Source organism: Falco peregrinus, chromosome 12 (assembly GCF_023634155.1).
Source record: "Falco peregrinus isolate bFalPer1 chromosome 12, bFalPer1.pri, whole genome shotgun sequence".
NCBI lineage: Eukaryota > Metazoa > Chordata > Aves > Falconiformes > Falconidae > Falco > Falco peregrinus.
Window position 1 is genome coordinate 1,066,418 of NC_073732.1, and position 229,551 is coordinate 1,295,968.

General features: G+C 49.8%; 11 protein-coding genes across 29 annotated transcripts; 7 read left to right on the forward strand and 4 right to left on the reverse strand.

Moving 5' to 3' along the window:
* Positions 1–907: 907 nt before the first annotated feature.
* RNF168 (ring finger protein 168) lies at positions 908–12,117 on the reverse strand. 7 transcript variants are annotated; one of them, XM_055817296.1, is made up of 8 exons: positions 11,961–12,117; positions 11,149–11,271; positions 10,437–10,780; positions 9,448–9,524; positions 5,312–5,488; positions 4,508–4,632; positions 4,125–4,212; positions 908–3,483 (listed from the first exon to the last, which is right to left on the reverse strand). In XM_055817296.1, the coding sequence occupies exons 3-8, from the start codon at positions 10,735–10,737 to the stop codon at positions 2,401–2,403; spliced, it is 1,851 nt and encodes a 616-aa protein (XP_055673271.1). In that variant the 5' UTR covers positions 10,738–10,780; positions 11,149–11,271; positions 11,961–12,117; the 3' UTR covers positions 908–2,400. The 7 variants fall into 7 exon arrangements, with proteins under 7 accessions (XP_055673271.1, XP_055673269.1, XP_055673270.1 ...); XM_055817294.1 differs by lacking the exon at positions 11,149–11,271 and adding an exon at positions 11,317–11,429; XM_055817295.1 differs by lacking the exon at positions 11,149–11,271 and adding an exon at positions 11,317–11,650 and having other exon boundaries at positions 11,961–12,110.
* A 5,915-nt stretch (positions 12,118–18,032) lies between these two features.
* On the reverse strand, positions 18,033–23,699 carry WDR53 (WD repeat domain 53). Of its 4 annotated transcripts, none has more exons than XM_055816887.1 (3): positions 23,651–23,699; positions 22,208–22,699; positions 18,033–19,334 (listed from the first exon to the last, which is right to left on the reverse strand). In XM_055816887.1, the coding sequence occupies exons 2-3, from the start codon at positions 22,682–22,684 to the stop codon at positions 18,753–18,755; spliced, it is 1,059 nt and encodes a 352-aa protein (XP_055672862.1). In that variant the 5' UTR covers positions 22,685–22,699; positions 23,651–23,699; the 3' UTR covers positions 18,033–18,752. The 4 variants fall into 4 exon arrangements, with proteins under 4 accessions (XP_055672862.1, XP_055672863.1, XP_005241627.2 ...); XM_055816888.1 differs by lacking the exon at positions 23,651–23,699 and adding an exon at positions 23,518–23,623 and having other exon boundaries at positions 22,208–22,697; XM_005241570.4 differs by lacking the exon at positions 23,651–23,699 and adding an exon at positions 22,833–23,507.
* Positions 23,700–23,747: 48 nt separating this feature from the next.
* Positions 23,748–32,799, forward strand: FBXO45 (F-box protein 45). Its single transcript, XM_055816891.1, has 3 exons — positions 23,748–24,136; positions 24,529–24,885; positions 26,889–32,799. Exons 1-3 carry the CDS (start codon positions 23,879–23,881, stop codon positions 27,072–27,074), a joined length of 801 nt encoding a protein of 266 aa, XP_055672866.1. The 5' UTR covers positions 23,748–23,878; the 3' UTR covers positions 27,075–32,799.
* Positions 32,800–38,226: 5,427 nt separating this feature from the next.
* NRROS (negative regulator of reactive oxygen species) lies at positions 38,227–43,663 on the forward strand. 2 transcript variants are annotated; one of them, XM_027792703.2, is made up of 4 exons: positions 38,227–39,200; positions 39,925–40,034; positions 40,629–40,752; positions 41,004–43,663. In XM_027792703.2, exons 3-4 carry the CDS (start codon positions 40,645–40,647, stop codon positions 42,972–42,974), a joined length of 2,079 nt encoding a protein of 692 aa, XP_027648504.1. In that variant the 5' UTR covers positions 38,227–39,200; positions 39,925–40,034; positions 40,629–40,644; the 3' UTR covers positions 42,975–43,663. The 2 variants fall into 2 exon arrangements, with proteins under 2 accessions (XP_027648504.1, XP_005241626.1); XM_005241569.3 differs by lacking the exon at positions 39,925–40,034 and having other exon boundaries at positions 39,030–39,200.
* A 144-nt stretch (positions 43,664–43,807) lies between these two features.
* Positions 43,808–51,135, reverse strand: CEP19 (centrosomal protein 19). 3 transcript variants are annotated; one of them, XM_013302511.3, is made up of 3 exons: positions 50,996–51,135; positions 47,885–48,083; positions 43,808–47,597 (listed from the first exon to the last, which is right to left on the reverse strand). In XM_013302511.3, exons 2-3 carry the CDS (start codon positions 48,012–48,014, stop codon positions 47,236–47,238), a joined length of 492 nt encoding a protein of 163 aa, XP_013157965.2. In that variant the 5' UTR covers positions 48,015–48,083; positions 50,996–51,135; the 3' UTR covers positions 43,808–47,235. The 3 variants fall into 3 exon arrangements, with proteins under 3 accessions (XP_013157965.2, XP_055672869.1, XP_005241625.2); XM_055816894.1 differs by lacking the exon at positions 50,996–51,135 and adding an exon at positions 50,267–50,353; XM_005241568.4 differs by lacking the exon at positions 50,996–51,135 and adding an exon at positions 49,836–50,004.
* On the forward strand, positions 50,400–55,889 carry PIGX (phosphatidylinositol glycan anchor biosynthesis class X). The gene is made up of 6 exons (XM_055816893.1): positions 50,400–50,603; positions 51,039–51,102; positions 51,571–51,712; positions 52,593–52,806; positions 54,091–54,191; positions 55,293–55,889. The coding sequence occupies exons 1-6, from the start codon at positions 50,534–50,536 to the stop codon at positions 55,443–55,445; spliced, it is 744 nt and encodes a 247-aa protein (XP_055672868.1). The 5' UTR covers positions 50,400–50,533; the 3' UTR covers positions 55,446–55,889.
* A 3,622-nt stretch (positions 55,890–59,511) lies between these two features.
* Positions 59,512–107,302, forward strand: PAK2 (p21 (RAC1) activated kinase 2). 6 transcript variants are annotated; one of them, XM_055816882.1, is made up of 16 exons: positions 59,512–59,670; positions 67,926–67,992; positions 82,539–82,749; positions 88,444–88,544; positions 89,055–89,205; positions 90,080–90,111; positions 90,459–90,566; positions 91,798–91,930; positions 92,604–92,667; positions 93,475–93,523; positions 95,577–95,689; positions 96,220–96,337; positions 98,211–98,310; positions 100,935–101,131; positions 101,687–101,824; positions 102,349–107,302. In XM_055816882.1, exons 3-16 carry the CDS (start codon positions 82,563–82,565, stop codon positions 102,433–102,435), a joined length of 1,578 nt encoding a protein of 525 aa, XP_055672857.1. In that variant the 5' UTR covers positions 59,512–59,670; positions 67,926–67,992; positions 82,539–82,562; the 3' UTR covers positions 102,436–107,302. The 6 variants fall into 6 exon arrangements, with proteins under 6 accessions (XP_055672857.1, XP_055672858.1, XP_055672859.1 ...); XM_055816884.1 differs by lacking the exon at positions 59,512–59,670 and adding an exon at positions 59,810–60,079; XM_055816883.1 differs by lacking the exon at positions 67,926–67,992 and having other exon boundaries at positions 59,514–59,670.
* A 4,736-nt stretch (positions 107,303–112,038) lies between these two features.
* On the forward strand, positions 112,039–114,349 carry LOC101910773 (aquaporin-12-like). The gene is made up of 3 exons (XM_005241563.3): positions 112,039–112,811; positions 113,289–113,405; positions 114,020–114,349. The coding sequence occupies exons 1-3, from the start codon at positions 112,205–112,207 to the stop codon at positions 114,199–114,201; spliced, it is 906 nt and encodes a 301-aa protein (XP_005241620.1). The 5' UTR covers positions 112,039–112,204; the 3' UTR covers positions 114,202–114,349.
* Positions 114,350–146,910: 32,561 nt separating this feature from the next.
* TF (transferrin) lies at positions 146,911–162,022 on the forward strand. Its single transcript, XM_005241562.3, has 17 exons — positions 146,911–147,249; positions 149,431–149,594; positions 149,813–149,921; positions 151,251–151,442; positions 151,647–151,782; positions 152,219–152,274; positions 153,564–153,733; positions 153,848–154,034; positions 155,118–155,272; positions 156,023–156,116; positions 156,580–156,615; positions 157,298–157,456; positions 158,506–158,650; positions 159,527–159,591; positions 160,187–160,371; positions 161,184–161,370; positions 161,782–162,022. The coding sequence occupies exons 1-17, from the start codon at positions 147,207–147,209 to the stop codon at positions 161,817–161,819; spliced, it is 2,121 nt and encodes a 706-aa protein (XP_005241619.2). The 5' UTR covers positions 146,911–147,206; the 3' UTR covers positions 161,820–162,022.
* Positions 162,023–163,843: 1,821 nt separating this feature from the next.
* On the forward strand, positions 163,844–172,365 carry SRPRB (SRP receptor subunit beta). Its single transcript, XM_055816892.1, has 7 exons — positions 163,844–164,000; positions 164,176–164,270; positions 164,659–164,736; positions 166,478–166,560; positions 166,993–167,129; positions 168,060–168,114; positions 171,076–172,365. The coding sequence occupies exons 1-7, from the start codon at positions 163,889–163,891 to the stop codon at positions 171,290–171,292; spliced, it is 777 nt and encodes a 258-aa protein (XP_055672867.1). The 5' UTR covers positions 163,844–163,888; the 3' UTR covers positions 171,293–172,365.
* A 777-nt stretch (positions 172,366–173,142) lies between these two features.
* On the reverse strand, positions 173,143–207,140 carry SLCO2A1 (solute carrier organic anion transporter family member 2A1). 2 transcript variants are annotated; one of them, XM_005241561.3, is made up of 14 exons: positions 206,801–207,128; positions 194,354–194,491; positions 192,172–192,334; positions 188,297–188,512; positions 186,143–186,241; positions 184,370–184,503; positions 183,128–183,215; positions 181,890–182,054; positions 180,663–180,852; positions 178,897–179,056; positions 178,361–178,530; positions 178,096–178,160; positions 177,819–177,939; positions 173,143–177,692 (listed from the first exon to the last, which is right to left on the reverse strand). In XM_005241561.3, the coding sequence occupies exons 1-14, from the start codon at positions 206,888–206,890 to the stop codon at positions 177,572–177,574; spliced, it is 1,920 nt and encodes a 639-aa protein (XP_005241618.1). In that variant the 5' UTR covers positions 206,891–207,128; the 3' UTR covers positions 173,143–177,571. The 2 variants fall into 2 exon arrangements, with proteins under 2 accessions (XP_005241618.1, XP_027648512.1); XM_027792711.2 differs by lacking the exon at positions 194,354–194,491 and having other exon boundaries at positions 206,801–207,140.
* Between the last annotated feature and the right edge of the window lie 22,411 nt (positions 207,141–229,551).

A 229,551-nucleotide genomic window follows, 5' to 3' on the forward strand; every position in this document is an offset into this window, starting at 1 on the left:
TATGTATTTCATTTCCAGCTTCATTCTGTTCAGCTCTTAAGAGTTTATCTGGATATTTATCTGTGTGACCACACATGCTTCCCCTTCACCAGGTATCTCTCAAGCATCAGACCTGGCTGTAAAAGCATCTCCAAAGCCAGCACTGCTGTGCTGGAGTATAGTGATGACCTATGAAATATACAGCAATTAACCAGAGTCAGAATTTGTAATACTTCCAAGATTATTTCTTATATATTAATGGGTGAAAACACTTGAGATTCAGACTGGTGCTAGGCATTAAAGGCAGTGGTTGAGAAGAACAGGGCAGATATTCAAAACCCTTCAAGGGGTACAGCAGGACTGTCAGGACCACAGAAAAAACACTGCAGACACAGCTGCATCAGGCACAAACCTAGGGTTTTGGCAAGAGAGTGCAGGAGTGACCCGTGTGGGAAAAGGCCAGGAACTGCCCTGCACTGCTCTAAACCATTTCCAACCTGCTCTGAAATCCTCAACAACACGACACCAAAATGACAATAAATCAGAGGAGCACTTGAGAATAGGCAGGGGTCATCAGGAGACATGGTTGGGAGGGAGGAGCTCCATGCCAGAGCAAGTTAAAAGCAGACACCATGCTTTGGAGATTTATTTTAACATGAGGGTGAATAGACTTAAAAAATAAACTACTCCTCAGCTGCTTTGCAAATGGAGAGTTTCCTTTTTATGTGCTTACCATGTGTCACTAGCATGAAAAGAGTCAATCTCTCTGCCTTAACAGCTTAATTCATGAAAGATATATTTGACTGCATGGGTAAGACAGAAAGCAACCCAAAGGTAAGGATTAAACAGAAACAGATCTATATTGAAGGAAGGTTTCCAGCACGATGCTAGAGACAGCAAGAGGGAATTACTTGCAACTGGTCACCTATTGTAACTTTCTCAAAAAGTGTCATTTATTTTTGAGAAACCCAGCATTACTGAGACATGCAGGCAAAGAAAACAAAACAATGAATGTTTTCGGCTCGGTGTGCTGTTCATGTTTCAAATAAAATTTCAGGTTTTGTTTCATTTTTTAATACACCAAAAGACAAGTATTTTGTTACAAATTTCCTAGAAGCCAGTTAAAGCCTATAGAACACTGATGAGGTTCAAAAGAAGCACACATTTAAAACACGTGCTAACTTGGATGACCAGTACACCCACTTCAGCAATGTAGATTGGTGCTTTGCTCTCTTTCAAACATGTATAGTGGAAAAATACCTCATTACAAGCAAAGAAAGGCCAAAACCAAAGATGGGTTTATAATACCAACAGAAAAAATGATCCATGGAAGAATTCTGCTGAGCAGCAGCTGGTTAACTGTTCACCAGCCTCAACTTCCTACAGGCCTCAGCTTCCCCATGTCTGAACTGCAATTCTTTTGAGTGATGGTAGTTTTAAACCCAACTGGAAGACACCATTTGGTAGTCCCTCTAAAAATGGAGAGGAACAGTTACAGCCAGGCAAGGTAGTGACATGAATCTTGAATTATATTTATGTCATTACTGACAACTCTGGTTTTCCGTTGCTTTTCCCCCTTTTGTTTTAACTTTCTCCATCATAATGGTTTCCTGGACTAACTATTTTTTTATTATGTGGTTTTATCAGACTCAAACCAGTTTGCATATGAAAATTAAATAACACTAAACATAGGTAATATCAGACAAGAATAAAGTTACAGAACACTAGCAATAAAGGAAAGTATCTTTTTCTTAACAACAGTGGCAGTCAGATCTGCAGAAGTCACCTCTATGAACAGAGGTAAATACAAGCCCAGAACCACTTATCTATTGGTATCTATGAAAGATCCTTGGCTTTGGCAGCGGGAGAACGACCTGTTTTTTCCCTCTTTGTCTAAGAAAGGGGTTAGTATATGAGATGGAAAGAGTGTGTCTGGCTGTCCAGTTATATTCTTGCTGTCATACAAACAACGCAATTCAACAAATATCCTGAATTCCAGCAACATGCTTCAATTTAACAGAACACAGCTATACCAAGCCAAGCTTCAGCGTTGCAGCTGGCAGACCTCTGGAAATGCAGAATTTTTTGCTTGTTTCCTCCATGGAATATGCATCCTTTCCATAAAAGGCAACCATCAGTTATTTTTGTTTCTAAACACTTAACAATACTCACATTCAAAATTATGTAAATGCAAGTGCTAGGAAATAAGCTGTAGTCAGAAGAAGACCAATTAAATTTTAAGTCCAGGGGTGTACATTTTTAAAACATCTCAGAATATACAACACCTCTGTGACCTAAAGTGATGCCCCTCAAAACCAGTAACTTTAAAACTGCTTACAGGAAGATCTGCCTATACACAAGAGAAGGCATTAAACCATGGTTTCCATTCTCATTCCACCATGCATCTGTGGTTCTGCTGATCTACTCCACAACAGAACTTTTAAACATCTGAAGGATGGTCTTTTGCTTACTAGGCAGTGAACAAATATCATTTGCATCACTGGTATTAACGACACAATTCAAAACTTTTCCTCCCTTAGTGCTATGCGATTTCATTCGGACTCTGGTAGGGGACTGCCAGTTTTCATTGCAAGAACCTCTCCGACTCTTGCGGTGATTTGTTTCGGCCTGGTTTTTTGGTACCTTTGAGTCTTTTGCCACCTTAGAACTTCCCTTTCTAGAAGGAGAGTCTTTCACAAACTGAGGCGGCTTGGTGCGAAGAAGATACTCATCTGGAGAGCCCTTCTGTCGATTCAGTGTCCTTTCCTCCTTGTTGATCCGTTTCTGTAGTTGCAGAGCCAGAAGCCTGTCCTGCTCCTCTTGCATACGCCTTTCATGCAATTCCTGCTCAAAGGCTTTCTGCTTTTGCAAGTTAAAATCATTTATCTGCTCCCCTTGGTCCTCTAAACTTTCCAGAATAGTTCGTCTCTTCTTACCAGGCATGCACAAGTCAACCACTGCTTCAGCTGGGGCCTCCAGTGACTTTCTTTTTGGAGTCTCCTTTGCGTTCTGCAGTCCCTCTGGTTTCTCTTCATCTGAGTGTCCAGTCACTTTTATTAGATCACATACTTCGCTTTTGTGGTCAGACATCACAGAATCTGTTGCTGACTGAGTACCAGCGCAAGTTTCAGCAGAGTTTTCCAGGTTTATGCTTTCTACCTGTGTTAAACTGCCACTGTCTGTCTCAATTCTACCATATTCTCTTTTGGATCTACAAAGAACTGTTCTAGACCCTTCCCTTTCTGTGATTCTATGAAGCACATGTGGAACTTCATCTCCTGGACAATTTGGTCCTGGTGTTTCTTCCTGCTTAATGGCAGCAGTTTCCCCTGAAGCTGAGGCACCAAAATAGTTCATGCATGATTCCAAAAACAAATCCTTAGGACTGGAATCTTTAATCACACCGGTCAGCTGTGGAGACAGTGTTGGCATTTCCTCTTGCTCATCCTGCCATGCAGAACCACTGCCTTCATTGACAGTGGTCTCCTGAAGAAAAGGGAGAGACTACTAATAATGTAAACTTACCAAAAGCCAACAGGTATAAATGAAACTCCAATCTCTCTTCTTGTAGCTGCACTGATCATAGCAACTCTGGGATATTAACTTGGACTGTTCTCTTTTAAAAAAAATATATACTTGCTCAACAATAATGAAAATATTTAAAACCACCTCACAAGCCTAGCTGAAGGACTGCACAACTGCAGCATTCTGCTCTTATCAACCACTCAATCAATTGGTCAAGCCTACCCATCTTCTCTTGAAGCCCAACAGGAAAGGTAAGACAGACATATGGAATGATGAAAATTGGAGTGCAACCTTCCTCCAGTGAGCTCCAGAACCGTCATTTTAGTTTTATACACCCTTGGTTGCAAACCAGAGCTCGCTGAAGACAGGTAAGACATACGTAAGGCTATACAAAAGAACTCTTGAAGTAAGCTGCAGGTGTGCCTCTGTGGACTGCCAAGCGTGGCTTCTTGCCTTTCCGCTTTGAGGAATCACAAATACTGAAGGTAATTCAAAAAGGACAAGATAAACTGCCCAGCGCTGATGTGCAAGGGGTATACAGGATTGGCAATCCTATACGCAAGGGGAAAAGAACCCCTAATTACTAACACTGAGATTTATAACAAAATTATTCTAGTTACCACAGAGCCAGAGTCACTCCTGCCTCTTTCTGCTGCTCTAGAGAACGATGCTGATCCCAATGTATGATGAAGTTTTGGAGACAGATACCTTAAAAGGGAAAAAAAAGCAAAACAAAACCTTTTTAAACTCTTTTTCTTTAACTGTCAGTCCTTTGCATTAATCGAGATCTTCAGGTTCTTTCTGCCAAACAAAAACAATAACAGAAGGGCAAGTGTTCCCTTCTCCTCCGTATTATCCTATAAGGAGACATTTTGACATTCAACAGTTAATATTTGCCCCAGATTACCTGGGGAAGTTGGACCACAGGATTCCAGGGAAGCTAATGGAGCAGAGGGACACTATACCAAGAAACAGACCAATAAGAAAAACTTTAATTACTTACTTCTGAATGTCTCCAGAGTTGCTTGGTTTGTTCTTCATCCTGCACAAATTAGCTGGGGACGTTTCAGGTGAGAGACTGCCTATTGGTGAAGGACTGCTAGGCACACGTCCTTTAGAATGATCATTCTTCAATGACAAGTAAAAATAGCATTATGTAAAACAAAACACAATACAAACTGGAGAAAACCCAGAGAATTACTTTGTTTCTGCTGCAGAATGAATTACTTTTGTCCAATGAACTTGAGAACTTTAAGTAATGGATAGTTACAGTCAGAAATGTTACATGTTCTGTACACTTGCCTGTACCTAGCATTAAGGGACAACAGGTTTTGCTCTAGTTAGTACACAGGCTTCACCGTTAGGACTATTACTGGGTAGCAAAAGCCAACAAACTAAAACCCCAATGCAAATTAACAAAAAACCCCCAAAACATAAGGTAAACTTTCATTGTACATTCCTTTTTTCAGGTTACAGACCTCAATTTCTTCCAAAGAAGTATTTTTAAAATCATTAAGAAAAGGAAGTATTTGGAAGAAAACCAACGTTTTAAACTGTTCCACAATGCAAACATCCAGCATACGTTTCAAGTGCATATTACACAGGTGGAAATGGTTGGGGTATTTTACCCTCCCACTGGCTCTTCAAAAATTAATAGTCAATCAAAGATCTGAAGTACTGGGGGCTGACAACAGCTTCTAATTACATTTAAAATAAAATTTATATTATTCAGAATTCTAACTTTTGCTTTGAAAAGTAGCTTGCACTATATCAACATTTTCTACTGTCCCCCTTGATCCTAACTCACCAGGCTGTTACTCAGCTGCCAGGCCAACTCTTCATCTTGCTTAAGCTGCTTCTCCATCTCCCTCCGTCTTTCTTCCGCCAATCTGTTTTCCTCCTCCTCTTCTGCTAGAAGCCGTTGAATGTATTCCTCACTTGCCTTGTTCTCCTCTTGTTCATGCGCTCGCCTTTCTGCCTCCACCTAAGAAGTTTTTTTAAAATACACCTGGTGACTACTGTCAGACCACACTACGCCAGAACCTCTCAGATGTGAATGATCCACTATTCACAGAGACTCCGCACACTTCAAACCCAGTATTTAATTACACAAGCCTCCAAAGAAATAAGAATCAAACCGATACTGCATGGAGAGTCTCCAGCTTGATACCACTGACCTACCTTTTGGTAAGACTATACCACTAACCCTTGCTCTCCTGCAAGGTTAAATTCCATTACCTTTTCAAAATGTTAGTAACAAGAACTAAGATCTCCAAATACGCGGATCTACAGAGAAACTCAGATCAAGATTCTTTACAAGGCTGGTTGCCAGTTAGACCACAGCATTTGCTCAACCTGCTTGCATAGCCGTAATCCCAATATTGGTGCAAGATGCCCAAAAGACAGCACACCTCTCTTCTGGAAGAGTCCTGCTCTCTTGAAACACTCAAAGCCCAAAGGGTGAGACAAGAATTTTAGATCCGCCTTCCTTATAGCAGATGCCCACTCTTGATAAATCAGTAACTCCACAAGGACTGCAAAGTACTTCAATAAAGCTTTCTTAACTGGGAAACGAAATTTGGAACCTTGCTTTAGAGACGAGTGCCAAGCTGTAATACTACACAAGTTATGTTATGGCCGAGTTTGTCTCAGATCCTGTATTGATGCCTTATGATTGGCACCAGACATACTTGTTTCACCGCTTTTGGGCGCTATCTCCATTAACACGATTGCTGCCGAGCAATCTTGTCCCCTAACTGCCATAAAAGAGAACCCTACAGTCCTCTGCTTCGTGTATTACCCCTGCTCTTGTAACAACCACCAACGGGGCTGTCAGGGAAAGGAGCATTCCGACACTATTGCCAATTGTAATTCTTACTACTACCATGTCTGAAGTGGAACAAGATCCTTAAACAGGCAAGCATTAAGAGTTCTTTCAAATATTTTCCAATTTTCAAATGAACACAGATCACACAGGGAGAGAGCAAATAAGAACCTGCTGTGTGTTCATTACTGAAGCTCATCTAATTGTGGTCTGTTACTTAAGGAGGGAAATCAAGAAGGCACATACAAGACTAGAGCCCAAACAGTTCCAGATTTTCACATTTGCTAGTCTGAAACACTTAATGTGCATTTGGGGACCTATAAAATGCATTCCAGTATGTGTGGGCAGGGATGCAAATAGTGAGAGGTGACACGCTAACCCCAAAAGAACTCTTCTGGAAACACGAGGTATTGAAGCTCAAGATCAGCGCATCCCTACAAATAAGAAATCAAGCAAAGGGGGCAGGAGACCTGCAAGGATGAGTAAGGAGTTTCTGGCAAAACTCAAACAGAAGGAAATTTATGAATGTGAAAAAAGGGACAGGCCACGTGGGAGGAATATAGGAACGTCAGAGCATGCAGGGATGTGAAGAGGTCTACTAGATATTAAAATCTGGTGAGGGAGGTCAAGGACAATATGAAGGGCTTCAAGTACATCAGCAGCAAAAGGAAAAACAGGGAAAGTGTAGGCCCGCTGCCACACGAGGCATGTGCCCTGGCAACGAAGGACACAGAAAAGGCCGTTACCAAATGCCTTCTTGTTTCAGTCATTACTGCCAAGCCTGGCCCTCAGGTATCCCAGACCCCAGAGGCTCAAGAGAGGAATTCCAGAGAAAGGAAGACTTTCCCTTGGTTGAGGAGGATGGGGTTACAGATCATTTAGATAAACATGACACCCACAAATCCATGGGTCCTGATGGGATGCACCCCTGAGTGCTGAGGGAGGTGGCAGATGTTATTGCCAGGGGCAAGACTTTGCAAGGTCGCAGAGAACAGGAGAGGTGCTTGAGGGCTGGAGGAAAGCCCTTGTCACTCCAGTCTTCCAAAAAAGTAAGAAGGAGGGCCCAGGAAACTAGAGGCCAGTCAACCTCACCTCCAACCCTGGAAAGGAGATGGAACAGCTCATCCTGGAGTTCATCTTAAGCATGTGGAGGAAAACGTTACCAGAAGCAGTCAACATGGATTCACCAAAGGGAAATCATGCCTGACCAACCTAATAGCCTTCTATGATGGAATGGCTGGCTGGGTAGACGAGGGGAGAGCGGTGGATGTTGTCTACCCTGACTTTAGCAAGGCTTTTGACACTCTCCCATAAAATCCTCATAGGTAGGCTCAGGGAGTGTGGGTAAGAGGGGTGGACAGGGAGTGAACTGAGAACCGGCTGAACAGCAGAGCTCAGAGGGTTGTGACCAGTGGCACAGAGTCTAGTGGTTGTAGGGGTCAGTCCTGGGTCCAGTCCTGTTCAACATATTCATCAGCAACCTGGATGAAGGGACAGCCAAGGTTGCTTGATTATGCAAAACTGGGAGGAGTGGCTGACACCCCAGAAGGCTGCACTGCCATTCAGTGAGACCTGGACAGGTTGGAGAGTTGGGTGGAGAGGAACCTAGCTCAACAAAGGCAAGAGTAAGGTCCCTCACCTAGGAAGGAATAACCCCATGCACCAGCACAGGCAGGGGCTGACCTGCTGGAAAGCAGCTCTGTGGAGAAGGGTCTGGGAGTCCTAGTGCACAGCAAGTTAACCATGAGCCAGCAGTGCGCCCTTAAGGCCAGTGGGATCCTGGGGTGTTCTAGGAGGGACAATGCCAGCAGGTCGAGAGAGGTGAACCTGCCGCTCTGCTCTGCCCTGGTGAGGCCGCATCTGGAGCGCTGTGTCCAGTTCTGGGCTCCCCAACTCAAGAGGGACAGGGAGCTACAGGAGAGGGGCCAGCGGAGGGCTATGAAGATGACCAGGGGACTGGAGCATCTCCCTGATGAGGAAAGGCTGAGAGAGCTGGGCCTCTAGCCTGGAGAAGAGAACACCAAGAGGGGATCTTATCAATGACTACAAGTACCTTAAGGGCGAGCGTCAGGAGGATGGGGCCAGGCTCTGTTCAGTGGTGCCCAGGGACAGGACAAGACGCAACGGGCACAAACTGCAACACAGGAACTGCCATCTGAATACGAGGAAGAACTTCTTTACTGTGAGGGTGACAGAGCAAGGGCACGGGCTGCCCAGAGAGGCTGTGGGGTCTCCTCTGGAGACACTCAACACCTGCCTGGACACGACCCTGTGCAACCTGCTCTAGAGGAACCTGCTTTAGCAGAGGGCGGGACTAGCTGATCTCCAGAGGTCCCTCCCAACCCCAACCACTCGGTGACTAACAGACCTGCCTGGGCATTCTGCTGTGTGGGTACCACTACATCTTTCGCAGCCTGTGAAGCACACCTACTTGCCAAGGACAACAAGACAGCATACGCTACTGGCACAACTGAGAGGGTAAGGTAGGAGGTGTAGATCAACTAGCACAAGAAAATGTGTGTTGCCTCGTGTCAAATCCAAGGCTGGTTTAAAACTTGGTCAAGTTAATCAGTAGGAGAATAGAAAAGCAATAGATGATCAATTTGTATACACAGGTGCCCTCAGAAACACAGGTGTTTTTAGAAAAAAATGGTGTATGAATAGGAATTGCTTGTTCAAAGACTAAGTGTACTTGAAGGATCGTGTGAGTTAAAGCAGGCCAAAAGAAGATTATGATCCAAGGAGGACCTTGGAACCAAGGCAGAGACCGGAACCGAATAGATGAATCAACTGGGACAGAGTCAGGTGATGGATTCACAGAACTGACAAGACCAAAGGAAACTTTGAAAAACTTTGGACATTGAATAATGATTTGGTAAGTGTCTATAAGCTGTGCTGCCTCCCTTTGTTCTCTGCCACTCACTGAGGTGGTGGCCTAACTCTGAGTTGTGATTAAAGAAAGCCTAGCAGTACCCATGTCTGTGTGAATTTTTCCTTTAACAGCAATGCCCTTTTAAGTTCCTTTCTTTTTCATCAAATAACATTACAGCTGTTTGTGTGAACAATTAAAATAACTAGACACTAAACATTTATGCTTTTTAACATATTTTTAGACTTACCTTGCTAATCTCTGCTTCATATTCCTGCCTCAGTTCCCCAGGCTTGCTCAGCTGGTGTTGTGGATGGGGGACACAGACTAATTGAGAGGAAGAAGAGGGGCAGGGGGAAAAAAAAGAGGAGTGAGGAACAAAGCATGATCACAACAGTGGATGATGAAAGATTTTAAGATTACTTCCACACCCTATCACAGGAATGTTTTGAGTTAAATCAAGCGCTGTGAAAAAAACCCACAGCACTTTGCACTAAAAAAGGAACAAAATAAAAAAGCACTGTGTTAGTGAGCAGCAAGAACAGTCAGTGTTTTCCAAGCATCGTATATAAAGCAAATACATATGCTGCTGATAACTTACATCCCTTGCTTTTTGTGATGAAAAAGACTTCATAATACTGCAAGTGGAATGACGTGTCACAAAGCCAACCTCCCAATTAGCCTCCCCCAAGGGAACTTACAACATAATAAACCCCAAAATCCTTCTTCAAAGAGTTAATCAGATTTCACTTCCTTTTCTCTGACACCACAATTTTAGGCTCAGAGACTCTCGCACAGACTGAAGCCCTGGAATTTCTAACCAAACTAATTAACAGTGTCTAAAACTTGAAAATTTTCTAAACACTTCACTTAAAACTTGACAGTAATAAATACACACACGCAAACATTCCACTTACAGACTTTACAGCTGAAGCTGTATCAGTAAGGAATAGCAAGGCTAGGCAGCCATACATGGACAGTTTGTGCAAAACGCATGAACAAACATCCACTTCAGTGATCACGCAACGTGACTTACCCTCTGTGCTACAAACGAAAGAGGCACGGATGGCCATTTCTCTGCCTCACAAGCCCCTTTCACAGCAGAGCTCTGACACTGCATTTTCTAGCAGTAACACACCTGTCTATGAGCAGTTTCTTATTTCACAGCATCCACAGTCCACCAACAGTAATTACCTTGGTAAAACAGAGACATCCCAGAACAAGTGACATTTTACTTACTTTCCTCTTCCAAATCCTGTCCGTTAATCCTGCGTTCACACTCCTCCGGGTAATTCTTCTGAATTTTTTCCCAGAGTTCCCAGTTGATAAGTGTATTTCTGCGGGCATTGTATCGTGCCCAAGAAGAGACTCGACGCCGACAAAAAGGGCAACAAAGACTGGCCTTTTCAACTGTCAGCTGGAAACAAGAATTACAGAGGGTATGGTTGCATGGCAGTGTCACAGGCTCCACAAAGATTTCCATGCAAATTTGGCAGAGGCAGTCAGACAAGGAAAGCGGAGCCTCCAATTTCTTCGACATACTGACACAAAGTAGAGGAACAAGTCTAGTACAACATCAGTACCTGAAAGCAAAAAAGAAACATTGATTTTACTTCCCGTAATGGATATAAAAGAAAATACATAATGCTCAGGTTTACGGCTACTTTATGAAAATGTTCGTGGATTTAAGAAGTCTGCTGAAGTGGTTACTTTTGTTTACAATCGGAGAGATTCTCAGCTGCCAGAAGATGACTCTGCTCTTTCCAGAAGTCATGAAGAAAGGGTAGCAGGATTTCTTTCCTACTGCAGTTTCCTGCAAGTTTTAACAGGTGCTTTCAGGATAGCAAGGAGGTGGTAAGGAGGTGGGGGGAAAGATGAGAGCTCTTCCAGCATTTAGTCCTTACAATCAAGCAGCTATGCTCACATTTGGTGGATATGTTATCACAGTTACCTTAACCTTCCATTCTGTCAGTTTCGTACTTGGTTCCACCACATTCTGTAGGTGAAATACAACACCCCTACACCTCAGATGAGAGGAGGTTCTTCCTTGTTCCTTCATTTGCTTAAGCTGAGACTAAAAAGTCAAAATACTTTTCATTAATATAAGCAAAGAACTAACCAAAGTATTCCACACTTCAGCATCTTCTCGCAGGACTTAAGCTGGTGGAGATCATCCAGCCTTTCTATCACCAACGTTCCTCAGAGGGTTTTTCCACTTGGCCCACAAAACCACTGTGGAACAGAAAACAAAAACAACAGGCACATACAGCAAAAAGGATAAAAATACTGGGGTTTAAGGCACAGGAGCTTAAGAAAGTTCTTACAAGCTTCTTCAAAACAGCCAACTTCAGAGAGAGGAGAGGTCCTGAGAGAAAACACTGCAGCTTCAGCCACACAGAAACTCGACATGGAGGCAAAGGTACTTTTAAGTTGGGTTTTATTGTTTCTGCTCTCTGTTGGTTGAACAAATCCTTTAATTTTTTTAAAAAGGATGCCTGGTGACACGGAGACACCTAGTTTTACAGGCGGTTAGTTAGAGAAACCTCCGAGTCCACGTACGCCCGTTCTGGGCCTATTTCAATTTGTAGGTATTAACAAATACCAGGGGTCAGGCGCGGGGGGCGGCGGGGGCCCCTAGGCCGCGCAGGGCCGCCGCGCCACAGCCAGGAGCGCGGAGCGGGAGGAGGCTGCCCCCCACCCTCCCCGGCTCCCCCCCTTTCCCCCCCGCTCCCCGAGCGCTCAAAGCGACGAGTCGGCACCCACCGAGCTGCGTCTCCGCGGCGGGACGGCTGCGGCTGCCCCTCCGGCCCGGCGGCAGGCGAGGCCGCGGCCGCCCGCAATGGCCGCCGCCGTGGCGCTGCCCGCGCGCGCCACCCCGCCCCGTCCGTCGCTGAGGCGCCGCTCCCGCCTCCCGGCCGCTCGCTCCTCCCCGCCGCGCCTGCCGGGAGACACAGCGGCCCGCCGGTGACGGGGACGGCCCGCCGGTGACGGGGACGGCCCCCCGCCGGGAACGGCCCGATCCGGCGGGGAAGGAGCCCCCGCGTTCCTGGGGGGCCGGTGCCCCTCACGCTGCCGGGCCCTGAGGCGAACGGGCCCCGGCCGCCCCGCCCGCCCCTGAGGGCTGCGAGGGAGAGCGATCCACCCATCGAGCGGTCCCGCTAAAACGGCAATCGGCGCCCGTTGCTGCACATACACAACAGAGCAATCGTTGCCCATGCCTGCAAATATGTATGTATAACACTGCAATCATTGCCCATTTCTGCAGCTTTATATATGCATCTCTATTTATAACATGGCAGTCATTGCCCATTTCTGCAGGTTTTTATTTATATATATGACATAGCAATCTTGCCCATTTCTGCAGTGTTACAGATACGTATAAAACACAGCAACCATTGCCCATTTGTGTAGTTTTATATATATATATATATATATATATAAAACATAGCAGCCGTTGCCCATTCATGCAGCTGGGTGTGAGGGCAGAGCCATCGCCCGCCCTGCAGTCCCTGGGGACTGGCGCATGTGCCAGAGCCCGCAGCCACCCCAGCGTCCCTGGCACCGGGCAAGGGCCGAGCCGTACCCCTGCTCACCCTCCTCCAGCACCAGCCCCACGAGCCGTACCCCTGCTTCACCTCTCCTTGTACCCCTGCTCACCTCTCCTCACACCCAGCCCCACAGGCCGTACCCCTGCTCACCTCTCCTCCGGCACCAAGGCCCACAGCACGTCCCGGCTCAGCTCCTCCGTCGCCTCTTCCTGCAGCTCGAACCTCTGCGCCAGCCCCTGCAGGCTGGTGTCCAGGCGGGTGAACCGAGCCTCCAGGCTCTGCAGCTGGGCCTCTACTCTGGAGGATGGAAAGCGAGGGCGCTGGGTGAGGGCTTGGCCCTGGCAGCAGGTGACACGCTGCGCTGAGCGGCCCCCGACCCCTGCGGAGGCTCCTGACAGCACTGTGAGTGCACATGCCACGAGAAATTCAGGTGTTTTGACACAGCCCAGGTCTTTTCGGCCCTTCCTCGTGCAGAGGTCTTGTAACTTGTAAATGCAATGCAAGGTTTGAATTTAGCTATGTCTGCAAGTCTCGACTGTTTGCGTTAACATGAGGGGTGCAGGGTTTTTCCTCTAATACATGTTGAGGTGATCTATGCTTTTATTTGTAGTGTCATATCTTTTGAACAATTCTCATTTGCCATTGGGCAGAACTTCTCATTCCTCCCCAGATTAACAGCAGAAGTAATAACCAAGCCACCTGCAGTGTTTCTCTTCTCCTGTCAGCTCATCCCGCTCTGGTTTTCCCTTTTATAAGACTGTTCTTCCACAGAACTGTGCCGTAAGAAGACCTTAGTAAAGCAGCAATAAGAAAACTGCTTCCTAGCTGGTATTTATTAGCTGCCTTTTCATTACTATCCATTGCATTTTTCCTTATTAAAAAAAAAACAAACACAAAACCAAACAAAAAACCAACACAAAACCACAAAGCAAAAGGAAAAAAAACCCAAAACCCAAAAGGTGCATCCTTGTACTCTCTTTAAATTACAACCCTAAAGACAGGCTTTTGAGTTTGAGCTACGCCACTTCTGGTTAAGAGAACTGGCCACTCTAAAAGAACTTGCTGTGTTTGGGGATGAAGTATGAGGGAACGGCAGTACGTGTGCTTTGCACCTGCCGGATGCTCCTCGCCCCAGCAGCAGGGTACGTTGGACTCCTGTCCTTCCCGGGGTGCTTGTTACAAAGGCTGTTTTCTTTAAGTTTGCCTCAGGTAGCTGATTTACGCCAAGGTGGGTTCTTGAGAATCTTGAGGATCTCAAAGCCATCAAAATATGAATCATTCAAAGTTCCTTCCTAAATACTGAACAAATATCCCAGTACTGTGTGCTCTGCAAGCGACTTACTAGCAAAACATCAGCTGCTCCTCACAGACTTTTGTGATTTTTCTTTCCATTTTACTGGCAGAACTTCAGGCTGTATCAACAAAACCAAAACTATGCCACTGCTAAATTTTATTACAGGCAAGATGCAAGACCCTACATATTTTTTTTGTAGCTTCCCTGTCTTCATCCGCACTGCTCCACTAAGCAGTGTTGTTACTATTATTGTATTGATCTAATGCTAAAGGAACTGGATTCCGAGTTGTGATCTGCCTGTGTTAAACACTGTATTAAGGTTTTCACCTTGTTTGTTGTGGCCCTGTTTCGTTTATCTTTCACTGAACTTTTTTGTAAGAACAAAATAAGCAGTAGCTTTCAGGCGATGACATTAAAAAAAAAAACCAACCCCCCCAACAAAGAGAGGTTAACTTTAGATGGTATAAACAGCAGACTCGGTAATTTACCAGTGGTTTCCCCTTCTTTCACGCATACTGCCCATTTCAAAGCCTGTCATTTGAAGAGAAGGACCAAGAACACCATTGCTTCCTAACAGTAGCTCCCCCCTCTACCTGCCTCCCTCTCCTCCTGCTTTGGGCTCTGCCTGCAGTCGACCTGAAGGAGGAGAAAATAAAAGAGCATCAACAGTGCATATTTTTCCGAGTCTCCCTGACCTTAATTCATTTTCTGGCAGCTTGTGCAGACTCTTGTCTAATGACTTTCTATAGTTTCCCGCGGCTGGGAGACTTCCTTCACAATCTCCTGAAAGCTGCTTACATCCTGCTTTTACCTTGGTAGGACTTCTATTGCTGCAGCAAGATTTTTATTTCTCAGAGCCTCTCAGAGTTTCCTGCTGGCTCACAGCAGAGGTTTTGAAACTGGGCACAGTTCTTACTGTGTGCTGGATTCTGACAAAATTATTTGACCAGTTTTGCCTTTCCAGCACTTTTTTGGTATGGTGTATATTGTCTGCCTGTAAATTACTCTTGTATATTTTTAAGCATCTGTCGCAAACATTTCAATATTTGCTAATTTTCATTCTAAAAATGTCTGTTCGGTTACATCATGGTAGGACCAATCTCCATAATAACCTACAGCTTCTTGTAAGTTCTGGTAGAATGAGTGCTTCTGTCTCTTGATCCAAGCTCTGAATGAAACCAGGAAGAAGGATTAAACCTCCTGCTTTTGTTTCAATCGTAACCTCTAGACACTTTTTCCTTTAATATAAGCGAAGTTACCATTGAGTCGGTGGCCTCTAATATCTGTCTAGCGTATGTGCAAACACCTCCAATCTTGACCAGGAAGCTTTTGAAGTTCTCTTCTTGTTAGCACACAGAACGTACTTGGAAGATTCGCAGTAAAAGCTCTAGCACTCCCATTTTTCTGAAAGTGTGGTTGTACGCGTAACCTTATTTTCACTGCTCAGGCATTTCCAGAAGATGACATTTTTCATTACTTTAGAGCTGTCACATCAGTTTTATTTTCCAGGGCAACGCAGAGCCCCACACTCCACAGCTGCTCCTGTACCCTCCGTTCACAGAGCCAGTTAGACACACACTTCTTCAGCCAGTTTCCCACAGGCTTAATTTTCACTTTTTCTTTCAGGAGTGGTTCCTGCTTTTCTGTTTCTCTCTCTGTTCAGGTCTCTAGTAACTTTTTTTGCGGTTACTGTTGTGTGAATTGGAGTCATAAAAGCAACGTTAGGATCTTGACCAGAGCAGCAGCTTCTTAGCAAGTCTGTCAGCCAGTGTTAGTCTGTAAATGTTAATTTCATAAACATTTCATAAACAGAAGTACTGTGTTCCATCAGCTCTGACAGTCTTGATAGACAGTGATCATTTTTACTACAGTTAAACTGGTTACATGTATGACACCTAAGCTGACTTACAGTTGTTTTGCTTGATACTCTTTACACAATACCTTTAAAGGTAGTACCTATGAAAATCCGTATGTGAAAACCTACTGAGAGGGAGCACTGTCACGCATGTCTGTAACGGTGGGGAATTTCAGAGCCTCTCTCAGCTGTTTCCTGACGAGCTGTGCTGACAGCTGATACTTGATCCTGTGACTGTTTGCCCAGCTGGTTAGAGACACCATCCACCAGTGCCGGTGCTGCCGCACTGCAGCTGAGCACAGGACTGGTGCCAGCGGGGGCAGCTGAGGCCAGATTATTTTACATGAAGCCAATGAACCTGTTGGTCAGGTGTTCCTCTTCCAAGTACAGGCTTCGAAAATGGACAGTGAATCAGCATCATCTATGTCCCAATTCTTCAGCAACAGTTATTCTCTTTAAACTCCTAAGAACGGTCTGTTCTCGGGGAGGGGGGGGGGGTGGCGGGGGGTGGCGGTGTGTGTTAACCGTAACCACTTACACCCTGTCTTTGAACCCTCCAGACACTGAGGCATTCTCCCAAACCCACAAGTTCATCCCAAATCTCCCATTTACAACAGCAGTATGAGTGCAAACGTTAACTTCGTTACTCGTAATCGCCCAGCCACACTTCACGCAGCTGCAGGCCTTTGCCATGGAGCAATTGCACAAGTCCCGTGGCACATGGGCAGCACTAGCAGCGTGCAGGCTGCCCAGGACTGCGCTCACAGAAGGGTGCAGCGTGTGGCTCTATCCCACTTCCCTCCCCAACCGGTAAAGGCGAAACAGAAGATCGCTCACGAACTACTCCTTTCCCATATACACACAACGTATATTTACCACCTCTTTGTTACCCATGAAAATTTCCAAGGGAGCTGATGCCAAGAACTGCTGTCTCCTCTCCCTGCCCCAGCCCTCTATGCCCCCAGTCCTCTAAGCCCCTCATCCTTCCCTGTCCCTCAGGGCAGCGCTAGCACGACCCTTTAGTGACCTGTTTAACGTCTCGTTCAGGGAGCGCAGAGAGATGCTGGCTTTAGCCATCTTCCCGGAGAGCACAAAGAGAAGAAATAAAAGCCGGAGTGGGCTCGATCCTCTCTCCTGAAGCAGGCAGCAATGACAGGGACAGAGGATCTGACTCCTGCTGCGGGTTGTTTGTACTGAGGCTTTTTATAGACTGATGTCCAAATATAGGTCATAGATGCACAGACACATGCTCACGAACGTATCCCGTACTGAACCACCCACCCGCACCACTTCTGATCCTCTCCATCTTCATACGTAAATTCAGAGGTGACACGAAAGGGGGTACCTACACTATTCTGCTTTTTTTCCTGTGTTTTGGGTTCATTTTGCTGGAGCACCAGCTAGTTCGTGTCTTGGGCCAAAATCTCCTGCTGTTAAAGGCTGTGCAGGCAGATTGCCTTTTTTTTTTTTTTAAAAAAAAAAAAAAAAAAAAGGGGATGATGGTAAAATCACATTTGGCTGAGAATGAGTTGTGTTCGGCTGTGAGGAGCTGCTTTGAGCAAAACCAAGACAGTTGGAATCTCTTCCATAAAGGATGGACAGCCAGCACAACTGGCTAATGATTTTCAGGAGCTGGGTATGCAAAAAAGAGGTGGAAAGTTTTCCATCAAAAAGAAGAAAAGAGGCACATAGATAATGTGCGTCTGGTACCAGCACAGCTGGTGAAACAAGACAGCACAAACTCCACGTTACCAAAGCAGATCTTCAGCCAGTACCAGGCATTCAGTTTGGTGGAAGGTTAAGGACAGCCTGAGGAAAAAAAAAAAAAAAAAAATCTTTTTCCTTTTAATAATTTGCCTGTTCCATGGGAAATCCAGCCTGAACTGAACACGTCAAGAGCTGCAGCATTCCCACTTACGTTCTCCCCACCTTCAACCTGCAAATTCAGAGATGTTTCCAGGAAACCAAGTTCTGCTCGTTGTGTTTCTAAAGCTTTGGGAAGACAGTGGAAATATCGGGGCAAGGAGGGGCTGTGCCTTTGGCCCTTTGTAGTCCCCCTGTGATGGGGTATGCAGCGTACTTTTTGACACAATTTTGTGTAAGTTTGGCAAGATTAGCATGAGTATAGGAACATGGGAGCAGTGAGAGAGAAAGCATTTATTAAGACAAATGTAATAGTTATTTTTCCCCTGGGATAAACAACTAAATGCACAAGACAGCTGACCCATTAAACAGATGTTAACTTTTCCCCTGCTCCTTTGTTTACCACAGTGTGAAAAAATCCAATTGGCAATGACAGTTAAACTAATTTGATTACTCATTAACTGATGCTTCTCTAGTCTTATATGCAGCTGCTGACAAACTAATGAAAAATATATTTCCACTATGGCCAATTTAAGCTAACTGTGACACAGTTTAACGGGGAGAGTAATGTAAAGCACTGCTATAGTTAAAAATGCAAGGAGTTCAGCCAAAGACATCTCTGTTATTGCTCAGCATTCTCATTTAGCATTGCGGGTGTCCCTGTCAGCGTGATTTTCTTCCTCCAACCTCAATTATGTCAGCTTAGTCATGAACTAGTATTACCCCTAAATATATTGAAACCAGTTTCACTTAAATTCAAGAAGCAAACTGCCAACCCTGCAAGACATGGCTGCAGTGAATACAAACAGCCGCTGAAAGCCTTAACATGAGGCCAGTTACATTGCGAGTCCTCGCGTGAGTACACAGCAAATCCCCTTCCAAAGAATGCAGCAGGTTTCACTGTTCAATTCACCGTCAGTGGATGCAACTGGAGTCATTTCAAACACTCCAAGAAGTGGTTTATGCCCCACAAATTTCTTTAAACGTCTCAGCAGCTAAGCTTCTGGCAGTGGATACACAGATACAGAACTACTCTGATCAGCAACTAATACTCTCTTGGAGCCTTTGAGCCACGCGCACGAGATCCAGTTCACCTTCTCTCCGTGCTCAATGGTTAGCTTTGGTAACACTCTAGCGTTTGAAGCCACTTTGTTGAGCTTTCTGTCTTTTCTGGTGGATGCAGGTGCTTGGGCCTTCCTTCTCTGCAGAGATTTTGCTGGACTTTGCTCCTGCTTTCCAATGTCACTGCTGACATCCCAGAGCAAGACTTTCCCGTCATTGCCTCCAGTCAACAACCAGTACGCTTCTGGCATAAAAAGGACCTGCGATACTCCTAAGCTGTGACCTAGAAACTCCAGCTCACGTTCAAACTTGGCACCAGTGACTCTGAATATTCTGACTTTACCGTCTTGAGCTCCGCAGCCAAAGATGTTGCCGCACGGTGCGACAGACAGGGAATGTGCAAGCGGCGGGTTAAAGAACTGGCCCGCTGACTGTGGACTGTCTTCCTCACTTTCACACTCCTGCAGGTTTGTGGTCCACAAGGGGCGAGCTTTCTGCAGGTTCCACAGCATAACCTTGAAAGAAAAGTATAAATCGGTAATTTGTCTGTTTTACGTAAAATCAGATCTTTTGCTAACAGTAAAAATAAACAATTGCACTTCTGGCTCCAGCAGAGGAAAGGCTACGCATGAGTGCAAGATATGCAAGATGTGCTGCGAGGAGTGGTTGAACTTTACCTGATAAATACAGCAAACCTTTACGGCGTGCCTCCCACACCCTCATACCGCCCTACTCAGCACAGAGTCAGTGACTCGCACCTTCAGACCACAAAACGGATGAACAAACTGTTCTGAATGCTTTCACATTCATCTCGGCAGTAGTAATCATGACATAGTGCCCATCATTATTTAAATTATTTAAAATATATTAAATTATTTAAAAGGAAGGACACGGAAACGCTAGCAGTAAATAGAGAACATTAGCATTCTGAATTTTGGTTCTCTCTCTGCTACGTACTTGTCCTAAAATAATCACTTCCATGAATGTGTGTGAAAAATGGAACAGCAAAAGGCAAAGAGCAGTTCAGGCCCTCATTTTTGAACAGACATAGATGTTTGGGGGTTTTTTTTCTATCCAATGAGTAGATCCAGTTTGTGCTTCCACCATATCGAGGCAGGGCACGCTTTTCCTGACGAGATGGGGGGGAGGCTGTGCTTTTAGGTTTGCTTTTAAAATGCCACCCCACCTCCAAGCTCCTCATGAAGCAATAACCGTGCCTTCAAATGCACCCTGCATCTCTCGTACAGCAATTCAAGTACCATAGGTTTATACCACACCAGTTAAAAATAATTCCGTCGATACTTTTGTAGGACCTGAATGGATAATGAGCATTTTCAAGGCCAACGGATATGAAAGCGCGAGTCAGTCTAATGCAGGACTGGTGTGTTGTTTGCTTTTTTTAATCAAAGCTTTAATTTGTTGTTAATAAAAATATTCCTCCACTAGTGATCTCCAGTAGAAAGTACAGGAGTCTTTAAATTTGTGCCCCAAAAGAACTTGTCACACTGCACTGGGTCTGCATTTCTGGAATCCAGATCACACAAAGACTTCCAAACTATGTTGTTTCCTGCAATTTCGCTGTTTTAGTGACCACTGTTGCTGCTACATTAGAACTCCTTTGCTACCGATGCAAGGGAAGACTTCCCATGACAACAGTGTGTGCAGGGCAAAGTAAATCAGAGAGGCTGGGTCCTAATGCTTAAGGCAAACACTCCCATTTTCGGCACAGACAACTGCAACAGCTTTATGAACTCATCAAGTGCTAACAAGTTTTCTGCAGCCTAAGTATTTTCTGTCCTCATAGCGTTTTCCCTGCTTTCATGGAACTTCTGAAGAAAACCTGGCAACCTAAATCTCAGTTCCCATCAGCTACAGCTTCACTGAGGGTTTGACATGCGAGCACAGAACATGTTCTGATGCTCATAGAGCTTGTAAACAAGTCCAAAGACAGGCTGCTGCACAGCATTTCAGAGTACTGCAGCTCAGCGTCTCTTTATGAAATGATGTATCTTAAAGCCAGCCTCAATGCACAAAACCACTTTTTTCATTTTACAAAACCCCACTAACGAATTCCTACCATCTGGGGACATTGACTTTCACCTAAAAACCAACTTGCTGAGCTACAGTAAACCGTACTAAAACTGAAAAGTCACAAAAAATGACCAGTTCACTTGCACAGCAGTGGTATACAAACGCTTAGAATTCTGATAAAAAGTTTCCAGCCATAGGCTTGTGAATCTGTATTTTAGAGACCCAAATTAAGCCAGCTGTCTAAGATGCTGGGCGTTTACTCCTCTCAGACTGATACTTTGGTACCTCTGAAGTTTCTCACAGTACTTCAGTTAGAATCCTACATCCATCTTCTAGTCAACCTAAGGAAAAAAAACCTGGAAAATTTCTGAAAATTTGGCAAAGTCTAAACCTGGCATACTTCCATCAATCAGCCCCTATTTGGATAAACTTACTGAATTTATACAATCTATGCCTTTCATATGGAAAAATACCACTTACACTAAGTATCGGCATGTATTCGTTCCAACGGGTGTTAGATGCACTTCAGTTTCAGTAACACGGGGTGAAACTGCTCAGTGTTGCTGTAATAGTGCTAGAACCATTGAAACCTATGCAGAAGTGATAGTTTTAATCTCGGGCTAAATCAGGAACATGGTCAGATCTCAACCACTGGAAGAAATTACTGAAAAACATCTGTTCTGGGTGGCCAACTCTGGCAACATAACTCAAAAGGCTCCGTTAACTCCTAGCACGGTCTTTCTCAGAATGCTTCCACAAGTGGTGTGAAAAGGACAAAGTTTCCTCTTCGCAAGGACAGAGAAGCATAAAAGGCAAGGAATATTTAATGCTTCCAAGAGGTTAATCAGAACAAAGTATAAATTATAAAAATGACTTGTCCTTAGAGTGATACATGCCACTTGGAAAGATATTTATCTACCTGCAGTGAAGAGTTCCTCCTAGCATCCTGTCCACTTCAAGCATTTTGCCTTTTTCTAACTACCATCTGTATTTGGTCTGCAGCCGTAACTGATCACCAGGGACAGCTGCTGGTTTTGCTCAGTCCAACGGGGAGCTAACATGGCATGAGCATGCTCTGCACCATATTCTGATTCCTGCCCCCCCCCCCCTCACTTTTAGACTGTAAATGGATATGGGGGGAAGAGAAAAACGGGGAGAGGAACTGCTGAGCAGAATCTGGCACAAACAGCCTCAACACTGAGCTTGTCCACCAAAACTACTTTGGAACAGTTAAGGAGCTTTCCAGCGACAAGGCTGTACACTCTTGCTCTTGGTGAAAGTCTGCTGGCGCCTCACTACACAGGTGGGTAGTTACCATTTCACTTCTCTAATAACCATCTACTTGTATGCAAATCACCTGCATGTCCAGTCCACAGGAAACTAGGCTTTGAGGCCGCTGAGGTCGAAAGGCAACAGAGGAGCAGATGTTTAAGTGTCTCAAGGACCGGCTGACTTTCTTGTTTTCCAGGTCCATAACCTTTATTGCCCCCGAGTCATCTGCCGCAGCCAAGAAACTGTCGGTCTCATTCACTGAGAGGCAGTTGATCTCCTCCTCATTCACATGGAAGCCTTCAACGGGCTCCTTGAGGGATCGGGCATCCAGCAAACTGACAGTTTCTCCGTGGGAGGTGTACAGCCTGGCGGGATGGCGGGGAGAGAACACCACGGAGGTCACGTCGTCTGCCTTCGGGAGCTGGAGCTGTCCCACCAGGGCACCTCTCCCGTCCCAGAGCGCGAGCTCGCCTCTCTCCGCACCTGAAGCCACCAGGCCTTCCGTGTTTACATTCAAGCACAATACAGAGGTCGAATGTCCACCCGTCCATTTGGCTGCCATGTTTCAGGGACACCTCTGAAACAAACAAAAACCTGAATGGCGCTCCTGATGGTCTCCTTACAGCGGAAAGCTTATCAAAGCAACGGGATCAACCCGCTGACTGTAACTCAAACCACTTGAAACTCTAACGGCTAATTAAAACAGGCACCTCTGCAGATCAGTCTCCAAATGAAACTTTGGCTCAAACAGCGTCAACATCAGCTACAACGGTGCGGGACAGTGGCGCTGGCACGCGTGGCTGCGCGGCACGTGGAGGACGGCGGCTCCGATGGCTGCGAGGGGCAGAGCCGCTTCCCCAGCGTGTAAGGGCACAGCACGGCCGGCAGAACGGGGCACGGGAAGGGGCAGGGGGGGACGGCGAACCGGGCAGGTCTCGGAGCCAGCAGCCCCACCGGGCGGGAGCACACGGACACTTGCCCGGCCCGGCTGCGAGGCCGGGGCAGCCCGAGCCCGCCTGGCCCGGGGGAGCGGGAGGAACTGGCGGAGCCGGAGGGCGCTGCCTTGGCGGCGGGTTAGGGGCAGGCATTGGCGTGACTAAGTTTTAACCCACGGCGCAGGCGGCTCCGTGCTCCCGAGGGGAAGCGGGTCCCTCGGCACCGGCACCGCCCGGGCCACCGGCACCGCCCGGGCCGCAGGCGCGGCCACCGATCCCGCCCCGGCCCCTTCCCTGGCGCGACCCCCGAGCGCTCCGGGGCCGGTTCAGCGGGGGGCAGAGCGGGGGGGCCGGGGACGCCGCGGGGGCTGTCCCGGCTGCAGCGCCCGGCCCCGCCGCCTGAGCCCCGCGGCTTACAGGCAGCGCAGCCCCCCTGGGTCGGGGCCCGGCCTTTACCGACCTGACCCTGCGCTGCACCGCGCCTGTGCCCGGCACAGCCCGGCCGCCCGCCGCCCACGAGGGTCCTGCCGCTCACGCAGCGCCGCCGGCCCCCGCCCGCCGCGGGGGCGCAGCCCGGCCCGGGGCAGCCTCACCTCCGCGCTGCGCCGCCCGCTCCTGCGCCGCGTCCCGCGTCCCGCCCCGCGCCTGCGCCGTGGCCAGGGGCGGGCTGCCGGCGGCGGTGATGGCGGCGCCGGCCGCCCCCGCGCCGTGAGGGCCTCGGGGCCCGCGCCCGCCGCCGCCGCTGTCGCCGTCGAGGCGGGGGACACAGCGCGGCCCGGCCCGGCCCGCCGGGCGTTCGGGGGGGGGGGGGGTGCGAGGCGATGGCGGCGGGCCCCGGCGGCGGGGCGGCGGCGGCGGGGGGCCCGGGCTGGCGGCTGCCGGGGCGGGTGCTGGAGCTGGTGTTCTCCTACCTGGAGCTGCGGGAGCTGCGGAGCTGCGCGCTGGTCTGCAAGCTGTGGCACCGCGTGCTGCACGGCGACGAGAACAGCGAGGTGTGGCGCAGCCTGGCGGCCCGCTGCCTGGCCGAGGAGGCCCTGCGCACCGACATCCTCTGCAACGTGCCCACCTACAAGGGCAAGGTGAGCCCGGCACCCCCAGCCCCGCGGCGGAGCCCCCCACCACCCCCCGACAGCCCCTGAGCATCCTTCCCCCGTCCCCCCCCCGACAGCCCCTGAGCATCCTCCCCCCGCGACAGCCCCTGAGCATCCTTCCCCCCCCCCCCCCCGCGACAGCCCCTGAGCATCCTCCCCCCGTCCCCCCCGCGACAGCCCCTGAGCATCCTCCCCCTGTCCCCCCCCCGACAGCCCCTGAGCATCCTCCCCCCGCGACAGCCCCTGAGCATCCTTCCCCCCCCCCCCCCCCGCGACAGCCCCTGAGCATCCTTCCCCCCTCCCCCCCCCCGGGGAGGGGCAGCAAAACACGGCAGGATTTTATCTCCTCTGCCCCTCCCTGCTCCCCATCTCCCCCTTAGGTCCGTGCCTTCCACCACGCCTTCAGCACCAACGACTGCTCGCGGAACGTCTACATCAAGAAGAACGGCTTCACGCTGCACCGCAACCCCATTGCCCAGAGCACGGACGGGGCTCGGACCAAGATCGGCTTCAGCGAGGGCCGCCATGCCTGGGAGGTGTGGTGGGAGGGCCCGCTGGGCACCGTGGCCGTCATTGGCATCGCCACGAAGCGGGCGGCCATGCAGTGCCAGGGCTACGTGGCCCTGCTGGGGAGCGATGACCAGAGTTGGGGCTGGAACCTGGTGGACAATAACTTGCTGCATAACGGCGAGGTGAACGGCAGCTTCCCCCAGTGCAATAACGCACCCAAATACCAGGTGAGCGGGGCTTGGCGTGGGCTGGAAGCTCCACCATGTCTGACGGCAGCTGGTTGTCATGAGCCTCTTCCCTCGTCTGTCCTGGCCGGCTGCTGCCTTGGCCCTGAGTGCCCACTCAGGGGTGTCGCGAGCCCTCCCTGCGGAAGGCGGGTGGCTCTGCCTTGCGAGCCCTTTGCCCCTTCGTTTGCTGCTTCGTCGGGCTGCGCCGGTGTGGTGCTGAACGCACCTGGCCCTCGCTCGTTTCCACGCTTCCCTCAACTCCCGAGCGCGGAGCGTGTGCTGTGGTTGCCTCTTGGACACCGTGTTGCTTTTTGAAATAAAAGCTGGAAGGGCTGCTGCAGCCTCCTGAAGTAGTGACTCGCCCCGCAGCAGGGTGAACCTCGGTGGGATTTTGCCCCTTTGCTGTGTGAGCTGAGGTTAGGGTTAGGTAAGAGTCTTCCTGCACAAACCTGCAGCTGCTGAGTGCTGCTCGTTTGCCTGCTGGCTGCGTTCCCGTAGGTGACAGCCCTTGGCTGGGCTGGGATGTTCAGATAATTTCAGGTTATTAAAGAGCAAGTGCCAGTTCCACCTTTTTGTCCCTATAGAAGAGTTTATCTTTGTTCTTCTGGCTGCTCGCACAACTCCATCCTGACTGCTGGAGTCCCTGGCGTTACACCTTAAGCAGTATGCAGTATAATTTCCATCTGGTAATGCTGTGGCTTTGTATGAGCATTGGCTTATGTTTCAGTTGTGGGTGAAGATCTGTGTAGTAACTTGGATATGATATTCCTGCCTTTCACGTAAAATTTCACTGCTAAGCACTCAATTCTGTCTGAAGGTTATTCCTGCAGGTTTTGGGGATAATAGCTAAAACTAGTGTAATTAAAAAGATTTAGATCTCTTTCCATTTGCACATTCCCTCGCCTGCAAACTGGATCTGCACATTCCAGCCTCAACCCTTTGTGGTTGCTTTCTGCTGCCCTTGCCTAGGCCTGTCTGCAGCAGCAGGGTGAGGAAAGGTCTTGAAGCTGAGAGCCCCCAGCTCACGCGGGGACTCAAGGGTGAATGCAGTCGCTGCTTTCTCTGTAAGAATTGGTGAGAGCTTAAATGGGTGATCCTTTGGAGTATTTTATGTTTATTAAGACATGTACAGTGATCTGCTCATAGAAAGCATACTTAAAGGAAACGCACGTGTGTGTTAGCGTCTGTTAGAGCAAAAAAGGAATCCTCGGCGTTGGGGCTGGCTGGTGAAGGATCAGAAGTTTGTGCGGCATCCTGCTGTGCTTGCTGCTGGTGGCTGGGACTTCTATTTATGTCTAAAATAATGTGTACTGGAGAAACGCAGGGAGCACCGTGCAGGCTTTGATCTGAGACTCTTGCCGTGTTCAGTGTTAGTTTCACTCGTGTGTGTGTGTATATATATATATATATATATATAAAAATATGTTAGGTTTTTCACTTTTTTTGCTGAAGCTTTGCACTGGAATTTCCCTCTGCATTGGTGAGGGAATACCTCTGTCAGCGACAGCACCTGCACAGTAGCCTATACCGGTATATTTTGTGTGTGGGAGCTTTCTAAAACAAGTTAGTTGTCTGCTCTTCATAGAGCTACTGCTCAGCGATAGCAACAGCTAAATACTGAGTCCAGGTACTTGGAGGCCATTACAAAGTCTTCAAAACTCTACAGTATTCTGAAGCACGTGGCATGCAGTATGGTCACTCTTGGTGCCCTTGCAAGGTTCATATGGGAAGGGTGACGTTTATTATCACGTAGGTGGTTAGTTACAGGCTGCCCGCTGGAAACAGGCAGCAGAGGTACTGGGGATCCTCGTGCATTTGAGCAAAATTGAGTAATTCCTGTCATAAAAGTAACGAAATCATGAGAAACAAGAAAGCCTTGCTTTAAAATTACCTGCTGCGTTAAACATTGGCGATGCTTGATTTTTGTGTCTCATTTGAATATGCTGACTCTGTGCATTTTTATTTTTTTTAATTTGATTTCCCCCTTCTGTCTCTGTTTACAGATAGGTGAAAGGATCCGAGTTATCCTGGACATGGAAGACAAAACGTTAGCGTTTGAGAGGGGCTACGAGTTCTTGGGAGTTGCCTTCAGAGGACTGCCAAAAGTTTGCCTGTATCCGGCAGTGTCTGCTGTGTACGGTAACACAGAAGTGACTTTGGTCTACCTGGGAAAACCTTTGGATGGATGACGTGGATTGTTCCGTTGGGACATCGAGATGTGGATGATTGGGAGGAGAAATCTGCATGTTGGTTAGAGGGAAACGTGTATTAGAGGAAAAACGAAAAAGTGTGGGTGTGTGTCCAGGAACCATCGAGGGAATCACGTGGCGTTTTGGAACAGAGGACCAGCCATACTTCGGGAATTGTGTGACATTTCCTCTTTCTACCAGGCCAGAAAAATCCTCAGGGTTGCAGTTGGTTGAGTGGGAAGCTGACACATGCATGTTGCAACAGATTTCATTGCTAAGATGGCAGTATGTGACCTCAAATATTTAAGAAAGGATTTGATAACAAAACTGCTTGAGGAAGTTAACCTGAGATTTGTAAGTAGCGTGTTTTGTGAAAGACTCCCATTTTAAAACTGCTTGTTCCTTCCCTTCCCTCCTTTGGGCCAATGTGGGTACCGGAGGAGAGCGAGTCTGGTTGGGTTTTATTTACAGTTTTTAACATACTGAGAAGCATGGTCCGTCTGGACTGTCCTTCTCTAGTATAATGATACAAAATGTGTGCAGCTATTTTTAAGTGTATTTTAAGGGTTGTATATATAGAACACGTTGAAAAGAACAGTTAAAAGAAAGGGTTTGCTTTATTCTAACTGGGACATAATTTCTTAACGGGGGAAAAAACCCACCCCACCCCACTGCGTGGCATCAGAAAATATACCTCGGACAGGTATATGACATTCATGTAAGTGTACTTCTGTTGTATTGTGAAGCATTTTGGGATGCTCTTGCGGAGTACGGTGCTACATCGGGTCATTTTCTGTGGAAGTTTCCATTGCTTTAGCAACAGGTTTTTTTCTCTGTAGGAAACGCAGAACGTTTTCCCCATGAGTTTCCTTTCGCCAAAATCTGCGGTTCCCTTTAGGAAGGGAAACCGCAACACAGTGGTCAGCTCATCTTCCTTTCAACATCAAAAGTCCTGACTTTCAAAAGCATCCCTATACTTCCTAATTACTATTGCAAAATGTTTCACAGTAATGAGGAAGGAGCATTCAAGTTTCTGAATCCAGACCTTGCTTTTGGCTTAGGTGGCTTTTGTGAGGCTTTTAAGACTTGACTGAACCTTTCTTTCATTAAATAAAATCCCCCCGTCCCCCGGTATTCACCTGCCTGTTGTCAGTCAGGAGGAGTAAAACTCTCACAAGCCCTTCGGTGGCAATTCTGGATCAGGTTCGACGTGCCGGCTTTTCGCTTGCACCAGTTTTCTGAAGACCACGCGCAGAGCCCCCGGCGTGCGGGTGTGCTGGCGTATGGGCTGGGGCGGCCGGGGGCTGCGGGGTGTACCGGGGAGCCGCGTTCTGGGGAAACCCTTTCCCCCTGAGGCTGAGAGCTCGGTGGGGACCCCCAGAAGGGCTGCTTTTACCGGGGCATTGACACCTGCCAGCCCTGCGGCTCTTGTCTCTCATTTCTCCTTGGCTGGTGTTTCCCAGAGCTGTCTGAACTGTTTCAGAGTTGGCCATGCTTTTCAGAGAGGGAGAAGGAAATGTTTATACAACCCCTTTTTGCTTTATTTGCGCTAGAGAATGTGAATTGCTTAATATCAGACACCGGCAAGAGGAATTCCTCCTGGCATTACGCGGGTCATGGGAGGGGAGCGCTGCGAGCAGGTGAGGGAGGCTCCTCGTCTGCTGCTGCTGAGCTGTCTTGGAGTGCTTCTAGCCTCGCAGGTAACCAAGTTCTGCACTGGAACAGAGTATGTATGTCATTACCATTTAAAAGGATTTAAAAGTATTTATTTGTTTTGTGTGTTGTTTATTGCTTAAAGGCAGTATCGGGGTCCGTTGCTCTTGGCTGGGTTAAAGAAACAAAATACGTGGTGAGAAATGAAGATGTTTTAAGTGGTGTTGAGAACTGAATAAATTAGGTGGGACGGGCACGCGAGTAACTTTTGGAGAAATCTGTTACAAGCATTGATTGTACTAACCTGTACAGTATGTGTCTGCATAGCAGAACTGGGGGTGTGAGGCGGGGAAAAAAAGAAGCAAAACCCTGTCCAACTTCAGAAAATAAAATTGTCCCCGAGATGAATGTGTGCTCAATGCAGTCCTGAAAGGCACGACCTCTGCGCTTGTTCATGAATCCAATTAGATGCAAGTAAACCCTGAGAACTTCTGAGGAGTTTTATCCACGAATTGAGATTGGTTTCCATTCTTCAGACTGCTTCTTACCCTATAAATAATTTCTCTAAATTAGAAATGCTGAAAGTTGAACATTCCTTAAGGGTGGGTTTGGGGGGGACTCACTTGTGTATGATTATAACTTATTCCTGGAGACCAATGCTGGCTGTACAAAATATTAAAATAAACTCTGCTATAATTCCGAAGGATGTAGTGGTGTGGATTGTTGTAATGACCAGCCGGCTGGTGTGACTGTTGGGATCACCACCTGCTGTGGTGCTAGGCGAAAAGGAGGAGCGGTTCAGTGCAGAGAAGGTGGAGGTGTTGGGATGGCGATGTGCTGTGTGACTGCTTGAGCAGAGAGAATCTGATCTGATGAGTGGTTAACGAGGACTTGAAAACGTGGTGTGCTCGCTCCTGCCCTGCCGCCCTACCGACGCGTCTCCGTCCCTGTCAGTGTCTCTGCTGCTCTCTGCTTCTGTAGCTTTCCATATGATGGTCAATATTTTGTGGTGCTTTTAGGAAGAAGTAGGAGACTCTTGTGGTTGTGAGTTCCAAGGCACTTTCCAAACTCTCTGCATCAGGTATCTGCTTTTAAGCAGTGAGCTTCTGACTAATATCTTTGAGCCACTTCAGGAGCGAAGAGGTTTGATGCTGGCTTGCCAAAAATGTAGAATCACTTTTTCTAGCCTGAGCTACTTTCGAGTCGGCTAATAAACAGCCATTTGCAGTATTTTCCCTACCCCAACTGGTGACTTGACTGCTTTGGTCAGGAGGAACATCAACTGTCCATAGCTCCCATAACAGTCAGATTCCCAAGTCTTGGCTTCGGAATCCTGCAGGACATCCAGAATTTTTTGATAGGTGAGCATTTTTTCTATTGTTTGAATAAACCCCAGAATTTCTTGTGGTTTAAGTGCGCTGTGAAATCTCTTGGGAGCTTAACAGTTGCTGATCTGATCTGGGCATGTTGCTGTGTCCGAGGAAGCAAGGAGCTCGGGGCAGCCGTTGGGCTCGGGGCAGAGGAGGTCCTTGGCTTTGCTGGTGACTGTGTTGGCCTGAAGTCAGTTGTGTGACCGCTTTTTTTGTGAGAGGACAGGGGTGTTGCTGGAATGAACTAATAAATCAAAAGGGCATGGGAAAATTACCCGGGCAGGGAGATTTTCCCCAAGATGTGTTGTGTTTCCTTCCCCTCCCTACTGACAGTGCAGCGTTGAGTGTCTGTTTTTGGGAGTCTTCTACTAGCAAATGCCATTTGGTTTGTCACTTTTGGCCTTGTTTCAGGTGACGGAGCCAGCCGGGAGCAGATGGCCTTGATCCTGTGGGATGAGCTGCGGCTGCCTCGGATGCGGCTGTGTTCTCTGTCTGCCTCTGAATCCGATTGCAAGCTGCAATATTAGCTTTTCTCTCCGCTTGCCGATGACTTACTTTTTAAATTTCCTTAACACCCGGGTGCGTTTTCCAGATGGCTGCCGCTATTTTTTTCCTCTTCCATTTTCACTGGGATGATGACAGCAGGGATGACAATTAAAATAGTGCTTGGCCTGATCATAGTTTGATCATACAAAACGTATTTTCCCCAAGTATGCGAGAGGTAACCAGCCCCCAGCGATTCCTGAACCTGTGTATTTTGATACTGATATTCCAGTTCTAGCTGAATCTTTGCATGTTATAAATAGCTGTGGACGCCGGCAGGATCGCAGCTACAAGTGCTGCCGTTCTCCAGAACGCTGCCGGTGCTTGCACAGTGCAGATAATTTGGTGAAATCTGTAGCTGGCAAATGTCGCTATTGAAACCTGCTCTAGGAGCCTTTCTGCCTGTACAAAAGAGGTTTTAAATGCTTGGGAGTGCAATGTGTTTGATTTCTGCACGCGATAGCAGTCCACCTCGCACCAAGGTATAATTTGGTTGGAAGGAAAATTAATGAAGTGGGAAATGAATACAGAAGGCTTTTCCTGCAGTGATGCTAAACCTGCTGGTTGGTACTTGAGGCAGCTTTCTCTAGCGCTGTATGGTGACTTCTGAATGACTTCTGACACCTTCCCACAAGAGGGCAAAGTTAACAGCCTTGGGGCAGCCTAGGCTTCCCATTTCCTAAGTGATGTGCTGCAAAATAAACATTTAATATGGAACCTCATCCGTTAGCCTTTGCCTCCCGTCCTTTTAAAAAACCAGAACAAACTAAAAAAACCTCAACGAAGCAGGTGCTTGCTGAGAAGTGGATAACGGGCTTAGGATTTTTAAAATGTACTTCATTTGAACCCTTGATCCTGAAATTAGGCTGAGCAAATCTTTGCGTTTCAGAAAATCCTCTCCAGTGACAGTAAACTGAGCTGAGACTCTGAGATCACCTTAAAAGGTAGAAAGGGGTTTGAGAGGCTCAAACAAAATGTCATGGTTACCATTCAAGGTCTGCTTTTCCCCAGAGCTGCTTTTCTTCCTCTCAGGCATTTATGGTCAGGAAATAATGATATCGTCAAAATATTATTATAAAAATAATAATTTAAATTCCATTGTGGCTGAACACCCCCACTCCCAAATTATTATTGAAAAGGGAATTTTAAATAAAACTTGTTGTATATTGCAAGGGTTGATTATTTTTCTGCAATTTTACCAGCTCCAGGGTATCTCTTTCCTTCCGTGCCTGCTCTTGCAGATGTGTTGAGCTAGCTGGAATTGTTTCATGTTTGCTTGATGTATTTTGTCTTTTTAATCTGTATTGTTCTACCTATGTTAAAAGCCTACACGTTGTTGTAAAACAGCTGCTTTCACATCTGTCCCCGCCGTTGGAGCGTGCCTCTGAAGATGCACTGTGCAAATGAAGCCACGAAATGCTGCGCTCTGGCAAACGTTCCGGCTCGGTTGCATAGTCGCAGCAGGACGTGCTGGCATCCTTCGTTCCCTGCCTCCGTTTAACGCGGTCCGTCCGCTCTGGTCTGCAGCGGCTGAGTTGGGAAATCGAGGCGAGACAAAACCTGATGGATCCCGGGAAGCACAGGCCGATGTTCACCCCAGGCAGGTGAGGTGTGCTGCGTGTGTGAGCTTCCCTGGACTCTCTGTACCACGGTAACGTGTTAAATCTGCGAGCGAGTGGGGTGCGGGCTGTTCTCCCTGCCCAGCACCTCCATGGTACCAGTTTACAGGTAACAAACTGCTGGTTGCAGCTTCAGCTGCAAGAGCGACTTTGGTGCATCGGGGACCGACAGCCTACGAGCGAGTTACTACGAGGTTATGAAGTTCTTTTCTTTCCTGAGCATCCTGTGCTTAGAAGTAAGCCGTGTCTCGTTGCTTTTAAATGGCTATTTAAGAGAGTACACTCCGCCAGCTTCAGGACGTGACTATAATGACTAAGTGCTGGACAAACCTGCCAGCGAGGGGATGGATGTTAACCCAAATGTTCTTGTCTGATATTCCAGATACTGCAGTGGTTAAAGCTTTTCAGTCTGTCCACCATCTCCAAATTGCATTTTGGGGTTTTTGTTGGCTTTTTGTTGTTGTTGTTGGTTCTTTTTTTTATGTGCTCAGGTGACAGAGAACGTTTCTCTCATGCCAGATCCCATCTGACACTGGGCACCTCCTGCAAAGCCTCGTGCAGGAGCAGAGCTTGAGGGCAGGATCTTGCGCTTTGTAAACGGCAAAGAGAGTTTACCTCTGCTTTAGCATACGATTTTGTCTTATTCCTGGAAAAATAATTGACCTATGCAGAACTGGAGCAGAGTTGGAACCAACACCAGTGGGACTCGGGGGAGCGTGCAGTATGGAAATAAGTTTGTTTTACCAGTCAACCTGTGGCCCGGTGATCTCAGCCCACCATACTGTGCATCTCTGGGATGTGGCTTGTCTTTACTGGCAGACAGTTTGCGGCGCTTCTCGGAAGAACAGTGGAGTACAGGAGGGGAAGATCTGTGTTACTGTTTGATGCATCTTTTTGAACTTTCCCCCTCTCTCACTCTCCTGTGTTAATTCAGGTCTCAAACTGGAAGGTGAAAGCCAGCTCCCAGTCTCTCCCAGACAGAGCTACAGGAATGAGGTCTCAGATACAACAGTGATGTCACATCCGGGTTAGAATTTGTTTTAAAAAACCACAGAAACTTCCATCCTGCCAGCTTTTTCTGTTTTCTTATGTGAGACGAAGGAATATGCCCTAAATGCAAGAGTGTGCGCCGATCCCCAGACCCTGCAGACTGGCTTTTCTTTGTCACTTGTCCTACAGGTCTCATGCTAGAAGGGAGGGATGCTGAGCCCTGCGGCTGAAGACCTGGGGAAGGAAGATCTCGGAGCATGAGCCTGGGCTGCCGTCCGCCTGCAGGAGGGTTGCTGGGGAGATAACATGGCGTAGCAGGGACATCGGCTGTCCTGGCCGGAGGGGAAAGCTGGGTGGGATACGCTTCACCCTGTGAGGAGCTGAGATCGTTTCACTTCCCTCTGCATTAATGACAGAATTACTCACTTCTCTTAACCAGAAGGCGGCAGGAAAGGAGTACGTGTGACTACAAATGGGAGTAGTTTTTCTTGCCGCAGTTGACGTTGCTGAATGGTGCCCTGGCCGTGCCTTGTCCGTGCCTTCTCCTGACTTACAGCTTCCAGTCCCAGTGGTTTTATGCTCAAAACTTCGGTGAATGTACTGGAGTAGACAAGCGGGGGAGGTTTCCTGGTTTTAATGGCTTATTTTATTGTACAGTACAAAAGAAAAGGTCAATTTATCCATATCTGGCAGCCCTGTGGGAAAGACTTGGGCAACACTTCCAGGTCTAGCATAAGCACAGACCAAACTGCAGATGTAAGCAACCTGGTCGTGGGGCTTTCCAGCTTGTGAGGAGATCTAGGAGGAAAGATCATTTGTCTTCTCTGGTGTCAGCCGCTTGTTTCTCCTGCAGGTGCATCGTAAGCAGTTCTCTAGAGCGTCTGGACTTCAGTAGTGTCTGTCTCATGGCTCCTAAGGGAGTGGATGCATTTGGCTTCCAGTTGCTGCAGAAATACAGGGCTCCGCTGCTTGGACACCTGCTGCGTCCTGCTGCATGCTCTGCTCAGAGGACCCTGTGATCTGGCCGCTCTGCGGCTCTGCAGGGAGGAGGTTCGCATCGGTGTGGTGGAGCATCCCTTGTGCAGACCTCAAAGCCCCAGCCTGGGAGAGCCCGCGGGGTGGGCTTGGCTGCCTGTGCGGCGAGCAAAGGGGGAAACGAGATCACTTCTGTGGCTCCCCCTTCTGTGGCCTGGCTCCTCCTCATTTACATCTCTCACGCTGTCAGATGTGGGAAAGGGAAGAGCCGTGATGGTGACCGCAGGGATGAAGCTGCTGGTGCTGGACCTGCCCGCGGGGGGGGCACTGGGACGCATCCTCGCCCCCCCGGCGCAGGGGTCCAGGGAGCAGCTGTGGCCGAGCTGCTGACCAGTTCCCTGCTTCCCACGTGGCCCAGCGCCCTCAGAAACGTGGTTTTGCTTTCTACTAAGACCTATTTCTGCCTTTCTTCTGAGCCCCACAGAGGATACTCGCACCTTTTGGTGACCAAAGGATCAAAGGGGGAATCTCCTGTGAGACTGCTGTTGTGGGGCTCCTGGCTGGTGTCTATGTCCTCAACCAAATGTCCTCCAAGCCCAAAGGTGTAATTTTCCCAGTTGTTCGTGCTGGAAGCTCACCTGGTTCCCGGTGGGCTCGTCGCACCCATGGTGGGTTGGTTTCCTTCTCCTCTCTGGGCTCGCACAGCCCTGATGTCCACTGGTGCCAGCAGCCGGCGCCTCGCTGCAAAGGCGAGCGAGCAAGCTCTGCGCTCCGCTCAGAACAACCTAGAATTAATTCAAAGACGGCGTCTTTGAACCCACTCTTTCCATCCGAAAACCTGGCAGGAGCCAGGAGATGAGGGCTGAAAATGGGGGAGCAAAGGTGGGCCGAGCGGTGGGTGAATGGGAGTCACAGAGCAAGAGCGAGCCAGGAGCGGGGGCTGCTGCTGGAGGGGGAGAGGGAGTCGGGGGAGGCTGGGCCCCGGGGGAGGGTGCTGTGGCTGCGGGGGGCTCCCAGGCACTCGAGCCGCTGTGGAACCGGAGCCTGAAGCTTTACTTTAGTGACTGGTGTCAGCGCTAGCACATGCGTTTCCTTGGCGGGAGACCAAGCACGGCTGGGTGTATGAGCAGGCAGGTGGTTTGGCAACAGCTGGCGGGGAAAGAAGATTTTTCGAAGCCGATTATAAATCGCTGATTTTTGTCTCTTGGTTTCCCCTGTAAGAAATACACCGAAGGGAAGCCGTGCTTCTTGCAGAGCTCCAGGTCAGCTGCAGTGCTGGGGCTGTGGGGATGCCCCTTGTCATGTACATCGATGCATCTGCGCCATGGGATGGGACGTGTCCCTAGCTGTTCCCTGGGGATAAACTGGGTGGATTCCGGTTGAGAAATTCAGCCAGGTGAACTTTCAGAGCTGTAGCTTAAAGTGAAGCTATCTAGCTGTCTGTTTTATCTTTTTCCTTCCGGCCGTGTAGCAAATGATCTGTTTTCTTCTTTATGTTCTCACTTCATGTTGTATTAGAGGCAATCACCACTAACGGCGCCTTCTGAGATGCGGTAGAGCTTCAGCTTCCCCAGTTTTAACCAGAGCAGCTGATTAAACTTCTTTGCTTGTGTCTTGATATGTTTGCGCTGCCTGTGCGCACTTCAGCCAAGCAGCAAATGAAAATTTGATGTGGGTTTTAAAGATAAAATTTGGATTTTCTTCAATTTTCAGAGTCATCACTGACGGTGCCGGGGGGTGAGCGGCGCAGGGGGGATGCTGCCTTCGCCCTACGGCTGCTCCTCCCTTTCGGTGAACTCCAACAGGCGACGTGCAGCTGCGAGGGAGTCAGTTGCTGGAGCCCCCCTGACACTGTCTGTGATGCTGTTCGCGGTTTCCCAGGAGCCTGGAGATCATGATGTTTCTGTAGGTATTTACCTAAGGCTCCCAGGCTTGTTTCCCAGTGCAGCTGGTTCTTCTCCCAGTCTCTTTCCCTTTGCAGGGGTGCTCTCTGCGTTCTCTCCTTGTCCGGCAAAATGCTGGATACAGAGCAGAGCCCGGAGTCAGTCTGGGGGTGCTTTGCGCACTCACCCCTGGCGGTACAACTTGTTTAATTCCCTCCAGTTCTCCATCGCAGTGGGAGTGGAGGAAGCTCGTGGGAAAACATTTCTCTCTTGCTTTGCCCTGACCCATCCGAGGCTGTGGTCCGGCTGGTGTGTGAACCGTGAGTGACCTTTCTCTTGGTGCTTCCACCCTGGAAGGAACCGCGTTTCCTGCAGGAAAACGGGGCACGCCGAGGCGCAGCCGTGGGGTCACAGTGTCTCCCGTGCCACGGGCTCCGGTGCCGGTGCCGCAGGCCGGGCCGGCCGGGAGGCTGCTCTCTTGTTGCAGCTTTTCTTTTGGTTTGTGCTTGAGACTTTGAGAGCTGTTCAGGGGGAAAAAGTGGTTTGGAGGGAACAGGAGGAGGGAGGGATGGAGGAAGCTCACTGGGTGTGAAACCCTGTGGGGATTCCCAGTCCTGTCCTACAGCTGCAGGAGCTGCAGCTGCGTGGTGGACACAGCTCCTCGCGGCTGCGTCTCCAGTTTAATCCAGGTGTGTTGCCGAGCTGGGGTGGAGCTTGGTGAGGAGCTGGTCAGGCCAGCAGCTCCCGGCAGCTCAGTCCCTATCCCTTTACCCTACTGTTCTTAAAGCATAAATAAAAAGCCCTCAAGCACACATCCAGTCCTTACTGGGAGGGCTGGGTGGGGGCGTGATGCTGCTTGAGAGGAAGAGGAGGGGAGCAAGCAGCAGCTTTGGGATGTTTTCAAACGCCTCTGGCTGCAGGATGTGGGGCAAGTGTGAAATGCAGGGTGCTGCCAGCTGCCCGGCGCGGGAGCAGCCCTGACGTCGGCTGCTTTCCGGGGAGGACAGCGTGGGCCAAACACGCCAGGTGGCACGGGGGCCCCCCTGCCCCACGGTGCCCCACCAGCGAGCGCCTTGGCTGCTGGGGAGAGGGGGTCGCGCTGGCCAGGCTTTGGTCACCCAGAGTAGCGGGCTGGGGGTGACATGTGCTGTTTTCTCTGCCAGCTGCTCCTGGGCTGCAGGGAGGGAACCAGTTCGACCCACGGGGGGCCACTCTGTTTGGTGGCACCACGTGGAGGCATCACATCAGAAGGTCTCCTGAGGCCTCCAGACCATCCAGAGCAGATATTGCCCCAGGTGAGGACACCAGAGTTCTATGGCTTCAGGACTTCCCAGCCCAGGGCAAATCTCCGCTGGCTCCAAGCATCAGATGAGTGGGTTTTGTTCGGGTTGGGCTCACGGCAGGGTTTTGGGGATGAGGAGCGGGTTTGTAATCCTTGGCCAGTCTCAGCCCTTCATGTGACCTTGAGCAATGCCATGGGAATTTTGCCCTGGTGCGGAGCTTCTGCCATCTGCTCTGGTTCACTTGGATGAGGAGTGTTTCTTTCTTTTCCTTCTTGATTTTTGTACTTAAAACTTCCTTGAAAATGGAGGAAATGAAACCACAGGGCTTTTTTGTGAGTGATATGGGAGAGTTCAGCTTCTTTCCAGAGAAGAAATGAAATTTAGGGTGAAGTCAGAAAAACCATCTCCCCAGCCATTTGTACGGGCTGGCAGGGGTCTGGGGGCCGCTTGGTCGGGCGGGTGGGGGTGACCCAGGCCGTGGTGGCCCTTGGTGGGGTGCTTGGGGTGCCACAGTAACACGGTTCATCTCTTGATTGCTGCAGAAGGTCCCATTGGTGCCGGTGCCTGGGATGTGGAGCACGGACATCGCAGGGTGGTACCTGCTGATCCCACCGGACAGGTTCCTGTGGTGGGGCTCAATCTTTTCTCTGTGTTTTTTGAACCCTTTCCCAGCTAGGTAAATCCAGGCAAACATTTTTGCCCCTCAGCAGCTGGATTTGTTGAGGATTTGGGGGTGCATGGGGACCCTGGGGGGTTACGGGACACACAGGGGGTGGAAGGGAGGTGGAGAGGAGGGGTAGATGGTGGTGAAGGGGAAGGGGGCCTCCCTGTCCTTATTGCCTCGGAAATGTGGATTTTTGTCCGTCTCTTCCTTAGCAGTTGTGGGAGAAGCCATTTGTGCTGACTTTTGTGGAGGGATTGGCATCGGGCAGGTCCCTGTATCCAGATGGGCCTGACTTGCACCCCAGGTGCTGGGTTTGCCGAAATCCCAAGCAGCAGCAGGAGACCCAAAGGTCTGTGGGCGGTGGGATCCGAGCGCCCTGAGTCTGTCCTAGGCAACAAGGGGCTGGGTGCCGGTGTCCCGAAGCAGGGACTCTGGGGACATGAGCCAAGGTCCAGGATACAACGGGAAATAACGGCACCTTCTCCTTCCTCTGCGGGAAGCTCGTCCCCTGGCTCCTGTCAAAGCCCCCGTGCCGCGCGCTGGAGGCCGGCGGGGGACTTGAGGGACGCGGTGGGGACAGGTGCCATGAGGGCAGCGCCAGCCGGCCGGTGGCCTTTCTGTGGCCCTGGCGGGGTCGGTGGCGTGGCTGCGCAAGCGAGAGCCGCCCCAGGTCGCTAGCCGTGCTGCCTGAAACCCTGTGGGGGCTTTGCTGCCCGAGCTGTGCCGAGCAGTCATGGTGCCAGGGTTGTCCCCAGCACTGGCTTGTCCCCGGGAGCAGTGGGAAGGCCAGGAGCGGCGTGACCCTTGGCGCGGGCTGCTTGCCCCGGCACCCCCCGCCTCGCCTGGCCAGCCCCCACGGTTCCTCCTTGCTGGGGAGCTGCTGGTGAGTGCATGACCCTGGGTGCAAGTGCTGAGATCAGTAAGCGAAGTGCCTGGCTGCGCTCTCTGCCTCCATGTGACTGCCGTTTCCGTTAGCTCCTTCCGCAGAGGCTATATCGGTGCTGTACGCCCGGAGGGGGGGGAGAGAAACCAGGCGGCTCGCACCTACCCGTGGCCCCGAGGGTCCCCCGAGGTCCCCCGAGCGCAGCCGGAGGGGCTGCCGGCCGCAGGATGAGTTGCAGCAAACCCTGCGCACCGCCCCACGCGGTGAGTAACTGCCCCCCAATACCTTTGCCACGGGAAAACCCCGCCGGGGGTTTTTGGGGAGCCCTGTTTGCCAGCTTGAAGATCTGTGGTGGCCCCTGAGTTGCTAATGCCCACGCTCGCAGGAGCTGCGGCTGTGTGGGCCCGTGCCGGGGCTGGCGTGCGCCGTGGGGAGCACCCTGGGCACCCCCAGATCTCTGCATGTGGAGTCCTCTGAGGGGCTGCGGGCAGGGTGCTGCTGCCCGTGCTGCTGCCCGCGCTCCTGCCCACGCTGCCGCCAGCCCTGCAGCTGCAGGGAGCAGGGTGGAAGGATGGAGGTGCTTCTGCTGGTGGAGGCGGCCAACACTGGGCAGCAAAGGAAGGCTGAGCTGAGTGAAGGAAAGCGTGAGCTTCATCGGAGGGGCTCAGGGGCTGAAGGCAAGCTGAGGCCGCTGGATTTTGGGTGCGGTGAGGACGCAGCAGGGTCCTTCTCCTGCCGCCGTGCGTGCAGGGTGCTGCTGGAGAAAGAAGCCTGGGAGGACATAAACTGCCATGTGTCAGCTCCAGCCCAGGGAAGGGCGGCCTTATCCCCACAGATTAATAAATGCTTTTTTTTATAAGACACCGGCTTATCGCTTTTGGCTCTCCCAAGGAAGGAGACAAGCCAGGAGGTTGGCCCCTGCTCCCTCTGCTGCGAGGCTCTGGCTACCTGGGTTGCCAAAAATAACCCCCAGCTTTCTTCTTCAAGCACTGGCAGTTATGAAAACGCCGCTTGCTGAGACCTCACTGGGACCTGCTCATTTGCCTGAGGTTCAGCTTTTCCCCAGATGCAAATGCCGTCAGCTCCAGTTCCACCAAGTTAGTAATGGGGCATCTCACGCTGGGGAGCCCCCGGTCCCCCAGGACCTCTGCCAGGGACGGGTGCTGGAGGGGACTCGGTGGTGGCTGGTCAGTGTCCCTGGGGGAGGAGTGGTGTGGAGAGGAGGGATGTGAGCCCTGGTGGGGGGGAAGCCTCTGCGCAAGAGTTGCAGTTCAGGGGCGTTTGCGAGCAGCTGTGCAGCAGTGATGGTGCCTTTCCCACACGTGGGGACCGGGCTGTCACCTCCTCGTCCCTTCTCCACCCCTCCAGGTTCGTCTTGGTGGACCCCACAAGGGCTCCTGCTGGGGTGGGTGGGCTCGGTGCCAGGGCTCTACGCTGTTTCTCCATGGGCAGCTTGCAGTGGGCCAGGTCTTGTGGGGCCTGGTGGCCACCGCTGTGGTATGTTGGGAGCCCAGTGCCTCTGGGGGGAACAACAGGAGCTGGACGCTGCCTGCAGGCAGCAGCTGTGGGCAGGAGGCTGGCCACACAGAAGGGTCACCGTTGCCGTGATGGGCTCCCTGGGAAAGCCTGGCCCTTTTGGGATGAGTGATCTGTAGCTTTTGACCTTCTCACCTCTGTCTCTGTCTCCACAGGAGTGCCACCGCTGAGATGGAGGCCCTGCTCCCCGGTGTCTCCCTGCTCCTGGTCCTCCTGGCAGCGGGATGGGGAAGCGAGGCGGTCACAGCCTGGGCACCATCTCCGGGTGGCTGCGAGCTCGTAAGTCCTCTCTTGCAAACCCTGGCTCATCTTGACTGCTTGGTCCAGCCCAGCAGAGCCCGGCCGTGTCAGCATCCCCAAAGCTTCCCCCCCCCAGCTACCAGCTTAGCTAAGGAGTGGACTGGGGTGCCAACGCTCTAACTGTAAAGCCACCTCCTCCATCCTTACTCTGCTCCCCAGACTTCTCCCTCCTCATCTTGCCCCAGCTCCTACCTCTCAGAGCGGTGTTACATATCCACGTCTCCCTTTAGGTGTGGAGCACCATGGACTGCACTGGGAGGTGGCTGAGCTCCATCCCAGGAAATCTTCAGGGTGACACCGAGGAGCTGTTGCTTGATGACAACACTATCCAGGTTCTGGGCAATGCCTCTCTGCTCTCGTACCCCCAGCTGTGGCATCTCAGCTTGACCAGGAACCGGCTGGAGCTCGTTGAGCCCGGTGCCTTCCTCAGCAGCCAAGGCCTCTGCGTGCTCTCCTTGGCAGACAACCTCCTCTTCACCAACTACTCGCTGACAGCAGCTGCTCTTTCTGCTCTGCCAGCCTTGAGGACACTGGACCTAGCTGGAAACCGCCTCACTGAGGACATGGTATCGGTTTTGGTCTGGAACCTGTCTTCCTTGGAGTCCTTGTCTGTGGCCAGGAACATCATCATGAGGCTGGACTCATCCATCTTCATGAACCTGACACAGCTGTTGGAGCTGAACTTGGAGAAGAACTACATCTTTGAGATTGACCAAGCTTTTGAAGGGCTGCAGAGGCTGCAGAGGCTCAATGTAGCTTACAACTACCTCCCGTGCGTGGTGGAGTTCGGCCTGACCCAGCTCAGGGTGCTCAATGTCAGCAACAATGTCATCGAGTGGTTTCTGGCCCTGGAAAGTGATGACTTCTTCGAGCTGGAGGTGCTGGACCTGTCCCACAACCACCTCCTCTTCTTCCCTGTGTTGCCCCGGCAGAGCAAGCTGCGCTCCTTGCTGCTGAAGAACAACGAGATGAGCTTCTACCAGCGCCTTCCCAATGGCACATCCCTGGAGAACGTTACGGTGCAGTTCCTGCTCATTGATGGCAACTCCACCAACGTCACAACGGTCAGTCTCTGGGATGAGATCTGCCACAGCAATCTCTCCTCCCTGCGCCTCCTGGATATGAGCCAGAACCAGGTCTGGTACCTGCCAGAGGGTTTCCTGGCCCAGATGCCCTCCCTTACCCACTTGAAGCTCAACCAGAACTGCCTGGAGTCATTTCACCTGTCAGAGGGGGACCCCTTAGCCACGTTGACGGAGCTGGACCTCAGCCAGAACCGGCTGGAGGAGCTGGGGGTGGAGGTAGGCAATGGGGGCAACATCCTGCCCAACCTGCAGCTCTTCAACCTCAGCACCAACAGGCTGAAGGCGCTTCCTCCTGGGGTTTTCACCTACACCAGGAAGATCACTACCGTGGACCTCAGCCGCAACCGAGTTGACCTCTGTCCCCAGCCAGCTGTTGCAGGCGAAGTGGAGAGCCCCCCCTGCGTGGACATCAGGGGTGTTGAGACCTTGACTCATCTCTCTTTGGCCAGCTGTGGTCTGCGGGGACTGGGCGGCCACCCTTTCCAGGGGACGTCGCTGATGCATTTGGACCTCTCTGACAACCACCAGGCACTCTCCGGGGACCTGGGGTGGCTGCAGGACCTCACTCTGACACTGCAGGTGCTGTCTCTGAGGAACACCACCCTCTCCTCCACTGCGGTGGACTTCTCTGCCTTTAACAGCCTCGTGCACCTGGACCTCTCAGGGAATTCCTTGACTGTCTTCCCCACCTCGCTGGGCATCCTGAAACTGCGCAGCCTGGACCTGCGGGACAACTGCCTCCCGGCCCTGCCGACGGACGTTGTGCAGACGCCGCTGGGGAAGAGCCTGCGGGAGGTCTACCTCAGCCGAAACCCCTACAACTGCTGCACGCTGGGCTGGTGGGACTCTCTGCAGCACGTCAAGGGGTTGCATGTCCCGGACGGCCAGGAGGTGACCTGCAGCTATGCCTCCCGCACGCTGAGCCCCAGGGCACTGCCCGAGCCTGTCCGGTGGAGCTGCCGCTGGCAGACGGCTGACCTGGCGCTCCTCTACCTGGTGCTGGCTCTGCCCACCTGCCTGACGCTCCTGGTGGCCTTCGCTCTCATCTTCCTCACACTTAAGCAAAAGCTGCTGAAAATGGTGAAAAGCCGGTGTGGGGTGTCCAGCCCTTACTGATGGCTGAGGAGGAAGAAGGGCTCGTGAATGGTGAACGCGAGCGGGTTGTCAGGATTGCAGGGTACAACCCCTCCAAGGTGGGTGAGATGGAGACTCAATGGATGGAGGACGAGGGGGTGCTGGCAGAGCTGCTGTTCCTGCTACAGATGCCCTAAGGGTACCCAAAGAGTGCAGGACCGTGTCCGGTGATGGAGCCTGGGGCTGTGGTGAGCATGCTCAGAGGACACTTCTTCAGCAGAAACCTTCAGCTGAAGCTGGTGAGAGCCGAGCAGACACAATACCAAACACCTCTCAGCCAAAGGGGCACAGACAGTTTCCCCCACCACATTTTTCCCCCTGCTTCAGGCTGTTCCTTTTATTTATTCAGCCCCGTAGCCAAGTCTCCACCGCACAGCATTGTCTGGGGCTGCAGCCAGCCTCCGCGGGTTGCCCCGTGCTGGAGCAAGCATTGCGCGGGCGCTGCCGGGAAGGGGCTCCGCGGCTGCAGCCTCCCACCCTGCTCTTGCCAGCACGGCAGCCCCGGGAGCACCCATGTGCCTGTCTAAGGCAGGCGCGGCCAGCGGGGCTGAAGGGCACGTTGTTGCTTGGTTAAGTCACAATCTGATTAGAAAAGACCATTAAAAACAGCCCGAGCTGCAATGATGTGAAATGATTGAAAGGCAGAGGAGAATAAATTATATCGCTGGTGATATTTTATCACTGATTTCCTTTTCTCCAGCAACTGCTGGATTAAACAGATGTAAACGAGATAAAATACGAGCAAGCCTTCTCACTGTTGTGCAAGCCGTGCCCTGGTGGCCATGGCTCCTCGGGCCAGCCCCGCTGGCAGCACGTCCTGGCTCTGCCGCGCCAGCACTGCGCTACCTGGGGAAGTGCCGCGCTGGTCCTGGGAGGGTTTCCGTGGGTGGAAATGAGAAGTGGTGGTGGGTTGTGCCAACTCAAAAGCCCTGCTGAGAACCAGAGCAGCTTTATTCCTGTGGCACTGTCAGGATTTTTCCAGTGAAATCGGTGTCTGAGTTTAACGGGAGCACAGGGTGCGGGGAAGCGCGCGGCAGTGCCTGTGTGGGCACACCGACGGCTTGTCCTTGCTTGGGCTCGGAGGAGCGCGGTGCGGTGATGTGGGGTGCGCCGGGGGCTTGAGCAGAAAGGAAAAGAAACAGCATAGCTCAGACCATGCTGGACCAGCTGGCGGCACCGCTGGGGCCAAGTTCTGGCTCTGGAAACCTGCTGTCAAATCTGTCCCAGAAAAGGGGCTGCTCTTTGGCCCTATTTTAGACCAAAATAGCCAAACCCAAACCGGGCCCCAGCTGGGGAATCCCTCAGCCTATTTCAGCGGTTCTTTTGCCCATAAGCTGCGCACCCGAGGGACAAGTGACCTGTAAACACCTCCCTGCGATACCTCCCATCGGGTCTGCGCCGGCACCAGGTCCCGCAGCCGCGTTTCAATGCCTCCCTGCTGGCAGGGTGTGCAGGGTGCCCCTGTAAGCACCCCCTCCTCGGGGCTGTTTCCCCCTGCTTTGGGTGCTGGGTCCAGCCTCAGAGGGTGGATGTGTGCGCTTCCTCCACCGCCCCGGCCGCTGCTGCTTCTTCTCCTTTTGGTGGGGGGATGTGGGGTGCAGCCGTGGGTGTGCCATGTAGGTGGGAACCTGGGGGACTGGCGCTGCCCGGGGGTGTGGATAAAAAGTGGGTGCTATTGCTCGTGTTGAGCCGATGTGGGGGATGCTCAGTGCTCCTCCATCATGGGAGGTGTTAGTATCTTGGCATGGGGGGATGGTGCCCAGAAAGCTGAGGCTCACCTGGAGCTGGGACATGCAAGGGATGTCAGGGCAACAAGGCAAGCTTCCGCTCTCAGGGTGGCTGAAGTCCCTACCAAGCTGCTCTTCATCATCTTCGCAAGGTCATGGAGATCGGGGGAGGGTCTCGGTGACTGGAGTAAGGCAAACGTTGCACCCATCCTCAGTAACGGGCAGAAGGACATCCTGGGGAGCAACAGGACGGTCACCCTCATGTTGGGAAAGCCATGGAGTATGCTTTCTTGGAGCAGGTTTCTAGAAGATGGTGGCTGGGGGCAGTCAGCGTGGATTGACCAAGGGTGAGTCACGCTTGGCCAACCCGCCTGCCTCTCAGGATGACATGGATGGGTTTGTAGGCAAGGGGAGAGCAGTGGGTCCATTTACCACAACTTCAGCCGGGCTTTCAATACTGCGTCCGACGACGGTCTGGCAGCCAAGTGAGGATGTCGCAGCCTGGATGGGTGGGCCCCCAGGTAGGTAAAAATCAGTTGGATGATCAAGCACAGAGGGTAGCAGTTAGCAGGACGCTCTACCAGGAGGCTGATGAGAAGACACGAGGGGTCTGCTCTGGGATCTGTCCTGCTGGATGTCTTTGTCCATGATCTGGAGGCGGCCGTGGAGTGCCTTTGTGTCAAGTTCACAGACAAGTCAAATTGGGACGACCAGTTGGCACTGGGTATGGCTGCTGTCCTAAAGGACCGGGGTGGGCTCGAGGAACGGGCCAGCAGGAACCTCACGATCCAGGGAGGCAATCACCTCCCTCAGCCTGGCCCTCATTAGACCTCACGCGGTGGGGACAGCCGTGCCGGGGGAGGGGGGTGCAGGCCCCGCCAGGACGAAGCTGGGTGCGGGCTGGATGGGGAGGAGAGGTCCCTGTGGGTCCCCTCCCACCCAAGTGGGAGGTCGTTACGTGCTGTTATGTTGCAATTTTTGACTGGAAGCAGAGCAAGGCACGTGCTGGAGCCCTACACACCCTTTCCGTTCCTGGGAAAGCTGAGTCAGGCTTTGTATTTTTTTAATTTTTGGCAAGCAAGGCATCAGCTTCCACTTATTTTCTGAGGACTCCCTTGGACAAACGTAAGGTCACTCATCTCCAGTGATGACAGAGTACAGCAGTTTAATTGACATCCCTTTCAGATTTTTCACAGACCTGACTCTATAATTTCAGTGTGTAGGAGAGCTCGTCCAGCCCCCAGCTTCTCTGCTATGGCATGATGCCTTATTGATAAAATTGACGTGTTTTAATTAATTTGTGGTTTCGCAAAGGAAGCCAGGAACTAAACTAGTCTCAGAAGCAATTTTCAACTCCTCTTAAGTCACCTCAGCCATCGGTTTGTTGAGGCCACTCAGCTGGGGATGAAGGCCCATCCCACTCACAGCCACCCAGGTTCAGAAACCCAAAACCTGGGAAGCTTTTGGAGTTGCATGATTTTCTAAAGAATCCTGGACTTAGTCCTCCAGCTCTTACAAGAGGGCAGGATTCGGCTAGTACGAAGCGGTAGACAGTGGGATTAAAAACTTCAGTGGGATAAGTAAAATCTTTATTTGCAGAGATGAATCTCCCACTAACCATCAAACCTCCATTACCTGGAGGACCTTTTTGCTGTAGCTTTGCTTGTCACATCAGGTTGTCCCTTAGAATGATTTCAAGCGAGCCAGGAACTAAGCCCTGATGAGGCAGCAGGCATAAAGGTTTTGTTCTGCTCTAAAACAACCCCCAGCCTTTGTGACCTGCCCCCCATCTGCTTTTTTTTGGCTAGTTTAAGCACATTTTTCCTGAGCTGAGCACTAACTGAGAAAGCATCGTCTAGTAAGAAGGAAGCAAAACACATCACTTCAGCAGTCTGAAATCACCGTATTTTCAAAAGTACTTTCAAGACTAATTTTGTTTTGGTAGACATTCCATTTTTTAAATATAAGGATTTATATTTGTAAAGCTGAAGCTGGAGATTTACACATCACTCAGGAAATGTCAGAGTAATATTCTAAATGCAATGTTGATTTATCCAGAAAGATTAAGATATATTTAACATTCCAGCAAGCAATAATAAATACCGTACTTAGACAATAAAGCTTTAACACTGCTTTCGAGACATAAATATTTAACACTTCATTTTCTGAGAAAGCTGAATAGAAATCACAGCAAGGCAGGCTGGTGAGGTTTTCAGCCAAAGCTGACTGAAATGTAAACAAAAGAAAGATTAAATAATTCAGAATTATTTTAGGCACTCATCCATAGGAAAAGACTAAAAACACTCAATAAGTTCAGTTTCCATTTCATCAAGTTTGGCTTCTTAAACAAAGTTCACTTAAACCTGGAAGCGCTGCAGCACCTTAGGCCTTGGGTTCCCCGCAGCCAACGTAATGCGCATCAATTGCAGCAGCTGGAAACGGCGTGGAACAACATGTACGCTGGGAGGACTGTGAGATTGGTCTCTGAACTGCCCACCCAAGACATCTGTCCAGAATCAGATTTCTTCACCTGACTCCACGTCCCAGCCACAGGACTCCAGCTGTCCATCCTGTGGAAACTCAACCTCAATGTCGTAGATGAAATCCGGATCATCCTTCTTCTTTCTGTTCTTTTCAAAGAGCTCGTCCATGATGGTCTTCCTTTTGGCTAGTTCCTTGTCATCTAGTTTGTTCATATCCTCTTCTGGGTCAATGGTCGTTTCCTGCTGCAGCTTTTCCAAGCTCTCAGCCAGGCTCTCTCCTCCCAAATGGCCTTTCAACAATCTGTACAGCTTCTGTAGCTGACGCAGCGAGACTCCTTCCAGGTAAGCCTTGTGCCGAGGGTTATTCTTCAGCTGCTCAGCAGCCATGCTGCAGTCTAAAGAGAAAGCCACTGTGAAGACTTACAGCTGCAAGCAAATCTCTTCCCAGAAACACATCCCCTTCTCCCAAACCCTCAAAAGCAAGACCTCCAGACTTAGCAGAGCCACTCCTTGGGTTAAGATGTAGCCTTGGGCTCCTCAGGGGAGACAGTGTTACCCCAAACCACCCCTCTCTGCAATCCCGGTGTGCTGGTAAGCAGCTAAAAATGCTGTTACCAACCAGCTGTTCCTCTCACTGTGTCTGGAGGGGTCTTGGGGAGCACTGCAAGTAAATGCACCACACCTGAGAACTTGGAGAAATTCCTGACGGGCATGATACGCTGGCGAGTCTTATCCTTGCCGTCTTCTTTGTAGATCAGGATAATGGACAGGGGCTGAAAGCAGATGCCGCACTTCTTTGCAGTGTAAGTCATTACAGTTCTCGCTGCTGGCTGAAGTGCGGTCAGCTTTATCAGAGAGGTCCTCAGCAATGTCAAAGCTCACTGAAAAACAGGAAAAGAAAAAAGGGAAAGAAAGTGTGAGTGTCTCTCAGTGCTGTTCTGTTTATCAGAATTAGAGTGATACAAGTTCAGCAAAAACACGCAGCCAGGCTGCAAGTCTCCTTGGTTTCAGTGGAAGCTGAACGTGTCCCCGCACGCTCTGTGAGCTGGCTGCCGGGGCACAGTGACGCCCAGCTGCTGCTTTACATCTTTGTCACTACTCATCCGGGAGTACATACCACACACATATTTTTTGTCCACCAGCTCAGTAATGACACTAATGACACTAATAATGCTACTACTAAATGATACCTAAAAGACTTTTTGTTACATTTATTCCTTTTTTTAAGTGAAAAATGTCATAAAATAGTAAATCAATGTATTACAGTTTCTTCACAAGCAACTTTTACTGCGTATTATATCCATTGCTCTGAAAAGCCAGGAATTGCTTACCTACCAAACCCTTTTCTACTCTAACCCAGGCTTTTAACTTTATATCACCTGATAGCTCATACGAAAGCTCCAGGTGTGGCTTCAGGGAGAATCTGATTTTTCAGTAAAGATATGATGATGTGTTTTTGCTGTAAGATTATTTGAGCATATCTGGGGAAAAAAAATCTTCAGAAAAATGCAGATAAAATGAAAATTTGAAATGTCTTTGAACCCCACTGAAAGAGTTTCCACAAAATTAAACCTGAATGTTGCAAGAGATGCAACAAGGACAAAATTCTATTATACATACCTGTCTATTATATATATTTGCTTTGAAAGGATACAAAGTGTCCTTTATCTGTCTCTGTTGCTGTCACAAACCTGGGGATAGCGTACCCTTATTCAATATGGTAAGGGAGAACCTTGCATACATAATGTTGATGCATGTAACACTGAATTCCCCTTTTTAAAAGAAAATAAACTTAAAAGGAAGGGTACCTATTCAGTTTTTATAAAGCTTCTTTACAGTTTCAGAGTGATGTCAATACAGCACCATATCTGTAACCTACGTCATATGGGCCAAGGAGAGAGATGAGATTCAGAAATGAAGATCAAAAATAATTAAACTCCTTATTATGCAATGAAGAAAATATTAATTTTAAAGAGAGGAGATGATGTTCAACCATTTACTCCTTATCAAACTAAAACACACCATCCACGAAACTGAAAATCTGAGAATTTACAAGTAACAAATGGAAATACTCTTTACACAACACATTACCACTGGTAGAGCTTCAGCTATAAAACATTCATGAGGGTCAAGGGTGTCTTAAGATTTGAAAATGCTGAGCTGCCACATGTGTGTGCTGAGGAACCGAGAACTTTTGCCTTACAGAAAAGGTGGAGAATGGGGATGAGTGAGGAGGAAACACTGACTGACCCGCTAAACATATGGCTTTATCTATACAGACAGCAAGAACAGACCGTATAAACTAGAATTTCATCTTAAAGTAAGGACTACTGAACTCCCAAGTATCAGCACGTCATCAGCTACTACATGAATGAGCTTAGGAAGTTAATCCATAATTATCCTTTTTACTCTTCCCTGCAGAATTCTGTCCTGCAGCAGGAGAGGAAGATGTCAGCCTGCCTGGCAGCAGCAACTTCTCTTTTCCTGCCTTAGCGCATTGAAAAATTGCATTAACCTTCAAAAGCTACTTTTAAGTTGGATTGCAAGGCCCTCCTTCTTTGTTAGAAAGATTCTCACGTAGGAAAGAGTTCAGATTTACAGTGATGTTCTCAATACTGAAAATTAACCACAACCTTTGGCTTTTAAACAGCTCTAGGAGTTGGGCAGAAAAGCAGAAGTCTCTCAAGAGCCACTTTCACTATTTTAAAACGAGAAACGATGCTTCAAACGGCACCGAAATGGCTTCTTGAAGGGTCACTGACGATCAGAGCGAGACCCGCTCCGGAGCAGCGAAGAAACCCTCGGGTAGGCGAGACAAACGCGGGAGGACGCCGCTGGGGCCGCGCACAGGAGGGGCAGGGCCTGTGTCCCCGGTAACGGCGGCTGCGGCCGGCGGCCCCGAGCGCGCAGGTGGGGCTGTGCCCCGCCACCCGGCGCCGTTAAACCCGCTTTCCTAGCGCTTGTGTCCGCCGGACGAGCCAGCCCCGGGGCCGTACGCGGCCGAGGCCCAAGCGCTGGCGGCGAGGAGGGAAGGGAGCTGAGCCCGCCCGCCCCGCGCCCTCACCTCCCCTCAGCGGCGGCGGCGGCGCTCTCCCTCGGGGCGTTGCCACGGCGACGGCCGCGCGGCGGGCTCTGGCGCCGAAGGCCCCCGCGGGCTGCCCGCTCTGGCGCCTGCGGGACGCGGCTGCCCGGGCCCTGCCGCCGCGCACCGGGCGGCACCGGGCGGGACAGCGGCGGCGGGGCCGGGGCGGCGGGGCCCGGCGGGGCGGGGGTCGGACGTGCCCCGCGGGGTCGGGCGGCCCAGCGCCAGCCCGTGCGGAGCGGGCCCGGCATGGCGGGCGGCCCGCGGCGGGGCCGAGCGCTGCTCCGCGCCGGGCTGGCCGCGCTGCTCTGCGTCCTCCGTAAGTGCCGCCGGGCCCGGCCGCGGGGGAGCTGCTCCCCGGTGGCCCGGCGGGGGTGGCGGGGGCCCGTGCCCAGGGTGCGGCGGGCAGCGCGGGGCGGGCGCCTTCGTGCAGCCGGTGCCGTTGCCCGGCCCTGCCCGCTCCGCCGAGCACCGGCCCCGGGGCGGCCGCACCGACGGCGACCGGCTCGGCCCGGCGGTGCGGGCCTTCGCCCCGGGAAGGCCCCGCCGTAGGTGTGCAGGGCCGGGCGCCGAGGGTCCGGGGCAGGGCCCGAGGACCCGCCTTGCTGCGGGTCGCGGCGCCGTTTCCCTGCCGCCTGCCGTGCGCGGTGTGCGGACTGTGTGTGCGGTTCTCTGGTGTTGCTCGGGGGTGCCCGCACGTGGGGTCCTCACCTGCTGCTCTGTAACCGCCGCCGTGTGTTCTGTGTCACCGCAGATGCGCAGGCGGCCTGTCAGGGTGCCGGCGTCACGCAGGAGCTCCTGAACGAGGGGTTTCACAGGTGAGCTGGCACCCCGGCGGGGCTTTACCTGTGAAGGAGGTTCTCTTTGCATTTGTGCACAGTTGTATCAGCTCGCTGAGCTGTGATCCGCAGGGAGCTGTGATCCCTAGGCATGGCCAGGCACTAGGAATGTGTTAGCATGATGAAGGCATTAATTCTGCAAGCTATAGCAGCAGAAGGACAGGAGGCCCCTTTATAAGATCTGTGTGGAGGCCGTTGGTAGTTCTGAGAAGTTACCAAAGACGTGAGACTTCATTTTGGTTGTGGATGTGGAGTCAGCGTGAGCTACATCATCCTAACCGGAGAAGGACAGCATGGCCCAACAGGGAACTGTGTTCCAAATTTGTCACACGTAGTAGGCGAGAGCTGCATCTCATCTCTGTGCACTTCAGCATATGTCTCTTGGGGTTTTGTTCCAATCTTTTGAAGTGCAGGTATGAACGTTTTCCTTTTGTTACTTGTTTGTAGGGACCTGCTGGTGAAGGTAGAACTTGGTGTGGTGGGGGAGGATGCAGGAAGATGCACAGTGGCAGCTAGAACTCGTCTTCCAGCAGGAATCTACGTGGATCCCTATGAGCTGGCATCACTGCAGCAGCACAACCTAACAAAGGTAACAACCCGGACGCTAAGACATCTGGCAGTTACTCAGATAAGGAGGAATGTGCTCAGCGAGTTGCAATCTGTGTTCATTATCTTGGTCGTTGAACAAAGGTGATTAATTTCTTTTCCCGGAAGGAGATGCCACACTGTATTTTCTTCTTGACATTTCATCTTATCTCTCCACTTGATCAGCATCGCCGAGTCAGGGCATTTTGTGGCATGTGCTGGTGCTAGTTCTATACGTAGGCATGTGTACTGGGGAGCTGCTGCTGCTCTGCTTAGCCCTGGATGAGCAGCGATGGTGAAAGGCTGGGAAGATGGAAGGTTAACCTCCACAGAAGAGGTGCTGCTGAGTTCTAAGTAGCGTGCTATGCATTTGGACTGAGTGGCTTTGCAGCTTTATTTTCACCACAGCTTTCCATGCTGCATTCCAGTCTTTGCTTTGCATTTTTGGTGGAGAGAAGAGAATGTGGCTTTAAGGTAATCTCCTTAGGTACTTAATGCAGTTAAAACATACGGATGCAAAGACGCTAGGCGACTTCTGCGGTTGAGATGCTTGCGGGTGCTCGTGTGGCTTTGCTTATACGCATCACTAAGCCACTGCCTCTTAGGTTTGGCTGCAGGTATGGTTGTACTGTAAACTTCTCACATGTAGAAATCACTCATTGGCATTGGAGAGGGACTTGAAAAGTTATTTTGGTAAAACTTAAGGACAAAATTTCCAACTTGAGCCTCCAGCCCACAAAATTAGAAAACAGAAAGAGGAATATTATTTTCCCTTATGATGCTGCAGTAGGTTACCGCAGCAGTGGCCTCTTAAATCCCAGAACCATGCACAAAATGTTCATACTTTTTTTCTCCCACATCCCTCCCTTTTTCTCTGCTTACAGGCGGTGTTAATTCCTGATGTCATTGATGTGGAGGCTCCAGAGTACTTAGCCACAGATTTTCTTCTTCTCTTGTACATGGAACCCGACCCTCGGTGTTCTCACTGTTTCAGAGCTGCCTTGCCTGTGCACGGGCGGTACCACCGGCCAGCAGAAGAGACCAGTGAAGTGCTGGTTGTTCTGAAGAGCCCAGAAGTGTTGGTCTGCTGCTGTGACAGTGAGATTCTTGTTACGTGCTCTTTTGGGGAGAAAGGAATAACCGCAGGCAATCCAGAGCTTGGAATCTAGTTCTTTATTTGTCTTCCGGAGATGGAGCTCTCAGTAGACATGTGAACATGAGGGGAAGATAGTGGCCCTGATAAAGACCACGTTGTCTTCCTCTTTGAATGCTGCTGCTGCTGCCTGACCAAAGGCAGATTATTTGTCAACAGATCTCTTGGTGTTGCACTGCTGCCATTGTACCGTTGTACTGTGGCAGGCTGTTTGGGCTCTTTCACCTGAAAGCACTGGCAGTTGGTCTGTTTGTCACAGTCCTGGCAGGCCCTGGTTTGGTTTTTTTTTTGTTTGCTCAGGCTGCGTTTTTGCAGTGTTTCTCTTGGCAGCTGAAGCTATGCAGGACGTATTCAATATTCACAGTCATGTATTTACAGTAATCAAAGTATTCTGATGGTTTCTAACACTTTCTTTCTGCATTTCTTTTTTTAAGGGGAGAATGTAGAAAACTGTGTGCCTGAAGGTTAGAATGGTTGGAGTCTCAGACTCCTGTGAAACCAGGTCCACTGACAGTATTTCAAATTACACGAACAATGAAATCCTACAACTTTGCTACAAACTGTGTTTCCTTTCACAAAACCATTCTTGCTAGCTGCCAAGTCAAATGTGCCAATGATTCTCAGCTCCTTTATCTTTGCTTGCACATTAATTGAGAGATGATTTTCTGGGGTAAACTTGGGGGCAGGGAAGACTGCCTGGTCAATTAAAAAAGGGGTGTGAAATCTTTCAGTTTTCCTGGCATGTTTACTACTTATGAGCAGGAAGACATTTTTATTATTAGTATGAAAGCATTTAGTCCATTGGAGGGGAGTTCTTGCATGGGCCAAGAGGAGGCCAACAAGCAGAAATGGAAGAATGACTTCTTTGTTTTGGGGGAAGAGAAATAATAACTGCATGGCTAAAGGTGAGGAGTCTACAGGCCAGTGATGAATTCTTTGCCCTGTTTAGGACAGAAGTGTCAGGATACCACACAGGTGAGATTCTTTCTTGGGTACCGACTGTATCAGGAAGGGAAGAGTTGCAAAGTTCGTGAAGAGCACTGCCCAGCACCACTTTGACCGTGCAGGTTAGCTGACATGTTTCTGTCGGTGCTGCTTCACCTGTTGGCTTTCAGGGAGTGGATTCTGTCAAGCTGTTGTGGAGGAAGGATGCCTCATTTGGCAGACTCTTGCAGGCCATATGGCTTCATCCCATCTGGGTCCTGCTGATGCATTAACGTCTTCCGTAGATTCCCTGTCAGCAGAGTGTTGGAAGCCGGCTGAAGTGGAAGCTCCCTGTTCAGGCAGAGGTGTCGGGCCCTGTCAGTGGTACAGCGTAATGCACAAACCTGTGAGTTCTTATTTCTGGTGGGAATCCTAGGTTCTCTTTGAACAATCGCTGCCTTTTTTTCATTAGCAATTTGCATAGTACAGGAACTAATCAGTAAAAGACTAGGTGTGTGATTCCCCATTAGAGAGACTCCCCTCTTCCTTTCTGACCAGCTTTTAATGCGGGTCATCCTGCCCTTCTGACATGCTTGTAGTCACTCTGTGTGCTCTTCTAGCCCTTTGTGATGGCTGCTCTCCACACCTTTTTTTTTCCTTAACAGTTTACTTGGAATTCTAGGATATAATTGGCACTGATCAAATTGGGAAAAGTCTACAACAGAGGTGCTTCAGAGGAGTAGCAAGCTGGAAAACTACTTTATGATCTAAGGGAGTGGTAAAACTGTAAAGACTGAAGGAATAACATCTTAAAAAAAAAAAAAGGCCACTTCTATTTGTTTGGCTGTTATCTGATTGGCTAAGTATTTTGGAAAAGGTGAAGTTTCTTTATTCTGTGTGCAAAACCAAGGAAAGTTGGATCTTTAGTGTGGTCAGCAACTGCCTTTGATACTTGAATGGGGTGCAGCAGCACAGAGATTCAGAAATAAGCTTAATTCGTCTCATAACAAATCTGTTGTTTTAGTAACACACTTGCCTTCCTACATTTAAGATACCTGCAGATGCCTGGGATACCTGCAGGTCTTGTCCAAAAACCTTTTGGAGCTTCCTGACTAACAGATGAACCAAATAGTAGTTCTCCTTGGAGAAAACTGGCTTCTTGGTGATCTGTGGAATGCTCATTCTGACAGCTTCTTTCTTCCATGCTGTATTACATGCATATCCTCAATGGGAAGCCTATTTTAAGAGCAAAGATACAGAGGATATAAATGGCTACCATTTAAAAAGGGTAGGAGATAAATTTATTGAGCTTTGCACTGCATGAGTGGCTGGTGCTCCAGTTGCTGTGAATGGAAGGGTGATGTCACGCCTTGGTTTTGATTTCAAATCCCAGAAGAAGCCCTAGTAAAGGGCTAATTAAGTAGTAGTATGGTACCTAATCCTCTAAGTTGCAGTCAAGAAGAAATAGCTTGCTAAATGCCTGTAATCCATTTATTTTTCTTTGTAGGCATCTGAGGAATCGATTCTGCAGGTTCCAGTGGGGCTCAGGCAGCATAGCTCCTTAGTGTGCGTCGCGACTCTTCTTGCCACAGTGCTCTGTTCCAGTCTGATTCTCACAGCTGTATGCAAATATGGATACTTCTCCCCGGTGACCTCCTGAGGATAAAGAAATAGAGAATGACTGACCTCCATCCAGCAAAAATAACTGAATATTACATCAGCATCCTAAATGAATCCTATTATACTGTTATTTATATCTTAGTAACATGCAAGGGTGCCATAATGGGTTATAGTCTCCTGGTGCATGAAAGGTGTTTGTAAGAATTAGATCAAGGGGACTGTTTTGGTGCAGTGACAATAGACAAAGCGGACGGGGGGTAGGAACAGCGCTTCAGAAAGCTGCAAGGACTGCCATGGGCAGTGTGGCAACAGTCAGGAGTGGAGTGTTTGCCTCAGATTGCCTCCCCCTGCTCCAGAGCCTGCTTTAACTACTGTGCTGCCTCTTGTACAGGTGTTTGTATTTCTTGAATTTAAAATAATGGACTCGGGGATTGGTTATTAAGGGTATGGAAAACATCTAGTCATTAAAGTTTCTGAATTTTAAGTTTGTTGTTTGGATGGGTTATGTATGAATTTGTGAAGAAACATTCTGTGCTTACCTGGGGCAGGAGAAGGCTTAAGTAATCTCTCGCGTTCTAAGTAACTGGGAGGGATTAGCTGCTCTTGGTCAAATTAGTTGAAAAGAGTTTAGAAAATCTGAAGGAAACTTTGTTCTGTTAGAAGCAGAAAGAGTAACCCTTGGAAGATGAAAGCTGTGAAAAGAGCAACTAGAAGCAAATATTTAGAAGTCTTGGCATTCAGCCATCAGAGCAGTTGATAAATACAAGGAAATGGAGAGGAAATTACTTAATGGAAAACCTGAGTTGCTCTGGATTGACAGGCGAGATCGGTTGCTCTTGCTAGTTGTCAGTAGGTGGCATTGTGAGTTTATGGCAACTCCTGGAGACCATTGCTGGAGAAAATAGATTTTATTTCCTATAAGCTGAGAGTAAGTTAGTAAAAGCAGGTGATTTTGGGGAGTGCGTGTGTGAGAGGGATGAATCAGAATTCTGGTGTTCATATTCTGCCCTCCTTTTGAGGGCTCTGCGTGCAGCCAAGACTTCTCATCCGCAGAATCGACCTTTCATCACTGTCCAGCTGTAGCTTCAGGATCCCTTGGGCATCTTTCTTCTGCTTCTGCTGGAATTCAATAGAGAGCTCGTCTTGTGACTTCGCCCACGACAGGTTGGCAAGTGCTCTGACACTAGGCTCTTGTTTTCCCTGCACTGTGCTGAATGATGATGGCTGCGCCAGTACTTCATCCGCTACCTCAGAGGAGTCATACGCTGCATCTGCTTGGGGGAAGGGAGAAATTACAGAGAACAATTGCAGGGCGATTTGGCGGCCTGTTTAACCACATCGGCGCAGCAGGGCCGTGGACTAGTATTGTAATGCTTGTCTCCGAGTGGGATTTTTAATTCCTGGAGTTGTTTGTTCTAGTGCTTGGTCTCTCTTACACAGGTAAGTAATTCTATGTTGCAATCTGATCCCTGCAATGGCAACGTTCCAGATTGTCTCTTGGCTCTGGCAGGTCTTTATCACCTGAAAGCTCACTTTTGTTTTTTTAACATCATTTAAGATAATACCATTTGGAAATCACAGATTGAGTTCCTTACTGAAGACAAGCTGCTTGATAGCATAGCCTAGTGAAAGGAGATGGCAATGTCCTTTGGACAAACGAGAAGAAATATTGCAAGTGGCAAAAATATGTAAGTGGATGATTTGGAAATCTGTCCAAGTGGAGATGTGAGAAGGGAAAGCCACGTTAGCAGTAAGATGCTGTAGGAGAAATGGAGGCAGGAGGGGCTTGAATTATAGGGGGCTTGGCACTGTCAGTACTGAACAGTGACTTCAGTTTAAATGCGCACTAGTCAGTTTGGCTGGCGCATGGCTCACTAAGTGAATCTAAATTCATCAAGATCCCACTAATAAGCTTTTCAGCTGAACTTGAGTAATACTAATTAATGTAAAATATGAGAGAAATTGCAGTACTTCTCAACGGACCTTTTTAAATGGCAAATAGTGAATATTCGCTGTTTTTAAATCCATAGCACTTGTATTATAAATATAGTAGACATGTTTTTCTTTAAAATCTGTAAATAAGTCTAATAATTATTGTAGTGTTAAGTATGAAGTGATTTGCCAGTGAACTTTCTCTCCCATACCAGAAACTACTGCTGTTAATCAAGCACTGCATTTAGCAGGCATGCCCCGATGGTGTGCCAGACACAGGGGGATGCAGCTGCCCTGGCAGGTTCAAAAGATGAGCTGTAAGGCAGTCATTTCCCTGTGGAAAAATTCTGGCAGCTTTGGAGACAGAAATGAGGTGGCTGTGAGTTCTTAGCAAGAAGACATAGATGTAAGGGTTGGACACAAATATGTCCATCGTTAATGTGTGCAAGGACTGAATCAGAGCATTACGAGAAAAGGGGAAGCTGCAGGCGTGTTAAAGGCCATGTTAGGAGTTGAGACTTTCTGAGTCGTGAATGAATGGGTGAACAAACCCAAAACAAAACAAAAAACCCGCACCCTAGTTTGCCTGGGGAGGGAGACAGAAGAATGGGACGGGGGATAAGGATTCTGAAAACAGCTTGGAGCAGGAGCCAAGTGGGTTTAGGGGTACAAGGCTGAAGCAGCGAGGAGAGTCAAGGTTACCTTACAGGGAAGGAAGGTATAGCTGAGGGAATCGTGAAGTATAGAAATCTGCAGTGTTTCTTGAGAGGTACATGCAGAGATGTATTAGCAAAAGCTTGATCCTAGAAGGATTTAATAGAGTTGAGTCAGAGTAGGAAAGTAACAAAGCAATATGCAAAGAGAAGCAAAGGCTATGGCCTTGGCTGCAGTAGGAAGCGGACCAGAGCAGTTTCCAGTAGCCACAGCAGGGTCACTTTGAGGTACTGGTCCTGGCAGAAAGGGGCTGAAACAAGGCAGGTCCATGGGGGCAAGTTTTCTGTGGCCATTGGCTCTGCAGTAATTCCGTGGAGAGTAAGAGACGAGACAGCCAGCAAATGCTGGCTGAAAGCAACAGAAGCTGGAAGGTTTGATTTGTACTCCTCGTGCCAGGACCTGCACAGAGGTCTGAAGCCTTTGTGGAAGCCTGCTGCTTTCCCCCAAGGCCTTCATGAAGAGGAGCTGCCTGGTGCACATCCTTCTGAAAGAAAAAATCAGGTGTTGCTTCAGGCCTGGACTGAGAGGTAGGGTCCAAGGCTGCAGGACAGGTGGGTGCTTGGGGAAGTCATCTGGAAGATTAAACATGTCACAGGAATTTTGGCAAAGAAGTCTCGAGGGCACATACGCTGCTTTCTCAGCTGTGTTACTACTGCATCTCTTGGGACCTGGGGGCATCAGAGCAGTGGCTTAGGTCACCGAGGGTAGGAGGCAACGTGGGAAGCTGCTGCGTGTCCAACGCATGCTGGTTGCACCGGCAGGGCCGAGTCCTGAGCCCTGTGGACTTTTGGACCTGGAAGTTGGTGGGAGAAGGGTTAATTTGTCATCAGCTGTTTTGATACAAAAAATGAGCCCCTTCCAGTACCTTCAGGGCAAGAGGAAGAGTGAGCACAGCACCGAGGAGGAACACGAAGGCCATCACCCTGGTGTGCTCACCCTTCCCCACCCGGCTGCAGAGCGGGTAGGCTGCCCCCGCGCCACCACCTCGGGGAGCTGGGGGGGGCCTCGGGAGACCCCTGGCACCGCCTGAAGCCCCTGTGCCGTGCGAAACCGGTTTTCCTCATGAAACGAAGCGCTGAGGAAATAATCTCAGATTGAAACGCCAGAAGATGGAAGCGAGGCGGGAAGAAGAGCCAGTTCAGCCGCGGCCCCCTCTGTTGCCCTGGGGCTGCGAGCTTCTGGCCCTGCAGCTCGGTGCAGCCCACCGTCCCCCAGCAAAAGAAATCGTGTATAAAGCTCGGGCGGCGCGACCGGCGGGCAGCACGGCTGTGCCTCGGGCGAGGGGCGCGGGGGGGCCTCGGGGGAGGGGCGAAGGGCGGGGGGGGCGGAGCCTCCGCCCCGCCGCGCTCCCCTCGGCGCAGCCGCCCACGCGCCCCCGGCGCGGCCCTTCCTGCGCGGGCGCGCTGCCCGCCGGGAGTTGTAGTCGCGTGGGCGGCGCCCCGCCCCCGCCCGCCCTCGCGGGCTGTGGCCACGCGCGGCGGTTCCGCTTCCCCCTCCGGCTCCTGCCGCCGCCGCCTCGGTGGGTCCCGCCGCTGCCGCCATTGCAGAGGCGCCGTGTGGCGGCCGCGCCCCGCTCAGCCCGCCCGTCCCCCCGAGGCGGCCGGCGCCGCCCCAGCCCGGTGAGTCCGCTCCCACCTGCCTGTCCTTTGTGGGGCCCGCCGGGCCGGGCCGGGCCTGCGGCGGGCGCGGGGCGGCGGCTCCTTACGGCGCTTCCGGCAGCGCGGGCCCGCTGGCTCCGCCGCCTCGGGCACCCAGGGCGGCCGGGCCGGCTGCGGGAGGGCGGCGCGGCGGGGCCTGAGCTCGGCCCCGGCTTTCTGCGGGCCGCGGCGGGCCCCGCCTCGCTGCCCCGCCGCCGGCAGCCCCTGCGAGGGGCCGCCGCCGTCCGCGGGTTCTCCGAGTCCTTGGGGAGCCGGTTAGAACCTCGGTAACCTCGCCGGGCGGGGAACGTCGGCGTGGATGTGGCTGTTAACGTGGGTTTTCCCGTGAGGATTTGCAGGCGCGGAAGCGGAGCGGGTGCGGGCGGCGCAGGTATCGCGGCAGGCGGGGGGCGCGCCCATGCCGTGGCTGCCGTGCCCGGGGTGCCCGTAGCCCCCCGCCTGCCGCGCCGGCTGAAAACCGTGGCTCTTCGTGCCCCTCACCTGCTTGGTTTCTTCTTCTCTCTGTGTTTTCTGCTGTAGTTTTGCTCCTGCTTTCTGTGTTCGCTCTGCCAAAGCCCTGCAGGGGGGGTCTGGTTGCTTAGTGGTAAGCGGCTCGGGGAGCAGGGCGAGTGAAGGCTGTTTTAGCCCAGTATGTGCGAGCAGCTGCCCAAAAGTTGGTTTGGGAGCAGAGTGCATCAGCTGGCCTTCAAGGAGCAATGTCGTGCTTTGCCGGCAGCCAAAATACCTCGGTTCATGGGCTGCCACGGGGTGAGCAAAGGTGGTTCAGATATTGCAGTATTTTAATCATCATTATTTTGAAGGTCTTGCAACAATAGCAATGTTAGGCGCAATTCAAACGCAGCGTATCATGGGTTTTTTTATCGTGTTACTTCAGTCTTTCTCTGGTTTTGCCTGTCTTTTTTTTTGGGCTGTGTTTTTTATACTTAAAAAAGCAGGCATGTTCTTGTGAAAGTTTCAGATCTACTTTGCACCATGGAGTATCCTCATAATATGAGCCCTGGAGTGGTACCTCCCTAAAAAAACAGGGAATTAACTACTTTGTGATTCAGTTTCTTCATTTAGGAGATGGAGGTAATTTAACTCACACGGACATTGTGGAGGCAGGTTGAGAAATATCCGTATGTAACCAAATGAGTTGTTCCAGTTTTATGTTACCAGAGAACTGACAAATCAGACATTTCATTATTACAGACTAATAGACTGAGATAGAAGCAACATTAGAACTATAAAAATGCAAAGCCTTTGTGTTATGAGTTTTTGAGTGGAATCATTAAGATAAGAGAAGCACTTTAAAACATTACTCAGTGAATATTTTGTAAAGGAAGGAAAAGCCTGTTCTGCAGTTCACTGGTTGGGCGTTTCAGTTCTTGAGGCCAGAACAGAAATACTTGAGAAAGACAGCACAGGAGATCTGAGTTACTCCGAGTTGTATGTGAAATTTGACTTGGCTTTGTGCAGACATAGTTGTTAAAGGAAAAAAATGTTGGGCTATTAAATGGGCGATAATGCCTCTGTCTGTCTTACACTTTTTAACACTGTGCAATGTGTTTTGGCGCATCCAAGGCGTGTGCTCTCTGAGCTGCTGTGTGGCAGCTTGTCAGAGGCTGATGTACTGAAATGAAATTTGTACCGAGTTACAGCCTGGATGTTTGGCCAAGTTAGGGGAGTTTCTTTCCGGAGGCACCTGCTTATGTTCACCCACCTCTCTGGGATGGGTGCTGGGGAGGATGGGTGAATGCTTTGACCATGTATGGTAGGTCTAATCTTGTGCTTGTTTTAAAAGGTATCCTTTTAAAAACTCATGCAAGCTTGCACTGTTTGAGTCAGCCTTTTGGTTATGCTTAAAAGAGAAAATTACTCAAGCACCTTTGGTTTTTAAATAACTTTAGAATATGTGTAAAGGGTATTATTGATGCTGCAGATTTTGTCCTTGTGGTGGTGTGGAAAGCTGTAGGGATCCAAATCTAGGTCTATGTGTTTTATTAAGAAGAGAGAGTTCTGCTTCAGAGCTCTTGTATCAGTCTTGGGTTTTCGGTTTAGATTTGCCCCCACCTGTTCTCTGTTTTCTGCATTAGGAGGTTTCTGAGGCACTGAGAGCTTCTCTGTGAGTTTTGTGCCAGTATATTCTTGTTTCTTACAACACACACATTTATTGACATGTCTGTGCAGCAGCCACGACAATGAAAAAGCTATTTGTTCTGAAAACAATCCCTAGTTATAGAGACGCTATTCTAGATGGCAGGGCCCAGCGATAATGCCAGCAGTGATGGAAGTCCTGGGGTCAGAAACCAGGATGCAGGCAGAAAGCTTTGAAAGCAAGTTGACTTGCCAAAGCATGCAGGAGGGAAAGGCAGCGGAGGTATGGTGATGGGGGGAGCAAGAGGAAGGAGAGATCTTCAGCAGCCAGGCACCAGGTATTAGCATGCGTCCTATTCAACTGCATTTCTGCCGGCAGCTGAGAAAAAGCAACGAGTTGCCAAGAGAAGGTGGTTGTTGGAGCTTTGCCTTCTTTTTCCAGAAATGCAGTAGTTGTGATCACTTCTGCTCTGTTCTTGTCAAAGCAGAGGCACTCTCTTGGACGAGTAGAGAGACTCAGAAAGGCTGCACCAAGCTCAGTTGTTATTTTTTCAAGGAGACACCTCCTTCCTCAATCTAAATCGGATTTGACCGTCCAGCCCAAGACTTTGAGAGTGTAATTGCACAATGTCCTCTTGGAGAGGTTTCTGCACCTGCTGTGGTAGTAACAGTAACTGAATGTTCCTTTTGAGTTCAGTTCAACATTGCAAACACTGAGGTTACCCCTTGCCCTGTGAAGTGCAGCGCTGGTAAAGGTAACCAATGACTCGAAGCCCTTGGGTGCCAGGCTCAGCTACCAGGTTGCCTCTTGGAAACGATACAGTCCTCTTAATGCAGCGCTTGGCTGGTGCTGTGTTGATTCTGCCTCTCTGCAAGGTCAGTTTGACTGGGGAAGCGCCATGGAGGAGGCTGCATCTCCTGCAAGCTTTCCACATTCGCAGGACTTTGTTAGGCAGAAATCAGCGTGTTCTCCAGCCTTCTGGCCTAGCAAGGCCATGGGGGAAGGGGTGTGGGCATGTGTGAGCAAGAGGGGGAAGCTCTGGACTCCTGCCGTGGTGTGAGAGCAGCCGTGCTTGTGGTAGGCAGCAGCTGGGAAAGAGAGAAGGATTCCTGGGTACTTGCCTTACGGCAAAGTGCAAGAAACCCCTGGGCAAGGCACCGGTTTTGAAGGCAGTTTCCTTTTAGCAAGGAAACACTGCGGCATTCCCTGAAGGCCTAAAGATTCTTCCTGTGCTTTGCTGTTTGGAATTAGGGTGTCTTGAGACTGCCATCCTGTAAGATTTTAGAAAGCTCTTACCTGTATTTAAATGCAGGTGGTAAGAGGTAACGGATGGTTTCAGGTGAGAATAAGAGATCTAGTGACCTAGCGAACAGGGGCCAGATGGTGAGGTGTAGATTGAGCTCAAGGCTTGTGAGATCTCAGAGCATGATTTTACCTAAAGTTGTGCCTTACTTTATTGGGAAAATACACACTTTAATGCTTGTATTTTGACTGATGTAGTGGACCGTGTCACTGAGAGCTGGAAACACTGGTTTTGGTCCCAGTTCTGTATCTGACTTGCCATTTTTTTAAGTTGATCATTTTTTCTATTTTCTCAGCTGGGAATGGGGTTTAATTGGGCTTTGAAAATGTCTCACCTGGCAGGCAGGCAGAGATGTGTTAGGAACAAGCCTTAAAATTGACAAGTTTCATTTTGCTGTTTAGATACACTTTGGGTGATTAATGCTATCTGTCAATTCACAAAAAGAATTCCTTATGCTTTTGAAAGGCTGAGGTTGCAGTATACTGAAACACTTGAGAAATTGGTGAGGCTTCTTTTTTTCTTCAGGCAAGACAAGTGAATTTTGAAATTCTCCAATTCATGTATCTTATTTTTGTTCATGAATTTCAAATTTGCTTCAGCTGCTAATGATGTACTGGTGCTTAGAATTGTTTTAATGAACACACCTTACTAGGGAAATACAGTATTTTTAAGACTCCCAGAAAGTACTGGGTATAATAGATAGATTGTTGTTGTTTCCCATAAGATCTATGCCCAGCGCTGGTGCAGCTCTGGCAATGACAAGTTTGCTCAAAGCTGAATGCTTAAACAGCGTGAGTTTGTACTGAAATACTGGATGTTGTCCTGGAAGATACATGGTTACCTGTTGTCAATAACTATACTATATTTGAATTTTTGGTCAGGGCTGTTCTCTCTGCCAATTAGCAAAAATTGTTTCCTATCTTTAAAGGAGTTATTTTGATAAGACAGGTTTAATACTTTGTAATTCTGTACTTTCATTTCGAAGAAAAGTAGCTGTAGGAAGGAACTAACATGTTAGGGCAATGGTGACTATGATTTAGAAGTGGTGTACAATGTTAAGAAAGGGATTTAACATCATGTGAACCAGAATGAGAGCAGCTGGCAGGTGTGTTAAGGAATGGAAATGTGCTAAAAAGTGTCTCCAATTCAACTTCTACTTTTTTTTTCTGAGGTTTTCTGCTTCCTGTGATAGGTGCTGGTGCTGGATTATTGGGTGTATACCCATGGGACTTTGTCAGTGTTTGTAGGGTTTCCAGTTATCCAATTGCATAGGGTTTATTTTAGAAACAATTGTAATACTTTCTGCTCTGTTGTATTTGTTCTTCACTTACAATCGTTCTAGAACTGCTTTGACTAACAGGTATCTCTTGGGCAAGAGCAAGAAAAGGCTGTTTCTGGAAGATGCTTTTTAAAATCATCTTTGCATGTTTAAGCCCCTTTCCTCTTGAAAATGTCTCCGATAAAATCAGAACGTGGAGGAATGAAAATATCTTTCCCCTAAGTGTCTATTTTAAAAGGCCCTCCTCTTATAAAGTGGTCTTCTGGGGATTTGGGCTTCAGACAGAAGCTGCCTGGGCAGTTTCTTGTGGAAATAGCTCATTGAAAGTACACTTCAGCTTGTGTGGTACCTGCTTTAGGGTGTAAAATAAAAACTGTGTAATAAGTTATGTTAACAATTCAAAGTGAGCAACTTTTATAATTCCAAAACATTACTCAAAAGGTAAAAGGAGAAGAAATGTAAGAGTCTTTCAACCTTTTCTTCTGTTTTAAACAGTTTGACCAATCAGGAATTCCTAAGACAAAGAATTACACTGAATCCAGGCAAAATGTTCAAAAATGTTTATCAGAATTGAGGAAAAAAAATTCTGGCCAAATTCCAGGTGCTCTTGAAAAGGGCCTCTTTGGAATTTAGGAGGTAATGGAAAGGATCTCCCTCTCTTGCTACAGGCAGGTCACATCAGTCCCACAGCCTGGAGGCTGCCTAAAATGCCAGCAGCAAACAGTCCCTGAAGGTGTTGGAGGATGAAGGACCAAAGGGTGAGGACAGTCATCCACGGAGTCCCAGCTATGTGTCCATAAGCTTTTTTTGGCCGACTTACATGGAAACATTGGTCTAAATGCTCATGCTAAGGCAGTTCTCCCACTGCTGTGTTGGTGTGCTGTGGGTGTGCAGAGAGATGCTTCCTCGTTCAACAGCGGCTACTTGGTGGCATAAAAAGATGCGATTTTAGTTTTGCAGCTCATGTAGCATGGGAATACAGAACGTAGCAATGGCGTTAATGCTCAGCTTGGGCAGCTGCAAAACATTTGGATCTTAGTTGAGTCTTCTGAGCCTGGCTGACTTCCTGCGTGGTCTCAGATGGCTGGTACTGTGTGTGCTTGCTTTGGGCCAGCAGGTTAATTGCAGTTCATTAAATACTTGATGTTTTATACTAGTGTTAAATAAGCTGAGTGCTCGAGATTTTCCCCAGGACATTAAGTCCACCTGCTGTGCCTGATTTAGACCAGAAATACCTGACTGTGAGGGATGCTGCTTGATTTTACACCTAGGTAGGTATGGGAGCCAGCCATTTGGGTTGGAAGGGGAGAGGAGAAGGTCATCCTCTCTCCAAACCCTGACTCCAGTGAGCTTGTGCTGTGGCATCCCTGAGCGTGGTGATCTGTGTCAGGGAACTGAACTGATGGAAAAGGAATCACTGATGTTAAACTTGGCTTGAAAATTTTGCTCAGTGATCTGACACGAGTGGCCCAGTTTATAGCTGCTGGAGAGTTGCGTGCCTGGCTTTCTGCTCCTGCTTTTTTCACAGGTGTTTCTGAGATTTTGGAAATGTTACTTCAGGTCAAATGCAAAGCAAACAAATGGGTGTTTATTTGTAGATCTTGTCACAAAATACTAGCATTGTTTTCTGTGGCATAGAAAGTAGATTTCTGATGTTAAATGATTTATTACTTCAAAAATGCCTTTTTTTCAGCGTGTGAAACGCTAGCTGTAACTATTACGAAAATGAATTGTGAGAAATGTTTGATTTTCAGAGTTGGGACATTATCACTAAGTGTGAAATACTTAGTAAAGTCTTTTCTGCTTGTCTCGGTTGTGAAGTCCAGGATTTTCAAAGATATTTAGCAATAAGAAGAGTTAATTTTAATCTGGTGCTAACAAGCTAAGGCACTTTGATACAAATGTCCAAGCTTACGAAGTAATCCGCTGTGGTAAAGATGGCCTTGACTGCTGCGCTCAGGAAATTCATGCGAGTACCTTCTGCGTTTTGTTTCTGGCATGTTGCAAAGTGGACGGCAGAGCGGTGGGTTGAGGACAGTTTCGCAGTAACCGAAGTAGTGTTGGCAGTGCTGGCGAGTCAGTGCTGCTGTGAATGCTGCTGCTTCTGCCCAGCCCTTCTAGACCTATTTGCGGGGTTTTTATATGTGTGGTATAGTACTGGTTTGGGTTTGTTTTGGGTTTTTTTGTTTGGTTGGTTTTTGGGTGTGGGTTTTTTTTTTTTTTTTTGAGGAGATTGGTGTTGAGGATTTTGGATACAGATTATTTTTCTAGGTAGCTATTGGAAATGGAAAATAAAAATTTTAAGAGTAGTTCAGTATAGCTGGTTTGGATACTTTCATCACAAGTAGGGCTGTGTGTTTTACTGTGTGGTTGTGATGTCTTTTATTTTTTTTATTTATTAATAATTATTCCACTGTAAATTATTTTACTTCTAAGAGGAAAAATTCTCATTCTCCTTGGCTTGTTGTTTGTATGCTGGAAAGTCTTACAGTCTTTTTTTCAGCACAAGTAAATGTACTTATGCTTGGTGAAACTGGACTGAGTATTACTTGTGGAAGAAATTAAGACACCTGGTAAACCTATATAATAGCCTGCCCACAGCAGTATTACTAGAGCTTGGAGTATCTAATGTAATAATGTTTCAGTGTCTTAAAAAAATAGATTGGAAAGAGGGTTGGAGAAAAAACTAAATGAAGGATAAGTGAAAATACCAAGAGGGAATGATTTTTATTTTTTCTTTAATTCATGGTAGTGTTGCATTTCTTTTGCATTTCCAGCAAAAGAAAATTTGTATTAACACCAACAGGATTGAAACAATATTTTTTTCCATTCCCTCATTGCTGCTAAGAGATACTTATTGGATGCATGGTTGGCACTGACTTTTATCTTGTAACACTTCAAGCATGAGTTGTTGGGGATCCTCCTTGCCCTGGATTGAAAATCAGTAGTACTTTTCTACCAGGTCTTATTTGGCTGGGTGACTGGTGATGGTTGTACTTTACTTTCTTAGCCCTTCCAAAGCCCACAGGCCAAAGTGAGATGCCAGCTTTCTAAATTTAAAACTGCACCTTCACTGGAGAAATGTCTTTGTTTCGAGGATCTTGGTCACGATTGAAAATAGATATAAATCTTGTTCTGTGTCACTCTGATTAAATGAGCATGATTGTGTTTCCTATGCTGCTGAAATAGCTTTCTCTTCCTAACCCTTAATGGTTTTGCCATTTTGTCAAATAACTTGTCAGTAATTCTCAACATTTGGGGTCACAATTGTCCCTTTCTCTTGTTTATGTTTTTAATTTCCTAAAGGAGGTTTGGGTATCATCAGTGCTTTCTTTTTGGCTTCACATGTGCTGCCTATGTGCTCATACATACCTGGTCAACGGAGGATGATGGGCCATTTTTCAGTGAGCAGCATGGTGATAAGACTGGTGGCAAGTGACTGCTCAGACTGATATTTTGTGGACTCTCTCTTTGTTGCCAAGTTTATTAGAGATTTTTATCTGTGTTTCACTCCGTGGAAATGGCTTACTGAAATTCACTTCCTGTTTTCTTAACAGAATTGAAAGGACCTGAGAAAATTTTCCCGTAGATGACAAGCTCTTGGAAAGTTGACCACTTCTAAAGGTATTATATTAGGGTTAACTTCTTCCATAGTTACAATAAATTTTATAAGAGGACAGTCTTCTTTTGTGTATTACAATAAAAGTGTGTTTGAATTTTCATAATCACAGAATTTGTAAGTCTTCCATGCTCATTTGTTGCAACAAAAAAGGTTTTATGCCCTCGTGCGTATGTTCAGACTTCCTGGTACCAGCAGCTAATAGTATTGTAAATTAAAAAGCAGAAGACTTGGAAGGCATAAAATTGAGCTGGGTCAGGCTATCGCTGTGTCTCACCCAAGGTACTGATTGCAGTCTCTTTTTGATGGATATCGGCTTCAGTGTAAGGACTCTCTTAAATGGCTTTTTGGAGCTGGGATGTAGTGCAAGCCTTGCTTCAGCTGCTGTCTGCAGTACCCTGGTTTTGCAGTACCTCCAGAGGAAGGAGTAGATTATCACAGAGTGACGCCTCCCTGATAGATCCTTCATCGTCCTGTGATTCAGGGCTTGGCTAGGGCTGAAGATGAAGGTAACGCTATAATGCGAGTCTTCAGTTCTTGTGTTGATGGCACAGCATGAGCAATGTCTCCCCTGACAGATTACTATCACGCATCTCTTGCAATGGAATTGGAGCCCCTCAGGTAAGTGGGGTATCTCTTATTTCTGTTGGAGTGAATAGCTTTAATTTTTTATTGGGGTGGTGTGGATGGACCTCATGGACAGAAGCCTACATTTCACCTATGAGTTTTTGTGTCCTGTAAATCTGGTAGACTTTAGTCTTTGAGGTCTGGTCTATGTGAGTTCCATCTCATCCTCTCAGACATCTTCAGCTGCTTTATAATTGCACAACTGTTACTGGAGGCAAGATGATAAGGTAGAATTGGGTTAGAAAACTGCGTCCTTTCATATGTAAATGCCTGAGCCTCATCAGAAAAATGCATTTTCTGAAGCTTTACTCTTGTTCTGTAACAATTTCACTGGAATCTTAGAATTCTGCCCATAATCTAACTCGTTCTTTACTGAACCGGTTGGTACGTAGTTATTACAGGTAGAGCTGGCAGGGCAAATTAAGTTTAAACTTCCACAAGTGCTGCAGTACTGCAGCATCCTTGCCTAGACAGCTCAGGCCTTGCAGCTTAGCTGTGATAGCTGAAATGCTAGTAGTATGAAATACCCTAAGGAAACACTTTGAGTAATAGCTTCAATAGGATCACATTTACAGTTGCTTAACATCTTGTATAAATTTAGCAATGTGATAGATGCCAAAAGACAACCTGTCACCAGTCATAGAGACCTTCACACGAATTGGCTTTCGTATGTGCTTGTGTTAAACTCCTGTTATAATTTGTACAATTATATGAGGTTTTTAAAGTCTTTTGCAACTTTCTAAGTTCAGTATTATGTTTTGTCAGCTGTTTAAATATTTTAACTTGACAGCTTCCTTTGGAAGCTGTTCTGCTTCAGAGGGTGCTGGTTATCCTGTGTTATAATTTTTACAATCTCTTTGTCTATTCAGTTGGTAACTGTTCTTAATTTTGTATTTTTAGTTTTTAAAAAGTATTTCATTCTTGATCTATAAAATCAATTTTTGTGGTCCTGGTGCTGCAGCATAATGTATAAACAGTTGTAGACGGCTAGAGATAATTTGTGTCTAGTTTTCCATCAGTAAAGCTGGGGTAAAATAGTAAATTCTGTGAAGTGTGCTAGCATAAAATGGTAGGATGTGTTACATCACTTTGAAAATTTGATAAATTTGTTTAACCATTCACAGTTGGTGTTTAAACCATTGTAAATTTATTTACATGCATGTATTTTCAGGATATTTTTACCATACATTTGATTTGTGAACTGCAAGAAGTGTATGTAGTAGTACTAATAAATGGAAGTAGTCGGGGCTTTTTATCTTTTTTTTTTTTTTTTTTTTTTTTTTTCCCTCCTCCTGCTTACTGGCTTCTATAGTTGCTGTGTAGGCTTGGCAAAAACTAGTTTCCACATGAGGATATGAGGAATAAAGATGTGTTGTTTTTGACTTATGATACAATGTTAAGCTTTTTTTGGCTGATTTTCTTTTTTAATATATTTTCATTTGTAGCCTGTGCACCAGTTCTAGTTGGTTTGGAATAGTTTCTTCAAGCATTTTAGATAGAAACCTATTTGAGTGCAAAGAGTGAGAGTAGTTTTACTAGGAATGACTTAAAAAAGAAAAATGAGAGCATTAATTTAAAAACGTCATTCTGGCAGCAAGTTTTTTGAATGCAAATTTTTCTTTCCAGCTTCCAAATAAGTGCCAGGCTTCCTGAAAGATATGCAAAGCATCTGCCCAAATTTCAGGGAATTTCTGCATTAAAGTGTACATTAATGTGTTGCTTGTATGTGTGCAAGTAATTTTAAAGTAGAAAATCTGTAACGGCATACCAGGCAAACCAGGGTAGTATCACAAAAAAAGAGTTCTGGGGTGTGAATACGGCTGAATGATTTGCAGAGCCAGTTTCCCTCATTGCTTTTTCCCTGAGTTGTTCTAGGTATTACTTTGCTGTTTTTCTGTTGATGAACACAGGTCTTTGTGTCCAAAATTTTACGTGTGTTGATACCTTGAATTCATGTTGATTTGAGTTGTGACAGCTGGAGCTTGTGCTTTTCATACTGTTTATTGCTGTTTGAAATAATGGGGAAGGGATTGTCTGTGGGTGCGATGACTGCAGAATTTGGTTGCATGCCCTATCTAGATATCTCTACCTCTCCTCATAGAGTTAAATATGCCAAGAAAATATAGGCTAATCACTTGTCTCTCTTTGTATAAAATTTTAAAATCAGCAGCGTATTGAAGTTCTCTCTGAATGTGACAATATTGAAACATTTGTACAAACTAGCTGTGGGCAGAAGTTGTGAGGTTTTGTTGCGGAGCTCTGGGGTGTATTTTACTAAGATCCAATGCCATCTTACCGTCCTGAGCTGCTGTTGGTAGAGAAACACTGGGTTGACCCTTCCTGTGTTGCTTTCGCTTGGATTTTTCTTGTTTTAATAAACTGACAGCCTCATTTCCAGACTCATAGGATGCCCTGCTTCCCCCACGAGATCTACGGCTGGCTCCTGCTAACGCCTTGCAAGGAAACTAGTTTGCTGTTGTCCCCTCTTCCCAGTTTTCCTCCAAATAACTGCAGCACTGAACACTGCTTTGTTCTTTCCTGTTACCAAAAGCAGTCTGGCCATGGTGGGGGCGTTACCAGTTTTGCTGATGTGGGCAGGACCCTGGTTGGGGTCGAGGGAGCCAGACCTTGCTGAACTTGCTGGTGGCAGCAGTGCTATCTACAGCTTTGGAGACGGCTGCACCTATTTATACTTTTAGGTTATTCTGGCAACAGTGAGGCTTAGAAGCTGTGTGTGTTTCTGAAAGGGCTTAAGGCTTGTACAGTTTGTGCATAGTAGCCACAAACAGCTTTTTCAGCTAGTGGCAAGTGAACTTGCCTGGTGCAGAAATGGGATGCTTCAGGGAATTCCGCTCATGTAGGCGTTTGAGTGTGTAGAAATCATTGTACTTGTCTGTCATGGCACAAATGAAATATAATTTTCCCAGGTGAAATGATCTCTAGTCTTCTGTATGATGCTGCTAGAATATGCTTAGGAAATGAGTTATGTCCACTCAAGCCATCTCCGTGGGGTTTTTTTGAAAGGCCTGTTGCCATGCTCAAGTGCTGCTTGTATTTACAGGTACTGCATTTGATTGCCTGTAGACGTTGCTCTTTCTGGCTGAATTTATGTTCGGTGTGAGCATGAAGAAGTAAGCATCTCGGGCTTGGGGCTGCTCACATAGGGGTTTTGGCAAACTGTTCCAAGTGGTTGCAATCATTTAGCAGCTCGCTGTACTGGTATCCACTGGTGTGCACCATGGCTGGGAAAACCAACTTGGAAGAGGCAGAATTTCACATTTGTGAGGTTTTATGCCAGGCCAGCACTGTTTGACAGCGCTGTGTGAAGAGTCAAGTGTTTGGCCCCCAGGGCTGATGAGCGGAGATGCAGTTACCGTTACCGGCTAGCAGTAGCTGCAGCTGAAGCAAGCCTTGCCAGCCACTAGAGAGAAAGAAAGAGCTCTATTCTGCCTGCTTATGAAAAAGATAGCTTTTCTTGGGGAAACTATTTCTCTCTTGTTTCCCCTTCATCTTTTCTGTTATTACTCCTTTTTTCCATAGCTGAAACTTGACAGCTCTACCAGTGTGATGAGGGAGTGATGGATCCCTTAATCTTGGATGCTTGGCTTTTTTTTTTTTTTTTTGCCACCTTGGTACACACTGCATGTTTCCTCTTCTCTTTCCAGTTAGCCCTGGACCTCTAACCTGGATGAGTAAGCCATGGCCTTGTTTTACCATTGCCCAGTAATATTTCCGGAGGTTAAAAAAGCCTTTGCTTTCTGTTAGATTTACTGGTGATTGCTCCGCACAGCATCAGTAGCCTGGTGGTTTTAGAACTATATTGCCTTACTGAGTGGTGGTTAGCTAGGTTAAATGGCTGTGAACACTGTTAGAAATATAAAAGTGCACCAAGCTGTATAGGTACCTCATGCAGAGTAGCCTTTATTCAAATAACTTTTGCTCTGGAATGCGTGATCCCGCCCTGTCTGTAAATGCCAAGTTTAATTAAGAGAGAATCTCAATGATGAAATGCAGACTTAATTTTTTTCTTCTTGTACACTTTCCCTACTTGCCCTTTTTTTCCCATTCTCCTTTGATCTTTAGAAAACCTCAGCTCATGAAAATAAAGGCTGAAAAGTGTCTTCTAAGTTAGTGAAATATGAGTAAGCACAAACACCTTGAATCATGGATTTGCATGTGATGTGCGGGCTGCGGGCTGTCTCGTCTGTCTTTAGTTGAGTCAGATTTTTAAGTAGGTAGTGCAGGGGTAAGTAATTTCCTTGTTGAGGGTTGAATAGGCTTTTTCAAACACCTTTGAGTACGTTATCATTATGCAGTCTTGCACAATGGTTCGTTGAAGGAAAGCTGTGGCTGTGGGCTGCATAAAACGAAGTGTGGCCTGGGTTCAGCTGGTAGGCGGTAACTACCCATCCCTGCAGCGGAGGGTGGAAATAGGTCCCGGAGGGTGGAAATAGGTCCCGCTTCATTTAATTCCTCCTCCACTGCGCTCTGCGGCCCTGCCAGGGCTGCCTCTTGGAACAAGGTGGGAATGGGCATTGCGGCTGTTGGCTCGGCTGGCTGGCTCGTTTCTGTGTGCTGCTGTCGTCAGCTGGCAATAATGACGTCATAACCTTGTCGAGTAAGTTTTCCTGCCAACCTTAGGGGAAATGGGAAATAAAGGCAGTTGGGAGGTTACTTCTGAGGCCTCCATGCTACTGTCGTCAGTGGTGTTTGAGCTGTTTCAGAGGCGATAAAGCAGAGAAGAGGTTTCTAGTTCATTGGTGGTACAATATGCCAACACAGTTCAATAGTGCCAAATACATTTAGTGAAGCAGAAATGAATATTCAGGTGGGAGTTGATCGCTGTGAATGCTTTAAAGGGAGGAAGTGGGGATGTATCACAAGACTTGCAGGTGGCAGCAGTATATAGTGAAGTCAAGTATCAATTTGCTTGTATTTTCAATGAACTAATGTTTTTTTTTATCAGGACTCTTGCGCACCTTGTTCTGGTCTGTGCCTCTTCTGAGTTTTCCCTGTTGATACTTTTTTCAGTAAGAAAAGTAGCTGATAATTGAGAAATTATCACCCTTTCCCCAATTCAAATAATAAAAAAGTTGAAAATTAGGGAGAAGTCCTTACCAGGTTTTCTGGTATTGCTGATTTGGTTTGTGTGGGGATTTTTTGCTATATATACAGACTTTGTGAATCTGATCTGCCACTTTGGAAGGCTGCCAGAATCTTAGAATTGTAACCTGTTTCACTTGTCTTGTCAATGACTATATGGAAGATGTACCCTGCATTGAGGGGTGAGGCTGGATTACCTGCAAGTATTGCGTGGTGAAGAAGCACTAGCTGGAACGTGCTTATTTGTGTTAGCTGTCCAGGGGATGACAAAATGATGCCTACCACTGGTCGCTTCTTAGACTGGGATCTGTTTTTATTTAAAAAATGACATTTTTGCGGACTGGTTGCTCATTTTCAGTGCAAGACTTTGCACATCTGCCGAGTGCCTTAAGGAGTAAATAGTTGAATCGCTTTAGGTTGTAACGTATTTTGGCAATGGTTTTGAAGAATATTTTTCTTTAGGCAGCCCTAGCAACCCTTTCAAATACCCCATGAATATTTGTCTGCCATAAATTGGCTGATGGTAAGCACACCTCATCACAGTTTTCAAGAGATTATTCCTTCTAGTGAACAAAAGGTAGTTTCCTTTCTGTTTTTATTTCTTCTGTTCAACCATGCTCCCACCCCCCCACCCCCTAACTCTCTTCTTCACTTGGCAGTTAAATGGCTGTTCTTTTTCTCTGTGCTACGTTCTCCCTTCTATTTGCATGACTCGGCAAAAATCAAAAGGCAATTGAGGGCTCGGAAAAAGGCAAATTGGAAAGAATTTAACTGGGTATGTTATATGTATCATCCAGTCTGATTTTGCAGAAGACTGAGGTTCTCCTATACTACTGTTAGAGTGGGAGCATTATGCATCGCTTCTGTCACATGCAGTGGTAAAAGGAAGACAGCAAGAGAGGACCTGTTTAGAAACTTCACGGTTGTAGCCCTGCTGCTTTGAAGGAGGCAAATTGGTGCTTGGTGGCTGTTAATTTTGAAAAAAAAAAAAAAAAAAAAAAAAAGCTGGCAATTTACTGGCTCCAGTAGTGGGTCAGGCTTGTGCCGAGCAGTCCGTTTGGTTAATATGTGACCTTTTGTATATCTTTGTGAGAAATTTATGTGATCACATATTTTTTATTGGTGTTTTCTCAACTGCATCATTTGAAGGGGGTATTTTGCTTGTTTGTGCTTGTAAATTAGGGAGATCTGTGCTTGTTGGAGTATTTTGGGTTAGTCTAGTTTCCTCTCCCCTCCCTGTAAGGGAAAGTTAAATAAAAATAACTGGTGGCTTTTGCAGGTATGTGGTTTGGCATTGACCAAACACTTTTATCTGGGATCCCCTAAAGCTGGAAAGGGATGTTTCAGCAAGTCCCGTGGAGATTGATGCCTGCCTTTTAAGAGGTGGAAAGGCTTTGACAGCTGCATGTTGCATTAGAGCATCTGTGTGTGTTTTTAATAACTGTAGGTGGAACAGATTATACTGCTGGCTCTTGCTGGCCATTATTAAGGTTACTCTTGTTCTTGCTTTTGCACAAGTCCTTTTCTGGCAGGCAGAAGAACTCTGACTGCGTTTGCCCAGTCTGTGAGAAAGTAATTCTTCACCTGCTACTGCTGGGTTTTTTTGTGCAACTTTTCTGAGTTGAAATGAAGACGTAAGTATTTTGTCTCTGAAGGTAATCTCATACTGTTCCAGAAAACTCCTTTTTGGATTGGATTAAAAAAAATCTCATGGATCCAAATGCTTCAAGTTGGAAAGTTTTGCTTTTTGTGGAGAAGACAGCCTGAGACTTGCTGGTTCTGTGAATTTTTCAGCAGTGGTGAAATAATTTCAAGTTGATGAGCTGCTGAACTAACATGCTGTTAGGATGGGGCAGGAAGTAAGCTGTGGCTAGGTAGCAGCATCTGAATAAAAAGTTGTCAGAAAGCTGCTTTCAGCTAATCCCTGGGAGGAAGTGAGCTATAATCAGTACTAAGTGAGCTAATCACAGGAAATCTATTGCTCAACAGGAGCCTGTTTAAAAATAAAAAAAAAAAGGTGAGGGGGGCGGGGAGAAAGGGGGAAAAGAAAAATACTCAGGCAGTTGTTTAATTCTGCTTTTAGACTCCAAATCTTTTTGATCCAAGAAAATGGAATATCTGATGAAACGAGCAGCCTTGGATCTCCACTTAAAAACTGCATGATATATAGATCTGTTTGCCCTCTTTTCCAGAATAATGAAGCATCAAGTCTCATCTCCTCCAGTAGAGTGTTTTTCCAGGTATTAAAAGGTGGTGGTGTGGAGAGGCTGCAGATCAGCTGGCTACCAAAACCACTGGGGGTCAACGGACTGGGAATGAGTCAGCAGACGTTTTCAACAAGAGTTTTTATAATTCAAACCCAGTGTGGCACATGACTGTTTTAAATGTCTTGTCACATGGGTCTTTTCTTGGAGCATCACACACTAGCTCTTTTATTGTATTGTTTTTAATTACTTTGTGCTTCCTTTCACTTGACATCTTCTGCCTCGGAGATTTGTTTGTGAGACACCTATTTTGCTATTTTCCTCTGCTGTGGACCTGGCTGTCCCGGATGCTGCTCTTTGTGTGTGACAGATGTTGCCAGCAACACCCTACAGGGCTCCATAGGAAGACAGCAAATGACAGCTGCCGCCATACAGATTGCTGTAAGGGTAACTTTTCTCAACCCGGGTGCCCTCTGCTGCAGCAGGGACAGGGAAGTGCACTTTACCATCAGGGTTTTTTTCACTTTTGATATGTTAATTTTTCTTCCTCTGTTCCTTCGGTCGGACACCAGGTGCTCTTGCTGCATTGCTTTCAAGCACTGTGCCCGCTGCCCGTGTCTGGCCTGTTGTGCCATTCTCCTTGCAGCAGTTCAGGTGGTGTCTCAATAAGCTTCTGCAAATGTAATGGCACATCAAGGACTATGATTTCAAAAGCAAAGTGGTTATGTTTCTTAATGCATTGTTAGCCTGAAATTAGTTACTTCTGCTTTTTAGTCAACCCTGCAAAACAGACTTAAATTTGATGTTTGTGTTGCCCCTTTGATAGTGAATGACCCGAGTAATTTTTACCTGCAGTAAACAGAACTGAGTTCAATTTGCAGCTTTGTGAGCCCCCTGTCAGGGTATGCTCATGCAGAGGATTTGATTTATTTCACTGACGTAGTTCTGGCTCCTCGGAGGTCTGTTGCTTAAATGCAGTGCAAAGCCAGGATGTTGTATGCCAAGAGTAGGAATTTATGTATGTGTTATCACACAGCTCAGAGCTTCATGTGTTTTGTTTTGGTTTTTTTTTCCTAAGCTGTAGTCCAATTTACTTTTGCTTTGGATCCCAGGCAGTGCAATACAGACGCAGCCTAGGCTCCTGAAATACATTAGTATCAACATCTTAAGAAGACAAATTCAACTCGTTGTGATATGAGGGCTTTCTCACCAGCTGTTTAATTTGATGCGTGGTACCACTTTCCTACCCCTGCTCTGGTCCTTACAGTACTACGCTGTGAGATTGATGTGTATGCATGCATAATGCGTATTTAAAACTGAATCTGTTCGAGTGCTCCAGGGAAAATGTGACTGTGCACTGTAGCAGATAGGAAAATTGTCTTCAGTTTAATTTTATTTCCCTTTAGTCATTCTGCAAACCAGTTTGAGAAGAAAAATGTTCGTCCTTTTTTAGAAGTCAGAGGAACTAAATAGCAGCCCTGCGGTTGAGAGGGGCCTCCATGGCGAGCCTGCTGCCGAGCCAGCACACCAGCACACCGCTTCAGCTGGGACCGGAGTGCCTGGCAGCCTTGGTGCCGATCACGAGGGCGGTCGAGGGAGCTAGGAATGGCACACGAGCTGTACTTGGGAAGTTCGTCAGGAAGCAGCCCAGCTTTATGCTCACACAAGGGGGAATATTGGGGAGGGACAGGGGGGATGGACACCAACAAAAAAAACAACTCACAGCCAGAACATTCAGAGTAATGCACTGCAGCAGCCTGTGTTCCTCAGCTTTCTGAAAATGCTGCCCAATTCTCACTTTACTTTCTAGCTTGTACTCGCTGTCAGGGTTATATTGCAGGGTGTTTTCACACTGATGGCAGCAACAGGAACTGCTGTCTCTCTTCTGTGGCCTGGGTATGCTGTAGGTTATTGGGCCCTTTTCTTCCCCAAAAGGAAGAAAGCTAGTGAGCAGCAGAACTGACTCCTAGAAGATTGTTGTAAAAATGAAACTCTGAATGCACGTGCAAATTGGTCACTGCAGGTCTCTGGAAGGGGCTGGGAGGAAGAGGGTGGGTTAAGCTAAAAAAGGAGTTTCCCAGTGCTTGTCTTGCCACAGCCTCATGCGGAAAAAGTGGAAAGAGAAGAGTTGCACTTCTGAGGAACTTGGTCAGGTCTCCTACTGTTGGTAGCGAGTGATTTAGGATGGCACAGACCCTGGCTGGCCGCTTGCTGCCTCTGCAGCAGAGGAGAGAATGCATTTGTTCTTCAACTGCGGCAGTCTGTGTTATGATGATGTCTAAAGCTGCCGAGGACGAAGAGAGTACTTCCGTTTTTGCTGCCCTGGTGCAGGGCAAGAAACCTTTGGTAAAAGGAGGGAACAGCTCTTGGGAGTAGTATCGTATACTGCAGATGAGGACTGAGAATCGGAGCCTTGTGGTCACCCACGCTGGTACCTGTGAGTATGTTTTGTGGAGTAAGCAGCAGAACTGTTGGGAGGAAAGCTTTTAGTTCTTTTTTGTGTCTTTTTTTTTGGCGTGTAATGGGTTGCAGTACTGTCCTGTGCTGGGAATGAATCTATCTGAAGTCTGTAGTTAAGTATTGTTGGCAGTTTCACAGCTTGTCTCTGTGGTTCATTCCATTGCTTTCTAGTTCTTGTAATTAAATGTCGTGAGACTTGTGATTGTGGGGGAGATGCCGATGTGCTTGAATACATTATTATTACTGGTATTATCTTCGCTGGCAAAGATGAAACTGAATCCCTTTCCCCCGATTATGTCCTCTTCAATATGTTACCTTTGCTGCTTCAGTCATCTTTCTTTCAGATTCAGCATACTTTTATGAGGCTGCTCAAACTTAGGTTAACCATTTTAGTAAATGTCTTTCAGCCAAGCTCCAGAAAAACCCCACCATTAATTGGGTTGTCTGATTCTGTCAGAAAAATATGAACCTGACATCCCCTTAGCCAATATACAGACTCCTGGCAGGCACTGGAAAAAAATGAAAATTCCCCCTGGTCCTTGCAAGTCCCTTTCCAAGCCATGATTCAGCAAGGCAGCCACGTGGGTGATGGTGCAAAAGCGATTACGCCTAGCTGCTGAGAGATGAACAGGCTCCTTTTTCTCTTCGGGAGAGTGAGAGAGCAGAAAAAGGAGCTTCAGGGTATATTTGCACTCCTCTTTCCCCCCCTTCTTTTTTTAATCCTTCCTCCAGTCGTTGCCCATAATGCCAAACCTCTGCCAGCAATTTCAAAAGTGCTTCCTGATCCTGTGCAAACTTTCCCTGCAGAATGAAGACAGGGTAAGGATAAGGGGGAGGGAACTGCCCTCTTCTTCTGCACTCAGCTAAGAGTGCAGTCAGAAAGAGATTAGCTGTTTGGATTTGAACCTGAACAAAACGATTGATTTTTAACTTCCAATGATGGCTGAAGGGTTAGACTTCCGTTTCCTGAAGCGGTCCGTTGTGAGTGGAGCTGTTGTAATTTATTTAAACAATTAATTCAAAGGTGCTGTGCATTGAAATGGTCCTTTCTGCAGAATGGTTTTGGATCTAGCAATTTATTTTAACAAAGGCCTTTGAAACAGCTGCTCAGAAATTATACTACTTTGTGTTATTAAATAAATCATGTCTCTTAAGTTTTTCCTAAAACCTGAGATTTTGCTAAACCACAGATTTAATGAACTTGAAGGATCTTGTTTAACTGCGAATGACGGCGCCTGTCCCTCTGGTGGGAAGCCGATGCTGGAGCTCTTTCTGCCACTCCAGTCTGTTCTAGCAGCCCCCCAGCTCGGCTGCCTTCCTGCAGCCCCCGGTATTGCTGCTGGGCTCAGCTGCGAGCGAGGTCAGGGGTCTTCCTGAACACCTTGGAACACTGAACAGCTGGTCAGAGCTGCAGCTCTGAGGGTTCTGCACAGATGCTGTTGTGCTGGTTTGCTGAAGTGCCTGGTTTTCTCCTGGAATGGATGAGTTTTGGTTTTCCATATACTTGAGTCCAGCCTGTTGCTTAAAAATTTCTTCTCTTGAGCACGCAGGTTGCTTAGGAGTAATTTGTTTCAGATAAGAAGCTGTAATAATGAGTATGTGATGAGCTGACTTGCACTGCTTGTGTCACTGAAAATTAAGAATTTTTTCTATGCTGAGAACTTTATTTAAAAAATATATAAACAAAAGAGCAGTAAATGTGTTTTGTTTTTGTTTTTTTTTTAAATTTTATTTTAAATTTGAAGCCTGATTACAGCATTGTTAATTTGATGACTGCGCTCTCCAAGGAAGCGTGTGGGGAATTAGTATGGGCTTGGAGGGCCAAGTCTGTGCTTGTCCAGTTTCAGATGCGGGTTAGTTTTTATCCTTACATCCTACCCTTGCTACTCAAGCAGCTTAAAAAAAACCTGCACAGATGGAAGAAATAATAGGGTTTATATCAGAAAAATACAAAACACTGCTCATGATGTTGCTTTCTTCACAGAGTATATAATTTTGGTGTTAAAAGTTCTGTGATATGCTTATTTATCTACTATGGTTTATTTAACCATCTAATTGTATTTCTTTGTTCAAAAGGAGGAGCACTTTCTTTTATGTCTGTTCCCATTTGGGTAGCTAAACACCCTATATCCTACTCTTTTCGGAGATTTAATTAGCACAAGGGAAATGGATTATGGTCCCCTGTACTGCATCATGCCAAGCCCAACTTCAACAAGACTGAACACCATATATCCCATATATCTGATTTGGTGGTACAGACCAGAAGTTTGTCCATCTCCAATTGGTGGCATGCACTTTGTGCAAACAGTATGTGTTCTTAGGGGAGTGTTTGGAATTAAAATCCCTGTGGGTAGACCTGCTGTTACGTTTGCAGGGTTCTTAAATTTTTTTCCTCATATTGCAGCGTAGATACTGGAAAATGCAGAAGATCCTATAGTTAAGTTGCAACATTTGAAAGAGCCATCAGCAAGTGAATTTGGAAGACCGTTGGAGGATGGGAATCAGTCTGATTCACAACCATCCCTGCAGACATGTTCAAGTGTTGCAGGGCTGTTTATCGCTCCCTCATCAGGCAGAGGGCTCAGAGGCAGGTTTGTCTAGGTGGGTGTTGCACAGCTTTGACTGCTGTTCCCTGTCAGGGTTTAGGTAGGTGGGACAGCTAGCACATGTCCAGCTTTTACTTGCACTGCCAGAACTTTGCTTTGTGCTGCTTGTGGCTCTGAAGGTATTTGAACAGAAATTACATGATAATTAATTTTAATCTGTCTTGAGCTTTACGACATAAAACAGTGTGCTCTTGTGCTGCTTGAATTCAGGCTGCTAGCCTGATTGGTTTTCTTTTTTTTCAGATTTTGCAGTATTCACCCACCCAGTGAAATGATAGGGAATGGCAGTCCACGTGTTTTTAGTTCTGCTAAGACCACATTGTGAGTTATACGTATTGTGCTGAGGCACTGTATAGCACAATCTTTATACTTTGGAAAATCAGGTGTTATAATTGAGAGTGCTCTGCACTGTCTTATCCTGAATTTTTTAAATGACACTGATAATGACTGCTGCAGTGGTGTGGCTAGGACAGAGTCACGCTCTGGGACTATGACGGGCAGCTGGTAGACATCAGTAGGCCATTCATTTCCCAAACTGCTGTGAGAGGAGGAGGTCAGCACAGAGATGTGTTGGGGTAGCTCATCATTTGAGCGTATGGAGGAATGAGGGGCATATTTGTTCCTCAGCTGTCATTGAGAGGTAATTTCTATAAATCGTTCTTTGTGCTGTTTACTCTGTAGCAGAGAGGCTGCCTGTTTCTTCGTGCTCGGAAAAGAATCTCCAGGATATTATGGGGAGGGAAGAAAGACCAGTGCAGATTTTCTTGAATGTGGAATATGTCATGTAGGTACTTCATTGTGCTGTGTTCTTAGCTTTAGCAGCCACTTCTTTGTGATCTCACTCAGGTTTTTGTTAAGGACTCAGAGGCTTGTGGTAACAGTGTATTCTTTTTACAAATGGAGAAAGAGTGGCACAAAGTGGTTAAGCAATGCAAGTCACTCAGAAGTGGAATGCATCCAGTGGATCTTCGTCCCATGCTCTTTAATGCAGGCTGCGTAGTTTGGGTAGAGATATTCTTAGTATGACTTAACCTGGGCAGTGTGCTGAATTATGACTTACAGGCTCTTCCTTTCTCCCCAAGATCTTGTCTGATAAACGACAAGAAGGAAAGCATCTAAGGCTTTTAAAGGTGTTTGACTTCAGAGGATGAGGCTCTTTGGGCTAGAGCTATACCTACAAGATACTGTACTTACACCCTTACGCGTACTGTCCTTTTCACATATGCAGCCTTTGTGGTAGTGAGCCAGATCTGGGAATCTGGCCACATTAGAACTGACTCTTCTTTTTGACTGGGTGAATTTCATCACTGGAAAAATTTGTTGCTCCATCCCACAAATGCTCCTGCTTGTGCAGGTGAATGGGCGGCCCAGAAATGGGAGTGAGAAAGGGATCCGCTTCCTTTGGTGGAGACATCAGTGTCTGCCAGTGTGGCGCTTGCAACGTTCCTCAGAGTTGAGTTTGTACCTCCTTTCTCTGTTAGCCAACAGAAGAAATGCTATGTTTATGGGTTCTATGCTTTCTTCCTATGTTAAAACATATTTCTATTTCAGTGTTTTCACTAGCTATTGAGAACCATGTCTGACAACGGAGAACTGGAAGACAAACCACCAGCTCCTCCTGTCCGGATGAGCAGTACTATCTTCAGTTCAGGGGGCAAAGACCAGTTGTCTGCCAACCACAGCTTGAAACCCCTGCCCTCTGTACCAGAAGAGAGAAAACCTAGAAATAAAATCATCTCCATATTCTCTAGCACTGAAAAAGGTAAGATGCCTCTATTTTCCAAGGTTACTACTTGCATTCCTTACGCATATTTCTAAATTTTGGTAGCGCTTTAGATGTTTGAGTCCAGCCTGTCCAAGTGTAGGGGATTGGAGGAAGTGTTGAAAGTTGGATATGTGTGTTCAATGAGCTGAGATGTTCTTTCTGTTTGCACTGTAATGTTTGAAGATGAAATGCTAAGTACGAAAAACTAAATAGCTTGCTGAGGAAAACCACCACCTATTGCTTCTCATGTTTGCTGCCCAGTTGAAAGTAATGCATTTCCAAACAACCCTAATAAATATTTGTGATTCCTGGGTATTGTGTTACTTACCATTTTGCTATGCTAAATTCAGATAGCTAGTTTAAATAGCATCCAGCTGTTTTGGAAGTTGTGTCACGTTGATTTTAACCATTTATGTGGTTTTCTTAAGGAGAAAAAAAGGTAATAAAGAAATAGTGGTGAGGGTGGAGTGTGCATGAAGGAGGATTGAGAAAAATTAATTCCTTCTGTGTGTGTAACTGCACTGCTAGTATTAATTACTAGTGGGGGGGAAAAATCTGGATTGCTGCAAACAAGGATTATTTCTGAGGAAAAAATTGCTGTAATGAAATACATGTATTTCATACATGTATATGTATATTTCATATATGAAATAGACTGTATTTGTGCTTTGTTTCTGTCCTCTTTTCTGTATGATGAATGTATGTACAGTGCTGTAGCCCTGATCCTGGTTCTCCGGGATGTCTCTATCCATGTACAGCAAAATAGTGCATAGACAGAAATATCTTCTAACATCTGGTGTGGTAAAACTGTGCAGGGAGTTACAGGCCTGACCTGAAACTGATGTGCATTTTATTAATCTCTACCGGTTAGTATTTTTGTGATTACTATTAAGATGCACAAGGTGAAGACCCTGCTGCTCTTTGAAGTCTTCTAGTTCTGCTCTTGGCTTCCTGCGCCTCGTTGCTGATGTGCTGGGCAGGACTGGTTCAGTCATGCCGACACAGGTTTGACTGTTTCAAGAGACTTTGCTCCTCTGGTTATTTATTCACTTGGCTAAGTATTTCCCCCAGGGCTGGTTTTCACTCTTGCTTCAGCTGTGTGAGCAGTCCCTCTGCAGCCATGCCTCACGCTGGAGAGAAACGCTGGCGGCAGGCTTCCTGCTGTTTGGAAGACCTGGCTTTCCATGATCTGGCAGTGTTTCTGCTCTCAACAGTGGGCGTGTTTTCCTTTTTGGAGGATGGAAGGATTTGGCCAGTGTAGCTTTTGTAGTTATTTCACGAGGTCATTTATTGTGAAATAACTGTCCATGGCTGGATTACAGCAGTGGAAGTGGTGGTCTTGTTTACTGGCATGGGTAAGCTTTAAAGAAGTAAGCCTATAAGGAGAACATGGGAAGCTACCACAGCTTGGTGGCAGCACCCCAAGAGAGAGACTCCAGGCCTCTGAGGCTGGTGAAGGTGGTGAATCTGGGTGCTGCTAGCTGGGTGCAGTGCCACATGTCTGGAGCAGGTTCTAGCTTAGCTCTTTGATACTGCAGAAACTGGTGTTTTACCATTATGGTGTTTGTCATGGGAGGAAATGCCTAGAAATTGTTGGTGTGGGTGCTGAAAGAAAATATTGGGGAAGGATCAAATCTGGCCATCTTCAGGCTGGAGAATGGGTTAGGAGCTGGAATGGCATTTGTCATTATGTTGTTCCATCGATGGTTCAGCAGAGCACTTGTAGCCCTTTTTTACAGACAGGGATATAATGAAGTAGAACATAAACCCCACATGAAAGAAGGTTTTCCTTGCTCTGGATGAGTAATACTGCATAAGACTTGCTTGTGTTCTGAAACAAATTGTGAATGCAAGCGGGTGCAGCGCAGCTGGAGAGCTTTGTGACATTTTATAGCGCCTTTACTTCTCCTTGACTGTTTCCTCTTTCCATCTTGACAGTGGGTTGGTTTTTTGATGAAATGGCTGGGGAGGTGGTTGAAGACTTGTCTAGAGTTGTATTGGCTCATCTGAAATTGCTTTGGAGTCCCAGCACTTAAAGATTATTGAGACCACTCTGTAAATACTCATGTGTACTAAATTGATGGAAATTAATCTGCATACTTGTCTTTATACCTACTGATATTTAGTGATGTAAACTAAAACCAGAAGAAATAACTTCCGTTGAGAAAAGTACGTTTTAGAGAAAATGGTGTCAGTGTGTTTTCTAGATGTTAAAAAGTATTTCAGATAATGTCCTTCTGAAAAAAAGCAGAAGGTTTTACTGCATGGTAAGATAATGTGGTTAGGAAAAATGGTAACTGAATTACCTAGCTGAAAGAAACTATCTGAAAGTTGTGTTTTGTCGATTAGGAAAAAAACTTCTTGATTGGATGACCTGCAGCAAGGATAATGTAAACATCCAAAAAAATGGTTTTGGCCCTCAAGACTGCAGAACTGGCTGTCAAACGTAAGCAGGATATAAATGGACACAGTGGCTTTCTGGCACTAAAACAGTGGTCAGATGTTAGTTGTTTTGTTCGTTAGCATGGCTGAGATGCACCCTCGCTAGAAATGCCAATTTAAATACTTTCTTTAAAGGAAAAAAAAAAATCTGCTGCTGGGAAGCTTTATAGAAATCCTATCTTCCTGCTTGGATTAAAAAAGTACATGTGAATTAAAAAAGTTCATGCGAAAAATTTCCCCAGCCAGTGCAAAAGTTAAGAAATTACTACCAAAATGGTAAATTCTCCTTTTCTGAAAATGAAGGGATGCCTTACAGGAAGATCTACAAGGCTACTGCAACAGAGCTGTTACTGGTTAACGTTATTTGACTTTGTTCTGCAGATCTCTGCCCACCTGATTTTTGCAAGGTCCCTCCTGGCCAGCTCCATCGCATCTATTGCCACAGCTCTGCCCCCAGACCCCCTCTTGGGAGGCTCCTCTAGCGTAGGAGGTGGTGCTGGGGGGGGGTGGGCTTCGGGGAACTCACTGCAGGCGATGGGGTTTAGCCAATGCAGAGCTTCTGCCCCAAGTCTGAGCTAGTTCTGCACTGAAATAATCATCTGTTTGAAGGGATTATTTAATGACCTAGTCATGGAGGGTCACCCCCCCACCCCCAGTTTCATTGTTTAGGATAAATGAAGTGATAGTCATCTTTTACTAGAGTACTTAATTGCCATGAATTTCCTTGGCTAGACTTCTGAAGTCAAATGAAACTGTGTGTATGTTTATGGAAAGCTTTAAAACAGTCCCCTGAAACAAGAAATGTTTGTCTTCAAGCAGAACTTGCTAAAGGAGGTGCTGTGGGGCATCACCCAGCAAGGCTGCAGCTCGGGGTAGATTTCAGTGTGGTTTCAGCTGCAGCTCAGTAACTCAAACTTAAAGTAACTCGCTAAAGCTGGAGTCATCTACCTGCCACGACCAGGCTGCTGGGAAGTGTCTGTTTCTCGCTTTGCGTACAGAGGTCGGCTGGCGGGAAGTGAGGGATGCTTGAGGATGGGTTTGCCATGCAGGAGGGTATGTGAAGCACCTGGAGTGACACCTTGCTGAATGCCTGTGGCTTCATTTGGGGAAGAGTTTAACTGTATTTGAGGCACTTTCTTAATCAGTTCTCCAATTCGCCAAATCCTTCTGAAGGACCGAGTCTCCCCACTCCTGGGAACATATGCTGTTGTCTCTGCAGGGCCCAGGAGCCGCATTTTAGATTGACTTGCCGTTTCAAACGAGCATTGCCCTTTATTAAAGGGGTGCCCATTTAAAGACAGAACTGTGTTGCAAACCTAATCAGAGGTTGAAAAGCAGCGTGGCCTCACAGTGGCCTTGTTCGAAGAGCCTCGAGTATGTCCTGCCAACACATGACTCACGGGACTTGCCTCTTGACTGAAGAGTTGCTCGTGTTCGTTTGAAGTGCTGCTCAGATCAGCTGTTCCTGTGGGCAGAGGAGTGATTTTTAGTCTCCTTGCCTAGCCTACTAATAAGATTTGTGTATTTTTGGAAGGAGTGGGTTTATTTGCGCAGCACAGGCTGGAGGGTTTGAACACCAGCTCCTGTTACCTACGTCTCAAGTGCTCCCGAACAGGAACCTTCTGGAGGAATATAACTTTTTTTTCTTCCTTCCCACCTTACTTTCACATAAATAATTGCAAGAGATTGGGAAGAAACAATTCTTTCTTTAAAGTTTTCACATAAGCAAGTTTCTTCTGTCCTGTGACTGATGTTAATGGGAATGTTTGACAGTCCATTTGCTTTTTGGCTCTGACCTGTGCAGCCATATTAAAGATATCCTGTTTATAATAGCCGTGTCTTTCCACTGCATTGTTCAGCTGGAGGCAGCCCACATGGTTTTTCACTTGTAAGTATTGTCCTCGGCTTCTTGTCCATCTCCTGCCAGCGTAGGGGGATTTCAGACAGATTCCCTGGGTCTGAGTAGCGTGATCTATGCTTGTCCCATGTTCCGTAACTTTTGGCCATGTAGTAACGAAGAGGGTGCTGCTGGTTTAGCTGCTCTTTTTCTGTACTGAAACATGACTTTTTATTTTTAAGGTGAATTTAAAACAAAGCAAAACCCCTTTTTTTTTGATGTACAAACATAAAATCAAGGAATCAAGTTAGATTGCAAAATGGTGTGCTGCTTTCCTTTGTGGTTATGAGCACTATGGTGTTCTTGCTGGCTCCACGCACGCTATAATAAATGCAGCTGACTCAGCTGTGTGTTCTGCGAGCCCACAGGCGTTCCCAGGATTACAGATGGAGTTTTCTTGGTATCAGGTTAGACATGCTCCACAGCTCACTGCCAGGCCTCTGCCTTTCTGCCGAGGACTGTGAGATGAGGCCTTGAGCATCATCTTTCTACCTGCAGAGCAAACGGCAAGTACACTCCTCTGGCAGGGAAGGAAAGCAGGGCTCAGGCTTTTGGCAAGAACAAGAAAACAGGGTCCTGAAACCTTCCAACTTAACTGTGGACCTTTTCTGAGTAAAGAGAACAGAATGGTGTATTTTAGATTGGGTTAACTGAAAAATGTCTTCCATTTTTCTTTATTTTCTCTTTGTCAGGAAAAATAAAAACAAAAAAACCCCAAAAACAAAAAACCCAAGCCCCTGGAATTATAAACTATGTTACAAATGTAATTGAATCTAGGTTGGATTGTGCACATGGTTCTTCTCATTATCTGTTCCTGCTTCTGGTACTTATGCTGGCTTTTTTTTTTCTTTTAATTTAAATTAGGTAATTGCTCTAAGACTATAAACTTATCTTCATCACAGGAAGTCCTAGTTTGCATTAATTACCTTGAAATGAAGCAGTGAGGCAACTGAGTTTTAACTGTCTTTAGGGTGAACTTGAGGTTGAACTGAAGTTGTCTTCTGTGGTGTTCTTAATCCATATTAAAATGTCCTTTTTTGCATTGTAAACATTTCATATGTTTAGATTTCATATGCTCAAAAGAGCTCCTTGCACTCTGGTGCTCTTAATCTCTTGCTTGCTTGCTACCATAGTATGAATGATTTGAATGGAACAAGTTGTTGATTCTTACGTGAATCTATACCAACCTGAAAATACCAAATCACTGAGCTGCCTATGTAAAGACCTCCATCCAGTAAACAGAATAATGATTACATTAATCCTAACTGTTGTAATGCTTGGCTTGATTATATTAAATGGAGACAATAGGACTTTAAATCTTTGCTCAGTAGATCTTTGAATGTCTGTTTCAGGAAGCAAGAAGAAGGAAAAGGAAAGGCCAGAAATCTCCCCACCGTCAGATTTTGAGCACACCATCCATGTTGGCTTTGATGCTGTTACTGGAGAGTTCACTGTAAGTATCCCTGCCTTGGAGTTGTTCAGAAAACATCTGTGGGTCAGCACTGTAGTGAAGCCATTGCGATGTTTTAGAATAAAGTGCAAGTTAGTCTTTGTTTTTATCAAAAGAATTATTTTATTGTGTATTTGTACAGCATGCAGAGTAATGAGACTGTGGCGTGTTAGTACTTCTGCAGTGTGAATGTCAGATCTGATGCTTTGTGTCACCTGGCAGAGCCTTCCCTGAGAAACCCTCCTCAGTTTACTTTCATTAGCGGGTAATGCTGGTTCTGTTGAGTGCTTTTGTATTCCCATTCCTGGCTTAATACACCTGAAAGAGGTGGTGTCATGGGCACAGAGATGTGTGGTGTGCATGTATGGCTCCCCATTAAACCCCATCTGCTTGGTCATGTGTTTAAGGCTGCGTGTGTTATGCTTTTTGTAGAAGAATGAAATCTGTTCTGCTTTTTAAAAAATCTTCAAAATACTAGAAGGATGCTTAAAGCAGCCTTTTTTTTTTCTTCAGGGAATGCCAGAGCAATGGGCTCGGTTGCTTCAGACCTCAAATATCACGAAGCTAGAACAGAAGAAAAACCCCCAGGCAGTACTAGATGTGCTGAAATTCTATGACTCCAAAGACACAGCAAAACAGAAGTATCTGAGTTTTTCTGCTCCAGGTGAGATCCAAGTGTGTGCAAGGCACATTGCAGAGGAGTTGGGTGTTTGGAACAGTCTTTCTCTCTTTCAGAATAATAAATCAGATTCAAATGCTGAAAGAGCAAGCTATTTTTCAATGAGGAACAAATATTTGAAGATGGATTTAAAACTTAATGGAAACTGGCATTGTCCAGTTAATTTCCTGTTTTAAGTGGAGAGGGAAAGAAATAGAACTGGATAATTCAAAATAGCAGTCAAAATTAACTTAATGGGCTGTGTTGATGAAGCTGGGACTCTGAGACTGCAATTGATTGGTTTCGTGCCGGAGACCTTGCTCCTCCCGTCTGTGGCCAAAGTGGTTATCTGTAAATTCGATATCACCATATGGTGACATCAAAGATGCAAAATAAATTGTGGCTTCTACATTGGGAGCTATGTGGGGGGCTGAGAGAATAACTGTCGTACAAGCAGATGCAGTTTTACCTAGTTTTCTTCCAAATTATTTCTGGAAGTAGCTTAGTAATAAGAGTTTGTATTTCTCATCCTTGATTCAAAATACCCTTAAGGGAACATCTCAGTAAGACAGAACATGTAAGTGTGACCAGCAGTGATCAGTTTAGAAAACTATGTGTGGGTATTCAAGTGAGGTGAAGAGCAAGCTGGGGAATGAATAGGTTTGTATACCCTTAGGGGAGGATTTTAGAAACTTACAGCTTCCTTCTGCATGGTCTTACAGTGCAATACTGGTTTCTTGTATTTGTGACCATGAAATTTGCTTTCTGAGAGATGGAAAAAAAAATAATCTCCAGAGCAGTCTGTGTTCTTTACTCTGTAAAGTTCACTTTTCATTATTTTTCTGATGATCTTATATGTTCTGCTATTTGTCTTATTTAGAAAAAGATGGTTTCCCGTCAGGAACACCAACGGTGAGTGTGTTTACTATTCTTTATGTATTCTTAGGTGCAAGCAAGTTCAAGTCTTCTGTATTTGTTGTTATGCTGAATCTTGCAATATAAAACAAAATGAGATATTTTTTTTGTGTGGAATAAAAACATGAATTGGGGGGGTCAACAGAGAGTATTTCACTGGAGCAGTAGTATTTTGAGTCTCATAATAAAATGTAATAGGGCACTTAAACCACTCAACCTGTCTTTTTGGTTCAACATCAAAATTCTTTTATCTTCATGTCAGGGGAGGGGAAAAAAAAGCATGTCTTTAACACTGTGCAGGAGATAATCTCGTGGTTTGGGTTTTTTTAACTTTGAAAATGTAGACCAATGCCAAAGGTTCAGAACCATCAACAGCTGTGGCAGATGATGATGAGGATGATGAAGAAGCTCCTCCTCCTGTTATTGCTCCACGACCAGATCACACAAAATCGGTGAGCAGCCGTAAAAATTACTGTGCAGACCTGCATTTCTCAGTATTGCAGAACTTAGTTTCTACTTCTGTTTTCTAGTGAAGTGTTATATTTGTGAAATGAACTGTTGTAAGTTTTTAGGGAAAAGTTCTGGTTTTTACTTGTTTGCTAAGAAAATGCCTAATTTCTGGATATCAGTTGGATCAGAAATCCTGAGGTTAGTGCTGTTTTGTTTGTTGGCATGTGTTGAAGGTATCCAGTTATGCTTGTCCTTCAACCCAACATATGAGGCGGCAGCTTTTTAGCTCTAAAAAGCTATAGCCAGTTTCTGTAACTTTGCACAGGACAGTGGTACAAGTGTAATGTATTTAATTTTCTTTGTTTTGTTTGATTGCAGTGTGATAGCCTTCAGCAAATATACTACCTAAACCCGACACAATTCAGTTTTAAGATTTGAAAGCTTATTTTGCTTATTTCACTCAGTCATCAACATTGCATGAATATAAACACTTACGAAGTTGTTCATTCAGTTTTAGTGTAGTCATCCTGAACTACACACCTTGTTAATAGTGTCCCAGGGTTCCCACTTACTCTGGCTCATTCTTTTGGCTGTGGTAGCTGTATATTTTGCTACTCTTGCCCACTTACTCTCGCTCCAGGAGTGCAAATGTGAGTTGTGTTTTTTTTGTCAAGTGTTACTGCTTTATATTGCCCACTCAGTATGTAGACGTAGAAAATGTGACAAGTCTACAGTCTGATATTTCTAGAGCAGCTGTGTATGTCTGTGAACTGCTCAGGTGGGACTTAAGTAAAGCTCCAAGAAAATGCCCAAAACTGGGGCAACTGGGAAATTTCTTAGTCTCGTGCTTCTTTTCATGGCAAAGCATGAAGCTTTTTTTCCTTTAGATCTTACTGGTAGTTGATCTCGCTATGAAATAGTGGTTTCTGTTGTATTAACTAGCATAGATTATAACGAATAAACAGGTAGCAAACCCACAAAACATCTCTGTGGAAGTTGGAGTTAATCCCCTAGCATCTATGCTGTTCAGGAGGTGTTTGGGTCTTTCTTTCAGAGGTCAGTAAGGTTGCCAGCATCTTGACTTAGTGGACTTTTAACGTTTCTCAGGTCTAATTTCTGCCTCCAACATATTATGTAAAATGGTGCTTAGGGATCTTGAAGAACTGGGATTGTTTTCAACTGAAGGGCAATGATTGTAAAGAAAATGCTCAGGTAAATGGTCTCTCTTAACAGATTTATACACGGTCTGTAATTGACCCCATCCCTGCACAAGCCAGTGACACTTCTGTTGACAGTGCGACAAAATCAGGTGATAAGCAGAAAAAGAAGACCAAAATGTCGGATGAAGAGATCATGGAAAAACTGCGTAGGTGTTTTTTATTTTGGATAAACAAAAGCTTTATGACTGAGGGAGGAATGTTAAGTTTTTGCCCTCATCCTATTTTTGTGTAAGGGTTGTTTGAGGACTGTGCTTGACTAGTTTTGTGTCAGGCTGAAAGTACTACTTTCAGAAATTTTGGCAATTTAATATGCTTCAGAGCCCTATTGGATAACAAAAAATTGTAGAAGTTTTTTCTGGCTTGAAGTTCAGTTGTGCTAATGTGACCTGTATGTATAATACAACCATAATAACACAAAGTAGTTTTTGCTGTTGCTTGTTCCGTAATCATCTTGAAGATAACTTTTCACTGTATTAAAGTTCCTGTGCTTAAGTCGAGAACTGAATAATTTCTGGACTTGGCTGAGCTAATGGATTTGTCGTAACCTCATACCTGGTTTTGCTACAGAGAAGACTACTGTTAAATTGAGATACTAGGGGAAATAGCATGATCTGTCTCATGAAGAATATAATCTAGTATATATAAATAATGCTTGTCTGAAGTTGGGCCATTTGTGAGTGGAACAGTGTCAGGAAGCTTTGGCTCTTCATGTATCAGCCTTTACTACCTGAGCTGGCCCACTCTTGGAGGTACCTTGGCCAGGCCAGCTCTTCTAAGGGGGGACAGCTGGATTGACTTTTGTTTTGTTATTTTTTTTAGGCACTATTGTAAGCATAGGAGATCCCAAGAAAAAATACAACAGATATGAAAAAATTGGGCAGGGGTAAGTATTCAGCCCACTTTCTTTCCCAGCGAGCCAACATTAGACGCGGTGTACTGTTCTGTCTGATACATCACGTAGCCACCGCTTACTGAAGCAGGCAGAAGTGTTGCCTGTATTAAGCAGTGATAAAACGGATGGTGAAGGCTTTACACGGTGGTGGAAGTTTTGAATTGCATCTTTTAACACGAAAAGTGTCGCTCTGTAGCTTTGCTGTTGGTGCAGCTGGTACTCTCCCCTCCCAGTAAGATGCGTTCATCCGTTTTGTTACATGACTGCTGAACAGCACGAGGGCGCGCCGCGAGCCTTGCTGTGTGCTAAGCTAACAACACTGCCATGACTAAGTTATTCTTCTAGTGGTCCTCTGAATCCTTCTGAGAAGAAAGTATATGCAAGTTGTAGCTTTCCCAGCTTTGATTATATATATGCCTAACTCCTACTGTATACTTTCCAAATAGGTCTGTGTGTGTTTGTGGGCAGGGTTCCCCTGGGGGAAAATGAAAAGTAATACCTACTACAGAAAGTGCTGCTCAGCTTACCAGATCGTAGGGAGCAGCCCAAGTTCTGGGGGCTTCGATGTCCTGGATGCAGGAGGCCTAGCTGGTGTCAGAAGAGTGTATTTGCAATTAGTCAGCTTTGTGTTAACTGACTGGCATTTCTGTGATACCACTTATTTTTAATAGCTTTTTTTTTTTTTGGTACAGCTCTTGCAACATCAACATCTGACACAATTTTGTGTTTGTGGCTTGTTTGTTCATGTGCATGTTTTTCACAGAGAGGTGCAACTTGCTGTAACGTTTTTCTTCACAGGGCTTCAGGTACAGTTTTCACAGCTATTGATGTGGCAACCGGGCAGGAGGTAAGCTTTCTATGTTCATTGTAAAGAAAACGCTTTCTTTGTATAAATGTTCTTCTGTAGGTGGCTGAAATGGTTTGACTAGATTTCTTTCTGTGGCTCCCATCTCTGCTATCACCTCTCAGAAGAATATTTATCATAGTCATTTCTAACAGTGTTGCCTTGTTCTGTAGTAATCAGATGATGAAAGCTAAAAATAGTTTTGTCTTTCCAGTGAAAAGCAGAGGGAGTGAAGTGTTCCAGAAATGGGTTTTGAAAACAGTTTATCCTTCAAGAATTGTAGGCAATGGTGTCTGGCATTTTCAGAAATAAAAGTTTGTTTTGTCTTTGTACACTTGTTCTCTAGTCCGGTCTCAGTAAAGGTGATGGATGTGCCTATCTGTATGGAAGCAGCTTGCCCCATGTTATTCTTTGATGTATTTAGAATGCCTGCTCCACATCCTGCTCTTTGCTTTTACTCCTTGGTGTCTCCAAACCCACTCGGTGAAACTGATGACATTGGCAGTACTCTGCACGCTTGTCATCCGGTGGTCATCTCTGCTTCCTGGCACTAAAATTTCAGCAATTATTTGCTATTCTTGGAATTCAGGTTTCCTTAATTTTCCTTTAAATATCCACAAGTAGCCATCCCTTAGGTCACTGATAAGTAATTGCCCTTTCAACAGTAACCACATTTACCAGTACTGCAGTGGAGCACCACGTCTTGATAAAACGCAAGCCTTTCAGTCATCTCAGTACGTCGTCTCTTAAATTGCTTTCTACATACTGCAGGACTTCACGTCCTCTTCCTGACTGCAGAGTCAATGTCACAGTCCAGTTCCTTTCTTAGACCTCCTCTGCATCTTGTCAGGCAGGTGGGCTGGCAGCTGATGGCTTGCAGCCTTCATGCATTACGTGGACGCGGTACCCCTCTGGCTTCCGCAGTGCTTCATGTCAGAGGGTACAACTGGGTCTGCTCCGTGGTAAGAAGAGATGGACAAAGGAGGATTTTATTGCTGTTTTCCGCGCTCTAATGGGAGGATGTAGAGAACATGGTACTAGACTCCTCTAGAGCTATGCAGTGACAGACGTTAACAGATAAAAACTGCCATAAGGGGAATTCTGGTTAGATATTAGAATTTTTTTTCCCTCAGAGTCAGGATGATTGAACATGGGACGGGAGCCCAGAGAGGTGGTGGAATTGTACTTGCTGAGATCTCCATGCAAAACTCAGTTGCACAAGACCCTCAGCAACCTGCTCCGTGTTGGCTGTACTTTAAGCAAGGGATTGGGCAGGATGGCCTTCAGAGGTCCCCTCCAATCTGTTATTTTGCGATTCTGTGCCACAAGTTCTCTTCTTTTAATGCCTTTGGCCACATGATAATGATAATTTCTACAAGATTATATTGGTTCTTCTGTTTGGTTTTGGACTTGTGGGTAGGTTATCTTGTAAAGCTCCGAACTGTCTCCTTAAAGTGTTGCAGCTAACATAACTGGCACAATTATTCTCAATTTTAAAGTCTGGAATACTTGTCCTGCTTAGCTTATTTTCCTGGACAAGATAGGTCTTTCTCTTCCCTTCTCTCTCTGGGGTAATCATTGGCTTAATTGCTTAGAGAGGAATTCCTTTTGCCTGCCTGCGTTCGTTACACCCAAATACTAATTCAGTCAGAAAATAGAAAAACAAATTGCCATGCCTTGCGTTGGAAGTCCTACGCTTTGTCTCTTAGTTGCTACACAATTCTCTTCTGCTTTAGGCCTGTTGATAGGAGATTGGGCAAGTATCTTTTTATCTCCTGAATGTTTCCGTTGCTGCCTGTTCTGGCCTTTGTTATTTTTTTGTGGATCTTTTCAGCTGCAAGAGGATGATGTTGGCTGTGGGTGCAAGTTTATGCTCATCAAGTTGCGTTCTTTTAAGTTGTATGCTAATAAATAAATAAAAAATACAGCCGCAAGCTGTACTAAACTCCTTTAATCCTGTTACAGAATTTCTTCTAACTTTTCACTGTGTTAAGAATGACCGAAAGGTTTTGATACTCAAGTTTGAGTGATTGCTGTTTTATTTTGTCCTATTCAGGTTGCTATTAAACAGATAAACCTGCAGAAACAGCCCAAGAAGGAGTTGATTATTAATGAGATCTTGGTAATGAAGGAGCTAAAGAACCCCAACATAGTCAACTTCCTGGACAGGTAAATGCAGACATCTGGCTGATTCCTTAATCCCCAAGGTTTTCAAGAGGTTAAAATTTGATATACTTACACAGACATACACTTCCTGTACCTAAAGGTCTTACAAGCAAATAAATCTGTATTTAGACTGTCATCTAAGAAAAAGAAAACAGAAAAATGGGGGGGTGGGGGGGGTGGGAAGAAAAAAAGTCAACTAGGGAATGGTCTTGATGAATCAGTAAGAAGGCATCTTCTGTCGTGAATGCAGTGCTACGTGTCATTTTGGGGATCAGCGGTGCACGAGCACAGTTGGGACAGTGCTTGTGTTGTGCATGAGAGATGTAGGGTGTTACGCTGCCTGTTTAGGTAGTAAGAAGCACACAGCTTTTCCTGTCAGCATTTACATTTCAGGCTACTTCCCAGAGATAACTTTCATTACTGTTTGTCTTGAAATGCTTATGAATTGTTTCATTGATCAGCTCTTAACAGTCCCTTTTCAGTTCTCGATTCCTTGATGGCAAACGGGCATGCTTTTCATTTTCTGTTTGTAGTTACCTCGTAGGAGATGAGTTGTTTGTGGTGATGGAGTATCTAGCTGGAGGCTCTCTAACAGATGTGGTCACAGAAACGTGTATGGATGAAGCACAGATTGCTGCTGTTTGCAGAGAGGTGAGTATTACAGTTGGTGGGTACAGGAATGAAGGTGCACTCCATTCCCCTAGGTTTTGTGGTACACTTAGGTTAGGAGTAATTGCAACAATTGCTGTTGGAGACATGGAGTTAGGAAGAGTGAATGACACTGAGAGCAGAAATCAATCTTAAAATTACAGAAAATAACAAAAGTAGTTTAACTCAGAAAACTGGGGATTTGCAAGTTGTAACACAAAAGAGCTACAGTAGTTTTTGAGCTGGGTGTTGGGGAGTGTTGGGTGATGGAGCAAATAAAGATTTTGGCTTTGGTGCCTGGGTTACCTAGTCCTGCTGACAGTCCTAACAGAAAGATATTAATAACGTGAACTCAAGTTCAGGGAAGAGCAATGAAGAAATTTAGCAGCTGGGAAGAATGTCTTTTTAATTTTGACTAATGAAGACTATTCAAAGGCACCAAAAAGAAAACTTGAGTGTTCATATATAGGTAACATAGAAAGTAGAGATGTAATCATATTTAAAAAAAAAAAAAAAAGGAAAACATCCTGAAAGCTTATGAGTGTTTTCTAGAAGGTGGAAGAGGAACTGTGTTTGATTAAAGAGTGGAAGTGGATCTGATGAAACAAGAATGGTTTAAGAAACATGTACTAAAATAAAGATGAACTTGGCGCAGACTGTCCCTTTCTCATTTTAGTAGTTTTCGTTGTGTGTGAAATCTATAGTTCTGTGACAGTTAAGCTTTCTTTATGGATTTCTCAGAGAAATAATTCTCCAGAAGACTGTAGTTGGAGTAATTTTGAGATTGCAGTAAGATTTCAAATGGGAGAGTTAAAAATGTCACAACTTACCAGTAGTTTCTGCCCTGAGTCAGAATGCTGGTGTCCAGCTCAGACTTGGTTTCTTATGGCAGAAGAAGTAATTGTATTTCTGCTGTGCAGGAGAAACTTAGGCTCTTAACCCCTCCGTTGGGCTACATCAACCTGCCATCTGCTTTTGATGACTCACCCAAAGGGAGGGGATGGGAAGCAAACTTGTACATTAACGTGTATGGACAGGCAATGGTTTCCAGAGAAACTGGAGCTGGAAGCAGAGAACCCAAAGCAGCTATTTACTGTAACAGTATTTAACTTCTCAGGAAAAAGTCTAATACTGAACTATTGTACTTCATCAAAACTCTGCTGCCCAGTATATTAGATACGCTTCGTTTGGTAAATCGGTGCCACTTTGCTAAAGCAAATGAAGACATAAAAACCTCACTAGGGACTACAGCCGTGCCAAGTTGCAAATGGTAAATGTTCTGCTGATACTGAAAGAGAAGAACCTTCTGGTTTTTTTTCCCCTTTTATTCTCAAATAGCAAAAGTAAATTTCAGTATGCTTTTAGGCAGAAACTTAGTGTGAAAGGTTTTAATCTTAAAAACAAAGCAAAAACAGTATTAGTGACTTTCGTAAGATGTTTTGCAGCCTTCCCTGTAGGAGTTCTCTGTGTGTGTTGAGAAGAAAGTCTCACCAATTCCTTCTGGTGAGACTTCAGGCTAAAAATCTCTCAATTCTTCTGTAGAATTTGTGGGATGTACCAAAACTAACATCTTAGAATTTTTGGGAGCATACTGGGTGACAACTGGGAGATGTGAGGACTTTGATTTAGGGGATAGCAGAGAAACTTACTCCATGGTTAAAAGGTTTTTGACCTCCTGAGATCTGGAGTGTATTTTTTAGCACAAGAGCTTCCTCTGCTGGTTATTTTAAATAATACCTGTTATATTTTTGCAGTCAGCATTGGATGAGGGTGTAAGCATTGCTTTTGCATTTGTGTTCACACGCACAAATTCTATTTCCATTATTTCCATATGCTGAATTGTTGTTTGGTGTTTTTTTTTTCCTCTCCCATCCAGTGCTTGCAAGCACTTGAGTTCCTACATGCCAACCAGGTCATCCACCGAGACATTAAGAGTGACAATGTGCTGTTAGGAATGGATGGATCCGTTAAACTAAGTGAGTACCAGACAATTATTTCAATGTTCTGTTTTCCTTGTCCCAGTAAACTTTGACTTGAGAGTGTAACTTGGTAGAAGGAGAGTTGGCAGGGAAAGCTGAGGTGTATTTTGATAGACTGTGAGTAACAGAAATTCGTTCTGTCTTATGAAATGTATAACTCGCAGGTGGCAGGTATGAAATTCTGAGGACCCTAAGACTGAGGCTGTGAACGTGTTAGACTAGAAGGATGTTGAAGCAAACCTGTTGCCACATGAATACGTTGCTAAATATGAACTAACTGGCACCGTACAATGAAGCAAAGATGTAAATGATTGCAAGAGAAAAGTTGCAGCTAACTGCAGTTGCTTTGTTAGTCTCTTCAGGTTGTCATGCCTTTGCTTTTGACATTTTCCCTTTTTCATTAGAAGGTCACTAACAAGAAAATTATACATTATTAACCAATTGTATTGCTGTCTAGTCTTACGCTATGCCTGTACTGGGTCTCCTTTTCTTGGACTGACAGTGTAACACACTTTCATTAATACAATCATGAAATGACAAAAGAAACTACTTGCTTTTCAGGTAATTGTTATGCATGCATGGACTTGTGTACAGTAAGTCAGTTTCTGGTGTGTGTAAACTTGTGGGAATAAAAAAAACATGTGAAACCACTTGAAGAAGCTGTCGGGACTGTTGAGAGGTGCATTGTCTGTCTGACTTCTTGGTATGTAGGAATGTGCAGAGCGTGAAGTGACCAAAGAGTTAAGGGATGGTGACTTTACAGTTGGATAGGAATTTGAAATGCCATGAAAATGTATCTCGGCAATATTCCTTAGTGTAGATGGTTTGCAGTCTCATGTTGTTTATGAGATTGAGTGGGAAGAAAGATTATAAGCACCTTGATTTGCTTACCAGCATTGTTGGAGGCACTTCTTGCTTGCATAGGAAGTTTTATTTTTTGAGGGTGTGATGTGTTTGTGGACAAACTGTGTGAATTCAGAGGCTAAAGACAAGTGAATAGTTACAGTAGAAGGATGTGGCTGAGAAGAGTTAGCTGGAGAAGGCTCAAAAAAGTAAGAGCTGTCAAAGCAAAGCAGAGTGTCAAAAGGACAGGGTTAGCAGCCTGTGTAAAGAACCATCCTCCCCAGGACGCTGGGGGAGGATGAGGAGGAGGGAGAGACAGGAGAAAACAGGAGTCAGTTGTAAAGAACGGTATTGTAATCAGTGTTGAGATAAGCTCTTCTTTGGCTGTGATTATCGAGCTTCTAGCAGTCCTTTAGGGTGGAGGTTGGAAGAAGTTGCACCTTCTTTTCAAGCTCTTCCCCTTCTGTGGGAGGCTCTGGCCTGAGGGACACAGGTGACAGGAGAGGGAAGAGATACCGGTCTGCCTGTCACCACTACGCACCTACACACGCTACTGGCTGGTGGAGCTGGGTTCTGCATCTGGCCTGTCTTCTCTCTCCTTGCTGACGGCCTTGTTGGGAGGTCAGGAGACGTGCATTGGTGCTGCTTTTGGAATGAGCTGTGCTTTGAGTATGACACCTGGATAAAGGCCAGGAAGTGCTGATGAGCAACTCGGTGACTCCTGTAGGTTCGATTTTTATTTTTTTTTTTGGTTGGTTGGTTGGTTTTGTTTTGGTTTGCAGTGTTTCAGCAAGCAGGGTGGGGGTAGTTCTTTGTTAACGTGTCCTCTTGGTACAACTTCATGCTTCCATGACTGTGGCTCTTTTGTTAGCAGCGCTTGGCATAACACTTTCAAAATCGACTCAAAATTTTTAAATTCTTTCTCTCTCTCTTTCTCTCTCTTTCTCTCTCTCTCAAACTTAGTGTCAATGATAAGGTAATATCTGTCTCCTGCCTTAACTGTGTTCTTATTGATGCTTTACATGCCTGGGAAGTGAGAGTGCTGCAGCTGGATAAAGTAACATGATGGAACATGCATTGCTGCTGCACCTGAAGGCTATAGGAATAGGTGACTTTTCTTGTTTTCTTGCGTGTGGTTGTTCTCTTTGGTAGTTACCTTGTGGAAAGGTTTGTTTGTCTAGGCTCCTTCTGCTGAGTGGGGTAGCATGTATCTGAAGCCTCGTTTCCCTGTCTCTGTCAGCTGTAGTACATGTATTTGATAGCCAAATTGCGTGAAATGTTGAACTCGATAGCTGCACAAATCTGTTTAGCAGGGCAGAAGCCATGGTTTGTGGATTTGTTGGGGATTTTTTGGTGGGTTTTGGTGGTTTATTTTAGTTCAGACTGTATAACGTACCACGTGTAGAACACTTGCCTTCTTGTTCTGCTTGATTAATTTTTTTTAGCTGTTACCAGTCTGGGATTCATGAAGGAAGGACTGGACAAAATACAGTTCTTCTACAGGGTAATACTTTTGCCCCTTTTCCAGAGGACAAAAAGCCTTATCTTCATTCCATGGAATTCTGCCCTGCTTAAACACCTTCAGGTTTTGTATCTATCTTGCACATTGGATTTTGTAGTATAGAGAATGTAGTGGGGGGAGGGGGAGGAGAAACCCCCCCAAGCCCCTCTCAAGTGTAGAGGAGTAGAATATATGTGTAGTAATAGAGAAGTCTTCTAGGAAGCCCACTTACTTGGGGTGCACCAATTTAACATTTTAAAATTCTGTTATCCTACAGCCGACTTTGGTTTCTGTGCTCAGATCACCCCAGAGCAGAGCAAGCGCAGCACTATGGTTGGAACTCCCTACTGGATGGCCCCCGAGGTGGTCACACGGAAAGCGTACGGCCCTAAAGTGGATATCTGGTCACTGGGCATCATGGCCATCGAGATGGTGGAAGGAGAACCCCCGTACCTCAACGAAAACCCCCTGAGGGTAAGAAGTCCAGATGTTGCTAGAACTGTTTGCGCGTGTTTACTATATGAACATTTTCAATAATTGTTCATTAATAGTGTACACGTTAAAAAGAAAATGAAACAAAAACCCCAATGAGCGTGAGTAGTGCAAGGAAATTCCTCCAAAGGGAGATAGCAGTCTTGAATTTGCAGTCAGCCCTACCCTGAATTTTTCTGTTTAGAAGATTCATACCTGCTTGTAACTAAAACATTGGACTTTGTAGTCAGTCTTCTGTGATGGTTTAGGGAAAGTAAATCCATTACATTATGAAAAATGCTGCTTGTGTCAGAATCTGGTATTTTCTTTGCCAAGGTAAGTATCTGTTGCCAAAAGATTTTGAAGGTTATTTTGCTACTAGCCAGAGTAGGTCATGACTGTCTATAATTGTGGCATTTTTACAGTTTTTCGTCTCGCTAGGGAGAGAAGTGGACTGCAGAGCCCTTTCTCATCTAGACTAAGGGATTACCGCTAGGCAGGTCAGTTTGGCATCTTTTAAAGATTTGGCTTGGTTATACGATATTCCTCGTTTTACAGGCTTTATATTTGATAGCAACTAATGGCACACCAGAGCTACAGAACCCTGAGAAACTGTCCCCAATATTCCGGGATTTCTTGAACCGATGTTTGGAGATGGATGTAGAGAAAAGAGGATCAGCCAAAGAACTGCTACAGGTGAGAGTCACCTTCTTCTCACAGCCAGACAGAGAAGCCGTGAGTAAGGTCAGCCTGTGATAAACCATAGCGTAGGCTGCACCCTTTTTTGTGTTTTCTCTGGAGTCTAGTGGGGAGGAGTTGGTAGCAACTACAGTCGTCGAAGACTGTAGTACGTACTCTGAAGTCTTTCCCTCGGTAACAAAGAACAGTGCCTTTGTTCTGCTGCTGCTAAAGCATCCAGCAGTTTACAAACTGACTGTAATAGGGACATTGAAGTGAGCAGAATGCGACTGAGAGATGTTTGAGCAGGAAACCTCTTTGTAATGAATTATTGCAAAAAGGCCTAGGCTCTTCTGGGGTGAGGAGGAGGAATGATTACTGGGCTTGAGGTGCTCTGGAGTTGTCCCTTCAGGAGCTGGGCACTGACAGCATTTGCATTGCTTTTCATACCTTGGAAAGAAAAGGGCTGGATAGGTATATGGCTTTTGCTGGCTTTTTAAACAGTCTTTCACTAATTTACTGTATTTCTCTCTTCCTGGCAGCATCCCTTCTTGAAACTGGCCAAACCTCTGTCTAGCTTGACACCACTGATCTTGGCAGCCAAAGAAGCAATGAAGAGTAACCGCTAACATTACTGCCACAGCCTTCATCCTTTTTTTGTTTGTTTGTATTTTACAAATCTTTATAATATATGACATTGTTACACCTCGGGGGGGTGGGAAGGGATTTTGGTGGGGGGGAAACGTCTGCAAAAGGGAAGAAACTGTCATCCAGAAGACACCCAAAATGAATTGTGGTGACTCTAGTGATCCCTGTCTGGGGTCCAGAAGGAACTGAGGACATTTTTTTTTTTTTTTTCCTTTTTTTTCCACACAGCCCAGAAATGCCACTTACTGTGCCCAGGGTTTTAAGGGTTTTTAATGACTTCACTGTAACAACTCCCATTCATTGTACCCTTCTGGGTACTTTCAATACTTGAATGACAGATTCAAGCTTTCAGAGAGCAGTACTAATTTTGCCTGCTGGTCTCTTTCACTCTCCTCTTCCTCCCCTTTACCTGTCTAGTTTCAAATCACTCTAGTAAGCTCCCATATGACTAGATTCACGGCAAGTGTGACAATGTGAAGGTACATCTTGCCCCTCATTTCCTTTACAGATTAGCTGTCACTGTACTGTAGAATTGATAACCCGGCTACTTAAGAAATCGTAACGTGTTGAGATGTTTTTCACTTTTTAAGATGAATATGGAGAGGGGGGAAGAGTAGTATTCAGCTGTTTCTCATATGCCTGTGTTCTGGGGACTTTTAATCAAAGGTGTGGCCTCTTTGTGGAAACTTAATGATGGATCGAGTCTTTGGATGTTGGTTTATCGATATGTAGGTAGGGGTCAGATACTTTATTTATGATCAAATGATCAGCTATAGTCAGGGCAAGAAAAAATTCCAGCTGTCTTCCTGTCTGCTCTGTATTTTTTCCCTGTTAGACTTGCTGGCCAGAAGCTTGAGGGATAACGTGCTTGGTGCGGTGGGTGGTTCAAAAACATGTATTGTATCTGTGCTCTGATTTGGGCTTTGGAAGTTATGCTGGTGCCTTTGACTTTTTTATTTTACATTTCCCTTCTTTGTATCAAATACATTTTTGTATATGTTGTATTTTTTTCCCCAAGCAAATAATGCATCAACCTATGGAGTTGTCAGTTTAAGTATCAGAGCTATTTTTTCCAGTTTTGTATGTGCTCCGTTTGTACTAATGAAATCAGAAGAACGAATAATCGGATCTGAGGACACTGAAGATACATGAGTTTTTAAATATGATTCAAAAAGAAGATTATGAACACCTGGAAATGCCAGAGCGCTGTTCTGAGAAGACGAAAGCTGAGGGGGGAGAACAGCGCTGTCAGACATTCATGGGGCTTATTTGACTGGCTCATTCAAGGTTGAGGAGACATGATGTGTCACGCTGATCCTTTCTCACTAAAGACATTGTACCAACTAGAATGGCTGAAGTCAAACATGCAATGCAAGAAAAAGTGCCTCCCTCTGAAGGACAGTGAGCAACTTGAGCAGTTGAGTTCTTGGGGTGTTACCAGGGGCAAGTGTAGAAGAGCCTGTGCTGCGGCTTCTTCTAGTGCTACAGTCTGTGCATTTCAACTTCCCCAACAGTTTAACGAAGAGCCAACTGTGGTGACAATGTGCCAAATGATTCTGTGAAAGAACAACTGTTACTTTAGTGGGATTTTACCGCGTTCCCAGTGGGGCAGGACCTGGGACAGGTAGGGTTATGGCTGCATATGGACAGAGGACCCTGAATAAAATTTTTTTTTGCACACTTTTACAAACGTTGCTGGCAGAAGATAGAAGACATTTTCAGATAATTTCAGTATTTGTATAGTGATAGAGGTAACTATGTTTTGGAGACGACTGGTAGCCAAGGTATGACAAAACCAACTTCCAGTTGAGAGCAGCTGGCCAGAACAGTGGGGGTTATTTGTGCCGATGGTGGAGGGGGAGTTGGGGCTGGGGTCTTGCAGCATCCGCTGCTGCGGCTCACTAGCTACTGGGAATTGGTGTGGTACCAACACGATGCCTTGTGCAGGGCACTACAGTAGCGCAGTACAGCTTGTATGCTACTCTTGCGTGGTAGTAAAAATTAATGTCGGGTAAATTGTTAGCTGCTCCATCACAGGAATAAATCCCTCTAGCTCTAAGTGTAAGAATAGTTACAGTTTTAAATTCAAGGAAGTGTCTCATTCCAGGCAAGGAAACCTAGATGCATTTCCCAGGCAAAATGTATTACGAGCCACGGACACTGTACACACTGTAACGGCAATGCCCCGGGTTGGGCGCGTCTGGCTCCCTGACCAAATGAAGTAGCGAGGAAGCTTGGCTGAGAAAATAGAACTGTCATACCAATGATTCCCTCTTTGTCCATTGCTGGCAGTGGACTTTGTGAAACTCCTTGTGCCGGAGTTAAACTGGGAGCTTTTCTTTCTTTCTTTCTTCTTTCTCTTTTTTTTTTCTCCTTATTTTTTTATGGCACAATCTAGGCAGTAAGATACCTTGCAATAAATTTAATTTTTTTAAATAGAAAACCAAGAAATCTTAAGTAATTTTAACTTATTAGTTCACTTTTCTTGGTGAATGAGAATGGTTTAAAACATGTTACAAAATTTGTCCGATTTAGTCTACTTTGGAGATGATTTCCAGACTTTCAGCCGTCTTGGCACACAAAACTTGGCCCAGTCCAGAGGTTACCAAAACATACCCCAGTGCCTGGCCGGGTGACCTGGAAGGTGCTTAGCTCTGAGGCTGAGACATGCCCATGCCCACCGCTCCCCCAGCAGCTTTGTTGTTGGACGGTGAGGTTCCTCTCCCCACTGCCAGAAATCGGGGTCGGAGATGGGGCTGGCAGAAGAGGAGAGCCGTGAGGAGGTTGCTGTGCCGTGCTTTTGTCTCGCAGTGTGGCGGGCATTGGTTTTCCAGTGACGTCAGCTGCATGTGTCTGCAGGAATAAAAAATGCAAGCCGTGTTTGGTTTTTTTCCCCTGATGGGAGCAGATCAGTGTCCTTAAGACTTGCTGCAGGGCTGTTCGACTCTGCTGTGTCACTAGGGCGGGCAGACAGAGACCAGCCAGAGTTTGTGTAGATGACAAGGGATTGCATCGGAAGGTGCTGGGATTCCTGTGTGTCTCACTTCCGTGTGCCAGCATGAGATCCTGAGTCAGGATCCAAGATGCGTGGGGTGGTATGAAGCGCACCATGCGTGGCGTGCTCGGCTGGGGGGGTGTGCAGCTGGGCATCTTGTGGCAGAGACGCAAGTGTGCAGGGAACGTGTGACTCCTGGGCTTTGCTTGTTGGTGTAGAATAAACCGGGCTCCTCATTAAAGCAACCGTGGCGCTGGGAACGTGCACTTTGACCTGCCTTAGGTGTTAATGAGACTAATTGTAGGCTTCATCCTGGCTCTCCAGTGCAGGGAGGTGCAAAAGTGTAGCTGGAGCAGATGGGAGAGGCTGGGTCCCTTGGTCGGAGGGGTGGTGGGTGGGCTGGGGAGGAGGCAAGAGGGTTGTTGAGGGTCTCCAGCTGGGGTTAAATAATTAAATGTCTCTGGTCTGTTCTTCCCTCTGTTCCTCACGCTGTCAATGGAGATGGAAGTAGGTGCAAGCTTTCTTTTTATTTTTTTAACTGTCTTCAGATTTTAATGTTGCCTTTTGTGTAATTTAATCCCATTATGTTATTTAATTGTTACTGCAATATTAACTACTGTATTTGTTGACTTTGTTTAATAACTGTTCTTTCAGGGCTAGAAATAAACTTTTAAAAAACATTTGGGGTTTTTTCCCCCCGTTCCCCATCATGAGTTTATACCTTCTAAGACAAGACTAGCTGAAAAGAGTACATGTTTAGATGTCTTAATGAGATTAACAGAATGTATTTGTTTGTAATTAAGCTTATGAATGCTTTAATTACGATGGATATAATTTTATGCTATACTAGCCTGCCCTGTTTCTTTATAAATTTTTACTGCTCATCGGTGCCTGTACCAGCCTCGTGGTAGCTGCAGGCTTTCCTTGCTGCCACGCGCTGCTGGTGGGCGGCTGTGCCTCCTGCAGAGCTCCAGGTCACCGACGGGAGGAGAGCAGCTCTGAAACACCCTTCTCACCCAACGGGGAAGCAAGGATCCTCACCTTTCTTGCGAAGGGAGTAGAGCAAAGACCAGCCTAGTTCATCACGGTCACATCTTCCACCACCCGTTCGCTGTACGGTAGCCTTTTGGTAGTGCCTGGGGTGGGACTGATGGGCCAGTAAACTGCCATCGTGGCAATGTGATGATGTTCCGGTAACTGTTCCAAACAAGACTGCTCTATTGCACTGTGAATATCATCCAGCATTCTACATACAAACGTGTGTCTGCACAGGCTACGTGGGGAATGACCTGTCCCGATGCCCACTCCAAAGGCATGGCTCTTGGCTCTGCCCTGCCTCCGCTCATCAGCGCTGGACCAGCAGAGCCGAAGGGTCAAGGATGTAGCTCGCCTGGGACTTGGGACGAGACTGCTGGTGCCCGCTGGCTGGCTGCAGAGAGTCGCTTGTGTTTGTCATTGCAACAGTAAAAATGCTGTGGCGTGCTGGCGTGGCAGTCTAGCTACAGGAACGGACGTCTAAATGAATTTACTCTGGGGTTGAGAGCGGTTCAGTTAAGATCCGGGTCAAGTTTCCGTCTTGGTTGCGAATGTCGAGGACTCACCATGTCGTGCATTTCCCGTGTGTTATTGGGAAATTCTCTTCCCCTTTCTTGCATGTTGTACAAGCTTTGCTCATACCACTGACAAGGGAAATGAAGAAACCACTCGTCTTCAGAAGCCTTTCCAACCAGACATGAGAATGTTGTTTTGCACAAAGCACTGTCTCTTCAGGTTAATGAATTTGTTGTAGTATCTTTTGTCTTTATATATAATTGACCCTTTATGCATTTAAACTGATGTTCTCTAACACTGCATTTAAGTGATTTTGCATTTAATTTATGGGGGGGGGGGGTTGGTGGGGAAGTTGACAAGAGGAGGAAGAAGGCGCTTAGCGGAACTCCGTAGTTAGCTAGGTGTTGGTACTTGTGCTGCTGGAAGGAGAGCAGGGGTTTGGCTGAATATGGCTTGCACAAGTTGAAAGTTGCTAGTCTTTGCTTGATAAATCCTACTAAGTCGTGTGTAAACTTGCTCATCCCTTGCGTATACTTGGCCTAGACTAGAACCAAGAGCAGCTCCATCTTTTTGGATCTGTTTATTCAAGATTGGGCATTAAAACGTACTCAAGATAGTTAAGTCGGGGGCAACGATTTCTCCCTTTCGGGCCTGCTGTTTGCTTGCATGAGTTTACTGCAGAGCTGAGCACAATTATTTGGACTTCGCCAGCAACGCGCTGGTTAAAAACAGGATGGCTGAAAACTGAGCATCCTTATTTCTAATTAGTGTTTTCACAGCGGTGCCTGAAGAAAAGCATTGGGTTTCAGCACAGTTCATGGCTTGTGTGCAAGCACAGCAGTGGTCTGCAAACGCCTGCTCCCAGTTGGTTTGTTTCCCTATTTTTATAACTTGTATTTTGCTGTGAAGATTGTTTTTAATAAAAATAGCCATCTTCAGTCAGAGAGGTATGTGAAAGTGTGCTGAGCTCAGCGAAATTATTGATGTTGCCCTCCAGATGCATGGAGGAAGCAGGTTCTTCTGAGAGCTTTTTTCCCTACTTTGAACTCCAGCCTTAAGAAGGATTTTTTTTTTTTTTTTCCCTTGAGCGGGGGAAATACAAGTGAGAACAATGAGTTTCTGACTAATGTCTCTACCTGCAGTCTTGTTATGAGGGAAGTGGGCAGTGCCGATGCAGCTTTTCACGCTCGCTCCCTTACTGCAATGGTGATGCTGCTTTTTCCCCGTTCTGTTTGTCGGTCGGGGTCTGCAGGGGGAATATCTTCCAGCACAGCGTAATGTCATTTCAGATCCCATTTACCGATTGACCTGATTATTGAAACTGTGTGTAGAGGCTGATTTGATTTTTTTTTTTTTTTTAATTTTTCTCTTTAATGGGATTTTCCCACTGGGAAGTTAATGATTGCTCATTCTCTTCAGGACACTGAAAGGCCACCAGACTTCTGCTTTGGAGAAGATGTATTGAGTCAGTAGAGGAGAATGGGGCTGGAATAGCAGACAGTATGTCTCAGTGCACAGATATGTCTCAATGCACAGACTCCAATTTCTGGTGTTTTCTGAAGGGCTTGTGAATGATGAATCTGGCTTGGTGTAACTGCACATCAGTGGAGAAGATGCTGATGTGACCCAGGGCATCTCCCCAGGCTGCTCGGGGGGTGGGGGGGGTGGGGAGGGGACAACAGATAGATGCTCTTTTCCCATACTGGGTATAGAGTGACCTTTCTAGGGACAGATGTCTCCCTTGAGTTCAAGGTTTACAGAGCCAGGGATAACCCATTTTTGTTATTTTTTCCTCATAGCGAATGCTTGTTGTAAGGATTCAGGTCTTTTCACAAAGCACAATTGAGGCTGGTGCTGGGTTTCTGCTGCCTTGTGCAGCAGCTGGTGACCGGTGGCTGCTCCTGGGAAGCTCTCAGCCCACCTCCCTGCCCAGTAAAACTCACCTTAAATAACCTTACAGCTGTACTGGGCGCTGGCTAGTACCTCCTGTGGGTGAAAATAGCACGGTGGGGGGCAGCCGGGGAGGTTTGCTCAGCTTTTGTTACCCTTGGGTGGCTTAGGAGAGTAATGCATGTTTTACTTAACTGGAGATGCCACCTTGCTCCTATCCCATGGCTTAAAAAAAAGAGAAAAAAGCAAAAAACCCAAAACATTTAAAATACCTGCATTTTAAGCAGCCCTGAAAGCAAATTTGGTTTAGAAGACAACCCAGTATTTCAGCCACAGGAAAGTGGTTTTCAGTGGGAGTATCTGACTTTTTAGTCTTGTTTCCAGAAGAGCAGCCGTGCGAAGCTGCATGGGCTCATGGAGGTGTTTTGCCGTTGCAGGGGGTGAAGGTTTGCTCCAACACGGAATGCCCAGCGCGCCCTGCCTGCCACCAGCGCTGCCACCAGCTGCTTTGGCCTCTGCCACTGGTGTTATTTAATCCCATAATTATCCTCGTAAGCAACAGCTTGCAGTTCCTCTCTCCAGCTGGTGTTAAGCGTCCCACAATTACAGGATGTGCCGTGGGCATAATTACAGGCGATGGATGGGAAACCGGTTTTAAAGATCTCTGAACATTTACTTCCGAAGGCCCAATTCAAACACTTGAAAAGAAGGGAAAAGTCGGTTCCTGCAGGAAGGAAGAGATGCTGGATTTTTTCCCGTTTTACCATGGGTGTCACAGTGTTTTCCCTGTCACAGCTGTGTTGGGAGGAAGGGGATGCGAATGCACTCGCTCCTTGGGCATTGATGTGTGGCAGCTTTCCCCTGTTAAGAGTAACTAGAAATATTGGCGTCAGGGACGTTTGTTATCCCCATTTTTTGCTGATCTGTATGAACCCTGCTCAGCGGCTGAGGTGTTCTCCAGAGGGAAGCTCTGGAGATGCTCTCCAGAGGGGAGCTGGAAGAAGGCTCTGGTCTGCTCGGTTCAGCTGCTTATGGGAGCGGTCGAGCCGTGGCGTGGGGGCAGCCGTGGTGTTCCTCTGTGCAAACTGCCCGTCTGTCTCCTGCGTCCCGTGAGCCAGTGGTTCTCTTCCAAGGATCCAGGGGCATCAGCCCAATGCAAATCCCCAAACGGCTTTGTTTCTGAAGATAAAACTGAAATAATTTCTCTGCTTTTGAGAAACACAGAAGTAGGGGAGACACAAACTAATTGGATTGTGATGTTAGGTGGTTTTTTTAGTGGTGTGTTCTGCAGTGCCATATAGCTTGATCTGACCAGCACTTTGATGCTACCAGAAGTGAATTTTCATGAGGCCAAAAATACTAATTTTATGAGTCTCTTAAAGCATGTGTCATCTTCCTTTATTTGGGCAAGGTTGGTTGCTCATTTGAGGCGAAAGATGCACACATAGCCTGTCTTCTGGAGAGGGAAACGGGTTAAAAATGGTAAAATCATGCTGTGTTTTGAGGCAGGTCAACCAAAGCCAGGGCAGTTCTGGTGGGAAGGAGGGGAGGGCTTGGACAATGGGCTGTTTGCAGCGTGGTTCCTCTCCTCACTCACATTTCCAAAGACTTCCAAAGCAAGTGCTGCTTGTGGCGATCGCTGGGGGTGTGGTACCTTCCTAAAGCCGCCCTCGGGTGGGCACTAGGTGATAGAAATGACTGTGGGAACGAAGTCGAAAGGAGGGAGAGTGTTGCAGGAGGAGATGCTGAGGCTGGCTGTGACCTTTCCAGACATCTCCAAAAGGCCCTGCTGAACCAGTGTGTTTCTGTTCCGCTGCAGCAAGGACCGTAAGAGGCTGAGCATCTCCGGTGCCTTCCAAGTGTACGCTCCGGGTTCTCACGGGCCGCTCTGCATTGCCGTAGCCGGCTTGAGCTGTATTAAATGTCTCATCCCTGGCTCAAGTGTGCTTCAAACCTCTCTCCTGGCAATGTCTTCTATAAATGACTGGAGAGGGATAAAATAGCATTAATAAAAGCTGTTGGCTCCTTGCATGTGGTGGGGTGATGAAGGGAGCCTGTGTCACCCACCTGTGCAAGGGTGCAGGACCAGGCTTTGCCCCGGGCATGGTGTACCCAGCGTGGTGGTCCCAGTGCCCGGCAGCTGTTTCACAGTTTGTCCCATCACTTGTTCCCATGGCAGCGGAGCCGGTGATGAAGGAAATGCCGTTCTCCCTGTAGGGAGAGGAATTGTGGGCTCAGGGTAGGGTAACTGCTGCCGTGGAGCAGGGAAGTGACCCAGAAGACACATGAAGAATTGTTTATGCTCTGTTAACCATGAGTTCCCGATAATGCAGCATTATCCACCCCATCCCACCCTTCCTGCCATGGCCTGTGCTGCTCCTGCATTTCCCATCACTCCCTGTCCCCTTTCTTCCCGCAGACCCCGGCCATGTGGGATCCTGGGGGTCCCCAGTGACCTGCCGGAGCTGGTGCAGAGCCTGCGACTGCTGGAGCAAACACGGTGTATTTTGCCACTTGTAGTTGCTGATGGCTCTGTTGTGTATTCGGAGGTGTAACCTGATGTGTATAGGTGTTTAGATGGTGTGGGTTTCACAAGTTTGGTAGCGACAACACCATGGGGTGGTTTTGGTGGAGCTGGGAAAGATCCTGTCCCTGATATGTGTGTTACCAGCAGGAGGAGTTGAAATGTCACTGTCACTAAAATGCCACCTGCAGACCAGCGGCACGTGCAATTAGTGCTACCAACAAACGAGGCGAGGTCTTCATCAAGACGAGGATAGGAAGCAGTAAGCAAGCTGGGCTTTCAGACTGGCTGAAGAGGGACTTCGCTGTGGCTGAAGGTGGCCCTGCCCCGGAGAAACATGGGCTCCTTGCCCAGGCTGCTGGCTTTCTGAGGGTCCCCTGCCTCCCAGGCTTGGGGACTGGGGCAGTAGGTCGAGATTTTTGGTGCAAAGCAGAAAAAAAATGAAGGTTTTTGCTGCTTCTGGAAGACCTGAGCAGCTCCGGGGAGCTACTGCGGGTTCTTGGATGTGACTGCTGGGAGCTGGAGGCTCAGCGACCGCGTGCTGAGATAACGCCGGGACCTGCGTGCTGGGACAAACACCTTGCTGGCGGATCCAGGTGGGTGAGCGCATCAGTGCCCCGTGGCAGCAGGCCTGGCCCTGCAAAGGAGGAGGCAGCACGTGCGGTGTTTCCCAAGCCTGCCGGGCTGCGCCACGTTTGCTTGCACACAGCCCTATAAAGGGGAGGCGCAGAGGCTCTCGCTGCTCCTTCCTGGGGTTTGGTCCAGTCTCTTCCCCAGCGCAGCCTTTGCTATGGCTGGCCTGAATGTCTCCATTGCTTTTTTTTTCCTGGTGGCTGGGGTGTGCCAGGCGCTCAGGCAGCTTTCCAAGAGGCTTCTGTCTCCTGGAGCGTATGGCTGCCTTGCCAGAGAACTTGCTGGCTCGTTACAGTTGTGCGCGAGCTGCCTTGAGCTGAAGATGCTGATGGAGATCGGCCCGTGGGGTGGTGGCTTTGGCCCGGATGTGGTCCTGACCCTGCTCTTCCTCCTCTTCGCTGTTCATGGTGTCTCTTTCGATGGAGCATCCGCCAACCCGACCGTGTCTCTCCAGGAGTTCCTGCTCCTCGAGTCCAGCCTCGCAGCAACGGCCACCAAGCTGCTGGCCCAGGGCGCGGGCACGGGGGCGGGCTGGGCTGTCACCAAGCTCTACTGGTCCTGGGAGCTGACACATTTCCACCTCATCCAGAACCTGATAGCGTCAGAGTGCAGCTCCTCTATCCACACGTCTCTGCACCACGCTGCCTTTGTGGAAGGCATCTGCTCTTTCTTTTTCCACCTTGTCCTTCTCAAGTTGCGGCAGAGTCACCCGATGTACCAGGTCCCTGTGCTGGCAGCGACTGTCACCTTCCTGACCTACACAGGTGAGCAGCACTTGCCTTTCTTTTTCTAAGCCATTTAGAAAAATACCTAATTTGGGGGGGAGTAACGGTCCCTTTTTCATCTTCCAGGACTTCATAGGTAATGATTACAAAGCCATTTATTTTCCAGTTATTTTGGAGAATAGTCATTTGAGGATGAAGACAGCAGTTCAGGATATCTAGGCAGCAGGTGAAATGTCAGCACGTGGGAAGCCATCGCTTGCCCCAAAACTGGGACCGCTCCTTGAACGTCTCCTAACGCAACCCCTTGGTCCCACACCGAGCTCTTCTGCTTCCTGCAAAGCTCCGGGCGGCAAGGGGGGGATTCCCCCACCTGCTGCCGTGCGCGGGCCAAGGGATGCAGCTGCCGATGCAGCAGAGACGCCGCTGGCGGCAGGAGGGGCGGCAGGAGGACCCAGCTTTATCGGCCTTTCAAAGGGTGCAAGTGAGACTGATGACCACGCTTCTCCTCCCATGCAGCCGGACCGTTCACGGGGGCCTTCTTCAACCCTGCCCTGGCCACAGCCACCACTTTCCACTGCTCGGGGAGCAGCTTCTGGGACTACGTCCGGGTGTACTGGCTGGGGCCCCTCGCAGGTAGGGGCTGCCCGGGGGTACCGGCGGGCGGGGGCTGGGGGCAATGGGCAGGGCAGAAATGCCGGGCGGAGCACAGACCTCCTGGGAAGGGGCTGAACTTGGGCCTCGCCAGTGGCAAGGGTCCTTTTCTGTCCTGCTTCCCTGTCACTTGAGTCAACTCTTTGCTGTCTGGTTTTTTTGATTCAGTTTCTACGCGGGGCGTAGGCAAAACTCTCTACGAGGCCAAAGTTTGGGGGGGCGGGGGGGTGAAGCAAAGGTGTTTTAGGGCAGCGATAGGCTGAGCTGTGCTGTTGAGGTTGTGCACAGCCTCAGGGTGACCGCGGGGAGCTGGGTACGTGCTGCTCTGGACGCAGGGAGTGGGGACAGGAGGCTGCTGGCGTGGTTTATGACCCTCTTGGGCCAAAACACACCTTGCTTATTACATTACAGACACAATGGTTAAACCCTCTTTGAAGTAATATAACAAGGGTCTTTAGGTGTCGGTGAGGACTTTGGTGGTGCTGGAGCTACTTCTCAGTCGTGATGGAGGTTGTGGCAAGGACCTGAAAATCACTGCTGAGCCATGGGGAGCTGCTGGATGCAGCATGCGGAAGGGGTCGGTGCTTTCGTTGCAGGGATGCTCGCTGCCCTCTTCCTGTACCAAGGCAACATCCCACGACTCTTCCAGAAAAACCTCCTTTACAGTCAGAAGAGCAAATACAAGATACCCAAGGCAAGGATGGCAGCGCACACAGAGGGTGACGAGCCGCAGCGCAAGAGAAAAGGGGAGAAGAGCAACTCTGAGCCTCGTGCCTGAGCCATGAGCCTGAGCTGAGGAGGCCCCCGCAGCCCCTCTCCTGGGTTTCCCGGCACAGAGGATTTTGCTGCTCGTCCCACCCAGCATCTGTCCTGCCTGTTCAGTCCCAGCTGCAGGGTGAGATTATTTTTTTTAAGCATTGCAAAGGAATCAGCCAATCTGACCTTGCAGGATGTCTGAATCCCTGCGCTCCTTAGGGGATAGCTTTGGAAGTCTCCCTGGAGAGCCCTAAATGTTTCAAGCCTGCATCGCTAGCTTGGGGCAGGGGCGGGGGGGAACCTAACACTTTGGCCTAAATTGGTGGTTGTCTTATATTACCAGGAGCTTACAGAAAGTCAGGACCGTGGCATGGGTAGGCTTGAGCAACTCCCAGGGTATTGCGCGATGCAACGCTTGAAACACCTTGGCTGGGTCTCCTGCAGCCATAAAACCAAAGCATAAATCAGAAACCACCTTGGAAACTTAGGGTGAGGAGGAAGCAGGCTTTGATCTTTCAAGGTACTAAATGTATGTTGGTCAAAAATTGGTGTTCTTTGAGTTAAACTAAGCTCCTTGAATTGCGTAGGCTGAACCTGTCAGTTCTTGGAGAAGAATTAATAATGCGCCAGGGCAAGGGGGTTCACTGGCCACAGAAGCCCCTGCTCCGTTGTGGATGTGGTGCTTAGTCTGGGTTTTGTGTGCTGTAAGGCATCAGGACACAGCGCACAGTGTCTGCGGTTAAAAAATGAGACCCAGGCAGCTGGTGCGCAGCCAGTGTGGGTGAGCAAGTGCATCCCTGGGCTCCTCTCTGTGTCTACATGAAATGTTCCTAAAGATAAAATGATGGTTTGTGGCAATAATAATAATAATGATGATGAAAATAAATGTTGTGATTGGCATTTGGGTGAGTGATGTCATTCCTGCAAGCTCTGCAGAGGGCTATCAGCCCCATCTGATCCCTGAAAACGGGAGACACCGTGGTGGAGATGTCCAAACTGCCTGCCCTGCCTGCTGCTTGCTCTGAAAGAGGGATAATCTGGGTGGAGACACCTGCTGGGTAAACGGGGCTCCCCCCAGGCAGTGCTGGGGGAGGGCACCCCATGGGTGCTGCACCCTGGGGGTCTCTCCAAGGGGAAGAGCGGGAGCTGGGGTGATCCCATGTGCAGCATCCCTGGGGCACGGCTGGATACCGAGCTGCTGCCCGAGGTCCCCCCCCGCCCCTGCCGTGCCGCAGAAGGCCAGTTCCCCCATTTCGCAGAAAACAGTCAATTTTGCAGCACCTCTCTGGGCAGGACAGTCCTGAGCTGAATACGTCCTTGATGCACCACGGCTTTTCGGAGCCGGTGCGGGGTGCGTGTGTGGGGCCGGCTGTGCTTTGCATGCGAGTGGGCATGGGGGGGTGCGATGCTCGGGGTGTACGGGTGTCCCTGCCCTGGGTCACCTTGGCAGGAGCTCGGGCGGGGAAGTTCTGCTCCTGTTTACTGAGGTGCAAGCAGTGAGTAAGGAAGTGGCACCCAGCTCAAATCCGGAGCAAAGGTGTCGGAGGCAGGTTTGGTACCTGGGTGCCAGCCCTGCTCCTCCCTGCACCCCTGCGATGTCCCCTGTGCATTTTGGGGGGATGACTGTGGCTCACCTGTGGGATTGCCCTCTGGGGCGAACTGCAGCCCGCCCAGGACCCAGGGAAGAGCTGCACCTCTGCAAGCCATGAGGCCGCACTGCATCCCGACCCGAGAAGCGAGAGAAGGGACCAAGGACGTGGACAAGCCTCAGAAGTGAAACTTTAGGGAACAAAACGCCCCAAAACCTGAGCAGCAAATGCCCCAGAACCAAGGCCCGCACGGTGCCCGGCTGGGTGCTCGGCACTGCTGGTCCCTCTGGCTTTTATCCTGGTTAAACCGTGAGCCAGAGACAGGGCACCCTTGGGTGGAGACCAGCACCTTTGAGGCTCCACGTGGCTGGCCAAGGGAGAGCCTGGGGTGCTCGGATCCCCTGGCAATTTTTTCTGAACCTGTTTTAGTTTGGAAATCATACTGGAAATCCTGAGATGGGGCCTTTGTTTATCCAAACTGATTTGCTGGCTCTGCTTTTGATTTGAGGATAAGCGTAGGATGTGAAAAGTGAGGTTGGCTGGCCCACCACAGCCTGTTCTTGGGGTATTTTTCCCCAGGCAGTGCGTAGGGTATTCCTACCCTCTCCAAGTGGTGGGCCAGGATGCATGGCTGCAGAGATGCTCATGAGATGTCTCCCAGACACGTGGGTATTTAACTTGCAGCCTGACACCGTGGCGTCGGCACCAGCGCTGGGGTAGGGTGCTGATCCTACAAATGCAGCGTACGAGCGCAGGATCCGAAGGCAGTGTATAACCACAGAGGCAGGGCAAGAAAAACACTGATTTTATTTTTTTTTATTTTTTTTTATTGTTTCTAGAACATCCTCAGACGTTTGAGGTCTGTTTCTTGGGCTGCTGGGGAGATCGTCTACAGGGCAGATTGATGTAATTAAGTGGAACTTAATGGGAGCGACGGTGAATATCGTTATTTTTAATTAAGAAGCTGCTTTTCCAGCAGCATTAGGGCGTAGTGGAGGAGAGCTGCAGCTGGACAGACTGACTTGTTCCTAAGCTGTAAATCAAGCTTTGTGGCTCTGATTTATGGCTTTGCCCTGCACTGTCATGGCCTTCGGCACAGGGCCGAAGACTGGGGCTGCCGTCCTGGTTCTGCCCTTGCGGCTGGAGTCGGTGCCACGCAGCACAAAGCCCCGGGTGGCCTCGTCCATGGCTTTGGCCCCTGCTCAGGGGTTTTGCCCTGTTTGCTCATGACCTACCCTGAAGAGTCATGTTGCATCGAGCCCCTGGGACCCCCGTGGCAGCCCGCCCCGCTCCGCAGCAGCTTGTAGCACCCAACATGTGCGCAGTCCTGCACAGGCAGAGGTGACCGGGGGCTCTCGGGGGCAGCACGGTCCCTGCCTGCCTGTCCCTCCCGGGGCACGAGCAGCCCCCGAGCCCAGGAGGCGGGTGCCTCACTATCCTCAGCGAGGGCAGCTGGAGAACGATGCCTGGAGGAGACAAGGAGCCTCAGTTTTGGGTGCCCGCCAGCCTCTGATGCATGGCATTGCCGTGCTGAGAGGGGGTGGGGGGGGTGGGTTGGGGGGGGCTTCTGGGGAAACTGCTTCTCATAGAGAGCCCTGCTGTACTGCAGCTCCGGTGTCACCAGCCGCCGGCACATGTGCTCCATCTCCTTATCCAAGCCCTGCTTGAGGTTATAGCCCAAGATCTTTGCGCTGCCGTGCTGCAGTGGCTGCAGGGAAGAGTCCTTGATGTCCTTCGGGGCCACGCTGCCCATCCCTTGCAGGCAGACCCTTGCCAGCTCTGCCTGCCTCTCCCGAAGCGCCTTTACTTCCCGCCGCATGCGCTCCCTGCCAATGTCTTTGTCGATCCTTTCCCAGAAGGTCCTGTTGAAGTGAGTGTAGATTTCCCAGTCCAGCCTGTTCCAGTCCTTTATCTTCTCCGCAATGGTGTCTGGGAGAGGGGACTTGGTGCTGCTGTCCCTGCTGTTGAGTGGGAAGAAGACGACACTGTCCAGGTCCCAGCAGAGCATCTCCTTCAGCAGCACCATGGACTCATCAAAGTACTCTGTGATGAGGACCAAGTCGAAGGACGCCTCAATGGCCTTTATCATCAGTTGCACCCGCTCAGCAGAGACCTCTCCATTGGGGTTGAAGCCAAAGTCGAACGTCATGAGGTTCCTGGCATAGTGACTGTCAGTTTTTGTGGGGTTGTAGTAGTGGTGGGGCTGGCTGAGGAACTCCTCCAGGCTGTGAACACGGGAGAAAGCCGACGCGCCCTTGTAGTACACAAAGGAGGACTCCATGAGCTGCACAGGGTTCCTCAGGATGGAGAAGTAGACGGCTGAGCTGGACACCACTTTCTGCACCTGCGGAGGAGAGAAAGAAGGTTTTGAGGGTGAGGCTGGGAGAAGGGACCTGCACACAGCCCTGCGCTCCGCTGGGAAGCAGCAACGCCCGTTGGGGTTGCAGATGGTGGGTGCTGGGGAGCATTTCAGGGTGCAGCTGGTCAAAGGAGCACTTGTGCCAGCTGTGGGGACACAGGGAGAGCAGTGACCAAAGCTCCCTGTGACATGCTGTCACAGCTGGGTGGCCTGTCCAGGCTTGAGACAGGTCTTGTCCCCTTGCCTTTCCCCAGATCCGCCAGCCCTGGCATCCAGAAGGGTACATGCTGGGCACAGCTGAGCTGATCTAATGTGCTTAAGGTGCTCTCCTCTTGCAGCTGGTACCCTCTGGGCCTGTCCAGGGAGCAAGACATCTCCAAGGGCCCACCAGACAAGAACGAGATGATAGCTGCTGACTGCTACAGGTGATGTCTCCTGGCTTGTCTTGGGTCACAGCAGAATGATTTACCAAACCCGGTTACAGAAGCTCTTAGGAAATGCCCATAGCATGCAGGGCACCCAGGGACAATCCTGTCTCTCCTGAGCTTCATCCCTGAAGAGTTTATATGCTCTGCAGCTGTCCCGCTTTGCTCCCCACAAGCCCCCTCTCTCCCTCCTGCCGCTTGCCCCTCCCAAGGCGTTGTGGCTTTGCCTGTACCTCCGGCTGCAGGAATCGCATGTGGTGGCAGAGGATGTTGAACTGCCGAGGGCTCCTGGGGGAGAAGCCCTGCACGAACTTCGCCAAGAAGTGGTGCGGGTAGAAGAGCTGGTTGCCACCCCCAGTGGGGAAGGCAAAGGTGAGGTTGTGCATCTCACCGAAGCGGAAGAGGATGTTCATGACGGTGCTACTGGCGCTCTTGTGGACTTTCAGGAAAACAATGTCAGTCTTGGGCTTACACGTCTCTCCTTGGGAGAAGAGCCCTACAGCCTTCTGGCCTTCTCCAAGTGTCACCTCCCCAACCGTAGAGACTTCTGTCCAGCTTGGGAAAAATCCCCTTGCCGGGTCTGTCTTGTAGAAGTCCTCTGTTTGTGGAGGTTGAGCTGAATTTGGCACAGCACGTTTAAGCAAGTTGCCCCACTGGTGGTGGGGGGAACCTATGGCTGGAAGCTGATACTGGCTCCGTACCACCACCTGCATCGTTCCTGGTGGTGACGTTCTCCTGGGCTCCTCTGCGATCATCCTGTTTGCAAAGATCATGAACTTGCTGGTGACAGCATCAGCATCTCCCAAAACTGTAGAGATCCTCCCAGGAAGCCTTGGAGAAGGACCCTCTCTGTTTGCTTTTCTCAGGCCAGGAAGTTGGGATTTCAGTCTCACGGATGAAAGATGGGCTTTCACCTTCTTGCTGCTCTTCACAGGCTGCCCCGTCCAGTGCTCCTCTTGGCTGCCTGGGCTGCTTTCCAGTGGAGTCTCCTGGCTGAAGTACAGCTGCATCTGAAAAACATCCTGCGCACTCTCTGTCGAAGTGGGGTCTGGCACAGCTTCCCTCTGCCAGTGCAGGGAATCGTCCTCCCACAGCAGGCTGGGGGTCTGGAGGGCATAGCTGAGCTGCTTCTGGTGACGGTCCATGGTCCGCTGCAGGGCACGCTCCAGCTCGTGCTGGCAGTTTCTGTAACAGGGAGGACGCGAGGCTCAGCTGCAGAGGATGGACGGAGCATGCAGAGAGGGCAGCTCCTCTGCAGCCCAGACCCCCGCCCTGCAGGCACCCCAGGACATGTTCCCCCGTCTTTCTTGGGGTGGGTGAAGGACTGGACCACTGCCCCGGGAGGTTGGGGTGGGTGCAAGAAGAGAAGGAGAGGTCAGCAGTGACGTGCTAATGCCCCTGTCCCACTGCAGCACGGTGGGCTGGTGGAAAGGGGCAAAGGACGAGGAGGCAAGGAGACAGAAGGGCGGGTGGCTTGGAGAAGCCGGAGGGAAGTTTGCAGATGACCCCAGGCTGGGAGGATGCTCAAGGGCTGTGGGGTGTTGAGGCCAGCCAGGTCAAAGCCCAGAGCAGCCTGGTCTGAACCCAGGGTGGGTTCAGCTCTGGCCGGGGCGTAGGGGTTGGACGTGAGAGCCCCGGAGGGGTCCTCTCCCACCTGGATTTTCCTTCCTGTCTACAGAAGACACTGTTGGGTGGTCTTCAGGAGGGCAGTTTTGAGCCCACCTCAGTGGTCAGCGAAAGGTCGGAGGACAAGGTGCAGGTTTGCAGTCCTGTTTGGGACCTACCTGGCAGGCTGCAGCTTCTCCATGACTTGAAGCATGACCAAGAGGAGGATGAGGAGGCTGAAGAAGATCCAGAGCCGAGCTGTCTGGCACCTGTATATTGCTTTCAGATTCCTGCAAGGAAGCAGACATTTCAGACCATTAGTAGACAGAGGAAATGTGTGTGTGAGGCAGAAGGGACAGATACCTTGAAACTTAAAAAAAATTATATATTTTTTTTTTTAAGGTCACGCTTTCACAGGTGGAAGAGGTGCAGAGGCAGCAATAACCGATGAAACTCAGAGGCTGTGCTCAGGCCGTGCAGCCTAGTGGAAATTTCCAGCTGGGATACAAATATCGCACCGAAAGGTAAACAGCGATAACTGCCAAGTCCCTTGGCTGCACGGGGACACCTCACCGGCACCGCCTGAGCTCCCGTGGTGGCTCCCCGAGCAGCAGGAGCAGGCACTGCTGGCGTTTTTCCTGCCTTGCCCTGTCTAGAAACATCAGGACCCCATCTTTATAAACAAAGGCAACAAACTGTTTTCCCTGCTTTCCCCTCCTCTCAATGCCTACTGTTGGAGGTGACGGCCACCTGCGCAGGCCCCAGCTGGGGCTGGTTGCGATGCCACCGCGGTGGCCCCAGCCGTGCCTCTCCGGCGCCTGACCTGGCGTTCGGTCTGGTTTTAGCCAAGTCTACAACAGCAGCGTGATTTCTTCAAGTCCTCAGCACTACGCTCTGGGGTTTTGGGTTGTGTGCGGGGACATTCAGGCCATGAAAAACATCGCCACAAGACTTTATGGTTGTAGGGCTTGCAGCAAACTCCTGGTGGAGCTTGACTGTAGCCTTAATCTTAAGTGGAGCAGCTGGGCAACTAAGCTCCCTGGAAATAAGGATTAGTTTGCATTTCATTTCTGCTGGTTTCTACCCAGGGAACCTACTGTTGCCTAACAGGAGATGATTTGTACCGAGAACCTGGTTAGATCTCCTGTTGTGGGCTCCTCCTTGGGTGGGGGTCCAGCCTGCGAGCCCCAGGTGTCTGCTCTCCCCCTCTCAGAGGCAGGGAGAGGCACAGGCTGCTTTGCTGAGCATGAAACGGAGGGTTCCGAATAGGAGGATTTAATGGAAGCAGAGATTTGGCCAGAGCTTTCTTGGAAGCCACGTTCTGACAGCTGATTGATCTGTGTTGGCATTGCCCGCTTCCTTTAGCCTTCTGCCTTGGACCAAGAGGCTGAGCCTGGGAGTGCACAGACCTGCTCATCCCGGGGCGTCTTCATCTCCCTCTTTACCTCCTACTCTCAGCAGCCTTGTGACACGTGGGAGAAGACCCGGCCTGAAGAGCTAGCAATGGTGCAAATACGGGCTGTTGGAAGCGATCACATGCATCCCACCGGTACTGGTCAGGAGTCTGGGTTTGCTGTTGAAAAACTGGATTTTCAACAGAAACAGAAAAATTGTCGACTGTTACAGCTAACTGTAGTTTGCTTATTACAGCACCACTTCCAGTGGCTGTGCATCAGCGGGGACACTCGCCGGTACAGTTCTGCCCTGCGCTCAGAAATGTCACTTAACTGAGCTGAAACGCTTAAGCTCCTCCTGGGAGATTTTTAATGTCTAAAGTACTTGGGACTGTGAAGGCTGAGGGGTCTTTGGTCACAGCAGTGCTACTGAGGGTTCAAAAGGCACATTAATCACTTGCACGGTGAGCAAGCTAGTCGTCAGCAGCACCGCACCCCCCAAACCTGACGGCAGCCTGGGGGTATCCATGCTCATTTTCCACCTGAGGAGCAGACTGCCAAGCTCAGAGGAGAGACAGGTGGCTGGTGAACACACGCACAGCTCACTGCCTGGCCACACAAGCACGCCAGGAGAACCTCCTGCAGTCAAAGAATGATGGGTAGGACGAGCAACGGATCAGAAAAATGCCAAATGCTGAAGCAGTGCTTAAAATGCCAAGATGTATTAAAGGGAAAGGGTTGAAGTGGAGATTCCAGGCTGCTGCAGAGCTGCTGCAAGGCATGGTTTGTTGAAATACCCATGTGGAAGATCACTGATGGCCAGGGAGACCAAAGAGGGAGATGGCAGTGAAGGAGGAGTTGCTTCAGGATGAAGTGATGTTGCCGGACAGAGCTCGTTGGAGACTTGATCCAACTCCTCCATCACTCAAGGCACAGCTGATGATAAGTTTGTCTGCCTGGCCAGCCTAAGAAAAGAGGCAAGAAGGGAATGAAGAGCTAACTAATTGTGGTGATTAGTGATATACCCAAACTCTCTCTTTGGGGAGATCTGCATGAGCACCAGTAGCAGAGGCAGAACGATGCAGCGCTTCCCTGGCGAGCGGCGCTGAGGTAGGCAGCGCCCTAAGCTACTCTGGTACCTGTATTTTGTATTTGTTAATGAGTAACTGTTACGCGTGATGGAGCCCTGCTGTCCTGGCGATGGCTGAACACCTGCCTGCCGATGGGAAGTGGGGAATGAATTCCTTGCTTTGCTTTGCTTGCGTGTGCGGCGGCTTCTTTACCTATCAAATCTGCAGGCGTAATTCTGGACTCGCTTCCACAGATCTCCCCGGTCAGTACTCAACTTTCAGCCTGTAGAGGACCTGTGGAAGGTTCAGATCCTTTTGCTGATAGCATGCTGCCTCTTTTGAGATTGCTGTTGTGTTGGTTGAACACCTAGTTGGAGAACACACAATGTGTTGCTGGCTGCTTGGGTCTGCTAGTGTAAAACCAGAGCCCTTGCTCCCAGCTGGCTCTGGTGGGACACACGTGCCTCAAGGTGGGTGCACTGAGAAAGGGAGAGCTGTGGCAGCACTGGGGGTTTGCACTGGAGATGCCAAGAAGTTGCACCGAAGGCAGAATAAAACCAGGACAAATGCAGCATGAGAAGACTTTGTCTTGGAGGCTGGAGCAGCTGGATGATTTGTAGCTGGACAAGGAGCCTTCAAAAGGCTTGACTGCTTTCCATGGGTGCCTCCTTCACAGCCTTCTCGCAGTTTAACATGCCAGGGTGAGATCATGGGTGTGGGTGTCTTGGTGCAGAGTTTTAAATACTTGAGATCAAAGCACCGGGAAGATGTCCAAGATGCAGTCAGAGCTGGCGGGAGTCAACACTGCCCTGTAGGGCGGGTGGGGCTGCAAGAGCAACCCACAGAGTCTTTGGAAAAGCCTCCTGAAGAGTCCCCGCAGATCAGAGCCTGTGTGCTGTCACCTACAAAAGCGACAAAGCAGGGTGCAAAGATGGATGCAGCACCCCAAAGATGGCTTTGACTGCGAGGGCTCAGCAGCAGAGCCACAGCAGCTGAACCCTGCTGTGCTGGCTCATGGATGTAATCAAACCCATAAATGTTGGTCATTTATTTGCAAGGGATGATGCCCACAGCTGTCTCACCACCTGCTCCTGGCAGGGGAGGGGGTGCCTGGGGTGCAGCTCGGAAGCAGGTGCTGCTTGATTGCAGCGGTGCTGCAGATGTCCCTTCCATTTTTTCCCCTCTGCCTGAGGTGGAGAGGACGACTCTGACCTGTGCCCCTTCCCCATCCAGCACAAAAATGAATGCGGCGGTGGGATGGGTCTGGGGGTGCTGGCACTTGCGGAGCCCTGCAGGGTCTCAGCCGCCTGCCGGGTGCTGCCGGCGGTGCCGAGGCTGAGCTCACCGGGCAGCTGGGCGGCAGAAAATGACTTTATTGATTTGCTGTGGCTAGATGTGCTCCAGGCAGCGAGCAGTGTTGCACGGGGGTTTCATGTGATACGTACGCCAGTGGTAGCCTGCTTCCTCTGACCATTGCATTGCAGTAAAAAAGAGAAAACGGGCACAGCGGTCCACAGGGCGCTCAGGAGAAGATAAGGTAGCACACGATGCCTGCCTGTGCCTACCCTTGCGACAGCGGGGTTAGGAAAGACCCCGAGCCCCCAGCGCTGCAGCTTGCTGTGTGGCAGCAGGGTGTGCAACACCCCAGATACTGCAGGCACATGTGGAAGGGATGTCCTGCCCCAAAACGCTCTCCCCCAGCAAAAGAGCACTGCTCCAAAGTCAGACCTTGCCCTTCTCTGCTCCTCGTCCATCTTCTCCAAAACAGAGGCTGTGGAACGAGCATTCATTGGGTTGGCCATGGAAAAGACTTGCACGGCGACACGTTTCTACTCCACAGGGGAGTGTGCAGAGCTGAGAGTGGTGAGCCCTCGCCTGGGATGAGGCAGGAGGGATCAGCATCCTACGTGCTCCACCAAGGTCTTTGCCACTCTTCTTCCTTTGCGGTGTCAGGCCTTACAAAAGATGCGGTTTTCCTGGCTGGCATGCAGGGAGCAGCTGCCCTTGGGGTTTCACTGGAAAAGAGATCGCCCCATCGACCCAGACCTCCCCATGTTTATGTGGAGCAGAAGCGCTCCTCTGCCCATTCCCATCATCACTTCAATCTCCAACCATTTCTCCACACAGAGCGACCTACAAGGACATGACCTCTGAGTAGGATGGGAACAGAATTTCACTGAAGGAAGTAGTATTTTACTTGAATAAATAAATCAAGAAATCCACTTACGTGATCAGATGCCTTCTGAATTTCAGCATGGTGAGCTGGAGTGCCTTGGCTGGGGAGTAGGTGGTTATCGTCGGACTGGGAGAATGGAAAGCAAACACCCGGAGCCTGACTTGTGTGCCTGTGGCCGGTGGCCCCTCCCCAGGGGGAGCGCCTGGGACGGCGAGCCTGCCACGGACCTTCCCACCCGTGCCCTGCTCTCCAGCTCCTGCCCCAGGGAGTGACCAGCTCTGCTCCGGTGAGTGGCACGTTTACACGGCCATGGCCTTGAGGGCTGCTGGCAGCAAGCTGCCTTCTGCAGACCACTGCCATGTCATGCAGAGTGGTGGGCAGGCTGTCCGGGTGCTTGTGGCCACTGTGGGGGGTGGCCGTGCCTGTTGATGTTCCTCTTTGACCCCCCATATCCTCCTGCTCTGCTCTTTGTGTTTGTCCCTTCTTGTGTCCTGCTTTTAATTCTTGACAAACCTGAGGACAGAGATGGTTTGGTCACGACTGTTTAGCTCTTGATAATCCCCACGCTGGTACAGCCTTTAGGTCTGGGCTGCTGAGACCCTGTGCAGGCTGGGTCACACCTGCATGGCACGGCGCTAATCCTCTCCAGTGCAGCCTGGCTCCATCCGCCCTGGGCTGGGGCCATGACAATCCCCAGCTGCCTCCTTTGCTTCCTCTCACTGTACTCGCTGCTCCAGGCACAGCCTTTAACCATCTGCAGCTACTGCTTAACGCATTGATGTCTTGCATTTGCCATCTGCAAACTGGCCTCCCATGTTCCCCCGAGCCAGCAAAGTCCTCACCCTGCTATGCTGGGACTGTGCTGTGCCAGGATGATGATTTTGTCCCTCTTCTGTAGCTTTTCCTCCACGTCATTCTGCTTTGAGGCTCATCCCAGCATCAGCAAGACACAGCCATGGATGGCTCTGTGTGACCAGGGGCCCTAAGCCAAGGCAGCAGGACCACATGCTTCTCGTATTTGGGCACCAGACCCTTTGGGCTGGGGTGGAGGCTGAACGGCTGTGATGTGTGCCATGAGGACCAGTGGCTCGGGCTGGACCAGGCTCCCATGTGCCTCCTGGCACCGGTGGGGAGGCCCCTGGCAACGTGCACCTTGCCTTTACCCATGTCCATGGGTCTCAGGAAATGCCTACCAGGCAGGTAAGCGACTTCCAGCCCAGACCTTGGCTTTCCCAAGGGACAAAGGGACCCATCTTCGCCCCTTCCCAGGTGCAGGCGGGCAGGCAGCTGTTCCCTGCGCCCTGGCACAGGCAGGTGCTGCCTCTCCCCGTCCACCTCATCAAAACCACAAGTTTACTGTGGGGCTGTTGAGTTCTCCACCCATCCTGCGCACTGGCTATCTACCCGGGCTGGCAGCTTATCTGGGGGCCTGGGGCTGGGTGAGAGCCATGGGTGAGCTCGCCGTTTGCAGGGATCAAACCCCTTTGTGCTGTTGGGACTGAGGGCTGGTGTTTCTCCCTGCTCCTTCCCTCTGCCACACCATGCCCCGTGCAATCTGAGATGGATACGCCTGAGTGAGGTGCCATGGTGATGTGGGGTAGGTGGCTGAGGGGTCTGTGAGCATCCCCCTGCCAGAACCCTGGGGGACACACTGTAGCTGCAGGGCATGGGGCACTTGGGAGCATCCCGAAGCTCATCCATGTGGGGGTGCCCAACAGGCCGGTCCTTTCTCCTCTTTGGTTGTTTCCTCTTGCTTGATTGTCACTTGTGGGATTTGCCACGGCTCAGCTCACTTGTTTCCCTAAGGACAAGCCTGTTTGTCCATGGAGGCCTCATGGGAGTCCCATTCCGGTATGTAATCCTGGTCGGGATCTCCTGTATTCCTGTTTGCTGCCTGGCAGCCTCTTTCTTGGGCATGACTTGACTCATCTGTGGAAGAGAAACTCAAAAGGCAGAGTTGTCTGCTCCTGCTGGGATACAGTGACGTGAAGCACAGCACGTGCTCTCATCTGCCTGCATGCTTCTGGAGTCGGGGGCCGCATCTGCCAGGCCCCCACAGCTCTCTTGGCTGCTTCTGTTACCGTGCAGCTGCATCCCAGAGAGGCTGGTTTGGAGCTTGACCTGGGTGGGATTGGGCTACAGTTGTGGACCAGCACCTGAGGACCTTGGTGGAGATGGCAGTCATCTGAGATCACACCCGGTAGTCACACTCTCCTGCAGATGCTGGAGCAGGGGTCAAGGTACAAGCACGCAAATGTGTCTTTTGCAGACACTTGTCTTTTGCCCTCTTGAGAAGGAAAAAGTGCCCTTGCAGGAGGGTTGGGCTCTGTCTCTGCTCACCAGGCAGCTGTGTCCTGCTGGGGTGACCTAACAGGCTCATAACTTTTGCGTAGGTGTGAGGACCGTCCTGATGGTGCAGGGCTGCCCCAGCTGCCGGCTGCTGAGCATGATCCTCATAGGGCCATCATGCTGTGATGGTGTGTGCACCGTCCTAGGTGGGTGCACATTGGTTACCTGGCGATGGGCTGATCTCAGCAGGAGGCAGACGAAGAGCCCCAAAGGCTCCAGTTCCTTCCTGTCCCCCACCCCTGTACTCCCACCCCTGCTTAAGGTGATGAGCAAGGAGACCTCAGCTTGCCTCAAGACACCCAGAACCTTGCCATTCTCATGCAACGGCTTTTCTACTTGGATTGTCTGTGGCTTGGAGGGGCTGCTGGTGGGTTTTTCACAGCATTGCTGGACAAGCTGCACCTGCACCTCTGGTCCACTTGCAAGCCTGTAACCGTGGCCGAGGTGTAGACTGCCTCTCTGGTGAGGAGCAGAGGAGGCCTGTGATCCAGATTTCCAACCCTGGGACTGGACCGATTGCTGGAGCAAAGGGGTTTGCAAGGGGTTGACCCTTGCTGTAACACCAACAAGCTGTCTGCCTCCCTTCCTCCGCACCTTATTCCTTTTCCTGCTAGGTGGGAACTACTCCAGTACCAAAATAACCCAGCAGACAGCTGTGTGTGGGGTTTTGTTTGATCCTGCTAAAGACAGATATGTTTGCCATCAACAATGCTCCTTGCTGAGCCCCAAGGCATGAACAGCCGCCTTCAGATGGGCGGCATGACAGATCTCCTTTGCAAAGCTGACGATCCAGCAAGGGCTTTACAGGCAGGAGCAGCCCAGCTGTGCTGTCCTGCAAGAGCTAGTGAGGCTAAGACAGTGCTGCAATAGCCAGGTGTGGGAGAAAGGCCACCGCTGCTCTCTGGGACCGTGTTTTCCTTGGCTAACGAGGTGGGGAATGATGTCCCTGTGTGTGTTGGCAAGAGGGAGGCAGCTGTAGCCTGGAGGGTACAGGCAACCAGGGAGGTGTCTTTGCAGAGAGCAGAGACGAGGGTTCTGGGGCGGATGAGGAAACTGCTTCTGGGCTTTGCCAACAGAGGTTGGACCAGCCCCTGGGGATCTCCTGGGATGGGAGTGGCCCCCAGAGGTTTTCTTAGCAGGGAATGGAGAGGGATGGAGCTCCTGCTGGAAATGGCTCCTTAGCTTTTAGTGTCAAAGCAGAACATCTGCAAAACAAATTAAAATCTTTTTGTGTCTAATGGAAGCAGTCAATGCTCCTTAAATTCCAGGTGAAGCCATTAGCTGCAGGGTGGAAACCAGAGTGCTACAGAAAAGCCATATCCAGGATTAAAATTATCCTGGGAAGGGCCAGGAGTAAAAGTACTACTGCTCTCATGTTAGAGGAGCCTGGAAGACCTCATGGAAGTGCTGTGATGGTGGGGCAGACCTCCAAAGAAGCCCAGCTGGTGAGAGGGGCCAAGGAGCCCTTCCACAGGGGAGGGCTGGAGGTGGCACTGGCTGCACCTGTGGGGGGAGTCCAGGTACCTGAAGCCAGAGTCTCCCGGCCTGAGACTGTTGTCCCTTTGCCTCAGGCAGATAGCTGGACTGAGGACCTGGAAGGAGGTTGTTGCCACTGGGATAAACCAGGGAAGGCACGTCCAATGTTGGACTGGGTCCCATTCCTCATGGGATGACCACAAAATCCTGTCTCTTACTGTCTGGTCCCCACTGTGCCTGTGCTGCCCATGCTGCCTGCCCAGGCTCCACTGGCCCAACTCTCGTCGCATGCTCACAGCATCCCACCAGGAAACCCCTAAGCCCCCCTGCCTCTTGGTTTGGGTCCTCAGCCCTAAGGTCACCCGGTGCTGCTGCCTCCTCCCACCCTGCAAGAAGCAGATGTGCTGTGGCTGAGGCTTCTCCTCAGTGCTTCGCAGCACAGCAGTACGACCTGAGCTGGCACATGGAACTGAACCTTTGAGCCATGCCACAGCTCATCGTTCTGACCCTGGCAAGAGAGGAGCACAGCCCTGTGTGCTGCGAAGCCTGGCAGTGTGTTCCTGCCCACATCCCTTCAGCAATGTTTTTCCCTCTGTCTTTATTTCCTCCCTTTTTTTTTTTTTTTTTTTTTGTTTGTGTGCGTGTGCGCGCACTTTGCTTGAGCAAGGATTTATCTTCATCATTTTCTGCCTAGACGTGGTCAGTCTGGCCGTGCCATTTGTACCCTGGCAGCCTGGAGCTCGCTGGATCTCACAGGCAGATGAAATGGCAAGAGGTTTGTGTGTGTCTCCTCAGCAGCAAGTCAGCCCCAGATGCAGTGGCGGATTGGGGAAATCAGGGTCTGGGACATCCCAGTTTCCTAGGTCGTTCCACAAAACCCCAATGGAGAAAAACTTCAGAGAGGGGTGAGCTTTCCCCTGACCCCCAACAAACTCTTTGTGCTTTCTGTTTGCTTTTCAGACCGGTTTCCAGACAGACCTGTTCATGAAACGACCCAACGATAATTTCTAGATTACGTTCTCTGGGGGATCCAGCGCACCACGCTATCAGCTAAGTTCAAGTTTGATTTCCGTGTTGTTTTGAAATCTATCACACACCAGACCTGCCCTTCCACTGCTGGGCAGCCGTCAGTCCATTAGCTCATACCTAAGTGAGTATTTATTTAATTTTACATTTTGCAGAGTGAGTGAGGCATGCTCATTTAATTAGTTTCTGTTTGACATTTAGCAGCCTGTTGTCTTAGATCTAAACCATTGGTTCAATTCATATTAGAGTCCCTCAGCAGCTCTCCCAGGACACTGAAGTCTGCTCCATGGTGACATGCCCATGGACACCAGCTCCCCCGAAAGGATGCTCAGGGCCAACGGGAGCAAGTGCGTCCAGCTGGGGAGTCAGGAGCAAAGCGTGGAGAGAGCCAAGCTCAGGGCTGGTGCTGACATGCTGACGCTGCTGGGCTGTATGGGATCCCCACTGGCATGGGGACTTTGTCCTAGAGGGGACATGGCTGAGCCTGTGCCAGTGCCAGGCAGAGCTCCTCCTGGGCCTGAAGGCTGCAGAACAGCTGGATGTGCTTGGGTTTAGGTGAGAGGCGCGCCGTTGCCTCCGGCTGTATGCTTTTCGGCTTGCGCTGGGACTTTGGCCCAAGCCATGCACTTATTTGTTCTTTAATCTCAGACACCTTATCAGGAGCCTTTGAACAACCAAACACATCTCCACTCACCTTGGGAACAGGCTTTGCCGTTTCTTGTCGGTTGGTTTTGTTTCCATGCCAGAGACCTCCGAGAGATTAGAGTGACCCCTTTACAGACCTGGGCTTTGTCGAAGCCTCTGAAGTCGGCAGCATCAGCAGCGCTCAGGTGCTGAGAGACTGGTGCATGTTAGGGTGGCTTTGGCATTAGTCCAGATCCCTCAAGGCCTTGTAGGATCCAGGAAAGTCCGAACAATTCCCGATGGTTGTCCGTGTCATCTTTTCCAAGCAAAGACACCAGGTTACAAGTTACTGGGAGGACTTGCCGGTCCATCTGTAGGTGTTTGGAAGCAGAAACGAAAGTGGGCATCCCAGCTGTGAGGTGCATGGGCTCTCCTCAGCAAAGGTGGAGAGAGGCAACCCCCCGGGGGGGAATTCCATGCGTTTTAGTTTGCTCCCATTGCCTCTTGTCCTGTCAGCAGACACCACTGGGAAGAGTCTGGCTCCCTCCTCTTCATTCCCACCCATCAGATGTTTATAGACATCTATGAGGTCCCTCTGAGACTACTCTGGGCTGAACAGCCCCAGCTCTCTCAGCCTCTCCTCGTACGAAGGATGCTTCAGACCCTTCATCGCCTTCATGGCCTTGCACTGGACTGGACAGAGAGATAAGTGCATCCCTCTCTTGCACTGGGGAGCCCAGAGCTGGACCCAGCACTGCAGATGTGGCCTCACCAGTACTGAGCAGAGCGGGAAATGAGGCTGCTGGAGCTTGCAAAGCAGTGCTTGACCTGGGGATGGCCAGAGATGTTTCTAGGACTCTCCGTGACCAGCGGGAGTCCTGTGCATCTGCGTCTGACCTGCAGGAGTGGCTAAGTGCAGGCTCTGCAGGCACCCGGTGCCTGCAACAAAACTGTGGGTTTCATATGAAGCCTGGCTAGAAAAGCAATGTTGACGGAGAGAAGCCAGGTGGAGCAGGTGTTTACAGAGCAACTGCCTTTTGAAACAAATCAGCAGGCAAACAGGGTGGGGACCTCAGGGTCTGATGCTACCTCCTATTTATGGAAAGCAGGACAGGGTGCCCAGATAAATGTCAATGCCTCACCTGGCAAAAAAACCAAAACAGAGTGAAATCTGGGAGAGATTTTATGGTTTCTAGGAAAGCTACAGCATTGACATGTGAGTATGAAACAGCTGCCCTAAAGGCGGAGATGTGCAAGTTACCCTGGCCTCACCTCTCACCGAGCAGTATTCCCTGGGTTATGGAAGGAAGCTGAGGCTCATCATCTGAAGATGATAGCCAGGACAGGCTACTCTGCTGGGTCTCCGAGGGGAGTATCCCTTGCATACCTGCCCTGCTGACTGAGATGTCTTTGCAGGGTCATGCCACAAAGAGTGTCCTGCCTTCTGCCCCTGACAACGAGATCAGAAGGAAAATGCTGGCAGTGGTGGAGGGTGCATGGAGAGATATTGCAAAGCGCTCCCACCAGCACCCTGCAAGGAGGGCATCAGAGCAGGGTGTGTGCCATTTGATATGAATTTAACAGCCTTTTGTCTGAGATCTCCTAAAACATTGGTTCAGTTCACATTAGAGATACCCGTGGCCATGATGAAATGTCATCACTGTGTGGGTCATGGTCAGCTGGTGTTGGAGGAGGTGTCTGCAGTTAAATCAGATCTTTCTATCTTCTCTTCGTGTCTGGGAGGTGGGATTTGAAAGTTTGCTCTGCTCTCTCCAAGTCTTAGCCACGCACAAGCAAACCTCAGTTCAGTAGGAGGAAGGATGCTGAAGTCCTGGGTTTGCAGTTGTATTTTCCTGTAGATCATGACAGCAGAGCTGCCTCCTCAATACACCGAGAGCGTTAGTCCTTGGGTGAGGCTCTGTTGGGTGGGAATTTGATCATGGAGTCCCATCAGCAAGGAGGAAAACTAGCGCTAGTGTCCTTCAAGGCCTTGGAGAAGACAGAGTGCCCGACAGGGAAAAGGAAAAAGCAGTGGCTATGCGGCTATGCAGAAGGATGAACTTCAAAACAACTATCTAGAGATCTGGGAGTTCTGGATGGGATGGAGGACCTCTGTATGTCAAAGGCAAGGGAAAGACGGAAAACATCAGGAGATGTCCTTGGACATGGCCAGCACCACGCCGTGCTGTCAGCAATGTCCATGCATTCATATTTTTGGCTCTTCTGCAGTGATTTCCATGCATCAGAAGCTGTATCTGCTTCCTCCATTCACACCCAGCCACAGCTGGATGCTGCTGAGAGCAGCCGTCCTTCCCTGCACAAGGACCTCACACTCCAGGAGCTTCCTGCTAGTGTCAAATCTTTGCTTCCCCCCTGAGAGGAGAGTCTGGCCGGCCTTGACAGCTGTCGGCTACAAAACCCACAGCGCTCATGTCCACACCACAGCTATTCTAGGTGAGGAAGGGATTAAAAACTCAGGACTTTTTACTGCTTGCCCCTGCAGGGGTCATCAAAGCAGCGCGGAAATCACAAGTAGCTGCCCAAAGAACAGGCACAGTAGAGTATTTCCTGATCAGAGCTACTTTTCATAGGAAAAAAGCCCCTGAGGTCTGCATTTTCTATCCCTGGCTGTAAGGGAGGAATTTGTTGACATGTCCAGAATGTTTTCAGGGCAAGAAAAATAATTTTCAGGCCTTGGAAGGCTGCAGAGATGCTGAGGAAGTTCATTTGCCCCTCTGGTTGCCACCAGCACATGCTGGTCTGTTCTGGCCTGGCTCCTTTGCCACCAACCTCTTCACCCCAAGAAGGAAGGAAGGACTTTTGAAATTGAAACCCCACAGAAAGGCTTTCAGGTGTTTGTGCTGGGCCCACCAGCTTCTTGGGCTGGTCCCTGGAGCTTCCACAAGGGAGTGTGTGACACCTTTGATGTATGAAAAGCTGATGCCCTGTTCCTACCCGTTGCACACAAAGGTGGGGGCTCTGCTGCTTCCTCCTTTGGCCATGAGGACTCTGGACTTGAAGCTTTCCTACAAGGGGAGTTGCTCCTTTTGGAGGCCCAGTGCCTGCTGACGGATCTATTGATTTCTTTATTCATTTATTTATTTATTTTCACTGCTTTTGCATGCGATGGTGATGCTTTGGTGGGGGTTCATAGCTTACGTGGGGAACGTTTGCTTAGAGAGACAGCTGTAAGTCAGGCTCCTGCTGGGGCTCTCAAGCTCTTTGTCTGGTTCTGCCGCAGCTCCGCTGGCATCCAGGCTGTAGACAACACTCCCATCACTTCTCACCTTCAGGACAGTGTTGACACAGCAGGTAACCAGGGCTTGAACAGTGGCCAAGTCACTCTTGTTGTCTCCAAGACCAAAAACGCCCCCCTGTACAACACTGTCGGAAGTTTATGCTTGATTACCATATGCAAGCACAATAATTAAGCTAATTCACATGCCAGTGCCCTCTGAGACACCACAGGTGAGTTGAGGAGCAACGAGGCGAGTCGCGGAGGGAGTGTGAACCTTCATCCTCTGCAGCTGACCTGTGGCCACCTGCCCGCAAGCTGCTGCAGGCGCTGGAGCAGAGACGGAGGCGCACAATGCGGCATTGTAATCCTGCCACGGCAGCGGGTCAGGGTGGGGGCAGGTGGCGGTGGTACTGGTGGGGAGCTGCCACCCCCGCAGGGCCAGCTCCGGCCATTGTGTTTGAGCACGGGCTGTGCAAACAGCACCGTGTGCCAGGCCACGGCTGCCGCTGCCATTTCTTGTTGGCAGCGGCAGGTTGGAGGTTCAGAGGGACAGATCTGGGTCCAGAGTCTATGTACGTGTGAGGAGAGCTGTGACCCATCAGAGAGGCGATGGGGTCTGGGGACGGAGAGCATCGTGCTTTGGTCTCAAGAGCCAGAGCGGGTGCTCCGTGTGGACCTGCGGGGCAGGAGAAGACTGAGGTGGATGCAGCAGTGAGGAAAAGGAGCACGATCCACTTGTTTCCTTCCTGCACGCTGGAGCACAGGCGCTCTGCCCCTGCACCATCTCCTTGGCTGCCTGCCTTCCTTCCTCCCGCCCTGATGTCTCTGATGTCCTTTCTCATCTTGCCCCTGGGCCTGGAGGGCTCGCTCCCTTCCCACTGGGTCTGAGGGTGTGTTTGTTCCAGAGGGAGCAAGTGCACAACTGCTGCGCAAATGCAGTCCTGCAGAAAGCTGAGGAAGGTGGGGATGGATCTCCTTGCGTGCCGTGGGTTTGGACATGGGTGTTCTACCACATCGCATTGGTGGACTCTCCTGGATCCAGCAGAGCAAGGGTACTCCCGGTTGCACCTCTGAAGATGGTGGTGGCTCAGTGAGGGGGATGGGGGTACACTGTGGGTGCATGCGAAGGTACACCCCCCCGCCACGCAAAAGCTGCCTAAACCGCTCCGAATACCAGTTCTCTGCAGATGTTAAAACATCCCCTCCTCCAAAAGCCCTGGCAGAGGCTGCGGCAGCTGGGGTGGGGTAGGGGTGTTTGCTGAGCAAGCAGCCGCTGTTTGCACAGAGGGGATTCATCAGGCTACAGTCTGGTTGAACTTTGTTCTGGCGATCACATATTACAGCTTGTGCCCCCCTCACCTCCGCTGCCTTGGCTTTGGATCCCTTTCTCTGCCATGGGCCAAGGGAATGACCTTGCTCTGGGCCGTTTATTTCTATCTTTGCTGCTTTATGTTTCTTCGTCATGTTTATCCTCTGTATCTTCTGCAATACGCTGACCCAGGGCAGCTGGCAGGACACCTTGGAGGGGCTCCTGTCCCACCAGACACAAAGCTGGGCAGGGTCAACGCATGCTTTGGTGCCTCTCCCCGGATGCTGTAAGGAGGTGAGAGCTGATATTTAGGAAAACAAGCAATTCTCTGCAAAACAAGGCTGAGGGAAATGCGGGTGCCATGCAGTGTTGGTCACAGCGAGAAGCAGGCAGGCACAGGGTACGTATTACCACCGTTGGTACCGGTCGTGCAGCAGAGTGGGCTCTAGACATCTTTCCCCTGTTGGAGAGAAGATCTGTGTTGAAGGGAACCAAGGGGAGACGCTCGCCCCATGAGGCTCAGCAGTTCAACCAGCTGGGAAGCAGGGAAGAATGGAATGGAAAGTGCTGCAAACAGTCTAGTGGGACGCCACCTCCCAGGAGGAGCCATCCCCTCTTCATGTCTGTTGACCTCTCTTCAAAGAAGCAATTTCTGAATAAGGAGAATGCAAGTCCAGGTTGGGAAGAAGATAAGAGATGAGGAACTGAGCCCCAGGAAAGAGGCACTTCAGGCTGTTTGGCATCAAAAGGAGCAAAGGGAGAAGCCATACACATACATATGGCGTAAAGTGGCCTAGGACAAATTACAGACATGAGGTCAGAACCCAAGGAATGGAAGAGCTCTGCTGGTGTCTGTGCAGCTGCAGCAGTTTCCACCAGCCTTGGAGAGTCTGAAGACCAGCTCTGGAGGTGATCTGTGTGCTCCCATGTGTGGTAGCTCCAGGGAGGAGCTGGCATGATGCCCCTCTGCAACAGCTCCCGTGCCCCAGGGAATGGATATGGGTGTTCAGAGACCTTTGGGGCATCGTTGTTGCAGGATGTGTCTCTTTCCAGATGTTCCCCAGCCAGCCTGGGAGCATTATTTTCCTTTGAAGAGACCAACACCAGCAGATAGCGAATAAGGCCTTTCTCCATCTTTACATTGCTCCTTAACCTTAGCTAATCTTACAGCCCATGATCTTACAGATGTAAGTCTCTGAAAAAGAGACACATGAAATGAGAGTTTGACAACTGTGAACTGGGTAAGGGCTGAGTTAAAGAAAAAAAAAAAAAAAAAGAAAAGTGGGATCCTTCCTCAAACTGGGAACCCATCTTGCCATGTGTTAGAGCTCAATGTGCAGTCCCAGGTCAAGCCATACAAGGAGACAGAGCTGCTGTTCCTGGAGACGAGGGCTGTGTCTTGTGCCCAAGATGCTGAAGTTTGCTTCTTGGGTGAGCACCCTGCTGCTGAAGATTGCAGATGCAGAAAAGTGAGTTGAGTAGACTCAACACCCTGCTGAAAACCTTCAGGAGATGATTATGCCCCAGGTTGGGGTTAGGATACTGCCCTCTGGCTCGTCCCCTCAAGCCAAGACCCTACGTGCTAGCCGTGCATGGGCTGGGACAGGAGCTGGCCCAGTTCCGAGATCTCCATCAAGGTGTCCCGGCCGGGGGGAATGTCCCTGCCACGAGAGTCCGGCCGTGGCACATCCTCTGCGTTTCCCTCCCCCACCTCTTTTATTTTTAAGCGGTCACCTGTGACCAGAAGAAATTTCACCGTGGCTGCTGGATAAATGAGCAACCTGTACTTCAGCATTTCTGAGTACCGTAGATTTAACCCTGAACTGCTCCAGGTGCCTATGTCTCTCCTTAAAATCAGGACAGCTTGTCTTGCAATCGGTTAATCCTTTAATTCAGCTTTGATTGCTGAAGGTGGGAATAACCTCCCCTAGCCACTGGGCAAGTGGGTGCCCTGTCTGAGCCACATCTGTGTCCTCTACCACTGTCCATGAGACACTTTGTGCTACCTCTGCTAGAGTGGGGTGGCTTGGCCTCTGAAGATGTCTACGCCCTGGGATAACAGAGGCAGCCTAGATTTAACTTTTAGAGGGGTAAGGCAGAGCGAGACGGTCCCTTCTTTTGGCTTCTCCAATTTATTAAGTCCTCTGTCACAAACAGAGCCTGCAAGTGTTACTAATAAAAATATGCTAATGAGTAAAAAGCTAATTGCTCTTTTGGCTTCTCCTTGAGAAGCTGTTTGCTGCTGTGCTCTTAAAACCTGTGCTAGCATCCCTCGTGGCAGACAAGAAAGAAGACATGGGCTGGTAGTTTCAGCTTCCCTCAGCCCATCATCATTACACAAGTCTGATGTCCTTGACTAAAGGCCAGCCTGGTCTTTTCACGGGGATTTCCCACCTCAAGGGGAATGTGTGAGAGGAACAAATAACTTGTTTGTAATAGGATCTTCATAAAGCCTTTCCTGATGTTTGTTCATGTTATTCCTTCATGGCATGTTTATAGAAGATGGAGTTGATGTCATCTCGGGGCTGTGGGACTCCTTCGAGAGCCAGCACTCAGTAGAGACGTTTGGTTCAATGGGAAAAACTTTACTGCTGCCTACCAAAAATAATTGCTCAGGATAAAGCGGGATGTAAATAGACTGAAGTGTGGGATCAAAGCTCTACAAGAGAGTTGGAGCTGTGTTTTCTGTGTCCTGGTCTAACCAGGAGATAATTATGTGTTCTCTCCTATGCACCAGGGTACTGCAAGGGCTGACTGTTCCCAAAGGGATGGGGACCCTAGCGTGGTGGCACAGCCAGGAGGGCAGGGGACCTGTCCATCACTGTCTCCATGCATGATGAACGGGATAGCAGCTGGGGTCAGGCCAGAGTCCAGATCTGGGAAGCTGGTGGTGATGAAGCAGGTCTGGGGTTGGAATCGGGTCTGGGGACAGTAGTAGGGTCAGACACAGACTGGGGACCACCAGGCAGGTCCAAGGCTGAGAAGTCTGTCTGTGGTCTGGGGTCTGGACCAGCGGGGCCGTGGCCAGGCAGGGTAAGAGCTGTGGTTGAGTTGGGGACCAGCGCTCCTCCAGTGCTGCTCAGGCAGGGACTGATGGGCTGAGCATGAACGGGCTCCCGGAGGCTTGTCACTGGAGGCCCTCTGTGAGGCTGAAATTGAGGGAGGATGGGGCTGTAAGAGCTAGCGATGCCTTTTGGTAAGGGATGCCTTTTGCAGCGCTGCACAGCTGGCTGGTGTTTCTCCAAGGCTTGCTCTCTCTTTCTGCCCTCGGCATGTGCTCTCGGTGCACTCTGGCTGTGGTGTCCATCCAGGTGTCGCATGGCAGAAGCGTGGCAGGGCTTTCTGCCTGTGGTGGGCACCACTGGCAGATGCAGAGGATGGGAGGAGGGTGCTGGTGGTCCTCATCTGGGTGCGTGTCAAAGGGCAAAGCCTCTGGTGGAGGGGGGAACAACAGATCTCAGCTTGGGTCTTGCTGGGCTACGGACACAGCCATGCTGAGAGCCTCAGTCACTGCCAGTGACCAGACGCCCCGAGAGGAGTTTGTTTTCCTTTTCCACTGCGATTGGAAGGTCAGTGGCACCAAGCCGTTTCTCCCCATACAGCACACTTTGTCTGTAACACAGCTGAGCATTACACCTACAGAGCACTGCCGCCTGCCCCCACCTTAGGCAACTTCTAGCAAAGCATCTGAAGCAAGATGTTTTTCTGGTTCCTTCCTTATTCTTGCAACAGGGAGCTGTTAGGGCCACGTCATGCTTTAGCTGGGCTTTACCACCCGCTGGGGCACCTGCATGAGCAGAGCGTGTGGGCAAGGGGCCGCGGGCTGCTGCTGCGGGGGCTCTGGGAGAGGGCTGCTGGGTCCTGCTGACCACCCACCCCAGAGCTCCCCCGCTGGGACCAGCCCCCGCCGGAGACACGTGCCCTGAGGTCCCCACACCTCCGCCTAGGATTTCTGCTCCTTTATCCCTACAGCTGGAAATGCTGAGAGGATTAAAATGCCATGGGAGTCTAAAAGCCCTCAGGAGGGGGTTTGAAATTTGCTCAGCTTGGCTTTTTGCTTCCCCCCTCTCTGCTCCTCCCAGAGATCTTAATAGTCCCAAGACTTTTATTATTTTCCACGTTGCAAAACAGTAATTACTGGAAAGGACGAGGTGGTTTGAGAGCCAGGGTCCAGCGGTGCCTTCGGGGCTGTGCCAGCCCCGGGGTGACCAGGGAGTGGAGCAGTGAGGACTGGAGGAGCCATTCCCCTCGGATTTTATCTTGATGAGAACATCTTGAGGAACAACCAGGAAACAAATTCCTCTGCCGCTTGGGAGGGAGAGGGGGAACTGAAAGGTTAAGCCTGCCGGCTGGGTCCTCAGAGATCCCATGGGCAGGGGAGGTCTTTCACTGATGGCATGGTGGTCACCAGCGCTGGCAGGGATTGAAAGGTCAAGGCTGCTTGTGGGGACCTTGGAGATCCCTGGGCAGGGGAGGTCTCTCACGATGGTATGGTGGTCACCAACAGTGGCAGGGAAGAGATGCCCTCCCTGGTCCAGGGTCCAGTATTTAGTCACTGATGTTGTACTTAGCTACTGATCTCCAAAGGGTGAGATGTTTGCACGGCTCATGACGGCTGAACTGCCAGATCTGTCTTTGAAAATCTCAAGAGCAGAAGGAAAATTAATTTAACTAGAGTTCAAAGGGTGTCCAATAAAGACTAAGCCTTGCTGTTATTCTGAAGCCTGATTTCCATTAATTCTGTTTAATGCTGCTTTAAAATTGCAAAGTGGAAGGGAATGCTGGCCAACAGATTTTTTTGGTGGTTTCAAAACAACCACTATTAATCAGCGAGGAAATGTAATGGCCATAAGAGTGTTTAAACACGAAGGTGGCTTCAACCAGGACATATGTAACAGCATGTAGCTGTGGTGACAGTTTAAAAATTAGCTATTGTGAGGCTCCATAGATGGACAGAGGCTTGGCATTAATGATTACCATGAGTTAACTAACTGGAAAGGAGCTGAACAGCAAGTGGTAGAGTTCAGGTTGACCCACTGGTGAGCTGACCCTTTTCCTGTCTACTTAATGCTGAAATCTTGTTTCTGTCTGGAGCGGCTATCCAACAGCCGAACACAATGCTTGGGCTCAGTGGTGGGTGGCCGTGGCAGCCCAGCCAGGCTGCCTGTGGGCTGCAGAGGTGATAAGAGGTTCAGTCCCTGCTCCTTGGGCCAGATCCAGAAGCAAGAGCTGCTGCAGCAGCCAGCCAGCATTGCTCGTCCCAGGGCTCGTGCTGACAGCGCTGCTCCACAAAGCCTCATCACATGTCTTCTCTTCTTGGTGTCTCCCCTTGCTTTCTCCATTTGTGTCCTGGCTGCTGGCCTCTGCTGCCTGCTCTCACCAGCAGCTCTGTGCCCACAGCTCCTGCAAAGTCACTCTTAGTCCACCCAAACCACCAGCATCCCTCTGCAACACACGCAGGGCAGCTCCCTGAGCAAGGCTGGCTGCATCTGCCAGGAGCTTTCTTGCTTTCTTGATGTCCCCCTGCTCCTTTGGCAGCCAAAGGTGTAAGACACAGCTGGGTGTCCCTTCGGGTGGTGGGGTGGGGTGGCTGTGGCTCACCTCCAGGTGCACCTCGTGCTTCCCACTCTTGCTCCCCACTTACTGTGGGGTCTTCTTGACCAGCTCTGACACTGTTTTGTCTTGACTCTATCCCCTCTCTGGTGACCTGGGCTCTGTGACTGCAGGAGAACATCCCCACTCACACCCCCACTCCCTTGCCCCTGGACGTGTGCACCGGGGCTCATGTGAGCCACAGCCCCCTCCTCTCCTGGAAATAAGCCACCTCCTGCCCTCACCCAGCCACATCCTCTGGGATGGTCCAGCATCTCGTTGTGGGCACATGCCCCCGTGGAAACTGTCTGGCACATCCCACGGAGCTGGACACAACCATTTCGTGGACAGCGGAGTTGTACAACTACCTGGTGTATGTCCTGGCATGGGACCTGGGGGTCCTCTGGGAGAGGAGCCAAGGGCACAGTGGCCAGAGAGGGCAGCTGGCACTCTTGCTCTTTCTTTCCCAGTTACTGGTATTTGCTGGTTTGTTCCCACAGATCTTTGCAAAACACATGGGAAGCGGGGACGAATGTTATCAGGCCCCAGCTGCTCTATTTGCAGCTTGTCTGCAGCAGCAATGATTTTCTGGCTTCTCTTCCAAAAGCCCTTCAGGAATATCACAGCTCCCAAGATTGCACAGAGTTGCTGGTAATCCTGTTAACCTTTGGGTTAATTAAGCAAACTGGAATCCTTCGTTAGGAGGAACAGCACTAATTACATATCTGAGAGGGTAAGTTTTGCGTGGACCGTTGTCTGGCAGAGCAGAAACCACTGCTGACTTCAGCGAGGCGGGTGGGGCGTTAGTGCTGGCTTGCTTGAGAGAGGATGTCAAGAAAACCTGTTTCCTCATCGATGCTGGACCAGTTGGCATTTGCTGGAGGGGGGATGCGGACAGGGAGGATGCAGGGCAGCGGCATTGTCCTGCAGAGCTGCTGTACAAGGCACAAAGGGTCAAACTGCTGGTACCTGGCTGTCGAGCTGACATTATTTTCCAACCTAAAAATGCAAACCTGTAATGGCATGGCACAGTAAGCAGCTCCGGACAAGAGGCTACAGTCTGCAGCTGGGCTTAGTGCTCTGAGCTGGGAAGAGCAGCTTAAAACTAACAGAGAGCTCTTTGTTTGCTGTGTGCGGTTTAGAAATTATGCAATACTTCGAAGCAAATATTGGTTCAAACAACACTAGCTCCCACTTTCCAGTGGCCAGTTCAGCTCATTCCAGGTAGAAAACAGCATATTGCAACACAGTCAAAACCTGACACTAAATATTTCTCCTAATGAGTGGGGAAACTGGTTTGTGGCATTTCCTGAAAAATAAACTAGCCACAATGACTCTGGAGTTGGAGCACAGCCTCAAATTTGACCCGTAGGTCCAAACAGGGGCTGAAAGCATGTTTCTGGAAAGACTGTCACAGCTATCCAGGTATCTGTCAGACCTTGGGAGCCGCAGGGAATGCCAAGCTGGTCCCAGTCCACCATCATCCACAGACAGGGTCACAGAGCTGGCACTGCCAGGGTGCAGCTTACAGCTGCTGCCAGCCCCATGCTGAGCCGGGCACCAAGGGATGAGCGATCCCCTCTTCCAGGAGAGACCTGGCATCAGGCAGGAGGCTGGGGTTCCCCCAGGTGCCAGGTAAGCCATCCCTGCAGAAGCCCCCTGATTTGTCCCTGCCCCTCCTGAACTAAGTCACAGAAGGTTTGGGTTGGAAAGAACCTTTAAAGACCATCTAGTCCATGGCCCCTGCCACGGGCAGGGACTCCCCCCACCAGCCCAGGTTGCTCCCAGCCCCGTCCAGCCTGGCCCTGGGCGCTGCCAGGGATGGGGCACCCACAGCTGCTCGGGGCAGCCTGTGCCGGCGCCTCGCCGCCCTCGTTGTAATTAATTAATTTCTTCCTTATATTAATCTAAATCTCCCCTCTTACAGTTTCAAACCATTCCCCTTGTCCTGTCACTACAGACCCTGGTAAAAAGTCTCTCTCCATCTTTCTATGACCCCCCTTTATATATCAAAAGGCCACAGCAAGGTCTCCCTGGAGCCTTCTCTTCTCCAGGCTGAACACCACCACCGCTTCCAGCCTGTCTCCATAGCAGTGGCGTTGAGCCCTCTGATGATCTTTGTGCCCCTCTGAACTGGCTGTAACAAGTCCATGCCTGTCTTTTCCTGGGGACCCCAGAGCTGGATGAAGCACCCCCGGGCAGTCTCACCAGAGGGGAGCAGAGGGGCAGAATCCCCTCCCTTGGCCGCTGGCCACGCTGCTTTGGATGCAGCCCAGAATACAGGTGACTCTCTGGGCTGCGATTGCACAGTGCAAGTTCATGTCCAGTTTGTCAGCCACCAGCATCCCCAAGTCCTTCTCCGCAGGGCTGCTCTACATCCATTCACCACCCACCATCATCGTCTCCCGAGATGAACACCGCCGCCAGCTGAGGGCCAGCATCAGTCTGGCGTCCACCCTGGGCTATCGATAGAGGAGCAGGGAACATGGTCTGGGAAAATGGGTTCCCATTAGGCTGCTCTTCTTGCCTTCACCTGCTGCAGCGTGACCTGTGGGCCAGGCCAGGACAAGAACCTGAGCCCAGCTTTTGTGGCTGACCACGCTGACATCCTTGTTGTGGGCATACTCCAGCCTTCTCCCAGCCGCAAACTAGAAATTCCCATTTCTAGAGGAAAACAAGCCAAGTCTCTGGACAAACCCAAAGTCCTGGTGGGTGTATATTGCCCTCTGCCCTCATCTCATCCCTCCTAGAGGTTCTATTGATTCCTTTTTTTCCTTTTCCTTTCTTTTCCAGTGCTTTTTCTCCTTAATATCTCAAGGTGATCTGGATCCTCATCACAGTTTCCAGCCTGGTGACCCCTGGGAACAGCATTAGCTCCAAAGGCCTCTGCTGCTGGGTAGAAGCACCTCTACAGAAGTAACTCTCCGAAGAGGTGAGTGAGATGCCTGCATCGGTACGGTGCCTTGACTGCAGCTTTCCCTCTCCCTGGTTAATGTTTCCCCACACGGACGCACAGCCAGAGCTTGGCTCCAGCCGCCGCTCAGCTGCGTTGGCTGCAGGACACGCTCTGCCGTGATGAGCAGCCAGCACTGCGATAAAGCCGAGCCCGCACAGCCGTGCCAGTTCTAACTTTATCCTAGCCCAATTACAACAAACGTCCTTTCCTTAGGCCACAACCAATGCTCCAGTCCAGCCTCGCCTCAGCCACAAACCACAGCGTACACATATAGGGTTGCAGTAATTAGGGAGATTTAAAAATAAGCAGTATTATTTTAACCTCAATTTTACTTAAGAGTGGGGCTGAGCCCTGTTCTTTCCTTGGGCTTCAGATGTGTTTATGCATCACCAGTGACCCGTGGTTGGTCAGAGGGTGTGCTAATTTGTATTTCTTCATCATTTACGTAATTTTTAGCAGCATCCTCTTCTGAAAACAGAACAGCCATGATCTGTAGTGTTGCAATACAACGAACTTGTGATGTGTAATAATAATTCAGCTAATTTCGTGAAGATGTACACACACTATAGAAGGCTTGATGCTTCTTTCTGGATAAAGGACAAAGTCTGAGAGGCACTGGTTTAGCTCTGTCCTTTCTAGGCAAAGCTGCCCCTGCCTGCATGAGCCAGAGCATTGACCTCTTACCTCGACAGACAACAAAAAATTCCATCGTTGGTAGGAACTGGCCTTCGTGGTTCAATCTCAGCTTAGTCAGCCAGATACATGCATTTGGGCATGGGAGGAGCCCTCTTTTTGCTCAAAAACGTGCACCCAGGCAGTGCGGTATGGATCTAATTAGAACTTGTAGAAGCATGTGCATGTATTTAGTGAGAGAGAGGACCCAATGAGTGAAGAAGCATGCATTCTCTAACGCAAAATTTGGAAAAGTAGCTGTCTGATAGACATTCAGGGGAAGAATTTGGTTGCACCAATAAGTTTCTCCTTCCTGGACTCCAAAAGGAAGGCATTTTGCAGCTGGAGGCCACCCAGAATAGTCTGGTTTTTTCTATCCAAGGCTTCCCTTGATGGGATGCACTCCTCAGAAAGGAGGCCTGTTGGGTCCTTTGGAGATCGAGGGCTGGACCTTCAAGCCCAGGTGGCTTAGAGGACACATCACCAATCTGCTGTGCTTCTGCCGTTGGGTACCTCCAAGCCAAGCTGTGTGTTGGAAGAGTTTCCTCTCCCCAGCGCTGCTCTGCGGCAGGGTGGAACAGCAGATCATGGCTGCAGGAGGCAGAGCTACTGAAGGAGCAGCCATGAGATGGACACACACCAGGAGACGAATGGAAATCCACCATGGAGAAAGGTAGAATTTGATAGCATCAAAAGGATGTATAGAAGCTGGTCTGTATGTAGCTGGTGACGTTCCAGATGACTAGTGGCTGGACATCTGGAAATCCAGGAGGTTACTGGTAACGGCTGGAGGACAAGAGGTAAGCAGTAAAACCTATTGCAATCCAAGCCTCTTCCTTCACCCCTGGATTTGCCCTGATGCCATCTGGGAGGACAAAAGGGAAAGAGGTGTGGAGTGAAAACTACCCATCACGTCACAGACATCCCCTTGGCAGATACAGAGAGTGCATTGGGGGTGCAGGTGTGACTTGAGGGAAGAGAAAGGAGCAGTGGGTGGTCCATGGAAAAAAGGCTGGGAACCATGTGCAGAAGGCAAGGTAGCATCGGGCTCTTCCAGCAACTGCTCTTCTGTTGCTTGGACAGATCCTTTATGTTTTCCAAACTTTCTTCTGAGCCTTTCCCCTTCATCTGTCATGTGGCAAAAATACCTTTATCTGCTCTGGATAGCATTGTAGCTACTTCATTTGTGGAGTTAAGATGCCCAGATACTTTCACCATTATTTATGTGCTCATACGTCTTTGGTGTTTCAGTGGCACTGCAATTTCTAGGCTCTCTGAGGTTATCTATTAGAAGCCACATTTTTTAACAAATCAGTAAAAAGCTATGGAAGGAGTGTGTGGGACAGCCTCCTGTGAGCCCTTGTGCCTCTTCTTCCCATGGATGGGGACATTGCTAAGGCTACTCTGAGCAATGTAAGGATTGGGAAGACCCATGGGGAGCTGGGGATGGATTTCAGTGGCATCTACATGTCTCGGTGGAGGAAGACCTTGGAGGGTTACAGTTTGCTGGAGTAAATATGAATGGGAGATCTTTTAAAAGGGAAGGAAGGCTTGTGGTAGGAGCAAGTCAGTCCCCCCGCAGTTGCAGTGTGTTTGGAGATGCTCTGGACACCACAAGTGCTGCTCTTCTGGGAAAGCAGGGGATGAAGGGATGAGGAAGAGGAACAAGCTGTGCTGAAGGAACTGCTAAAGGTGATTTTTTATAACCAGCACGGCCGTGAGTGCCTCTCACTCAGCCTGCAGGGACCTCCAGCAGCCAGTCACAGGTAGGGCAGGTGCCACAGTGGAGGTGGTCACTGTAGAAGGCCAGCAGCCCCCTCCCCTGGGTCACTTTGTAGAGCCATACCCTTCACCTGACACTGGGCTCCCACCTGCACTGAAGTCACTCTGGCCACCCCCACCCCCCCTGCGTGTTGCTGCTTTGCTCTGAGACTGCTGGGAGGATGGAGAAGAGCCAGCCCAGGGAGCCTCCAGCCAACCTCCGCCAGGACCGTGCTGTGGGCAAACCCGCGGCGCTGCCGTGCGGGGGCTGCAGGCGACAGGGGAGGAAGGACCTGGGCAGGGCACCCAGATCACACAGGGAGGTTGGTGTTCTTGAGGGCAAGCCTGGGAGCTGGACCTCGCTGCCGGGCTTCCTACAGCACTCTTGTAGCTTGTGTCAGGCAGACATGGTGGGCGTCCCTGCTGTCTAGGGATGCTGCTAGGTCTAGTGGGCTAGCCGATGTGGTGCAGGGGCTCTCATTTAGTGTGCACATACCAAAGTCAACCTGAAGCTGGTCTTGTAGCCTGCAGCAAAAGTTGGGACACTGAGCCAGGGACAGCATCATGAAGGCAAATCTTCATAAATTGAGCCTTGCCCCAGTTGTCCTGGCTGCAGGGAGATAAATCAGGAGTGATACAATTGGATGGAGAGGTTTTAGAGAGGAAGGGGGAGGAGGGTGACTGCTAATTTCAGCATTTCTTCCCAGGTTCATCCCAAGAACTTGGCAAAGATGCAGCGTGATGTTTCCTTCAGGCTGCAGGGCACTTACCGAGCTGTCTGGTCACTGTCATTGAGTTTCTTTGCCTGTGCAAGGAGCTTGCCAGATCATGTGTAAGGATCATTAACTGCCTTTCAACCCCATTGCCATTGCCAAGAGAGCGCAAGGGAGTGGACAGGCACTCAGGGCGCTGCAAGCCAAAGGGCGATGGGCATGAGAGCAGCAGTTACTGGCAAATGTGCAAAACTCAGGGGTGGATCCAGCAGGGACTTTCTGAGATTAGGCTGGGCAAGGCAGGGGGTGTCTAGCACAAAGAAAACAGCCTCTCCTGTGGTGTTTCAGCCCGCAGGGGAATTCAAATGTCACAACTTGGGAATTTTCCATTTGAAGCCCCTTGTAAAATGAAAAGCACCTTGCCCTGCTCTGACTCCTGCCTGCAGAGGGGTTCAGTGCCAAAGTGAAAGGCTTCCTAAAAATGGGCTGACCCTGAGAGGGGGGCGATTTAGGAGCTATTGAGAAACAAGGAAGGACAAACAGTGTTAGGTCATTGCTTCTGCAAACACCGCCAGGGCTGTTCCTCTATAAAAGAGAGAGAAAGCAGTTCCAGAGCCATCACAGACCTGGAGGGGACAGTCTGTGACCAAGGCTGCTGCACCCCCTCCTCGGCACCTGACTCCCTGCTCAAGTATGAAACTCATACTCTCCACTGTGCTGTCCTTCGGGATAGTGGGTAAGTGTCTGCTGAAAGCAGTTTTGGGGGAAAGGAAGAGTCAAAGCCTCCCAGGACCCCAGGCGTTCCCCCTAGACAAGGCTGGTTTAGATGCAGCATGTGCCAGACCCAGGCAGCTGTTAAGTAAAAGCCAGGACAGAAAGCGATGCTTGCTTTGGCAGCTGAGGATCTCTGTCAACAAGCATGGTGTTTTGAGCATTAATGACAGCAGGTTTTTCCTTGGGCCAGCCCATGGAGGCTGGAGGGAGGTCTACAGCTGCCCACAGCAAGCCTCTGAGCACCCGGCTGGCAAGGAGACGGGATGCTCAGCACCCACCTCCGGGAGCGGACTGCTGGGGAGAGGCTCCGCACTCCTGCTGTTGTGGGGCAAAGGGAAAAATCATCCTGCAGGCATCTGCTGTGCAGGGAGAGGAGCAAGCGTTCAGCCAGGAGGGAGAAACTAGAGCAAGAGCTGCCTGCCAAGCCTGCATGTGTGTTGGGCTAAACTTGAAGGCAGTGACAATAAAAAAGAGCTTAAATAACAACAGGATCCACACGCTCCCCCCTCTGCTCCTGTACTGCTCTGTCCTGCTGCTGCAGCTGCACTTTGCTCGGGCTCCTGTGTATTTTATGCCTAAATTGTGCTGCTGCAGAGCTGTCTCTGCTTGAAGCAATTATTTCTCTCCTCTCTCCCTGCTCACAGTTTTGGCAGGCTATGGGCAGGTAGCCACGGCAAGGAGCTTGCTGCTGTCTACACTTGACTGGGGGGCGGCTGCCTGGAAAGGGAAAGAGGGGTGCCCTGCTTGGAGTAAGCAGCAGGTGTCTCCTGACCCCCCCATCGAGTGTGGTGGTGATTAATGTCCTCTGGTGGGAAATGCTCCCTGTGTCACTGGCACTGGAATGTCTTTGAGCACCTTGAGAACATAATGATGTCTTATGAACGGTGAAGAGTCCCTCCTCCTCCCCTGCACGGAAGAAGCCAAGAGGTTGCCCAAAAGCTCTGCAGCAGAGGCCGTGGCACTTGGGCTCCCATTGCCTTCCAAGTGTTTACTGGTGCAGCTGGGCTGACTCCCTCAGGAGGTCCCCATCCAGCCACTCCCCAGGGCAGGATGGTTGCCAGCAGTAGATTAAGGTAACCATGGCTTTGTGCAGCCAAGACTTGAAAAAGGTAGATGATGGCAGTAGCAATTAAGGCTAAGGATTCTGCCTGCGGCCAAATTCAGCCCCTTCACTGGGAGGAAGGGAGGCGTCTGCTGGCAGAGTTATGGCTCAAAAATCAAAATTCTCTTTACAGAATATTTCAGAGGTGAAAGACAAAATGGAAATGGCACAGCTTAATCTGGAGATGTTTGAATGAAATGTGCCATCAAGGGTTTGGAGGGAGCAAGCTGTGCATCCAGCCTCTTGGTCTGCGCAGTCTTGCCAGGAAGGGGCAGAGCTCAGGGGAGGTGGCCAGCACAGGCTGGCCAGGTACCGTAACTGCGAGTTTCCAGTATTTCTGGTGTTCAGGTTGCTGAAGGAGGCATGAGTCGGTGTCCACCTGAGGTCTTTGTTTGAGTCTGTGTCCACCGGAGGTCTTTGTTTTGCTCCTGTCTCCCAGAGCAGTCAGTCAGCTGCATTTACTGGTTGGGGGCCTCTTAGAAGAGAGGACTGTGGTGCTGGTATGACATCTCTGTTACTGGGTGTAGTTGGAAGAGGTGAGATATAAAGAGGCAGTTAAATATATCAAATCATCTAGCTGCCAAGGAGGTCATGTGTGGCAATGTACTGAATATAGTCTGGCCAGGTCAGAGCTGCTCTCCTGGGGGTTATTTGCAAAGGCGCTGCTTCAGTGGACCGCCTTTTCTGTCCATTTTTGCAGTTTTGAGTCTGATTTCTGTTGAAGCATGTAGATTTGTTCTCCTACTCCTGTGGATGTTGCTGTGAGCTTAGGCTGCTTGATCCACAATGTTGTGCAGGACATCCGTTACCCAGGGACAGGAATGATCCTCCCAGGCGTTCCTGCAGGGGCACATGCCAGGCTAGAAAGAAATTACCTTCCTGCATGACTTAGGAGATGTGCAACAGAGGTCCTGCACCTGGCCATCACCCGAGGCCATGACTGCACGGAACCGGAGATCTTTTATTCACAGAGGTGCTGTTTCTCTCCGATTGATGCATTTCTACCTCTTTGAAACTATTCATTTCTGGTTCTTTCTACAGCTCTGTGTTTTGCTGCTCCCCCCAAGGCAAGCATCAAATGGTGCACAATATCCTCAGCAGAAACAAACAAATGCCACAGCCTAAGGGACCACATGCAACAAGAGAGTATTGCATTGAGCTGCCTGCAGAAAGCAACGTACCTCGACTGCATAAAAGCCATTTCGGTGAGTGGGCAGCAAATATCTGTGCTGGGCACTGAGGAGGTTTCGGCAGCTCATTACACCTGGGGAAGGTTGGAGTTTCCTTTGGGTCGCTGGTTGTTACCTGTGGTCCCCCTGTAGGGAAGGACTCACCCACAGGGATGCAGGAGGGACTTGGGGAAGTATTATTTCTCATGTGTTCCTGCTCTTTGTTTATTGACTGAAGTCTCTTTGCTGTTTAGAATAATGAAGCAGATGCCATCAGCTTGGATGGTGGTCAAGTTTTTGAGGCAGGCCTTGCCCCCTACAAGCTGAAGCCCATTGTTGCTGAGGTCTATGAACAAAATGGAGGTACATTTTCATGCAATATTTTTAAGCCAAGTGGTGGTGACAAACTGATAGTGCAAAGGCCACCCTTTCCACACAGAGCTGCCACATTATTTCTGTTGGGTCTTTTGTCCCCAGAAGATCCCAACAATCTTCTGTCTGAAATAGTGCCCCTGGCTTCCAGGTCCCAGAGGGGAAGGGGTGGGGGGCAGTTACACCAATATGTGAACCATCACCCATGGCCACAGAGTCACTGCAGTGGCAAGGGGCAGAGCCAGAGCCCCAGTTATGACGTTAGCTGCAATGAAAGTCACTGATCCTGTGATGATGAAGTGGCCATGGGAGGAGAGCACCATGAGCAGAAAACATGGTTCTCATGAAGCACGGCATAAAAATTGTGCTGGTCCCAGAGATCTTCTGCTTTCAGTGACCTTGAACTACACAGATAAAACACTGAGCTAGACAGCACAGAGAACCTGTGTATCTTCCTGCGCAGTCATCGAGGCAAAAAAAGGCGGAAGAGGCAACAGCAATGCAATTAGTGGTTGTGGAGGAACACGCAGTTGAGATTACTGAGCTAAGAGGTGCAGGCAATGCACAGCAAAAAGAAGAGAAGCATAAAAAGAGCTCTGCAGCAATCCTTTCTGATAAGAGTTAGCTCCGTTGCCCCACCTCTGCTCACTCTCTGTACCTTCCTTCGTCTCTCCTGTCTTTCTCTTGGGAGCCAGACATGCTATTTCCCTGTTTGCGTCTGTCTCACCTCACGCAATCCCACCACGTCCAAAGCTCCCAATCTCTTTTGACCTATTCCCTGGAGTTCAGCCTGTTTGTACACAATATTCAGGATCAAAGCAACACGGTGGAGTCATTCTCAGCATGGTAGCTAAGACCACCCAGATAATAAATGGAAGGCTGTGGTCTCTACTGCCCCTAAAACTCAGTCATTTATTCATACATAGCATGTGATGGACTAGATATAATTTTAAAGACTAAATGTGGAATTTCAGTCTCACAAGGCTTACATGTATGCTTCAGCGGGCAATGACATTTAAGAAAAGACTTGCCAAAAAGGCTTGCTGAAGCAACCTTACAAAACTACAGGCGTGTCTAATGTCTGCCCAGGGGCAAAGCATTTTGCACATGGTTGTATTTTCAGGTCACTTACCATTCCAAATTGTAGCGCTCAGCGTTGGTTCGATATTGGCAGCGTAGCTCACCCTTAAGAAAATGGGAAGATCATGAGTGTTCAAGCAAACTTGCTAATTATTTGGAAGTGCAGCACTTTATTCTCCGAAACTGGGGGGTTGTCAGGATTTGAAATGTTCCTGAGTCCTTCTTTCTCCTGCACTGCAGGCTCCACAACCAGCTACTACGCTGTGGCTGTCGTGAAGAAAGGAACAGGCTTCACGATAAATGACCTGCAGGGCAAGACCTCCTGCCACACGGGCCTGGGCAGGTCCGCTGGCTGGAACATCCCGATTGGGACACTCCTCCACCGGGGAGACATCAAGTGGGATGGCAAAGACTCTGGCTCCATTGAGCAAGGTGAGGTGGGAAACGGTGAGATCAATGAGTTGAAGTGAAGCTGGGGTGGTGGAACGCTGAAAGCGTGGTTACCCGATCTCCTGTGGAGGTCCAGAGGTGGCTTGCAGAGCAGTCAAGTCATTGACAGTCTTTGTGCATCACCTCCCTTCCAGGTGCTTGTAAAAATGAATTTTAGACTAACTATTGCTTCTTTCTTATCCATAGCTGTGGCCAATTTTTTCTCTGCCAGCTGTGTGCCTGGTGCCACCACTGAACAAAAACTGTGCCGTCAGTGCAAGGGGGACTCCAAAACCAAATGCTCCCGCACAGCGCCTTATTCTGGTTATTCTGGAGCTTTTCAGTGAGTGAACGTTATTTTTCCTTTGGGGAAATGTTCTAGCCCTGACACATGCACATTTTTGTTATACCAGGGAAGGCTGTGTTGCAATCAGGTGTCCTGAGGAGACTGAATTTATAGAACAACTGGGAGTGCTGCTAATTAAAGATCTGATTAGTAATAACTCACAGGCAGCTAGCGGGAGATGAGAGAGGCAGATGGGCTGTGTGGTTTTGACCAGACTTAAGAAGACACATCATTAACATTGTGCTAAGTCTAACGGGGCTTCTTGAGCGTTACTTCTCTGTCATGACATTTCCTTCCCTGCCAGCATAGCTTTTCTGGGGGGAAGACCACTGCTCAACAGTTGCAATTTGTGCTGAAGTAATCGGCTGAAACAGGAGACAGGGAGCCACAATGTCTGTTTTTTTAACATCTCTTCTGTTCCTCCCACCTGCAGCTGTCTGAAAGATGGAAAAGGAGACGTGGCTTTCGTGAAACACACAACTGTTCAAGGTAGGCCTGCAAGATCACTTGTTTCTCTCCTTTCTAGTCCAACCTCTCACTGCCATTCCATCCTGCAATTAGTCTGCCCTGTGCAGGCTTTCATTCCTCTCCAGGTTTGCCCCAAACCTCTTCTTTCATCTCTAGAAACATGTTTTGCACACTGTGGACTGACTCATCCTTGTTACTGAGAAATATGATTATGGTGGGGTCCACTTTTTCTTCTTTGAGGTTCTTCTTTGAAGAAGGAAAACCTGCTTGATTTAAGTTCAGTGGTATTATCATTGGTGCTGTATCTCAAGAGCCAGCTGTAACGTAATCGCAGAGCCAACAAACACAGGGCGAGCAACTGTGTAGATAATTACACTCACCCATTCCTCTAGGAGGGATTTGGGACGGAATTCAGCCCACAACAAGAGTTCATTAACTCTGCACTTCTTGGAGGTGGAAGATGGCTTGGCATGCCTAGGATCTGCAGTGAGCTCAGTGGAAGCCACCAAGATGGTCACGGGGCAGGGACACTTGTCCTGCAAGGAGATGCTCAGTGGGGTGGGCTTGATCAGCCTGGGGAAGAGATGGCTTTGGGGGGACCTCAGAGCAGCCTGCCTGTACCTACCAGGAGGCTAGCAGGGTGGAGCCAAGATCTTTGCAGAGATGGATAGTGGAAAGATGAGAAACTATAATCATAAGTTGACATAAGAGAGGTCTGGACCAGATACAAGGGGAAATTTTTTCCTCTTAAGGACATGCAAGTAGTGGCGCAGGTTGCTCACGACAGCTGGGCACACTCCGTCCTTCAGGGTTTTCAAGATCCACCTGGAGCAATCCGGTTTGCCCCTGCTTTGAGTATGGGCTTGGGCCAGAGATCTTCAGAGGTCCCTTCCCACCTGAATTCTCCTGTAACCCTCTGATCTTGGACCTAGGTTCTATTTTCAGCCTTGACATTGGCTGCCTACCAGCCTTCACAGACCATGCGCGGCTCCTGACCTGCTCAATTCATTTGCATGCTGTTTGTGTATCTGTTTGTATTTGTATGCATTTGTACCTGTCTGGATGTCTAGGCGCTGCTGCCACACAAATCCTCTGACTGCTGGGTTAGTTATGACAGAGGCAGAGGCACATGTAGCCTTTCCGCATTCCCTTCGTATGACCACAATGACCCCACTGCCATTGCATGCAACCTATCTTCTGCAAAGAATTCTCCCCTGAGCCTCAGAAAAAATAAATTCCAGCTGCCCCAAGCTGGCTTTTTTTGTGCTGTCTTTGTGGTGACGCAACTCATGGTTCTTCCCTTCCTCCAGAAAATGCCCCGGGCGAGAAGGATGATTATGAGCTCCTGTGTCTGGATGGCAGCCGTCAGCCTGTAGACAACTACAAAGACTGTCACTGGGCCAGGGTACCTGCTCATGCTGTTGTGGCTCGAGATGATAGCAAGGTTGATGATATCTGGAGCTTTCTCTCAAAAGCACAGGTATCGTCAAGCTCTCCTTCCCCTAGCATCCCCTCTTCAGCCCTCTGGTTTTGCTTGCTTTCTCCAGCTTTCCAAGAGCTTTGGTAGTTGCTGATTATTTTTCCCTCGTGGCAGGAAAAATTTGGCGTGGGTACAACCAGCACCTTCCATCTCTTTGGGCCACCTGGCAAGAAGGACCCAAGCCTCAAAGACCTGCTTTTCAAAGACTCTGCTATACAGCTGAAGCGTATCCCATTGCTAATGGATTCTCAGCTCTACCTGGGCTTTGAGTACTACAGTGCCATCCAGAGCCTTCAGAAAGGTAGGCAGCCAGGAAACACTAACGTTGCGTCAGCGTGACCTGCATTGAAGAGATGATGGGATCAATGGATTTGTCTGGGCAAAAGGAACATGATTTTTTCAAACACAGACAGCATCCTCTGCAAAATATTTGCTGTGAAAGTTATTATTAAAATCACACAATCTTCACAAAACTCACATCAACAGGAGGAATCTGTTGATTCTAAAGTCAAATAACGTCATCATCACACCAACAAAGGTACATAATTTACACACACTCTACCCCATGTCCCTTCACCATGATTACAACAAAAATTGCCCATGGCTATTCAGCTGGCAGCAGAGATTGGGCACGGTCAAAACTGCTGCTAATAAACCCCATTTCTGGGATGTAAGAGGAAGGAACATCCTGGGGCACCAGGTCCAGTATTGGCCACTGGAGGGAAATGGTGCCCTTTATTTCCATCTAGAGTCACCAGGCATTTACCGACGTCCCAGCTGGCTTTCTGAGAGTCAATCACCCCACAAATGACTTCTGAAACCCACTTAAAATGTATCGTTGCTCAGAGATCTCTGTGGTAGGCTCAGCGGCTATGGCATGTATGGAAGGGGATGCATGGACTCCATGTTGTCAAAACAGGTTATTCAAACCCCACTTTATTACAGAATACAGTTACAGAAACGTAACTAGGTTGTATTTTTCCAGCTGGGTCTGGTCTTAGTCTCATGGTTGTGTGGGCTGTGAGGTCTGGAGGAATGCGGAATGTGTTACAGGCAGCAATACCAAGTACTATTAACACAGGGTGGTTTAGTGGTTGCAATGTTTTAGCTAACACAAATATGGGTGAATGGCTTGCTATGCAGAAATTCTCCCTTCTGACCTATAAATTGATTTTTGAGCATCCTTCAGCTTGAGAATCATCCCTTCTATTCACACCAGCTCAGGGCTTATTAAACAAGAACGGCTTGCACCGAGCGGCAGCAGGTTGGTGTGTACAGATGGTTTCACGGCTGAGTCCCACGCACGCAGAAAGCAGCCTGTCAGTAGCCGTGTTGTTAGCAGGGCTCCAAGCTTACCCTGGTTTTTCCTCTTCTGGTCTTACAGATCAGTTGAACTCCAACCGCAGGGAAAACAAGACACGGTGGTGTGCGGTAGGCAAGAATGAGAAGAGCAAGTGTGACCTCTGGAGTGTGGTGAGCAACGGGGATGTGGAGTGCACTGTGGCAGACAACACCAAGGACTGCATTATTAAGATCATGGTACGTTTTTTTCCTTTTCTTCTCCCTGTGAACCTTTCTGATGGAGAGCAGTGTTGCTTCTTTCAGCCTGGGACTAGATGGGGTGGAGGGGGGATAGATTTTAAAATACAATACTGGGAGCTTTGTGGGAAACACCTGTGGGCAGAAATCAACCTCATCACAGGGAAAAGTCTTGACTAGTTTTTCACTGATGAAATGTTTAAAAAAATAATTTATTGGACAGCATTCTTTTTTGAGGTTTCCTAAATAAAAAGCAATTTTCTGGCATGAGGTAACTTTTTACTTGGAAAAGGAAGGCAAAACACAGATTTCGTAAAATGCAGAGAAAAACAGTTGCCTGTTTAGAAGTGGAGTGACTCCATAGCCTAGATGAGTATGGTGGTGGCAGCTCGGGTGGCTGGGTCGGTACCATGAAGACTGCACAACCTGAAAGGACAGGTGAGAGAAGGAAATCTGTTTGGCAGGGAAGCAGGCTAGGAGAGACACATGCCTGAGCCTGCAAGTGTCTGGGGAGGAGAGCTGCTGCTGCTGGAGGTGGTTACAAGTGCACAGAAGCGATAATTTCCAAACTCCCTCTGTTTGCACCAGCAAGACCTCGTCTGTCCGTATGCTAAGGGATGGCCTCTCATGTCTGCTTAGCCCCAAGCCCTCCTCCCTTACATCAAGCGCTTCTTTTACAATCTGATTTCTGAAAAGCTCTGGTCTGGGGACATACAGCATCATTTCACTGCTGTGCCGTTTTCATTGCAGAAAGGTGAAGCAGATGCTATCAGCTTAGACGGAGGTTTTGTCTACACTGCTGGTGTGTGTGGCTTGGTGCCAGTGATGGGAGAAAGCTATGAGGGTAAGCACAGCCCGGGCTGCCCCTCCAGCTCCAGGTGGTAGGGGACAGGCTGGTGCAAAAGCACTGGTTTCATTCTGAAATCTAGAAAGCAGCCTCAGCGCTACCTCCTGCAGAAAACACATGGTGCTCTGAGGCAGCTCTGCTCAGCGCTGCACGCCTCTTCCTTCCACAAGAGTGGAACAGCCCTGGGAGAGTGGGCATCGACAGTCAGGAGCACAGCCTCCAGCTCCTGTCTTCTTCATTTTAATCATGATGTCCCTGTCCTTTGGCACTGGCCTTGGTAAAACTACTCGTTTTAACACAGAGGAGCAGATAGAGGCTGTGCTTTGTTCTGTTGATGCACAAATTGATACCTGAAATAGTCACTTCTAGAATGAGGTTTCTCCAGAAATTAGTGAGCTTGATCCTTTTTTAGATTTGCCCTATCTTTTATCTAATACCTTCTTCTTTTTCCCTCACACAGATGACAGTCAATGCAGCAAAGCGGAAGGAGAACCAGGTAATTTCTGCCAACAGAGGGACAGAAAACAGCTCAGATGTCTATAAGTAGAAAAATATACATGCAGTCATGAGAGGAGAATCCATGGCCAGTCTCTGCACAAAGAGCCACTGTGTCCAATGTAGATGTTAAAAATCTGGGAGGCAAATTTGGTTGACAGAGGGGAAGTCTGGGTCTGCAAGCAGATACCAAGGCAAAGCATGTGGTAGTGGCAGAGATACATGCTTAGTTGCTGCTGTCTGGAGCACAGTCACACCATAATGGTGCCAGGGCTGCACGCAGCACAGAAGGTGCTGGCTTGTAGCGTTAGGAAATTGTTCTTTGTAGAAACGGGAAGAGGGACAGGAGGGAATGTTCTTGTCCTTTGCTAAAAAGAGGATAAGAAATCAGGTGGGGATAAGAAATGATCATCTATGTCTTGCTGGAGTGTTCTCATGCATAGTCAAGCATCACAGTTTGGGGGGAGCAGGGGAATGTCAGGGAAAATAATTTCCCAGGAGCATGGTGGGAGTGGATGCAGCACATCTGCAAACTCTTCCTTTGCCGCTGCCTGGCAAATCATTTATAAGTGCAAAGTATTTCTGCTACGCTGTTCATAGGTGCCCCCTCTTAAGTGGAGCTGATGCTCTCCTAAGGGAGCACGGTGGGGTCCTTAATTCTCCTCTATTTTTTCTTCCGAAAGCATCCTACTTTGCTGTGGCTGTTGTGAAGAAAGCTGATAGCGATATCACATGGAACAATCTGCAGGGTAAGAAGTCGTGCCACACTGCTGTCGGGAGAACTGCTGGCTGGAACATCCCCATGGGCTTGATTCACAACAAGACAGGGAGCTGCAACTTCGGTGAGTTGAGTTTTGCTTCCCTTTCTTCAGGCTGGGAATCAGCTTGCAAAAAATGTTTTCCCATCCTTCACCTGATCTTCAGTTTCTTGGGCCTCAGAGATTCCCCCTTGGCGGTGGGAAATGGAGAAGACACTGTTATTCAAGGTTTCACTGAAGCAAAGTTTTGCAAAGCTGTTGCTGATTGCTTCAGAGTAAGACATGTCACGTCAGCTGCTTTGAGGGGCTTTGCTTTCCTTTCATGTCTCTCCCTTTCCCTTTGCAGCAGCCCCAAAAGTATTCCCAAAAGGGGAATACAGGCTGCCCCAGGTGTAGGGGGCCTGGGGCTTGTGCAGGGTGTGGGGTGTGGGTAAAGGATGGGTTTATGAATCTCGGAAGAGAGGGGAAGGGCGCCGAACAGGGGACAGGGGCTGATCTTCATTCAAGAAACTTAAAGGGACTGACCTGACTGCCTGAGAACAGGGGGGTAAAAGCCTGCGCTGGCTCTGGGGTGTTCCAGACTGTTCAGAAGATCCAACTTTCAATTGCTGAGAACCACAGTCCAACAAAAATAATTTGGAAATATTATTGACCAAGGCAAATTACGGATATAATTGTTAAAAGGAAATCTCTAACCTCAACAGGATACCAGTGTTAGTAATTTCAGGCCCAGCCCCTCCACCCTCCTGCCTGCCTTTCCTGCTGTCCCTTTTTGCCCCCGAGCTCTGGCATCACTGCCCAGCGCAGCTCTGCTGACCCACAACGGCTGCGAGGGCTGGCGCTGGGCGAGCTGGAGTGGTTTGCAGCGGAAACCTTCTGCTTCTTATGCCGAGACAGTGCCAATTGCAACTGAGCCCTGGGCCCCACTTCATTACAAATAATAACAAGACACGAGTTTCACAGTGGAAACTGGATGCATGCGATCTGCTGTCCACTGAATCGGGCTCCTCCTCACAGCCCGTTTCCAGCCCCCAGTGACCACAGAATACAAATTCAGTGCCACAACGTATTATTGAAAGAAAACCTAACTTTTCAGTGCAGGAAAAGTGAGATTTTCCTATTCCCATCTCCAGATGAATACTTCAGCGAGGGCTGTGCTCCCGGGGCTCCCGTCAACTCCCGCCTCTGCCGACTGTGCCAGGGCTCTGGGCGCGTCCATCAGGAGAAGTGCATCGCCAGCAGCCACGAGAAATACTACGGATATACGGGAGCTTTCCGGTAGGTGGTGGAAACACCCGAGCTCCTCTGAAGTGCCCTGGGGCTAATCCCAGAGGTTATGGGTAGACCACATACTGCGTACAGCCTCACATCAGTGCTGACCTTCTCTTTTTCTCCATCACACAGCTGAAGGTATATGTCTCTGTAATATCATACACACGCTATACGTTTGTTCTTTATGCAGCTTTCTGCAAAACGGTGTAACATGTTCTCATTTTGTAAAACTGATGTCCTGGTGCCTCCAGGAAAACCTGGAGAGTTTTGGCCAGGCCCATGCCAGTGGTGCTACACTTGTAACACAAATGAGGAGTGTTAAAAGTTGGGGAGCTGCAAACAAGGCTGCCACTGGATGCTCCTCGTTAACCCTGCTGCTTGCCTTAGTTAAAATGAGCTGTTCTCTTAAAAGCGCAGACAGTAGGGGTCAGCCCCAGCGCCATCTCCTCTGCACCCCCTCAATATCAGCTCAAATCTGAGTAATTCGTACTGGGGTGAATTTAAAAAGAGAATGAATCTTGTTTCATTTACATCTAATGGCAAAGAGACCCTGCTTCAGGGTTTGCGGTCCTTTCAGTGCAAGATAGGGTTTCTACAAAGCTTTTAACGCACGCAGGCAGGCATTGCAGAAAGCAAAGTGAATTCTAAACCTAGCCAAACTGTTTCTTTCTGACAATAAAACAAATCAGTGAGATGTGAGAAGGATGGTTTTTTTCCAGAATGTGTTAAAAGACTGTCTCTCACATAACCTTAAAATATTCACGGCAGGGCTTCTAGACTTGGCTGTCCTCAGAGATTAATTTTACAAAATAAGACATAGTTCAGAAACAGAGCTGTGGGGAAAGGCAGATCACATCACTTGCCTTTCTTTGTACTTCCCAGGTGCCTGGTCGAGCAGGGGGACGTGGCTTTTATTAAGCATTCGATTGTCGAGGAAAACACTGATGGTATGTGGTTATCCTGTTGCACGGGTCCTGGCAGGGCTGCCTGCCCCTCTCTGCACTATTTTTGTTCCCAGTGCAGAGTGTAATAGCAAGCTTTACCTGCCCACCCTGTCAATCTCACCCCTCCTGCAGGAGGAGCGGAATTCAAGCATCAGCACATGCTGTCTGCCCAGGGTGGCTCTTCCCATGCGTTTTTGCAGAGACACTTCCCCGCTATCATTTGATTTCAGCTGCACAATTATTCAGGTTGTCCCTTAACTACAGACTCCTGCCTCGACACCTTTGCACAGCACTCTAGCTCCCCACACACCTGAAAGTTAAAAGTTTGGTTCACATTTCTGAAAGCAGTGGTTGAAGTTTTCCAAGCATTTGGGAAAAAATGCAAGGAAGGAGACATAACTAAATCTCCCAGCCTCCTCTAAGAATCTGATTAATCCCACTGACTTTTCCTGAGTCTTACTTACAGCCTCCTTTGTACATGTCAAGTCTCGAAGTGCCAGTGCACACGCAGGCTGCAACAAATGCCTTTCTTAGGTGTTGTGAGGCTAATGTTCTTCTACACAAGGCCTCTGAAGCTCCAAACCAATTCTCTTTAAAGGCAAAAACAAAGAAGAATGGGCCAAAAATCTGAAAATGGACCAATTTGAGTTGCTGTGCACTGATGGGCGACGGGCAAATATCATGGCTTACAGGGACTGCCACTTGGCCAAAGTTCCTACCCATGCTGTGATCACACGTCCTGAGAAAGCAAAAAGAGTCCGCGAGCTGCTGGAGAGACAAGAGGTCAGTAGTGGAAGAATGTTCTGGGATTGTTTCTATGCAACATGTTAGCATTTTAAAGCAATGATGCTCTGAGTTTTCCAGAATTAGCACTATGTGGCAGATTTTAACTTACTGATATGAGGTGGCAGCCTTGTCCCTTAGCCTCCCCCTTCCTCCATCCCTTCCAAACTGCTCTTTTTCCTCTGCCACCTTAGCAAGCGCACCTTTAGGTAACAGCCAGATCGTAGCGGTTGCTATTGTCAATGTTATACTTGTGTGACATGAGATTATCACCTCCTCCTTGGGCTATGCTCTTGCAGGCACATTTCAGAAACTCCCCTGGGGTACCTGGTCCGTAATCCAGCTGGGTCCGGCACAGCCCTGGGAAGACCCCCTACACACACAGTCTTACAGCTACTGGTGTAAACGTAACCAGGTTAAACCAGCTCTGTTTGATTTTACACTGAAAACATTAATATTTGCTCCACCGCCAGGGTCTGCTGGAAGGTGCTTGGGAAGTCAGCTCCTTTTGCTTGCAACTCGTGGTGACGGCATAGGACTTGCTGGCAGCATCTGCCGATGGGTGCTGCATGTAGTGACGTGTTAAAATGGAGAAGAGCTGTTTTGACAGTTGTGCTACAGCTGTGCCTCCTGCTGAGAAATCCCTCATCTAACCACAGGGTGGAAGATGCAATCCTAAATTTCTGGAGCTTGGCTGGGGGCTCCCCAGGGTGATGGTGAAGAGCTAGGACTAAGAGCTAGGCTTGTACGAGCTGAATCTTGCCAGCGTTCTACTTTTTACATACACTAACCTCTTTGTGGCTTTATTTCAGAACCTGTTTGGACCAAAAGGAATGGAGAAGGACAGGTTCAGTATGTTTGAGTCTCAAACCAAGGACCTTCTGTTTAAAGACATGACTAAGTGCCTGGTCAAACTCCGTGATGGAATAACGTACAAGGAATTCCTTGGGGATCAATACTATGCTTCAGTTGCCAGCCTCAATACCTGCAATCCATCAGGTAACTATACCGGCCCCAGGAAGAAGTCTGTGAATCGCATTTCTTAGCTCTGCAGGCACAGACAGTTTCTTCTGCAGCTGTCCGTTTCACTTCTTTAAAGCAAAATGAGGATAACTCATAAAGATGCCAGTACACTTCTCTAAAAGTTCCTTGGATGAACTGAAGTCTGGCATCAATGGGAATCGAAGATTTTTACTCACCTTTAGAAAATATGCACTTGGGGAAATGGTAAAAGGAATGCCTCCATCCCATCAGTGTGTGTTCAGTGTGATCTGTGGTTAAGACTTTTTTTGTGGTGCACTGTATGTATTTTCCACGTGATGACATTGTTGGCATGGCTGGGTGTGTGCTGGTGGGACAGGAGTGTTCAAAGGCAGGATCTGAAGTTACCCCTGTCCTTTCCCTTTTCAGATCTCCTCCAGGTGTGCACCTTCCTTGAGGACAAGTAGTGAGATGGGAAGGACCCTTGCTGGAGGGGGAGGAAGCATCGGGCCATGACTCCCCTCATGCCCTCAGCACCGAACACCCACGTGCAGAGGGCCCTGTGCCTTCGCTTCTTTCTCTGCCTTTCCTCATCACTCTGAAAGTGGCTGTTTGAGACTTTACCAATCTCTGCTGCCATCACAGCAAGAAATAAAATCTCAAATCTAAATGGGTGTCCTGAGATTTTTCAAAATGGTCCTTAAGCCCATTCCTTCCTCCAAACCTCTTGCCGTAGGACAGTGCCAGATATCAATGTGGCTATTGCCACTTAAGGCTATTGCTGCCCATTAGAGAAATTTGTTTCAACGTTTGCCAAAGCAAAATGAATTAAATATGCCCTAAAGCGTAATTAACAAATGTGTTGTACCATCTGGGCTTTTGCTTCGCCCAAGTTATCCCATTATGTCCGCAGCAGATAACAGTTGCCTGGTGTGATTAGGACACAGGAAGAGGGGGAATGTTTATGTCAGGGAAGGTGAAGGGTGGAGAAGGAAAAAAAACCACAAACTGAACTAAAAAAATACAGTGGTTGTAAGATGGAAGGTGTGAACAGAAACCACCCCACCTCATATATCAGCTGACTGGATTTGAGTCATTTCCACCAGGCAGTATTCTTAAAACACGTAAGTATATTGATGGGGAGAGTCCAGGCGTAGGCTTCCTGTCTGAAAAAAACCTAGGACTTACTTAGAAACATGTGTGTTTTGGTAGTCTGTTCAATGTGCTGCTGGCCTGAGAACAAACATGTAGGTGGGCAGCCTGACTCTGATCCACGGTGAAAATAAAAAGGCAAGAGAAAAAGGCCTGCTGAGGCGCTCTGCTTCAGAGGAACGGAGCCTCGGGTAACCCAGCAGGTCCCAACCCTGCTGTCAAGGCAGGTATGCAGGAGCTGCTGAGGGCAGAAGGATGTTAAGATCTTCTGGCTTTGAGGGAATGAATATTTTGATGGGCTCACACTGATGATTTTTGGACGCATATGGTATGTGTTGTGAGAAGTTCGCTAGCCTGACTGAAGATCACGTTGGAAGACAAAATGTAGAGTGTGACGGGAAGCAATGAAATTTAGTTCTTCATGTTTATGTAGGATGAAGTATACTGGACAGATGGCTTTTTTAACCTGTTCTTAAAAACTAGCAAAGAAAGAGAGACAGTGCCTCTAAGAGCCTGCTTCTACAACTGCCTGCGGCTACAGTTAGAAAACTTTCCCCAAGCAAAGCTGCGTCATCTGTACTCTGTATCAGGTGTAAGCCCTTGTCCCACAAGTAGAAGGCATGGAAAACAGGAACCTCGCTAGAGGATCACAGAATAACTCCAGTGGGAAGGGACCTCTGGAGGGTCTGCTGTCCAACCTTCTGCTCAAAGAAAGGGGTCAACCAGGTTGCTTAGGGCTTGACCCAGTCAGGTACCGAGAACCTCCAAGGATGGCAACTCCATGACCTCCCTGGGCAACCCGTCCCACTGCCTGACAGCCCTCAAGGGGAAGAAGTTTCCCTTGTGCCCACTCCGAACCTCTCTCGTTTCAGTGTGTTCCCATTGCTCCTCGTCCTGCACCGCTGTGAGAAGCCTGCCTCCGTCTCCCTGATGCCCGGCACAGATGTGGCCATCCGTGCCACCTCCCCCAGCCCACCCCGGTGGTTCTCTGTGGAGCTTGCTATCGTTCACGGATGCCTTGCTTGAACCGGGGGCCCCAAAACCAGCCGCAGCACCTAGAGGCCGCCAATCACCCCCAGATGTTTAATCACCCCCAGATGTTGCGCCTCAAACCGAGGGCCTGGTGCTGAGCGCGGAGAGCAACCACCTCCCGGGCCCCACAGGTCCCTCCGCCCCGCGGCGCCTTGCCGTGCACTGCCCCCCCCCCCCGCCCTCCGCGGCAGCGACAACGCGCCCCCCCGCCCGGGGCCCGGCCCCCGCCCCCCCCCAGCACGGCGGGAACTACGGCTCCCGGCAGCCCTTGCGCGCCCCGCCAGCCCCTCCCGGCAGGCCGCGGGGCCGGAAGCGGAAGTGCGGGGAACGGCGACGTGTGCGGCGGGCCGGCATGGCGGGCAGGCTGGAGCCGCACCTGGAGGCGCTGCAGCGGGAGCTGCGGGTGTCTGACCCCGCCGTGCTCTCCGTCCTCCTGGCGCTGCTCGTCGTCGCCATCACGCTTCGTGAGTTGCGGCCCGCGGGATCCCCCCCCCGCCCCCCCCCCCCCCCCCCCACCTCTCCGGTCGCGCCCTGGGGTCTGTCGGGGGCACCGGCCGCCGGGTCGCGCCCGCTGAGGGGCCGCCGGGGCCGCCCGCTGAGCCTCGGGGCCGCCCGCTGAGCCCCGGCTCTCCCCCGCAGTGATCTGGAGGTTCGTGCAGGGCAGGAGGAGCGGCCGGAGGGCGGTGCTGCTGCTGGGCCTCTGCGACGCGGGGAAGACGCTGCTGTTCGCGCGGGTGAGCCGGGAGCCAGGGTGGGGGGGCTCGGGGCGGCCGCGAGAGGAGCCCCAGGCCGGGGAGCTGCCCGGCGCCCGCCGCCCTGCCACCCCTCCGGCCTCCTCCTGCGGAGGTGAAGGCGCGCCAGAGGGCTTGCAGGCACACTGCCATCCTTCTTGCTGTAGTGATGTGGAGATTCAGTATATACATGGATTTTTTTTTCTTAATGAGTGTTTTTTAAAATTCTTTGGGGGGGGAAAAAACTGAAACTGTTTTGTGCATGTAATTTGAAATCAGATATCTGAAGCCTGTTACTTCTTACAGACCATTTGAGTTTCTGAGTGGATGAAACACGATGTCCATGTTCCTCCCGCCTCCTTTTTCTGAAAATTACTTTTGTTTTTCACAGCTGTTGACAGGCAAATACCGTGATACCCAGACTTCAATAACCGACAGCTCTGCAGTTTATAGAGTCAGCAACGACAAGGTGAGTGGACAAGCTTTTGGCTCTGACTTGTGCGTGGTTCTTATAGCCAGCTGGTGCCTTTGTTTTTCTACTCCCTGTGCTAAACATGGCTTGATGCCTTTTGTACTGCTCGGTCTTCCCAGCTTGAAGTCAATCCCTAGTTTGGTCCAAGTGTAGGATAGGATTTTTCTAGGCAGTGTACAATGAGAAAGTAGGAAAATACTGGGAGGTATTAGGGAATTCTCGTCTTGGCAGGTTGTTTTTTCATTGCTTGTCAAATTATGAAACCTTTTTGACTGAAAACCATGTTTGCGTATCATGCCTTGAAAGGTGTGTGGTATTTTTTTCATATAGAAGAGGAAAAGGAACTTCTTTTATTAGTGGAGTAAAACCCACAGTGCTGTGGGGGACAGTGGTGTGGTTCAGAGCAGGAGGTTTGTGGTTCTGTTGTTTGGTTTATTTGCTTGACAGTAATTTCTGTTTCTCCCAAGGAAATGTAAAATTAAAAGCTTAAGCAGGCTTAAAAAGGGTCTCTAGCTGAACTTCATATGGTCTTAAAAAGGGTTTTGTTACTTTCAGCTCCTGGACTGCCACAGACAGAGTTATTTTCAATTTATGGCAATCTCTCTCATTTCAGAGTGTTTTTGTCATGCTGAGTGCATGTGTGGCCGTGAAAGCAGGAAACTGGCAGCACATTACGTGCTGGTGGGTTGTAAAAGCAGAGGGTGATTTTATGGTTTCTCTGTGGCAATCTTCAGTGACAATAGTGATGATAAGAGATTAAAAACTTAGTAAAGAGAAGTGCAGGACTTGTTTTGTACTTTTCTATGTCTAAGATTGAGCAGATAACTATTTGTAGGGGAAGAGATACTGGAATGGTGCAAGGCAGACTGCTGTTTTTCTGCTTATTTTTCATTTTTTAAAATTGTAGATGAGGTTTCCATTAAAATCCAAGAACAGTGGGTAGGTAGGGTCTTGTGTAGTGTTCTCTTCCCTCTTGAGAACAAGTGTTCTTCTTGAGAGCAGTGACCTGGCCCTACCTGGCCCTGTCTTGATTAGGAGCATGTGAGAGGCATTTGTTCTCTTTGAAACATCATTGCTTTGGCTGGAGGCTGCGGAAAGGGAAACATTTACAGTTTTTAATTTTAAAAGTTTCTTGCAAGGGTATTTTTGTGTTATTCCCAGCAAAGTTTGTGTATTTAGGTAGACTTGCAGTAGGGTAGATTGCACGCATGAATAGGTAACTTGATGCAGAGACTGTAGGATGATTATTCTGTATCAGGGACTTGCAGGACAGGAGTTTGTTGTTTTGCTGTGCAGAGATCCACTTGCTGTCAGGGACCATGTGAATCTGCTGGTGCACCGAGAGGGGTGACTGATGAGCTTTGCTACTTGCACTGTGCATGTGGTAGTTGTAGGTTGGGTATTGTGGGTGAGAAATGGGTTGAACGTTCTCTTTTCTCTGGTCATGCGCTGTCCTCTCGGCTCTGGCGGGTGGTTTGCTGGTGTTGGCACCCTCCTTACTGAGTCCTAGCCATGAATGTCATTCCTCAGCATTTCTTTTGACTGTCAATTGTTTGGGCTGGTGGAGAGGCTGCACCTTGGGGAGTTATGTGCCTCTGTCTGGTGTGGGGATTCACTCACCCGCTGCTGCTTTAACACCAGGCTAACTGGAAACCACTATCAGACTGGTTTTCCCCAGCCCACAGTCACAGGTAACCCTAGATCAGGTTTAATAATACCTTCTTGCTTCTGTTCCCAGAGTGCTAACGTGACCTTAATCGACCTTCCAGGCCACGAGAGTTTGCGGCTCCAGTTCTTGGAGAGGTTCAAGGCCGCAGCCAGGTAACTTGGAGGAGATTGGCAGGGTATGAGGGGGCAGGTGACGTTTTGCAAAGAGATAAACCAAATGATGGTGCTGGGAATGCTGTGAGCTGGGCTGGATTTGCTGTGGGGTGGCGCCCTGAGAGTCGGAGCTCTGCCATGGGGTTGTGGGCGTTCATTATTGTTCTGCTTTCCCCCTTACCTGTCTGTGCAGTGCATCATGAGGCAAAGCAGCTGCAGCGGGGAGGGTAGGGGATGTGGTGTATCCCTGGGGCGGAGTGGGAAAGATTTCCTGCTGGGGCTGGACATGGGGTGTAATTCAGCCAGCACATGCTAACCTGCTCTTGGGTTGGGTGAGATCAGATGTGGAAACAAATATGATAGCCCAGGCTGGAATACCTGGGGGGAAGATGGTTCCAGAGCTTCAGGCCCAGCACGTGTTCTTCCCTCCAGAGCCATTGTGTTTGTGGTGGACAGTGTGGCCTTCCAGCGGGAGGTGAAGGATGTGGCAGAGTTCCTGTACCAGGTCCTGGTCGACAACACTGTGCTCAAAAATGCGCCTGCGCTGCTGATCGCTTGCAATAAGCAAGGTATTGTGTGCTGCCCTGTGGGCTGGACATTGGATTCAGTCCTGGAGTGATAGGGGTTCATGCCGTGGATGCTGAATTGCTTAGGAGTTGGGATTTCAGCAAACTGAAGGCTGGAACTTGGTTTCAAACTCAGACTACTCAGCAGGAATGTTTCTAGCAGCTGTTGGAAGAATTCTTAGGTCAGGTATGTCTTAATAGCTTTGCAGAGAAGCACCACGTGGGAGAGCTACAGCTTTTTAGACAGGTTTAAGTAAGACAGGTGGCTTTCTGCTTGGGCAGAACTGTCTGCCTGAATCTGCAGGCAGCAGAAAATACGATCAACTTGAGTGTAATGAACTGCCCGTACACACTTGGTAGCCTCAGTGTTAAAATCGGACAGCCATTTAGCTGCCATGTTTACATGGTTTCTCTTGGCTGGACTAGCAGGAGCATCCAGTTACTGGAAAGAACTAGATTTTCAGATACCTACAACTTACAAAGTGAAGGTGTGGATCCATGTATAACTGTCTGAAGCTTTTGGGCAGTATTAGATTTGGGTTTCTTAATTATTTTGTGCTCTACTACTGGAGCTGCCTAAGGCCTTCATAGCTCCATGTGCCATAGGTTAAAAAGTGCTGTGTTGAGATCTATAATGCCCGGACAGGTGAGAGGGCTGGGCCTTGTGGGTGGGAGTCCTCTGAAGCAACCCACTGCCCAGCAAGAAGAAATTAATTCCCTACTTTATATCAGACTTTGGGTTGCTTGCTCCCATTCACACCTGCAAACCCAAAGCTCCAGCATCTCTTCCCCTAGTGCAGGCACAGCTGTCTTTGTCCCAGTATCTCTTAAGGCTGAACAGTATGAGCAGGCCTTGCTGTACCTTTAGGAGGAGGAACCAAGTTTTGAATTCTGCCATAAAACCAAAGGGCTTTCTTCCTTTTCTCTCTATAGATGTCACAATGGCAAAATCAGCAAAACTTATTCAACAGCAGCTGGAGAAAGAGCTGTAAGTATGAAATTGGATCTTAAACCCTCTGAGCTTCTCTCTCTCTTCTACTTCCTATCTCTGACCACAGCGCTCAGCGAGGTCCCTTGAGCCACATCCAAGTTCATTGTAGAAGGGGAGCGGCCTGTTTTGTCTGTGTAGATGTAACCAAGATAAGAAAAGATTGGTCCTTGTAAAAGCATGCAAAAAAGCAGTAGGCACAAACAGTGTAATGCCTCCTGGAAGCTGAGGGTTGGAAAACAACATCCCAATCCTTTCCTAAAAGCAGCCTTCCCTAAGCTAAGCGATACCTCCCAGGGCACTGTCCTGTCTCAGGTACAGGCAGGGTTGGCTTCCGAATGTCAGACTTTCTGCAAGTGGTGTGAAGATCTCAGTAGCTCTGCTCAGTTGTACTGGGGCAGGTTTTTTTGCAGGGCTGCTCTGATGCAGAAGGGCTTGGCATGCAAAGCTTCACAGCTGGGAAGGGAGTGTCTAGTTTTCCTGGTCTGCTAACAGGCATGGCAGGAGCCTGTTTGTGACCCCGTGTTGGCTCTGTATCTCATACTAGGAAGAACGTTAACCTGGGAAGACAAATGATGTGTGATCTGTTACTAATTTTAAGTTGTAAGAGCAAGTGGAAGGAGGAGAAAGTGGCTTGTAGACTTCTACAGTGTAAGCCGCCAGCTGAATGAGCTGCAGCATCAATGGCTGGCAAGTAGATGATTTATTTAAAGCTGGTTTTAATCTCTGTGCACAAAGATTCTGCCTGTGAGTCTTGTAGTTGGATCAAATCTTCTCTGGGAGAGACCTCTGCAGCTCTTGTGTTGTAGTGGCCTTCTCTTCCAGCATCTAGGAGAGATTTTTCCTTCCACGCACACTCAGAACTGGATGTTTTGCCCTCCTGTTGCCTGTGGGTCCTGTTTGCTGGTTTGCAGTTAGCAGCAAGGCAGTCTCGTGAGCAGTAGCAGGAGTGTAGCTCTTTGGTCTCGCAAACAAATACACGTTTGTGGAATATGACCATCTTGTTGCCAAGTGGTAACTTGTGACGTGGTTTAACCCCAGCCAGCAACTAAGTGTCACATAGCTGCTCATTTGCTCCCTCTTCCCCCGCAGTGCGATGAGAGGGAGAATTGGGAAAAGGTAAAACTTGGGGGGTGGAAATAAGAACAGTTTAATAATTGAAATGAAGTTAAAAAAACAAACTAAAACCAAAACCCCAATAATAAGTGTAATGAAGAGGAGAGAGGAATAAAACTCAAGGGGAAAAAAACAAGTGATGCACAATACCGTTGCTCACCACCTGCTGACCAAAGCCCAGCCAGTCCTCAAGCAGCGACTGGTGGCTCCCAGTCAACTCCCGCCAGTTTATGTACTGAGCGTGATGTTCTGTGGTATGGAATATCCCTTTGGCTAGTTCAGGTCAGCTGCCCTGGCTCTGCTCCCTCCCAGCTGCTTCTGCACTTGCTTGCTGGCACAGCATGGGGAACTTGAAAAGCCCTTGAGTTAAACTAGGCACTACTTAGCAACAACTAAAACATCAGTGTGTTACCAACATTATTCTCATATTAAATGCAAAAAACCAGCACTGTACCAGCTACTAAGATGAAAATTAATTTTATGTCGGCCAAAACCAGGACAACTTGGCAGTGTTAGTTTAACAGTTGGACTCTGTGATCTGAAGGGTATTTTCCAACCTAAATGATTCTGTGATCTCCTTGGCCAGTAGACGGCAGCAGTGTTATTTGTGCTGTTGCCTCTTCCAGGCTGCATACCTGACCTTTCCATTTTTAAGGGAGGAATTGGTTTCTAACTCTCCAGGAAAATAAGCATTCCTTGGTTCCAGTGTTGGGCATTTGCTGGTTATCTGTGTGTAGAAGTTGGATTTCCAGGTAGGTCGTACGCTCCCTCTTAGGCAGCGTTCTCCCTGCAGGCTAGCAGGTGGCTGCCATCCTCCTCCCTGCACTGCCATACTTGGATCTCCTGATGTGGAGAACCCAAGGAAGTGTCTGCTCTCTTACTCCTGAACTTGCACCTCTGGGCAGTGGTGTTCTTTCCCGATGCCCCGTTAATTTAGCTCCTTTCTGTGAATAAGGAGTAGCTGGGGTTGTCTGAGAGCAGGCACTGCCAGGCTTTTCTATCTCTGAAGGAGATGCAGCACGCCATCCGTGAGGCTCTACTAGGCGGTCAAAGAGCCGGGAAGGGGTTGCTGATTGCATCTGTGCCTGATGCAGCCCCTTGACTTCCCTCGCCTCGCTTTTGGGGGTACCTCAGCGGCAGGCAAATCACAACCCCTCTGCATCTGCAGGGCTGTTCTACCCCTCTGTGCTGCCTCTGCCTTGGATGCTGGTGCATGTGGGCAGGGAGGTCCATCCTTCCTCTCTGCATGTGGCATGGAGCTGAGATGCTGCAGCAAGCTGAAGGGCAGGAGTAGTGGTGACGTTGCAGCCTGGCCCTTGGGCAGGCACTCCTTGTGGGGAGCAGCGGGGAGACTCAATCCCCTTCTCAATCCCTAAAGGTATTTGACATGCTGCAGTGGGGTGAGTGCCTGCGTGATCCCTGGTATCGCAGGTGCCTCTCTCTTCCAGTTAATCTGTTAAACTAGTGCAGATCTTGAGCACTAAAATCGCGTAATTGCTGGTGACTGGCATCTGCCGTGGGGATATTGGGGAAATTCAGGTGAGGACATCATTGCCTGACTCTTGCTGTTGTTTATTACAAAACAAAACCTGTTTAGGCACCCTCTCCTTGAGTGGTCTTCTGTCTGTCTTGCTCTCTTGAGCCTCTCTGCACTTGTGCCTTCCAGTGGATATGTGGAAGTGGCCAAAGTGCCTATGCCTCCCCGGGCAGAGCTATGGGACCTTCTATCCTTGGTGTAGCTGGCATCCTGCTGACAGTGCTGGCTTCAAAACACCTCGGTAGCCGTGGTGTAGGTGGTATTCCCCTGGCTGACAGTTCTGGACCCTTTCTCTTCTCTGTCTGCAGCAATACCTTACGAGTGACCCGCTCCGCAGCCCCTACCAGTCTGGATGGCTCAGCCACTGGGGGCCCTGCCCAGCTGGGGAAGAAGGGCAAGGACTTCGACTTCTCCCAGCTGCCCATGAAGGTGGAATTTGTGGAGTGCAGTGCTCGGGGCAGCAAGGGAGAGGATGGAGATGCTGACTTCGAGGGCCTTGAGAAATGGCTGGCCAAGGTCGCCTGAACGGAGAAGGGCAGGGCTGGAGGGAGAGACTTGGGGACTGAAAGGAAAAAGATGGTCTGAAGCACTCAAATCTCATCTTGCTGTAGAAAGAAGAAACTTAAGCTGGAAATCAGCATTGTGGTACCTTCCTCTGCTGCTTGTGGGCTTGGGAGCAACATGACACGATTGCTGGTGTGATTTCCTCTGGCTGTTCACACTGCAACACTTTTTTTCCTCTCACCTGTTCCTTTGTCTTCCTCTGGGATGCTGACCCTCTGGGCTTGTGTTTTTCCTTAATCTTTAGGCTTTTCATTTGGTAGATGCCAAGCAAATTAGGAAGGAGTGCACTGCCAGGTGAGTTTTAGAGATTGGCGTCTGCATGTTGTCTTCTGCCTTGGTTTAGCACTGTAAGCCTGTTGCCTCTTGGAGGTACTGGTCACCTCCTGATTCGCACTTCTTTCTCCAGCCTCTCGCTGCTTGGGAGCACACCTCTGCAAAGTGCACGGACTCTCTCTGTTGGGCAGTCATTGAGAGTATAAAAAACCTTCGTGTCTCCTACTTTCCTGTTCTTCCAGTCTGGCACAGTCCCATTTTTGTGTTAGTGGAGTGGTGTATTAAATGCCAAAATCAGGCTGGCTGTTCTGCCTTTGTCACTCCAGCTGCGGCACCTGTGTCTTTGGGTGATTTCCACTGTTGGACAGTTCTTGGGAGTCTTTCTTTAACTGAGGGTTATGTCCTGAAAGCTTGTTTCATTCTGCTTCTCCTTCCCATACTTCAGGCTCTTCTGCAGACATGTATACACTTGCCAAGTGGCAGAGCTGTAGTAGGGTCTTAGCTTGAAACTATGAGTTGGTTATGTTTTTAGATTCATACCTATATTACACGTGAGATCTGGCACGACTGGCTTTCACTGTGCAGTCCCCTGCCTGTCTCCTGCTCCAGTGACTGCAGCAAGATCTTTTTCTGTGTGCAGTTGGTCAGCTGTTGTGGCAGAGTGAGAGGGAAAGCCAAGGAGTGCTAGCACATTTGTGTGATTCCTCCTCCTGAGGAAGATGCTCAATGAAGAGGGGGAATAAAGGTGATATTTCCCAGTTCGTATTTGCCTGTAGTGTTTAAAGCCGAAGTTGCTCTTCTGTGTGTGATCTCAACCATTAATCTTGTTAAAGGTTCAGGGGATGGCTGTCGGTAGCTATTTCAGTGGCTCGAGGCTGCTTGGAGTGTTGGAGGGCTCTGCTTCAGCATGTGTCTGAGTTGTCCAAGGGACTAGGCTCTCCTCCCTGTGTCTGGCCAGGAGCACTGGTTATGCGAAGGGAGATCTTCCAGCAACGTTGGTGTTGATCAGGTGGGAGGCAGCAGCCTGGCACTGTGCTGGGGGTTCAGCTTCCCCTTCCTCAGCTGCCTTAAAACACAGTCGCCCTGGCCAGCAGCTTAATAGAGCTTTGTGCTCTGGTGGGGTGTAATTTCTGTGCAGCACCTCCATGAGGATGATTGCTCTCCATGCTGCATATTGGGAAGTCCTACGCCATTTAATTTTTTCCTTTTTGTTGTTTCCCCTTTTGTTTTAGGGTAGGAGGCAGTAGCTGGCTCCTGTTAGAGCTTTTTTTGTCTTTTGCTGGCTCCTCTCCTCTCTGGTTTGATGTTTCCTTCATTGTTCAACTGATCTGTTGCGTCCTTTTCCTTTCTGTCGGGGGCATTCTCTGCCTCCCTGTAGCATTGCCAAGTGTTGGTGTTGGGAAGAGTGAGAACAATCTTCAGCAAAGGCTTGTGCTCGTAATGAAGCCGGGCCTTATGTTTCTAGTCCTGTGAGCCCAACAGCTCTTCTGCTGTCCCTGCAGGAGGTGGGGAGGGTTCTGTTTACAAAGGATGTTACATTCTCTTTTTTTCCTGCAGCCAGAATATTGCTAGAAAATGTTTGTCATGCCTTGAACTCCTTTAGCTGGAGATCCTTCCTAGGCTGCCTGCTTTGAATCCATAATGTTGAAGTGGGAATATTGCTGTTTCTTTGGGTGGTTATTCTGCTTGCAAAGGCCTGTCTCCTTGAAAAGCAGAGGCAGCACCAGCCTCTGCTGAGATAAGAGGGGGAGGTAGCATGAGGCTATGGTTGGTTTTAAGTTATTCTTAGTAAAAGTATTCCTTAAATAAATTTTTTTTGCTTAAATGTTTGTTCTCAAGTCTCACTTCAGTCTGTCTGCATTTGCCGTGACTTCTCAGTGGCGTCAAATCCACGTGTACTGGGGCTCTGCTGCTGCTCAACATGACGTTGGAGATCAGCCTTCCTGCTTGGTGGCCAGGTCTGTGTTGTCAGAAAACAGTCTTCTCCACATACAGGGCTTTGGGGTGTTGGCGGTTGGTGTTTTTTTTATTTGGTGTGCATTTACCGCCTTAGTGTGGGTATTTGAGGCTTGATAACCACGTAGCTAACCCCCCCCAAACCAGTGACCAAAAACCTGGAGAGAGAAAAAAAAAAAAAAAAAAAAAGTACTCAAATGCACTGGAGAACTCGGGCCAGCTGCAGTGCGCTGTGCACAGCTGTTGGGGTTGAAGTCACAGAGCACTTGCCCTGCCGGGGGTGGCAGTGGCACCCTGTAGCTGGATGGAGACACCAGCTCTCCCTGCCTGAGCATGGTGTGTAGGGCAGCGTGGCTGAGCTGGGGCTGCACCCAGTGCCACTCGTGCCGGAGGACAGCGTGTGCGTTGGGTTGTTGCAGAGCTGCGTGTGGGTTTTGGGCTGCACTCCGTGACTTGCCTGTTAAATATTTGGGGCTGGTTTTCCCCAGTTGCTCAGGGAAAAGGGCAGAACTGGAAAATCTGAATGTTGGGTTTCACACACACACACACCCCCCCCCAGTCAGCTTTGTGCTTTGCTTCTTGCTTTTACTTATAAACCTTGTTCCCAGCCTGTGGCTTTGTGCTGTCCTGGCAAGTTGCTCCTGAGGCTTGGCAGCCAGTGTGTTTGGATGGCTGTGGTGAGGCAGCGGGATGTGATAAACTCAGTTCCTTCTGCTCCAGCTGCCTGACCCAGAGTCAGTCACCCTGCTGCATTTACACGTCTGCAGGGATTGAGGCTTTCCTTCTCCTTTAGAGCTTTTTTGATGGATGTTTTTTGCTATGGGCTGTGCATTGCTTGTGAATTGTTCCCCTGGAAATGAAGGGTGCTTTTGGAGTGGATTGATAAGCACAGTGAGATCCAGGATAGCGGGAGCCACATGAAAGTGGAGGAGAGATTGTTGAAAGGCAAAGAAAAGCAAAAATAGCGTGGTGCCTGAACACTGGCACCCCAGTGGTGGTTTCCAAGGCTCCCAAAACCAGGTGTTGCAGCTGTGACCTTTCCTGTGCATAGAGCCGTTGACTAGCCCCAGCCACCGTGACACCTTTGGGGCCAGAAGGTTCTGTGCTCGCCCCATTTGGGCCACCTCGTACACTTTTGCTGGATGACACCTCCTGGGGCTTGTCCAGCTTGATGTTACCCCTGGTGGGATGGAGGTGGAGAAGCAGAGTTAAGGAAGGTCATGTGGGTGTTAAGGGAAAACCTGCCAGGTGGAGGGGGAGTGGGAATGGGAACAGCCAGGACAGACCTTGTTTTCATAGACTTGCTGATCCAGAGCACATCCAAGGCAGCTCCCCTGCTGTCCTCTCCTGCCTCTACTCTCCTTTCCCTTTACTCCCTCTGTGACCGCTTTGCCTGACAGCCAGGTTAATTTGATTATAGCTGCTAATTTGAATCACAGTCCCTAAGATGATTGATGACAAGGCCTCCATAATTGTAAGGGTTGTAAACACGCAACTAATACTCCATTCACTATTTATTCAACCAAGCCACCTTTGGGTGGTGAGCTGTGTCTTCAACTGCACATTCATGATTGCTCTAAGAGTCCTTGTACTCCTTCCAGAGAGGTGAGTCTTCACACGGTTTCAGCTGTCCGTATCCCCGTGGACCAACTGACATTGACAAGGATAAACCACAGTAAAGGGAAAAAAAAAACCCCCAAAAAAAAAACCCCAAACAAAACCCCCAGAAGGTAGCAGCCAAAAAAAAAAAAAAAATTCTGTTCAAATTGCAAGGTTGTCACACTGCTCTGTAAAAAGGGGTGCACCTTAACCATATTGGGTGTGATTTTCTCCTCTTGGTGAGGTGAGAGAGACATTTGCTATTCCTGTCTTGGAAGCAAAACAAATAGAATAACTGTTGCCTTTCCCAGCAAAGGCAAATGCAACGGAACTTAGCTGTGTGCTGTGAGCATGGATGCAGCAGGGCTCATTGGCCAAGAGCATGGGGAAAAGTCGTGCTGTGCCCAGCACAACGGAGGGGTAAGGACAGCAGAGGCTGAATACATTCACCCAAGACAACTCTTCTGCTCCCCTCCTGTCCCTCCCCGTCACCTCCAGGTCACCTCTCAGGCTGTGATGCTGCCCAGGAGGGGATACAGCTGCTGTGTAAGGGAGGAGGAAGGTGTGGTGCCCTGTCTGGCCCATGCTCCTTGCCCATGGGCCCTGGAGCCCCTGCCCTGCCCCTCAGTCCCTCCCTGAGCTGGGGGGGGGGTAGTGATCTCCAGCTCAGCCACAGCTGTGGCTGTGCCTGGCCGGGGACCTCACTGATCCTGACCCAACTGACATTCCAGCATCTTTTGCTGTCTCATCCCTGTGGATAGTATTGCTGCGTCTGCCGCGGTCCTCTCTGGGTGTCAAATGTGCTTCAGCAGCCGCCCCTCCTACAGGAGCCACGGAAAAGATGTGGCCTCCTCAGATGCAGTGCGTTCACCTCGAGCCCTTTGCCCCTCCAGCAGCACGGGCCTGGCGCGATGAATGTTGTGCCCTTTGCACAGCGCCGGGATCTTCAGAGAAGCTCGTGGAACAATTCCTGTGATACCGGTCAAGTGGTGCTGCCATGTCACCCTCTCCAGGTGACAGCAGGCCATCATTATCAGCGGGTGCGTCTCCAGGTCCCACTGCTGCTGTTGCTGTTCTAGCAGGCTGCCTTCATCCTGCCAGGAAAGGCGGTGCGGCAGGGCAGGTGAATCTCTGCGGAGCAGATCAGGGAGGCCCTGGAGCTGCTGTTCTCCCTTCAGATGCACTGCTGCCAGGGATATGTGCTGCACAACCCTGCCTGCAGCCCCTGCCTGCAGCCCCCTGACCCCAGCCCCTGCCTGCACCCACCTGCACTGTGCCTGCAGCTGTCTGCATGCAGTCCCTGCCCGCAGTCCCTGCCCACAGCCCCTGCCTGCCTCCAGCCCCCTGCACTATGCCTTCAACACCAGGCCCAGCCCTGCTCACAACTCCTGCCTCCAGCCCGTGCCCTCAGCTGCCTGCATCCTGCTGAAAGCAGGTCCCAGCTCCCTGCCTGAAGCCCCCTGCCCACAGCCTCTTGCCTGCTGCCTCCATCCCCAAGCCTGATGCCCGCTGTACCTTGCCTGTGGCTCCCTGCCATCAGCCCCATGCATGTAGCACCCTGCCTGCAGACCCCTGCCTGCTCTGTGCTGAATTGTGCAGACACCTTTTGGGTGCTCTAGGCAGGGTGCAGAGGGCTGCAGCCGGGCACCGCTGCCCCTGGGCTGCCTGGCCCGTGAGCTGGCACAGCCTGCCTGCTCGGCACAGCCCCTCATCACTGGTGGAGCTGCAGGAGGAGCGCGTGCCCTGTGTGCCCTCATTTCTTCACCTTTGCTAGCAAGGGGTGCACTCAGCATCTGCCAGGATGCAACCTGCAGGCATCCCCCAGCTTGGGGCGGGGGGAGACCAGCAAAGCACCACAGTTGGAAAAGTGACCTTTATTTAATTATAATAAAAAAAGCAACAAACCCTGACATGTTCTGCGATAAACCCCTAGTTACAACTTTTCACAACATGTGTGCAGTGTCCATGCTGACCTCTGTGAGGGGGGGGGCAGGCGGGGGGGGGGGCACAGGGCAGCCCCACAGGGTTGGCAGCCGTTTCCCCTGCTCCTGTCCCAGCTGGGCAGGCATTGCCTGGCTGGAGACGTCACGCCGGAGCAGGGACCATTGCCCACAGCAGGCACTTCTCTGGCTTGGTGGGATGGGGCTGCGCTCCAGCCCCCATCTGCCTCCTGCTCCAGCTGGTGGGGGCTACCCCTCCCCAAAGTGATGGACAAGGTGCCGCTGGAGAGCCTGGGAGAAGCCGGTGCCAGGATGGGGCTGGCATGGAGCATCCCTCGCCGGGAGCACGGCTGCAGGAGGGGAGCTCGGAGCTGCTACGGTGAACTCGCTCCCTTAGGAGGAAAAACAAACCCAAAAACGACAAAGTACTGGCAGTGGGTAACGGGGGGTGTGGAGTCAGTCCTTGGGTGGGCTACACCAGCCCCGCTGCCTTCTCCTGCACGTTGTACTCCTTACTCCTCTTCACCTTCCAGCTGATGAGGGCGAGGAGGATGGTGCCCACCACCTTGTAGCCCACCTGCAGCCCCAGGTATCTGTCAGAAGAGTGGGGAGATGCTGTGTCTGGAGATGGCACCTCCAGCCAGCACCAGGCTGTGCCGGGGACCATCCCCATGGTTGTCCCCACCGAGGGGGGACAGGGGGACACACAGCAAGGGTACCTGTTGCGGAGGAAGTCATTGTTGTAGTAGGCGCAGAACCGGCGCTGGGTACACTGCTTTTGCCAGTAGATGCAGGAGGAATCGATGAGGGCACCAAACATGGCCGGGGCTGGCAGCCAGGCTTTGGAGAAGAGAGGATGGAGTCAGGCTGCCCACCCTGCCCTGCCTGGATGCTTTGCTTGCTGTCCCTGAGGAGGTTCAACACCTCCTGGGGCTTGGGCAAGCCTCTGAGCACCCTGCTGCCTTCCCCCAGCCTCACTGGGAGATGGACACTCACCCAGCAGCCTCATTAGTAAGAACTGGACTCCAATGGCAAATGACTTCTCATCCTGGTTCACCACCCTGCAGGGGAGAAGCCATGGGGGATGGGGGGTGGTCAGAGCTGCCACTGGTGGCTCTGCATTTGGCCAAGCACCTTGGCCTGGTTGCACGTTTGAGAGGCTCCATTGGTCCCCAGCATGGGGAACCCATCACATCATGCTTCCCCCAGTGCCTTGCGACCCGCCCCTGCCCACTGCTCACCGTAACTGCCCACTGCTCACCGTAAAACCATCATGTAGAGGGGGTTGTGGGACAGGCAGGCTACCAGGGCAGCAAAGGAGATGAGGAATACGGCAGGAAGGAGCATGTGGGAGCAGCTGAGTGGACAGGAGCCTGTCTTGGCGAAGGACAGACCGTTCCCAGCAGGGATCAGGGAACAGTTCTTGTAGATCTGTTGGAAACATTTGGAAGAAACAAATGTAAAGCTCCCAAAGCCAAGAGCAGGGTTTTTAGTGACGCACCAGACCACATCACTTTGCAGAAGACTGACAAGAGCATCAGCTCCTATTTTAAGGCACGACTGTGGGAGCCTGCAATGGGATGTGCTGCCATCCCCATTTCTCCAAGCAGACTCCCAGGGCATTGCAGCAATTCTCTCTCACACCTCAGGACTTCATCTCCAGTAGTCCTCCCCGCTTACTGTGTCAAAAAGGCTCTGCCCCGTTACTGCATTTCTCAGGTTCCTACAGCATCACTAGCTCCACCGTCACCAGTGAGCAAGGTGCGCTCTGCTTTGCAAACCCCTTGGTTTACTCACTGTTTTTTCGGGAGTGGAAGAATTAGCGGTGCTGTTTGTGCAGCCAGCGAAGCAGGGGGAGACGTACTCCACGTTGTTTTCTCCACACACTGGGTGAAAGATGTGCTCAGAGCAGTGGCACCCACTTGGCATCTTAACCTGCTGCTGGGAACTCAATGTACTGCCAAAAAGGAGGAGAAAAAAAAATTTTAAAAAAATAAAGAACTAGGACAGGAGGAAGAAAAATCCCTCTGACTAGTTGACCAGTTTCCCCATTCCTATTCGTGCTGGGATGGTGCCAGCAGCAAGCTGGCCTTCTGCCAGACCCTGATCCCCTGCAGGTACCTTTGCAAGTGTACGGTGAATGTAGCAGTAATTATGTTATGTCTGCAAACAAGTACTCACACACTACACACACACACACACACACACACACCCCAGCCCCAAACAGTGCCCCAGCTGAAAACTAATCGGCCAAATGCCTGGAGAAACATATCTGGGCTCCATCCAGAGCTGCGCAAACAGATGTGCGAACAGCCCCAGCTGGAAACACCATTCAGACAGAAATTGGAAGCGGGCTCGTTTCCAAACAAGCCTGACGACAGTGTGAAAGTCAAGAGGACAAATCAAATTATCTGTCCTGTCTTGCCTTGCTGCCCAAGGGAGTTCACCTGCTGGAGCAGCGCAGTCCGTCTCCTACGGGAAGCTGGCACCAGGGACCGACCTGCCTTTGGGCACAGTGGGATGGGGCTGGGCTCCGGTTCACCCATCCACGTAGCCCACAGCTACCTGGGGACCCAGGCAAAAGGCCTTCATGCGCTGCTGCCATTGCAGGGGGGCAGGTTTCCAAAACAGTATAAGGCAAGAGCCTCCTTTCCCATGCAAGTCCCCCCAGCAGCTCCTAGCTCCCTCAGCAAAGCCCATCAAGACTGGAGCCAAGTCAGGCAGTCAACTTGTGTGAATGCTGAGAGGCCAAGGTGCTGCTCAAAATTTAGCACTTGCAGCACCTGATCTTGAGCTGAGGGGTCTCCTCATGTCTGAAGCCTTGCTCTCATGCAGAAAGCTTGAGATGCCAGCGCCTCAGCGGGCTTCCATATGCCCCTGAGTGCACGGTGCGTGCTGTACGGAGCTCAGAGCAAAATATAAACATCACCCACACGTGGATTGGCAGAGTGCTGTTGCTTTCCTTCACCATGGCTATTTAAGTGGCTTTTAAGTGGGTGAAGCACAGGGACTGCCCCGTCCCTCATCCCTCCACCATACCCCTAGGACAGGAGGCTTATTGCTGGTGAGCAATGGGAAACATCTGTACGAAAGCCCCTTGCTGGCAGTGCGTTGGGAAATGAGCACGATGTACTTGACAGCAAGCCTGGGGTGGAGTCTAAATGTCATTTTCACCTTAAAAAGACATGGCAAGAGGAGCCGAAAGTTTCCAGCCAGATGAGGAACAAGGTGATGTCCAGCTGGAACAAAGGGAGCACACGAGGTGCCCATGTGTAGGGTTGATGTGGACGTGGGCACTAACGTTACTAATTTCCCCCTAGAAATCCAGAGCGCAAAATACACCCTGCTGGTTTGGTACAGAAAATCAGGAATAAACGCCCTCCCAAGCTTTCTGTGCTGTATAGCGCTTAGATCTCCCCCACGCAGTGGGATCAAGGAGCAAGCAGTAGCATGGTGATGTCTACTGCCTCTTCCCCTCCACCTGCATGTATCCCACCCCATGGGTAATTGGGCCAAGAGCTGGAGGAACAAGGAGCTGAAAACAACGCAAGTGCCTGCGTTACCTGGGGGGGTAGATCCCATCGATGTGCCCTGTGGAGCAGCCCATGAAGAAAATGGGCAAGCAGATGAGAATGGAGAAAACGAGCACCACCACAGCAAACCGGGGGATGGCCCGGAGGGAGAAGACAAAACGTTTCATGATGATTCCTCCTAAGAGCATCCCAAGTGCTGCTGCTGGCAGGTTCACAGCTCCTGCAGAGGAACGATGGCATTAGCTGGGGATCCTGCCTGCCAGTCACCTCCCTGTGGACAGGGGTTGGAGGTAGTGGCTTTGACCTCATGGTGACTGGGAGAACCCAGAGACCCCACTGTTACCCAAGACAGGCCAAAACCCAAGGCAGCTGGCACCTATGAGAAACCTAAGCCGCAGAAATCTGGCTTAGAGAGATGCAAGACCAAGCATCCGAGTGGTCCAGACCCGCTTCACCCACGTGGTGGGGCTGCAAGTTTTCAATGAGAGTGGTTGCTGGCCCACGAGAGAGAGTGAACAAATGTAGACAGCAGAGTCCTGGCCTGCAGGCGTCTCAGGTCAGGGAAGTCATCAACCATCTTAAGGTGATCCCTGGGTGTCATCCGAATATCAGTTTCCCATTACTTCCTCCTGAAGGATTTATAAAAACTGGGGAATATGGGCAGGTGGCTCCTGGCCAATGTGACACTGGAGGAATTTTACCAGTGTGCTTAATTGTAAATGTTGCAACTAATGTACCCGTGACATTGCTGAGCTGTACAACACTGCATTGTGTAGTTTAGCTACCAGTAGAAAAGAACCGGTCCGAAACCAAGACATGACCCAAGAGTGCTTGAAACAGGGCCAGGAGAAGAGAAGGTCACGAAAAGGAAGAGAAGAAGAAGAGGAAGATGATGAGGAAGAGGATGAAGAAATGATGAAGATGTCCCAAATGACCACCAGAGGACCCCCGACCCATTAGACCACACGTGCATAGTAAGCATGTAGGTATGACAAGTAGTTTTGGAATTGTAATGAATATGTTAATAATTTCTCAGAAATGTCATTAATATGTATAGGCTGGCTATATAAAGATAAACAGTGAACAAAGTCGATATGCACGTCGGGCGGAACTTCTCCCCCGTGCATCTGGCACTGAAAATAAAGAATGCCTGCTTTCGAAAACTGAAAAATGAGTATGACAGAGTTTTGTCTCTGATTTTTTGGTGTCGGATGGGTATTTTTCACCCTATGGCTGCTGCTGCCTGGCTGCACTCACCTATGAGGAAGTTGGCGTAGGAGGAGGAGGCACCGTACTGCTTCTCCAGGAACTTGTTGAGGAAGGTGGCCAGACCCGCAATGACGGAGGAGAAGCTGCACTGAGCCAGCACCAGGAGGATGAAGAGGGGGTTGAGGAGCAGCCTGAGGAATATCTTTGGGAATCCTACAGGGAAACAGCAGGAAAAAACGTATTTTATCCCTGGGTTCCTCATGTCAGGAATCTGTACTGTGAAAACCCCCACCCTTAGGCTGTTCCCTGGGAGTTAGTGCAGGGGATGTCCAAGGGCACGGAAAATGAAAGGGGAGGCACCCTGATCTGGCCCGGCAGCTGGCAGGACCGTGGCCAACGCACTGTGAGAAGCGAGGTGGAGGGCCGGCTCTGCCCACTACCCTTCCTCTCCCCCTTCCTGGACTCACAAGGAGCACTTCGCAGCCCCGGTGCATTTGTCCTCCTGGAGCAGGGCCCGTACCCTCGGGCGGTGCGACCAGAGCCGCTCCTGCAGCTGATGAGCGCCATGGGACATCGCGTCCTCCCTGCCCTTTCAGCAGAGGCAGGCTGACTCCAGGCTCCTCGGGAGCAGCCTGCTTATTTGGTCTCTAATTAGCTTGCCCCTTCTAGCAGAGTGCCCCAGAGACCCGGCATCATTCCTCAAAGCCCAGCGAGATAGAGAAGTGGGAGCTGGCAGCGCCAGGTTATGGCTGTGCTGGACGGAGAGGGAAGGAGAGAGGGTCTTTAGCTGGAAAGAAGTCATCCTAGGAGCTGGAAGAAGGCATTAAACTGGTCTCTCTCACCAGTGACCCCCCTACTCAAGCCAGTTTCAGCTACACACACACAAACCCGCAGAAGCTGCAGTGCGGTGACCTTCCCAAAGCGGCGGCCACTGGCGCCAGCAGCCCGTGGCCTCTCCCGGAGCTGTGTTACACCACCCAGCTGGCACTTCCCAGCACGCTCACGCCATTTACAATCCTCAAACCAACCTTCAGAAACAATTCAGGCCCCCCAGACCTCTGCTCCACAGCAAGGGGAGGCTGCGTCCGCCTCCCCCACATTCTTAGGGAAGGGTGTGCTACAGCCCTGGCGGTGCTTCTGGCCCTGGCATCGCCCGCAGCGTGGTGGCCAGACCCCACGGCTCCCACGAAGCCCCTCAGCGGGGCAGTGCTGGCGTGGTGGCCCCCACCCACCCAGCGTGGCCCGGTGTCCCCCATCACCCTCGCCTTCAAGTGCCAGCCCTTTACTTTTTATAAACTCCAGCAGAGAGGTTTCGTCAGCTACCCCCTTCTCCATCTTCCTGAGCATGCCAGCCTCCGCGTTCGCATTCGGGTCCTGGGGAGGGAGAGAAGAGCAGCCTGCGGTGAGGGCAGCACCCGTGCGTGGCTGGCACCGACCCGGCAGGCAGCGAGCTCCGGAGGAGCAGGGTCTGTCCCAGATGCCTTTGACCCCCAGCCAAGCCTGAGAGTTTCCCTTCCCATTACAGCGAGGGGGTGGATTATCTCCAAAGTCACGGCAGCCCTTGAGCAGAGCTGCAAGACAAACGCTTGTCCTGCTCAGGAGGGTTTTGAGAACTTGGGAAGCTTTCCTTGCCTGAACCCTGGCAAGGTACCTCCTCTTTAATCCTGCAAAAAGTCTGACAATGGAAGTTGGAGACAGGTCGGCTCAAGTCTGATGAGTCCTCTAGCTATAATAATGAAATATTTGGGGTTTGATTTTGACCTTTAAAGAATCAATGATTAAACTATTTCAAAACAAAACAAAACGAAACTACTTTTGAAACTAAACCAGTGGGGCTTTGCTTTGAAAACACTGAATAATAATTTTGCATCTTTTAAAATTTGTTTTAATGGGAAACTTGTCCCTTTTCCGCAATTTTTCCTCAAAACAAAAGCCCATTTATCAAAGTCTTCTGCCCAGCTTTATCCCAGTGCTGTTCCTTGGGGACGCTCGGCTCCGAGCAGGGGTTGCCACCGCTGCTGCTGCTGCCGCGTCAGGGGAGGAGGTCCTTGCAGAGGGTGTTGCAATGGGGCATTAAGATACAGCCATCACCAGCAGAACTGGGTCAGACACCCCGGGGGTGTCAAACCCCCACGGACAGACCCCTTACCAAGGAGGACAGCATGCAGGAGCCCCAAGAAGCCACCCAGCCCTCCCACTGCTCCAGGGAAGGCACAGGTCTACCCAAAGCCTTCCCAACAGATGCTGCCAATGCAGCTAGCGGGAAGGATGTGAAGTCTGGGTTTGGTCCGCTGAGCTGTGGTGGTTCTGGCTTTCCAGCTAATGGTCAGGAAGTAAAGGGTCTCGTCCTTCATGTGTTAGAGGCACAAAGCTTGCCCAGAAAACTTGTGAGGAGTTGTAACCACACCTGAGGAGGGTTGCTGGGCTCCCTTCCTCCCTCCCACCCCTCTCCTCTGGAGACAGGTATTCCCTCCCCGAGCGCAGCCCTGCCACTGAAATGTTCTGGCCCTCTGGAGATGAGGTCTCACCTCTCCTTTCAGCATGTACCGAGGGAAAAAGAAATAAGGAATGGATGTGAGCACCAAGCAGCCTGAGGAGATCAGCAGTCCCAGCCACCAGGCTCCGATCCACCGCTGGTCCCTTGGCGTCAGGGCCACTGTAGCTGCAAGACACAAGGACCCATCATAAGAGCTCTGCTTCTGCACGCCTGGGGGTGAAAAGGGCAAACACCTGTGCAAACACGGACTGGTGAAGCACAAAGGGTCCGTGTGGGCACACTCCAAGAGACTCTTCACCAGTGTGGAAGAGCAAATGGCTGGAGATGGGAGGTCCCACCAGCACTGGTAGCAAGACCAGCCCTGACAGTGTTTGACCTCCCTTCCTTTGGCCAGGAACCTGCACCGCCACTCCCCATCCAAACTGTGCTGAGCCTCCCAGATGACTGTAGGATGGATTTAGTCAGCATCAAAGTATGTTGATGGCCCAGGTTCAACTCTTCCCTGTCGAGCCAGCCAGTAAGGTGGCAGCTGTGGGGACCCAACTCCATCCTCCTCTGCCTGGGGTGTACGGTGGGCTTGGACCGCGCCGCCTGCCAGGGATGCTGAATCGAGACAGGGACTGGGAAATGCCACAGCCCCTTTCCTGGAAAAAACTGCTCTCCCATTGTTCCTGGCTTGGTCACTCTCTGCTTGCAGAGACCAAGGGAAGGACCCGTGCTGGCAGAAGAGTGCTGCTAATGAGCCTGGTTTCCGAGTGGAAGAAACTCTGGGCGCCTTCTCCGGAAAAAGGAGGAGAAGGTGAGAGCCACTCCGTCTCCAGTACAGACATCCTTCGGCTGGGCCAAGCGATGCTCACGGGAGGTTGACAGATTGCTTGGCTTGGCATGGGGACCGCATCTCCCCATTGCCGGGACATGGTGGCTGGGAAAGGAACCAGCAGCAGTCTCCGGGTGGGAGCCCCGTGCCAGGGTGCGGCAGGAGAGGAGCCCACACCCCACTGAAACAATCGCCCCACTTCCCCAAACAGGACCACTCCACTCTGGAGCTTGAACGTCATCATGGAGCGACTGGGCAGAGACTGCTAAATCCGTCTGCCGCCGCGGGGAGCAAGCCAAGGCTTTTTGCCATTTCCTGCCCCAGTTTCATTTATTATTCTTATCAGGCACCGGACAAAAATGTCAGGCGAGCTCTGATCTCTCTAAGGAAACTCAGGAAAAGCCACATTAATGATGAAGCTGTGGAGAATTCTTCAGTGATTAAGTTACCAGAAATAATAAGCATGCACCAGATAAAGAAAATAAGCCCCGCGCTGGCACTGGCTCGGTCCCCCTCTGCAGATGCTGGTGAAGGGTGGTGGGGAGGACGATGGGCAGAATCAAGCCTTCCCGTGCACCCATCGGACAGTGGTTGCCCTGTGGTTGTCTTCATCCCTGGATGCTTCAGATGCCTCTGCTCCTCTCCACCACTGTGCCGGGGTAGTGTGCTACTTCCTCAGCATGGCAGCAGTGGGCAGACCCCAGCAGTGACCACCAGTGCTTCCGTGCAGCACCATGAGTAGGACACTGAAATGTCCCTACCACAGGGCTCTGCTTCCGTAGTGGCTCCAGGACTATCCGTAGCCTTCCTCACGGGGAGACAGAGTGAAGGAATGTGCTGGGGGTGCTATTCCAGGTTCAGGTCTTTCCCGAGGAGTGGGTTTTGTGGGTCATGGGACTGGTGGCTTCTGCCACCAGTCATCCCAGAGTGAGCTTCTGACTCACATAAGGCTTTTAGGAGGACCATCGCTACTTGAGAAATACTCACCAATATCAACTCTTCCAATATCCACAAAGAGCCGCAGCACCACGGATCCCAACAAGTATCCAAAAGCAGGGCCAAACACAGCAATGGCGAAGAGGATTGCTGAAAAAAGGGAGCAGAGAGTGCCCGTGTGAGCAGGGAATGGTAGCTTCAATGCAGATCTGGCTTTTGTCTTCCTATGTCAGGCAGGAATGGTGTTACAACGTGCAGAGCAAAAAACCATCTTTTATCAAGCAGCAGATCCCCATTGCTCAGGTGCTGAGCGTGGTGTTTAGCTAACAGGATTATGAGGAAGGCAAGCAGCTGCCTGCAGAAAAAAATCCGTCTGCTCTGCTGCCATCACAGCTTCGCTGATGCACTAAAAGTTGTCAGCTACACTGTCAACATCCCTGATTCACGGTGATGAAGGGAGAAAGCAGCAGGGCAGTGGCACTCTGGACTCCTGCAGGTGATGGAGACCTTAAAAGCCTTACATCCAAGTGAAAACATTTGGTGCAAACCAGGGGAGGTGAACGATGCTGACAGCAAAAAGGCCAACAGATCACACTTGGTTCAGCTGAACTATCCTTGTTCAAAAAATAGAGAACTTGGACCTAACCCGTAAGGTCAAAATGTTTCCCTTTGGCTCCTTTAGAATGAAAAGATTCAGGTTCCCTCCCTGAAAGAAACTCTTTGCACAACCTTCTTGAGATGCTGAAAGGGAGACAGTTTGCTTGAGCTGCAGTGCCCATTTCTGTGCATTTTGCTGATCTGGAGCATTTGAGCACACTGGGTATGAAAGTGCCTGATCCACTGCTATGCCTCAGCTGTGCAACTATTTTAAAAACACTTTTTTTTTTCTTTTTTTTTTTTTTTTAATTAAGCAAGGCAGTGCTTTTGTTTCTGTAATATAAACCGAAGTATTGAAGGGCAGGGTCTTTAGAGAAGGAATATTTAACCTCATGCACAGACAGTAGTGTTCCTTTTCACAGGAAGATGCTGAGACCTAAAATGAAACAAGACTCGAAGGGCAATGGTATTTACGTTGTATTGAGGCAATCCAGGCTCCCAGTAGCCATCCCCCCTGACATGGACATTCCATGGCCCTAAAGTGACCCCCCCATAGTATAAAGAACAAGCCAGTCCCATTTTCCTTCATCTTCAGGACCTGCCAACTTGGGGCTCCAAAGGGCACTCAGAGGTCCTGGGAACAGTGATCCCTCATCACGCGGGGAAGCCGAGGGTGCCCTGTCCCTCCTTCTGCCAGTCCAGACCACTGTATCTGAGCTGAGAAGAGCGAGTACTGGCCGCACAGGAAACGCTGGTGGTGCAGCAGCCCTTCCCAGCAGGAGCCTGGAGCAAAGCACACCTGGGTGGGTCTGGAGACCCTGCCAAGCACTCCGGTGTTTGTCCAAAGCCTGTCCTTGGGAGTCTAACTCTGAAGGCTTTCCTTCTCCATTAGGGCTTACCTTATTTTGGAACATCCGCTTTGGACTCTTAAATCACGCTGATGCCTTTGGCTGCTTTAAAGACATTGTTCGTCACCAGGAGGAATTGAGTTTGTAAATAGCTTATGGGCTGAGCTTGAAGCTCACGTAGGCAGGCCAGTGCCAGATGGGGATTGCCATCCAGAGGACAAAAATATCTTGTAACATGGCAGCCAGCTCCTACCTCTTTGCAATGAAGCAGTCCTCCGGAGCCTGGGAGCCCCCACCGGGCACGGACTGATCTCATGGGAGACATGCCGATCTTGAACCCTTGATCCAAACCCTGTGTTAATTGGCTCCTGCAGGCTGTCACACCTCTGGTTGAACTGTGATCAACTGATGCTCGATGAGAGCAGGAGGCAGCCTCTGAGAAGGTTTCCTTACTGCTGTTTCCCCCCATGGATGGCATAAGCTCTCACAGACGCAAGGGAGAAGACCCAGCCCATCCATCTGACCTCCTTTCTCTGATTTTTTGGCTTCCTACGACCCACAGCTTCCATATGACCCTACAGAGAAGAGCTGACCGTCAAGGGGAGAGACAGCCCAGCCTTTTAATGGGGGAGGATCGCATCTGAGTCACGCTGGCCACTCAGCCCATGTCCACAGATCATCCTCTCCAGATGAGCACCTCTACACCTCACCTCTAAGGTCCAGAGGATACACAACAACACACAGCAATGGTCCCACTTACCAACGTACAGCGGGGAATTGTTTGCTTCTGCAAAGTCGTCTACGTAGGATATTCCAAAGGGCTGGATGGGAACTGTCCCAATTCCAGCCAGCAGCTGGGCAATGACCATCATTGTCCATATGCTGCTGGCCTCCTTCTGGGGATCCTGGGTGGTGTTCGGGCACACAAACTTATTCTCTGCATAGCAGAGTTCAGCCTGGGCCTGGCTTTTGTTACCTGAAAGGGGAAAATAATGAATGTTACAACGCTGGGCATGTCCCCTGCCTCCTCCCACACTAAACCTGGGAAATCACCCAGGTTTGCTGAGTAGGCACTCACTGCTGGATTTCAGATGGATTGCTCGTTTTATTTAGCAGTTCTCGTCATCTTTCCCTTCCTTTGGGGTATTATACTGAGGTCAGCGTAGCAAATGACGAGGCTGTGGGTTTTATCATACTTTTAAAGACAAGCTGGCCAGAGAGGAAGGAAGCACATTAGTTTCTCCTGCGAAGGGCCAGCCTGCAGCCCAGCTCCCGCGAGCTGCATTCCAGCTGCCCGCAGAGGATAAAAAGCTCTCCTGCCAAGCTGCGGCAGCGCGGGGACCAGCCGACCCACAAAAGTCTTTGGACAGATGGTGTCAAAGCCAGTGGAAAACCCTAAATATTCACAGGTGGAAAAAGCTGGCTTTCATGCAAAATGAAGGGGTTACAGAGCAAACAGAGCGTCCTGGCCTTTCCTTGCTAGCTCCTCCTACTCCAGCTTTTGTTTTTTCTTTTTTTTTTTTTTCATTATTTGTAATTGGTTCAACATTCCTATCACCTCTTTCTTGTTAATGCAATAACTCTGGATTTTCTACACTTCTGAGCAAACAGACACAAACCAAAACCAAATATTTATCAGGTGATATGGGGTTTTCATTGGCATAGCGCGGCAGCACATTCCTAATAGTAGGTCACCACAAAAATCCTTATGTAAGTCCATTTGAAGGCACGTTGTCTACAGAGTCCACGTTGCCAGATAGAAGGAGCCTCCTTTTCTAATAAAGATCTTACCACAGCAAAAACAAAAGCCACAGAAACCTCTCATGCCAGATGGCACGCCATGGAGCGAGGCTGCTCTCGGTTCAACGAGGGTAAACCCAGCCCATGGCTGGCTTTTTGTTATCAATGGTCTTTGCTCCCTTGTGGTACCCAGCCAGTAACAGGGAGTGATGCTCTCTGGGGTGACCTCGCTGCCCTGAGCAGGACACCCTGCCCCTGAATCTCTGTTGCCATCCCTGCTCAGGAGCAGCCCACCACCTCCCAAAGCAAGGACCCTACTTCTTCATACCATCTGGACATGGAGAGGTCTTCACCCTGCTCAAGACTGCCATGCAAACTCCAGACAGGACTGGAGTATCTTCATGGGCTGGAAATACCAGGACAAGACACGCACAGCTCCATGCAGGGAGCAGGATGATACCTGCTCCTTTGACTTGTTTCCTTTGCAGTGATAGCAGCCCCTGTCCTGGTTCTAGACCAGTTCACAGCCTGAAGCAGGACTGTAAGCTCTCAGAAAACCTGGCATCTGATGGCTGACCCACTCTCCAAACCATCTGACTTGAAAAGCACAAAGACACTTCAGTCTGCATAGCAGCGAGGCAGCTGCAAGCCAGCAGAGAGTCAGTCTTCTTATTCCTGCATGAGCACTGGCACACTCAGCCCCACACTGGGCCATCATTTTTAATAATGGTTAGTGGGATCTGGGCTTGCAGATCAACAATGGAAGTGCCAGATTTCCCAGAACTGATGTGGTAGAGCAAAGCCAGAGGATCTCTAACCCTTTGGTGGGAGCAGTGACTGTCAGGCACCTGTTGAGCAGCTCTGCCCTTGCTGTGCTTTGCTCCCCATCTGGGCTTTGCATCCTATTGAGCTGCAGTGAAGACAGGACCCAACTAAAGGCAGCAACTTGCCTAAGGCCACCCAGCAGCTCTCCGGCACAGCCAAGGCTCCCTGAGCCGAGAGGATCAGGCTGCGATGCCATGCACGGGGCTCTGAGCCTTTCCAGGAGAAAGCACCTTCTAACTCCAAGTGGAAGGCTTTCCCAGGCTGGCACTGCTGTGACCGCTGCCATCCCCCTCGGTGGCACAGGCGCAGGGGGAGCGACCTGGCACAGAGCTGAGGTGACCTCGGGTTTTCAGAGGGGCCAGTCCCCAGGGGCGCTAAGGCTCATTGGCATCCCGAGGATTTAGGGCCTGAGGTCACTTTGGGAAGACCAAATCCAGCCTTGTTGTGTGATGCAGACTCTGCTGCATACCTGCATTCGGCACAGAACCTGGAGCTGTACTAGCTTGTTCCCAAAGCCCGCCCAGTTAAACCAGTAGCCCCCCTTAGTATGGGTCGTACGGCTCAGTGGCTAGAGCAAAACAGGCCCTGGGGACAGGAGACCTTAACTCTGCTCCATCACCCACATGCTCAGCAGCAGGGAAACAGCCTCACTTCTCACGCTGCAATACCTCTGTGACCCCAGTAACGAGGATGCTCCTTCCCTTTCCAAAAGGCTTTGGGCTGCAGGTGGCCACCAGCTGGACTGCGCCCAGCCTGGGTGCTCAGCAGGGCTGCGCGCCGCTCTTCTCCCCTGTGCTGCACAGCTCTTGGCAGCAGGACTGAGCGACGTCTTTTGTCAAGCACAGAAGCCAGGGGAGAGGAGAAGAAGGTCGGCACCTCGCTGGTGCCACGAGGCATGCACACACACCGAGAGCACACTTGCAAGCCTTCTCATCAGTCAGAGGAACTGCTTCCTCGAGCAGAGAAGTGCCATCCGAACAAGGCCGGTACAGCAAGAGCTGTTCTGGCATGAATCAAGCTCAGCGCTCAGAAAAGTGCAAAGCCTCAGTAGCAAGTACCGTGGAGCCATTGACTCCCCTCCGTAAATGCACCAGTGCCCAAAAAAAGCCAGAAGTGAACTGCTTTGCCCACAGTCACACGGGGCAGCAGCAGCAGAACCAGCATCTCCTGCACCCCAGGGCTTCTGCCCCCGTTTGCTGCCCCTCCAGCAGCACACTCTGCTCGCAGCTGGTTTCACATTCTCTCCCTGGCTGGCTTTTTGGACCACTAAATGACATGCCGTTGTTGATAACAATGCTGTCATCACAGTGTTAGAGCTGCAGCTGGGGTCCTTTTGATGCTACAGAGAGCAAACCTATTGCCAGGGTGCCCAGGAGCTGGTTGGAGGGACACACCACCTGTGTGGAGAGCAGGGACACTGTGTGCCTCGCCGTCTGAAGAGACACGGGGGGGCACAGCCAGGAGAGAAGCATATTTAAAATAACAGATTAAGCTAATTACACGATTAGTTTTCAGGTATATTTTGTAGTATCCACGTGGAAGGATGTGCTCTTCCACTGAACGTGGAACCTCCTCACAAATGTTCCTGGGTTGGCGTGCCCGTGTGGGGTGATGGCCCTCTCAGGGGTCCCAGCCCTACAGCAAGCTCCTTGGGCACTGGTGGGAGGGAGAGGTGTCTGGGCAGCTTGGAGAGGAGATCCTTCCTGCTGAACTTGAGGCACAGACTGCTCCCTTTGAAGGCCTCCCAGAGCATCCATGGGGAATTTAGGTACTTCACCATGACCGCAGCACTTGGCACCTGAAACTGCAGCAGGCACGACATGCCCAGAAGAGGCAGAAGGATCCCACATGCAGTTGTCGCGTTCAGCAGGGGTTGCAAAGCTATACTGAAGTCCGGCTTAAAAGAGCAAATCTCTACCTTTAGTTTTTCCCTCCAAACACTGCATTTAAATTGTGCGCGCGCTGGATACAGCCTGTCTTTTTTGGGTGGGCACAGGTAACCCAGCCCAGAGCAACCGGAGAAGGATTTGTGCTGGGACGGCTCATGGTGGTGAGGATGGAGGTGCTTACCGGTGCTCAGCGCGGTGTATTCGTAGGGGTCTGATAGGAAGTGGGGCAGGGTAACCAGGAACGCCCCCAGCGCCAGCAGCAGCCCCCCCATGCCGATCACCCGTGGGCGGTGAACTCGGCTGCCGAAGTAGCTGACAAAGATGATGAGGACCACGTTGCCGATCTGGAAAGGGCACAGCAAAATGGGAATGTCAGAAGACATCACGGAGGAAGTCAAGACCCTATAACTGGTCCCCAATGGCTGTGTTTGGGTGGGTGGAGAGCTCCCTTGTCAGGTGGTGTTTGACCCCCCCAAAAGCAGGAATGGGACAGCCCTTCACCCTGCATATTCGCAGCAAGTCAGTGGTCCCTCCCCATCGAAAGCCAGCGGGACAGCTCCTGGGTGTCCATCACCCACGTGCATCCCTTGCTGTCACGGGTGACTTCACAACCTCCTGTGACCTGGCTGGGGCTTTTTCCAGCACCCACACCTGCCCCCCACCCCACAGGATATGGCATAAACTAACATTTCCCCCAAACACAGCAAGAAATGAAGCGTGATGCCTCCATTCCCCTGACTCTAAACAGACCCAAAGTCCAGCTCATTGCAAATGTTTGTGACTCTGGGCATTTGCAGCTGCAGGTATGATCAGTTCAAAAGCTGGGAAAACATGCAGCTTTCTCAGGCAAGTGGACGAACACCATAAAATTACCATTACATTGGCTTTGTCAGCTTGGGACAAGCTAAACATTATTTTAACCTCAGCATGTGTGGCTAAGAATACTTTTTATTTATGTTTACATGGGCTCTTTCATTTGTCTCTTTGTGGTTTTTGTTCTTGGAATTGCTGCAGCCATCAGTGCAAAAAGGTGGGACAGACCAGGCAGCTCAAACAGAGTTGGAGTAAAGCACAGAAAGTTCTCTCAGAAAGCAGAGGAATAAAGCCGTATCTGTTGTCTACAAGCTGCTACTCCTTAACAGCATGGCAGACGTCCTGCTCCAGTCCTTTTCCCCTTTATATTCTTGCAGTAACAGCCCTGCATGACGTTTGCTTTGGTATCACTTCTCCAGGCATTAATTCTCATCAGCCTAAGTTCTCTGGTGGGTCAGGAGCACGTGGGTTACAGCTCTGAGACACTCCGCAGGGCTTAATTATACCAGTTCATTATTACCAATGTTGTACTGTCCATACTGAGTCCCTTTCTTTGCATGGCTTGGACCTAGCCACAATCAGTGGGAAGTCCTTCACTGGTCTCAGCAGACTTTGAGCCAGCCTTTTTAATGCCAGATGTAGGTGCTGGTTGAGGTAAGACCTGGGCATCTACTTCCCCAAGGACCCAGGAGGATCCCCAGTGCCCAGCCTCTCGGTGGATCCCATGCAAGACCAGCTGTGGGCATGGTGGTGGGTTGCCACCAAGCACTTCCTGGTCTGTGCCACCAAAAGAAAGTCTCTGCCAGCAGGTCTTTTCCTAGCTGGCCTTGAAGAGCTACCAGGAAGGATACAATTCATGACAAGGTAAACTAGAAAACTTACTCCAGAGACAAGTGATTAGAAAGTGTTTGTGGGAAAATCCTCAGCCAGGTCAGCAATATGTCAGTGAAAGTCACTACTTTGCTGCAGGGCCATGAGGAGCTGAGACCACTGGAGAAAAGGACTAGATCTTGGAGAGACAGCTGGCCAGGGTCTCCTTTTAGAGAAAGTTTGGAATGATTCAGGCCAGGCTCTTTCCCAAAGCCAGTGAGAAACCTACGAAAATAGATACTTCTACTGGAAATTGCTCACAGAGATGTAGTTGTGTGGATACTACTCATAATAAAAAGCTCTTCTTCACAACAGCTGTTAACTGCGATCAGTGGAGAGGAACCACACTGCATGTTTTCTGTCTCCCAGTCATGTCTCTGCTGGATGTGCACGGCATCCCAAGGTGGAGTGGACTCCTCCGAAACAACCTGCTTTCTGCAGCTGCCCTCCGAGGCCACGTCCCCACCACATACCCTACGTTCAACCTCCTGGTGTATGGTACAGCAAAAATGAGGTATGAAGATGTTTCCAAGTGCAGAGCAACAGCTGCTTCACCTAGCATGTATAGGAATGACCAAGGAAGCCCTGGGTGTGAACAACCCTGAGACCCTATTCTGGGAAGGTCCCCCCGACATTCTGGCCACCCCGTAGGGCCCCTGCACAAGCTTCTCACCAGTTACCTCGTGCAAGCTGGAGATGAAACCTGAAGAGAGACTGGAGAGCCCAAAGCGCTTCTCAATGGTAGTGAGGCTGCTCTTGAAGTTGGCGCTGTAGAGGAGCTGGGAGAGCTGGAGAAGCCCATGGCACAGCACAAACACCTGCAGGCAAAACAAGTGCCATCCCGGTTAGTACCTGCTGAGTGCCCTGCTGATGTGTAACTGCTGGTGGCCTGCCCCGTGCGAGGGATTGGAGAGTCGTACGCACGTGGACTCGAGTTGGCCAACACGGCTGCACCTCTGATATGCAACAGATCTGCTGAAAGGCTCAGCCCTGGATCCATGATGAACTCAGCTTTGCAAAATGAACAATGCAGCGTCCAGAAGAGAGGACAAGGAGCACTGTTTGTTTCTTTTCTCTGCTTTACTGTCATTAAGATTCATTGGTATTTGCCCTGTGACAACCCTTGCGTGGCCCTCAAGGTTACCCCTCCAACCCGAGGAGGGCCCATTGCACTGGGAGTCGTACAGTGATGGATGAGACAGCCTTGACTTTGCATAGACTGGGTGGACGCTCCTGAGACCATGTTAGAGCCAACCAGCTGAAAGGGAGCCGTGCTGGCTTAGGCTACCTGAGACCCCAGCTATTTCCAGTCGTCCCCTTGGATACGCTCAGCTGTAAAGTCAATTAACAGAACCTGCTCCAAGGGGTGTTGCAAGAAAAAGTTTAAAAAAGGCTTTAAAAGCCCCAGAGGGTAAGGATGAAATATGCACAATGTAGTCTCACTACTGGAACACCTCTGTGGTATTCTAAAAACAGCATCTTCCCCTTGAGCCAGGCTGTGAGCTGAGCCAGCAGCCAACGGAGGCAGCGCTTGCCTGGAGCGGAGGGGGGAACACGGAGAGTTTGCAGGGCAGGGCAGAAGCGTGGTCAAAAGAGCCCGGGTGGCCTGGGAGAGGAAAGTGCTCTCAGCCGGGGATGCAAGAGGCAGCTCACAAGTGTCGTTTGATCTATATTTAGTCAGAAAAGTTTTCCTTTATTTTTCTTGGAATGGAATGCATCCACATGGTGCCAAAAGTATTTTAAAATCATTAAAAAAAAAAAGGGGGGGGGGGGGGGGAGGGAAGGGGGGAATGTCTTTTCATTTAAATCCACAGGAAATCAAATATTTGCTGAATACCGGAAGCATGTCCCACAAAGATAACGGTGGGAAGACCGAGATGATGAATGGGGGATCAAAGGTACTGCAGGGCTGACAAATTCCTTATGTCCTTGGCTAGGAGAGCAGCAACACTAATTATTAACATTTATTTGAAATGGTGGTAGCACCCAAAGCCCTTACCCATTGTGTGGAAAGAAAAAAAAACACCCACAAAGCAGAAAAAGAATGAAAATTGTCCACCCGACACAGAGGATGCACATGGTGTAGGGGGGTGGAGCACTTTTTGTGGAGTAGAGGAGGACACAGAGCCAGGTCTATCCATTGCAAGAGAATTTAGGTAGAAGAAGAGGATGGCTTCTTGGGAAGCTTCTCCTGCGAGGGAGGATAGCACCAGTCAGAAGACACAGCTAGGTATCTAAAAGCCTAAGAGATGGGAGAGATGCTGGCAAACAGCAGAAGAGAAGAGGCTGGAGGTGAAGGAGGAGAAAACGGAGCCCTGGCAGTGCAAGGGCAGGTGTGGAACAACCTGGAGACCACAGAAAAGCAGAAGGAGAAAGGCAAACACCAAAAAAGAGGGAAGAAGGGTCACAGGGACCAGCATGAGCTCTCCAGCCACATCCTGAAGGGGTGTCAGCAGACAGGCTAGCACCAAGAAGGTATCTGCCACCCACGGCAGCCCAACAGGAGAGGACAAAGTCCCAGGCTGGAACTTTGTGCTGACAAAAAGCCAGAGAGCAATGACGTGGGGTGTAACACGGGAAACCCTCCCAGACAGGGACAAAGTGGAAGTGAAACACTTCAAAGTAAACCCTTGAAGCAGAACAAGCTCTACACCCTCCAGTCAGCAAGTCCTACATTCAAAGCCCCATCCCAGCACGTGGTCCTGCAGGTGAAAGGTGGATCCACCACCTTCATCTTCACCCAATCCTGACCTGGGATGACGGTGTAGAGTAGTCCAGCCAGGCTGGTCTGGAGCAGAGAGGTGACTCCTGTGTGGATGAGAAATGGAGAGGGGATCTTGTGGCCAGAGAACATTAATTTTTGTTCCTGAAGCTCTGGCCAGACCCTATTGAAGTCATGCGGATAAGGAAGCACTGGTTAAACAGTGGAGGGCCGGGACCGCCCGAGATGCAGAGCAGCTGGAGGGAGAGCTCTCCCGGTGTGAGGCGTTAGCTGGAGAAGCTGTTTACCACCGGGGAGGGAAGAGGGTGGATCACCAAGGCTGAATTTAGCTCAGCAAATGTCAGCCTAATCCCAGGGCAGACAGGGAGATGAGAAGGAGAGAGAGGATGCTGGTGGGGAGGGAAGATGGGCAGGAGAGGCTGCCTGACTCCCCGGAATGCTGGGGTTGGCAGGGCATGGGAAGAAGGCAGAGGCATGGAAGGACCACGGGGAGCCAGCACTGGCTGTGCTTCACGGGAGGACGGAAGGCAGGAGATGGGAGGGACAAGCTGCGCTCAGAGCGGGCAGGCAGGGAGAGGCAGAGGTGGCAGGATGGCCTGAGATGGGTTTATGCGATGGTGATAACCTGGGGGCGCACGAAATGGGGCCACAGATCCCGAGATGCCTGGGAGCAAGCTGGGGCTGCCTGCCCTGAGGGAAGGCAAGGTGGGAGAAATGCAGCTGGAGAGCACCGGCAAGGGGAGAAGAAGATTGGCGCTGGGGTGTGACGGCTCCCCTCCTGACCACGAGTCCTCCTAATCTGGCTCCTGCGAGCAGGGTTAGCAGGGGAAGCAGAGGAGCCAGGGGGGATGCTCAGGGCACCCGATCCCACCCTGCACTGCTTCTGGCACTGAGACCACACAGCACCCTCAGCCCTTGGATGCGGAGAGCCTGGACGATGGGAGGCGAAGGGCAGAGGAGATTTTTTTGTTGTTTTTTGTTTGTTTGGGAAGAAGCTGCCACCCAAAACAGTTGGAGCAAAGTAAAACAGCCTTTGCTCCAGGACTTGTGCAGCTGGAGCTCTGCTCTTCTAGACGCACTTCGGCTGTCTGGAGGTGAGAGATGTGCCTGATTTAAGACTTCTCCTGCATTCAGCAAACTCAATTCTTATTAAAATAACAACAGCCCAAAAACACTGAAAGCTCCGAGTGCCGATAGTTGGGAGAGGGGCTTACCTGGAGGGCTCCCCAAAAGGAACCTGGGCACCACCTGACCTTGGCACTGGCCAAGATGCTCCAGTTGGGAAAAGCAGACCTCTGGGGCTGGTGGAGATGTAGGGCACCGCTCTCCCATGTCCCCTTGCAGGTCCTCACGGGTCTCTCCTATCCCCGTCCCTCTCCCCACGCGTCCCCATCCCCACATGTTCATGTTGACCACCCACAGCCTGCTGGTCAATGGAAACCAGCGCTGACCTGCTCCCTTCCAGCTGCAGAGAGCACCAGATGTGCTGTGCTGGCACCTGCTGAGCAACCCCGGGAGGTGATGGAGCTGCTGTCATCCATCTTCCCTAACGCTTAATGAAGAAAGGGTTTTTAAAGAAAAGCCAAACTCATTTGAAGGGAGTTTTTCTGACGCAAAGCTGACACAACGGCACTGAAGGCGAAGGCGTGATGGGAGGTTAAGGAGTCGGGGACAACTCCCACGAATACAAAGCGCTGACCCTCCAGAGCAGATGCTCCCATCGGAGCCTGTTGTATTTTTGGAGCTGCAGGCAAGCAGGGAGCAGCGCAGAGAGGCTGAAGGCATGCGCCCACACGCACCCGCACGCACCCGCACACACCCACCAAATCCCCTCTTAATCACCCCCACACTTCCTTCAGAGCACCCCAGCAATCCTGACTCCAGGCTGTTTATACAAACCACTTGACTCCGTTCCAAGACCCACCTGATTTAAAAGGGAGGCAAATGCCTGTGGGAAGGTCCCTCGCAGACACACTGCTCCCCCCCAACCCCGCTCGTGGGGACCAGCACCCCCCTGGCAATGCTTTCTCAAAAGGAAGAGAAACCCACCCTGCTGCAGGGGAGAGGGGACTGGTCCCTCCATGGCCTGACAACACTTCTCAGGTCCAAGGCGGAGAGCTGGCAGCTATCTGGTCTGTCCCAACCCAAAGCTCCTTCAGAGGAGACGTGTTCAACACATACTTGACCTGATGGGCTGGTGGGGGGCAGGCTGGGCTGCAGGCACCCCCCAGGCATGAGGACACAGCAGCAAGGCTGAGATCCTATCCTGGCACCGATATGTCCCTGTCAGATGCCAGCTATGGCCCCAGTGGCTCGTGCACTCCCAGGAGATGCCCAAGTTGGTGTTTCAGCCCTTGCAGCCGCCTCAGAGGACCCACTTGCACCCTCTCCACTTCCCTGAAGCATACCAGGACTAAAATAAGGCCCTGGGAGGATCGAGGGGGTCTCCCAGCCTTGTGCTGAACCCATAAGGATGAGGAAGCCAGAGCCGAGGGGGTAAACCCATCCCTGAGGTGGGTGTTCTTGGGGTTAGAAGCTTTTGGGGTCAGAGGGAGGTTGGTGCCCCGGGGGCTGGGTGCGGGCAGCAGGTGCTTACACCACTGCCCCATGTCACACACCAGTGAAGCTCTGTGCCCTTCCCTCGTGGCTCTCTCTTTCCAAATTCCTTATGCAAGATAGGACACTGTCATCACTGTCACTGGCCTTAGCAAACAAGCCCACACAGACTGGACTTTAAAACACCTATTATGAAAGGTGAACTGTTTTGTAAGAGGTTTTTTGGGGACCAGGCTGACAGGTCACCAAGGCAGACAATACAGTGCTGGGCAAGTGGGGTTAAATAAGAAAAAAACCCCACAACCTAACCTGAAGTGCTTGATAATCCCAGCATGCATGTGTTGGGCATGAGTCAGAGTCAAGGTCAGGTAAAAAAAAAATTCAGGTTTCTTTTGCTTTCAGAGGAGTGAACTGCCTCTATGGAGCCTCCAGCATCCAGGAGATTCCTCCAGGTGGGAGCCTGGCTCTGCTTAGCAGGGACCAGGGGTTTGGGAAGATGCTGGTACCTGTGGCACAACCACTGCTCCCTCCTCTCTGCCACCTGGAGAAGCAGATAAAGGGTTAATTCCTTGCTCCGTTTCCACATCTTCACGCTGTGGTTGCGGCACTCATGTCCAAAGTCATCCCTCACCTCATTTCTCAGTGTCTTCAGCTTGGCAGCCCTGTCTGGAGATAGAGAAGGTGGAAATGTTGACGGTGCAGCTCAGTCTGTGAGGAGAAAGCACTGGCAGCTCCCGACTGCGGCTCTCACACGCACACTCCGGTGCTGACCTCCAAGCCCACTGCTGCCACATGGGTGGAAAGAGCCAGGGCTTAATTTGTTAGATGGATGCAAGAGCTGCCTGGGGAGCTGCCAAGAGGAGCGTGGATTCTTGCAGAACCTATCCAGCTGCTCTCAGCTGACGGGGGACACCGAGGTAGGACTTGGCCAAAAGCAGTCGTTGCAGGAAGGCACAAAATTATTCTGGCTGGAGTAAACGTTTGGGAAGGATAGGAGTAAGGATGCTCTGCTAGCTCTTTCCCTCTGCATAGTACTGTTGGAGCTACATTTTGGGCTCTGGAGGGCCAAAGTAAAAGTGTTTGATCTTAGCCGAAAGTCATGGCGCAAAGCAGGAGACCCCAACCTGCCCACCTCTGAAAGCTTCTTCCACTTCACTCTCCTGAGCTTCCAAGGGGAAACAAGAAAGGGGAGGGCGGAACTTTAGAAAGTAACAAGAATATCCTCAAAATTTTAAATAGTCATGGAGAAGACAGGCCGTTTCTTTTAGAGCTTGAATATGCTCAGCAGTCACTACACTACGAGACCCTCCTGCAGCAGGATGGCCGAGATTGCTCAGTCCAAAAGAAATATATCAGCTGGAAATGAAAAGTATATGGGCATGTGTGGGGAAGTAAGTCTCTCCTTGGCATCTCTTTCCTACATGGAGCTGCCTAGACTTATAGATCAAAAAGCACCATGCAAGACGGAAAAAAGCAACCAACATTTCCACAAAAAGAACCAAGTATCCTGCCACACAGCACAAATCCCCACCATCCCTTAACACAAGCCTTGGAGCCTGGAGCATGGCCCACTGGTAGAAGCTGGCTCCTAAATTTTATGTCTACTGCAAAAAAATAAACAAATAATAATAAAAAAAAAAAAGTGGTTAGAGGTTGTCTGAAGCACGCCACTGCCCAGATTAGTCACAATGATGACTGTCTGCTGCCCAGTAATCCACGCTTTTCAACCCCCGATTATCAAGTAGAAAGACGTGTTCGCTCCTTTTGCGACAAATGTACAAGTGGGATTTCCCTGCGCATACCGCAGTGCCCTTGCACGGTCTGTGCATCCCCTGCTTTGCTCAGTTGCTGTTGAGGGAGCATCCAGGGGACATAAAAATACGCCCCTGCCTCAACACACAGGTGCCCACTGCAGATGTCAGAAGGAAAGGAGGGTTTTGGCTGTGGAGGATCGCTGAGAGCAGACCCTCAGTGTGTGAGGTGCGAGGGTTTGCTGCTTCCCAAGCTGCTGCTGAGAAAATACTCCCGCCTGCAAAAGACGATGCATATGGTTAGGCAGCCTTCTCGCTCCTTGAGGCCAGACCGAGCTGCGGGTAGGCTGTGTGCTTGGGTCTTTGCTCGTTCCTTTTTGCAAAGGTCGCTCTTCTTTACAGTGCATCAGGATCCGACCGTGATTTCCTTGAAGGCTGCTTCAGCTTGGCTTCATTTTCCCTGACCCGCAAGTGTATGTAAACACCCTCCCGCACGCTCGCAGCCCTGGCCGTGCCTCATGCTCCCTATCAGCGACACTCCTCTCCCGTTTTGCTCGTGGTAATCTTATCTACGCTGACCACTCCTTCTTGTGTTTGGGCACTGAATCACCTTGCCCCTCATAAAATTATCTTGTTTCATGTCTCCTAGACCTTGATCCCACTAAACTTTCCAACCCATTTTGCTGTCTAGCTCTTGCCCATCTTTTTCCTTACCCTGCTGCTGGTGTTACTGGTGAAGGCCAGGTGGCTCCTCCCTTTCGAAACCACCAAAACCAGACATAAACACGGTGTCAGATCCATCCAGACCTAGCCTTTGCTTTCTGATACCAGCAGCACCGCTGCCAGTGCTGGAAGACCCCAGCCACAGCGGGTCCTTCTCCCCCATGCCACCCCACTTGTCCTAAGGACCCTGCCTGCCTCTTTGCTCCGAACACCCACCCAGCTCACCGGCTCTCCTTGCACAGTGCCCAGGGTTGGAATAGCCTTTGGTTTTCTTGCTTTAACCAATGGCCCTCATCAACAGTGACTTTCTTCTCTCGCTGCTTCCCTCTCCAAACCTACAGCCATGCTGCCTTCAGACCAGTGACTTGATGAACCTTCTATTCTTGCCCACAGCTAAATAAATTCATAATCTTTTCCAACAGGATATGAGAGCACAACTGTTACACCTCCAGGCTTCTGAAATACACTCCTCTCAGCAAATTCCTGAAGCCCCTTATAAAGGAAGGGATAAAACACTTGCTCCAATGCTGTTGGGGTGTCAGATCCCAAGGCAAGGCTCCCACTTCTTCTGCAGAAGGCATTCAGCCTCCCCAGGGTGGGGAGAGCTCCCCGCTCCCGGCCACTGCACCCCGCATGCCCCAGTATCTTCACCCTGGGATGCTTTAAAGCCTTATCACACTGAGAACCCACAGCCTCCCCTCCCGACCTTGCTGTCCGCCCTCCCACACCATCCCTCCCCCTGCTCCAGTACAGCACCCAAATAAATCTGCCCCAAGGCTTTTGAATCTCCCCCGGGGCTCCCTCCCACTGACAGTAACTCTCTGTTATCCTCCTGCTGCCTTTTCTGTGCCAGGCAGTCTGCAGGGTAAAAGCCTCCCCCTGCATGTGCTCCCAACCATCTCACACTGCTCCCCCGAGCTCTCCAACTAACTGGCTTCCAGCTGTAACCCGTCCAGCTCAGCTAAGTAACAGGACATTTACAATGCTCTCGTCATTGTCGTGTTTCTGGGGATCCCAAACAAGCAATTAGCTATCAATTAAAATAGCACAAACCCACGAAAGAGACAATAAAGGTGAAGAAGCCAAAAAGATCTGAGGCACTGCAAATAGTTAATGCCTCTGAAATAATCCTTTGTCAGTGGGTGTCTGGAAGGGCAAGATGGGTGTGGATGTGATGAATGGAGACAGCAGTTAGGACTCTGGACCAGGGGACATCAGTGGGGTCCATGGACATGCGTGGATATCAAAAAGAATAATCATCCACTTCTCCTCCACCTTTCAGACCCGTTTTGTTCCCTTAGGCTGTGAGGTCCTCGGTGTCCCCAGTGCCACCGGGTGCTAGCACCCACCTGAAGGTTGGCTTCATCTCCCATTTGCCAAGCAGCACCATCGCAACCCCTCAAAATCCCAGTGCCAGTCGGCACAACCCTGGAAGCTCTGGTGAACTTCAAAGCAGGGGGCTGTCCTTGCTCACCATCACCTATCCCCCCCCCCCCCCCGCTGCGGGCTTACCGAGATGCTCTAGGCTTCTCATGGGGGACAGTGCTCAGCAGCAACCTCCCAGCCCCAAAAACTGAAGGCCTTTTGCATTCTTCTTTCTCTTTTCAAGGTGATTCAAGCCAAACAGCCAGCTTCTAGAGGGGTCGAGCAACCCCGTCACATCTGAGAGTGCACTCAAAACCCTCAGCACAACGAGCAGGTTTATTCCAGCCACAAGATACAGTGCAGACAGCAAACAGACTGTTGGCCAAGCCAGGCGGTGCCCTTAAATATCAGTGTAGACCGAGCCTTGGTGCCATTCGGTGTAATTGCTTTATTAGCTTCAGTTGTTAATACCCACGTGTAACAGGGAGTAACTTCCACAGCGGCAACAAGGAACTGTCACCAACCACGTTCCCGCAGGGTACAGAGATCAGCTGTAAACGCCTGCTGTGTCAGAGCACGGGTACAAGCCAGTAGCCACATCCAAGGGCACTCACTGCTGCCCTGAGCGCCTGCTTCGGCACCGGTCCCCCAGCAGCACCTCCACACCACCCATCCCCAGAGTCCACACCATCTTCCCTGTCCCACTCTTCAGATCTCTGCAGAACCATTAGAACCACTGCTTTCCACCAGGGTCTTTCCCTCTCTGATGCACATCCCTGGCACCACCATACTCCCGCACCTCCGAACCTCAGCGGCATCAGGGTGAAGAACATCCCGAGAAAGATGGGAACCAGTGCAAGGAGATGGTGGGCTCCGTCGCAGGGAACGTGGAGGAGCAAGACCACTTACACAGGAAAATAATTTGTTATTTTTAGCCCCAGCCCTGCAAAAGGCACTCTGAAAACGATCCGGGCCTGTCAGCTTTATGGATTAAATATGAGCTTTGTGATTAAGACTTGGAGCCTGCTGCAGCTTGGGGATTTTGTTGTGTTGGAAGTACTGTCCCTGTCAGAAACTGCCATAGTTTATACAAGGGCGCTGTGTCTAATTTAAACCCCTTTAGAGTACCTGTCTCTGTGTGGGATGATGCCAGCAGCTTGCCACACAATTAGGTGCTGGGTGAAGACTTTATATAATGCATTATTTGCAGCACCAATGGCTTCTTGCACAAACGAGAGCTAAAAAGCCGTATAAACCCAGCTGCTTGCTTACGCCTTGCCCTCTGCTGAGCCGTTCACAACAAAACAGCGTCCCAAACCTGGAAATTCGGTTGTGACACTTTGATTTTCTACTAATTTTGGGGGGCTGAGAGGATTGACAACTGCACACAGGCTAGTGCTTTCCTACCTTGAAGCATTTATTTTTTTAGTGTATATATACATATTTGACACAAATGCGACAGCACAGGAAGACTGAACAGGTCAGGAAAGGGTGGGGGGTGTCATTGCCTGCTAATTTATATATATTTGCTGTTAGAAACAAGAACTTTGCTCCAAGGGATGGATGTCCTGACTCCCCACCATTCTGGGTGTTACACATCATCCATCTGATGCCAACATGCATGTTTTTATAGAGCTCAAACTGTTCCTTAAGGTGCTTGCACCGTGCCGGTGTTGGGCCATTGACTTTTTAAAACAGAAATGCTTCTTTTCACACGTTGGTTTTCCCTTAGCACAGCTGAACTTGCACCAGCCAGGGCAAGCAGGAGGTGGGGGGTCTCCGCTGGCATCTCCAGGAATCACTTTGCATGTGTTCCCACACAGGGCTGCACCACCTCTCCCCCAAAAAACACCTCCAAGGACCCCCAGGTGGGCTCAGCAGTGGGTGCCTGGACAGACTGGGGAGCTCCAGGCTCCTGGCCCGATTGTGAAGGTGCGGCTGGAACCCCAGCAGGCACCAGACATTGGGCATTTCGAGCTGGAGCTGGTGGGTGCAGGCAGGAGCCAGGTACCTCTTGGGACAGCCAAAGCTCCTGCCGCCAGCAAAGGGACACCCCCATGTCATCTTCCCTTGGCCAAATGCCCCAGGAGGTCCTGGGCACCGTGTTGACCATGTGCCCTGGGGCATGTGGGGTGCTGAGCACCCAGCCCAACCCCTGTGGCACCCACAGCCCGCATCCTGCAGCTGCCTATGGGATGAAGAAACGGTTTAACATTTATTTATTTGGTGGGTGGGTTTTTTTTAACCCTAAAGTTTTACATCCTGCAAAAGGCACAGCATTTGGCATTTTTTTTTCCAGTTCCAGGATATTTTCACATGCTGCCCTGTAAGTGTGCAGCTGAAGGGAGCTGTGCATATTTCCATGAAAGAGCATGAACTGCAAGGAGGGCTCTGTTCTTGGCTGTTTTCTGGTGACTTTACTCAACCCACGCCATAGTCATTACTGAACCAGCCCGGAGGGGGTTAGGGACCCTTAGCACCTCCAGAAGAGGAGGGGTCAGGTCACCAGCCCCCTCCAGAGGCATGCCAGAGTAGCCCAGAGGCAGCCTTCAATTACCCAGGGTAATCTCAAACTCTCCCTCCCGAAGCTCACAGCCAAAAGAGGCCATTAAGTCACCTGCTGGAATAGCCCAGCCTGGGCAGTGGGGACCTTCAGGGATGTAGGACCGGAAGACATCATCTGGGATGATGCCTCCAGCCCTGGGATCCTCCGGGGGAAAGAGCACCCTGTTGGGAACAGCCCCATGGCACCCTTCAGCATCCCCATGGCACCCCATGATTTGGTGACACTTTTGCTGCCCAGAAACCAGCTGCAAGCGAGCACAGCCCAAAGGGGACCAGGCAGCCCCATCCTTCACACATGGTGAGGAAAGCTGGATGGCAAATAAAACCCAAACCCATCCCGGACAGCGATGCCCTACCCATGGCTGCACACTCCTGAAAACATGCTCAGCTGGAAAGTGCTGACAAACCCTTCCTCGCAGCAAACACACGCTCTTCTTCAGTAACACTAGTGGGAAATCACACCCCAGCCCTAAGCACGACCAGCAGCACCAGCACAAGGGGGTCCTGACAGCTGGTGGCCCTTTTCACGTACCCAAAGCAGCTCTGCCGTGGGCAGGTGCTGTTGGGAGCTGCCATTCCCCAAAACTGCAGCTGGCTGCTTCGGATGCCAATGTGTGGAGGTGCTGCCAAGCGAGGCATGAAAATCCCCCCCACCCAGCAAAATCCTGGCCAACGCAGGCAGGTGTCCCAGGGACAGGAACCAGCGTGCGCAGCAGCCTCGGTGCCCATCCAAAAATGGGCCAAAATGTGCCACACAGGGAAAAAAAGACAGGGCGAGGGGTGGTGTAAAAGCACAATGGTTAGCAGGGTTTAAAACGTGAGAGGTGGCCAGGGTGGATGGTGTTTTCTCACGCAGGCAGTAACCTCAAGAGCCTGAAGCTCAGGCAGGGACTGGCTTTAAGATGACAGCTCTCACCTTGCTAATAGGGGCAGGTGAGTAACTGGGCAGCCAACACCAGAAAACCCACTTCAGCCTGCTGAGATGTTGCTTCTGTCACTCCAAATGCCCTGCTCATCAAGGTTTTTAAAGCAAGTCAGTGTTATTATAGGGCAGTGGTGGGTTTTTTTCACACCAGGATGTGGTTAATCATTCCCCAGGCAGTAGCACACTGTGTACTGGACACCGTGGGTAAGCCCCGCAGCTCACGGAGAGCTGCCCACACAACGCTTCCACGGGGTGTAACACCCACGCGCCCTGCGGGGTACCACCCCGAAACCCACCGAGTTCCCCAGACCTTCCCACGCGCCGAGCAGGACGGACCTCAGCGGTCTTATCCAGGACTGCCCGAGGAGTGGACTTTCAAATTCTGCATCTGAGCAAACACCCTTCATTTTACTGGCGGTTTGTGGGGACGTGCGGGATGGGTTGGGGTCACTCTCCGTGCAAGCATCCTCCTCCCTCCCCACTGGGGAAGTGGCACATCCCTGCCCGGCCCGCTCCTTACCTTGATGTTGCAGAAGATACTCCGGGAGCAGGTGCCAGAGCTTTTGGGGATGTCAACTGGGGATTTGCTGGCTTCAGGGTGGACTCCCATTGTGGGGGCTTTCTGGGGAGCCCCAAACAGCTGGGCTGCGTGTGGGCTCCTGTCCCTCTCCAGCCTGTCCTGCTGCTGGTCTGTGCTGAAAACCCTCCAAGCCCGCAAGTGAGCAAGGCAGCGTGAGCGCGAAGTTTTTATAAGTCTGCTCTCCGGCACGATGATGAAACCATTTCTCCTCCCTCTTTTGCTTTGTGCACCGAGGGAACTTTAAAGTCACAGGAAGCTAACGCGGCGTGCGGGGAGCAGGTGGGCGTGAGGGCTCGCCGAGCCCCGGCCAGTTTGGGCATGGGGACTGCGGCGGTGTCACGATGCTCGCCCACCCATGGGAGACACCCAGCATCCCGACCAGCTCGTCCCGGCAGCGGCTCCCCTCTGCTGCACTCACACCCGAGGCTGCAGGACGCAGCTGAGCAAGGCACAGGCACCGGCAAAGCAGCTTTCCCGCAGGGAAAACCACTGGGGTGTTAATCCAGTCCCCCCGAAGGGGTGAGAGGAGGGGGAAGCACCTCAGCAAACTGAGATTTGGCTCCCAGGTGGTGGGAGGGGAGGAAATTGAGTGGCCAGATGGAGCAATCCCTCCGAGTTATGGGGTTACAGAGGAAAAAAATTCTCCTGCTTTTCTCTCATGGAAAAAACGGCATTTGTGAAGCTCTTCAGCACTGTTTTTTTACCAGCACCTCTCCGGGGCTTTGTTTATGCAGAGCACTGATTTATTTTGCAGGCTCCTCACAGGGAGGAAAAGTGTCAGAGGGAGAAGGGCAGGTTGAGCCTGGCTGAGGGGAAACCAGCTTCAAGGATTTTGTCAAAGCTATTGCTTTTCCCTGCATAAATCAGGGCAGGGAGAGAGGTGGGAGGACCCTGCCAGAAACAGCGGAGCCCACCTTGGGGTGCCCTGAGCCTGGAGAAACCAAATCCCAGCTCCTTGAATGGTTTCCCTATAGGGGGGCTGGCAGGTCCTTATATACGCCCCAGTATGACACCAAGGTGCCAAGCCCCGCTCTGCGGGCACCCACCAGCACCCACAGCCTGCCCGGGCACCCACCGTGGCCGCTCGCCACGAGAGGGTGCATTGTGCCCGTGGGAGAGGCTCCCTGGGTGCTCCCTGCCCCCACCTCACCCCGCGTCCTGCCAGAGGACCCCCAGGTCAGGACCTTTGGGGTCTGGTGCCAGTCTGACCAGATGTAAGGCTTGAAAGCAGTGGGGAAAATAGCGTTGCTAAGATAAGGAGAGCTGGTTTGGGCTGTCAGCTTCCCGGTTTCCTAGCCCGTTCCCAGGAGCACCGCTTGCCAGGACAGGTGGGTATCACTGGTGGCAAAAAAAAAAAAAGCATTCCCTTTTCCCTTCTCCCTTTTTCCACTCCCATCCCCAGATTTGCTAGATCTGGGATCAGGGCACAATGTGAGGAGACCCTTTTCCCCTGACAGAGTCAGCTGAGCCCTTTTATCCACTACTCAATGGCAAAAGAGAGTTTCAGCCTCACCAACAGAAAAGCCGAAGCGAGCCAGCTCTGCTCCTCTCCCATCCTCCCCATGAGCCTGACATGCTGCTGAGCTCATTTTTCAGGCAATGCCTAACCTGCTTGCTAACAGCCCTGTCTTTTCAGTTTATTCTGCAGAGACCCGTGACGCTCACTTTGTTGTAACAACCACCTCCACGCAGCAGCAGCTGTTTCAGCCCCTAACTTCGGCTTTGCCCTACACATTTCTCTCCATGCAGCAAAACGCACCGGGGGAGAGGCACGATGCCCAACAAGCCCTTGCCCTGCCTGGCCGCAGGCAGAAATGACCCCTGCCCCAATGCCCCACATCCTGGATGGGGTTGGAAACCTCCTAACCCCCAGCTGATGACCCCCCCCAAGGGGAAGCAAACGGCTGCAGCGAGAGGAAAGGGCATCAGGGCGCTCTGCACGCAGCTTCTGGTAAACGCCCCCACGGGCTGCACTGTCACCATCCCACGGGGATGTGGGTCCTTGCTGGGAACTCGCCACATGTCCCGGCTGCCCAAGGAAGGGACAGAGGCTGGGGCAGCCTCCCACGTTCTCCAAACCAAAGGACCTGGGTCCCCAGCAGCATGGTGCTCCCCAGGTCTGGCCACCCCCCAGCCAGCTCCCGCTAGATCTTGGACACGGACGGATGCCGCAGAGGGGCTGATTTGCTGGAGGGCAGGAAGAAGTCATGCTAGCAACCCATGCTGCTGTTGTATTTCTCAATCTGCAGCTCTTGCAACAGTGCTGGGGACCTCCCTGCAGGGCTGCACACCTTGCTTACCCACGCCATGCAGCGTCTTGGTCTACACTCCCATGAACAAGCTTCCAGTGAACATTTTTCCCAAGCAGGGAGCATTGCCCAAGCCTTGGCAGCTTATCTAGCTATAGTAAATAGTACAAGAAAGGCTGACAAATCTGAATTTAAAAGTCAAGTCGTGGTGGTTTCAGTTATTAAAGGCAGGCACAATTTAAGGATGCATCCAGTACCTGGTGTGCTGCAGCAGCTCCACGAGGTTCCCTGTGGCCAGCGCAGGTGCTTCGTCTCACAGCAGAAGCAAAGGGCTGTCCTGAGCAGGCTCTGGCCACCTAGATGGGACCTTCAGAGAGCACTACTGACATCTCCCAAGCTTTTATCCCACTGGAAGAGAAGTTCCAGCCTTTGGACACAAATTCAGCTCTAGCTTTCTTACACCAACATCGCTTTTAAAAAATTACAGACCTTAGACAACAGATTGTCCAACAGCAGTAACAAAATGAGATGCACATGAAAAAACAGGGGACTCTGCCTCTTCTTGAGGATTCTCTGATGCGTTTTCATTCCCAGAGGGTAACAGCCTTGGCAAGGAACGGTTTGGCCTGCAGATGAGTGCACAGGAGGAAAATGATTTATGGTGGTGCTGACAAGGAGAGGAGAGTTGGGTTTCAAATTTTTCTCATCGTGCTTTGTTAGGGCAATACGGTTGATGTTAAGCGCCTGGCAGGAGAGATCACACGTTGACAGGGCTTGGTTCGTTTTACACAGCTCCTGGGGCTGCATGTCTTTTTCAGCCTTTGAAATGAGCTCCTCCTACAGCAGTCATGCTCTCCTGGCCAAGACATCAGCTGGAAGGAGAAGACCTTGCTGCTGCTGAGCAGGAACCAGCTACTTCAACCAGCAAAGCTGAATCAGGCCCGCAGCTCTCTATGTACACCACCAGTCCATCCTCTACCCCACCATCTTCCCTCATCCACAACAAGCCATCAGTGGAAGCCTGCCCACCAGGTGAGTTCCCCGTGGGCAGACCAAACTTGCACCGGTGTAGCTATGCAGGAACTGAGGCAGGTCCCTTTTTGCTGCCGGGGGATGCTCACCTCGTTTGCAGAACATCAGAACCCTCAAAAGCTGCTTTTCATATGCTGGGGAGGAGAGTGGGTCAAATTCTTTCAACATGACCACAGCTCTTCTCTTTCCTCACACCCTGCTCCTTACTCCTTTCTAGCAATCAGTGGGTTGATGCTTTCATGGGGCGAGGACCAGACTAGCTCTGCTTTACCACCTGGCTCCAATCTGGCAGGGACTGAAGCATCTCAGTTTTCCTCCATGGTATCCCCAACCAATTCTTTTCAAGGATTCCTTGCCTGCTGGGCTTTAACAGGTGCTGTGTACCCACCAGCGCTGAATCATAGAATATCTTGAGTTGGAAGGGACACATAAGGATCATCAAGTCCAACTGAGACTCAACTGGGACGGTCTTCCTGGTCCCTGGGAAGACTAGATGAAGAGACACTGCATCCCAGCATGGAAGATGGTTTCCCGGTGTGCAGTGCACACACAGGAGGGGAGTCCCTGTTACGTTTGAAGCTGGATGAGCAGATCTTTCTTAAAAGAAGGTACTTCCTTCCCAGCAGCCTCCCTATCAGTGACTCAGGACTGAGACTTGGACTGCTCCAGTCAGTATTGCATTTCACACAGACCTGCTTGAAGCATCATCCATGGTGTGGAGCCAGTCAGCCCCGGTCCCTAGGGGATGATGGGCCACGGAATTCACGTTCCTGTCTTGGAGCTGGCCAAATGTAAACTGTGTGGTCAGACATCTCAAGGAACCTGGTTCCTGCGAGGTCAGACGTTATTTCCCCAGATTCAAAGGTGTGGATCCAGAAGACTCAGCTTCTTTCCAAACTCTTTGGTAGCTTCATGTGATCCAGCAATAGCAGGGAAGCCCACAGCAGCAAGCCTGTATGTCTCCCCAGTTCGGGAAATCCTCTACATTGGATAAAAGTAGAAGCTGGAGAAGAGACTGGACCTCAGGACCACCTGGCTCAGCAGAAGAAGGGAGCGAGATGTGATCCAAGCAAACTTCTGGTCTTTTCAGACATAGCAGCAATGAAGATCCTACCACCACCATCAGCCATGGGAAGAGATGTGAGGATGGACAGACACTTCGAGAGACTCATGACCTTGGGAAGACCTGAGGAGGCTCTGCAAGACAGAGGAAGGGACAGAAGCAGGGTCAGAGCCCTACATACAGCTCATAAAACAAAAAGCCCTAGAGATTATTGCCCGAGATGTGCTGGGTCTCCTGCTTTGTGGGTGGTGCTGTCGCAAGCAGGATTAGGAAGGGAGCGAAAGGTGATCCTTGTATTTACTTGGGGACCTCACGCACCTTAAAAACAAACTTCCTGGAGCCACGCAAGTCCCCAGTTTTCACCAGCACCAGGACAGCACAAGCCTCTGCAGAAGCAAGCACAAAGCCCCCGGGCTCCTGGAGGGTTTCAGACTTGCAAGTACAAGCGTTGCTCTGGGAATGCAGATTAAAAACACCCACGTTCCCTGCCGCATTACTAGAGCCAGTCCCTGGGGTTGCAGACCAGCACGCCTAACCCTCCCCCAGAAACCCCATTTATTCTCCACAGGGCTGGTGGTTTGGCACCATGGGGGACAAGGACCAAAGGGGATGGGGTGGCAGCACGCACCAGCGGTTCCTGCCAATGCCTGTGGTTGCAAAGGAAATTACAGACCATGACAGGCTGGATTTAATTTACCAGCAACATATATTTGATCTGGAGCAGAAATACTGGTCAGAGGAAGGTACACAGCCATACCTGAAGAACAGGCTTGGCTGGCTCACAGCCCAGCCTGCTCTGGGGATGGAGAGCGAGGGCAAGGTGCTTTGCCCTCACCCACAGAGGTGGTCCAGCCCTCGGGGAAGGGGCATCAAGGTCACCACGGTAGAGTGACATGTACATAGGAGCTTTTGGGATGAGCAACACTTGAGCACCAGCACGGGACATGACACCACTTACCGTCCAGCCAAGGCCACCACCAGCCCTGCGGGGAAGCAAGCCGCACCCAGAGATTAGGAGTGAGGTCAAGGCAGGATGGGAGAGCAGGTAATTTATATTGAAGATGATGGCAGAGGTGTGTGTCAGCATTAAACCATCCCTCCCATGGTTGGCTGCCCACAACCAGCCAACTTGCAGAGGGTATTTGCGCTGGTGACTAATAAATACATTAAGCAACTCTGTTGTGCTCTTCATCCCCTACGCAAACCCAGTCAATCAAACCTCCTGCAGGGCAATGGCAGGAGAAAGGCTCGTTCTGGGGGAATAAGTGGGGAGGCAAGGGCAAGCGATGCAGGTGGCCGCTGCGCCACGGGGCTGTTGCAGAGCCTGGGAACTACGAGTCTGTGATTTTGGTGGGCTGAGTCTTCAAAAAGAGCGGAGAGTAAAGCAAAAAGCACGGGAGCTTTCAAGAGTGCTATAAGCGAACAGGGTAGCAAAGGAAATGCTTTTAAACGAGCCCTGGTGCTACTTTATGTCACTTCTCTTAAACAGCCACCTTCTTTCCCTCGGCCTTTTCAGTTCTAAGTAAGTCTTGTTTGTTATGAGGCCACTTGAGTCTTGCCATCAACTGAATCCCTTTTTAAATTTAAATCCTTTTTATACCAAAGGCTCTTTGGTTAAGCTGGAGATGACTCGGTTTGGGTGGAACCAGCCAGCTTTCCTTTCTCCATCACACCTTTTCCACTTCTCTGTAACATCTCTTGGAGATGCCAGCCCCCAGGTCACATCTGGGGCCTTTTGCTCAGCAGGTTCCAGAGAAGAAACTCTGACACTCCTGGTAAAAGCAGGAGGTGGGAGATTGGAATTAAGATTATTTATTCCAGCCCCTCCCCAGCTAGTCATTTGCATGACATTTGCATGCACAATAAATGCTGCCCCACCATAAACAAGAGCAATCGCAGGCATGGCAGGTGATGTGCATCACTCACTGCAACGTGGGTGCTGTGAATAGCAGGGGTCAGCACCCAGCAGGGCTGTGCCAGCAAGGACCCTGCAACCCTCACACCCTCCAGCCACCCCCGTAAAGCCTTCCTGGCACTCCCCGGGTACAGTATTCAAAGTAACCAGATGTTTGTAGTTGGGCCAGAGCCCTGGCCTTTGCTGCAGGATGTGTTCCACAAGCCCAGAACAAAGACAGTCCTTGCCTCGAAGGATTTGCAATCTAAAGCATCAGTATCCTGTAGTAAAAGCAATTAAATGAGGCAGACAAGGATCTGACTGTGCCATTCAAAGCAGAAATGTATTTCCTTGAAATTGCTTCAAGTGATCATGAGACAGTCTAATTTAACTCTGCCCACTGCCAATATACTTTACAGTTGGTAAATATTTTAGGAACGGTGCCCCTAAGCAAGGCTTGTGCAGCCTGAAAAGGCAGAGTGTCAAATATTTTTTGTAAAAATCCTTAACCCTGATTACTCCATGGGCCTACATACCCAGGAGAGACAGACTTTTCCAGGCTTCTCCTGTGCCTTGATATTGGTTGCAGGGCAAATCTGTTATTTCACACCAAAAAGGTTGCATCCAGCAGCACCAAAACCTGCCGCTGCTTGTAGGGATGTTGTTAAATCCCTGGCTGCAGGTCTGCAAAGGTGCTGTCCCAAGAGGTAAGGGTCAGATATGTGACTGAATCAGACCTTGAGCAGCTCAAGGAGGGTCCTGTCCAGCAGGACATCCCACTCCCTGGCTGCTGGCAGGTGGCACATCCCAGCACAGGGGAGAAGGTAGTGACATCTCAGCATCACTTACCCCAACAGCTGCTCTCCGCTGGGTGCAAGCTGGAAGCGCTGGCCTCCCCAGCAAGAGCGCCAAGGGACAGCCCGTGTTTCAGCCTCCTCCTGCTGTTGCGAAGGTCCAACCGTGAGCAACGCGGCACCCTCTGACCTTGTTCACTTCCTGGTGACGAGTCTCTGCTCTTTGACAGATCAACATGGTGAGAGTCCCCACAAAAGCCCCAGGATGGGGTGGAAGGGCTGAGGTGGCTTTCATGGTCTCAGAGATGGGGAGACCCATGTACCCACATCTGTCACATCCCACCAGAAACCTTCACCTCCTCAAAGAGCTGATGCTTGTCAGATATATTGACCTTTTACCTTGGAAATGATTTTATTTAGCTGTTCTTTGACCTCTAAAGGACATCAGAGTGTTCTGGCAGCCACCATTCAAATGGAAATTAAAAAAACCCCAACACTTAAGTACACAAAAGCTTTTATGAATATTACTCTACTACATGAAAGGAGCTAGTCCAAACATTGTGCGGTGGTCATAGCTCTGGTTTGATCCCTCCTGAAGTTGTGGTAAGGACAGTTAAACCACAAAGTTTGGACGCTTGTCCACTTCCCTCTGGAAAAAAGGTTAAACTAAATTAAAAGAGGATAAAAGAGAGTGAGTTCAGCACATCTCATTCCTAATATCTGGCCACAACACTGTACTCATTACCCTGCAAGTCCTGAAGCTCTTGGGGACTCTTAAATGTGGAGTGAGAGTTATGTGTTTGCAAGGAACATGGTTCAGTCTCCACTAATATGCAGCAAAATATTTTTATTGTACTATATATTGATTCATTTAATGACTATGGCAACAAGAGTGCCAACACAGTTGCATAATCATCCGATATTTTTTTTCCAGCTACTTCTAAGTTTCATAAAAACTCCTTGTTTGGTTTGAAATCTTCCAGATTTCCCCGATACTGTGCGAGCGTGTGCATGTGGTTTGGCTTCGCTGCGTAAGAGGCGGCCCACTAAATAAAACAGCCTGAATTTCAATAAGCAGCAAACCAAAAACAAACCAATAAAACCTGTTCTCCTCACATTCGGCGTGAGGCAGAGGCGGCTGTGAGTAAGATGCTGAGATTTGGCAGCCACCAGCCCCTGCTGACATGTGTTTTGTAGAGCTCTACTGGAAATTGGTTTTGACAGATGCATTTTTGCATGCCCAAAGCAGTTCAGATCTCTCCATTCCCCTCCTCCTCCTCCACAGAGGCTTTCCCAGACAAGACCACTGCCTCACGCTCCTGACGTCCCCACGCAAAATACCTTTGCAGGGTGCCTCTTCCCACCGGCATCGATATTTAGCGGCTAGAAGCCTGAAGTCAAGGTGAAGGCTTGGCCGTGCCTTGCTGCTGGCAGCTCTGGCCCCATCCCAGGTTGCAGAAGATGACCCAGGCGTCAGCCAGGGCAGGATGGAAAGCTGCAATGTCCGCTGTACAAAAAGCGCTGGGGACTCTCTGTTTGGAGAAGCTGGAATAAAAACAGCGAGAAGGTTTTTGATCATGACAAGATCCTCTCCTAGCTCTGAATGTGCGGTAGGGAAGGGCTGATTTTGAGCTGGTATCAGCGTCAACCATTTCAAGTCGAAATGTATTTGTTTTCCTTGGAACAGGCAGGTTGAACTGGAACAATGGCTGGAACTGACACTTTGCAAGGAAAGATTTTGTTTCATCTTGAAAGGCTGAAACACCTAGAAATATTTTCCAATGGAAATGACATTTTGTTTCTGCTGATGCACATGGGAACCATCCCATTAGAGTTTCCATCCTCCGCCAGCCGCTCCTGCTTCAGCAGGAGGGACCCAAGGAGTCACCGAACACACCCACGGCACAGACCGAGAGTGATGGAGAGCTCATCCAGCCATCACGTCCAAGGTGACAAACAGCAATCCAAGCAGTCACCATGGTCACAGCTAATGAAAACACCCTCTTTAATGAGGAAAATGGAGGGGCGAGACATCCAGTGAGATCCGTTTTGGTCCACATGAGCAAATTATGAGGGCCATAAGACCTTGAGGGAACGCAAACAGATAAATTATTCACTTATAATCTAAATGGGCTATGAGCAAGAAAACCTACGCACTAAAATGCAACAAGACATCTCAATTCATAAAACAGGTGGAGAGCAGACCTGGGAATAATTTTTAAAGCTCTTGATTTCTACCTGATGGGAGGACACTGCCCCTTTGCATCTCCTCCACAGGCTGCCAGAGGTGGCGAGGGCAGCAGCAGGTCCCTGTGAGCGCTGTGCCCAGGGGCCCTGGTGGGAGGCTGCTGAAGGTGGGGAGATCCTTGGCTTCATTTTTGTGCAGGTACCAGAGGAGCACTGGAAAGGAGTCAAGAATCCTGTCAGTTTTCCATAAAGAAGTGGGGGCACAGGGGAATTAAAAGGGAGTAATTTGAAAAATCTGAGTGCTGCTTTGTTGTCGTCTCAGTTTCTCATACCTGGAGAGCCTGAGGAACCTCAGATCTCTCCCATCTCAAATCCAGCCAAAAAGCCCTATTCTTGAAAAGCTTCCTCCACAGAAGAAAGTTCCAGTCTCAGATTGGCTGCAACATTTCCCTTTCACAATTTCAAAACATTTCCTTTAGATCATGGCTTTTCTAGTACTATGGGATTAGCTCACATTCCTAAACAATCATTTCAGAGCAAAGTAATCTGCCGCTGTTTCCTTTCAACAATGGGTTGATGACTGAAACTTTTTTTTTTTTTCCACATTCTAAATTAACGTAAAAAGTTTTGGGTTTGAAACAAAACGTGCCTTTTTTTTTTTTTTTTTTTTTAAATAGTCAAACAGGTTGGAAACAGGATCCTTTCTTTCCTGTTGTCCTTTATTGTGTGAGGACACCAAGCTGGGGAGATGCTCGGGGTCTATTTGCAACAAGTTCAAAACCAGCCTGGTCACGCAGCCCGCGCTCCCCTGCCTTTAGCCACCACTTCAACCCACTTGGATGCTCTGAGCGAGCATCCCTCTGATACAGCCCTCTGAGCATGTGTGACCCCAGGGAGAGAGGGTCAGAGCTGGGGTTGCAGGAGTGGTGGACCTGAGCCTTAGTGTGCTGCAGTCCCCAGCGTGCTCATGGCGAACCAGAGACGTAGGGCACAGCAGGGCTCGTTTTCCTGCTTTCGTTTTCAGGTTCTAACCACGTGACCAAGGTTTTGGCCAGCATCTGAAGTTCTCGGTACCCCTAAGAAGAAGGTGCCCTGAGTCTTCCCCGAAAACTACGCCATCCACAATGAGTACGGTCAGGCTCCGACATCCCTCCCAGAACAGCCTGATGGAGAATGCGCTTTTGCTCCCAGGCCACCTCGTGACTCGTGGACCGCTGTCTCTGCTGAGACGGGAGTGACTCACCCACCGCATCCTTGGACCAAGTCCAGCCAACGCAGTCCTCCACCTCACAGGATTCAGCACTACGAGGCCAGCTTAGATTTAACGTCAGCAGAGAAACCTGGCTATTTATAGCTGCTCCGAGGAAAGTTACGATCATTGATTGACATACAACCAGGAGAGCAGAGCATCAAGAAATAAACACATCTGGTGAAGAGCTGTCAGCTCTGGTGATCCCTGCAGCATGCCTTCCCATGTGGCTGGTGCTTGTTTCAGAGCCACCCGGTCAGATGCCTGATTGATTTCTCAGCCAGGTATGCCTCCGCCATAGCTGCTTAACTTCACCCTAGAAAACAAGACAAGTATTTATTTTTTTACAGGGCTATCAGTAAATTGTTCTGACAGCCGTGATGGAACACTCCTACATGAAAGAGCTCCTTTGACCGAGACAGATACCATGTTCCTGATAGGGCTGAATTTTCTCACCTTAGAAATCACTTGTTTTGAAGCAGGAACATTGTGTTCCTGTACCTGACAGCTGTAGCTGGACGTCAGGTAGAGGACCTGCCATGAGGTTTCAATCCCAGAGCAAAAGGCATGGCTGAGATCTCACTGGTAGGAGCTGTACTGGTTGGCTGCAGAGAGAACCTGCTCCAGCCTTCTTTGTCATCCCAACACAGAGCTGGGAACTTGAGGAACTGTAAGGGGAGGTAAGCTTCAACGTAAAAAGGATGTGGTCAACGGTGGTCCAGTGAAGATCACCCAAAGTCAACCACTTCAAGAGTGAGCTGGCAGCTCAGGGAGCAAGCTACTTTTTTTTGTTGTTTCCCTTGGAAGTGGCATTTTATATAGTTTCCCTGCACCCTGAACAAAAGGAGAGGTACAGGAGGAGGAGAAGAAATTTTCTTCTTTAGAGAAGAAACTCTCTTGAGCTCCTCGCCTGAAGGGAGGACCATGCACCACCGCTGTATGGGTGGGATGGCAGAGGCCAACGCTTGCGCTGGGGTGGGTGGTCAGCATTCAGAATTGCACAGTCCTTCTGCAGTTCTCTTCTCTCTTCAGAGCTCCTCATGGACCTGGTGTTAAGGAAGAGTAGCTTCACCTGACGGGTTGGTCAATGCCTGTTAAGGATGACGGAAATACACACGGACACCAACGTGCTCTGGGGGCCAGCTGCTGAGCCCTCCACAAACAGCCTTTGGGACGATGTCAGTGGGGGCTGTCAAGCCATCCCTTCCTGAGGGCTGTCCTCCTGCCGGTGAGGAACCACTGAAGTCCACTCAGCCCAGACGCCCCTTCCTCCGTGATGCCCAAGAGACACCAGAAACCCCGCACCCTTGTGCTCCCCTCGGCACCGCGAAAGGAAAAGCCCTGACTCACACCAAACGGCGTGCTATCCTTGAGAGTTCACCAATTTCACAGTGAGGGATCATTTCCTCAATGCCTGTTCCTGTTGTTTGACCCCTGGCTTCGCTGTTCTTTCTTTTGCAAGGGCAGCCGTTGGTCCAGGTCACACCAGTGAGAAATGTCAAACCGGTTCTGGGAACCGCTTCCTGAAACACAGCTCCCCGCATTATCTTGCACCGGCACGCTTCTGAAATGGCCTCTTGACTGGAAACATTCAACTGGGAAGAGAAACGGGTCATCCCATCCCACTCCTGCCTCCTCCCTGCTCCTTTGGGGAACCACTGGAGGAAACAGAACCCTGCCCCTCGCAGACAGGATGACCAGCGGTGGGATGGGGTTGTTCTGCATGCGGTCATCACATGATGCTCGTCTCACCACAGCACCAAAGAGCGGACAACAGCGTTCCTCGTGTGACTTTTTATTCCAAATTTAAAACAGGACACAATAAGACTTCAAAGACAAAAGTAGTGGTTTAAAGTTTAGAATAGACCGAGAGGCACCATCAACACTTCCCCTTCCAGCAACAGCGCTCCATGGCCAGGAGGAAGCAAACAAAACAGGAGAAGCAGCCAAGGGCAGCTGTAGGTTGCTGAGAAGATAGCCAAGGAAAGAAGAGATGATGATGTCTGTCCCGTGGAGACTCTCCAGACAATGACTGACTCATCGCTCATAGGCGGTATCTCTGGGCTTGGGACGTCTCCCCTGCTAGACCAAGTGAGGCAGGGGCTGCAGCATAGCTGGGATAGGTGGAGCCCAGTAACTGTTCCTCTCGCATGACTCAGGCTGTAAGGCTACCTCCTCCCACCCCCAGGGGCCCTTGCATTTGGGATCTTCCAGGGACCCCAGCTGCCCTCTGATGGCTCCTGATGCCAAGAGAAGATCAAAGGCACCTGGAGACACATCTCCTTTTCCAGTCCCACCAGGAGATTTGCTCCCAGGTGACCAACGCTGACTCAGTCTGGGCACAAAAGAAGCAACAGCGGTGGGAGGGGAAGATGCCGCAAGGAATTAAGACTAAGGCAGCCCCCCTCTACGCCCACAAACAGCAACTGGGTGGAGATGTCACTTGGTCCATCCAAGCAGCAGCAAGCAGGTTCATAACTCATCCAAATGAAGAAAAACTAACTCTTGCAGAGGTGGCTGGCGCTGACTGCTGGCCAGGAGCGTACACTCAGATTAACATCCCAGCTGAAAGAGCAGGGGAAAGTGTCCGCTGTTTCTGGTCCATGGAGCATCAGCCGGCCACTGCGTGCCCGGTGCCAGCCCTGGTGCGTGCTGAGCTCCAGTCCAGCCCCAGGCACCCACTTCTGCTCCATTCCTGCCCACCAGGGAGGACAGTGGGGCTGTGCAGGCAAGCCTGGGGCCAGAACACACAGTGCCATTGAAAACCAGCAGCTCCCCTCCAGCCTCCTCATCCCCACCGCCTGTCAAAGGCGCTCTGCGATTTTTCAGGGCAGCGATGGAGCCAGTCAGCACTAATCCTGACCCACTCCTGGGCTGCTTCGAAACCCACGCCTTTCAGAGGAACGCACGGCTGGTCCGCTGTGCCTGCCTTTGTCCCTGTGACGCTCAGCACAAGATCCTAATCCCACCCAGCAGAAGAGCAATGGCCTTCAGGGCTGGGAGACACCCCAAGCAGTGGCAGGTGCTGCTGGCACAATGCAAAGAGCTGTGGGATACAGAAGGACCGAAGAGCTGTGGCTCAAAGCTTGACCCAGGCTGGGAGGCACCGTTTTTCGTTCGGATTCAGTGCCCTGCCTTGAACGGTGCTGCCCCTCCAAGAAGTGGGGGAAGACCCACGGACAGGCACACCTTCCAGTCTAGTGCTGACTTGTCCTGTCAGCCAGGAACTCTCAGAGAAGACACCAAGGGTGCGATACAAAGCTGGGCATAAGCAGAAACCAAACGGGCCTTAACAGTTAATTAAATCTGGAGGAAAGAGGGGGAAAGCTTACAGCCTGGTGTGAACACAACCCATTGAATAAGCACCTGCGATGGGTACAGGCAGCAGCTTGCCTGCGCTGCAGGTGGTGCCATCCAGACGGACAAAGCAGCTGGCCTTCCCTGCGGTGGGGTGCCCTGGCCTGCCGTGTAACGGCCAAGAAACAGATGTTTGGGAAAGTAAGTATTATATCCCTGATACAAGAAACCGAGCATCCTCCTCACAGGTCTTCAACACGAGAGGTGTTGAAAGGGGCAGGGGTTTGAGCTGCCCTCCCCTTCTCACGGAGGACTTGGCTCCCCAGGCAAGGACCCCACGGCCGTCTCCTGCCTCCTCCAGCCCGCACCCCCGGACACAGCCCGCACTGCATCAGCGCAGGCTTGGTTCAGCCAGGATGTTTCACAAGAGAGCCCGCCAGCACTGAAACGGGAGAAATCATTCTGTAAACAGCCTGCTGTTTGCATCCCCAGCTGGAAGCTGGCCCGGGACTCCTCGTTCCGCAGTGCAGACCTCCATCACCAGAGATAAGAGGCTCAGCCACTCGTAGAGCGCTGAGCAACAGCCAACGTCTCTCCTGGAAGGACCAGCCATGGGAACCTCATCTTCAGCACCCAAATCCCTTCAGGAGGGCAGCGGGTCATGCCCCCTAACGTGCCTGTGGTGAGAAAGGCATCACCCTGGCACCAGCCGCGAGAGCTGGGGGGCTGCACTTCTCCCACCTGTGTCCCTGTAGGTTGTTCCCCTCCAGGAGCCCGTGGCCACCTCCCTGGGTGCTTCTGGGTATGGCTGAGCTCTCCTGCAGGTAAAGGACAATCTTGCAGGGCAAGAGGTGCGGGGCTGGGGTCGCACTGAGCGTAGGCTGTTCCAACAGCCTCTGGAACAGTTTAAAGATGCTTAACAGGGAGGGTTTGGTGCAGCTGCAGCTGCCTGGGGCCGCGCGGGTGGGTTGGGGATGCTGTGCCTTGGTTGCCAGCTTGATCTTGCAAGCACTGCTGGGTGTCGCATGTCAACAGCACGGACATAAAGACCTGGAGTCTTATCTGGGGTTTGATTTAATATGCTTGATAAGATCCTTCTACAAGCAATTTGTCATTCATTGCACAACAATGTACCCTGGCAAATCCAGCCCCTCTCCTGCCCCTGCCATACTGGCCAGGAGCACAAGACCTCTCCGGTGGGTTTCCGTGACAGCGTTTCCCCCTGCAGCACACGGTCCCTTTCCATCTACGAGACAACACGACTTCACAGAAGCAGCATCTTCTTATGGCACAGAGAAAACCTGACATATACAGGGTGAGAAGATGGAAAGAAGAGCAGTAGCTCATTGCAGCAGAGCCTTCCCCACCGCGCAGTGCCAAGTCTCAGATGTTTCTTACCCTCTTTCGCAACCTCCACCCCAGGAAGCCTCACCTGTACTGCTGGCATTTCTCCACTCCAAGTGCCAGGTCAGGGTCTTACTTCAAGCCTTCCCAGAGTAACTCCCCTTTTTCTTGGGCCAGGTGACACTGGGACATCTCTCACCATCTCCTGCAGCCTGCGGAGTCCAAGAAGAAAGGTAAACAGGACACTCGTCAGGCTCAAACAGAGGGTGTGTGCCCTTCATCAAAAATGTCTTTGGAAAGGATGACTGGAATGCTGGTATGGTTTCCTCTGTTTGTCTGACGGGGGAATTTCCCCTTATCGCTGACAGGGTTTGGACCAGGACCAGATGAAGAGGTGGCTGTACGCTGCCAGGTTGGTTAACACAGCTGGAAGTATACATCTGGGTGCTGGGTTTTATTTACTCCCACCAATACGTGTGTACAATAAACACTCGTGAGAAGGGTGCTCCTCGGTGAGGATTCAGCACTCGTGATGGAAATCAGTGATTGCAGCAGAGACCCAAACCAAGCATGCACCCAGGTAAAAGCGGGTCCAAAGAGGCATCGTTTTGCCACCAAATTTAACTCCCCAATTAAATGGGAATGCGCTGGGCTCCAGCACAATGGAAAATAGCAGAAATGAGACCAAAAAACAGGCAGAACTTAAGGAACACAGTGTGAGCACACACACCTTGGAAACAAGTGCCACAGATGCAAAGAGAGGGATGGAAATGGAAACCAGTGACCCAGTAGCACAGCAAGTGAGGACCAAGGATCTACCACTACAGCCACGTTCATGCCAGCCTGACGGTGCAGACAGCATAACAGACACCAGAGGGGAAATCCCATCTGTCCCCCAGCAGGACATCCCACGGGTTTCCACAACCAGGGTGGGCACCTCCCATGCCTACGTGCAGTGGGGCTCCAGCACCTTCTGGTCCTGCCTCCCAGTGGTGGCCGGTGGTGGCCTCATCCAGAAACATGATCCTGGACCCAGTTTGGCCTGATGCTGCCTGTATCCTACCCAGCTGGTCTGACTCCAGGCAAACGGGGAATGCACAGGGGGTGCACAAGGGCGTGCGGTCCTGACGTAGAGATGGAGCGATAGGGATGTCACCGTGTTTTCGGTTAAGCATTGCGCACTGGGCAATTATTATGCCTCGCTGTTTGAAATGTTCATTTCACGCGTGTCTTGAGCTTTGCCTGCCAGAGCAGAAATCCCACTAACGCCAGGCGGTTATCTGTGCTGCCACTATCACAGACCGCGGGCAAATCACCTCCCCATCCTTCCTCCACTTACCAAACAGGTCAGGGCCGGGAAGACGCACAGGGATGCGATAAGAAACGCCTGCACGCCGTTAGCAGGGGCGGAGATGCAGACTCCCCTGCTGCTGCTGCAAGCTTGCCTCTGCCACCAGCAGTGGCCCCAGCAGCCACGGGTCACCATAGGAATCTGGCATCCCCAAAGGACCGGGGCTGAGATGCTGCCGCCTCTAGGAAGTGAGGGACTGGAAGAAATCCCAGCATTATTTTTTGCTTTGGGAGGAAAAATGAAAACACATCGTGGAGACGGGCTATTTTAAACTCACTCCAGCCTCTCTTGCCAAGTCTGGAAAGTCACTGTGTAGCCCAGAGGGTCTGGTGGTCCTTTCTTTTCTGTGGCAGATGGAAATGAGTGCAGTGCGAGTAGGATATTTTCCCTGCTTCATTGTTTTCAAGCCATTTTAGAAGCTAAGCAAATTTCCAAATAGACGGGTGGATTGGCATCACCTTAATGAGAACTAATTAAACATAATTATTTAGCCGGTTGAAAATATTTGTGCTCCACCAGGAACACCCTGCAGTTGACTATTAAAAGGCAGGAAGAAAGAAAGAACTTTTTCCAAACCAGGTTTTCACGTTGGTTACCCTGATGGCCAGAGCTTCTCACCGAGGCTTTTTGTGTGTTGTCCCTTAGAGAAATCAGGTTGGCAAAGAGTCTGTACAACCAACCTGAGCCTTGAATTTCTGGGGGTACGGACCTCCCTTCAGCACCCAGTTTTTCAGTTTTAGGAAACAGGCAGGCAGGTGAGTGAGGGGTGCACCTTTTGTTGTCCCCCACCTTTTGTTTTTTCCCTGAAAGCTGCTGGATTTGGGGGTGGAGGAGGGCTGTTTTAGGGTAAATTGGTTGCTCCCAAAATGCATTCTCTGCTAGAAAAAACTCCAAAGCCATGCAGGCATACAAACAATGCAATGGAGTAATTTTGACTAAGTCGGTAAGTCTTATCAGATGATCTCAGTTTATAGGGAAGGCCATTTCTCAGAAGCAAATGGCAAGGGAGATGTCGGCCCCTGGCCTGGAGAAATGGATGAGCGCGGAGGTAAGCTATTAGTTATTAGGAGGATTAAGCAGCTTGGTTTGCAGTGAATTTGCACTTATATACATTACTTTCCTCCTCTGCATCCCACAGCTCTGCCTCTGTTTCCCTGCAATCCCCGTCGTGACAGCAGGGACATGGCAGCATGCCACCGGCAATACTTGGTGGCCCAGGCAGCAAACGATGGGGAGATCCTCCTCACCCCTCTCTCCTTGGGATGCTTCTGCATCTCTTCCATCTGCTCAGTCGCTCTGTTTTGGGGAGCTGAATTATCCCTGAACCCTCTGCAACTCGATCAAGGGGATCTCTTGGCATCCCGCGTTCCAGACGGGCAGGGCAAGTGTGGCACGCTGGGGTCAGTGCTGGCCAGCCTGGCAGCTCCGGCAGAAGAGAGGGGAAACTGCCTGCGCACGCCCTGGGGCTGCCCAAAACGGGGGGAGCCATGAGCAGAAAGGCTGGGCTGGGTTCTCAGTGCCAGCTGTGCTCTTTCCAGAACTGAAACAACAAGAAGAAGGAATTGCACGTTGCAAAAGGACTGAGGCACGCAGGCAGAGCGCACCAGCGAGCACCCCGGCCTTGGGCAGGCTTTGCCTAGCAAGACGCCTGGGACCGGTGTGAACAACAGTGAAGCCAAAACGCACAGATCCTCAGATCTCAGGCTCTGCACAGTCCACCCTCCGTGGAAAAAAATACAATTTTTAATGAAAAAAAAAAAAAAAAATCTCCAGGTCACCACCCCTCCGACATGTGGGGCTGGTTTGGGACAGGACCTGCTGTAGCCCCACCTTCCGCAGAGATCTCCGGTCACACCAGTCCCCTTCTCCCCAAGGCCACCTACACCCCATCCCACGGTCCTTGCAGCCACTGCCTCCCCCCGCCCGTCCCCTCTCACCCCAGGCACAGACCCCCTCTCAGGGCAACAGAAGCCAGGCAAACCATGGCTGATGCCCTCAGTTCCCTCCTTCTCTGTTCCCAGAGAATTCACAACCACCACGCACATGTGAAGCCTCGTCTTCCTTGGCCGTTGCTTAGAGCAAAGAGGTACCGCTGCCTGCGGAGGGAAGGAGCCGATGCTCCAGCCCGGGCACCCCCTCTCCCCAATCCCAGCTGCTCTCCCTCCCCAGTTGCTGCTCCGAAGGCTTTCAGCCGCCCTGACTCCCTTATTGGCTGCTGGATGAGCTTACACAAGACTTCACGCAGGCTTGCTTCTGATGAAGCCCTATTAAAACTAGATAAAATAACCAAAAATAATCAGGTTTCTAACTCTATTACAAAAGATAACAACTTCCAATCTGGCTGTCAAAGGCTTTCAGTCCCTTCTCCAGTCTGGCCGCAGTATCCTTGAAAGGTGAGGGAGCTCCTGAGGGAACAGCCAAGCCAAACCTCCTCCTGGGCTCTGCCCATCACCTCTGGGCAGCAAGCAGCCCTTAAGCAAAACTGGCATCTTATTCCCAGTACAGACCTGCACCAGGTACCCCGTAAATCTGGGGGTGCTGGCCCTCATGGCCAACTGGGCAGTTGCTAGTGGCTGGCAAAGCAGAACATCCTTTTTCCACCACACCTCAGCCGTTAGGAAGAAGCTCTCCGAACCAGGACGGGATCGACAAACAGGGACCCGGGTCCCACCGCGCACCCAGCCCAGCACCTCTTCTGAGCTGCACGCACCAGGTCCTCACCGCGGGCCCTCCATCAGCGGTGCTGCCCAGCACCGGCCACCCACCTGCTGAGGAAATCTCTCCGAGGGCAGGTGGGGCTTGGCCAGCCACCACGTGTTGCCTGCCCTGGCAAGCACCCTCCGTGCCTGTGCCCTCCATCCCAGCCACCCACCCACTCTCGACACCTCCTGTCTCCTGGGGCCAGCAAAGCAATGGGAGCTCCTTAGTGAACAGTCGAGGGCATCTCAGAGCTTTTGGGCAGACAGCATTTCACAGAGGGGTTTGGGACCACCGGTCCCTGGCCACCAGGGAGATTGCATCTGCCACTGTGACTCAGAGAGAAAGCCAGATCCTGATAAGACCCGGGTGTTCAACAGTGGAAGCGATTCAGCCATCCTCCCTCCCGCGTGAGCGCCACGCCAAGCCTGGCAGCCCTCCTGGGGCAGGCGCAGGCTCAGCCCTGACCCAGGCTGGGGGCTGTTTTGGAAAGGAAACGCTCCAGAACCCCTTCAGCCTCCGCAATCCTGCCTGCACCAGCAGCAAGTTACCCTCTGCAGCGTTCAAGGGGGTCGCAAAAGATGAGCCAAAAAGAAAACCTGAAGCACAGATCCCACTTCGTAATGGGCTCACAGGGATTCAAGAGGAGGCTATACAAATTCACAGAGGAAGAGGTAATTGCCACAGCTTTGCAGCTGGGGAAGAACACCATGGTCTGTGAAGAATGTCTTGGAAGGGAGCGTAGGATAAGGTGGGACAGGCAGGAGGACCTCGGTTGACCTTCCACACTTCCCCTGTGGGTAACATGGTGATCTCACGAGGCTGCAGCCAGGAAAAGAGGCGTTAGCTGTCATTCCCATGCCAAGGCCAAGTGTGCAAATACCACAGCCTTGCCCCTAAAATCCAGGAGAAAGGATGTAAAAAAAACAAACCCAAAAAAACAAAAAACCAAAACAAACCAGACCAACTGATCCCTTGCTTGCATGTGAAAACACCTATCTGATCCCATTGTCACCCTCCTCTCCTGTGCACTCCTGGTTGCATCTTTCCAACATGATCACTCAGTTCCCTGTATCATCTTCCCTGATGCTTCAGATGAGCACAGATTGCTTAAGTCATGGATAAACCACGGCACCTACCAACATTATCAGAGCAGTGGGACCAGGTCCATAGAAGCAAGCAACATCTTTTATTAATATTTCTAAACAAAACATCACCTCTCCTCTTCTCTTAAGCCTTGTCTTGCTAAAGGTGTGCATGTAACTTCCCATACGTCTTCCCAGCTTGGTTTCTAGGGAAGGTTCTTGCACACTTATGGTAATTTCCTCCTATTTGTTAATTATGCCAAGATATTCATCAAACTGTTTGCTGAACGGTCAGAACTGGTCATGGGTCTCCAAAGCAGACTGGGCAGCTGGAGCGTGTCCTACATCCAGCATTCATCCCCCGGCTACAGAAACGTGCACGCATGAAGCCTCGGCGGGCACGTTAGCCAGAAGGTATCGCTGGGTTATTAGCTAGAAAATGTTGGGAGTGCCACTGACCCCCAGGGTGCCGGGTGAGGCACAGGGCTGGGCAAGAGAAGGTGACACACCAGAGGCTGCCATGGCCTCGTGCTGTCTTTCTTAGGGCTATGAACTCACATGCTGTTTTTCTTGATGCCTCCCTGTTTTAAGAAAAGTGATCAAAGGAGGTTTTTTGGTGGTCAAGCGCAGTTTTTAGGTCTATGAAGAAAAACTTGGAGTTATGCAGTCTGAACGTACCCTCTGGACCAGAAACTCAAGCAAGAGAAACTCCATGCATACTTCTGGATGCCTCATTTGTTGGGGGAGGGCTGAATCACAGGATTTGACTAATCACATCGAGGAATCCAGCTTTCTACAAAAAAAACGCACCATGGCACAATCACCGTTATTTTCCCTCCCAAGGAATAGTCAATATATTTCTCTGGAGATCTGAAAACTCAAATGCTTTGCTAAAACTCTTGCCTGGTGGATATCATCCAACTTTCAGTTTCCAAAGCCTCACAAATACATAGTCAGGAAGGAACACAGACCCACGCCAGTGGTGCAAACATAACGAAAAGGCAACCTAAGTCAAGACATTAAGTAATCCGCTCCAATGGCTACTTACATGCTTTCACACTCTCTAGGGGTGTGGGGCAAAAGGAAAGAAAACAACTTGGTTTGAGAAGTCAAAGCAGCAAATTACAGAGTCCTTTGGCCCTCCTGGCCATGGGCTTTCAGCTCTATGCACAGACCCAAAACGGCGTTCAGGGTTTCCACATCCCAGGTATGACCCAGGTTGAGCTTCAGGACAATTTCCACCAAGTTGCTTTCTAAGCCAGGAAAGAAAAAAAAAAAAAAAATCCCTTCAAAGCTACTTATGGTAACCCCTGGCTTCCTTCTCTTTTGTCTCCTCACTCCCCAGTTTGTTTTTATTTTTTTTAGTGAAAAACATCGAAGGGCATTAAACTAGTCCTGCCAAGCAGCCAAGCCCAGGGAGCAGAGCAGCTTGTGCCAGAGAGGTGGCTGCCACCGAGCAGCCGGGCGAGAGTAATTTCCCTTGCGGGAAGGGTTGACTGCATTGACCGAAGACCTCAAGCTGCTTGGGAGCACAAGTGCTGCGGCAGAGCGGACAGGATTTCCAGCTCAGAGAACAATTGCCATCAGGATGTGTTCTTAAGGTCACAAGTGGAAGCAGAAGCGTCAGCAGCTCAGCCTAGGAGCCGTGGTCTCCATGCCAAGACTCCCCAGAGAGCCTTTTCCAGGCTCTAAAGCTAAGCAAGGCTTTGCAAGACAGACACACAGGAGCTGGACCCAGACTGTTCCTGCAAGCAGCAACAACGGGTGCTCAGCCTTCCCCAGAGCGGCATGGGCAGTGTGGTCACCCTTTATATCTGCTGATGCATGGAGGAAGGATCAGTCCATAGCAGACCGAGGGTGTTGCTCAAACTTATTCTCCAGGAGAAACACAACGGGGCTGAGCATAAGATGGCCAATGCCAAAAGCAACTTGGGCACAGCTCCCAGGGAGTACCCCGAAATGCCCCCCTGAGGCAGGACAGCAACGTCCCACAGCTGGCACAACCTGGACAGGGCTGAACAGCTTCTTTAATGAGATTATAAAGGACGGGACAAAACCAGACCTCTGCTCTAGGCCTTGAGACAAGAACAAGAGCAGAGCAGCAGTAGAGACAACGTGCAGCCGCCCGTGCCAGCAGTCTCAGCTGGCGGGAGGGGACCAGAGAGGCAGGCGAGATGCTTCCAGGGCACATACGGACCCTCAGCACGGGCAGGAGAAGGGAACCAAGGAGCGCTTCCCAGCAAGCTGAACGTGGAAGGTGGCATTTTTGCCCCCCATCAGGGATGTTGCCCAACCAGGCAGACCTGGGTGTGAGTCAGGCAGCAGCTCCCAGGGCTGGGCCATACTGCTGACGGGCAGCATCCCTCAGAGCTGTGTCCCCCTCTGCATTTCTTCTTCTTCTCCCCCCTCTCCCTCTGTGGTTTCAGCGCGATGTTTTTCTGCTAAGCCT

Bases quoted from the DNA above. Each gene is read 5' to 3' on its own strand.
- SLCO2A1 (XM_005241561.3), bottom strand. From the start codon at position 206,890: ATGGGAGTCCACCCTGAAGCCAGCAAATCCCCAGTTGACATCCCCAAA. The intron at 186,242-188,296 runs GTAAGTGGGACC...CCCTTTTTTCAG, and splicing joins CAATTCCCCGCTGTACGTTG to CAATCCTCTTCGCCATTGCT. The intron at 179,057-180,662 runs GTAACGCAGGCA...CCTTTTTGGCAG, and splicing joins GATGGGATCTACCCCCCCAG to TACATTGAGTTCCCAGCAGC.
- CEP19 (XM_013302511.3), bottom strand. From the start codon at position 48,014: ATGACTTACACTGCAAAGAAGTGCGGCATCTGCTTTCAGCCCCTGTCC. The intron at 47,598-47,884 runs GTGTGGTGCATT...CTTTCTCTTTAG, and splicing joins GAATTTCTCCAAGTTCTCAG to ACTGCAGCATGGCTGCTGAG.
- PIGX (XM_055816893.1), top strand. From the start codon at position 50,534: ATGGCGGGCGGCCCGCGGCGGGGCCGAGCGCTGCTCCGCGCCGGGCTG. The intron at 50,604-51,038 runs GTAAGTGCCGCC...GTGTCACCGCAG, and splicing joins CGCGCTGCTCTGCGTCCTCC to ATGCGCAGGCGGCCTGTCAG. The intron at 51,103-51,570 runs GTGAGCTGGCAC...ACTTGTTTGTAG, and splicing joins CTGAACGAGGGGTTTCACAG to GGACCTGCTGGTGAAGGTAG.
- LOC101910773 (XM_005241563.3), top strand. From the start codon at position 112,205: ATGGCTGGCCTGAATGTCTCCATTGCTTTTTTTTTCCTGGTGGCTGGG. The intron at 112,812-113,288 runs GTGAGCAGCACT...CCTCCCATGCAG, and splicing joins CACCTTCCTGACCTACACAG to CCGGACCGTTCACGGGGGCC. The intron at 113,406-114,019 runs GTAGGGGCTGCC...CTTTCGTTGCAG, and splicing joins CTGGCTGGGGCCCCTCGCAG to GGATGCTCGCTGCCCTCTTC.
- TF (XM_005241562.3), top strand. From the start codon at position 147,207: ATGAAACTCATACTCTCCACTGTGCTGTCCTTCGGGATAGTGG. The intron at 151,783-152,218 runs GTGAGTGAACGT...TCCCACCTGCAG, and splicing joins GGTTATTCTGGAGCTTTTCA to CTGTCTGAAAGATGGAAAAG. The intron at 161,371-161,781 runs GTAACTATACCG...TTCCCTTTTCAG, and splicing joins CAATACCTGCAATCCATCAG to ATCTCCTCCAGGTGTGCACC.
- WDR53 (XM_055816887.1), bottom strand. From the start codon at position 22,684: ATGGCAGCCAAATGGACGGGTGGACATTCGACCTCTGTATTGTGCTTG. The intron at 19,335-22,207 runs GTGATTTGCATA...TTTTCTTTCAAG, and splicing joins CCTGTGGACTGGACATGCAG to GTTATGCTGTGGAACCTGCA.
- RNF168 (XM_055817296.1), bottom strand. From the start codon at position 10,737: ATGTCGAAGAAATTGGAGGCTCCGCTTTCCTTGTCTGACTGCCTCTGC. The intron at 4,633-5,311 runs GTGAGTTAGGAT...TTGTCATTGAAG, and splicing joins GGCAGCTGAGTAACAGCCTG to AATGATCATTCTAAAGGACG. The intron at 4,213-4,507 runs GTAAGTAATTAA...TTCCCTTTTAAG, and splicing joins AACTCTGGAGACATTCAGAA to GTATCTGTCTCCAAAACTTC.
- SRPRB (XM_055816892.1), top strand. From the start codon at position 163,889: ATGGCGGGCAGGCTGGAGCCGCACCTGGAGGCGCTGCAGCGGGAGCTG. The intron at 164,737-166,477 runs GTGAGTGGACAA...TTCTGTTCCCAG, and splicing joins ATAGAGTCAGCAACGACAAG to AGTGCTAACGTGACCTTAAT. The intron at 166,561-166,992 runs GTAACTTGGAGG...TCTTCCCTCCAG, and splicing joins AGGTTCAAGGCCGCAGCCAG to AGCCATTGTGTTTGTGGTGG.
- NRROS (XM_027792703.2), top strand. From the start codon at position 40,645: ATGGAGGCCCTGCTCCCCGGTGTCTCCCTGCTCCTGGTCCTCCTGGCA. The intron at 40,753-41,003 runs GTAAGTCCTCTC...GTCTCCCTTTAG, and splicing joins CTCCGGGTGGCTGCGAGCTC to GTGTGGAGCACCATGGACTG.
- FBXO45 (XM_055816891.1), top strand. From the start codon at position 23,879: ATGGCGGCGGGCCCCGGCGGCGGGGCGGCGGCGGCGGGGGGCCCGGGC. The intron at 24,137-24,528 runs GTGAGCCCGGCA...TCTCCCCCTTAG, and splicing joins TGCCCACCTACAAGGGCAAG to GTCCGTGCCTTCCACCACGC. The intron at 24,886-26,888 runs GTGAGCGGGGCT...CTCTGTTTACAG, and splicing joins ATAACGCACCCAAATACCAG to ATAGGTGAAAGGATCCGAGT.
- PAK2 (XM_055816882.1), top strand. From the start codon at position 82,563: ATGTCTGACAACGGAGAACTGGAAGACAAACCACCAGCTCCTCCTGTC. The intron at 90,112-90,458 runs GTGAGTGTGTTT...TTGAAAATGTAG, and splicing joins TCCCGTCAGGAACACCAACG to ACCAATGCCAAAGGTTCAGA. The intron at 92,668-93,474 runs GTAAGTATTCAG...TTTTCTTCACAG, and splicing joins TATGAAAAAATTGGGCAGGG to GGCTTCAGGTACAGTTTTCA.